Source organism: Plectropomus leopardus, chromosome 6 (genome assembly GCF_026936395.1).
Source record: "Plectropomus leopardus strain MGB_pleo_1.0 chromosome 6, ASM2693639v1, whole genome shotgun sequence".
In the NCBI taxonomy this organism is placed as follows: Eukaryota; Metazoa; Chordata; class Actinopteri; order Perciformes; family Serranidae; genus Plectropomus; species Plectropomus leopardus.
This window is the reverse complement of record NC_142181.1, coordinates 23,727,988-23,971,780: the sequence shown is the minus strand read 5'-3', so window position 1 is coordinate 23,971,780 and position 243,793 is coordinate 23,727,988. Positions and strand designations below refer to the sequence as shown.

Below are 243,793 nucleotides of genomic sequence, written 5' to 3'. Positions count from 1 at the left end.
CAGTGCTACAGTGCCACCTAGTGGTGAGTAGGAGCCACTTTGGGACTGCATGGACTCTGATTAAAATAATAGCTCCCAACCTGGAGGTCAGGTAACAAGCTAATCAATAGGAAGAGAAAGATTTTAATTAATCTTTTTTTTAAATTTGTGGAATCCCACATAGTTTTGTTCTTTAAGGCCTCCAAAAATCTAAAAATCTCAGAAAGAAAGACACTGTTTATAGTCAACTCAACTAAGTTATTAGCATACACTGGAGGTAAAACAGAGGTCACCATCATTTTCTCTGAAGGTAAAAGAGTGCACAGAATGTTAAGTCTACACAAGGATTACCAGTGATAATTAAGCCACAAGAGATTTTAAAAATATTTACAGTTGTTCTGTCTGTATTATCTGAATTTTCATAGACTCTTCTAACCATCCGATTACCACAAGTATTTTTTTTTTTTTTTACCTTTATTTAAAGTCCCAAAGTGTTTGAGTTGCAACCTGGGAAACAAGTTTAAACAAATATTCGAGATGATGCAATAGGCTTTTTTTTTTCACTCAGATATAGGGGGGCCTTTAGGGATTCAGAAAATGAAGAGGAATTACAACTTTAATATTTCCTATAGACTTAAATTGTGAAAGATACATTTGTAAATTAGCAGTTAAAACCCCCATAAAATGATCTATGTAATTTGATAACAATTGAAAGTCTAGAAGAGCTGCATGATTAAATCATTTTAACCCCATTCAAGTCAGCAGAGGGCTCAACTGTAAGTTATTCACCTTGGGGGGCATAGCACTTGCTCTATGGGCCCCACAGTTCAGAAGATCAGATTAAATTTATATGCAGGAAGTGGAACTTATCTGGCTTCATCCACCACTGAACTTCATAGGAATGCTCGTTGCCCCACCACCAACGTTCTCCGACTACAACCATGGAAACATCTAGCAAAATGCTATCTTATTTCTCATATCTTTGCTTTTCCTGTAAAAACAGTAAGCAAGGGAGGGACTTGTGATGGATATTGACTGGCATTTTAGCCACCAGCACTGAATGTGCATTAAACCCCACGTCAAATTTCAGATTGACTGTAGCAACTAGCCCAACATGGAGAACAGCCATGAGGACAGCATGCTCTCTGTTGTAGAGGACTTGTTGCCTCCACCGTCCCCTACGTCTGTAGGTTTTACCGCCAAATCAGAGAGGGATGAATTGGAGGAAGAAGACGACCATTTTGAAGGTATTTTTTTTTTTTTGACTGATACATGTTTGAGCCACAATTTGAAGCCAGTGTTGTGTCGAAGACTGTTTTCCCCATTGATATGTTTTCCCCATGAACCAAACTTTATCCCTAACCCTATGGAGGGGAGCACATTTTTACAGGAGGAAAATACTTTGAGGCTACGTTAGCTCCACTAACTTGGCACACTTGAATCTCTAAATTTACTGGCAGTCGAGCTGCATCATGGTAAATGTAGGCGCCAGGTTTTGACAAGAAAGAAAAATACATGGCATTAAATCATTATCTGTGGTTCCGCTGCATCTGTATTGGTCTTACTTTTTCAAATGTCCATCTAAAGTCTGAGTTAGAGTTAGCAGGTCAAGTAGGCTTCTCTTTTAAGGGGTGATAACAAAAAAGGTAAACGTATACATCTCCTATTTTATCTTACATATGGCTATGACATAAGAGTTCAACAAACTATAATCATTGATAATATTTCTTTATTTTTTAAGACTCACTAAAATAACGCATTTAACATGTCTTAACAGAATATTTTTGTCTACATGTTTGGATTTGAAACAGCTTCTTTAATGAATAAAACAACATCATATTTCATGTAAAACACCACATTGTTAAAAGTTCCCTAAAAGAGGAAAGAAATGTTCATTGTTGTGACAAAACCACAATGCCATACAAAATACACCTTTTCACCTAACTGAAGGAGCTAATTTGCATTTACTGAATAAGTAGCATATTTCACCATGGTAGCTTTGAGCTTAACAGAAATCATAGCACGCATTGTTATTTTAAGTTTGCATTATACAATGTGTGATAAAGAGAAAAAAAGTTAGAAACTTTGAGGTTATCTTCCATTTTACCCCCCGAAAGTGCTAATTTAGTATTTAACGATGATTCAGAGCAAGCTGTTTCTTACAGAAAAAAATATATACTGTATATCAAGAGGCTTCATGTACGTACACCACGTTAAGACAATGTGTTTCATACACAGTTATCCTCAAAAGTGCTTGTTGAAGTCTGAGCAGACTAGAATAGAAAATAAAATGTACAGTACATTGGCCACATGTTAGCGGTGTGTTATTTATACAAATATAATACATTTAAAATGAAGGTTATTTTATACACATTCCTATAGTGAAATCATATTAATAAAACCAGTTTAGCTTGGCATCTCTTGTTGTTTAGACATTAAATAAAATATATAAGCCATCATTTTCTCAAGCATGCCTCTCATAGTTCAAATAAAGTTAAGACAATATCTGCACACTTGTTCCCTTTGAGCTCCCTCAAAAGCAAAAATATGAAATTACCAGTGATGGCGACAGTATGATCCCCAGCAGCAACCTCACTTCACACTTTTTAGCAGCTCCTGATGGTTAAAACAAACACACTTTCAACACAACAGTCTGTTGGTCTGGCAGAGGATAAAGTGCTGTTCTCCTTTGGCCCCCGATGTGGACAAAACCAGTGACCACTGGACAAAACCAGTGGTCAGAATCAGTCGTAGACACCGGCCTCTGATCTCAGTGCAGCATGATAAAAAGCCTCGTGACCCAGAGCCTTGGACAGCAGTCTGTGCCCGCGGGGAGACATGCAGCCCTGGCCGGGCAAATATCCGGCCACGGCTTTAACAGATCTTGTGGGTTTGGGTCTGGGCGCTGCGTAATACCCCTCCTTGTGATCATATTGTGTGGGCCTGACTTTAGTGCTCTGAGTCCTTCTGTTAGGCTGAGTGGAAAAAGATCCCAGATGTTCGGGATCCTGAGGGGATTTGGCATGGTAATGATAGTAGTGGCGATTTTCTCTGGTGCTCTGCGACCTCCCCGGCCTCCTGAGGATGCCGGGTTTTGCAACACCGGAGTAGCTGTTGACAGCGTTGGTCATCATGAATCGATCCTGGTCGTGACCTCGCGCGTGGCTCCTGTTGTTGTGCTCGATGCTCTTGAGGTTAGGACAGCCCCTCTCTGGAAGTGAGGGGACTTTTCGAAGCGGTGGTTGCTGTGAGGAGCTCTCTTTGATCTGTATCCGCCTGGATGGTCCCAGCTCAGCACTCGAGCGGTGACCGTACTGCTGCCTGGTGGCCTCAGAGTCTGCCTGCTGTGATCTCGGGGAAGTTGGGGATGTAGCTACCACAACATTTTGGCTTTCTGTCCTGTTGGCGGAAAGGAGACAGGCGTTTCCAGGGTCTGACTTGCTTCTTGTGTGCACAATGTCTCTGTTTCTTGTTTCAGTCGGTGAGATGGGACTTTCGTAGGGAGACACAGCTGTAGTTTGACACCTGGATTTGCTCTCCTGCTTGACCGGTTGGTACACAACTCTTTCAAAAACTTCTGAATCTCTAGCCTCGTAAACGACAGTGTCCCTGCTTTGAATGTAAAGCTCCCTGTTCACAGGAGGGACGCGATGAGGAGAGTAGTTGTAGTAATCTGATTGTCCCCTCATAGAACGCATGGTGTAAGACTGACTGTGTCGGATGCCGCTTTGTTGGCAGGGCTCCACATAATAATGGGAGCCATCTTCTGGGTTCAAATCAGAATAGGGGCTGTAACGATACTCAGCATGTGCGCTCTCAAACTGCGGACGAGCGGGGTGGATGCCGGTCTGAACCAGCCTCTGATAGGGCGCCTCCTGACTCGACGCCTGCTCGACATAAAACATGGTGTCAGGGGGCAAGACTTCTGTCTCCGCCAGCTCGTAGTGACTAATCTGAGGGGCGTGGAAGGAGCGAGCCCTCCGGATGGCCGGGTGTCCGATTATTCTATCGTCTGACCTCTGCCACTGGCCTTGTTGCCTGTGGCAGCCACTCATAAGGTGCTCATCTCTGTGGTAACGTCTGTATTGAGGAGACAAAGGGTGCCTTAACCCTAAACTGCTGTAGTGGCCCTCAGAGGACTGCCTGTATATGCTTTTTGGCCCCAAAAGGTGAGGTGGCAGAGCATTGGGCCGTGGGCAGTGAGGTGCGGGCATTCGTCCTGTTGGAATCGGCCGATGATGCTGATTGCTGTAGACGTCCTCAACGAGAGGTCTGTCCTCCTCTGGGCTGTAGTGATGGGTTGAGGAGGGCTGTAATGGATGTGGAATGACCTCCTCGATTGAGGCAGGCATGGAGGTCTCCGCCAGAACAGCACGGAAATTAAATACATTGATAGAGTCGGTGTTAACATATACAGGCGAAGTTGACGGGCTCTGAGCGGAGCACACAGGCTGGGTGGGTGTTGAAACGCCAACACTGTGATAGGTGGGCTCTGCTTGTGTGGCATCTCTGTCCTCCCTGCAGTCTCTCCGCTCTGCACTGCCTTCATCCAAGCTCCCTGACCCCAGTGGGCTGACATTAGGCGTGAAATTGCACATGCTTTCCTGTCCGTCGATGACCTGCGACGGCTCCGAGCCGAGGTGCGCAGGTAGGAAATGAACAGGATGAGGGCAGCGGTGGCTCTCCACGGGGCTGTGAGCTGATGTTTGCCACTGGGAAACATGCGGACCGCAGTACTCCTGAGGGTACACTTTCAGATCGAGAACAGAGGGCCGGGGCGGTCTGTCCTGGGCGTGAGGAGCTTCTTGTCTCTGGTGAGGGTGCGGTGGGACATTGTTTCTTCTCTGGGAGCCACTGCTGGCCTTCTGGGCAGATTCAGCTAGAGCCAGAGCCAACTTGCGGGCAGCACTCGTCAAGGGAGGGTGAGGAGGGAGAACAGACACTGAACTCATAAGTCTATCTGTTCCTGGGGAGGGATAAGACAAACAACGCTACAGTATGACAGGACAAACAAAGCTATGGTAAGACATGATGGGAAAAGACAAAAAAGCTTTCATAAGAAACTACGGAGTGCATTATTATTTAAATAGATGCTAACTATATGAATATTATGCATGATTTCAAAGAGGAGTGGTACTGACCTGGATCGGGGAGGTTCTGTGCAGACTGGCTGAGGTCTGTCAGGGCTGACGCCTGGCTCGCTGTGCTGAGTGGGCTGCAGTGTGGGAAGGGTACCCTCGGCTCCTTTCCATCTGCCAGCAGAGCCTTGCACTTCTCCTCTGGGGGGGAAGAAGAAGGAAGAGGTGGAGGAGAGGCGGATGCATTCTGAACATCTGCCTGCGTCTTAAAAGATTTCTTCCTGAGTTTAGGAGACAGCAGCTTGGATGTAACCTTCTTCCCACCTTTAGCGAGGACAGGACTAATGTCTGGAGACTGATAGCCGCTAATGTTGTTGTTAGGGGAGGAGATGGGCTCTGATTCACTAGAGCATCCTGCGCTCTTCCTCCATTTATTTCCATCTTTGTGTTGCAGCCCAGGCGTTGCTGCTGCTGGGCTGCACTGGAAAGACATGGGGTCAAAGTCCAAACTGTAGATGCCTGCAGCTGGAGGGCAAAGATCAAGATCATCCTCCTGGTGTGGAGGTGAAATGCTTGCTGCGGTGTGGACACGATCAGCACCATTATGATTCCCGTTCAGTGGGTGTGTTTTGTGTTCGTCTTTACTTCTGGGGTTGCGTACGTCATTTCTACAGACGCCAGAAATGGCCTCACTGGTAGAGCGAGGTCTGCGGGGGCGGTAACTCGGAGGTTCCCCTAAGATGGAGAAAAAACCCATGCATATTTAGACAGAGGAACACAGAAATTGAGATAATATGAACCGTGTTTTTAATAAATTATTACCTTCCACATTGTGCAAAGAGGTGAGAGATTCCTCGCTTTTTGTAGAGCGCAATGTGCCGCTATCTCCTCTTCCACCTGCAAATTTTTTCACAGCAAATTATTCTCCTCCAAATAATGAATTATCACCACTTCATAGGAGAATATTTCAACACATCAAAGTGACAAAATTATATATTATATATAAAAATAGAGAAACTGAAGAAAAAAAAATCTATTTCATTAAAACCAAAGCTTCAGAAAGGAACAGGTACAGATTTATGTTTTCTAAGCGTGAAACAGCAGATGTGATCCAACCTGGCAGTGCAATGCTCTTTATCTCGTTAGGCTCGCTGGGGTGTCGCTTCAGTTTACGTTTGGACACAGAGTGGGACTTGCCCAGGTGGAAAAAGGAGAGCCAGTTCCCCACAGGAGACTTCTTAGCCTTAACAGGAGGCCGCTTGCCGCTACAAAACAAGAAAGAAAATACTCACTTTCATTTAACAAATGTGCCAGTTACATCATACAAGCAGCAAATATTTTTAATCTGATTGTTTAGTGAACAAAATGTCAGAAAATTGTGAAGAATTCCCATTACAATCTCTCAGGTTTTAAGGTAACATCTTGAAATACTGTTAGCTGTTTTGTCAGATCAACAGTCCAAAATGCAAAGCTAATTAAATTTTGATAATATGAAATAGAGAAATGTAACAAATCCTTACATTTGACACATTTTAAAAACTGTAACCAGCATGTTTGGTATGGTGCATGTGTTTTACTTAAACAATGACTTTAAGGTCTAGATTCAGCAGATTTGACAGTGTAAAATGTCTCTCCAACCTAAAACATTGACTAGACAGCTGCAGCTGATTCTCAACGCTGCTGCTCAAGACAGAGAAAATGGAATCACTCCATTTCTGAGGTCTCTACACGGGTTTCCTGTTTCCCAGAGAATACATTTCAAAATACTTCTGTTGGTTTAAAAAGCACTGACTGATTATTGGCGCAAATATATTTTTGACCTTCTGCTACACTATGAACCACTGAGAACTCTCAGGTCTGCTAAGACAGGTCTGCTTTATGTCCCCAGATTCAAGACTGAATATGAGGAAACGGCTTCTACTTTTTTTGCACCACATATGTGGAACAAACTCCCAGAAAACTGTAAGTCTACTGTTACTCTAGTTCTTCTAAGTTAAGGTCAAAGACCTTTCCGTTTGTCACAGCCTTTAAATAAATCAACATTTTATTACCTTTTACACTTTACTTTAATTCTCATATTGTATACCTCAGTGTACTTTATTTGTTTGCATTTTTAATTGTAATTAAATATCTCTATAATATTTCTTTTGCACTGTGTCTCAGTGCTTTTGATGGTTTATATATAACCCTCTGAATTGCCTTATTGCTGAAATGTGCTATAAATACCTTGCATTTAGTGGCATCTAGTGTTGAGGCTGCAAAACTGACTCATCGTGTGTGCAAAGCATGTAGAACTACGGTGGCCGATATGAAAACGCAAATGGCCCTGCCTAGAGCCGGTGTTTGATTTGTCCATGTTGTGCTACAGCGTAACAGCATTGTGGACTCTGGAAGAGGACCCGCACCCTATGTTGACAAAACCGGCTCATTGTAAGGTAAAAAAACAAACCTTTTTTTTTTCAGGTGATTTTAAGTTATGGAGAGCATAATATGAATATTATATACCATTTCTGATGACACCAAAATCCAACATACTAGACCTTTAATGATTAATAAACCACCAAAGTTGTTTTGTTAAAGCACTACAAAAACTGACTAATCACTTGCACTACAATTCATTAAAACTGAACAACTCAATCACAAATGATGACATGTTCACTCGTGCTTGTGAAGCAGAAGATTTCATATAATCAATAAAAAGGAGGACTGATCATCAGTCCATGAAACTACCTCTCCATGGGAAGCTCGATGACTGTGTGAAACTTGCCAAGCAGCGCTCCAGGTCCCTCCCCAACCTCAATGTAGTCGCTGTGGGTGAGGCAGGGGGTGGTGGCTGGGGAGCCCAGCTGTGCCTGAGTGCGAGCCTGGGCCTCCTCAAGAGACAGTAGCTTTGTGGATGGGGAGCAGACCAGCAGGGACTTGGGTCTGGATAAGGTATTGTTACCTGAGGTATTCAGAGTTAGTTAGAGATACATTTTTAACCTCAGATTTGACACCACATGTTTCTGTTTTCACCTACCTGTGCTATCACGTATGATGGCATTGAGTTTAGTGCTGAAGAGAGCCTCAGTGTTGTTCAGGATGAACTCCACCACCACTGACTGGATACGCACCTCCATGAACGCCGCCGTGCCGCTAAAACAGGCCGACTCGATCTGTCTGGACCTGAAACACAGATACAGAACAGCACAACCTATTTCACAGCTCTGGACCACGGAGACATGCCCCAGTTCACTGTCACAGAAAAGGAAATGGCGATGTTGGCGCTATCGGTGCCAGTTAGACAGTTTGAATGCGGCCATAAACGTGGACTGATAGTTCAAAGAGTCACCTGAGGAGGTTAGGCGCCCAGACGATGGCCAAGTTTTTAGTGTGCATGTTGGTGATGGGACTGAAGGTGGCAAGATGGGAGAGGTGTCTCATGAGGTACTCCAGAGTCCTGTAGGAAGATAACAAGATAGGCAAATATTTTGGAGACTTTTACAGGATTCCTACAGCTTAAAGGAAGTGGGATTTTTGGACTTTTTAAGACTTTTTTTTCCACACCACTTGGAATTAAATTTAAAATTTTAAAAAATATAAGGTTAAGACAAAAATGTTACCAATATCAACTAGTTAGTGTTAGGAAGACTTTTGTTATTGTTTGCCTTTTTACATTTTTAAGGATCCTCAGGAACCCTGGTTTAGCCTGTCAAAATATTTAATTTTAACACTAAAAAAGGTCATCATTAATATTGAAGCATCAAGTTTGTTTTGATGCCCTTTTCCAGAAATCAAACATTTCCACATCAGGCCACCAGAGCGCAGCAGTGAGCTTTAGAGCTGACCTGTAGTGTGGAGGAGGCAGCTGCTGGATGACATTGTGGATTTTAACCAGCCTCTCCTCATCTGTGGCTGCAGACACGGCCTCCTGTGAAGACAGAGGATAAAGCGCACATCACTGCGAGGCTGATAACCACAGCAGAGGGAGTTGCTTTAACAGTGCCACTCTCTTTTCCCCTTCTATATCCAGAGCAGCCAGTGTTTCTGCTCACTTAATCTGCTATTCTGTTTTAGCGTGCACATCCCCTGCTGTTCCTAGAGAGCTCAGCAAAATGCAGTGACCCCGTTTTTGAGCTGCACTTATACTGAGCAGAACATTTTGCATTGTTTCTGCATTTCTTTGATCGTCACTAAGAAACAGGATATGTGTCCTCTGCAGCCATTTTCCCCTCACAGCGCTTAACCATCACGCCAGTTTGCATCCCCATATTTATCCCCAGCGTAAGTCGTTGCCCCAGTTCCACTGCTTGGTCCTTACTGAGAATCTGTCGTAGAGCTGGTAGGTGAGCAGAGGGTTGGGTAGCTCTCTGAAGTACAGCTTGCAGAGGGAACCCACTGAGTGGATGTCCTGTCTGAAGACGTCCCTGCTCAGGTCTGGAATCTGCTCTGAGTCAAACTCGTGCCTACACAGAGACCAAAAGAAAAAGATAGAACAGAGTGGGATTCATCCTACTGCCCATCTGTCAGTATGAAAACTCAAAAAAAAACCCAGTATATTTTAACATTATTTTTATATGACTATTTCTAGTTTTAATTTAACAGTGAAACGTAAAAGGTAAAGAAGAAGATCCTTAAATACCCTTAACTCTGGCTGTGTATTGGCAGGAATCTGGTGTTATGATAAGCATAGATACAGGGGTTACAATTCAATTGTTGCTACCAACAACAATCACTTGCGGGTAAACAGCTGGCAATTAAATTCAACTGTGGAGATACTTGAAATCTGCAAAGTTGTTTCTGTGTGATTTTCAGCCATTACTGCAACAATTAAAAGATAAAGAGTTAAACACAGGAGCTATCTGACGTTTCTGCTGTGCTCATTTTATGCACTATGTTGCTTTGCTTGCATCTTTGATAAACCAAATGTACAGGCATGGAAGCTAAAAAATATACTCATCAACAGCAAAATAAGACCTCAGCATACTCATACTTTTACAGCATGCTATGGTTTTATCATTCTATTGATATATCTCTCTTTCTTCTAGTGTGGAAAGTGTATTGCTGTGTTTTCACTGCTCCTGTGCAATGGCTAAATAACTTGCTGCTGTAAAGTGATAATTTCTTCAGTTTGGGATCAATAAAGTCAGTCCGTCTGTCCATCTATCTATCCAGGTAATTCCAATTTTCTTAAACACCTAGATGTGATGTGGCAACAGTCAACTTGTTATTCATGTGAGAAAAATTTCTTCCAATTGGCTGTCAACACCCGCATCAGATTATGATTATGGTCTTCACTATTTATCTACTAGTGAGTTTTTTTTTTTTTTTAATGAATTCCCCCTGACAGACACAGAATAGATGAGACAATCATGACAGCCATTCAAAGCTGCACAGCTTGAATGAAATTGGACTTGATAGATTTCAGAGGAAGCTCAGAAACGACAGCTGCAGAGCAACGTCCATAATGTTGATAGTGAGCTCAGTTACAGCTATTCTATTGATAATTTTGCCATACTTTACTCACATATCGAATTCATATAATGAGCAAAATTGGTACAAACCTCAGTTTCTGGATGTTGGAGGAGATCCCAGACAGCCTGTAGATACCATCCACAACGCCATGTTTCTCTATGAAGTCAGCACAGCTCTTAACAACCTGCGGGACTACAGGAGAAAGGAGAGGGTCACGAGAGGCTGAATCATGCTCAAGATGTAGCTCTGCGATCACTCCCATTAAGATAGGGGGTTCCACTTTGCATTTGGCAAATGTCACAATACAACAACCTATGTGTAATCTCTACTATTTCAATTTGGCTCAAACATGTTCAGAGAACAAAATCAATTATGTGTGCAGCAGTTGTTCCTTGCCTAGGGTCGCAAGATAAACCTGAGGGGTCATGAGATGATTAATGACAAGCATTTCTTCTACGTAAATTGTTTTCCGTTAAATAAACTTTTTTTCCAATAACGCTTAACCCCAAATTATAACCATTTCATTACATTTCATTACCGCCAGCTCGTACACACCTAAGCCAAGAAAACAAACTTAGCTAATATTTAACAAATACTGAGATCATGAGTTCAAGTCACAAGTTAAAAAATGTGTCGTTTGGGACACCAGGGGCTCTGTAAATTCCTTTATTTAATTTTTTCTTCTTCTTAAAATAGTATAATCTAAATTATCTAGACTAGAAAATACTGGATTTATGCAATTTGTTACAAACTGACTCAGTCAATGTGACAAGTAGGGGAGTCCACACAAGAGATTTAATTAAAACAAACTTAATTTATTAAGCTAAGATTAACGCAAATGAACAATGGAGAACAGCAAAGTCCATAATAAAAGCCAAGCATGGACATGTGTCAGGTATACTGTGGAGGTGTTGATGGTGCAAAACCAAAATGCAAACGGTGCAGGGTGGGTGTGTGCTTTAGGAAATGGGAGAGTGAATTAACACATGGGGCAGCTTTCACAGTCTGGAAGGCCCGGGTGATCTAAATCAAGCCAGTGACCCTTCCATGCTAGCCAAAAGCCTGATGAGGCTGGCAAAGTCACCCTGCAAGACAGTGGGAGAGTTCCCCTCAGTGTCCTAAATGGTAGCTACAGCCTGGCATAGATACTTACAAGAGCACACGTTTCAACAATGGGTGACATCAGGGTTTCCCACACATTCATTTATTTGTGGCAGCCTGCCACAATTAACATATTTGCTGCCATGTACTAATTTTTCTATTTCTGAAGCTGGACAGTTCATTAGGAGTGCTACTATGACATATATATCTTTCATCTATTCATGGCAGCACACTGTTGGAGCGCAGAATGTACTCTGGGCACAGATGGAGCAGCAGAACGCCAGATGCAGTTAAACTAAAACTTAACCAAAGATTGTGTAGGATCTAAAAGTTTGCATTCAATCATCATCTCTGCAAAAGCTGCTCCTCTCATCCATCAGTCTGATCAGCCCTGATCGGACTGACTGATCAATTATTCACCCCACTTCTCAACTCAAACTCGACAAACTGCTGCTGTGGAAAAAAAGAACTTCTGAGAAATTACACCTGCGCTGAGTTCAGGGACCAACGAAAATGTCCAAATTCAGAGAGGGCACACAGAATGATACAAAAGACACACACATGTCAAAAAACACAACAGAAATGGGAGGTTTGGGGATTCTCTGCCAGAAATTGTTGAGTGTAAAATGGTTATTTTCTGCATTCTAGTGAATTCTTGAATCTTGAATTTTGGTTGTATGTCTTTGATTTCCTAAAAATAAAAGCTGTCTACTTATGTCATGTTTTAATTGGAGGGGGACAAACGTACATGTTCTAAATATTGAGGGGGACGTATCCCGTGTGTGACCCCCCAAAATCTCTGCCTATGGACATATACAACCTGAGACAATGTGTCGCAAGTACCCATGTAAATTTAATCCAGTAATATGTATAAATTAACATAACATAAATGGTTGATATTAATGTCAGCTTTGCCTCTGTCACCGGAGGAATTACAACTTGTCAAAAATAAAAAATAAAAATAAAAATAAAAAACAGCTTTTGGCAAATCTACAAGAATCAATGCAGAACCACATCCTGCTGGCTGGTTATTCACACCAATGACTCAATACACATCCAACATCACAGAAAGGTATCACAAATCCCCTATACAGGCAGCAGATTCACTGGGTAATCCCTTCTTAGGGTATTTACGATTTCAAAATGTGAGACATTTCTGTGTGAACTGCCAGCAGGTCGGAATTATACGGCGGAGAAAAGAAGCCATTGTAGGAATAATTTACCCTCATGTCCTGAGTTGTGGAGATGTTCCCCCAGGTCACAGCCAAACACTCTCTCTCTGAGGATGCCGCGCTGCCGCAGCTTCTGAGGTGGGGGTCGGGACTTCATAAAAGTCCTCAGGAATGTTACCAGCTTCCCATGCTTCTTACACACTGATTAACATGACACACACACACAGCAGCCACTTTAAATCAATCCGTCTGGCATCCTGGGAGCAAGTGTTAAATAAATCATCAAGCAGAAGGACAGACACATTGAGGAGTACCTGGTTTTGGCACCGAGCTTTGAACACTGGGGGGGATCTTGTCATTTATCAGCTCAACACAGTCGCAGGGGAAGAAACCAACCTGCAGGTAGAGAGGAGAGGATGAGCGGCGTAAAGACGAGAAAGACAGAGCGGGTGATACACTTGTAAGTTCAAAAGGACCTCTGGGGGTGTTTAGTGCTGTGGCAGTCTGCAGCGGGGTGAAGGTGTAGAAATAGGTCAGTAAGCATGAGGATACAAGCTGCCTCAGGCTGAAAATAGCTGGTTTGCATTCTAATTGTTCAAAACATCTCAGGAAGTACCATCTGCAATGACAAACAAGCTTCTTTCTGCTATTGGGATTTTTTTAAACAACTTAAATAATAAAAATAATATATAATAATAATAATCTTTATATAAGCAAATATGAAACCAGGCGATGTGTCTTTATCTCTCAGTATAAATTCCCCAGACTCCAAAATGTAATTTGGATGAAGAAATGTTTTACTTAAAGATAAAATGAAATAAAATAAATGATGCAATTTCCAAGTTCCACTCCTGTGATTCTTGTGTTGATTATTCATTTATTTTTTGCTACATATTTGAGTATTTTCTATTTAAAAATAAATAAATGAATTATAAAAAATTCTTTCCTCTTCCTATAAAACTGAAAAATAACTTAGTATCAGGAGCAGTTACAAATATCCAATCAAATCTGATTTGGGACAACAAGCTAACCCTGCCCATCATGCCCATTACATCTAACAGCACTAGGCCATTAGCTGTACAGGTGTAGTGATACATCGATGTGGATCAAAATACCAGTGATCAACAATCCAATCTCATCGATTTAAAGTGAAAACATCAATCCATATTATCATATTTAAAGCAAAAGTGAGAGTAAAAGCCAACACCCAACCCTCCAGATCTCTGTCTTCACTAAATTTGTGTTTTTTGGTGCTGTGTTTCTTGAATGGCTGCTGCTTATGGTCTGGCACCAAGTTGTTCCCTTTTTATAAAGCGCAGACCTCACCTGAGTGCTCTGGAGCTACATACTTATACATACATACAATTATTTATGTCAGGAAGCCCACACATTTTCATAGAAAAAAATTTCAAAACTTGCATGTGCTTGTTCGTGTCTGTGGCACCTGCCAGCCTCTTTATGGTACTTTTCCACACACACGCATACAGGAGAGTCTTGCTTTCCATAACAAATGCTGCCACACTTCATCATATATGCTAATTACCTGTGACCTTAAAGAGGAAAGCTTGGGCGGTATGTGTCATATTAAATTAGAACTGTGGGTATCTCTATCTCGCAGCATTTTTTTTTTTTTTAAATCCCGTCATTTGATATTTCACATCATTCAATACAATGCAATGTCAATGGTGAAATGATATACTGTGCTGCCAAGTCAGATGTCAGATGTCTGATGTGTTACATTATGTGGAAGGTTATCCACAAAAGATTACTATAACAATTAATTTTATTACACACAAAAAAATCCATGACTTTCAATGATTTTTACTAATTCCATGACTTTTCCAGCTTTTTCATGACTGAACTGTTATGTGTTGTTTTGATCTTTATGGCAAAAATGAGAAAAAAGGAATAAAATAGTGGCAGCTTCTTCTGTAACCGATTGTGTTAAATTTGCACATTATATCAACTTATATCGATAGCAGGACCCTCCAACTGAAATCGTATTGCGGCAGACTTTGCGATATCAGCAAATATTGTATTGTTGTCTGAAGAAAATCTATATAATATTACATCGTGATTTAACTGACATTGTTAGCTAGCAGAGAAATATCTTGGCAGGAGGTGTGGGTTTAGATTTTAGCTGACAGAAACTTTGTTTACATTTTCAAATAATGTGGTTGAGCTCTAATCTATTCCTCCTCCTCCTCCTCCTGGACTAATGACATGTGATGAGATCCTTAGCTCTGTTTCTGTCTACAGCTGGACGGTGTATTTGCCCACTTTTGAGCGTTTCAATTAAACCTATAGGATTAGTCTTAAATCCCGCTCATCCACACACACACTGATTTACTTGGAAATGCGTCACATAACTGAAGCTTAAGACGCTATGACGGCGGTTTCGCTGTGACTGAAATCGCTTCTTTGTCATAAGCGAAAAAGAAGACAAGTTGTTCTTTCATTGTTCTCTGTTAGTCATCAATGTGAATGAAGCACAGGAGATCATTAACCTGAAAGCCGTGCTTCCCTCTCCACCAGCCTGTGTCTTCTTTGGGAGGCATGTCTATCACTGACACAATGTCCCCCACCTGGGTCACAGACAGTGAGATGGTTAGAATAAAGTCTGATCGCAGCTGAGCTCATTAAAAAAGCATTATGATGGGATCAGAGATACACATATGCAAAACATCCAGTGAAAGTCATTCTGCGCAAAGATGAAAAAATGATTGATTCGTGTGAGATTGTGTAACAGAGGTCACCTCAAAGGTCAACTCGTCTGTGGCCTGGGCCGTGTAGCGTTTGGTGACGTGGGCAGCAGCGATGGCAGGGACGTTGATGGAAGCTTCTTCAGACACCAGCAGATGATTCCCCTTGTTGTCGATCTGGGAGAGGAAAATAATGTTAGTCAAGATATTTCTTGTCTAAAGTTAGACACATCGGCCAAGCTCAGCTCAAAGACTACAAGCAGCAGCTGTTGATTTATTTAAAATGACAGAGGAGGACAAGTGATTATGCTTTTCCTAACATGAGCAGTAATACAATATGTTACTGTGGCATGGTTTTCTAAACATTATCAATTAGTTTATTTCCTAAACAAAAAGGGCAGGAACTATGTGAGCAGATGTAAAGTTATACACAGTGTCTTTTGTGATTAATTTAATGTATCTTACACACATACCTGTGCACATGATATGTTGATATGAATATAATGTAATGAATGTTGGACTCGGGAAGATTAAGTGGTGTCATTGGCATCAGCTAATGAGGATCCTTTTCAATAAATATGTAAAATAAATTAGAGATGCGAACTGAGAATTGGTTGCAAATTGTCCGATCTATCGGAACTGTATGCCTGAGTTTATTCATTCCTATTATTCCTATTACTATATTATGTCAGTATGTTTCTCTGACCGTTGCACATTGCAAAACAATGATGTAAGGCTCATGCATCTACGCTGATGGAAACATGCATCAAAAAGGAGTCATGGTAGAGAACAACAGGCTCAAGTGCTGCTTCATTTCACAAAAAAAGATGCCAAAAGTGCTGCTTGTAATATCTGTAAAATAATAACTTCAAGCAATGATGGAAACACCACTAATATGCTGAAACATCTTTCTATGCAATACGGTATTAAATTCAAGAAGTGCCATGTATATGACACTCCATGCACAAGCACCACGACCATTATACAGTCATGCTGAATACCTGTAAGCCAACTTATTTTCCACAAAGAAATAGATCAGAAATCAAAACTGGAATTGATAAAGAACCAGAGTGATAAGCAGAATTGATTATGGCTCTGGTATCAATAAAACTATATCTATTTCCATCTCCTATACCTTATTATTTAAAAAGCACACAAATAAACATTACACAACAATACACCACAAAGTAATACACTTTTTTTTTAAATCATTTTTTTCTGAACAATCAACTGTTATTTCCAATAAATGCCTGACTGTTCCTTTAACTTAACTACTTAAACATTAATAGTGAATATTAAATATTGAATTCACTTAATGGGGTCATTTCCACAGAGTGAATAACTGATAGGAGAAATGAGCAAACAGCTGATAAGAAGATATTACCTCCATCCATGTTAGCACTGGACCACAGTTTATCTTGTTGTCAGCGATGGCAGAGAAGCGTGACAGGTAGGTCGCCAGCATCTTGGTCACAGACTGAGAGGAGACAAAAGATTTTCAATATTTAGTAAAGTCTGACAACATGCAACAGAACAGACTATTTCATTACCAGATGAATCCTAAATATTATTGAAACTTCTTTACTAATCTATAGTCCCCTTCACACTGCCTGTTCAATGCAGCAGTTTTATGCCGCTATTCTGACCCGCTGTTCTCCTTAAAAGGATTGCCGAATAGGGAAACAGAGTTTTCTCGCCTTTAAGCTGGCAGCGGAGGTAGTAACAGCATGGACATCTGTCTCAAAGGGACAATCGGCAGGACAAGACCATGAATGAAATGGATATGTTTTGACGACATGTTATGTGTGCAAACAACTGCCAAGAGTGGAGTGATGCCGCTGCATATGTCATGTGTCACACAACAGGCCTGAGCTGATGTCACACCTGTTATGTGCCTTTCTTGAACACCAGCGTGCTATCTGAAAATCACACACTGGAACAGCATGATGCCTGCATTGTTCAGTTGTGTATAAAAAAGCAAGGGCTGCGTAATGCTGGTACTTCGTAGCCGTCCTCTCACACGATCTCCGTGTAAAAAGGGCATACGAGTCCTAACTGTCACAGATCAAAGTCGTAGCTCTGTGGTACCTCAACAGTGTCCTTTAATGTGTCGTATCGTGGCAGCTCGGTGAGCTGAGAGTAACGGCGGTCATAGATACACAAGTGCAGGTGTTTGTCGAGCACCCGGAAGTCTTCGTAGGATCTCTTTACCAGCCAGTTTCGACCCTGAGGAAGAGAAAAAAGCTTTCATAAAACTGTGGAAAATAATCGCAATAATGTAATGTGAGATATTATGTAGTGTGTTTTCTGAATGTACCAAATAATTTTACCTGGCAAGTGATCTGGACCAGAAAGACCAGCTCTTTGGAGTCCAGACCAGGCTTCGGTCCTTCACTCTGCCCCTCTGCGAAGGCCAACTATAAGGGAAAAAAAAGAGTCAGAAGAGCTAATATTGAAACATTCTAAATAATGGATGCGTGTAATACAACAACCTCTCTGTATGTGACCTGGTATACAAGAAGAACACCACGTCCAAACCCCATTTTTCCATTAAATAGTAAAACCACTTTTATATTGAGCGGTGAGTTGTAGTGAAAAAACCTTCAAAAAACATCAGTAACAAAGAACTACAGGAAGTAATACATGGAAAAAAGCATGCATGTTAACATTTTTAGAAGGATTTTTATTGAAATATTAACTTTAGAAATTCAGAGTCTATGTATTTGACAGCTCACTTAATAAATTGGGAAATATGTGCAGCATTTCTCTGCTTTCCTCCGCCACCAACACAGCGCTGATTCATATTCTCACTTCACCATAAATCCTGCAGTGCAACATATATAATACATAAACTGCTCAGACATGAGTGCTCGTAGGTGGTGTGGATTTAGCACATGCTTATTCTTCATCTTCCTCCTCGCAAATATTCTATATGCCCCAAAAATGAGGAGATCAAAGGCTTGCAGGATTTTGGGAATACATTGATCGACATTACTGTAGAAGAGACTTCAAAGGCCTCGAAGCCGAGGGAAGTTCTGGTTATTTATAACTGTTAGCAACTCATCCAGATGCACTGTTACACAACACACAGCGACCTAGTTACTGCTTAACAGTAATACAGCAAACCAGACTGACAAAGGACACAGAATGAGAGATATGTTCTTGAATAAGTCATGATGGAAGGGCGAGGGTTTGTTTGAAATAAAAGCCTAAAGTACGCATCTGAATTACACTGATGGAGGTCAGGAGGCCAAATGCATAAGGGAAGCAAATGCATACAAAGAATTGCATACAATCAAAGATCTATTTTTGATGCAACAACAAACAAGCTTGATAAAAATTCAAAAATAGGTAATAAAACAAGAATTGTTTACACTGGAGGCATACCTGAGCATCACTTCCTCTATGATGCTCACACCTACACTCCCCCTCTCCACTTCAAAACAAAACGTGCCAACACAGCTCAGACTTCCACCATTTGTGCAGAGACATACCTGCATTATGACATTTATTTGCAAAATCTGGCAGCAAAAGCTCAAATTTATACAAAACATGCACACACTCAGGTTACCTGCCACTAATGCATCTCAGATATCCATCCGCAGCTGGAGGAAGTGGCTCCCTTTGTGTGCAGCCGCAGTCAAAGCTCCTCCAACAACCCAAATCCTGGCTGAGGGGCAGAGTTTAAACGCCGCTCCTTACTCCCCTGCCGCCTCACGTAAAAATGCTCATTCACAGGGCTTTGGATCACCATGCGCTCACTGCTCCATTCAAAGTAGAAAATATGAAAAGAGGATGCTTCCCACTGTGTGTCTTACCCCCCCTCCCTCTTTCCATCTCTTCCCCCTCCTCCCTCTCCTGCCTCCGTCGCCCTCCCCCCCTCTCTCAAGCACTCTCCTTTCTCCAGTGACAAAGGGGAGGTTTGCCAGTAAACGGGCTCACATAAATGCACACACTCATTCATCATACAGAGGCAAAGCTGCACACGACAGATAGACGACCCTTCTTCATTTCAAAACAATTCTCATTCATTGCACTCTCAAGGCAAGACTGGAGCTAATCTGGGGAGGAATCAGTACGCAAGGCTGCAGACAGAGGCAGTCTGCTGTCCTTGTGCTATTCTGTGATTAGGATACATGAGACCTGATCAGCACCCTCCCTCCCTGCCACTACAGTCTGTGACTACAGAGGCACACAAATGCATCATGGGACATACAGCAAGAACAAAGACTCATCTGTCAGATTAAGTAAGAAAAATGATCAAAAATCACACAAAGAAGTAGAAATAAATCAGTTTGCACAGTGGCATGCGTCCACCTGTATGTTTGTCAGAGTGCACAGTGTCTTCCAGGACTGATATTTATCTTCCAGCTCAGTTCGGCTTTCCTTGTCCCTGTGGAGCTTTTTCAAGGTCACTGAAACTGTTGTGCTGCTTCACTTGCCTCCACTCTGCTGATGGAGCCCGCACAGTCATGGTAACCAAAGCAGGACGTTTACCCAACAGAGGGAGAGCGTCCTGGGATTTAAGTCCCATCCAGCCCAGCCGCTCTGTAGTCCATTAACGCTACATGTAGAGATTCAGCCCCCACAGCATGCATGCACTGCTCATGCACTCTTTTTGCATTGAGCTCCACTAGCAGCTTGTATTTGTGGAGAGACGACTGCTGCACTCTGCTGGCAAGCAAACTGAACTGCACCGAGGTTAACCAGGCGGTTCACAGCCGCTTCCAAACTAGTCTGAGCAGTAGTGCTTCACTGCCTCCCATCACTGCTCCAGACACACTTCTTTGACTAAAAATTCAAATCTGTTGGCTGTTAGGAGTCATCATATGCATATTAATAACTTCAGTCCATGACAAAGGATACTCAAATCAAGACTTTGCAGCTGATAGCGCAACTTGCAGGTATTTATGAAAAATAGGTTCAAGACTCTACACCATGCTAGTGGCACTGTGAGCTATGCTTTGGCACATGTGGAAGCTTGGAGCTAAATGCTAATGCCAGCATGCTAAAATACTCACATTGACAATGCTAACATGCTGATGTCCAGCAGATGTACTGTGAGCTCCAAGACCAATAATACCAAACTATTTACTATGCCAGAAAAAAAGGTTTAGTATGTCCCAATATGTCAAATGCAGTATGCCTAAAATACCAGGATGTTCTACTGCATCCGGTCACATTTTGCAGTATGCAAGTCAGCATGCTTTTCTGGCTATTCTGACCCACAATCCTCTGTGCAGCGGAAGACATGTCACAGAGCTACTAAACCAAACAGCTGACGGCTTGACAGCTCAGTAACAGCTGTCAGAAGCCACAATGACAGATGGCAGTGTATTCAAGTGACTGATGTAGATAGAAAAGTAAACAAAGTAGTAAACAAAACAATCATAAAGATAACCATTAACAAAAAAAAATTAATATAACAATGACAAAGACATTATGCAGATATGATTTTACTGTCTTGAGTATAACATGTTAGAATCTCTAGGGTTACCTCCGTCTCTTAAGACTTCTGCTAATTGCACTTCATTTTATATCCAAGGGAACGGATAGCCAATATGAGCATGAGGGTCAAAGTTCAGGGCGCCGTGTTATGATGAAGTAGTACAGTATGTCTGGAATGTGTGCATACTGCATGCAACAGCAAATACTTTATATGAGCAGCTGCAGGAATCAAAGTAAAAAAGTTTGCCTCCTCAGTTGCTCTTCCTAAAGTTTCTACAATTTTTCCCCCTTAAAAGGGTTTTTTTGGGGGGATTTTTTGCTTATCCACAGTGAGGGTCCATGGACAGAAGGGTGTGGTGTGTTGTAAAGCCCTGTGAGGCTACTTGTGATTTTTGATATGGACTTCATAGATCAAACTGAAATTGAAACTGAATTGAAATGACTATCGTTCAGTTCTTTGGGGCATGCTTTGTGATTGACCTATAATGAACTCTGACTTGACTAAATTGTAAAGCACTTTGGGTTGCCTTCGTATGAAATGTGTTATAAATTAATTTTCTTGTTAGTTTAGCATGTTAGCAGCTAACAGTCGCTTATAAGCAATAAACATATACTTAAAAATAATTCCTAGATTGTATGGCCAACTCATTTGTCGGCTGGTGAGAGTCATTATATCCATAACAATTAGGTCCATAAGACAGAATTCTCAAATCAAGTCTGAGCAGCTAATGGTCCAACTAACAGATTTAAAAAAAAAAAAAACAAGACCAAGAATCTACACCACCGAGTCTAAATCGCCTTCATAGTTTTGCAAGATGCTAATTAGGAGTAATCAGATACTTAAATATACATCTTAGGCTATAAGGCCAAATCAATTGCACAGCTGAGTGTGATGGGAATGCCATTCGTTTTGCAAGTATTTTGAAATATCAAAACTTCATGCAATTCATCCTTAGCTGGACATGAATATCTGTAACCAAACTTCATGGCAATCCATCAAAATTAAAGACATTTCACTCTATACCAAAGATGTCAGCCTCATGACGGTGCTACGGGAAAAAGTCAGGGGATCATTACAGTGATAAAAATTCATCTTTTGGAGCCTAGGTCTGAACAAATTTTAATGGGAACCTATCCAATAGTTGCTGAGATATTTCAGTCTATGGAGGACTAACTGACACACAGACAAAACGACATTGCCATCCTTGGAGCTGTGCTGCCTGCATGGCTAAAAAAAAATCCCCCAAAAGTTTTGACATAATGTCATGAAAACAGTGTAAAATATAACAGTTAACTCCAACTACATTCAACTGTAACCATTATGTTTCCACACCCCCAATTATTTTGTCTCATGAGTCATTATCTACTATTCCTGGATAGACTGAGCTGTCTGTCCAGGAAACTGCTGCATCTCATTTACTCACTGGTTGACATCATGTGCTTAAGTTAAACTAATAAGGATCACAGGTTTACAGGTCAGATGAGTCTGACACTAATATACTGTAATGCAGAGGATTAGCACGCTGCTGGAGTCGGCTCATGTCTTTAATAGGAATGGGACTAATAAAATCTGTAACAGTGAAAACATAATGATTTGTGCATGTCGGGGTATTATTCTGGACAAATTCAAATGTTATCAGGGTTCCCACACATTTTCACCAAGAAATTTTCATAACTTTTCCAAAAAAAAAAACATGCTCCTCCCAGGCATTTGCAAATGAACAAACTGCTAGTGCTCGCTGTTTTTACTCACAAAGCAGACATTTCTGCCACCAACCAGCCTCAAATGCCAAAAGATCAGACCGGCAAAAACCGCTACTTTTCAAAACATCAAGGCCACGCCCCCTTTTTGGGGGACAGATAACTGAAAATCCAATCAACAGTCACATGGTGCAGTAACATATTTTGCATAATCTTAGACATGTTTTGGGACTTTTATGAACATATTTTAAAAATAACCAAAAACAGTTTCAAAACTTTCCCAAAAAGTTCTGGCCTGGAAACCAGTTTTCATAATTTGTAACTTTTTCAGGAACTTCATGGCCATAGGAACCTTGTATTATAGGTCTCCTGATAAAATTGACACACTGACCACTCTGATGGGACATTTAAGGAAAAAGAAGGAAAATACAATGAAGACCAGAAGAAACAAATGAGGACATTGACTCAGCTGCCACATTGCATTTCAGAATCGATGCATTTCTGTAGCAATTCACCCAAAATGGCCATTGAACTTCAGCCAAAGACAGAATTACTTAACGTAGTAACTCTGCTGCAGAAGTCACTGTGTGATTATTTTTAGGGCTCACCTGAACATTGCCAAAGTCAACAGTCTCATAGTGGAAATGGGCGCACTCTGCCAACCTGGGGAAGTGACCTCTGGGGAACGTCAGCCTTTGAAAAAAACAAAAAAAAAACACACAGCACAATAGCCGCTCATCAGTATTCACCACACTGACACCGTGATGGAGAGAAAAGCAAAGCCAAAGAGGGAAAAGAAAGAGAGATTAGGTCGATCGGTGAGGGAACAGGGTTGGAGATGCAGCAGGCTGACTTGTCTGTCTGCGCCGCCGTCATTTTATAGGTCCTCATTTCACTGGCCTGGATAAGAGCCCTGTTTTACAGCCCATAATAGCAGCAATGCTGTCTCGGGGAGCACCTACTTCTTCATGTTCTTGACCTTCATGCTAGCTGTGCTGACGCAGGAGCGCAGGAGGGGCTCGGCTGGGTGTTCTGTGATCTCATCAGTCTTCACCTGTCAAACAGAGAAAGTAGACATCAATAAGCGTCAGTCAGTCACAGGACGACTGATGGAGAGGTGATTGCGGTCAGGAATGGTTACGCTGGTCGCTAAGAAGCAGTAGTTGTAAGACGAGAGACACAAATTTGAACATCTGATATTAAAATAAAAAAGGGGAGCCCGGGATATGTTTGTAACACTTTTAGCTGACAAAGCATGCTCCAAAACGAGAGTGAATCTGAGATTGGCTTTCACTTTTACTTTTACTCATGTTACTGTATACAAACAAATATATGTATAGTATAGTACACCTTTAACCTATATTATGTTATTGAATGCTCATATCATGTCTTCTTATGTTATGCAATGCTATGTTATTTTTTGCTTATATAAGATTAGCTAAGCTATTTGTATTTCATGTTTATGGTATGCTATGCCACTACTATGTTATTTCATGCTAAGATTATGTTTTTAACTGTTACATTATATAGTGTTATGTTTTGCTTATATATGCCGTGCTAAGTTACTTCATGCAAATCATACGTTATGCTACTGTTATGCTTTTGCCAGGTAAGGTATGTTATGTTATTTAATGCCAATATTATATTGTGCTACTGTAAAGTTATGTTACGTTTTTATGCTGAGATATGCTCTATCATGCTGTTACATTATGTTACATTACGTCAGGCCATGTCATTATTTACACAAAATGAATCTGCAAACATTAAGGTTGCTCTTAAGACATGTCTGTCTATGATTTATAGTTATAAATATCATAAATAATAAAAGCTGCAGGTTTTGTTACTCATCCAAGAGACGTTAACCTCAAACACAGGAGGGTCATGTCCTCACAGAGGTGAGGATGCAAAGAAAGAGCCACTGTGGAGGATATTTGCATAAAAGTGGAGTAACCAGTAGAAATCTCAACAGGAGAGGTGACGACATCACTTGTCCGTGACAATATTGTTATAAGCACTTTTACCTAAACGCAACCTCACATACAGCTGTACACCTGTTCACACCTTCATCACCCAGACTGCTGACTCCCACATGAGTGCCATATGACCTCGGTGACATCATGATGTGGTGACATCATGGTGTGAATCACCTACACAATCAATGCCGCCTCAGGGAAGAAGTGAACTACGTGTCCATTGGTGTGTATTTGTGTGTTTGTGATGAGTCAGAGTTGTGTGTGTGTGTGTGTGTGTGTGTGGGTGTGTACCATGGCAGTGGATGTCTCCTGTGGCTGTTTGTCTTCTGGAGGATTACTGTTGGTTGCATGAGGTAAGGCATCGTCTTTGTCCAGGTCAGTAGATGGTAGCGCATCTCTGCAGACACAGACAGGCAATGCAAGAATTAAAACACAACAAAAGTGGCATTTTTTAAGGCTAAAATCCATGCAGTCTGAGGTTTACAATAAGACGTGCAGTTATCAGAAAATACACCAGAGGGAGCAAGTGTGGGAGATGAATTCACAATATGTGGTTTGGGCTCAAATCATGACATTGCACCAGAATGGCCCAAAAAAAACATGTATTAGGTCTGTGGTGTTTAAATGTCTAATATCCAAGAGGAAACGCATTAACAAAACATGAAAAACAACCATTTTTTCCCCATCAGAAGTAGAACAAGTCCTTGGTACAGATGAAAAAAAGGAGCATCTCTTTCTACGGCAGTGACAACAAAAACCATGGTGTCTTTTATGCACGCTCAGGAAAGCAAAGCTTGACTATTCAGAGAGCCATAAAGGCAATCCACCCACAAGGGAGTGCTTCACAAAACCTTCACTTGAAATGTGACTCAATGTGCTTGGGAGTGAAGGGTGAGGTTCATTCAGCACAACTTTTATGAGCAACAAAGACAGGGAAAGACAGAGACAGGCCTTGGATTTGTCACAGTGATTCAGCGTGATGAGATCAGGACGTGAGGCAGAGAACACGGACACACAGTGTAATTTAATGTGATCCACAGTGACACACCTAATGACATAGATGAAATGTGAAATCATATGAAATACAGTGAGCTTTGGAACTAATGGAGCTTTAAACAGGGACAGTTTTCCTCTGTCTGAAAAAAGGTCATATTTTAGCCCTGCTCCTGTTTTTATTCATCTTTTTCAAATGCAAATACACAAGCTTCTTCATCATTCTTTTCAGCTTTTATGAAACTGCAGGAAAAAGAGTGTAACTCACCCCTCAAGGACGTCACTACTTCCTGGTTCACCCTGGGGTCCTGAGGCAGCATTCTCAATCACCGCGGCAACCACACATCCAGCCTCCATGATGCTGCCTGACTGCAACAGCCCGCTGTACAGAGTGGGAGGGAGAAGGAGAGAGCAAGAGAGCGTAGTGTGGTTAGAAGAATATGGGAGGAAGAGTCCGATGCAATGAAGCCGCCAGACGGCAAACCCACTTGAGGCTGCAGAGAGCGCGACTCTAAAGGCTACGATCCACAGAGCCCAGACTGTAATCTGCGATGACATCATGCTACAGTGCCGGGAGCTGGCTCGCTGATAATGCATGTCAGGCTGCAAATTGAAAGGATGCTTTCACGAGAACATCAGCTTCTTTTTAGCAGAGCACTGACAGGTTTTAGCTGGGAACAAAAACATACTCATATCTTTGTCAAGGAAATGTCATGATTGTCAGAGCGCCTTCAGTCCATGTCCCTGGATAACATCTGCAGTTGAGGGTTGTTAGTTTTGAATGTTTCTATTTTGCTCACTTCAAATATGTAAGCAATTGAAACTTGGACAATGGGTTTTTGCCTTACATAATAGGAGCTGGTTTTCATTTCATTTCATAAAAACCAATGAGATTCATATAGAGCAAGGCAATATGGAGAAAATCAAATATCACAATATTTTTGACCAAATACCTTAATATCAACATTGTGTTGATATTGTAGGGTTATCTTTTGGTGCTTTCACAAAATATTCACCCCCATTATCAATAGTGAGTAAAGGAAAATAATAGAACAGCTAAAAGAGTCTGGTAAGTTCTGATAAATTGCATCACATAACTGTAATGCAGCATTTAAACCAGGAAAAGACAACACAGATGACATTAAGATACCCAAAATCTAAGATCACATTAGTCCCATATCATGCCATTGATATAATATTGATATATTGCCCAGCCCTAGGTTTATATTTGGTAACCAAATACAATAATTTAGCACCCTGCCATGAAACACAGCTTTCTCCCAAATTATTCAAGATGGTGGTGATGTCAGAAGCTTTCTGAACTATACATGTATATCTAAAAAAAAAACCACTTCCACTGTGTCAGCTAGCACCACCACCACTGGAATATTTCACTGCCAGAAAAAGTGAAGTAAAAACCAACCCCAGATCCACTCTTGTTTGGCATTGTGCCTCACCATATTTGTGCTTTGTTTTTTTGTTTTTTTCAATGCTGTGTCTCTAGGATGCCAGTTCTTGCTGTCTGATCCCTGGTTGTTTTTTATAAAGCCCTGACCTCACCTGAGCGTTGTGGGGGTACACGGCTATAAAGGCCTCAAACACAAAAAAAATAAGAAAAGTACTGGCAGAGTCTTTGCAGAAGAATACACCACCACACACTTCATGTGGGTCATAAGTGATGATTAAGAAGGATTACTTCTGTGTGTGTTTTTACATTGTTTTTAGGAAAATTTTGCATGGTATATCTTTGAATATAAAAAAAAACTAAGATGCGTCTTGCATCATTAAAAAAATAAAATAATAATAAGATTTTGAGTTTTTATGGCTCTCAAATGATGCCCATCCATTATCTATTATCTATTCATTATCTATGGTGGTTATCTATGGTTCACATTTGGCAAGAGGTGGAGTGGCTTACACATAAAGACAGACAACATTCACAGGCAATTTAGAATCACCGGTTAGTCTAACTTGTATGTCTTTGGACTGTGGGAGCACCTGTAGAAACCCACAGAGAGAACATGCTAACTCAACGCAGATAAGCCCCAGCTCCCGTGCTGCACTGCTCACATGATACATGTTCCTGAATACTGTTGTTTTTAATCACACTGCTGCAAACTAACCGACACACACAAAATCAGGGGTCATGTAGCACACCATCACATACTACCTTTATGAACCTGTTCAGGGGCACTGTGGTGGGGGGGTCCTCAAAATTCCTGGAATTAGTACCATAACTAAATTAAAATTGGCCTGTTGGTTGAAAGACTTACTTCAAAAATAGTAGGAGCTCCCAGGCCCCACTCAACCCATAAAATGGTCTAGTCCGCCCCTGAGCTACGATTCATCTCGAAATGTAGCTAAAGCTGAGCGATTGACCACTTTTGCTGCTGGAGCACCAGCGTGCACTGTCATGCCTTTTACGAAGAAAGGGAAATTTGGTTTCCAAAATAGGAAAGAAAAAATTGTAGAGCAATTCCACGGTGAAAAAACAAACAAGAACTCTCTCCGATAGCATGTTTAGAAAGGGCAAAGCTTACCAAGTTACTGATTAAAAAAAAAAAAACAAGTACTATAAAATAAAATGGCCTAAAGCTGGAAAAAGTTAGAAAACGAGCAGGAGCGACTTCAACAGTCTGCATGCACGTCTGCGCATGTGCACTACCATACTACTGTACTGCTACTACTACTACTATTACTACTACAGCAAACTAACTAAAAAAAAAAATAAAGGTGCACAAGAGAGACGTGAATGACGAGCTGAGGGATGAGGGGACTTACAGACACTGCTTACGCATGGGGACCAAATTTGGTGCAACAGTGCTGGACCGGTTCATATGTTTTTGTGTACTTTTCTTCAATTTTTCGCTAAACTCCTAGTATTGGTTCAATTCCTTTTCTCCCTTGATATACTATTACAAAAAGTCCAATGTATTACACAGGAAAAATAATTTGCAATACTCTATGTGCAATACTTTCACTTTGATATAGTGTATTTGTAGATACTGTGTATGTATGCTTGAACCAGTGTGTGTGTATGGGTATGCATGTGAGATATAACCTAACTATTCTCTTTTACTGTCTATTGATTTATTTTATTATATTGAAGCCCCCGTTTTATTCTATTTGAGCCCCGTTCAGGCAGTGCAAATGAATTTCTGCATTTATCTGTACAATGCCAATAAAGATACTCTATTCTATTCGATTTTGATATTGACCAACTTTCTTTTTGTCATAAATATATTTCTTTATGTGTCCATATTCAGTCCACGAGAAGACTGACACTGTGACAGCCGCTATAACTGTCACTCTGTACCAGAGTCCATTATCACTGCTCTTGTCTTTATGTGCTGTAAACAAACAGAGGGAAAGTCCTGATGAAGCGAAACTAGACTCTTCCTAATGTTCCTCTGCAGTCTTCCCATAACCAGCCTCCTAACACATGTGGGTGCTTGGCGTTAAACAGTAACTTCGGGCATGAGTGCACAAAAACAGGTCTCACCTCAGAGGTCCTGCCACATCATTAAAAAAATCCCTCCGATTAACAAGAGGCACTTTTACCTCTTCCCTAAGCAGGTCTGCTAAGCAGTAACATGTACATTCATCCGGCTCGGCCGCTGCTGTAGTAGCAGTTTCCCACCAGCCCCTTTGGCTCGTAGCCTCACTGAGTTGACTGACTTCCACAAAACCTCCTGACTCAGCAGAATGTGAGCAGGCAGGAATACAGGCCAGATCAGACTCCCCTCTATCCTCATCTCATGCTGGATCTCCTCTCTAATAGACACCATAACCTTGCCAGAGGAGAGCCAGCGCATTACACACACACACACACACACACACACACACACACAGAGCAAACTAATTTAATGTGGAGTAGTGTAACATCATAAGTGCTGTTTTGTGAGGGTCACTTGGGGAAAAAGTGTTTGGAAAGTCAGAAGAATGCAGAACTGGAAGCATTAGGAATACTTGTAGTCTAATTAGTGGCTCTTAAATAAGTAGGAGAACAGAAAAACAAAGCACCGTCATCAAGATGTGGCCATTATCTTCACTGTGTTAACAATATTTTGACTATGTGGCGCTAATGTAGGGCAGAGATTCCTTGCGACTGCATTCCCCCCGATAAAAAAGAAATGTTGCATGGCACACAGTGCAACGCCTGACCTTGTTGATTGTACCACATCAGACATCAGCGAGTGTTGTCAAGTGTAGGGACATGTTGTACTTTACTTTGCAGAGGAGGCTCGCTGGCTGCGTGCTTTAAGAGCTTCCTGCCTGGCTTTTCGTTTTGATGTGATGACTTTGCGAGGAGACGAGTTGAGGACAACAGAGAGCTACACAGGAACAGTGTTCTACTGTAGCAAACACCACAAAAGAAGACTATTTTGGAAATGCCCCAAATAGACTGAGCTATAAAAAGATGAAGCCATCACTTTTTTTTTTTTGTAAAAAAAAAAAGGTCATAATATTAGGAGGTGATCTTGCTCTGCATGGCAGAGAAAAATGGACGGCACATGACACATTGTGCCATGTCACAGGAGAGAAAAACAGAGCAAAGTCAAACCAGGAGCCATTAAATCCCCAAATTTAATGTTAGAAGGCTTAAAATCAACTGCTGTAAATGAGGCAGAAAACATCTTTTCACCACTTCACATCAGGAAGTATTAAACAAAAATGATTCATCTACCTGTCACACTTAAAAGAGCAAGACTTTGCTCTGATGTCAGGAGACTGAGGCAGCACAGAAGGAAGTTGCCCTGGTATCTGATGGCCTACATGCCATTTCTTAAGAAAAATAGGGCAGCCTACACAATCTTGTGCACTGTTTATGAAGCCGGTATGAGCCGGTGCTCGGACATGAAGAATGGCTGCCTACATACTGTAGTTGTGGCTGCAAACACACAGCAGATGCGTCTGAGTGAGTCACAGCTTCTTCTTCACATATGAGAGGAGGGAGAAAATAAAGGAGAAACTGCCATTTACCCATTTTCTGTATCACAAATACAGCTTCTTTTATGAACATCTACACCTACGTTGTTTAAGATGGGCTATAAATGACACACATTAAGTCAGATTGTCACAATAGAAATGTAAGCTAGCTAATTAGAGCATGTATTGTGGCAAGTAATAATAAGGTGAGTAATAATATGGCTGCTTTGTCATTATCTCTGTTGGTTGTCCTCTCTTATAAGGCAGCTGCAAATGCCGTGATGTGCTGGGAGAGATGAGGAGGGTGTAACATAAATTTCTGAACCTTGAAGTGTTTAGTTTTAAATCCCTGCAGGTTACTTGCAGACTTTTTTAAAATATATCTTCTTTTAATTAAATAAAAAAAAGGAAATCATCTGGTATAAAGCCACTTACACTGTATGCTATTCGAAAACTGACAAAACAAAACCCTACATTCAAATAAATAAACAATAAAAAAAAACCCCACATAAACAAATGAACAAGGCCATGTAAAGAAAGTTAAGAAAAAAAAAGGTCCATAGGGTCCAAGTGTAGTTGGTCAGCAGGGGTAGTTACAGTAGTGCTGGGTAATATATCAAACAGCATCAAAACACTTTTTAGGATTTTGGCAGGAACGCAGTGCATCACAGCACCTCTTTTAGTGACTGGTTTGGGCATTTTACAAAAGTCTAGCAGCTCATTGCATGTATCACCACCAACAGCACACACATTATGAAAGCATCCCAAAATCACCTGGTATATAACAAAGGCCTTGAATATTGTGTTGACTTGCAGTCTTAATGCAAAACAAATGACTTAATCCTGAAATAGCAGATTTTTTTTGTCCACTTGTGGAAAACACACTGTAAACACAGTTGCTTATTTACACATCCAGCAGATACGGAGCAACATTAGCATTCATTTGGAGATGTGTTTGAGTTCAAAAAGTGAATGTAAATCCAATATTTGTTCTCCTTTTAGCTTTGTTTTGCTCTCCATTAACTAGTGAGGAAAATATTTGACTCCTGAAGAAAATATTTGAGCAAGGCTAGTAAATGAAGGCAGGGACGTGGTTTCACATCATTGGGGTTTGTCAAATGCGCAGTAAAGTTTGGTCTAGTTGTACTATGATAAAAAAAAGAGGATGATTGATTCTTTCACTGAGGCGTCTGCAGTAAGCCTTGGGTTGGAATATATTTAATATGAAAAAAAATCTAGATGTTGTTGAGAATACAAAGTCTGCAATTTATTTAAAAGACCATTAATAATATACTATGAACAAATGCTTTCTATTTGAAAATGATCAGAGAGCACCTGAGTGCACACCATCCCTTTATTTCCCATCTGCTGTAATCCTTCGACATGCGTCAGACCCCATAGATCCCCATTGGGTCAAAGACCATGTCCCAGCCTCAATTTTTATGGCATTTGTTCAAAGTAGAAGGCCTACAGTTGATTTACAGCTTTTTCACTGACAATGCAGATGAGAGCTGCAACAGTAAACCAAAGTTTACTAAAAAAACTAAAACAATTAGCTCAAAGACCATATAATGCTCTACAGAGCAGAGGAGAGCTCACGCGTTGGGTGATTATCAATTATCAAATGAAATACAAATGATATCAGCATCTTTAATTGCACCGTAAAGCTGTAGTTGGTAACTTAAATACATTTTTTAAAAAAAAAACAAACTTTTTGTCATATTTGCTGAAACTGTCGGCCATCAACTACAGCCACAAACATTCGAATTCTGTGGGAAACACTGACGAATATGACAAAAATGATTATTCTTTTATAAAAGGTATGTACCGTAGCTTACACATGTCATGATTCTGAAACACAAACATCTTCCTCCCTCAGAGGATGTGACCGACCCGTGTAAAGTTGGTTTCATGCTCTCATTCTGAGCTCTGGAATGCAGTCAACACAGGCGAGGGAGACGCAGTGGAGAAAGGCCTGTGGTTGCCATGGTAACCTCTCTCCTGTCCACCGTGACTTGAAGCTCCTCCAGAGTGAGGATGAGTTAGCACGCGGAGGGAGAAAATGAAGCCTTAGAGGAACCTCTGACCACATCTTCTGACACATCGTCATCATCGCCATCAGACTGACAATCTGCCCGAAGCAATGACCTCGTCGCTGCTTAAATCTAGCAGGACTGAGACAGCAGCCGGTGTGCTGCGTGCGCTCTCAGCGAGCCACAACGCAGACAATGGTTCAAATCAAGCATATTTACTGGAGCTTTGTCACTCATTTTACTTTTTGAGGGAGGAGGAGGAGGAGGAGGAGGAGGATGGGTCATGTGACCTTATAATCTTCTTGAAATCGACCAGAGTGAGATTAACTTTATTTCATCTCACACTGAGTCGCTGTCTGAGCTCAATCTTTGTCCTGCAACCATCAGGGTCACAGATGAAGGGTAGAAAGCAGGGTGAACAGCAGGGCGATTAAGTTGTAGACAACAAAGACCCAAATATTCATCAACAAGCCGATCTGTCACCTAAGCCTTACAGTGGAGTACAGGCCTTTCTGTTTTTAAGTACAAATTCACTTCCTCTAGAACAGACAAACGGCAACAAGAGAAAGAATAAGAGGAAAGTGGGACAAATATTTTAGGAATATGACCGTAATGCTGGAGGATGAAGCGTCACCGCTGCGCTGCTCGCTCACCAACGCGATGTTGGTTGTCACAGAAACTCCCGCAGAGCGATACTAGATCACCTGCTCAGTCTAACGCAATCCATTACAACTTCCCTGCAACAATCACCATCTTTGTAAAGCTCATGTTCTACACTGTTGTACTTTTTGAGGCTGTGATTGTGTTATTGTATTGCAATACATCATATAATATCAAACATGTGCCTATTATTTTGTCCCTACACACTCCTACACACATAAAAGTACTTCACAGTGTAGGTACAGGCTTTGCAATATAACAGAGGTATGAGTTTCTGTCTTTAAATGTATTATTTTCTGGATTTATTTTACCATTTAAATAGTGAGAAAAAATATGAAAAAAGTCCATCCTAAAACCCTGTATGTCATCAAGTAGCTTGTTTTGTTGGATTGACACGGAAAAAGGCAGAGATATTCAGTTAACTGAAACATATGGCAATGAAAAGCAGAAAATTCTCACATTTTATAAAGTGGACCCACTGGTTTTTTTGGAATTTATGGTTTAAAAATGACTGAAACTATGATTTGATTGCAGAAAGGTTTACTACTTTGAGGGCTTTTCTGTCAATCCTTTACGACTAATCATTTCAGCTCAATATGAAATGCCTAATGTGTACATATTCTATTATCCTCCCATTTTCTATTTAAGGCTTTACAGTATGTTGTGATGCAATAGTCATCAATATTGTTAATCAGTTTCTCTGAAGATTATTTTGAATGAATACCAAACTTACAAAAACACAAAATATCCTTATCAAGCACTGATATGTTTCATATTGAGAGAAATTATGCCATTTTAAATAATGCAAATGTATGGTTTTTTAAGATAGTTTGTTGGTTTTTAAGTAAAAAAGGATGTTTACTTTAAAAATAAAAGTGTCTTATTTCTGTAATGCATAAATAAGTAAATATTGTATCTTAACAAAGTGTAAAGTGAAGTTATTCTACTATGTTTTAATGCCATTTTATATATATAGTTCCTAAAGTGCTACATTGAGCGCTGGCAAGTCTCTGCACTGATCAAATATCACGCAATTTAGCCATAAACTATAACGTAGTCTCACACATGGTTAAAACAGAAGATTTCCTGGAAATCAATAGTTGCCCAACAAGTTGCGTTGTACAGCCACTGGCAACTACAGCTTTTTAGAACCTAGGATTTTAGGCCATTTCTGCGACTTTAGAATGTTTCTAAGATTTTACAACATTTCTAGGATTTTAGGCCATTTCCAGGATTTAAGCATGTTTTCTAGGATTTTAGGACATTTCTACAACTTTTAGATGTTTCCATGATTTAAGGATGTTTCCGGGATTTTAGCACATTTCTAGAACATTAGGACATTTCTAGGATTTCAGAAGGACTCTATGAAGTTCCTAGGAGTTTGCGGCATTTCTAGAATTTTAGGACATTTCTAGGGTTTGGGGACTTTAGGGGCTTAGCTGACCTCAGTCTGGCATGAAATCCTGCACTGGTACTTTTTTTTTTTGATAAACAAGCTCTATTTTTGATACTTTTGTATGTATTCTGGCACCTGATGCATACTTAAAGCACAAAACAACAGATATGATGTTTCCCTGCATGAAACACTTGATTTTTATTGTGAATTAGAAAATGGTCAGGGGGGCCACCCTGCACCCTATTGGGGGCCAGCTTTGGCCTACGGGTGGTGCATCACTGGGCTACAGTAATACATTACATATGTCATACAGTAATGACATTCAGCAGAGCAACACAACAATGTGCAGCCTCAAAAATAATAATAGCTTCATCATAAAAAGGTACAAACATGTAAAATTATAAAATAAATATGTACAAAATCCCATACTGTTGGCAGCACTTTAAGCAGGGCTTGTTACTCCAATAGATTACACAGGCCTTTAAAATGTTGTGCCCACCCACTGCATTCGTAGAAAAGCAGCTCCAAAATCCCCTTGACAGATAAACTCAGATTTGTTTTCATAACCTGTGATGCAACCAAACACACACCACCAGCACACTAAACTAAACTGGGAACCAGTATGAAAAGTTTACCACCTGTGTACTCTGACCTGTTGGGCCTGACAGATCTCCGGTCAGCCATAAAAAAAAAAACCACACATGCAAACACACGCGATGTTTTAAGCAACCCAATGTTTATTGGCTGATCGATGAAAAACGAGCCTAAATCGGGTGTTGAGATGACACCTTCAGCGCGACGGCAGAACCCTGTAAGATCTGACCAGTACGTGGTGTTCAGTGACAATCCCAGTTTAGCAGCCTACCTGTAAGTGTGCACGCTGCTCCACTCTGCCGCCTCCTCTATGCTGCACAGCGCTGAGCTTCTCGACGAGCAAACATGTTGTCAGCATCGCAGTGCAGAAACGCTTTTCTCGGACACACACGCGCGGACTCACAGCTGATCATCTGAGGTAGATGTTTTTTAGGATAAAAACTGTTCTCGGGTGCGACATCGCTGAGGCAGTGTGGGAGTCATCGCGGCTGGCCGGCTGTCTCTCTGTCTGTCTGACTGCTGTGAATCTGCACTCGGCGCCGGGAGCGCGCACAACTGGTGTCGTGCCCGCGCCTGGGATATTTTAGCCCCAGGGGTTCCCAGACCTTTTCAATGTCAAGGACCTGAATGTGAAGCAGGCGTGAGGGTATATGCATGAGCCCCCCCCCCCCTCTGTCTGATGATATTCAGCAGCCTGAGGAGCCCCATCTGGCAAGTTGTGTGGTGTTAGGTAATGCTTGGTACAGAATTACATAACCATGTAGTGTAGGTGGGGTGGTAACAGTGAGAGGAGTGAAACCTGGTGTTCAAATCACTTCATCCAAATACATCATCTTATTGTGCCTGTCCACTAAAGTACACACTGAGAAATCCATATAGTGCTCTTTTTGCTGGGGGGCCACAGGGACGCTTTTGTGGTCCCTGTAAGAGCCTGTAATTACATTTTTTTGGGACCCAGAATCAAAAGATTAAACATTTATTAAATTAACAGAAGATTCATCTCTAAATATTTTGACAGTCGTTCAATCGTTTGTGTTTTTAATCAAGTAAATCCCCCTTATCATTGGTTGCAGCTTCTTAAAGCAACAGTCCAATAATTTTTCAGTGATGCAAAAACTCAATACACACATACAGTACTAAAGTCTAGTGTATAGGATTTAAAGGGATATATTGGTATATTGGCAAAAATTTAATGTAATATAATAAGTATGTTTTCTTTAGTGTGTAATCACCTGAAAATAAGAATAGTCGTGCATAATTATCCTAGAATGAGCTGTTTACATGTATCTACATAGGGAGTCCACCATGTTTCACCACCATGTTACTACAGTAGCTCAGGACGGACAAACTAAACACTGGCTCTAAACAGCACCATTTGCGTTTTCGGGAAAACACTGGCTTGTTTCTTGAAACTGCTTTATTCAGTGTGTTTATCGGTTTTAATCCCCTAGTACGTTTGTTTTGGGGAGAAGGAGACCGCTTTAGATAATTTGGCTCCCGGTAAAAACTCCCTGAACAATGAACACTGAACATGAAGTTTCAGCTAGTTGCAGTCTGTAACTCTCCCCACTAGATGTCACCAAATCCCCCTAAATCCTACACACTGGACTTTGAGTGTTATTTTGAGGTATCCTACTTGTACCTGAGGAATTCCATTTTTTGTCACTTTATACTTCTACACCTCTGCATCTCAGGGGCAAATATTGTACCTTTTACTCTTCTACATTTAATAGATCAAATTAGTCACTTGTTACTTTACAGATTCAGATTATTAATACAAATCATCAAACCACACTGCACTTTATAAAGTAGCTCAATTAAAATTAGCTACACTTTTATCAATTGTACCAGCTATAGGACTTGGACATTTTGGGAACATATGCTTATATCTGTTTGTTAAAACATGAACCTAGAGGCATGAAAATAGCTAGTTTTGTTTGGCATAAAGTCTGCAAACAGGGGAAAAGCTAAACATGTATTAGCATCTCTGAAGCCAAGTTACTGCTCCCATCTAATAGTAATAATTATAATAATAAAACAAAATTGTGAGTTTCAGCCTGAGATAAAGAAGCTTGTAGGAATGAGTTTTTGTTTTTACCTTGAAACATGTAATATAATGGCTTGTGGAAAAATACAAACCAATTCAACTTGATTTTTAAAAAGAATCTGCGGATAATGCAGCCTTTATGAAACTCAGCCTTTAAAGGTTTGTGTGTTTGACCGGTGGATTAACCGCTCCTCAGGTGTATGCTGATGGCTGCTCATTTGTTTGTTTCCCAGCCTGCCAGGGGGAATTTGAACAAAAGCACAAAGGTCATTCTGACAGACCTCATCCTCTTTCAAGTTATTTGTATTCCTTGTTCTGGCTACACAATTCATTCCTGAACATTTGGGTGGAGACAGCAGAGCTGGGGTCAATATATATTAATCATTCAACAGCATTCACACATTTAAACACAGCTTTTGATCTGACATGAAGACATTTTGTTATAAATTATGTTGCACGTGTCAGATATGCGACTGAGGATAATTGAGGAAGAACTGAATTTGAAACCTCACACTTTTACTTATGGGCTGCTGCAAGTGTGTCCTAGTATTAAAAAACCAACAACAAAAAAACACTTGACCTGATTAGGCTGTTCCTATCCCCACTTATCTTCCCCACACTCTGCCCAACACCTACACCCTGTGTCCAGCATATGAACTACACCTTCTTTCTCACAGCTGCGAGAAAACAAAAACACAAGCAAAATAAAGCCTCTTTTGATTTTTTTATTATATCAAAATACAAAAATTTGAGAGGAAAATTTTGTATGGGACTAAGCATTTGAAATGATATGGTGACATGAGTACAACACTGCTTTCATATTCTCATAGACATGCCATATACAGAGCATAGATCATGTGCTAGGCCCATGTCTACGTCATGATGAGCCACCAGGAGTGAGCCTGTGCGTTTTTTCCCTTAAAGGCTTTTGATGGCGACTGTCACCATATATCCAGGGCCGGCTGGTAACAGGCCAGAGTGTTTTTATTTTTACATCATAGTTCATTCAGGTTTCCGTTTACTCGATAAAGAAACGAGATCCATGGCAGTTGAACATGAAGAGTGAGTAAGACATGATCTCAGACGATACAGAATTCACTGGACAGCAGTGGCAAATGAGAGAAAAGTAATACAAATATTATACATAAGGCTTTGGTACAGCACCATACAGTATGAGTTAATTGCTCACAAAAAAGTTAAGTGAAGCGTATACCTGATGTAATGACAGAACAGAAAGACAAGTCTTAAAAAGAAAAAAAAAAGGGAAACATCAGGTTATCATTTTAAAAAGTAAAAAAAAAAAGATGTTTTTGCTTTGAAATATTTACATATGGACATTGTTGACTTAAAGAATGGAGACATATTATGTACAAAAAACCAAAACAATAATCAACATATAATACATGTAAACATGTGATGCACAGCACAGAGTTCAGTGGATGGAAATGAAATGAAATGTAGTAAATTTTCTTCCTTTTTAAGCACTACTTGGTTTGCTTGAGTATGAGCATTAGCTAAAACAGTCAACGATGTAGTGCTTATTGTAGCCTACGATAATAATACATTCTAGTTTCTCAGTGCTGGTACACATGAAAAAACAGAGAATATAGAAAATACTACATATTTCTATTTTCCGTCCAATAACAACCAGCTCGGATGTCCATGAATGATTGCTAAATAGGCGTTTTTTTGTCTTTTTTTGTATTGTCTCTACATGCAAGATTAATACAATAAAAAACCAAATCGGTTCTAAGTATCATCCTACCAGCACCTAATGATGCACTAAAAGCTGTAAGCAGAAATAAAAGAAATTTAAAAAAAAAACAAAAAAAAAAACCAAAAACCAAAATGAGCTAACAGTACGTCCAAAGCAGCCCTCTTAAACGCTGTACATGTTTCTGTTGAATATGCAAAAAAGAGCCCGGAAGACGACATCCATTCGCTTTAATAAACCCACGGAGAGTTTGTATGAGCTTTCCTTTCTACCAGGAGATATAAATACAAATGTGGTGTCATGGCTATACTGTACAGTACTAGTTCTACCGTCAAATGAGATGACGTGAGACGGTTACGCCCCTGCAGTAGTGTGCTTGAAAAACAGTGCTGTTAACCAAAGATGGCAGACCTAACAGGAAGTGTGTAGAAAAGATCCCCTCGTGAACCTGACGATGCTCTTGGATTTCCCTCCCACATGTTCCTGCGGTTGTGTACTAATCTAAATCAGGTTATGTTTCTCCTTTTAGGCTGGGTTAATAGTCTCAATATCATCACAAATATACTTTAGAGAGGGTACCTTGGAAGCACAGACAGACATTGCAAACACACTATAGAAAACAGGTCATCTTGAGTTCATCTGTCACAAGTCTCTATTATTCGAGGTTATACTACTATTTTTCCAGTATTGTCTATCACTGTCATCACACCATGTTATGATAAGGACCTATAGTGTCTACCGGAGCTAGTTTAGTTGCTCAAACACACAGGGCCGAAAGAGTTGCTTGTGAAAACAGAAACAAAAATGAAAACAAAACAAAAAATCTTTAGATCTCTATTCTACAGCACCACAAAGTTAAACATAGCACCAAGTCGTAATGTTCAAAGCAACTATGCCCTAACACACTTTTTCTTTATAATGTAAACACAATTTCCTCCACAGCACGTATTGTACATGACTATAGCATGTCTGTGACTCTTAGAAAAAAGTTTCCTTCAGTTTATTTGCTTTGGACACCTGAAGGCGAAAAAGAGTGAATCTACATGTGAGCTCATGAACGGGCAAAGTACAGTATTACTTTGTTCCAGGGATATTATTATTATTATTGAGGGCAACACACTTCTGCTTCTAAAGCTTTTTCCAATGGGCATTCACGTACTATACATCAGAGAAAATACTACTTTAACTTGTGCAGCCAGCGGGCTATGGCAATAATACATCGTACGGTACTAACATTAAGGTTTCTTTTCTTCTCAGATAAAATAACATCTGCTAAAGTATGACAAATGAGGCACCTTAAAATGTTTTAGAAACATTATCCACTTAAAGCCGTACTGTAAGCAAATACTTTTATATATAATCTAATTTCTTTTCCTTTTACGTCTTTTCATACATCCTCGTACAAGAACGTCTTCCTGTAAAACATGGTTTGATTTATCTTTACAAATACAATACATACCATGTACAGTACATAACAAATATAGATTTTTTTTTTTTAAATTGTATCTTACATTAAAACCAATTTGTTATAGTAGAATATGCACTTTGACGCTCACTTTCAGGCAATCATCACTCTCTCACTTGTTAAAAGAGATTTCATTAAGCAGACATTGAGTCGATTCATTCGTGTGGATATTTGCCGGAAAACCTCTGATTTGTTTGCTGCAGATGGAAATATATCTTATATGAGTTTGGGAAAGTGCTGCAGGGATGACGTTGTTTTTGTGGGAAGTTAGCATCGCCGTGGTTCCCTCCACAAAAAGCCAATGGGATTTTTGTCATTGGATTTTGAATTATTGCAGAAAAAAAGCTCTGTTGCGGACAAAAGTTCATAATGCTTGCATGCTTTGTTTAGAAAGATAACCTTCACATTTTTTTGAAATGTAGATGCAATCAACGGAGAGCTAAAATTAGGCTTTTAATGAACTACACCACGATCGCATCACGTCAACATCGCCACCACAACAGGGCTGTAAAGTCTTTTTCAGCGTGATGATGCTCTGTAGTGTCATTAAGCCACCTGTAAGCAACTGTTTTTTTAAGAGGCTTAAAAGCTTTAAAATTCACAAAGGGGGCATTTACTGATGAATTTTACGTCAAATAACAAAGCATTAAGTTTTTTGTTTTGGTTTTTTAAACACGTGTTAACCACAGACCTCATTTCAGGCATCTAACCAAAAACCCAATCAAACAGTGGCAGACCTTCCTCCGTGTTTCCCACTCCTTCATGTATTTGTGCCAACCTGCCATGATCAAAACATCAGCTGCCAGGTATTGTTTTTATATTTTTAGAGCTGGACTGATTTATTAGGAGTGCTAGTAGAATATACTACGTTAAATTCACACCCCCAAAATGTCCCAATTAGAGAGGGGACACAGAATGATAAAAAAAAAAAGGCACAGCCACACACATAAGATAAAACCGAACAGGAAGTTTGTGCTCCAAATCCCCCACTAAACACCCCAAAAGTTTGACATTTGAAAAAATGTATTCTTTTATTGTTTGATATTTATTACAACTGATAATTTATTTGTGCTGATTTCTAATCAGCTGTATTTTGTTGTAATTAATCCAATAGAAAACAGATATCAATAAATGTAAAATAAAACAAGTTTGTGTGTGGGACTTTGCCTAACGTGCTGAATCTCCTCGGTCCAGCTCTGCATTCAAAAACCTGTTGACTTTGAGGTGAGGGAGCTGGGAGCGCTAAAATGTCGAGGTTTTAGGACTCATTCCTGCAGCACTCTATTGAACTAGCGTTAAAAGGACCTCAGTTGTTTTGGTAGCCGTCAGAAGAAAGGGAGCTTGGCTCAGAACCTGCGTGAGGCCCGTTGGTTAGTTATTACCTCATACAGGAATAACACACAGAGAAGTTAAAGAGTTTGGACTTCATGTGCCAGCTGGTCATCTCACCAATCGCAGCTGCACTATAAACAACGTAATGGGTCATTCAATGTACTGTGACATCGGGACATTCATTTCCTGTACAGCAAAACATACATTCATTATCGGTTAGTGTTGACAAAAAAAAACAAACAAAAAAGAAACATACAGAGTAGCTAGCAAGTAATATACAGTTGTTAAACAGTCAGGTTGGCCATTGTTTGAGTATTTCCCATTGCTTGTTAACGGCTTTATGAAGCGATCACATTCTCCTCTAACAGCTGCTGTTAAACATTAACATCCTATCTCAACTGGTTTCGTCTTTCTGCATGAAAACTCATGCACAGCTGTACTCTTCAACTGAAGTTATTGGATTTATTTGCCTTTTTTTTTTTTTTAAATCTAAGCATTTTTTTCTTTTTTTTTTATGTGTATGGGTATTCTGTCCTATTACTTGGATATACACAGTTGAAGCAGGTACCCATTTAAAATAGAAATGTAAAAAAAAAAAAAAAAACAACAGCAAAACAAGAGTTATGCATTCTCTGTAGCATTTTCTCTCATGTGTCCTTGGCAGAGAAAGTAAAAACACAGAATATTTGAGTCCCTCACTCCCGCCCCCAGAAGAGACAAATATGAGAAGGCGAAGGAAAAGGCAGTTTATGTTAGAAAAAACAAGAGAGAAAAGGCAAAAAAAGGCACCTCGAGATGTGCCATGTTTCACAAATGATTCCTTAATAATGAAATACATATTACAGTACACTTCACAAATCATCACCCTGTTCTTCTAACCCTACGAGTCCAACCTCTGTTGAGCGTGTAAGTCCCAAATTATTTTGAGAGTTCTCATGAAGGCTATGATCTTAACGCGGTGCCATAATGATGAGCCATCAAGCACTGAAATTAAGACAGTCCTCTAATGGTTGGCATTGGATCATACATGAAAAGAAATACAAGATGCCTGCAGTTACTGAGAGTAGAAAGCTTCTAAATTAGATAAAGTTAGGCCATATTATCTGTCTGAATGAGTGTGATATAAACCTTTTTATCCATACGTTTCATATGTAAAAAGGTCAAGTACGTACAGTATACCACAAGAATTACAGCAACTCTGCGTTTACTCTGAGGTATATTTTGTGGTAAGAACCCTGTGTTTAAATACTGACACTATTTGTATTGTAGGAAAGGTAGACTCATGTCCCTGTCCGAGGACGCACCAGGCTTCACAGTACACTGTATCACTGAAAAACCTAAAGAGATGGACCCCTCAATGACCAGTGAGTGAAAAATCTTTAACGTGTTGTGACATACTCCACCAACACATTTTTATTACTGTAGGAGGGAGCTTAATTCCCTTGTTTTTACTATTTATATACATTATATATTTTCAGAGCATTTTCAAGTGAAATTCCTCAGAGACAAGTCGTGATGACAACTCAGAAAAGCCATTGTTCTTGTCTTCAAATGAGATTCCCAACTTCCATTCAAGCTGGATGTTTCCTGCTCCCCAAAACGCCGATGAAGAGATTTTAGAGATTATAAGAAATGTATTAGCTAGAGACCAGGCCAGAGCAGGGAGGGCTGAGGTGGGTTTTTTTTTTTATCAGGGGAGGTCAGTTTAGTCGAGTCCAATGGCTTGGTGGGCGCACAGGTCAGCGTAGAGTCCCATAATTTGGGCCCTCGGAGTCTGCACTGGCCAGTATGCCTGTCTGGTCCTCCTCAGACTGCCTGCGGTGCAGGAGGGAGGTCAAATAGCGATAGGGGTTCTTCTTGTTTTGCCTTTTCCTCTTTCTGTGGAGATCCTCTCCCTCTTGGGGTGTCTGGGATTGCTGCTGGGTCTGAGAGGGACACACACCTGAAAGGGAGGAGCGCAGAAGTCACACACCACCTACATGTTTTTAAGATGAATACTTAATCGACAGACAAACCTGTTCTACTTCCAGAGGTTGTGTTGTTATTGTTGTTGGCAGCCACTCCCTTGGCTTTAGTAATACAGTGGTGTAGCAGTGCTGGTAAGCTCTCAGACCCGGCAGGATCACTAGACGCACCTAGAGGTTCCCTGAGGAGAAGAGACACAGCACAGCACACGTTGTCCTGCATTAATCCAACAGTCGTGTTCGGTCCCGTCTCAGATGTGAAAAAGACAGAATGGCACTTTGCATTGCTATTTCCAGTATCATATGATTTGATGAGCTCTTGTACTTCTACTGAGAGCCCTTTCACTAAGATGATGAATTTCCACTTTCTATCTGCGGTGATGGATGAATAAAAGTTAGACTCAAAGAACGAAAGAAAGAGGGAAAGAAAAGAGAAAGTGAGAGAAAGAAAGAAAAGTTGACATAAGGTGGATTTGGTGAATTTATTGGCTATTAAGTTTCTTCTCAAGCAATCACTACATTAAAGACCCAGTCCAGGATTTATAGCCTTTACCTTGTTTTCCTGACCTTACTCACTCATACTTTACTACGAACCAAGTCAGCCATTAGCTGCCTTCTCTAATCAGTTAGCACAGCCTTTTAAGCATTGCAGAAATTCTCAAAAAAGACCAAGCCATATTAGCAGAAGTACCATGAGGCAGAAATTTGCTTTGCGTTAGGTGTGAACAGCATTGGTAACAGTGCTGAAAATGGAAACAAAAACATTGCAGGTTTGGATAATGATTGCAATCACTGTGCTCACTCAGGTTTAGGTCTTTAAATAGTGACTACTTCAGAAATGCGGGCATTATTGTTCTCTTTGCTGTATAAAACTCATAAAATGAAAATAATTTCTGGAACTGTAAAATGATTGTTCCCATAACGATGCACTCTTATGGTAGACTCTCTTAAACACATCTGCCAATAAGCACTGTTTTTCATTTACAGCAGATGCATGACAGTCTGCTGAGTGTGTTAATATGAGGTGTGTGTGCAGGTGTGCTTTTATAGAGAAAATTAAGAGCTCTTTTTGAATCCTGAAGAACTATTTTCATTTCATGAGTGATACATGCTAAAGTTTAATGAAAAATAATCAATGTTCAATAATCACATCAAGTTGAAGTAGCTTCACATTGTCACTGTATGCTGTTTTACCTCATACCGAAAACTCTGGTTTTGTTGTCCATCTCTCATATAAAAGATGCAGTTAAATTAGTTTAAATTAACCTCACAAACTCTTTAATGTTTAAGTTGAGGTTCATGAGGCTCATTGTGGCTCTTTGCCTTTCAAAGAACTGAATGCAAACAGCTTCAAAACCTGACTTAATGTTTCATTAAGTCAGGTTGTTGTGCCAAACATGTATCGTTTCAAAAGGCATAGGAATACAAAGCTTTAGAGATGCTTGTCCATCATTTGTCACTGTGGAGAGAGAGATTGAGAGGCATTAGCAGAGAGGGGGAGACAAATGTGAGAAACAGTCCTGGACAGATAGAGAACATTTCCATCATCACATGAACTGTGTGCAGAGGCCACAGCGTGTTAAATATAGTACATTTCCATAAACATGAACACTGTACAGCACACTTTCATAAACATGAACACTGTGTACAGAGGCTTCACCATGCTGACGGGAGGAGATGGCAGGAAGAGGAAATGGCCGTTAAAGAACAAGTCACATGACAGGAGGAGGAAATGGCCATTAAAAAACAGTCACATGACAGAAAAACGAAAGCACTCTGGACAACAAATGTGACAAAGAATTTAGTTTGAGAATTGTTGTTATTTGTTTGGTCGTAGAGAGAAGTTTAGAGAATGCATGCATGGCATTTTGCACATGGAACAAAACTTTAAAGGGGAATACTCCAGTCTATCATTCATGTGCGTCCTCTATTGATTCAAGGCTTTTGTTTTTGGTGCAGGGAAACATGTCTGTATTCAAAAGACAATCCAAAGACAAAAATGCTTCTCCACAGTCCAAAACCGCTCCTCGTGCTTGCTCAAAAGCCTAATTACTGCAGCCTACGCCACAGCAGGCTTACTGTGCCTGGGAAGTGTATTGACAAATGTGTCCTGCAGTCATTATTACTATTAGTTGTACTTCACTTGAATCCAGCACAGAGGCACAACCCAAAGCGATTCCCCTTTAAAGGAGAGAGTGATTAGAGCCCTCCCCCTGCTGACCCCTCCCCTCTCAGACATGGGTCCGACCCTTACCTATTGCGGCGTAGGGGACCGGGTCACAACGCTGCCCAGATAGCTGAGATCAATCAAAAACAAATCACGTAAGACCCTTACCCTCTGTAAAGCAGCAGCCCTATAAGCTACCTTCCCTTAAAGGCCAGTGATGGTGCAGGAGCGAGTCTCTGCTTCATGGCTTTAGCTTCTAGGGGTGTGAGGTGGGTGTGAGAGGGCGCAGGAGTGTGTGCAGTGAAGAAATACTGTTGGGCGTAAAAGTACGTGAGTCTCAGCTGTGTTTTTATGTAGGTATAATGACAATTTGTGTAACGGGGCACTAATCTATCAGATTGTTGCGGAAATAAATTCCTGCTATTGAGATTTATTTATATTAGTTCTTTATGAAAAACTGGCTTAAGCTCAAGAGTTTTTATCTTCATACAGTAGGTGCAAATCTTCTAATAAGACACCCTTTTTGAAAAATCACTTTCTAATGCTGTTATAAGCCATAATATCTACTTTAGGGTTGCCAGGTCACGGGGTATTTGTCTTCCTCCAGGAGAAAACCTATTTTTCTTTTCAGCTCTAATGGAAAAGGGCTGAAAATGTATTTATTAACAAGTTATCATTTCAACCTGCAGACTCTTTATATTGTAAGTTTCTCTTTTTAGGTCAGATCTTTTGAAGCGGGGTTTTATGAGGCACTTATCCCTAAAGAGTGTGTTATTTACAATACATGTCAGTCAGCATGCCCTAAGTTTGGAGAAGCAGACAGGAGTCCAACACAGAGTGGAGCGGTCAGCAACAAAATATATTTTAGCCATTTCTGATAGGGAACTGAAGCAGTTATCGTGCTCTCTTCAGGGCCAGACTCCATTTAAAAAACAACAACAAAACAGTGATTTTACATCGCTCAACACAGGAGCTGCTGGTCTCCCACTGCTTTGACCATATGAGAAGAGCATAGATGGGGAACTGAAGTCATTACGGAAAGGTAAAGCGGTGAAAATACTCTCAAGAAAGCATATACTAAAACAGTTTTTTAGGTGGGTCATTGTTTAGGTCATTTTTTAGGTAGCTAGAATATGTTTTGCTGTCGCCCCCCATCCACAGCACTAAATTGCTTGGCTTTTGTGTTGTCACTCCTGCTGCTTCTCTAAATTGGATTGTGCTGACGGACATCCACTGTATGTAATACACTGACTGTGGATAAGTATCCCATACAACCCTACTTCAAAATATCCCAACTATCCCCTTAAATGGCTTATTAATGGTTACAAATACTGTAGAGTTAGCCATTACACTTTTTCTCTTTGCTTACAATAAAGTTAAAAACCTTTGGTGCTTAAGGTTTTGTTACCATTTATTGATGCCTCTTAATGACTTAACAGCTATAGAGATTTTCCATAACCTGGCAACCCAAAAGTTGTTTCTATAAATGATTATCACGGTTCTATAAAGAAGATAAAAAAAACCCAATTTATTAGCCATTATTAATTAGGACCCTTATTAGCCATTAGTTGCAGCTTATAAGTGCTTTATAAAGAGTGAATTATCAGAAAGTGGTGCCTTTTTCTTTGTATGTAAGTATTGTAAATGTTAAACAAATTGTTAAAGTTGAGCATAAAAATAGCTTTTGCTAGAGAATCACACATTAAGTTTTTGCCTTCATGATTCTTTTAATAATTGATCTGAAATTAATTTTATATCCAGCTGTGAAATATAAAGTTTCAATGTTCAAAATGGGGGACAGAAAAAAAAGTCACAGGTTTGAAAACAGTCAAATTGAGGTTTCTGTAGCCTGTAGCTTAATGTTTAAGCTGTAGTCTGTAGCCATTATTTTGACTTTAATTTGCATTGTAATGAATATTTTATGAGCTTAAATAGAAGCTATCAAATGATAAAGACAATAATAAATTATCTTAAAATTAAATTGAGCTATCACATGCCATCAAGTTTAGATAACTGTCACTTTTATGAACTGATACAATGTGTGCTAAATGCAATTACATGCCTTCTGCATATTAAAGTACAATATGCATCTTAATTATGCCTAAATGAAAACATCAAAGTAAAACTGGATAAATACCGAGGAAATTTGGAATAGAGAGCAGACGAGGAGACAAGTCTCCCCTTTAAATAAATATGTGACTATTCTCTACTGGAATGGATCACCTACCCTGAGGCTGATATCTGGAGCTGAGAGGGCTCTGAGGGCAGCATCTCCTCCTCTGTCCTTCTCTGGGATGGCCTCTGCCCGAAAACATCCCTGCCCTCCAGAGGGGGAGAGGGGGACTGGGAGGGGTAACTGGCTGCAGTGGAGGCATAGGACATGTGGGCGTGGTAACTGGGGCTGGGTTGCCTGGCGCCCTGGCTCTGAGTGGGAGAGGCGGTCAGGGAGGACCTCCGGGAGAAACTGACAGTGGCCGAGGGCTGCAGGGTGATCTCAGGCATCTCCAGAGACCGAGAGGTGCGGAGGATGCTGGGGCGCGGAGGGGGCCGCACAAGAATATCCGGGGAACCCGGCTGGGTGCTAAGGGGGCTTTGGGAGAGCGGTGAGAGGCGGGAGGGCTGGAGAACTAGCGGGGGTAGGCTGGGGTCTGCCCGGCGCCCCGCCCTCGGGCTGAGCCAGGACTGAGGGCTACTACTGGGGGCTGTGCTTGGGCTCCCTGCGCGGGCTGCCGGGTCAGGGTAAGGCAACACTGGTACACCCACACCGTGGGCCGTGTGTCTGAGCTGGCCAAGACTCTGGGCCTGTTGCATAGCTAAACGCCTAACCGGAGGCCCCAGGGGCCTGTCTCTGCCTGGGGGAGCCACAGGGACCTCCAGCTGCAGGAGTCCAGGGCTTGTTGGATCCTTTAGGGGAGGGAGGTGCAGGCGACTCGGGGGGAGAGAGTGAGGAGGGTATGGGGGTGGGTCAGGGAGGTCCTGGGGGTGATGTAAGGGATGGTGAGGTGGGTATATGAATCGTGGACCCTCTAGACCCAGGAAGGGTAACTCATGAGGCTGCCAGCTTTCAGGAGAGCGAGGAGGAGGGCTGTGAGTGTGAGACAGAGAATGGCCAGAGGCAGTGTACTGATGGTGCTCCATCTCTCCACTCTCCTCGGGGATGGATGGGTAACCGAAGGGCCCCTCGGCGGTGCCTGGGGGTGAGGACAGAGCGGAGCTACGCGGGCTGATGTCAGGCATGTAGAATGGTGGTGGAATCCCTGATTCGACGCGGCTGCCTAGATACCCATAGAATGGGCCCTGGGGAAAGCCCCTGTAGCGGGAGGCCGGGGCCTGCCCTGAGGCGTGAAGTGCACTGCCCTCTGCAAAGCTCATACCTTCCATGGCCCTGTGAAGGCGGGGACTGTAGGTGGGGGGCTGCGTTGACTCCAGGCTGGAGGACGTTGGGGAGAGCTGGGGCCGCAGCGTGGGCATGATGGGCGGCAGAGGCCCGGGGTCAAAATCATTCTCCTCATCAGACTGCCGGAACTCGGGGTACATGTCAGACTCCTCTGCGAAGGGGAAGCCGTGGATGCGGCGGGGCGGTGGGCTCTCCATGACGAAGCGGCCATCAGGGCCGCGGCTTATCAGCTCAATAGGCGTGGTGACCTCCGCCTCATGCTTGGACACACTGTATTTCTTGCTGGCTATGGCACGCTTGGTTTTCTTGTAGAAGGAGAGCTCTTTCTCTCGTTCTCTCTGAGGGCTGGGTAGCTTCCTGACGTACAGGCCTGGACCTTGGGAACCCTCCGAAGATAGAGAGCGGGGCCGAGATGGAGGAGAGCTCTCTGGACTTATCTTCCCCGATGATAACCTGATAAAAAATGCAGACATGAGGCACTGGCTTAGTTCAACATATACAATTAAAACTCCAAAGGGGAAGGTGCGTAAAGTTTTGGGTTGTAAAACAAAAAAAAGAAAAACATCTGATGCTGTAAATTAATCAACATGATTGCAGTTTCATTCTTGAGCTAAACAGATGACACAATACAAAGCCAAAGCACTCTATCAAGGCAGCCATAATGAACTGCATTATGATAATGACCAGTTTATGGGGGCGCCAGCATCCTGATAGGACAGCAGCTAATGAACCAAGCCAGAATGACAGGATGAGAGGAGGACAACGACGCAACCATGACAACCGTATCACACATCTATTGAATCTATGTCTTCTTGAGCAGACATGAGACCGATTTCCATATGCTGCACCAAATGGTGATGTGAGGAAAGCAGATGACATCTAACCAGGCCTCATTTGCCCACACCAGGAGCAGTATCGTCAACACTTACTGGGTCAGTGAATGCATCAGGTAGACACACATTATAAAGAGTGCATATACACAGTACTGAACTGTACATGCAGCTGAGCTAATGCAGTTTAATCCCTGCATGGTGTGTGGAAGTCTGTGCATGCAAATAGGCCAGCGGTAGGCTTCTCTACAACAAATAGTTGATCATTTCTATGCAATGCATTAACCATGCAGCCAAGCCAGTGCAGTGCAGCACACTCTGTATTTTGGTGCAGGCAGGCACTCACAGGGGGCTGGCGGGCGGGGGCAAGAAACTGCTCCTGGCAGGCTCGTCCCAGCAGGGCTCTACCCCTGGCAAGGGGGTGAGAGGAGGCCTGCGATGGGAGACAAACGACATGGGCCTGGTTCATCTTTGACTATGCCACTTGCAGGAAGGACTACGTGTGAACTCCCTGACCTGCCTGGACCACTTCATTACAAAATAAACAAAAGGTATCTGACTTGGTTTACCTAAAGTCTCAGGCAAACAAACATTAATTCTGGAATGGGATTTACACAGATTATTGTCACAAATGAGCATCTTTTGAAATGTAATCATACATGTACACACAAGATTTACAGACAGACAGACAAATACGGTACACACATGTAGCGGATTCTGTACATTAAATGTGCAGCTAAACGAAAAAAATAGCATTATTGAACACTTAGAATCATGCAGAAAGCAGACAGCGTTTGAGGTTAAAGAATACAGATGGATCAAAAATCAATACACATACTGCAGCTTGGACACTCTGGGTAATGTGCTTAAAATGCTGACTCGGCTGCTTTGAACTTTCTTTAATCTGCTCATAATCCGCTAGGGGCTGCTACTGTGCACGTTCCTCCACACCCTCCAAATAGTCCAAACATATTATTAAAGTCTTTTTTATAATCCATGTGGGCTTAGGTTTATTCTATTATGCTTGTCTGGTTTGTGCGTATTACCTGTCTAAAAGCACAGGAAAAAGCATGTTGTGCAGAAGAAGCTTCACTGACCAGGTTCCCAAAAAGTGCCGCATTTTCAGCTGCCAGCTTCTTCAAAGTAGACTTCGCTATTTGTAGTTGTTATTGTTAAGATATGAGCCTTCTCACAGCATGCACAGGAGGGGAGATTCTTTAAAAGGTGCATTAGAAGATGCACAGTAGCAGCCACTTCTGGCAGACTGCAGCTCCGGCGTTCAGCTTTACTTACGGTGACTCAATGCTTTTCCTGAAGTGTGTCACCGACAAGGGAGGATCTGAGAGGACAAAAACATTTAAATTTAGCATTTCCTCTGTTGAACACCATGAGTAGATGTCAAACACATGGACAGATATTGAGACAACAGGCCTCTGGGACCTGCAAAAAGCCCTTCAGCATCATAAAGGAAGTCAAAGGACTGACAAACTACATGGCTGCAGCATTTTTTCACAAGGGTGTTTACGTCTGTGTTTTTCATCTTTTTGAGTTCCTTTGTGGTTATTATATATAGTTGTTTTGCAATCTCTTTGTAGTCAATGTTTATCTTTGTAGCCATTTTGTGTCTGTTTGTGAGTTTTGGGTCTTTTATGGTAATTTTGCATCCCACTGTAGTTGTTTCTTATCTCTTCGTGGTCAATTTAAATTGATTTGTAATTTTTTTAGTGTCAAACTGTACTCAGTATATGTCTTTGTAGTTGTTTTGCATCTCTTTGTAGTTGTTTTCTGTCTCTTTGTGGTAGTTTTGAGTCTGTTTATGGTCATTTTGCATCTCTTTATAGTTGTTTCTTGTTTTTTTTGGTCATTTTGCTTCTACATGTAGTTATGTGTCTCTCTGTGGTCAATTTTTGCCTCTGTAGTTGTTTTGTGTCTCTTTGTAGTTGTTTCTTGTCTCTGTGGTCATTTTCTATCTATATGTAGTTATTTTGTGTCTCTCTGTACTCAAAGTGTGTGACTGTGGCTGTTTTGTTTCTCTTTGGGGTAGTTTTGAGACTTTTTATGGTCATGTAGTTGTTGTGTGTCTCTAGAGTCATTTTATGTCTCTACATTTTAAGTAGCTGTTACGCATCTCTGTAGTTGTTTCCTGTTTCTTTCTGGTCATTTTGCATCTATTGTAGTTTTTGTGTCTCCATAGCTGTTTTGCATTTTGTTGCAGTCGTTTCTGTCATTTTTCATCTCTTTGACATTCAATTTGTGTCTACTCACAGTCATTTCATTGACTTTCTAACAAGAAATATTCACTTTAAACACGGGCTCTGGCTCATGTGGCCCATGCAGTAATCCATCCATGTTCAGACATATATCACATTTATTATAAGCAGATGAAGCAGAGTGGGAGACCGACCTGGTTTACGCTTGAGTTTGCGACGGTGCTGCTTATTGACAAAGCAAGCTGCTAGAGTGCTGAACAGTACTGCCGCTGCCAGAAAACAGATTGTTGCCACAACACCCGCCACCACCGGCCGTGCCAGCCCCTCATCAGGCAACTCCGCAGGGGGGAAGGGATCTAATGGGGCAGATGTATGGGTGAAAGGGAAAGGATTACAAACACTCACAAATCTATTCCTCACAAAGATCAAGCGTCTGTGTGTGTATAATTTGTGATTCTTCCTTGTAATGAAACTGACCTGTGCTAGACACTCCCACTACGTTGCTGCTCTCACTGATCAGGTCATCCATGACAGCCATCACTCGAAACTCATACCAGGATTCCTGTGAGAGAGACACACACCAAACACACTCTTCTTACCACCTTCTTGTGCACAGATTTTTGTTTATACCTTACTAAATCATGTTCAAAAAGATTTGTGGCTGTGTTTTGAAAATTGGTCTATGTAGGACAAGATTATATAATATCTAAAATAATATCAAAATGTATCATATATGAAAAGTTGTGTCATGATGGGAGTTCATGATGTGTCTTGTTTGCATTTTCTTTCTTAGCAATTTATGCGCCACAAACTACATCACTTTTTGTAATTTTTATAGTTATTTTTAGTAACTCAGCCCCTGTGCCACACCTCACACAGCCATGTTTCTGTATCGACATGTGCTGTATGTAACTGACCTGAACGAGGTCTCTGGCTATGAGCTCAGTCTCAGTGGATGGGATCAGGTCATCCAGAACCTCCCACCTCTCCCCGAGGCGGAACTCCATGATATATCGGTCAATGGGTGAGGAGTGGTTGGCTGGAGGGAGCCACGTAAGGAGGACACCGTGCTGCGTGCGATTGGCTGTGAGGCACCGTGGTGGAGTAAGAAGCACCAGTGGTTCTGGGGTACCCAGAGGAGAGCCTGTGGACCAGAAATGTTGCACACATAAGTTAACAGAGGAAACTTATTCAGACATGACCCAGATAAAAAAAAAAAAGTTCTCAGAATGATCCTTTGCAGTGAAATACTCTGAAAGAAAAAGCATTGCTGACAAGTCATGCTCCCAATAACATTAACACATTGATGATTAAGCAGGCATAATCTTTACCGTGATCTTTGTTCAGAGTCTTAGCATTCTGACATTTGCTAATTAACACTGAACACAAAGAACAGCTAACGATGATGACAAGAATGTCATTTGTTTTGCAGGTATTTCGTTATTAAAAAAATAATAAAAAATTGACCATAAGACAGCAAAGTTAATGGATCAGTTATTACAATTCATCCTGAGGTGGACATGAATGTGTAGCCTACCAAATAAAGGCGCAATCAATCAAATAGTTATCAAAACACATCACTTAACCCTTTAAAACCTGAGCAAATTGGTTTGACTTCTTTCAAAAACATGGATAGAAAAGAAAAAAACAAAATCCCTAAAATTAAGCAAAAAAAAAAAGAAAAAGAAAAGATGAGTAAAAAACAAACAAATGACTCCAAAAGTTCCTAAATAATATGAACAAAATATATCTATACATCTTTTTCTGTATCATAATTTTAAATATATGGTTAATCTATTAATACAAATTTTCCGCTTTTTTTTTTTCTTCTTTTAAAGCGAAAATTTTCAGGTCATTTTCTTGTTACCTGATACTTATTTAGGATCAACAGGATTTTTCCTCTGGGAGCCTTGAATGTCTGTGCAAAATTTTATCCCATTCCATCCAATAATTGTTGAGATATTTCAGCCTGAGCCAAAAGTGTTAGACCAATTGACAGACAGACCAACACTGCCATTATCTTGGCTAAAAAATGATTAGAGTAAAAAGGTTTTGCAAACAGGACGGAGTAACACTAAAGGATTTGGCTGCTCTTGTGTATCATGTAATTGGTTGCCTGAAAAATGTCCTATACATGGAGAGAGTAGAGTGGTTAAGCTCCCTAAAAAGTACAACTCCCACAACGAGGTCAGTCTTATGTTCCCTCACCACCAATTAATTTTCTTTACATCAAAATTTGGCCCTATGTTCCCTTAGCTTTATGTTCCCTTGTGAACATTTCTCCATCCCAAATAAGGCCCTGTGTTCCCTCAGCTCAATGTTTTCTTGGATCCATGTTCTCTCAGCCCCTCTATACCTGGTTTGGGTTTAGGGTTGCCTGTGTTAAAATCTTTAAAGAACTGTCAGAGACACTGCGCAAACATTATCGATAGCACACATGAAAACATTACCTCCCTGGAGGAGGCACTGATATAAGGGAACATAGCGCTGAGGGAACACAATCCCCTCATAAATACTCCACCTAACCTCAGACTGCATACAGAGAGAGCTTTCTTTGAAGTGTCTCCTTCTACAGTTCTGCTGGCTAAAGACTAAAATTGCTTAATGTATCGTGAACTTTGACTGTTTTCTTTTTTTTAAAAAAAGAAAAGCTTTGAGACAGAGTTTTCCTAATTACACACATCTAAAAATAGACACACTATTCAGAGGCACGCACACAAGAGCGCACTTTTCTGTTCTACAATTTTACTCCCGAAAATTGTCATGTTTGACATTATCAAATTATAAACTTAAAGCAAAAAGAGTTGAATGCAAAACTAATATCACGAGTGACACTCAAACCATTCCATCGGTAGTACAGTGGCACAGCAAATTATTTAAAAAAAAAAAAAACAACTAACAGTGCAGTAATATTTGTCTCGGTTTTCAGAGACAAAAGCACAGGAGGAGATACTACAAAACAGTGTGATTTTAATGACGCATGATGTGGACCTAAAATCTATCCCTCTCATTGCACATCAAAAAACAAAGCAAATAACATTAAATATGACAGAATAAGGCACTCAATGTATGGAAAAGGGAACATACAGTATAAACCAAAAACCTTATTGTCTACCACGGTTTATCTGTTGGCTGCTTTCCGAGTGTGTGAACTAGGTCAGAACTTTGCAAGCCTCATTTAGCCTTTGTTGACTGAAGGTAAGCTTTCCAACACATTGTTGGCAACGAGTAGCAGAATCTGGGTTTAAACTGTAAAGAACAAAGCCGGTATTGTGAGGAAGTTACTGTCATAAAGTCTCATGGTGTTTCAAAGTAATAGTTTCTTTTTATAATTAAAACTGAGTTATATCATAGTACGGGGTTTGATTGGTATATAGCTCACTTAATGCATTCATTTCTTTATTTAAGAAAATGTGATAGAACCTGACCTACGACAGTGAGATGACAAAGCATTTGTTTCATACGCTGTTTCCTTTTTCTTTTTCAGAGTCTGACTCAGTGCACACACTCAGAGGACTTTGGGTGTGCCTTTATCTGTTCATGACTGTATTCAACACCTTCACTTCATTGTCTTTCCCAGTGTTTGCTGGGAAACCCAGCAATGCACCTTTCTCCCTTCTTGCCTTTTCTTTTCTTTTTTTGCTGAGCCATTGATTTTAAATACCATACAATTCAGTTTCAGTTCAAAGAGCGGCCCACACAGCCTGGATATGGCAGCGTGCCCTCGAGGCATGAGTTGGATTACAACACACAAGAATTTAAAACATGTAAATCTGAATTTTTTGTTACTCTTCAAAATATTAATTTCTTAATAACAGCTACATTCACTGACCTAAAAACTCACTGCTACATTTTTTTCTCACGGTAAACATGTTGACTTGTCAAACACAAGTGGAACTAATAACATTAATAAATCTTTGGTATCATGCACGAAGGCTTATTGGCACACCTAAATGGAACAGTGCCATCATTACTTTCATTAGTTACACCTCTGCCTCTCCTGCTATAACAATTCAAAGTGATTGTAGTGACAATTATCTACTGTATCACTCAGCACATTAAAATGTGTCTACTACTTAAGAAACATCAGCTGGTTCAACTTCTTTCCTTATAAAGCCTATAAATCTCAGGATCAATCATTAAATGGCAGAGAAAACCATGTTTTTTTTAGGCATAGCATCATTAGAATGATTTAATAGCTTTGGTGGCTGATATTTTGGGTGTTCTTCTTTTAAATCCCAACAAAAGGGGGTTAACAAAGAGGCATAAAATCACTTTTAATTAATAAAGTATGAACTGTGGAGGTGGAGCAGTGAATAAAACATGTAAAAGATGATGCTTTAAAAGTTTGCTCTAAATATAATTTTTTTTTATGTGGATGACAAAATGAAAAATAATGTTATCTGCATTCAAAGGCCTAGGATTAGTCTGGCCTTTAAAGACACTTAAATCATTTTTTTTTTTTACTCTTTCCTGCATGTATTTGGGTTTGAATATAATCTCATCTACATCTTTTGTTTCATTTAAATCAAAAATATTTTTTTTAAGAAATTGGTTATCACATTTTCCATAATAATGGTAGCATAACAAAAAATAAAATTAAAAAAGAAAATCTCATGTATGTGTAAACTGTGCTGTTCATGCACTAATCCTTCTAAAAATGATGTTAAAGTTCCCAGAGAGGATTTTACTGTTTGTGTATTTGCTACAAGGAGCTCTAAGCTTTATTATTATATTTTTCATTGGTATTCATTAAAGATTTTTTTATGATAATTCTACTGGTACCATACTAAAGTGTAGATTAAATGATATATGTTTTCTCCTTATGCAATAATTTGAACATCACTAGAGGGCAGTATGGAATGAAAGGTGTCTGAAAATATAAATAGTGTCCCAGTGCAACTCAGTGGGTCTGTTCTGAAGTCAAAAAAGCAGCAAATACGGATGGAGAAACCTTTGATTAAGAGCCCACCTGCAGTGTTGACTGTCACAACTTCGCTGAATGGGCCGGTGCCCAGTTTGTTTTGCGCCAACACACTGAACTGGTACTCTGTCCCAGGCTCCAGCCCTGGCACCACCAACCATGTCTGAGCACCAGAAACTGGCATTGAATGCCAGTCGTGAGGACCGAAGTCTGTTCTCTTTGACCTGAGAACACAAATGAGACAGGAAACAGAAAAATTGCACATGATTTTATACCCTTAATACTGTAGTCTCAAGACAGTGTTATTCAGTAGGTGGGTGCTGAAAATGTTCACATATTTTAAGGGTCAAGCACCAAAAATATTTTCTGTCTAATTCAGATAGAATGATTTTACTTCACTTAAAACACTTCATTTAATCATTTCTTCATTTGTATTGATGCTTTTATAGGATTCATGCCCTCTTATCCAGTTACCTATATATGTTATTGGTTTCTAATCTATTTTTATTGGTGTTATTATCCCATTTTTATTATTTTTATTTCTTATGTGCATTAATCTTGAGTCATTTTACCATTTACATTCCTACCCTCTAATTTCCAGCTTGTGAGCCGTCTGTAAAAGCACTTTAAATTGCACCAACCTGTGTGAAAGGGGCTACACAAATCGAGTTTGATTGACAAAGAAGAACTAAAACTCTTCATCAGTATAGTCAGCCGTAATGTGTGTCCTCAGTAAATCAGTGCCCTTTTTTTCCCGTTATCATAATCCTTTAAAGTTTTGTGTGTGAGAGCACGGACAGCCCAACAAAGATAATGTCTTTAACTACATTAAAATGTCCAAATGTGCTCAAAAAATGTCTATTTAACAAGAATTTGAAATGTGTACTGTTTGAAATGTATAATCTGTTTCAATGACACCATTCAGCTTTACCTTGTAAAGGGAGTATTCTGGTGTTGTTGGTTTGCCAGAAGTAACTGTAGAGCTATTATTCCTAAAGTCAGAGTGTTTAATGATGTTTGATTTTCCACTTTAAACATTGATGACTGGGAAAAACCTCTAACCTTTAAGACTACTTGAATTATCCACTTGGGAAATAAAATCCCTTCAACATTTGCATTTTATTTGCATATTGTAAACTCTGTTTAAAAAAATTATCTAAACCAACCTAAATCTTTTGCGCATTTCACCTCATTAGAGCTACGACCTTATGTCAGTTATCACTGTTATTTGTTTTTGTGTTAACATTTGCAATACTTGTATTTAAATGTATTTAGCATATCATTATCTCTTACCAAGGTAATTACAATTACTCACAAATTTATTGTCTCAACTCCATGTAAATATTACTTAACGTAACAACACTCAGAGGCATCTGTTGTTTGTCTTGTTTTTGAGGTCACCAAACGTATATCTGGTGGTATCTAGACAGATGATTTACTCAAATGTATAAAAAAATAAGGATGGAAGAAGTACTCATATTGTGTTGATAAGTTTAAATAGCAATACCACAGTGTAGCAATAATCTGAGTAAGTCATGTGACATTTTACTCAAGTAAAGGTACAACATTATTACCAACAAAATATACTTTAAGTACCCAAGGTAAACAGTCTAAAAATACAGAATGACCCATTTCAGAACAATGTATATTATATTATTGGATTAGAAACATTCAGGAAATAGCAAAAATCACTTGTTGCAGCTGGTAAAGATGGGGCTTATTTTAATAACTGTATTTACTGATATATATTTTATGAATTTCTAATAATAATATAATTTATTTGCCTCTTAAATTCTGTACTTTTAATCTAAACATAAAAAAATGAACGAGTAGAGTGATAAACTAAATGGGATGGAATAAAAAGCATAACAAATTCCCCTGAATTTCAGCGGAGTAGAAGTATAAAGTAGCAGAAAATGGAAATACTTAGGTAAGGTACGAGTGGCTAGTAAAATTGTATCCACCACTGAAAAACCCTTTCTGTTCTGAGTACTATCAAGTGCATGTACTTGTACTACATGTATGACGCTGAGTGAGATGTGTGACACTCCACCATGAATTATGCACATGCACATCTACCAAATGCCCTGAGAAAATACTGACAAAACAATTCTGCTTCGGATTGAGTTTATGACATATTTTATCATCACCATAAGTAAAGAGAGCAGGAACAAAAGTGTATGTCAAACTCGGCCCTTAACCTCCAGGTAGTGTTTCCACGTCTGCAGACTGCTGCTATTGATCTGAAGTTAAATAAAAGCACTCACACTGGACCATACCACACAGAGAACGTCTGTTCGAAGCCGCCATCATATCCTGGTTCCCAGGACACATTAGCAGAGGTTGTCGAGGGCAATACATGGATATTGCCAGGAGCGTGTGGGCTGGTACCTGAGAGGCCGAGACAGAGAGAAGAAATACATCAAAAAGCACAACTGACACTTTAATTATCAGATATTTAGTTGCTTAAATGATCGGCTCATATCACATGTGGTAATGAAGCTATAGATATCCTTTTAACATTAATAGTGTATTTATTTTTATTTCAAATAACTCGTAATTTAAAGTCAATCCTTCTGCTAAAGTCATATAACGCACCATAAGTCAAACCAGGAACATTTTATTGCTGTTTTCACGCCCAAAATGCTGTGCTGCATCATGCATCCGCCCGCTCTTGGTGTAATAATGTGACGTCCGCTGAGGCGGTGACCAGTGTAAGGTCAAGTTCAAGAGCAGCAGTGCCGTCTGCAGCTCTGCTCATCCCACCCACGTACCAGCTGTGCAGTGTGGGCCGAAGCCAGTAACTTCTTACTGGGATAAAAGAGAGACCTGAGCGTGATCTGACACCTGTCAGCTGAGAGCTGGTCACACAGAGGCTGGCTGAGCGCTGCCAGCTGTGCCACAGCATAACCACTGCATAGGCACTGGGGCAATGGGCTACTGGGGCTGACTGAGGGACACGCTCACATGTCAGAGACCAGCAGACGACACATGAACACGGACTTAAACCAATAGTTGTATATTCTGAGGAACCAACATTTACTTCATTGTTGATGTTAGATGAAACAAATCAGGCTCAATGTGAAACTACAGCCAGACGACAGTCAGCTTAGCTTAGTGAAAGGTTAGCAAAAAGTAGCATAAATTCTGTGCAATGCAGGGTGTTAATTAGTGAGCTTTAGAGGGGTCGGTAGGCTAATCTTTGTTTTTTTTTCTTCTTACCTTTGCACAGATTTTCTGATTTTTCTCATATTAAATTTAATTTTCTTATTTTTATTTTTAAAATTGAATAGGATAATTGAAGCCTGTTTGTTTAAAAAATACATTTCAGATTGCACTTGTTATCTGTTGCTGGCTTATTTACATCCCTGTTCTTATAGCTATACATATATATATATATATATATATATATATATATATATATATATATACATACAGTATATACACTGTAATAATTGAATGCCAGTTTTCATACACTCTAAAATAACAAATTCTTGAAGTTACTCAAATGCCCATCCCTGGTCACAATGCTCTTCCTTGTGCAAACATTTAATTATATTGAGCCCTTATTTTTCAATCATCTTTCTGAAACATAAATTTCACATAATTCCATCTTTCTAGCCTACAGGGGACGAATATTTGATTCCCCACAGAGAGACCTTTGTAAAAGTATAACTTTAAAAGGCCCCTGCTACAACAGAAAAACGCAAATTCGATAAATGTTTCGGCAGGGCAGAGCACTGTGGTTACGATTTATAAAATGAAAGCCTACAAGCACCAGCCATCCCAAAAAAATGAAGAATTGTGTGCCTCTCATTTCTATGCACATGTATATTTTCCACCATAATAATCAAGCTCTTTAACAACTTTGTGCATTATCTACTTAAAATGGCTGCTATTACTGTTGTAAAGACATAATCTGATACCTGAGCAAACTGTCTTTTTTCGAAAAACAAAGGTAGTTCAAAAAATTGTGTAAACTTTCTTGTTCTAAAACAATGTTCTAAAATGCTATATATATATATATATATATATATGTACATATATGTAGAGAGAGAGAATTTATCAAAATCTAAAAATCAAAGTCTTAAATCTAATAAAATCCCCCACCCCCCAGCAAGTTTTCAGGTTATTTCTTACTAATTTAATAGTACAGTACTTAACAAGTTTGTAATCGTATTTTTCCCATGTTTTTAAATCAAAATCAAACCACTTTCCTAAGGTTTCAGGGGTTTAAATGCTCATAGAAGGTGTCTGATTGCAGCACAAGAAAACTGATGTTGATCCAAGTGTTTTAGAGTTAAAGGCAACACAACCAGACATTCATATCTGAACCCTACAATTAGAATTATAAGCATTTAAGGAGGTTTTCTTTAATGTGTCATTTGAGTGCTTGTTGCAGCACAACTTTTACACAGATTTGTTTAAACTTCATAACCCTGCTTGCCTTTGTCGACTCAATTTATTTTGGAGTGAAAAGATGTCCTTGGTCCATTGACTGAACAGACAAAGCCTGTAGTGACAGTGTTTTAGCAGAAGGGTGAATACCAGGCTATAGTTACAGATTCAGGCTTTTAATTTAACTGTATAAAGCTATTATAGATAAGATCTGATGAAATTTTAATGATGCCTGAGGGGAAATTGGGCAGAGGCAAGGTGTTTGAGGGTCTTATCATGCAAATTGCCCAAACCACACACAGCAAAGTGGGATCACAATGAACTCAAAATAACTGTGAAAGGTCAGTTGGTCGAGGAAATTGAGCAAACTGTGGTGAGCTGAGAGAACCGTGCAGATTTTTTTTGTACCGATGACTAGGATACGCGTGCTGGCAGTGATGCTTGTGACCACATTGGTGGCAACACACTCCCATTCTCCGTGGTCCTCCTTGCTGAGGGACAGAAACTGTAAGCTGCCACTGGGTAGGATGTTGTGCTTACTCTTGCTTGGCTTCCCCACCTTCAATGTAAATTACAGCAATATGGTTAAGAGGTGGAAAAAAGCATTTCAGCACATAAATATGATTTATTAGGAGATTTGTGATGATGTGTTTGTTTACCCCACCTTTCTCCAGGTGATGGTTGGTATATCAGGGTCTCCAGAAGCAGCACAGGGGATAACTAGCTCTCTCCCAGCCTCCTGACGGTACTCCCCCCCAGGCCTCACATTAAAGTAAGGGGGATCCTGGAGAAAACACACAAACACCAGACCCATCATGCAGACCTCTGTGGCAGCTAAAACATGCAGAGAACAGAACCAAACACAAGCAGTGATGTACCTTTAGCACCAAAGTCGCAGGGGGGGACATGCCCATGGTACCCAGGGCGTTGTAAGGCACGCAGGTGTAGGTGCCCAGGGAGTCTTCTGTAGCCTCCGCCACCCGGATACTTCCATCTGGCATCAAGCTCCAACCGGGGTACTACAACACAAGAGGGGCATCTGAAATGCTTGAATTGTGTTGTTTTTTTCTGTAAGTGAATGCTTCTGCGATGCAAGTTCTCCTTTAACAGCAGTGCAAAAAACTGTGTGACTTCAGTGACATTAGACTATATATTAAAGCAACAGACAGAGAGCTTTGAGCACAGAGATACTTTATTAAGGCGACACTTAGAAACAGTTTAGGTGACTGAACTCTTTACACGGGCCGAATAATGCAGAAATGATAACAAAATAATTGTACTGTAATGCAATTTTAATCAAATGTAAGTCTTTTATACCCTTTGACACCTCAGCAAATTGGTTTCATTTCTTTTAAGAGTGGCAATAAGCAACAAAAGAAATGACCCGAAAACTAGCAAATAATCAGTACAAATACAAGAAAACCTGAAAAAAAAAGAAAGAAAAGAAAACAATCTGCTGCTTAAATATGTTCAATAATTCTGGAACATAATTTTAAATATACAGTTATGGTAATTATACATGTAGTTTTTCTCTTGTTTTTTTCCCCTCAACTTTTTTATCTAGCTTTTTTAAAAATAATTTCTATTATTTATCTATTCATTCTTTGCAATATATGGAACATTTCTTACCAAGTTGCTCTTTGGCTTTTTTCCCTGTTTTGAAAGAAATTCCACCAGTTTTTAAGGGTTCAAAGGTTTAACTACTTGTGAAAAGCATCTAAAAGCAACACAAGGAAAGTGTTATCGCTCCTGGTTTCAAAGGGTTAATGTCTTTGTCAACAACTATAATTCATTCAGTGGGCACCAATAATTAGATGCTGATGTTTAAACAGATAATGAATGGCAATATAGTGAAACGCAGCTGATTTAATATAACACAAACACAGTAAACGGCTGTAAATGCTACGTCAGATAACTTCAAGTTAAGTGTTATCAATACATTTCAAAGGTTTAATGAAAATGTAACAATACATGTACTGTAACACAAAGAGAAGACTAAATGAGCAGACTAACCTTCTCGACTCTGAGAGGATAGCCGTCTTTCTCCCACTTCACTGATGTCACAGGTGGGTTGGCGTCCACCGGGCAGCGAATGATGCCTGGCAGTTTCCGTGGGACATAGATAACCGGGGGCATGTTGATCACTCGGGCAGGGTCTGGACGAATATGGAAGATCAGTGTTACGGATGCTCAATACATTATTTATTTTGCTTGAGATAATATTATGGTTACAAAAGTACAGCTCACAACAGTCAATTACGTTTGGTGGGGCTTTAATGTAATTACATGGTTATTTATTGCAACCCCAACCTGCACAAACCCAATTATTTATCACATTCCGTGTCATGTTTTCGGTAGAGAGACAGACTTGTTTTATTTCTATGAATCTCAGAACCCGCAGTTTGTTTATTGAACGCACAATCTCAAACACAGTAAAGTTAAAACCGCCTGCCCCATTGCAGTCCTCTAATGTGGTTCTGTTTCATGCTGTGTTTGGATATGGTGCAGGACGGTGGGGTGGAATAATAGCAAGAAGTCACTGCCTAATGTCAAACGAATAGGCTTGATTTCTTTCACCCAAAAAAATTGTGAGAATTTAGTTAAATTTACAACAAAAAAAAGTGCTTAAAAAGCATAATAATTCTGTAAAATAACACAGAATACATCTGAGTGCAGCACAAGAATAGCGATGTTGATCCAGGTTTCAAAGAATTAATGTACATATGGAGTACATTTATTCATTTAGCCAGATCAGAGGCTTCTCACTGTTTACTTACAGCCCTAATGGCATATGTGTAAGTATTAATTGGAGTTGTTATCAACGTTATCATATTTTTGCATGTATAATCTTGAAAGTTACTTAATTTAATTGCCTATGAAAGTGGCGCTATGTTCTGCATTTTGTATTTTAAACTTTTCAAACATCTCTACAACTGGGACGTCACACTGTCTCCGCGCAGTAGTTGTTCTCCTTGCTGAAAGAATGTATTAATAAATTACTCCCAAGTCCTTGCCCGAGTATTTTAAGTCCTATATTAACTTTATCCTCTATTCCTGGGAGTTATTCTGAGATGCTTGATAAATACAAGCCCAGAGTGTATTTTGCATGAAGCATCCAGGACACTGGTTTAATTATGGTCTGCTTTATTTGAGGCCAGTGATGAAATCAGTGCCTGCAGTGGCTGTGAATCCCCCCGGGCTATCTCTCATACTGTAGCACAGTAATCAATGACCAGCGGCAACTTGGGAGCAAATTAGCTCAACACACAACGGCTAGAGGATGAAACGTCAAATGGCCAGGAGTGACGTCTCCTCTCATCGGTCAGAGCTGATGAACAGGAAGGTCACCGTTTCATTTCTATGGGAGCCTGACTCAAAAGAGAGGAGGAAAAATGGAGTCTGAGGACGAGCCCCGTCTCCACCTTTGTGCACACAGGATTGAGGCTGGAGTTGGTATGGATAATAATTGTATCATCAAAATCCAGTTAGAATATGAAAATGGTCAAAGACTCCTAGTGAAAACAAACTCTGTGACTCTGTCATGTCTGACCTTGAAATTCAAGAAGGTTACTTTGCTTAACAGTGGTAGAGCAGCACTGCCAAATACTACAGCAGCCTCCATACTGCTGCTGTTCCCTTCTCCTCCACGCACGGCTCACTGTGCCATCTCCCCACCCCTCCCCCATCCACTTTGTTGCCACGGTAACACTCACACTGAACAGTCAGGTAGGCTGATGCCGAGGGCGAGATACCGAGGCTGTTGCTCGGACTGCAGGTGTATTTCCCGGCATCCTCTGGCTTGACCCGGAAGATGATAAGAGTGCCGTCGATGAGAATGCGCACTCGGAGCTTTAGATCACTGCAAGAGGACACACACACACAAACACACACACACGTCTTGTCACACACCATGTTACTGAGACACACCAAACGGACAGGGCACACATCTATTTTCTTTTGCTGAATTACATGGAGGTGCCATAAGAGAGCAGCAGAGAGTCAAACAGCAGCCAGCTCTGAGAGGGAGAACACACAGTACAGAGCAAGAGATTCAAATAAATCTGCTAATTGCCATAATCGCCAAATGGTACAGCCTTCACGTTTTTCCCCTTGACACCATTTAAAATTAAATACAGTAATGATGGAGCACATACTCGGTTCTTTTTTTTTTTTTTTAATGGAGCTGTTTTGTTTGTATCACTCAACAGAATTGAAGCTCAAACTGAACATGTCCTCAAATAACATGGCACTATTTTTCTATTCTACCCCCTTTTACAATGGATTTATTATTGGTAAGTAAATTGAGGTTTACAGATCCATTACAGGCCATTAAATAAAATCCCTTTGACTGGTTATAAACTTGCTATTTTACTATAGCAAGGTGGATAGATGTGCATGAGTCTAAATGCATGTTTCATCAAAGTAAAGCATCTTCATTTGGTGTCATCATCAGTTCAGTCTTCAATGTGTGGAGCACTGCTGTCTCCATTTGAAAAAAAACAAAACTTTTTTTTCCTTAAGATACCAAGTTTACAATCTTTAAGAGTAACCCTCCTATTTATCTATTATTTATTTACTTATTTCCTTTCCTAATTCAAATGCCCTGTTATTTTTTGTCTGTTTTTTACTGTTGTTTTTGTTAGAGGTGCAGTTGTTGCTATTTTTGCTTTTTGCCTTGCTGCAAAGTAAGATGATATGATGTGCTTTCTCCCATCTTTAGTGTTTCTTTTTATTTTATGATGATTTGTAATGGAAAAAGAAACTAGAGAGATTACTTAAATAAAGCCACATACATTACTGTACTTTAGACTATATGAGTATATTGTGTAAATATTGGTGCAAATTGAATCATGTAGTCCAACTGTGGCAGCCATGACATATGAACTATACATAATATATGTATGTGAATTTAAAAAATAATTATACATAATCATATATTGAAACACAGTGTTATACATAATATATATGCAGTACATGCACACATTATACATAATGCTATAAAATATATAAGGCTGTCCTCATGCACTGCTCATACATTTTTTTCTAAGAAAGGCAATGCACCAAAATTTCAACATATCCTACATAATCATAAGCCAGTAATTCATATATAACCTACATTTTTGGGAACCCACATATTCGGGAATGCAGAAATCATGTGACCAATGCACTGACGAAAGTTAAGAAGCAAGCAGTCCGGTAAGGCGGCTGGTTGGGGTGTCTGGAACTGTACAGGCTTTGAGAGAACTCTGAACCATTTTAAGGTACATTTTCACCATGTTTCTTTTACTGATGCTAACCACAGTAACCTCACATGCCTAAATCTGCCTGAGGTAACTTTACATTAAGTACGTAACTTTATGTTAAGAGTGTAATGTCATCTGTGGGAAGCTAACTTGTAGGATACAATATAAACTGTTATATGGGGATACATTAAATATATATAATAAAAATGGAAATATTCTGACCAAAATAATTGCAATTTACGACATTATCTCAATAATCATCAAAATATGCTTAAAACTTTTGAAATGTCACTAAAACATACTGAAATCACTTACTCTTACATTTTTTTGAGAAACAATATCTATTTATTAATCGCATCACAGATAGGACACGCACTTTTTTTAGTGATCGTCCCTTTTTAGTGAAAAACAAAGTATCTTGAAAAGTCAGGCTTTTTAACTATCTTTTTAACCTATCTTAAAAGTATCTAAACCTTTGACATCTGGGCAAACTGGTGCAATTTCTTTCAAAAACATAGGAAAAAAAAGACATGAGCAAGAACATTTCACAAATTGCACAAAATTAGAAGATTTAGAATTTTATTTTAGTTTTTTTTAACTGGGGTAAAAGGTCTAGGAAGAAAAAGCTAGGGAAAAACTATAACCTGCACAGATGCTTGATTTCTTTTTAAAAAAAACACAGGAAGAAGGTAATGAGCAACCTATAAAGAAATTACCGAAAAATTTGCAAAAAAAAAAAAAAACACCTTGTAAAAAGTACAGGTAATATTCCTGAAAAAATGTAATTGAAATTAAATAAATAAATACAAACAAGAAACAAATGTGCTTATAACAATATTCAAAAACTGTCTTTATCTACTAGTTTCTTGCAATTTGTGCAATGCTTCTTTGCAAGTTGCTCATTTCGTTTTTTTTCATGTTTTCAAAAGAAAGAAAGCCAATTCGTTCTGGATTCGAAGGCTTAATTACTTGCGAAAGTAGCTGAATGCAGCACAAGAAAAGTGATACTGTTTTAGGTTTCAAAGGGTTTAATTTGTAAAAATACCAAATAACTATATATAATAATAAGAAATGTAAGTAATTTAATCCATATATGTTACCACTTCTTAAACTATGTCTACCTTATGATCCTTCTCATCCTACCCATCCTGAAAAAAATATAAATAAAGAAAAGTTAATTAAGACTGATGCCATGGAAGCTGGCATCGGATTGGATCGGACACTTCAGTGCACTTCCTCTGTGGAAGTTCTTCAGACACTTGTTTTCACTGCCAGTCAAACGCCTGTTCACTTGTTCTTCCTTCCCACTTGTTCTGTCTGTCACTTGTTCGCTGTAAAACCCTCTCAGACTCTAAAGACCTGCTCTGGGGAGTCCGCCGAGGTCCTGGCTACGCATCAGAGCATCACTGCATGAAAGGCATATGATGACACAAGGCCTGAGTCATGTGGTGTTGTCATCAGAGAGCACTAACTTGCCTGGCACTGTCCAGACAGACCCCCACCAGGCGCACTCTTACTGGCTCTGGGGTCGCAGCAGGACAGGACACCAGCACACGCACACATAGACACACACACACACTCACAGTACAGCACAGTAAAGGGCTCAGAGATACACAATGTCACTCACATCACAGAAGCTCTGGGATAAATGCAGCATGTGTGGTGGTAATTTAAATGCCTTAAAGTCTCAACATCACCCAAGGGCTTAACTAAGACGTTTCCCAGCAGCTACAGTACAGAAGTAAACTTGATCATAACTTTACTTCTTGAAGTAGACGTTGTCCTCTTCCCAGAACCAGGTGTAGGTCAGGTTGCCAGGATACGCCTCTGCTTGGCAGGTGAAGAGTGCATTCTGGGATATGTTTACAGTGACGTTTTCTGGTGGAGACACGATGTATGGAGGCCCTAAGAGAAGCAGAAACAAGTTGTTCATTTTATATAGTCCAGGGTTCCCGCACATTTTCATGGAGAAAATTTCAAAACTTTTGCATGACTTTTCAAGGACCATAATAAAACAAGAAAAAGTGGGAATGCAGGGAAAAAATTTGCAAAAGTATGTGATGGAAAACAAAACATTGTCACACATAACATTACGTTGTCATATATTTTGATTTTTGACATCGTTCAGATACTTTTCGGAGGTGTTTTGAGTGCTGAGCAAATTGGTTTGATTTCTTTTGAAAACAAGACAAGTAATGTCCTGCAAATTGCAAGAAATAAGTAGATATGGAAAATCATTTTCAAAAAGCAAGGGAATTTTTTTGTGAATAATAATCATTTTTATAAATGTATACATTTGAGGTGCATTTATGCATTCGCTTTCCTTTTTTTGGATACTTTTCAGGTATTAAAAAAAATTATTTTTATTTATTTCTCACTATTTTTGGGGTCATTTCTTCTAAAAAGCTGCTCATTGTCTTCTTCCCATTATGAAAGAAATCAAGCCAATTTGCTCAGGTTTCAAAGGGCCAAAAATTTAATGACTTTTTTTCAAAGCTCTCACTGACTTTTACTAATTTCCATAACTTTTCCAGGCCTGGAAATTGTGATTGTGAAATTCCCTGACCTTTCCAGGTTTTCCATGACCGTAGGAACACTGATAGTCCACAGTTTTAACCGGATATCTTGAGAAATAATAACAAACTTGCCAGCAAACAGTTTCTTATTTACACATCCAGCAGTAACATTAGAACTCATTCAGAGTCGTGTTTCTGGCCACCTGATAAATGTAACTCATATACTGACTCTCCTTTTAGCTCTGTTTTTGGTCTCCACTAACTCCAAAGGGAAATATTTGGCTCTTTAACTCCTGAATATATCACTATCTTAACCTGCTAGTTGCTAACTGTGTGAGTCTGCTGTTCAGTGCTTGGCAGGTGGTCTACAGTCTGCTTGTAGTGCTTCCAACACCAAGTCATATTCCTGCTGCACCCAAAACAACATTGATGCGAGTGGTAAGAGTGACTCAAAGCAGTAAGTTGTAGGTTTTTCTTCACATTACACAAAGTGATTGGATCAATTGTTATTGTAAAAATATTCTAACAGTCTTGAAAGTCCCACATGTATTAAGTATTTTACTTTCTTTGGGCAGTAAAAAACAAACTAATGTATTATTTAACTGACCACACAGTTTCTTTTTGATTAAGAGCCTCTACCAAACAGCTGAACTACCAATTTATATTTTGCAGTGAAATAAGGCTTTTTATACATGTCTGTTTTTTTTTTTTTTTAAAATGTTTAAAATCCAAAAAGGAAACATTTTAAGGCCCACACCAAACCTCTATCAAGGAACAAGTGGTGACAAAAAGTTGAGTGTTGTGTCACCTCATGTTGCCTGTGTCTCTGCCAAAAAGTTGCCCCTGAGAACACCACAAAAACTACAGCCAACAGCCAACTAGCACATATGCTCTGCGCCAACATGAGAGGAAACTCTCCATACCAGCAGGCAGCGGGAGCCTGTATTCCTCATCATCATTCGCGTTCACATCACATTTGTCAGTGTCAGGCCTTCTTGGCTTTAGTTGTTTATTCACGTTCCTCACTTTTATTTTTATTCTCGTGCACGGAACTGCCATTAAGAGTGATTTCATGTAAAAATAACAAAACTTGTATACCGTAAAATGTGGTTCATTATTTGTAATTTATCAGACCTGCTTATCTTTGTTTTTATGCAAAAGAACAACACTTTGTCGAAAACATGGAAAAAAGGCAATGGGCACTTTGGTAATAAATGTTTCACAAACTGCAAGAAATTAGTAGGGTTAGATTTCTTTTTAAAAAGCAAAGGATAAATGTGTAGGGGAAAAAAAGAAAAAGTTAGGGACAAACTATACTTATAACGATCATAATTACATATTTTAAATAATGTTAAAAAATATATATTTTTAAGCACTTTTTACATGTCATTTTCTTTAAACCTTTTATTAATTAAATTTTATTTTTCATAAAAATTTCCAGTAATTTTCTTGTACTTTTGACTAATTTCTTGTTATTTTTGGCTTATTTGTTCTTTATTTGCTCATTGACTTCATCCCACATTTTTGAAAGAAATCAAGGCAATTTGCTCAGTTTTCAAGGGACTAACTGAGAACTTTCTGTTCGCAATCAGTGGCGATCAGTGTCTGCAACTGTTGTTGTACCTAAATTTGGGTCCTACCCCCCCAAAAAAACATGCTTACCAAATAGTAGAAGTGGATCAGTGACTGCACTATCATTCAAAACATGTCAGATAAATGAAACTGAATAATCATTTCAGCAAATATATACTATGGAATAACATTAGATTTTAAACTATTGACAATTACTAACTGAAAAATTCAATTTTTCAGTTAAAAAAATATGTCGGTGCATCATCCCTGTGGATGTTTTTGGACACAACATACTTTAACCAAGTGCAAGAGATGGCTAAATGTTGAACTGATTACAACACATGTTCCAACAAGCTATCCCAGCTTAAACTGTGCTCTAACAAATGTTAGAGAAGAACATTAAATGAATAAAAAGTATTATGAGATTCTTAAAAATACTATTGGACTTTTTGCAGACCAGCTCTGCTTTCACTTTGGATTTGTGGACATTTTTGTCAGGAACAAGGTGAGAAAGTGCACACGCTGTGTATTATTTACAATAAATCACCATAGTTTGATGTAAAATACAGTGAGCAGGCAGCTGCTGTAACCTTAACAGTAGTCAGTGTCGGAGCTTATGCGTGCGTCACGTTGTAACCTTTTCATCCCCCGAGGTGCTCCAGGTTTAGTCCTAACTCTCAATAAAACAGTAGAAGCCATGAAAGGTAAGCTGTCTTTTATGAGTGGGCCCAGATACAAGCCTCCTGGTTATTTTCCTCTCAGCGCACATGGCTTTAATGCATCAGGTGGGACCGCTGACGGCACTGTGCGGGTGTCTCACAGAACAATTAAAAACAGATCACGGGAGTGAAAATCATGAGTCCTCAGATATCTGCTTGTTATTGCTCGGGGTCTTAATCTTACCCTGCATTTATTCCATAGTGCTTTTCATGCCAAATCTAAACCAAACTCAACCAAGGTGAAAACATTTTTCTTCATTTTTATTGCACTTGACATTAGTTTATAGTGCTTCTTAAAGGGCCAGTTTTGATTTTTGAAGTTGGGTTATATGAGGCACTTGTCCATAGTCAGTGTATTACAAACAGTAGATACCACTTCTGACAGGGATACCAATAATGGCTTCAGTTGCTGATCTATCCAGACTTGATTGACATAACTGGCAATTTTAGCTTGCTGAACACAGGAGCTGCTGGTCTACAGCTGCTTCCATCATTTAGATAGTTTGTTATTGTGTGAAATTTTGTTAAATCTGATTTAACCCCTCTAAACGCCTAATTCACACAATAACACAAACAAAAAAACAAACTGATAGAGGCAATGGTAGACCAGCAGCTCCTGTGTTCATCTATGTTAAAGAGGTATTTCACTGATATACAGAAGACCCTCACAAAAAACTATGCAGTCTTTGCAGCAGAAAGACACTAATAGTTTTGAAAATGGTGTTACGTGACCAGAGAAAACAGAGAAAACAGAAAAAAAGGAGGCTTTTGCTCAAGAGGTAAAAAACCTACCAGAATGCTATGCGCCTAACGTGATGTGGAATATTCATGTGAAACAATGGCGGCCGGCTGGATCTCGTATTACAGTACATGTTAAAACATGTTTCTCACAATATCTGAGGCAAGAAATATGCAACACAGTCACAGAATCTTAATATTTGGTCAGCACTGCTTTGTTTTACCGATTGTTTTTTCGGTGATCCGTGGCACCCACTTCGTGTTCACAAACTCTCGCTACTACAGCGAAATGTGGCATCAAAATACCTTCTGAAAACAATTTAGGCAAGAAATAGTCAGTGCAGTGACATAATCTTGATTTACATTTGATCAGCACTGCCTAGTTTTACCATTTGATGGTGTTTCGATCCAAGTTTCAGAGAGGATCTGTCTCTTGATCTGCTGTATACTCTTTGAGTACATGGTTGTGGCAGCGGGGTTGGCGGCGGTTGGCGGGCAATGCAAAAATGCAGAAGTACAGTTCAAGCAACAGCCTGAGAGCCAGCGAAACTCCTCCAAATGATGTAAGAGGGAAAGAGGAATATCTGGGCACTGGCTAGATGGAAGGAGGTTTACAACAGTTCACTACACATACTTCCCAAATTGTTGTGATATAAAGCTGGTTGAAAATAGACAAAATATCCCTTTAAATCCCCATCTTTCTAAGTAGAGTCGGCTTTAAAGAGAGCAATATAATGGCTTCAGTTCCTCATTGGACATCACTGTCTAATGGAGAGGTAAAGTAGTGAAATTAATTCTAAATACAGAGCACACTTAAACTGATTTTTGTGATTTTGATTTTTTTTAGGGGAGACTTGTTAAGGTGGCTACAATGCATTATGTTGCTGACTCCTCCAAAGTAGTTCCTCGCTTTTCTTCCATGTCGGGCTCCTGCCTGCTTCTCCAGACTAGGGGCGTGCCTACAAACATCCACTGTATTTAATACACCGACTTTGGATAAGTACCTCATCTCAATCCCACCTCAGTAGACCTGAACTTCCCCTGTAATGATTTCATACACTAAAAAAGGTTCTATGAGGTGAGATGTAATACTGTTTGTGTGCATGCACACAATAAAACACCCTACTGAAACTCTTCTGGTAAACAGGGTTATTGCATGGCACATGACAGGAGAGAACTATATAAATAAGGGTGGGCAAAACAAATGGAGCATCTTACAAAAATAGCTCTAGATTAAAAGATACTTTTATGGGCTCATGCAAATCTGCAATACATTCCAAACTATAGGAGGACCCATGCTACATTTATTTTGGGATTGTCCAAAGCTAGATTCATTTCAGTCTAATATTTTCAAACTATTTTTCAATGTGACAAACTATCCTTACGCAACCAGCTTTGATGATTTTAAAGACTTTCACCAAATTTCCAAAGATGGCACAATTGATTTCTGTTAAATATTTAATAAAACATTATTATCACAAATCAAAATGTCTGTCCATGTGGGAAAAATCTTCAACAATATCTTGAACAAGAAAAAAAAGGCAATTTAAAGCTGAAAATTATCCAGTCAATCAAAGATTCATTTTGCTTTGTAAGACAAATCAGATAATCAAATGCAAACAGTTTACAGTGCATCATGTCATTTTTTGGACTAGGTTTGGTCAAACATTAGTTTAAATTGCAGGGCTCTTGTATGGTCTGCTTTTGCATTGTGAGGTGTTTTTAAAAGTAGAGGGTGAATGTACAGCTTGTATTGTCTTGTTTTATACGATGGAAGCCTCCCACATGGTAAAGCAAGAAGTCAACGATCGAGCCACCACTGCTGCAGTGTGTTGTGGGTGAAAGAACGGGTGTATCGTAGTATTAGCGGCTCCAGTGGAGGCCTGCAGACTTAATGCAGTTGCATCACGCGCACCACTGGTTACACTATCCACTGGGTGACAACACAATGATTTTTTAATGTGTGTTTGCAGTGAGTGTGCACATGCATTTACTATACTGGGAACAAAGAGGAGGGTAATTCCTCCGCTCTGTTTGCACCTGCAGAAGTGGAGCATTAAAACAGACCTGACGCTAACTCGACTATAAAAGCAAGATGCTCAGTTGCTTGTTAAATACACAACGTTAACTCCCTGCTGTATGGGGAGGCTGGAAGAGAGCAGTGGAGGCTGGTATCACAACCATCTATCTGATCTGTGTCTAGCAGAGAGCCGAGTTAATGGACCGGAGACAGACAGTGACGCTCTCACAGACAGATCCTGTTGTACACACACAGCTGTGCACAAGAGCATGCACACACACAAGCCCCAGACTGAGCTATTGACTGACTGATACAGACTCAGAAGGTATGTTACATGCATCAGTACACCACAGAGTTGCATGGCTTCGCTTTTAAATGCTGCTGCAGTAAGGTATAAACAATAAAACTACTTTAGCAATGCAAAACAAACAACATATTCTTTATTTCAAAATCACAATCATTAACCCTTATTAATAAACTCTTCAATAGGGGCCTTTCTATGTCATGGATACAGTACCTTGAACCAGCAGACGGGTCGTGTGGAGTACCTCGCCCTGGTCACTGTAGGCTCGGCATGTGTACGCTCCTCTGTCATCTCTAGTGATGCCAAGGATGGTCAGGCTGCCGTCATGTACCTGTGGTCACAAGTAAGACAGATAAACTTCTAAACTCTGACACAAAACCTTAAATTAATAATGTGATGAACAGCAACTGTCAGGTTGTCAAGGACAGTGGTGGAGGAAGTATTCACATTAGAGGTCAATTTTGGTAATCAAATAATCATTTAAGTTGTTTTCTAGGCAAAAAAAAGTTTAAACTTTACTGATCCCAGCTTTTCAAATGTGAATATTTGCTAGCTTTCTTACTCTCGTATGATAGCAAATTGAATCCTTTTGAGTTTTTTTTTTTTACTGTTAGTTGGACATAATAAGCGAAATGTTGAGAACTGCAATGGTCATTTCTCTCTTTCCCTATTTTCTGATACTTTGTTGGATTTAAATGAATAATTGCTTGATCAAGAAATTAATTAACCTTAATCTCTAATAAAATTGAGTAGCAGCAGCAATATCATATTGTAAAAAGAAAATTCATTACAGTTAAAAGCCCTGCATTAAAATGTTTCTTACTAACATAAAAATTAAGTACTTATTGCAGAAAATTTGAGAGTTATACTATTATACAGTATGTCAGGTTGTATATTAAGCTGGGGGGCTGGAGGTTTTCGGTCAGAGGGCTGAAATATTTGCTTTTCCGGCAGGTGACAAAAGACAATCCACTTTTCAGGGATAACTTTTTGCAAAGGGGAAAATACACTAGATTCCTGTTGATGTGTATTTTTAGACATATTTGTACTTTTGAAATCTAAATAAATAAATAAAAAATGCATAAAACAATCATTTGGAAGCACCCCCGCCGTAACTCCGAGGCCCCCGTTGAAGACTCAGACAGTATATCATTATTCTTACTGATGCATTAATGTTGGCCTGCTGTTGTAATTGGTTCAGGTGAAGCTGCTGTTCAACTAATTATATTCTATAATGTTGTACCACAATATTATTTTCATTATTAATTGAGGCAGATGCTATTTGCTCCCAAGTGTCTGTAACCAACAATGCTATTTGCACCCCGGGTGTGAACATGCAATGTGCCTAATTACACCAAGGTGTGTATTCCTGGGTGACCTACCAGCTTCCAAATAAGAGGTTAACACAAACAGGTTTATTCAGGTATTCTAAGAAGTTTATGAACAGTGTGCATTCAGCAGCTTTATACTTCCTAAAAGCTGATGATAATAAGTCAACTAAGTCCTTGAATAATAAGCCAATTTGACGCACACGGGACTCCAGTGAGAAATTACAGATCACTGATCCACTACATCTTCCGCCCTCCGTGGACTGTGTCGCTCTTTTATCACCTGACTTTCTGGCAGCACATTTGTGAGTTTTTTCTTTTAAATGTACCACTCTAATTTCAGATCAAATCCAGGACTGACTAGTACTGGCCCTAACCATCACCTCTTTGCCCTAACCGTAACCACTTTATACCTTGACACAAACATTTTTTTTATTCAACCAAAATTATTACATTTACTGTAATTTTAAAAACATAAATGCATTCTCACATTTTTGCTTGAAAATGACTTAATTTTATACACTTTTCATATGTTTTGTAGTTAAAATCTTGATTGTTAAATCTAGTGAGGCAGAGAGTACAATATTCCCTCTGAAATATAACAGTCCCACTCCTAAGTTGTTAAGTCTGTTGCGAGTTTTTACTCCAAAGAAAACTCATCAAGCACTTAAAAGTCATAAATGCATCATGCTTTAATTAACTCTCCAGGTCTGATTCTTGCATGTTGTAACCTTGGAAACATCCAACCCTGTGTTGCTGCGCATCCCCGTGTGCAGCCGCTGATGAGAACCAATAAGTGGCGGAGAAACACATTAACCAAACCTAATAGAAAAACCCTCATAAATTATGCAACAGGTTGCGAGAGGCTCTGTCCATTCAAGTCACACACAGCTGTAGTCTGTCCATTCATGCAGCTGAGGGGGATTCTGCTACGCCTGCAGAATTATTCCTATTCATCTGTCTTTCAATGTTTTATAGCCGGGAGATGCTTCTAGCAGATCAACACGAGCAACATTTAACTTCTGTCAGTTTATTGGCAAACTGTATCGTCAACATCTGAGGATAACACTTTGTGCATCACTGTGGTGAAACATACAACACGTGTGTTGGCTGAGAACTCGGTGTGTAAACTAAACACTGGTGTGTTGTGAATCATTGATTTATTGCTTGGACAGCAGTTTGTATTGATTTAAAAAAAAAAAAAAAAGTTGAAAGAGACGATTGATTAAAACTGTTTGTATTTTAACTACATGCTTGCAATGATGACTGTGTGGCTGATTCGGCACGCTTTCTGTTCTTTCACATACTAGTAACTTTTACTGAGCTGCTGCTTATATTAGGCTTCAAAAATAGATGCTCCTTGCTGAGATATCATGTGTTTCATTACTTTTGACTCCTAAATGTGTGTTGAGATAAAAACAAAGCCAATGTTTGCTTCACAGTGAAGGCCCACACATTGAGTTGATCTCAAGTTAACAAGTAGCTTTGTCATTGGGAAACATTGTTTAAATAATAAACTTGCAATTTCTCAAACAATATTTTGCCAAGTGTTTTGCTTTTGTTTATGTCTGTGATTCTTGAGGGATCCCAAAATGTACAATAATGATCTTCCTGCAAAAAGACTAAACTTCCTGACTGATCACTGCATTGCTTTCTTGTTGCCATGGTTTCTAGGCAAAATATTGCATAGCCAGCAGGTGACTTTTACGCTTGTGTGCAGAAATCTTTTTTTTAATCCTGGGGTATTATTTCTCAAAAAGGCCCTGTCCCAAAGAATAAAAAAAATGTTCTAAACTGATATTTTGCAAAATCAACAACAACAAACAACCTTCCAAGGTGCAGATTTGTCAAAACTCTAGTTATTATTTATCTGTATGGACACGTAAAACTGAGCATTAGGAAAACAATCATGTCATCCTAATTTGCGCATGCCTCTTGTTGCTTTGTGTAACGAGCATACGCTAAAAAAACAACACCAACAACAATGGCAGACTATTGCTTTGCTAGTTTTGTTAGTACTGTGCGGCCTATTGACTACTTTATACTTAAACTTGAGTATTGCTGCATCACTTCAAGGACGAGCAGAAACATCTGCTAAACGCAAATTTGTGTTTCCTAGGATAGCGAGGACATGACCAGCCCTACTTTGCCTTACTCTGACTATGACTGGCTTACCTTGACATTCTTACCCTGACCAGTCTCACTCATCTTGCCTAAATCAATTCAATCCAAGCAACGAAGCCACAATACCAGCCAATCAGAGGAAGTGAACGGCAGGGCATGCTTTTGCTATCCTAGGGAAATGCAAATTTGCCTGCTGCACCCGATATTTTTGCTCCACCTCAGCTCCTGCAGTTGAAAGTCTGCCAGAAATAATGGAGCAGATGCTGGGACAATTTTTGAGAGTGTGATTGCTGTTGATGAAGAGTGGAAGGAAAACTTTTGCATGGCCAGGGTATGACACGTATGGTTGAGTGAGCTCTTTCATCCTTAAATTGATCAGGAATCAACGGTGAGGAGATCTCCAGTTGGTGCTTTGAAAAGGGTAACATTAGCCTGCACACTTCACAACCTCTGTGATGAGGGTTCCCACACATTTTCATACAAAACTTTTCACAACTTTTCAAAGACTTTTCAAGGACCTATAATTAAAAAAAAAATTGCCCTACTTGCCCAGCGTTTTTTTTAAACATATCAAATTCAAACTCAAACGTCACACACAGTCACACATTAGAGCTACATTACGCAGACAGCTGCGGAAAAAATGCTTTTTGTTACATTGTGTAAAAGGTTATCCATGGAAGAATATTGTAACCATTTCAGTACACTCAACAAAATTCCATGACTTCCAAAACTTAAATGATTTTTACTAATTCCATGACTTTTCCAGGCCTGGAAAACAAGATTGTGAAATTCCATGACTTTTCCGGGTTTTTAATGACTGGGAATCCTGTCGACTGCTGAAGGAAGCGGACAAAACAAAGGCTGTGGGGAGAGAATTATTTTCTGAATCATTTTCAAAAATATCTGTTTACATACAAACGGCTTGAATTTATAAAAGTCAAATTTAATCATTACACACCTCCAGTACAGACAGCACATGCAGCAGTGATTGTAGCATATTTCCACAGTAAACTTAACAGGACCTGATGATATGTAACGGTCATCAGTCCACTGCAACACTTTCTGTGCCAGAGCTGAACTCAATCCAAGGTGAGGGGGAGAAGATTAAAGAAAAGAAGGAGGGGGAGGAGATGAAGGGGGGAAATGGGGACAGAGGGAAAGCAGAAGCAGCAGATAAGGTAAAGCATGAGATGAAGGCAGAGTCTCTCTTCGTGTCACACTTCACTGACACATCCAGAAACACTGATATTGGCTTCTGAAACAGCAGGAGGGTGCTGTTGTTTTTCTGCTTGCTTGTCATTTGAGTGCACTTTAGGGAAGACCCTTATAATCCCACCATGGTTTCTATCCTCTCCTGCAAAACTGTTTTGTTCAGTATCTTTGTTTAATGGCTCTTTTCTGCCGTGCAAATAAAGTAATAAAGTGAAGCAAAGAAAGGATGAGAAGAAGAAATCTTTCTCCTTCTCCTCCTCCTCCTCCTCCTCCTCTCTAACCCTGTCTGTCACATTCCTGCCTTTCTCCATGATGTCTCCATGGATCTGATCATGTGGGTGAGCAAATTTACCCTCACACACACACAAACACACACACACTCTCCTCTCACTACACGAAGGAGCTTTCCCAAGTTTCTGCTCTGAGCAGCCAAATGCATGACGGCATCTGCTAAATGCTGTGCTTTTTATATTTTCTCCGTACATAACAGCGAAGCTAGTGAAGTACTGCACTGGCTCTCACTAGCGATTTTCATTTTTAGTGTAACCTTCATATTAGGACTAATGTAATATTGATGCAGGAGAGGGGGATTAATAATGCATCAGAATGTTGTCTAATCATTTACTGAGGGAATAGTGTTAAAAGGGGGCGATTGGAGGGAGAGAAAAAGGGGGAAAATGAAAGAGAAGTGAAGAAGAGGCTGTTAACAGGCGCTCCTGCATGCTCCTGTCACTTCCTGTCTCACACAGGCAGCTGTAGAGAGTTGATAGCAGCAGACTGCAATATCAGTGACATATGAGAACATGAAGGCATGCAGAAAAAGGAAGGAGACACCCTTCAGAAAGTTCCAAAAACAATTACAAGCGTATAAAAAATGCTCTTCGGCGCTACTGCACTTGTTATACATCTTCAACAACATGTAATGTCTGCTGTGGTTTAATTTTCTGTTTACCCTGACCTCCCTCGTCTACTTCTAATTCCTACTCATGCAAGACAATCGGCAGAGTGCCTATGTGAACTTGTTGCATTCGAGTACTCTCTCCAGCTACAAATGTAGGTGTAGAGAGTACTTGAGCAAAAGTCTCTCCACTTGAGAAAAAGTGACATTTGCACCTTTTACTCAAGATGCAAAATGTCCTGTGGCTGATGCATCATCGTCTGCCGAAGATTTTCTGAGTCATCTGTAATGAAACAGTGTGTTCAATGTCTCTGATTCCGTGCGACTGACGCTGCAATCCAACCACCTGATGTTTTATTGATGGTTTATGTTGCTTGAAACATTTCAGTGCCATCAAACCACATTGATGCTGTGCCAGAAATATCTTATCGTGACATCAGAATGTCTACTTTTGGGAGTTAATTCACAGGAATAAAAATCATGCATCACTAGACAACAAAGAGGGTTCAGAAGATGTGAGGTGCACTGCCAGCAGCTGTTCTTAGCATTGTTTAAGAGATTCAAGGTTTAGTTTTGCAGAAAGGCAGGAGGAGCTTCACTATGAGGTATACTGCTACAAACTGTCATCATTAAGCAATTCAAAATCTGCAACTTCTAGCTTGTTTTCAACTAAAAACATATGTCCATCAGTGTAAAAACTGGAATAAATACTCTTATAGTGAATGTGTTCTTACCTGGACCCTAAGAAACCCATAAGGAAGCAAGCGATCTCGGCCAACTTTGCTGTCTTTAAGAGGCTTCAGTGGGCTGAGCTTTAAGGCTAGAAGATACTGGTACACTAGTATGAAACTATAAGATCTACGTCATCCATCGGTACCAACCATATTGTGCTAGCTGGAAGGGGAAGGAGATCTTAATAACACTCCAAAGTTAGGAGAGGTAAAAAAAACTTTGCATGGCCATTTTCACAGGTGTCCCACTGGAGTCCCTAAACAGTCTAGGAATGACATAGATTGGCTATGAGTGGAAAGCTGAGACTCTTGTTGATTCAATGAGCCGAATTTTATTTATGTGTGATGATGTTAGCTCCCATAGCAGCCATTTCAATGAAATTAGACCATTTTTTAAAATGGACATCACTGAATAAAATGACCTGTTGTGACCTCCAGGATATTCCCAACCTTATGAAACATGAGACACCTTATGAGACACTCACTCTCAAGATACTTCGTATCAATGTTGCATTTACCCCATGCACATCGTTTGACCATTTTTTGAGTTATAACTGCATAAATAAAAATAAAAAAACACAGGAAAATCAAAATTTCTGATGCTTTCCTATGGAGCAGGAGGATGAAGAGCAGGATGTCTGAGTGCATTGTGTATCTGCACGAAATATGATTGGCTTGTGGCGTTTGAGGGCGAGGCTTAGCGATTGGCCAACTGAGCATGAGAATGGCCATCACATACTTCCATAATAATATCCTAAACCCTTTTGCATGCTAAACTTCAACAGTCTGATTGAACGCCTAACCAAAACACAGTGTTAATTACATATTTATCAACAGAAACACTTGACACACAGCGCTGAGCTGGATCTCTTCAGGTTCCCAGCTTTCAGATGAGGGGGCATATACTGTTGACTTGCTATCTCCCCCTAAGGATACCCTGTCCCCCTAAAAAGGACTAAAAAGGGTCTATGCTGGGTCAAAGAGAGATAACTAACAAGAAGTTTAACTGCTTTGTGACTTTTGACATATCAACTTAAGCCTCAGCAACACAACTTTCAAAAGCATGAGCATGTGTTGAGGGTTTAACACAATTGTTTTTTCACAGCACAACAACAAAATAAGCTGATATTAGCCTGAGTGAGACGGAGTCCATAACATACTTCCAGTACAGATGGACTCAGCGGATGACACCATCTGTGCACAAGCCCTGTTTCTATATTTTCACACAATCATAAATCAGTATTATGTGCACTATTCATCACCATTCTTACCGAATATTTTGCGTTGGTTTCGAGCTCCTCCCCCTCCCTCAACCAGCTGATCATTGGTTTTGGATTTCCCTGGGCAGAGCAGCTAAGCAGAGTGCTTCCGCCTTCCTTCGCCTCCACATACTGCGGTGGCGTCGCTGTAAATGAAGGGGGGGCTGTGGAGAGAGGAATCATATCAAGTTATAGAATCTAAAGCAAAACAACAATAGTCAGACTGCATTAAAGTGTCCCATTTGATGTTGTCTTTAGTTTGAGATCATGTTTTTTTCAGCTTCAGATAGACAGATTTTTAGTCACACTTGTAGTGTTATGGCAGCATCAGTGACATTCATGGTTCCCAGAGGATGAATCCGTACAACCTTAATGATTCCTTACCTTTTCGTTTTGCAGCTTCATCGGGTTACATTTTTTTATTTGCCAAAAATCGATGACATTCCCATCAGCCTCAGCTGTACTTTTAGTTTAGCACTAATTAGCAAATTCTGGCATGCAGTTCAATTCAGTTCAGTTCAGTTCAGTTCAGTTCAGTTCAATTCAATTCAACACAATTCAGTCCAATTCTATTCAATTTTATTTATAAAGCCCATTATCACAAATCAAAATTTGCATCAGAGGGATTTCCTTGGACCCTCACAGCAACTAAGAACCCCCCCCACAAAAAAAAGAAACCTTTAACAGGGAAAATGCTAACACACTAAACTAATATGCTGAACATGGTAAACATTACATCTGCTAAACATCAGCATGTTAGCATAATAATGTTAGCATTCATCTCAAAACACCTCAAAGAGCTCATCTTGTTTTTTTTTTTTGAATTTTATTTATTTTTACCAGCTCTTCACTTTCTACAGCTGCTAAAATGGATAAAATTAGTTAATCAAGGCACATAATACTAGGGGTGGAGGAAAAATTGATAGCGTGTAGTATCGGGATACTTTGCGTGACAATATTAGTAGTATCAGTTCTTTTAAGCTAAATTATTAATAATGCAAATACATATTAATTTTTTGTGAGCCTAGTAAAACAATAAAATTAATTACTTTTCAAGTCCACTAGAAACATTGTGCTGCTGCTAAAATGATTGAAGTGAGATGAACAGACCAAAAACTTTTAAACTTTGAACTTACATTACCTTTTTGAAAAAAGGTAATAAGTCACAGTGTATTGCAATATATTATATGTTACTGCAATACACAATACATGTTACAAAATGTTTAAAATCTCTATAATATATTTTTACTTAAGTATATTCAAGTAATATTGTATCCTAGGGCCTTTAATGTTCCCTTGACTACACAGTACTCTGCAGGATGATGTACTATATTCTAGTTTAGCAGCGCAAATAAAACAGACAGGTCCAACTGCAAAACAGCCTATAAACACACAAATGCATGAGCAATAAATCAAAAACTGAGCACATCAAGTTGCCTTCAAGGGACTGAGTCCTCATCAACAGTGGTTAAAGTTTCCCATCACATACAAATGTGCGCAACATTTTTCGACATCAAATGCAAGGGCTCACACATCAATGAACCGGCAAAGCCTACATCAACAATAGCCTAATTTCCCCAATAATCCATGATGTTGAAGAACAATAGACATGTATGGCAAAACCAGCATGTTTTCAATACAATAAGGATCCCCCAAAATTTCACAAATCCTGTTTTGGGGGGAGCTCATGTCCAAGCTCAACAAGGCTCCCCTGTACACCCAGGATGAAATGATGTAGGCATAAATTGCTTGTGACTTATTTTTTACGCAGTTTTACAGAAGACTTGTGGGACTTTTCTGGCCATGGATATATTATAGTAACTGCATACTGGACTCCAAGATGGCATCTATTTGAATTGAAACTCCCCGTGTAGTCTTGCAGACATTTTTTCCCAGTGGCCACTTGTGGTATAGCAGTGAAAAATTCCCATCTCCACAATGTAAAGTCTACGGGCGGGCAGGGCCAAAGAAGAAACACTACTACGTAAATTCAGTGGGCCCCATACAGCAAAACTAAAGCTTTGTTTTGTTCTGTTTTGAGTATGCACCATGGCAGGCCATCCATTGAAATGAATAGGCAATATCTTGGCATCCAATGTGTAGGTATCATAACTTATTTCATGTGTAGCTCCACTCAGCTCATAGACTTTACACTAGGATGATATCATGCACACAAAGAAAGCTTTTCTATGCTTTTTACTAAACCTTCCAGGTTAGAGTACAAACATTAATAGATGACCTTGTTTGTCATTTCTGTAACAAAACAACCAACCAACTCTTAAAAACTTTTTTTTCATAATAGTGGTCTCTGAGGAAAATGCATGTCAGACCACAGGGAGCTTTTTGTGGCAGTGCTGCTGTTGGCCATTGGGACAAAGTGGCAGCAAGGCTCACCGGCAGTATTCAGCTCTCTAAATACATCTATGAGATAGCAGGTGATGCTTTTTCTGAAACAGCGAGACACCAGAGTGAACAGGGACCAATGATAGCGGCAACCATCCCTTCATGTTGCCATTTATTCCTCACAACCTACAGTCACCACTTAGCAGCATCACGGTGTTCCACCTGATGTTTCTGAGCATCACTAACAGCCACAAGGGAGCTCTTCCCCACCTAGTGCAGGCCAATAAACTGTAGTTTCCTCCACCAGCTGCTTTCAGTGTTTCAACATAATATTTTGATTATAAATAGCGGCACTGTGTTTAGTAGAAGAGGGAAAAAAAGGTGCTGCTATACAAGTGGGTCACCGTTTGCCGCTGGGAGTGTTGCCATGCTTCAGACTGCACACAAGCACCTGGCATGGAGTAAACAAATCGCCCAATTTGCACGTTTAGACATCTGCCTGTCCATACTGCCCTCTCACTCTCTAACACTCATTACATTAGACGACACAGTAGATTAATGGGGATAAAATGCATGACTGGTTTATGTTTCATTTGCTCATGTAGTTGACGGGTCAACAGTTGCATTAGAAGGATCATAATGCTTCATTACAGTTATCAATGGGAAACCTGCTTCACTGTGAGTTTACACTCTTAAGATAGCTTATTTATTCTCTTTGGTAGATGTGATCAACCTTAATTATGTAAAGTCTCCTTATACAAATACTGATATTTGGTTGAAATATAGGAAGTGGCCATTCAGAATGTACAAAGTGCCCATTGGAGTGGAGATATTATTTATTTCTCTGACATATATTAGTTTTTTAGCGCTTTTGTTGGTTTAGAATTGTTAGAATATTTAAACTGATTCTGTTTTATTTGTAGTTTAAGTGGCGTTTTTTTCCTTTGTTATCCCTTTGTCTGAGAAATGGTCTGATCCGCCTAGTATGTTCCCCTATATGTACAATTTCCTCTGCATTCATGTGGTGTCGGCATAATTAGAAAAATGAGTTCTCCATTGGGATATCCAGTCAGAACAACAACTTGGAAAGTTGGTGAAAACTTTGGTTCACAACTTGTTGAGTTGGCATCATATAATGCAGGAATGTTGTGGACAAAAGTTTGGTTGATGTTAAGAAACTTTTTATTAAATCACATATTGCACATTAACTTTTGCTCACAAGTAATTTGTAATATGATGCTATGATCATTAGTTGTTGTCTACATATTGTAAAGTAGATTAGCTATTATTTTATCCCTGATAACTAGTCAGATAAAGGCACTTCAGTGGTTTTAGGTGATGAACTAGTGCAGCAAGTCTGGGACAAAATTATAATTGTAATATAACGCTTCAAACTGTTTGACCATACTTTGATAGCCATGTAAATGCTAACTGGGACGAAAAATGGGATCATCCACAGAGCAAGTGAATGCAGCATTTCTCTATTCAGTTCATCTTAAATGAATACTTCACCAACAAATGTATGATTTGTTTTTCAATCAACCACCTTGTGTTACGTTGAATTTGTGAAGACAACTCAGTTTTTCTCAGGTCTTCACAGTAAATTAATAAAACAAAAATGAAAAGAGAGAAAAAGAAAAAGAACATTTCTGATAAATTGCTGTAATAGGTGTCTGCCTTTAACGACAGCAAAACATCAGTTTCATCTTTAAGCAAAAATACACGTGTTTTGGAACTACTGAGCATACAACTTGAAAAATGAGACCTGAATTATACTGCATGAGTTGTGTGAGAGATTTTAGATGGATGTTTAGGTTTAGTTTTGCTGTTGTTAAACACAAACCCCTATGACTTCAATTCAATAAAAATTTGAATTGATTATCTTGACATAAGTATTATAACTTGGGTTAGTTCTGTTTAGTTGACCCTTTTTATAGGCCTAGACCTTTATTGCATATTTTGTAATCTGTTTAATGTTTAATCATTTTTATTTACCCAAAAGATAAATAAACCTTTTCTTGAAAATCTACCTGTGACTCCTCATGTCTGCCATATTGCTCCCTCACAGGCTTTAGGAGGTTAAGAATCCAATATTTCACAAATAGCAGACAACAAAAAAAGATAAATAAGAATGAAAAGGAATTCAAGCAGTTGTAGCAGGGTTTAATCATCTCACAAACCCTCAGATTTATCCTGTGCTGACGCTTTGACAGGAAACCACTGAACGAAACTGCAATACAGTCAAAAGTATTTACAACTAACTATGCTTCAACCAGCTACATTAGTTAAATGCATCAGTATCATGAATGCAATACACAATAATATATCAGAAACAAAACATGATTTTTTGCCAAATCAGTTAACTTTCAATACTTGAAATAAATTTAGCAGAAAAGTAGACTATAAATGCAGGTAATTTAACTTGTACTTGAGTACCTAACATTGTGGTATTGGTCCTTCCAAGTACTTTCTGCACCACTGTAAGTGCTGTTATTAATTTTAATCCTAATTCAGATTTTTCCTAAGGGACTAGGCATCAGTTGACAGGATATAGGTGGCACACATGGTGGTGACAACAGCAGGTACATTGGTCAACCTGGGAGTTGTTTCACACCACAGCTCGTCACTGACTAAGTGTCACCACGGCTGAGAAATCTGCGAGTTGCTCTACAAAAAAAGTATCACATCTCGCCCTACTTACTGCAGCTCTTCATCAATTATATACATTAAAAGATGCTTGAAGATCCTACACTCCCACTCCTCTTCTTTGTAGACCACACAGCACATCAGCAGATGGCCTGGATGCTACAGCGAGATGCGGGGTTCGGCCTGTTTTTTGAAGGCTTACGTCCCCAAGTTATTTCCCCACTAAGTCAGGAGTGCGTCTGCATCATTTTATTCCCTTGCTTGGTCTTTCTTTTCTTGTTTCTGCTCCTAGAAGAATACGGCTACAATGAGCACACATTTTTCATTGATTTCACATCATGATCCTCAAACATGAAATGTGTGTTTCAGTGTAAACTGTTGCAGAGAGAAGAAAGAGGTTTTCAAGGAGACTCTCCTTCCTCTTCTAACATAAGCAGGTACTTGAAAGAATCTGTATTATAATATTTCAGAATTAAGAGAAGAAAAATAGGGACTCAAACTCACACCCTTCCTTTAAGGCACAGATACACAAAACCGACATCAAAGAACTAGTGGTGACAAAGGCCGACTGCTGAGTTGTCTCCCTTTTCCTGTGTCTCGGCCAAAAAGCTGCACTGAAAACACAGCAAAGACTACAACCAATAGCCAACCAGCACATACATTCTCCAACTGCGTCAGAGGAAATAAATTTCCATAACAGCAGGCAGCAGTAGTCGGTATTCGTCATTAAAAAAAGGAAACTGGAAGACTTGACTTGATTCAACATGCTGAATCATCCTAAAAAAAGCCAACAAAAGCCGACTAGTGCCAAAAATGTGGGACACACTGGAAAAACTAGGACGACAATTGCTTACTGACTGCCCAACACTGACAATTGCTTACTGACTGCCCAACACTGACCAATGGCCAACCGCTGACTTGGTGTGTCAGGGCCTTTATGGTGGGATCAGATGACACAATACATTTGGTTGTATCCCATTAGGCGATGATAGGGCCATAGATTCTTGCTGTGTTTTGGCTGACAGACAGGTATGACTACAAATTGGACACTGACCAATCATGTGGGACGGATGGTAGAAATATAAACAGTATTTATATTAGGGCTGTACTCAGTTTAGAATTATATCAGTTGAATCGGATCTGGCTGGTCAATAAAAATATTCAACTATTCGAGAGAGTTTGAGAGTTTCAGTAGATTTTTTTAATGTGACAATCATGCAATATAATAAAAAAGAAAAAAACATTATCTCAGTGCCTGACTAGGTGAAGCTTTTCCTCCTCAGGGTGGCTGCCTGTACCAAAGAGCAGCATGAAAGCGAGAAGTGCTCACTCTGCAGATAAATCTGAGGACCAAAATGTCCTCTTAAGTATACTGCACTGATGCACCCAGTGCCTCACCTGGGAGAGTGAGCACCCCATGTACAAAGGCAATGTCCTTGCCATAGCAGCTGCATGTCATCCCCTTTCATTTATATATGTATCTATATATATATCTACATCTATATATCTATGTATCTCTCTCCCTCTTTCTGTCTCTCTCTCTCTCTCTCTCTCTATATATATATATATATATAATGTAAAGATGATACATATGATATGTATATATATTATAAAACGATGTAAAAGGATTTAGGGACAATTTTTAATCATTTTTTTACACTACGATTAAAAAAATGACAAATCTGTCTGTGTGTGTGTGTGTATATATATATATATATATATATATATATGAACACACAGGGTTTTGACCAACGTGTCTTATTTAATTTCAGCATTGTGATGAATGTGATGGAAAAAAGTCCATTTATTATTTAAATCTGCATCTTTGGGTCCCACATGGACCTGAGAATGTTTTTTCACATGGGCTTGATTTGTAGCCACAGCAGGCTCATTAGTGACTGACAGGGGCAGACACACATAGGGGATATATGGAGCCTTTGGACAAATGAGCTGGCATTTGGGCCCAGTCGGGTCAACCAAATGGGTCCTAAATGCAAGCCCATCACTAACCCAGTGACACTGTGGCAGGGTCTGTGTTCTTTTTTATTTTTGTTTCACTCTCGATGGTTAACTTAAAATCATGTGCAAACACTGATGCACTGGTGTATTTTCCATCCCTGAAAAGCTTGCTGATGCTTGAAAGAGAAGGGAAGGACAGGAGAGACAAGACTACAGAGAGAAGAGGAGGAGAAGGAGGGAGGGCAGGGAGAGAGTGGCCTTAGTGTCTTTTTCGGGCACAAGGCCTTGCCATCTGACACCTGCCACTGAGTGGGCACGAATTCCCTGTCCGCTTGGCAGGAAGTTAAGGCCAGCAAACAGGAACTCAATGGAGGAGTGTATGCAAATACCAGCAGCCAAAGGAAATGGGTGCCCTTAGTGTCTGTGTGGAGGCCAGACGAAAATGGCACCTGCTTCACTTACAAACATCCATTTAGAGGACAACAGTGGCAAAAGTCTTCGTATGAATTCCCTTTTTAAGGAAATCTTGACTCGAGAACAACTGCAACTTTTGGTGTTTCTATGAATGTCTGTCTTAAAAAGCCCTAGGAAACTACATTTTTGTACAAGTTAAACCATTGTATGTAATGCATCTCTACAGCTAGACACATTACATACATGAGGCCATGTAAAATGCCATCACTTAATATGCCAAAAGTACTCTGACATTCAGGAATATTATTAGTTCTGCTCCAGCCCAAAGAGCTCAGTTTCTGTTGAAAGGCCTGACAGGAGTGGAGAGCTGCAGAGGAGGGAGGGAGCAGCTGAAGTTAAGAGTGAATACTGATGAGGAAAGCTACAGAGATGCAGTATGCCTACACAACAAGACATTGATACACATGCACGCACGCCCACAGACGCTCCCAAACTCCAAACATCACGAGAGTGTGCAGGTGACGGCAGAGCACAACCCTATTCACTCCTCAACTACAACTTCAACCAGCAGACAGAGATCCCATTTAACTGCATACAAACACACACAATGAGACACTTTCATGTCAATGTTGATGTAATGTGCTGCAAAGTGCGGAAAGTAATTTGCGGTGTGTGCGCCACACTGACACACTAACTTGCGCAAAAGAAAACATTATGTTCTGCATTGATAATAACCATTTATACACATCAGCATTTTTCATTCCAAAATGATTACGTATGCAATTGGACTTTATAAATGGTTATTTACACAGTATTTCGCATACGCCGCGTTGTAATCATTATTCAAATACGAGAATTGTACCCATTGTAAAACATATGCATGATCAAATCGAATATGCATGAGTTTCACACAGCACCAAAAATATACATGTGAATGAGCTTGACAGTTTGCTCGCAAAGTAGCTCTGTAACAACAGAGGATTACAGCTCTCTGAAGCTGGAGACCTGTGAAGCTTTAACACAAGAAAATCACCACTTTTGTCCCGAACTGTTCTGTTTAGCAAATATTCACCCACTTGTATTAACCAGCTGCAGGAAAACAGACTAAGAAATGCAAGGAAAACAAAAAATGAGGCAAATTTACTGCATTTAATTTGCTGCATCGTGCATCTACTGCAAAACATGTGAAGCAGCTTAATATAATATCTGTCTAAAAAGCATTCCTCATGTGAAACAGATACAGGGCTTAAAAAAGACAACACAAAGGCGTTGTTGTCTCTGTAGTCTCTGCAACATTGTGAAGACACGCTTCACATAGGGATCTCTGAGCCACTGGGGCATTCCTGGGAAATGCAAAGGTGCAGATTTTTTTTCCGCCTGGTCATCAGTTTGATAGCTCTCAGACTATCACAGACGATCCCTGCCGGAACCGCCTTAAACAGGCCGCAATCAATTCTCTTATAACCAGCCTCTCATCCCTTTTTTTTAACACCAGAGAAAGAGCTGCAGGAATGATCTAAAACAGTGTCTAATGGTCACTTGTTCAAACGTGACAGGTAAAGAAACCCCAAACACAACCAGAAACCGTCACCAACAGACAGCTCAACCAAGGAGTCAAGAGGCAGTGTAACCAGGCAGTTACTTATTATTAGTTTCTTTCATCTGTTTTATTTTACCAGAAAAAAAGAATTAAAGTAAAACTAAAACAAACAAAAAAAAAGACAAAGAAAAAAATTAATGCATTACTGTGGTGTTACTATGGTGACTAAGTTCAGCTAGTACAAGAGATGGTATAATTTTTAAAACATTTGTAAATTTAAGCACTTAAAACAAAGGAGAGTAAAATAATTTACTTAATGCATATCGATCTATATAAAATGTCAGGAAATTATAGAAAAATGCCTTCCATAATTTCCAACTGCAGTCTTAAAATGTTTTGTACAAGACCCACAGATATTCAATTTATTTTAATTAAAAAAGGAGAGAGAGTAGAAAAATCTCACATACAAAAAGTTGGAGTAACTAAATGTTTGACATTTTTGCTTTAGAACTAATCAGTCAATCAACTAAATACTGACATAATATGTCATCTGACATAAAACTTTTGAGAAATAGTATGCGTCATCCTGACATACACAGCCAGAATTTAAAAAATCAAGGATTTAGCTCTTAATTAAATCTGAATAAAGATGACAACAAAATGTTCAAAGCGGATGATTATGCCTAATGTACACAAAGTCAGTGTCGTCGCTCAAAAATACAAAAACTGTGAATTAAAAAATACAAAATTTTAAAGAACTACCAACTCCACACAGAGAAGAGACTTAAACAGAAATAGACTGCACAGGTGGGACTAAGTAACTGTTTTGCAAGTCAAAAGTAAGTCTCAAGAGTTCGTACTCGAGTCCAAATTCAAATTCAACATCATTAACTTTGAGTTTAGAGGCCTAAACAAGCCATAATACACTCCATGTGTAATACCATTTTAACAACAGAATTAAGTTAATTATATATTTACAAAACCCATGAATGCTTTGTATTTATTTGTGAAAACAAGTTTTGTTTAAAGTTGTGGTGTATCTGTCTGCAATTTTTGACCAGCATATTTTGCATTTCGTGTAGTTTTTGTACATGAACAAAATTATCTTTGATATAATTTTTCTTCAAGTGGTGCTTTGACTGATAGCTGCTAGATCAGTTTAAAGAAAGTGAAAGAGAATTAGAAGCCAATTTGCTGGAATGAAAAACTTTAACGTTAGTCGTTTCAGTTAACAAAAAGAAATTAACTCCACTGTGGCATACTTTTTAATCTTTGGGATTGGGGGAAAGGAATCAAGTATTTTCCAGTGAAAAGGCTCAAGTTCAAGTGATAAGTCATTAATATCAAATTCCAAATCGAGTTAGTCTTTTTTTTTTATTTTGTTAAATCTAGTCTAAAGTCAACTCATTTCACTGTATATAAAATCTAAAAACTAATTACAAATGCAACATTACAATAAGCCAGTAAACATTTACAGTACCTACTGAACATATGTCTGCAGATGTAATGGCTGAATTGTTACATGCTCATCATCAGGTGTGCTGACAGACCACCTGTGGCCAAAATGTCTTCTAGAAAATACTAGATTTTTTTTTTTTTACATGTGAAGCTTGAGGGTTCCTGTTTTTCCTCACATAGCAACCACAGAGATGTGCTGTGAGCAGTTGACTCACCATTGACTGTGAGGTGCACCCAGCTGCCGTTGTGGAAGGTGTCGTACTGTTGCTCCAGCATCAGGACCCTGCACTCGTACCAGCCCTGGTCCTCAGAGCGCACTGGGTCAATCTGTAGGGAGGCCTTCCCATGCAGAGAGGCTCTACCTGGAGACAAAAGAGAACAAAAAAAACACAATTGTATTTCTGCTTTTCAAAACATCCTTTATGCTCTTTTCCACCAATGGCCAGCTTTCTCCATTTAAACTCACAACTAATGGTTCTGCTGGTCACCTCACAATCCATTATAGCAGCTGGAGGTTAAGTGCTTTACCTTTGTTCATCTGGCAGCATGAAACAAGATGTATGATGCACTGGGTTCGCATGAAAAGTACCCTCCAAGTTATGGTGTGAAGCTTTTGTTTGCCGTGAAAAAATAAAAATAAAATATATTCTTCTACTGAGTGCCGTATTTTATTAGGATTAAGTGCAACATTATATGAATTTCTACTTCTCCCATTTTTATTTTCTATGCAAGAGCCCCATAAAGTCAGACTTTTAACCACAAGTTATATAAATAAGCACATGGTCAAGCCTATTTTGATGCACAAAGTCCAAGTCGGGTGTGACAAACAGATTTGTTCTTATTCCTATTTAGTGAGTTCAACAGTCTGGAGCCTGGAGCATTTCCAGGCCCTGGATGGAAGGCAGGAAAACACCGCGGACAGGCTGCCAGTCTCTCACAGAGTTAACAGAGACAGACAATCCCTAACACTTACTGTACCTTCATACCTACAGGGCAATTTAGAGCCTTCAATCAGCCTGACTTCCAAGTCTTTGGACTGTTGGAGGAAACACAAATAGATATAGAGAGCATGCAGACTCTGGATTCCACCCAAACTCCAAGGATTATTAGCAAAAGATTCTGTTTGTTTGTAGATATAAAATGATTTTTGACATTTTGGGAAATACGCTTGATTGCTTTTTTTTTCAGTTTTGTACCATTTACATGTGCTTAGCATAAAGATTGAAAACAGGGAGAAACAGCTAGCCTGGCTCTGTTCAAAACACCCCCAACACTTTTAGTGTAGTACCCTAAGAACTTTGACATAACCCGAACAGACATGCATCTAAGCAAGCACTAAATCTGTTTTGCATTCCCACCACAGACAGTACTCTTAAATGTAGGCAGGCTTGTTACCAGGTGGTAATAGTCAAGTCACTACTCTATACAGCTCTTTCTGTATTTCCTCTTCACTCAGGACATAAAGGAACGTCTGCACCTTGCTGATTATTCATGAAACGGGGTTACGTGCCAAATTTTTCAGAACAAAAAAGAACAGGCTGGAGTATTAAGAGTCTGTCTCACAACTGATAGGATATTTTTAAAATGTGGGTTTGTGCATCTATTACTTGTTGAGCAAGAGTTAAGATTCTCTTGACTAATCAACAGACTGCAGTCTTTTTAGCTCTACATCTCAGTTAGATCCCTGTGCAAGGTGCCAAAACAGAGGGCTGACTTTAAACAGGGCAGAACGGAACGATTCTGTTGGTAACATCCGCAACTTAAGTGGATGGAAACCCAAAAATAATCATTCTGATGTGTAATAAATTGATCTTAGTTGAATTGGACTGGTTTTTCGGCACTCATGTAAACAATTTAAAGCAGCCATACTGCCTGCATGAGCAGCACTGGTCAGACGCGTCTCAGCTGCTTGTCAGCCGCAACACATCTAGAAAGATGGTAAAAAATTTTTTTTGATAATAATGTTGACTCTATACCACCTTTTATTACAGCTTCAACGTCTTAACTCAAACTTTCCTGATTTGGTTTCAAAATAAAAGTCCTCTTACAACGTCTCTGTTGAAAGAATCCCATCAGTTGACGCAAGGCATTTTATTGTAAAATATTTGCAGGACCATGTTGTTGACAAATCAGGAGCTTGCACGAATTCATAAAGATGAGGAATATGTATTTATAAATGTGGAAATACAGAACTGTATTCCAGGCATTAATGTGTCTGATTTGTGTGACCAGAAAGTTGCTGACTTCTTCAATTTGCATTTGATAAACTTACAGTAAAAACACTTGTGCTGTATCTGATTTAAATGAATGAAATTTAGTTTGGAAAGTACAAAGGTTTGACAAAATTGCCTGGAAAATGTACTGTCCTTATGATTTCTCCAGCTTAAAGAAAATGAGATGAGAAAGTGATGAGTTTTCAGTACATCCAATGGTCAACAGCAAAAAGTACTTAATGTTCCAAAATGTGAGCAAATATAAAACGCAATCACATCGCTTCTTTTAAAAATTTAGCTGTTTATACTCACATTATATGGGCTACCTCTTAACACTGCAGTCAGAGGATGTAAAACTTGTTTTCCAGAAGTCTTTCTTTTATTAAAATTCTGAAGTAGACACATTATTTTTCCAGAGCTGATGATGGAAGTAGCTAACAAGTGATCCATTTTGCTTTCTTCTCATCTCTGTTGAGAGTTGCAAATGCACAGTACATCGTCTTCTGGCTGTAGTTTCATATCTAAACACATGTGAGCGATATGGATTTTCTCATCTAATTCTTGGTGAGAAAGTGAAAAAGACTGTTCCTCAAAATGTTTGAACTTAAAGCCATTTAACCATAAATGTGGATTGAAAACAAACCTACTACCTTCCAGTACTGGGATTTTATGCATGAAACTACCTCGGAGCCATATCTTCAGTGGAATTAAAATAAAGTATTTGCCATCACCGTGGGAAAAGACCAGCCTTGCACCTCAAAGAAATAATCTATTTCTTATAAAACTTTTCCATCCCTGCCGCTTTTTTTCTTCAAGGCTAAGGATAAATTGGAATTCTAAAAGGAGGAAATCACAAGGGATGAGAGAAGTTCAGGAAACCAGGCATGGTGAAATCTTCAGCTGCTAAGCTGTCTGTCTTCAAGCCTGCAGCCCGCTGCTCACATGGCTGCCTCTGACAGCCCAACAGACTAAAACATTCGCTTCTGCTGTCTGACGAGTGTTCGGAGATGGAGCATTTTCCAAACTTTGATGTGTAGATGTTCTGTAAGCACTGTTTCCTGTTACTTCAAACTGACAGGCAAATATATTGACGCTGAGGGCGGGCTAGTTTGCTCTACCAGCACTGTGTATGAGTGCAATAGATAGATACCCCAGCCCTGGGATTGCTGCCACAGTTGGGGTAGTAAACTGACATTTTTTATTTATTTATTTATTTTTAGCAGAAAATCGATGCAGCAAAGAGGAAGAGAGAAGAGTCTGCAGTCTTGCAGTAAAAAAAAAAGGTGGCTTGTCTTTAAAAAGTCAAGTCTATTTTTGCCTGTGCATTGAAGTGCTGAGTGGGGTGGGTGGTGGCGTGAAGGGTAGGGATCAGCCTCAGCTCCCATTTGTCAAAGAGTGAGAGGGTGCTGCTGTAAACAGAGCTAACAGCACTGTATCCACGTCAGGACCGGCTCCCCTGGGCATACACCACTTACACAGTTCAGGGCTCTGTCTACTGTGAAAACAGACGAGCTAACACCTTGTTCAGATCACATCACAAGCTTTGTCAGATAGGAAAGCTTTGAAGAGGAAACACTAAAGATCCAAAGTGACAAAGTTGGCAGACACAGTGTGGTGGACTGAAAAAACAACTTTAAGTCCCAAAGAGCTCTGATGAAAAAAGGGGAAATACATAGTGCGGAAAAGTTTGTGTATAACCTTTGAGTTAATTAGCACTGTAATATATATGGTTAACTGTGAACCACTGAAAGTAATAACAATAAATAATGTGGTCTTGTTTTTCATCCCTTGATAACTGAGGTTGCAACACTAATAAGTGTTTTTAACAGCATATATTTTGACTTGTTATATCAATCAATATTACTGAAAACACTCATTAATCATTAATTACACACTACTCTATGGCCCCTAAATCAAGATTTTGGACGCTTATGAAATATTTTCATTTTACTAGACGTAGTGTTAGGACTGTAATTATCGTTCTGTAAATAAGAAATTTTGAATTGCGGGACTATTGGCAGAAAGTAGTGCGCATGCCACTTGGGGCTTGGACACATCAAACCAACATCAAAGATCCACTGGCGACAAAGGCCAACTGCTGCGTCACCTTACTTCACCTGTGTCTTGGCCAAATGCTATACTGCCTAAAGAAAAGCCAACAAGCACTGACCAGTGCAAACAGTGCAGGACACACTGCACAAATCACAATGACAGATGTTTACTGTCAACTCAAATCTGACCTGCGTCTGACAATCGGCTTGGTGTGTCAGGGCTCTATAGGCACTTTGTACTGTTCAGTTTTGTGGATTTCTGAGGGCATTATACAGAGCATAAATTTCACGCTCAAAGGTATGATTACTAAAATAACTGGCAGACACTACATGCCAAGCACATTACACTGTGATCACATTGGTCTTATGACTATAATTAAAATCATTCCAGTCAGAAAAAATATTACATGAATCTAAAAAGAGAAAGTATGGATTGTTTTAGAACACAGTTTTTGAATTCATGTTAGAGCCCCTGAGAGGATGGTACTGTCTTACACACATTGTATATATCCGTATTATTCTTATGCAGGTATATGATTTCCGTTAAGTTTTAGAAGTGCTTTTACCAAAGCGGGACAATCTGACACTAAAATTTAAAAAGCTGCAACATCTGAATTATTGACTGCGTCACTGTTTGAGTGGGCACAAAAATAGATGTTTTTAAATGTTGTAATTTCCATATAGCTGCAGGACAAACTGGCAGGGTGGTTTTTAATCTGCAAGGAGATATGTGCATTCTCAATTAGCTGTGAATCAGACCGTAATAAAACCACAGTTGTTAATGAGGAACCTGGAATTATATATTAAAATGAATACATTGTTAGTCTCTAAACAGTTGGCAAGACTGGAAACCGAACAACGATATAGCTCACTGAATCAAACTGACTGACCCATTAATGTCACTAAATTCTGTTCAATGCAAAGATTTTGATTTGTCCAAACTGTAAGTGTAATGTTTATAGATAATCAATGTTTGATAGCAGCTTTGTGAATGAATAATATCACATTTGTGGCCCTATCTTACACCAAAGCAAAGCAGCACACAGTGCAGTGCAGCTGTCATTGCTAGTTTCAGACAGAATCAGTTGTCATTTTCATAGCCAGCGCCAACTTGGTGTAAGAAGCAAATGAACTTTCTTTCATATAAACACCTGAGTGTGTAGGTTCAAACTGAGGTGTGGTCAGGCACACAGTTGGTGTATTGCAATTTTTAGGCGGCAGAAAGCAATTGCACCATTGACCAACAAAAACCTGGTGTAAAGTTAGATTGATGGTCCCTGCTATTTATAGGGTAAATTTTTCAGTATACACTCTGTTGTTACACACTCAGGGACACGTGAATGGCTGCAAGTCAGTGAAATAATACATCATCAATGAGGAAAACACTATTAGTTTTCACTATACAATTTCAACATAGCAGAGATCAGAGCAGAGCTACAGAGCTGCTTTCAGACTCCGCATTAAGAAAGACACTTGCCTCACCTCATTGACACAAGGTGCAGCATAACTTCATTGAATATTTTAGAAGGTAAAAGTTTAGCTCTTTTTCCTCAGTCAAGTTTATAGTAATTAAATGTCCATCAATATTGCTGCAGTGACATTACTACTCCTATTGCATTACTAGAAAACTGGTCACCTCAACAATTTACCAAATACACCATGTAAATAGTAGGTGAAGGGAATAGGAGATGAAACTGTGATAGGTTGAATTCATGCCCAAAACACACCTACGATTAATTAAGGGACTAAACACAACCCCTCTGTCCCTTGTGCCTTACTTTGTGCCTAAATATGTGCCGTTTAACTCTCAAATGTTAAGTAAGACATGCCATAAATGCACTTGCACCATGCACTTTCCACCGTGGGCTGTAGATTTTATTTAAATAGGGTCCTTAGTCTATTCACCAATTTTATTAATACTGAGTGATAAGAATTCATGGGAATAGCCCAAATGAGCTCTGAGACTGCACAGACCAGAAAAAATAAATTACAGTCTAGTGTCATTATGACACTGTCACCGTGCACATGCAATCCCCAGAACAAACTTTAATCTATGTAATGAGACTGGCCATATTCATGTTGCATCTGTTCACTGATAATTCCTCAGCAATGGACTTGACGCCACATGGCAGAGGCCCACCAGAGCCCGAATGAGCACAGTGGAGTGTGATACTGTTTGAAAAGCGCTGGCCGTTCATACCCTGCTGCTGGTCAGGAGGTTAAAGTAAGCAATGAAACGCTCCAGCAGCTGTAGTATCTACAGTAGCCACTACAAAACAAAAAAAGGAGGGTTCCCCAGACAGTGAGTCACTGCCATTAGTCTACTTTGCAGTGATGACCCTGCTTGAAAAGCCCGCAGGGAGGAATTTAAATGAATTTAAATGAATGTCAATAATTTTTTCAAATTATTGACACAAGAAACCCCAAAAAAACAACTGAAAAATCTGAGATGTTCACATTTAGGATGCTCTCACTAGGGAGATACATCCTCCAGCCTCTCCACAAACCATGTTTTGCCTATATTTCACAGCATATTATTAGGTCAGGCAGGGGTTTTGTATTTGGTAAAGAGGTGGGAACAAGGGGGGATAATTCTTACCCCATTCTGACAGCTCGCTATCTTGTCACAGACACTGAAGCAACATCAGAGGAACCAATCACCTGCTGCAAGTACTCTGTGTGAAGGCAGTAGCAAACATATTGTCCAAGCCAGGAGAGAGAGATTTTATGGCTCTGTATGTTGTAATAAATGGGAAGACAAACACCTTTGTTATCACATATGTCCCTATTTTAAAGCTGCTATATTTGGTATTTTAATTAATTATTATGGTTTACGGCTGGTGACTTCTAAACTGCTGCGCCTGGCACACTCATGGTGTTCACACTGATAGCGTTGTTGCTGCAACATTGCTGCAGAGCTGCCTGCTGCTTTAGCTACTGTATTTCCACAATTAAAGCTGATACTCCACTCATTTATGAAGCCCTGCAAGTCACTGAACTGTCAACAACACAGTCCTGCAAATATTTCACAATAAAAAGGCCTCATGTTAACAACTGATGGGATTCTGATGAAAGAAACGTTCTTAGAGGGCTTTTATTTTGAAACAAAGACAAGAAAGGTTGCGTAAAACAGATGTTTATGTATGTACAGTATTCATGTCTGTGATGGGTGCTCCCAACCACTCATAAAAGTTTCTCTTACCTAAGAGATGAGAAAAATAAGAAAACATTGGTGAATCCCAAAAAATAAATGGGTACTAACAAAATAAGACAAATCCTGGATAAAAGCAAAAATAAGAGAAAATTTGTTCATATATTGTTTCTTGCAAGAGGCACAAGGAGTATCACCATCTGGTCCAGGAGCTTTGCCTGGGTGGTGATGATCTGTTCAAGGCTTATTTTAGGATGACTAAGGGACAGTTTGACAATCTGCTGTGAATCAGCAGGCCTTATTACCGTTTGTAAAACATTAGAAAGTAGTTGAGGCTACAAATTGTTTAGAGATGTCCTGTAGCTGGTGTAGTAGGGCGACGATGAGAGTGAGCTAATGTTAACACTAGACACTACCAATTTTTATCCGCCTCTGAATTCATCTGATTGGCTGATTGGAAAAAAACGGCAATGTCATAAGGCATTTTTCTGCTTTAAGTTCAAGTTTTTTCACCTTGAGGTGTTCAAGGCACTCCTGACCAAATGCAAAGGACTAAGCAATAAAAACCGGAGAGCAAAATGCTTCATTCTAATTGAAAACAATTACAAAAATGGCCAAGGCTGCTAAAACATGCTCTGTCAGATTGGGGCCTTGAACAACTGTCCTGCAATACATCCCTCTGCATAAAGGTAATAAGCAAATGTTCAGTTTTTGTTGAAACTGTCTTAGAGAGGTGTTGATTCAATTTTATGGTGATACGGAGGCTGCAGTTTGTGGTGCTGTTGAGTAGTATCGTGTTATACTAACAGCTGTTTTTATTATTTTTCCCCCCCCCCCCCCATTTTCCAATTAAATGCTATTAATTTGCTACTTATTGCTTCACATAAAAGCTTAGATTTCTGTGTTTCATTTTCAGTACATTACTTTTCTTTGCAACCCCCCATTCTACATGTACAGCATGTAGGGATTTTTTTATGTACTGTGTTGACTCTACACTAGATGTGCTCTGTGCTGCATTGTCACTGGAGTGTGTAGGAAAGAATGTATGTACAATGCAGTCGTAAATTGCTGAGACACGGTTATTTCCCTCTCTGCACTAAGAGGTAGCAGATGCCCCCGCACAGCCCCAAACGCCATGTTAGAACAGCAAGAAGTGCAGTTCAATCGAGAACCAAAACTGTTTGCAAAGGCAGCCAAGTCTTTCTCTTAGCACTTAAAGGCCTCAGTGTACTGCAGCATGCGTTAGACTTAAAGTCCAAACAGCCAGTACCAGTTGGAGGGAAAACATACTGAATCAGGCTGAAATTACAGGTCAATTTTCTCAATGAATTCGGACTGGCAGGTACATGTACACAGCACATTTGCACTGCAATATGTTTAACTGGATGTCAGAAATGCTGCTGCTCTCAGCCAGACGCTCGTAATTAGGCCTGTGGCAGTGTCGGGAAATCTATCATAGAAATGTTTATAGAGTTATTAGAGTTTACCGCTAAAGTCTGTAATGTTTTTTAAGTGATGCATTGCTACCATATCATGTTATGAGACATGGTTCATGCTCTGCTTTAGGGGAAATACTGGTCATTTTGCACCTGCCTGCTACACACCACAGATGCCATATAACTTTACTAAATAGTATGTGTTCATGTGACCTAGTTGGTCAATAACATGTTTACTGAAACAAAGTCAAACAAGGTGAAACAATTTCATCAATCCAAAGTATATTCTTTGTTATCCTTGCTGTAGTTTAAAGGAATAGTTTGACATTCTGGGAAACACATTGAGCTATTTGTGTTTTTTATTTTGCTAACAGGTCAATCAGAAGATCAATACCACTCTCATGTCTGTATGTATATCTATAAATGTTATGCTACAGCTGAAGGCCATTGTACACCAAGTCCATTTTTGAGGTCTGAAATTGTTGCACATTTGAAAATAAATATGCCCTCACAATGCGTGAAACTTTTGTCTGTCATTAAACTTTTCAGAACAGGTTTGACTTTTGCCTGGCGGCTCAGTGGATAGAGCGGGCGCCCCATGTATAGAGGCTGTGTCCTCGCTGCAGCGGCCGTGAGTTCGATTCCAGCCTTGGCCCTTTGCTGCATGTCACCCCCTCTCTCTCTCCCACTTTCACACTTGTGCTGTCATATCCATTAAAGGCAACCTCCCCCAAAGAAAAAAAAGGAAAGGAAATGTGGCGTATCCAGGTAGGCGGATTTTCGAGCCAGGCTAGCAGTTTCTTCTGTTTCCATTCTTGATGCTAAGCTAAGTCAACCTGCTGCTGTTGGTCACGTCATATTAAGTCTACAATACAAACATAAGAGTGACATCCAACTTCATATCTAACTCTCTGTGCAAAAGCAAATATGTGAAAAATGTCAAACTACTCCTTTAAATCTGTAAAGTTGTTTGATGCAGCTTTATTTCTGATTTTATCTGCAAGCTAAAATCAAATGTCATGATGTATGTCCTTCTGTCCTTTATGGTCACTGTTTATCAGTTTGTGCTGTGAGAATCTTTTTGACAACTTTGTATCTGCTGCAGTGTCAACAGAAAAAGTCCTGTGGATTTACTGTGCTTGGCAACTCTAAAGATCTTGATCCTGATTCATCCCAAGATGCATCCAAATGCTGATTAATTCAAAAGTTTAAACTAAATCTGTTACAGACAAAACTTTTCACAACTTGTTTGTATTATTTCAGAGCTAGATTACTTTTCTTTATCTTAGCCACAGCCACTGAGATCTTACCAGTGTACTCTGGATCCACATGAGGAGGGTAGAAGCGGAAGTTGATGAAGAAGGGGATAGGCACTCCAAACTTGAACCACTCCACCACATAGGGGGGCTGCTGGCCGTCCAGGGGAGGGGACACGTCACACCCCAGGATCACGCTCTCTCCGGCGCGCGCCGTCACAAACCGGGGCTCCTCTCTCACTCCGTGGGCACCTGAGAGGAGGAGGAAGCAAGGAATTTTAATGTTTGTCTCATCAGGGCTGGAGCCTGACATGCAAGAGGACAAAGTGCAGGCATATTCTGCACAGGATTCCTGCAGACAAAGCAGAAAAATCTCATTGCACCCAAGTCATCCAAGACTAATTTACAAGCAATAATTGGGTGGCAATTAAAGGTGATCGACTGAACTACTACACAGTGGATAAAAACTGCATTTTGCCTCAGACACACTAAACACTTGTGGCCCACATTGAGATTCTGAATGGTCATCATGCACATGGGTAAACCTTATCGTCATCTGTCACCTGCATCTGTTGGTGAGTGTTTTGTGGCGGTGCCATACTGTACTATATATGAGCTGCCAAGGGGTTCCATTGATCATAGCTGGCTGCTGCTCAGATAAGCTTTACTATGAGCACCACCAGGCCTGGCGTTTAGCCACAAATGTCCAGGCACGCTGCCGAGCGTTGACCTATCAGATGACTGAAAGGTCGGCATACCTGCCTCAGCAGAACGCTCACTCTGGGAATGGATTTTCTCCAGCTGCCACCCCCGCTTTCATTGAACCGGCTGTATCTCCATCGTCAGAGCAAGCATGACTACCCACCCTCGCCCAAGGGGGAAAATCGCTTCAGGGATCAAGAGACATGCTGACGTATCACTCCAGAGAAACACCAGCTGAATAACTTAACGCTTTCATTAGCAGCATCATTTGCATTAGCAGGGCTAATTTTTTACAAGAGGAGCAAATACGTTAGGACCTGGAGGTATTATGGGCTCAAGCTGCACTGGTATTTTTCTGCTCAATGTTCCACTACTATCACTGCTGTATGAAATGGAACTGTTATATTATATGTGCCTTCTCAGCTGTGCACACTGAAATTAAAACCCAAATATTTTCACCCAGTTCCTCTGTCTGAATAACTCCACCCCAAAGGCCATATGCATCACTTAGTGATTGTGTTTACCAGCTTAATCTGCATTATCCTGTGATAGAGTTAATCCACTTTACTCGTTTCAGCCAGCACAGATTCTGGACTGAAACAGAGCAGATTTAATCAAATTACACTTTTTAAAGTGGAGATGTGGTCTGCCAGTCACAGGCCTCAGTCCTGGAATCTGCTTTGTTAAGAAGAGAAAAAACAGCTATGCTATGCTACCCTGAGCGCTACTGAGCTGCACACACTAAACGAAACACATGTGCATGACTCAGTGAATCCCACATGACCATTTAGATCTGTGACAGACTAGCATGTGAATACAAAAAGCTGCACGAGTCTGAATTCTGCCCTTGATTGAATTAATACCCAACTAAAATGTTACACGTAAAAAAATCTCTCAGGGAAGCTGATTGACAACTAAAAGCCACAGAGGCTGTGCATCAAAGAAACAACAAAACTTAATTTGGAGCATCTAAATCATGGCGGCAATAAAGCAACATTTTTCATTAAGATGAAACTGAGGGGGACTCAGTGTGTGACGAAGCACAGCGTAGCATGTCGACATGCATAAAGATTGCTGAGACCGAACGAGGGGGGAGTTGATTGTTGCAGAGAGCTTCTGTGGGCATGATGCTCTGCCCTGCAACCTGTACATAACATGACCTTTTAATGCTCTTCTGAGGAAACCTGTCCTATCCAGTTATAAGCAAAACAAAATCAGAAATCTGCTAAACTAATCCTTTGAGGCTTGCTGAAAGCCTGAAATTCACACCTGAGCACGCTCCATTGCAGCCTCATTTATAACACCTAAAAATGATTATAATAACCCCTTCCACACGTTATGCAGAGCTTGTGTCAAGGCATATGCTCCCAACATGAGTGCCTCAAAGCAAATGTTCAAAATGAGATTATAGCCAGGAAATGTAAAAACACACACAGAATTTGTGGTGATTTGGCTTCTTTTTGTGTGTGTGTGTTCTAGTCATTTCATGTCTGCTTATAGGCATTTTGTGCCTTTTCTTGGTAATTTTGTGTGTCTTCATTGTTTTTTTGTGTGTGGGGTCATTTAAAAAAAATGTAATTTTGTGTCTCTTTGGTTATTTGGGCCCTTTTTGCTATATATGTGGATTTTTCTTATTTAATCTTGCGTCTTTGTTGGTCAATTTGTGTCTCATAGTTATTTTGTGGTTTTTGCCCCTTTATGTAGTTATCTTGTGTTGCTTTGAGGTCATTTTGTGTCTCTTTTTTGGTCAATTTATGTCTCTCTTTGGTTGTAAGATGCCTTTTTGTAGTTATTTTGTGTCTCTTTATTGTCGCTTTTTGTCTGAGGTAATTATGAGGGTCTTTTAAATGTACCTTTGTGTCTTTTTTGGTCTATTGTGTGTCTCTTTGTGGTGGTTTTGTGGATTTTCTTATGGGGTTGTTTTGTTCCTTTTTGTTGTTATTTTGCGTCACTTTGAGGTCACTTTTTGCCTTATTGGCCATTTGGTGTCTGTTTTTGGTTATTTTACCACTTTTTTAGTTATTTTGTGTCCCTTTGATGTCATTTTGTGTCATTTTGGTCGTTTCATGTCTCTGTGATTTCTTTGCCCCTTTTGTAGTTATTTTGTGTCTCTGTGGTTTCTTTGTATCTCTTTGGATCTCCTTGTCTGTAGGTGTAAATTTGGGGAGGGACCTGACACTTTGGGCCCTTGGATCTGTGCCTGGTAGGCTCATTCAGTCATCCATCCATGTTTTAGAAAGCTTTTGCAGATTTCCAGGAGACACACGTGTGCATCTGACCAGCAGTGTTGTATAACAAAGGCTTTGAGTGTCTTTTGTCTTTTCTTCTGTGTGCTGCACTTGTGTTCCACAGCCTCCAGGAGAAAACAGAGATCAGGCTCCCATCCATAATGAAACACACTGGATACATTGTTTGGTTTGATTAAGTAGAGTCACTTGACATGAAGCACAGGCTCAAACCATGTGGCACAACTGTGCATGCTGCTGAAATCCATTGTTTTCTCTGCAGACGGTTCAGGTTGCAGAAGTTTGGAGGCTCAGGTTTCTAGCTGGCATTATTTTTGGATCCTGGTGGCAGAGGGAGCAACTCGGACAGAGAACAGACTTTAAAGACTTGAGATAATATATTGGAGGGCTAATAATTCTCCAATTCCTTTATGGGGATCCTCATGAGGGGACAATCAGCAGAGGTTTGGTCACCACTTTTGCCTTTTTCATTTCCTTAATGGAGACACGATGACCCAGTCAGGTTTATGAGGGGCTTATTCAGGGGAAAATATTTATGCCCTCAACAGCACATAAATGTGATACAAGCGTCCATGCTTAAGATCTTCCAAATAAACAGCACTGTAGATATAAAGGGATCAATACAGTTAAGAGATGATGGCAATTCATGATTGCTTTGGCATTGTAAATGTCAACTGAGGCTGAAGCTTCAAAAACACAGTGATAGAAATTTGTTGAGTAAGATCTGCATAAATCAGACAGCTAATAAATCCAGGAAGCCAATATGTTTTATGTATCTATCCTCGGCAGAGAGTGGATTTACTGCTATGATCATGAATTCCTGAAGGCTAACAATTCAGTCGGCTGTCAGATAAATCATCTATACGGCAGGCAGTTCATGTACAAAAACTAAATGCATTCCTCATTGTTTGAACTAGCTGTGCAACAGTGAGTTTGATTATTAAGTGATAATTATTTTTATTATATGTTTGGTCTATAAAATGCAAGGGAAAAAGACAAACACCTGTGATAATTTCCTGAAGGAAATGTGCCAAGAGGATATCTTAAAATATCTTGTTTTGTCTAATTAAAACTCCAAAACCCAAAACATATTTAAACTGATATCATATATGACTGTCTTCCAGCATTTTCTCTGGTCATGTGGCAACAATTCTTAAACATTTCTGTCTTTCTGCTGCATAGACAGCCCAGTTTTATACAGACCATCTTTACAGCAGAGATATACTTTGTTAAGCATCTTGTGAACCCCGTCTTGTAAATAAATGATCTTTTAAAATTACTGTGTAATGCCAATGACAACGCGCAGCCATTATCACACTATCAATTAATACAAGCCAACACCAAAGTGCTGCATATATATGTCCAACAACAGAGAAAGTCCACAAATAGACAAGCAACTTAAAATCCAAACCAAATACTGAAGAAATCAGAATACATAATAATGAAGTAATCCATCTTACTTTTTTTTTTCTTTGATGACCTGACGAGGAACACACTCTCAACTGTGACATGTATGACCTTTGGCTGCAATATTTCCTTTGATTCAGGTCAAAATTCTGTTTGATATGCACATATGTCTAACTGAGCCCAAAGTATCTTTTGTGTTACCACATTACCACATGCAGTACTTGTGTGCTGCTTTGATTTTTCACAGTAACATCATAAAGTAACCACATTTAACATGTTCTGTAGGTCAGACTCTGACAGTAAAATTATATCATCCATGTATAATAAATACCCAATTAAATATCATCTGATCATATGCCTAAATTAGCTTCCTTAATCTGTAGAGCTATAACATCAAAAATATTGCAAAAAGAGCTGGACTCGAAATATCACTGTTTTTACTCCGAAAACTATGATCAGAATTGCTTTATAAAATCTACCATACAACCATCCACTTCCATAAATTCAAAGGCAAGCAAATCTCTATTAATCCAATCAAAAGCCAAAAGTCAGCAAAACATGCAAAAGTGGATTTGCCTTAGTCGGTTCTAGTTCTAATAATAGATCAATACGGGCTTGTTTCTTTCTAAATCCATTGTGCTAAACAAGATTCTGCACAAATTCTAAATAACTGTTTGAGCCTTTTAGATTTTCTATCTGTACATGTATGCAGATTCTGTATGCAACGGTACAAGAGTCTGTTATCCAAAATGTACTGTTTTTTGTTTGTAGTCCAAGTAGTATTACCCAATCACATCTGAGCAGGTTAACAGTACGTGAGGAGAGCAAAAGAGTTGAATAGATTAGTCGATTTTGCAATTTTCTGATGACAATTTAGTGACAATTCTGTGTTCATGCAGATATGTCGATAGAGATTAGCTTAAATGCTGCACAAATGTGACCAAAAACATCAAGAACTAAAAGAAGCAGCCAAAGACAAATGTTTACTAATACGCACGACATGATGTAACAAAATCATAAACCAATGAGAGACACATGTTTGAGGTCAATCAACAGCTGTGGAGACCAGCATGTGAATTATTGCAGCAGAACAGCAAAGGGGCACGCGGGGTTAAATCCGCCAGTGATTTCAAATGGAGCGTTTCTGAAGTGGCAGTGGCTGAAAATGGTTCTCACACCACACTGTACTTTAAGTAATCATCACAGATTTGTAAAGTAAATAGACTCTCGAGGCAGTTTTGGTGCCATAATCAGGCAGAGCAAAATGTTTTGACATTAATGATGTCCAATAAAACACAAATTATGAAAACTGAGGGAGTTCAGTGAGGGACAATTTTAGATGAGCAGCGCTCAGATAATCTGGTTTAGGCTGTTTTTTGAACACCAGCATGATATTTTACCCAGTACTACCTAAAATCTAATATTTACTCCAAGCTCAGATTTTATTCAGCGTATGAGAGACGATAACCATTGCTCACTGCAATTAGAGATTTTATAAAGGATACATCAAGCTGTGTGTTTGTGTGTCTGTGTGTGTGTGTGTGTGTGTGTGTGTGTGTGTGTGTGTGTGTGTGTGTGAGAGAGAGAGAGAGAGAGAAAGAGAGAGAGCTTCAAAGTAATGAGGATGTGAGTGCTGCTTTATGCCGGACAGAGCTCCCGATGTGGAGGATGTAATGGAATATAGACTGGACGAAGGCTGGAGAGAGACTCTCAAGGACGTGCAGCCACTGGGCTGGATGGGCCACTGACAGGGCGGTAATTGAATGCCAGCCTGCATGTACTGAAGGTCATATCAGAGAATGGCCTGTGTGCCTGTGTGTGTGTGCCTATGTGCAGTGGTGAAAAAAGCATTCAGATCTTTTACTTAAGCAAAAGTATGGACACTGCAAGTGAAAGTTCTGCATTCAAGACTGGCACTGTTTTAGTCTTATGTTTAATGTTTTTTTGTAATCAATATTACTGCTGCATTAATGTGTATGTTGTATTTTACTGCTGCAAATGTTAAGGTTGTGATCATTATGACTCAATACTGTTGGGATAGTTAAATCAATACATCATAGCAGTGGAAGAATATTCAAATCTTTTACCTAAAGAGGAAATAATATTTAGTATGTTTTGCATAACTCATCATTATTAAGAAAATGTATTGTAAAATCTAATTGAATAATGACTTCATCAGCACTTTATATTGGTGTCCTATGAGCCTCACCTTTACAGTGCAAAAATGAAGATAAAGATAAAATTTTATCTTTGTGGAAGTGGCGCCAACAATACAAGCTGTTTTCAAACACTGTTTGTACGTATAACTGTTAAAAAGTAATGCACCAGAATTAATATATAGCCCATGCTGTGATTACAATGCAATGCAATGCACTGGCAGGAGTAAAGAGGGAAGTAGCATAAAGAGCTTAAGTCTGTGGAAGGAGGCATGTTGGGGTGATGAATGGGTCAAACAAACACAGGACTTGTGTCCCATGAAACAAAGTGAACTTTGAGTTATTTTAAGGTTTGCCATCAGCATGTTTCTTTTCCTTCTTTTACAAATGTAACGTTACTTTCAAAAACCTAACCTAAGTAACCCTATTTTGAGCACGGAACTTGATGATGCTATTTTAGGGTGCTAATTTGTTATCATACAAACCACTGCATGTGCATTTTTGTACTAATACAAACCATTGCATGGGTATACCTTAAATATTAATACCACATTAATTAAAAGTACTTAATACAAAAATATTAGCATTACATTACGAAATGTAAAAGCACTTTTTATGCAATTAGGCCCATTTCAGAATTTATTTTTTTTTATATCATTGGATTATTGATGTACTATTTACATCACTTTAATGCTGCAGTTGGTAAAGGTGAGGCCTTTCTCACGAAATAATCTGTCCGATTAATTTTACCATGTGATCAAATAAATCACATCTTAACCCATAATCACACATTATACTTTTTATTGATTATATTTTGTATTTTTATTTCTTGCATGACAAAAACTAGATGAAAAAATCTAATGAAATAAATGAATAAATAAAATAATAATAATTGTGGTTATGCATGGCACATGGGTGTATGTGTATGAATATGTGAATTTATGACTGAAAAGAACAAAAGAGAGGAGAAAAGGAAGAGCAATTAACTAAAATTAGACGAAGACAAAAAGACACCTCTGGAGGTCCGAGGTCAGCTAAGTTGGCCCGCCGATGTGAAATGGCTGATGTACTCAGGTTCCCCACTCAGACCCTTGAGAAAGGCCAGACTCTTAGAACACAAAGTCCTCCGCAGGTTTACACAAGGTGTTATTGTTCCACGCACTAAAGCTTTGGAGAAATTTCAATAAGATCTTTTCGCTCATATTTTACTTTCATTAACTTGCTCCCAATCATTTTGATTTGTGGCAAACATCAAGAATCTGACTCCAGCAAGGGGATTTTGTTTTACTGGTTATCCAATTATTCAGATTGGCAACAGGCTCAGGTTCTTCTCTCGTTTTCTCTCCTTCTCTCAGACAGTATGAAGGGTAACTAAATACATTTACTCACATACTATACTTAACTACAGTTATGAGGTACCTGTACTTTAGCTTAGTATTTTCATTATGTTAGGTGCAACAGAGTATTTCTATACTGTGGCATTTTTATTTTTGACTGAAGTTAAAGATCAGAGTACTTCTTGCACCACACATCTAGTAGGGGGGTGAGAAAATATCAATACACTTGAGTATTGTATTTAATAATTTACCAATTGTAATTAGTATTTTTTGTTGTGACACTGTACTGATACACAAAAACTCTCAATTTCTATTTTTTTTTTCAAATCAGTTTAACTTAAAAAAATTCTGCAAGCACTTTTACTTTATCTTTTTTTTACTTTTTACCAATAAAGGCAAGTGTTAATTCCTCCCCTTAGAATGCTGAAAAGTTGTGCTATATTGTTGAATCTTACAGGTAATGTGTGTGGTTAGAATACAACCAAGTTTCAGGGTTAAGTATTTCAATAAAGAAGATAAATCAAACCTTCGTCAGAGTAGAGCAGGTTCTTATGTACATGAACGCATCATACGACGGTAGTGGGTGATCACGAAGGCATCGATCTGTTTCATCCAAAGTAAACGAACCTCGTCCCCCTCTGCCCACAGCTGCGTGGACATATGTGGATCTAGACATTTCATTCAGGCCAACAGCATCAATTTAGGACAGTTGGGTAACATGTTTTTCAAACTGTGGAAAGGTAACCAACTGTTAAACACAGCAGTCAAATGCGGACAAACTCTTTATAAGATCATTTCCATTACACTGTGATAAATGAAAAACACAGATCCCAATGTAAATAAAGCAAAGGGTTTTTTTGCATATGTGGTGTGTTTTTTAAGGTATGACAATTTTCCTCAAAGCATATATATAACTGTAACCCCCCCCTATTGTGATACGTATTGTATCACAGAGTTCTTATCACACGGCCTTTACATCTAGTAGTAAACTGCAATTCTAGACATAACTATAAACTTGCTTGCAAAATTAAATGTATTATTCAACTTTTGACTTCACAGGCTGCAGACCAAGAGGTATTTTGCTTGTATTCAGCAGAAACAACAATGACCTCAGTGTCTCTCCACTTTTACTTCTGTGCAGGGACAATCCAAGATGGATTTGGTCTCTTCATTATTTAGAACTCTTTAATGGCAAAGTTCCCCTTTCAGACAAGCAATGCTCAGTCAGGGATGCAATAGACGTGCTGACACCTGCTCGAACACCCAGCGAGAAGAGAGAGAGGAGAGATGTGTGAAATGGGCTCGGCTTGCCAAAGACACAAAGGGCGAACCAACATTGTTGGGCACTGCGCCGCCAGAGGTGCATATAATGGGACGTCTTTGGCAGCAGCTGTAAGTCACTGAAATTCCTCAGTCCAGCCATGATTCAGTTATTTTTTTTGCTGAGTTATAAATACTTTGGCCAAGGTGTTTTATATTAATTACACATAGGCATGTTGCTGTTATGTCCAATTATTGGCTATGTGTTGAATTGGCATCAATAAATCAGATGAAACAGAGAGAGTGAAAAATTCAAAGCAACACTGACTTCCTATAGCGTATGTCAGCGTCTCAGAAATCCACAGCTCCACACATCTTCTAATAAATGTATCCACTTCCATATAATTCCCATTTGTTCACTTCCTGTCTCTCACGCTCACTTCTTCTTTCTGAGACTCCCATACAAACACTGGAGCTGCATTTCAGAGCCACATAAGTGTGCTCAGAGTGGATTTAACACTTATTTCTGGAAATAACACTTATTGCTGCTTTGGGCAAATGAATGTATGTGTTTGCTCCAAAATAGAGCAAAGACATGGCATATTCAGGAGTGAAAGGTTCCTTTCAGAAGCTTTAAATGTGTTCCTGATTGAAGATGGAGTCGGTCAAGCAAGCGTGATAGCATATTTAAGATAGTCAAAACTAGTATGAACAGTATGAATACTGCAATATATCAGTATATCATATAATCATTTGAGGGTTTTTTTTTTGCTGATTTTCTTTTTTTTTAAATTTAACTTAAATGAGCGTATTAACATATGGTATATTTTGTTTTTCGGAAATGTTATCTTAAACATTTGCACTGTTGGCATGAGTTCCTCTTTGTCTTTGAAGCACTTACTTTGCTACTTTTAATCAAAAGTAACTGCTTACAGTTACTAAAAATAATGTAGCTAATAATAAAAATCTAAGTAATACTCAAATGAATGATATTTATGATATTTACTATTCAATAATCAATAAAAGGATAATTAGATGCTGTTCTAAAGTCACTATTTCATCACTATTCCAAAAAATGTTTTGCTTTTACAGCTTATAACCACACAACAAAATATGCCATAATCATAACACTGTTTTTTATGTGCTGTCCCTGAGGTTAAGGTTTGTTTGGGAAAGATTGTGTTTACAAAAGAAACTAATGTTGACTGTTGTTGGGAATTGCAGTTTGAAAACCTCATCCTTGAAGCCCCTTTTCCACTGCACACAAAACTGCTAACATCTGGCTTTTTAATGTACGGAAATGGTCACTGTGAGCAGCGAGCAAGAATATGGACGTATAACCATGCTATTGACTATTGTTTTTTCCCTCACTTTAAATCATTGGAATTCCCTCTTTAGTCATTAAGTTCATTTAACGCCTGAATGGCTTATTAATCACAGGTCTATACTACAGTACTTATCTTTTCAGCTGCATGATAACGCAGATAAACTGCACAGATCATTTAACTGGACCTACTGTAAGTCATCATGTCATATTTTACTTCTTTTATCAGAAGCGGAACTGCATGCTCTCACAGACATGACGATGTAGCAGCTGGGAGATAAGTCCATCCAATCAGAACCACAGGATCTGAAAAAACTGGCTTTCCCAGAATGCTGCAGGCTTTGTTTGCAAGGAGACTCCACTGGGACTGGACTGGCTGAGGGAGGAGGAGAGGGGGGAGGGGGCACCACCAGAAAGAGCTGGCACATGCCCAGTACTGAGAGTCTGCCATCCACAGCTTGAGCATAGGCCCTTTCCTAAGCTCATTACTAAGCTTTGCTCTTATGACTGTGAGTGAGGAAGTACAGCAGTGAAAAATGTGAATAGGAGAGATGAAATTGCGTTTGGTTTCTGATGGAAAATGATGCACTGGTTGGACGAAATTAGGAGGACATCATTTCAGAATGGCTTGGTAGGCATGTTAAGCATCAGTCAAGCAAATATGTTAAATGCACATATTTATGGTTAATAAAAACTGTATAGGTAAGAACAGAAATGACAAAAAGGGTTGCAAAAAAATAAAGATGGACTTTGCTGCCTTTGGACAGAGCCAGGGAATTGGTTTTAGATAATAAGCATATTTTGAACAAACTAACAGTGGGAGTCAAAGCAAAAAAAAAAAAAAAAAAAACAATACATTTAAATTTTTACATATTTCTTTAACAATAAATTTGGTTCATTGTCAGTGAGAAAAAAATCTTTGATCTCTCAATATAATAATGAATGTCGACTGTACATCTGTGTTTGAATCATAAACGTGAGTGACAGATGGTAGATTTTACACCTAATTTCTTATCAACTTTTGATAGTTTTACAAGCAGCACAGATTATTTTATGCCAGCCAGAGTCACAGTAATAATGACAGTAGCTGTGTGAATACAGTATACTGATGCTTTAAGGAGGGTTTTGTTGAACAGTTTGTTCTGTGGCATGAGCTGCATGCAGGCTGTGTGCTGCTGAGTACCACATCCTGGTCTTGGTTTTTAATCAAGTACTGAGGTACTTGTACTCGTCTGGGGAACACTATTTATACCGCCAGTCCACAACATTTTAGAGATGAATACTGTACTTTACATTTTGAATCTGAAAAGAATCAGCAATCAAAGGTGTCCCAAAATTCAAGTAATCTATAACATATCTATTTTAAAAAGCACAACAATTTCTGTAGATGAAGACACAAAACAGTATATCAAGATAAAAAATGGTTTAAAGTGCACAGGACCGTTATGGGTGCCCTTGTGAGGTCGAGGCTTCAAAAAAGGTAGATGCCAGACTTCCAGCAGCAGGCATCCATGAGAAACAGCACCAAACGACAATAACAACAACAAAAAAATCCTTATATAGCAAGGTGAAACGCCAAGCAAGAATAAATCTGGTGTTGACTTGTACTTTCACTTTTGCTGCCGTATATGTAACCAGTAACCAACAATCCTGCACAGTATACCTTTTTAATAAATGTCTCTTAAGCAGGGCTGGGTATCATTTGAAAAATTACAATAACAGTACTAACACCAGTACTCTTGCATTGTCATCGATACCAATGGAGTACCCCTTTTTTGATACCTTTTTTTCTGCTTCATTCGATACCCATCATGAATGAAAGCATTCAGTTATGTAAAATTCCACAAGAGGCTACATGCATATTGTATAGCCATACTTTAAAACATTTTGGTAGCGTCTCAGCACACTAAACTGCCAACTCTTCACCACGCACAGACAGTATGGTTGTAGCTGCTATGGTAGTGGGCCAATTCCATGCAATTTTGGATCCAAAAATAATTAAAGGCATTATTTAACAGGAGAAGTTCAAATACTATGTGATACTGGGTTATTTCAGTCAATACCCTAAAGGTATTGAGTACCAAAACCCAGCTGATAATATTAAGTCCATTACCAATTGCCAAATGGGGTAACACTATGGCCCACTGATCACAAGCAACTATCTCTAGCCATAAGTGAAATTAATACCAATTGCAATCTTTGATTTTTTTGTGTTTATTGGCAGCACTTATTGCTTTTAATAATAACTGACCCAACCTTGGCAACCCTGCAGCACTGTATCATTCAGTGCCCATCACCAACCAGACTGTACCAACTGCAATACTACAAGAGCTCTCAGAGGTCAAGAGGGCTTTGATTCTTATAGATGTTGAGGGCCAGACAACTTGACATTAATTGAGAAATGTAATTTATTGACAGCTGTTATATCTAAAAAGAAAATATGACTTTAGATTGTTTTTCACAAAAAAATGTCTTTTCTATTCTATTATGGCAGTTTTATGAGATTCATATTGGGATTTTTAACAAATACAGAGAAGTAGTCACAACATGAAACATCACTAAATTGCACTGAGGCGGATATCATTAAAACTTTTGAAAACTCTTCAGATGTTAGACAAATTAAAACACTGCTGTCAAAACATTTCCTCAACCATCTCATGGAAAGCAGTCTTTCACAATGTCCCAGACAGCTCCAACATCTAAACAAAAAGTGAAGACAGCCCAGTCTATCTGAACTACAATCTGAAGCAGGACTCCAGAGACAGTAGGAGGGCTTTCAGACGCCGCCTCGGCGCTACTGGGAGGCCTCAGATACGTGAGTGGCAGTTTTGACATCTTCACAAATGCTGTCTGCTTCTATATATCTGCGTCTTTGAAGAAGCATGCCTTCAGAAGAAACCCAGCGACAAGAACAAGTGTGCCAAGCCACAGTTCATGAGGGAGCTCCTGTGAAACATCAAGGACCGGGCTCACGAGAAGGGAATTACAGATGAATACCATCTGGCCAAAAGCCAGTTCAACTAACGCTTAAAAAACACAAAGTCCCAGCACTGGACCTGGGAGGAGAGTCAGTCTGCCATCAGTGACTCAGGCTGAAAATAGTCCTTCAAAATACCACTCCCCGACACTTTCCAATGACATTTAATTACTTCTACATTGCCATCAGCGTCCCCCTTGCATCACCTTGATTGGTTGCCAGTCATCGTTGACTTTGTTGAACTAACCTCGAGTGTCCCTGACCATATGCTGCCTCTCAAATGGGCACTTGGCAAAAGAAAACTTCTTTGAATGTCCATTTACAGTGTCTCATTGCTTATACCTGAACTGTTCTGTGCAAATCACTGACTTGAAGTAGTCAAAAAATTCAAAAAATGCAATGTAAACATCTACTTATCTCAATACAGTATTTCAAAAAGTTGTAGACTGCATCAGTTTTCTAGAATTACCTTTTAAAAGTTTGCAAAGCTGGATTAATTGTTTAATCTAATTAATATTCACTTTACAAAGTTGTCACATAATTCCCATTTTTTAAAGTTCAATTCATTATTTAATTAAACTGCTAATCCACAGGCTAATACAACAGCTCACTGGAAAGTCCAACACTTCCAACACTTGCATAGAATAAGACTTTTTGACAAGGTGCAGGCGAGTTTAATGGGTGCAGAGATCAAGGCTGTTTACCACATGTTTACAATGTCTACACCCTGTACTTTAGAGATGCAGTGACGTAGCAGAGACATGATGACATAAGATTCAGAAAGACTTGAGTTTGAGAGGTTCGAGTAATGGATCCATGAGTCTGAAGGCTTATCAGACAGCCCGGTCGCCAGAAGAAAAGGTTAGTATTGTATATTCCAGCGAACCACAAATGTGTTACATTTGCACGTTTTTTTATGTATCATATTAACATCGTGTAGTTGGAAAAAGGGATAGCGGATGCTGTGGCCCCTAGGTGAGACGAAGCTGCAGATCACCAATCAAGACCAACAAACAACAAAAACCGGTTGTGACTTAGTCATTACTGTGTTTCCATCTGCTTTTTAGGCACCAATTGTAAGTATTTTGTAGCAACCCATAGGTTGTAGCCACTAACTTTAAAAGGGTCCTAATGGACCTGTTGGTGTGTTTCCATCTGCTTTATTTTACTTCCTAATGTGAGTGCTTTGTAGTGACCCATGCATGTATTTCTAGCGGATTTTTAGAAACCGAACATGAGTGATTTAGTGACCTGTCGGCAGGAATAGTAGCGTGTGAATTGGTAATAACAAAACAGTGTTTCGGTATAACCACTTATTTATCAAGAACCACTTATTTATTATTAATCACTATTTCATTTTTTGCCTGTTGAGATTTGGCCCCTAAAACTGGGTATTTTAAGCCACAACATGATCTCCTCCTAACCATATCCAATTGGTTTTTGTGCCCAAACATAACCACATGTTAAACACTGCGTTATTGAAATGTAAAGTTTCCATGTAAAGTTTTAACAAATCTTCAACATATTAACATCCAGATGTAACTAGGGCTGGTGCGAGGCATCGCACCGTTTTGAGCAGCGCCGAGCATGTTGTTTTTTGTTATCAAATGAGAGCGTGCACACTGCGCGCCTGAGCAGCGCCTGTCAGTCGCGTCTGAGCTGCGTGTCAGCTGCAGCACATCTAGAGAAGCGCCATTTTTTTAACATGTGACGCTCGCGCTTGTCAGCAGGAATAGACTGCTGACAAACTGAATTATCATATTGACTCTATACCACTTTATACTGCAGTTTAAAGTCTCTCTCTGTCACAGATATGGGGACATACAAAGATGTTTGTCTTACCTCTATTTCCTTGCTTCCCTTTCAAAACAAAAGCTATCTGACTGTGTCTCTGTGGACAGAATGCCATCACTTGCTGATACAATTCATTTTATTTTGAAACATTTACAGGATGGGGTTGTAGGCTGTGCTGGAGCTTGTATAACTTCATAAATGAGCGGAATATGTGCTTATAAATATGAAAATACAGCACTCATCAGCAGGCAGCGGTTTGCCGTAAGCCCCAGTTAAGGCTGGACTATTTTGATGCAGAGAGAATGTACTAGTAATAGTTATTTCTGTTAGAGTAAAGTTATGGTGTTATTCAAATTGCTGTAAATTCTTTACTGTAAGATGTTTTGTTGGACTGCTACATTTGAGGTTTGTTACTGTAACAAAGACTTAACTGTTTTGTTACTCCTCCTAAAAGTAACATGAATTTTACATTGTTTTATTCATTTTTTTGATCGCTAAATGTAGATTGCACTACATTCCTTTTACTTGAGTGGAACAAGCTCTTGCATTAATTTTATTTTGGAGAGACTTTAAATCAGACTGTAAAACACAGATTACCAGTTAAGGGCTCTTTTGTTAGGGAATAATACCCTGCAGTGTATGACAAGTTTTAAAATGTTATTTTTGGTAAATTTGTTGTTAATTTAATCGAGTAATAAAAAAAATAATAGCTAGATCAATAAAAAAATCATTGATCGATTAATTGATCAATCAAAAAAATAATCGATTAAAAAAATAATTGGTAGATGCAGCCCTAAAGGTAACATATGCATCGTTTACAGAAATGTACAATGGCAACATTTTTCCTGGCGATTGGGTCGTATCAGATGCATGTTTTAAAATACTATGAGGAATGGTCTTTTAACCCTTCACAATGTCTTACAGTGCACAGTAATTCTCCAGTAATATGTGCCTGCTCTTATTTGATTGGCCAATGCAGCACCTAGCCTGTGGGACTGTCTTTTATTACACAGTGCTGTCATCTGACGACTAAACAACTCCCTGCACACTGTAGCAATCACAAGAAATTATGTTGTTTTTTTGTTGCAACTTAACATTTAGCCAAGAATACAGCAGCAGCAAAACAACAAAAAGTCGCAAATGTGTGCCCAGTTTCAAGCCATGTTTTTTCAGTTGTCAGCTTCACATACATCTGAAAAATAAGCTATGTTTCTATTTTAAATAATACAGCTTGCAGGAAGTATATTTTTACACTTTAACTCTATTTTCTTCTGTTTTAAACATGTAACTAACTACAGTGATTGTGTGTTTTTCTCTGAGCGCTGCCAAAACACAGGTGACCTACACTCAACACTGTCTGAACGCATCCTGTAGAGACAGACAGAGGAGCTGCTGCTGCTCACACTCCGCCTCCTGTGCTGCTCCTGCATGGTGCAACATGAACTGAGCTTTTCTTACTTTTCATATGATATACCCACGGCTTGACCTCTGCTTTAGTTTCCGTAATCTGGCAAATTTGACAATGAAGGATACAGTCAACACAGATGACACTCTTTTGTCTTAAAATCTTGACACGCTTTTATGTCAGAGTTCTGCTGACAGACTTCACCTTCCACTTTCAACACCATGCTGCCTACACAGATAATCCCAACTAAACTTGACCCATTTAGGCTCTCAATTTCCCGTAAAGATGAAAACATTTCATGCATCTGGGACTCTTCTTGTCAGTCAGCCTCTCTGAGAACACAACACAGTATAGTCCTGTGAGTATGCAACTATTATTATTCTTTTCTTCTGCCTATAAAAGTATATAAAATGCTAATCACAACTTACACTACCAAAGCCAAGATGAATGTTTTACATTTGATATTTCATTTATACCAGATACAAATCTATTTAATTTACAATGACATGAAACCCAGAACAAGCAATAAAATCTTCCCAATTGGCAACCAATGTTACATGTTACCCCTTTGATGGATTTTAATTTTTTTCCATCCTATATTAAAATTTGACAACACTCACATTTTCATGCTACCTTTTCATGTTTGCAGATGACGCCACCTTTATGACCTCCATATCTTCATATAGGAGGAACACAACCTGCATCACATCATAATGTGCTCAGACAAAACTCACTTTCTTCTAGTCAAACCATTTAGAGCATTAACACAACATCCTGCTGGTCTTGTATTTTCTGTGTCAGTCACTGGAGTTACTGTTTAAGATGACTATGTGATATATAAGAAATATAGCATTGTTTTCTTGATTTTTAATATGTAACAGTTTCTCAGTTCAAATTTAACACCCAACTCATCTCCTGATAATGTCTTCGGCCCAGCTGCCAGAAGAAAATGTGGGCATTGTATGTTTATGTGAACCACAAATATGTTACCTTTGCATGCTTCAGGGTATCATATCAACATTTCTAAAGTGACATAACATACAAGGTGACTTAGTAATCCAGACATGGATGGGATCGTGGATGGTGTGACACCAAGACAAGATGCCAGCCAAGCTGTAGACCACTACAGACAACGTCTCCAACAACCAACAAAATTGATTGTGAATTTTTGTCATTGCCATGTTTATAGCTGCTTCTTAGGCACCAAACATGGGTGTTTTGTAGCCACCCATCACTGTGTTCTAGCAAACAAAGGGGTTTTATTTTTTACCAAGAAATCTGTGCTTTTCCTGCTGGGATAGTGGCACAAAAAGTGTTTGTTGTTTTACAGTGACATTGCTGCGTTTCCAGCGAAGATCACGCCCCCCCTAAACCCGGGGAAAAGCTATTTTTCCTAACCAAAACAAAGTGGTCCTTTTGACTAAACACCTAAACAATTTATTAACCACAGTGCTGTTAAAACATAAAGTATGTATCTGCTGCATAACAATGTGAAAATGTAACATCTCTGTTTGCATTAATGTGTGATGCCACCATTTTTCTGGGGATTGTGTTGTATCTGATGGTCTTTGGCCTTTAAATTGCAATTACAGTAATGCGACTTCTTATGTAAGACTACCTTCACAGTAAAACTGATATTCTGCTGCCCTCATCTAGACATATTGCCTCAGTGTGGAATTTCTATGTTCACTGAATAAAAACAAAACTATTCTGCCTTGTTTTAGGGAATTTAAGCATTTTTTTAAATGTAATTCTCTTCAGGGAAAATAAATCTTGCTGCAGATTCATTCCTAACACAGAGCAAAGTGCACATATAACAAAATACCATTCAAGACGGGGAGCCAAATCTCAGCTCAACTGTTTTGGAGCAAGTTATGCTTTGGCCATCTGTTTTGATTTATGTTCAGTGGTACCTTGAAATCTGACCAATATCTCTCATGTGTGAGGCAGCGAAAACAATAATTAAAACAAGCAATTAGTGCTCTTACCTCCAAGTCTGACAATGGAAAAACCCATCAAACCTTCTTTATTTAATATAGCATTTTCTAATTGGTGGTATTAGGGTCAGGTGTGGACCACCATTTTGTTAGTATGACATCCAGTTCAACAGAATGGGATCAGACTGGCTCTCGATGCAGAGGGTGGGTGCTGAAACAGCTGACATGCATATCACTAGCAGGTGTATAGAGACGGCTGGCAGCTTATCTAAAGGAACAGTTTTACATTTTGGGAAAAACTCTTACTCAATTTCTTGCTGAGAGTTGGATGAGAGGATTGATGATACTTTTTTGTCTGTACCATAAAAATAAAGGTGGAGTCTGCAGTGTAGCTGTCAGTGATGTAGTGGTAGTTGATAAAGTGGGTGTATTTCTGTAGATGAGTAGGTTACAGAGGAGGACGCTGGTTCACTCTCCTATATATTCCAATGACTTTTTGGCTAATGGATGGGTAACTGCACTCAGCCAGAAAAAGAGGTGGGTATACCCCGTAGACTTGCGTATACCCTTCACTACACCACAGTCGGTAGCGTCAACAAACATCTTAATAGACAGGCGGACAGTGTGAGATATCACTATCTTAGGCATTATATATATATATATATATATATATATATATATATATATATATATATATATATATATATATATATATACACACACACACACATAATGAAAATTAGTTCAGAAGAAAAACCAAAAACTGAAGTCGTACATCATGCTTACTGTCAGGTATTGCGGATATGGGTAGAGCTGTGGTTGGCACGGGTTATCATGGTTACATATCAAAACTGGCAAAGAGGCTTTTCAGGAAGTGATGTGGTAATTACAGCTCAGTCCATCCAAAAATGTACGTACTACTGTTAGTTCACACAAAAGTATGTTAACGATAGTACACATATCAGGTATACAGTGCATCGGATGCAATAGTTTAGCACCCAAAACCCCATAAAACAAAAAAAAAAAAACACATTCCTGTGTTTGTATGGATAGCCAAATTTGTAATTATTAAACTGGTCTGACTACAAATTTTGTGCATTCGGACAAAGCAGGCTAACTGTTTCCCAATAATTCCAGTCTTTATGCTAAGCTAAGCTACTGGGCTGCTTGTTGTAGCTTCCTACTGAATCGACAGACGTGATCAGTTTCTCATCAAACACTCAGCAAGAAAATAAAAAGTATTTTCTCCAAAATATCAAGCTACTCCATAAAAAAAGCTCAATGATACAAAGCAACCAGAGTCAACATTTTATTTAAAAACTCTGTTAAGGTTTTTTTTGCGGGGGGTTCCTTATCTGCTGTGACTACTTCAGTCATTAGGTATATCTACCTTGAACAACAGCCTATCAATGGATTATGCTGCAATTACTAAGCAATGTACTTTTACTAATAGCTAAGCATGTCTGACATTAAAACTGCATATTTTTTTCCCCAAAAGCCTTCAACTCTGATCACAGGTTGGTGTGCTAGCAAAAGGAGATGAAAAATATGTCACATTTGGTGTTACCATGCATTTCAGAGATGCTGTGTAGCACCAGACTCAGTCCAGACGCTACATTCTGGGACACAGCAATAGAGAAGTAGACCAGCTCTCATTTGTAATCACTGCTAGACTGTGTTATGATTTGTAACTCTCTGGTGCAGCCTATAAGCCTTTTTCAAAAAAGTAAGTCACCTTCAGTGCAGTGCTGATACCAGACAACACCTCTGAGTCGATATTACTAGGCCCAACGTCTACGCCTTCATAAAATGGAGAATTTCTGCGTTGCAACAATCACCCCCAGAAGAGGTCCTCTGTTTCTAAATCAAAAATGTTTTATCAGATAACATTTTCACATTGTGCTTGGCTTGGACCTGTCATCACAGGAGGAGCCAGACCTGCAAGCAGACCAGTTTTGACTGGGTATGTAGGGTCATTGGGATCATTTACCAGGCAGGCCACAGCTTGGCACATGTCTCCCTCATCTGGACACCAGTGGAAAAGCAAGGTTAAGTAAGTACATGGGTCAATAGAAAGTGCTCAGGAAAAAAATATGAACAAAAGGGATATTGTGCAGTTTTTTGGCTCCAGGAATGATTAGTAGCCTATTATGAGCCCCTCAGATCAGCACCGGGCGAGCCTTGCAGCCTGTGTGTGCTCAGAGCATCACACACAGCACTGTGGCCGTATCCATGTGCAATGTGAAATTCAGCATGTGAATCCCATGCATGCAGCAATGGGCTCTATCAATTCAAGAGTGCATTTTATCTGACACGTAATGCATTATTTAGTTACTTTTCCATCTTGAAGGCTGAGACGGTCACACCCCTCTCCTGAGAACTCAAATGGGACTGCTTGCTATGATACAATGCACACATATCCCCCCCCCATCAGCAGCGGGGACGTTATTACCAATTTGCTCGTGGTTTTATCACACAAATGAGCCTCGTGGATGTCACAATACAGGCCTAAAGCCAACACAGCCGTATCAATCAAGCCATCTTTGTCATGGTCAATCACTGTGGAGCGTTTTTTATCACTGTCATGTGAAGGATCATACCACACATATCATGCATATGAGGCCGTTTCAAGATATTTGTTTCCTCTAACACGATTTAACCAGGGCTGAACTTTCACGTGACATATGCAGCCATTTGTTAGGATGAATTAGCCCCACAGTTCATATGCACTAACGTGCAAAAAAAAAAAAAAAAAAATGCCATGCGATTGCAAAAAGCAGCACCAACGGAGACAGCAGAAATCATATGTGCGGCACAAGATATATTGCACTTCAACTCACCTTGAGCGGCCGTTCCTCTGGTGCTGAATACACTTGCTATCAGAGTGGCCACATACCAAATCATAGTACTATTGCCGACCAGCTATTACCACGCAAAGTGCCCCGTTCAACCAATCTCTCATATTCGACCTTGCACCTCACGGTCTCTTAGCAAAAGCCCCTTTTCATATCCTATTTGCTTTCCTCGTGGCGTTTCCCTTCATCCCTTCCCTCCCCCGTCCTTCCATCCGCATCCTCTCCCGAAGAGACAGAGCACCTGCACCGCCGCGTTTGTAGTAGACGGAGCCGTTTTACGAGCGCATAGTGAAACCAAGTGTGAGAATGCAGCCACAGGTCCGCCTCTTCTGTCATTGGATTGGCTGCTGATTGAGGCTTTGGGGCGTGTATTGGCTCTCCGTACGCCCCGCACCCGAATGACAGGAGAGCGGCCGTGCGCCGATTCAAGGTGAGTTGGAGCGTGCCATAGTAGTGGAACCGCAGTATCATGCGCATTGACAGAGAGACGTGTCCACATCTTTAAATACCTCTCTCCTAAACTGGCCCCACGTGCACCATCACCGCCCATCATCCATTCATCCACGCAGCCGTTTATTTGTGCACTCACATCAATATTGGCACCATGCAGTTGTTTATGGTTTACTGTATGTGGAAAGAAGGGGGGGAAAGCTGGTGAATGTGTGTGACTCATCTGTCGCTCACCCATAGCCCTCGGCTGTTGTCATGTCGCTGTCTCCGACATAAAACGCTCTTTTTTTCTCGCTACCGCGCCGTGTCTGGCTTTATGTGATGGGTGTGGCGACAGATACAATACCGTTCGCCTGTTTTTTCTTCGATGGCCGCGAGCGCGAGGATGCAGCTCCATCATGCTGCCCACTGCGCACACATGGTTACCACTGATAAGGCTGCCTCACTTTCACTGCCTGTGTTTCTACATGCATGACCACAGAGGGATCATAACGCCTGTGCGCCTCTGGCTGCTCGACATCAGCTCTGATTCTCACCTAAAAAACGCTCGCACTGGCTGCTGTGTGCCGCCGGATAATAAACATGTAGGTGATCAATCGTTTGAGTCGAGACTAGTCTTGCAGATCGTGGTCTTTAGGCAGAATTTGTGACAGTTTTGTCTCGGCGTGTGTGTGTGTGTGTGTGTCTGTCTGTCTGCCTGCCTGCCCCTCCACCCCCTCCTTTTTGGGGGGAGACTGTCATATTTCTGTCTGCAATCAAAGAAAATCTACAAAAGGTGACTAAAACTCAGATATTCTCCATTTTGTCTGCAGACCTTTTTAATCCTGCAGTGAGAGACTGCTGAGTTACATTTTCACATCAACTGAACATTTTTCACACTGTTTTATAACCAGTTGTGACTGGGATTTAATGGCAGTCCTTTTCTGTTTGATTTTAGCCTTACACTACACACTAAAACCATGCAGTACATTTTTTAAGCCCTTAAAGATCCAGTGTGTAGGATTTAGGGGGATATAATTCGCAAAAATCGAATATAAATTGAATGTTTTCTTTAGTGTATAATCACATAGGAACTGTTGTGTTTTCGTTACTTTAAAATGAGCTGTTTATATCTACACAGGGAGGAGATCCCCTTCACAGAGTCCAACATGTTGCACCACCATGTTTCTATAGTTCCCCAGAACAGACAAATCAAACACTGGTTATTGATAGAGCCATTTGCGTTTTCGTGTTGGCCACCGTGGTTAGTAACCCCTTCGTGATGAGTAGTGTTGGAAAAACACAGATTTTTTTAACATAAAAGTGTTTTTACTGGTTTGAATCACCAGGTCTTTATGTTTTGGACAGGAAGAGACCTCTACGGATAATTTGGGCCCTGGTAAAAAAAAACCCTCAAATGTCTGAATCTTAGCTTAAAAGAAGAAAAGAGAGAGCGCACATTAGCAAGTGTTGGGCTAGCAGCCCAAACATCATCTGTGAAATGCCGATTTGTAACCTGAATCTGATTTATTTTGTGTTTTTACTGGTTTAAATCAATGGTTCCTCTTGTTTTGGAGAGGAAGAGTCCTCTGCGGATAATTCAGCTCCCAGTAAAACCCTCTGAGACGTCTGGATCGAAAAAAAAAGGTGAGAAATAAGCAAGTGCAGGGCTTCAGCTCTCGATAAAAACCTCCTGTGCAATGTATACTGGGAGAAGTTTCAGCAGCTTGCAATCTGCAATTCACACCACTAGATGCCACTAAATCCCTATAAATCTTACACACTGGACATTCAACAACTTGCAATTTTGCTTGTCTGTGTTCTCACTTGAAGGCATCATACAAGGCCTATGCATGTTAAATACATATGGGGTGACAAATTACATGTCTTACTAAGGTATTGGGCTATCATGAGCTTCCCCAACAGCCTTAAAAGGGCTCCTTGAAATGTAACCCCAAAATCTCTGAAACTCTACTACAGGATTGAATGCTGTTCCTCCAAAAGCCATTCACTAATTGGTTGCTGCTTTCATAGGTTTCAGGTTCTAGTAACTGTTAAGGCCACATCATGTAATTTACACATTTTTCATACGCATCAAACTACTCAGTGACCCCCCTCTTGTAGGCCGTGTGCATTTGCATTTAGTCGCTCATGAATTCAGGTTTTTCTTTTTTTTAGAATTTCTCTATAACAGTGCCTTCCAGCCTGGTCAAAATCCCAGGTGCCAGATAACTAATAATAAGAAAAACAACAACAGCTTAAAAAAAATCATAGTTTGGCTACACATTTATGTTCATGTTTTTCCTGATTTTTCTCTAAGTCATTTCATTTCTCTAAGTATTTGTAAAATCCGGAATAGTTTACGGCTCTTAAATCTGTTTAAATAAATGAATCTGAGCAGGGAACAAACTCTTCAGTCAAACTTCTCGCAGCTCATACAATGACAATCGTAGACTGTGGGGGTGGAGGCTATGGAGGCCTCTCAACACTCCCTGGTATCATTTTTCCAGTCACCAGAAAGCTATGCTTGTTTCATTGTGCATATGGTAACACCTTACGTATGTACGACAGTTAGAGGTAGCGAGTTGACTGTTCTAACAGTATGCAGTTGTCATGCGGTTGCTAGAAGGGGCCTCACTTAGAGTTTTTTGGGGGTCAGCAATGGTGCACTTTATAGTGCCTTCATGGACAGTCTACCCTTTGAAACCTGGATCGACATCAGTTTTCTTGTGCTGGGCTCAGATGCCTTTTACAAGTATTTTGAGAAAATTGGAGTGGTATTTTTCAACAACATGGGAAAGAAGGGCACAGAGGAACTTGGCAAAAAAAAATTACACGAGGAGGAAAATGCCCATTCAACAATTTTATAATGATCATAATTATGTAAACACTGCTTCTTTTTGAAGGGTTTCAAGCCATAAATGCTCGGAAAGACTACTCTAAAATGCTAGCTTCATACAGAATATACAGCCATGATCAGATTTGGAGCTGAGTGATACTACTATCTGAGCTCCTCCCTCACAGCTGGGCTCACCACACCACATACATACAGTGCTGCACATTTTTCAGTGTAAGCAGGTGCAGGTGGGAGATCCAGAGATGGAAACTAAAGAGTGTTAACCTCTTCTAAAGAATGATGCGCCTGTAAGAAAGCAGCATGACTACTGCTGGAGGGGAGGTTTTACGCTGCAGAGGACTCGGTGGCATCTACAACTGAAGCAATGAGTCATAAGTTATAGATCCTAATTATCAATAGCTATGTGCCATCGAGTCCTTGTTTAGTCATACAGCCTGTGACTAAACAGGAAAAACGTAGGGGTTTCACATTTTAAACTACACAGAGAGGGCTGTGTGAAGAATTGTTACTTTCAATGACCAGGCCGTTTTAAAGGTGGCGCATCCGTCAGATTCTCAAAATGACTGTCAGGGGAGGCGTGCAAGAGTGTGCTGTGACTGCTGCATGATAAAACAAGGTCACATTACCTATACAACCTCCTCCAACCCTCACGTAAAGTTACAGAAGTGCTGACATGACAGGGGAACATGCTGCAGGCCTTCTTCAGCATGAGCCTCGATAAGTGTAAAGCCTGTTTCCACAGCGACACACACATGACATAACGGCATTTGCTTCATGAGGCCGCAGGAGAGATTGTTTTTTTAATTTTTTTTCTCTGGGAGAGAATTTGATTTCCTACAAGCCAGAGCGGAGAAAAGATAAGAGCAGTTAAGATAATCTCTTATGCAACAAAACTATTAGTTTTCCAGCCCTGTTAAAGGAAACTGGATGGCCGTGTTACCAAAGACCAGGGAGGGAGCAGGAAATGTTTCTAAATTTTGAAAGCAGCGGGGACCAGCGGCTGCCCAGAAAAACAACTTCAGGATTATTTTCTGCAGAAAACGGCCTATCCCATGTTGCATGTATAATTCATCAGATTGCTCTTTTATTGAGTTTGGATGTTTGTGCTTGTTTGCAGCCTCCCAGTGATCAGAAAAATGATATTCCCATTAATGGGTACAAGGGAGGTTAGAAAGATCTGAAACTAAAGAAATAAGAGGTTAACTTTCTCCTTGACTATACAGTGCCATTTAAAGTTACAGTTTAGTCTTCTTTTGAACAGCAATCAATGAAGAAGACAATGCAGTATTTTTCTTTTCTGACAATTGCAGAAACAAGGCAAGATTTCTGTATCTGTCGTCTGTTAGATGCCCTGCCAAAAAATAATGGAATGAAAAATTAATAGATATTTGTCTTCAAGGACAGCACATTCTGTTATTTTTAGGGTCATTGTCCTTTGGGATCTTCTCAGCCTGTCACTACTGTGAGCAGGCAACTTTTTGATGTCTACAATGGGGAAGGCTAAAGCAGGATGATACAATTACGGCATCCCTAATCCAGGAAATTCTTGCACTGCTGCTTTCTTCCCATGTTCTGTAAATCTGTACATTGATGTGGCTAAGCATAGATGCTAAATGCATCCACAGACTCACATGCTTTAGTGGCAGAGACATATGGATGTGTACACTGAGGGCCCCGCACAGCATCAGCCTGCAGCTGCCTAACCTGCCAAACAGATGTTCTGCAACATGTCTGTTTATGGTGTTTTATAAGCTCTGTATGTCCCTGTAGTCTCATACTGCCTCTAAATATAATTCATGCATTTGTCCAGTAGTGGTCAGTAGTGCTTTACACAAGAGACTAGCCTGATGTTTCACTTTTTTTATTTGTGGGTTTATTTTTGCTTGTAAAAATATTTTTCAGGACAGTTTAGAATAATTTAACAGCATTCATTCTTGCCCTAAAACTCTGAAATATGTGTATTAATCCCTATTCATAATAAGAAGAAGAATCAAGATGTATGTTAGAAAAGTGTCCTTCAGTGTGCACATAAACATTTCAGCCATACAATATAATAAATAAACAGTCTTTAACTGTAAAGAACTGGACACAATGTAATCATTATATTGCAGATTGGCTGCTGTACTCTGGGTATTTATCGTCATTGTCACATTGGCCAGTTCATTAAAAATGAATTGGCAACTACTCTGATTACCAATTTGTCAAATTTCAAGCAAAAATACCAAACATATGCCAGCTCCAGCTTTTTAAATGAAAAGATTTGCTGCTTTTTTTGCTAAATGTTTTCAGAATCCCGAAACTAATATTCACCACATGTATTGTTTCGTTGTTCCACTGTCCTTATATTGCATATGTGTGCCTCTGCAGATTTTTTTTTCTCTCTTTCTATTGTTGGCGCTGATGTCATCAGTCAACTCTGACAAATTTCACCTTTATGAAGCAATCAACAGCCCCATTTGATCCTAGCTGAGTGTATGTGATATCTACAACTAAGTCAAGTCCCAGTTACGCTGAACAAGAATATAAATGCAGCACTTTTGGTTTTGCTCCCATTTTTTATGAGTTTAAATTAAAGATCTAGGATAAAAAGACTTATTTCTCAAGATGCTGATTAAAACAGCATCATTATTATACAGGTGTTCCTTTGTTAGTCACAGTAAAAAGCCTTTCTAGAATTTGTTGTTTCATCTTGTAAAAAGACATTAATATGCCTCCGTGTCAGCAACAGTCTTGGCTGGAGGCATTATGTTTACAGAAAGTCCACCCACCACAGGACTAAAGAGATATTCTTCAAATTTTGTACGAATGTCCCCTTGGACTAAACGATTAAGTGATTAGATTTTGGTGGTCATAGGTCAAAGGTCAAGGTCCCTGTGACCTCACCTGTCTCATTCTTGTGAAGAGCACCTTGAGGAATTAAAAAACAAAATTGGCTAAAAAACATCCTCATGGACTCAAGAATGAACTGATTAGATTTTGGTGGTGAAAGGTCTGCAGTCTTTAAGTGAATAAAAAAGTCTTAGATCTTAAATTTAAACGTCAAAAATGGGAGCAAAAACTAAAGTGTTGCGTTTAAATTACTGTTCATTGTTATTAAAAAATTAAAAATATTCGGATCAAAAATAATTGCTATAAAGTTACAATGTTACAACTTAAACAGTTCTGCAGATGTTAACACTGGGTTTTTTTAACATCTGATTTACAGTTTTAGTTACCTACATATGGTGTAAATAAATTTCCCGTATAGACAGTGCAGTGTCATGTTATTATACTATCTTGATTTGAATTCAAGCACCAACTGATTCAGCTCCACTGTTTGGTTTTGTGTCTATTTGTCTATGAAGCAGCAGATTTGAATGACACATGCGTTGGCAGGAGGGCTTAAGGCCTCAAAGTCACTTTCATTCTCTGCACTGCTCCTCACAAGAGAATGACTTGTCATGTTCAGTGGTCATCAGTAGAGTCTCTGAACAGCCCACCTAAATAGTGGCTCTTACGGAAAATATGCCAGGCGCCACTGTCCGTTGTTTTTAGTGTTCTGAACTGAAGTGTAATCTGCAAGCTGTTTTACCTCATAAAGTGACAAAAATGAATGTTAAGTTATCTTATACCAATGTTACGCCACACTAAATCATTTTGTTTATCCTAATTCAGCTCGAGGTTACACGTATGGTTCCTGTGGCTTTACGTCTCTCTCTAAAGGTGTGCGTTACTGCCAGATATGGAGCTCATCACTGGTTAGTCTAACTATAATGCAGTGCAGTTAATTAATATTCCAAGCAAGAGGAAAACGTACAGTGTTTAAGTGACGCAAAGATCTTAATTTAAAGCTGCCTGCTCACCTTTATCACACTGAAATCATTAAGTCTCAACATTTTTTTCTCTTGTGCATCAGCTGACTTGTGAAAGCTATTAATACCACAGTGGTGCTAATTGAGCTGTAGATGCAGTGCCTGTTCATTTCTGACTTTTCTTATGTTCTGAATAGCATCACATCACAGCACTATTTAACCTCTCTGAATGTGGTATAATTCACTGGGTGAAACTCTGTTGACAGCTTCTCTTTAGCAAGAAGAGAACAAGGAGTTCAATTACTGTGGCCAAGAGGAGAAAGAGTTTTGTGTGTGTGTGTGCGTGTGTGTGTGTGCGTGCGTCTGTATGTAAGAAAGACAGAGGGGGCACATTAAGTCAGTTATTGTTTTTCTACTTGTGATAACTTACAGAGAGTTAATCCCATTGCGACCAATATAAAAACTTCCTGCAGTGCTTGGCAACACAAACTGATTCAGCCTGCCAGCCAGCTTATCGGTACAGTCTATTCCCAAATGATTCAAACTACTGTAGCTGTTGAGGTTAGGCAGTTCCTTTTGAGAGTGGAATTAAAACTGTCACTAATTACTGATTACCTGCTAACATTTGTACTCAGTGATTACATTTAAATTCATTTCAATCAAAGATGACACCATGGACAGGTTCATGAAGAGAAAACATGAGGAGATATATCAGCATCGGTTTTTAGTTATCCACAAAATATGACCATATAGACACACCCAGAGTATATATTTTCAGATTTTTAAACAGCTGTGTAGCCTAACAATGTGGGTGGTATGTGTAGATGAACTGTGGTAAACTTCCCTCCATTGTACTAGCACCCAGATCTTCCTGCTCATCTCTCAGCTAGAACTGCGTGACATGTCATTCGGCAGGTTTTCGCTGGTACTGGGATTGTTGCTCGAACTACAGATTGTATGTCCTTATTTTCGTATGCTCGCCATCATGGACACAAAGAGTATGGAAGCAGATCAAGAGAGAGAATTGCCCCCCTTCTCTCTCTGACCAAACTCTGATCAAAAACTTAGCAGTGCAGATCAAATATAAACCAAGATTCTTGTACTGCGTGACCTAATTCTCACCAAAAATGTATTCAGAAGCATATTTTAGCTCACTGTTTAACTTAAATTTGAGATTGTTTATTACCAGCTGGCTACCATATAGTTTCCTGTGGAAAAATGGCCAGGCTCACATTATGTCTTCTCTGGTCATGTAGCACCACTTTCAATAGTATTGGCATCTTTCTACTGCATAGACAGGACAGTTTTATGAAAAGTCCATCTTTCAAGCAGTGAAATATTTCTATAATATCAGTTGGGTCGATTATCTACAACAGGGAAATGCAACAGCTCACTGATAATACAGTGAGGTTGCGGTTTACATGGGAAACATGGCAAACCAGTGGTGAGAAAATGTTGACCTGCTAAGTGATTGGTAAATAAGGCCTTTGGGGTGTTTTTCAGGGTACGCCTGTTAAAAACCTTATCTAACCACACTTGACTGATTGGCTGCTTATTGATTAGGTGGTTACCATGGAGATGATTTATGGTCTATCTATCAGGTCTCAGTCTTATCACCCCCCCCACAAGAAATCAGCATCAGGTCCATCCACCCTTTGCTAAAAATGCAAAGTTATGTTAATTTGATGCATACAGTGTATCAGGATTATATTGGACGGAAAGTAGATTCAAGTAAAGATGTTCACTGTACTCAAGTGCAAATTTGAAGTATTTTAAGTATTTCTATTTTATACTACTTTATACTTCTACTCCACGTCATTGCAGAGGAAAAAATTGTACTTTTTACTCCACTACACTTATTTCACAGCCATGCGATTAGTAATGATTCAGATTAATATTTTAACCTAAAAATATTATAAAATATGATGCAGTATTATATACTGAACTACCAAACAGTATATTTAGCAGTGAAAAAAAATATACTCACATTGACCAATTGGGTTTAAAAACATTTAAGTACAGCTTACACCGGAATTCATCAATTATTATCCCACAGTATGACACTGACAGTTATGTGTTTAAATTTTGTTTACTTTGTTACTTAAAGTACATGTTGTTGCTATTAAGCACCTTACTTAAATAAAATGTATATGCAGGACGTGTACTAGTAATTGGTTATTTTTATTCTGTGGTATTGCTATCTTACTTAAGTAAATGATTTGAATACTGAGTGCTGGTCATGTTACATAATTCAGCTCACATGTTCTCTGGAATACTGACACCAACACCACTTCACACTGAGCATAAACCAACACATAGTTAAGTTGCACACTGGCTGCAAATTATAAGTAAGTACAGAATGGAGGAGACAGTTTCAGTACATAATTATCCTGCTAAGTGTCTGGAAGCTTGGCTTTCACTAAAGCTTCATCTGTTTATTAAAAGAGATCTAACAGCATTTAAAATTAGGTTAATGCAGGGTCTTTTCTTTAAAAAACTTGCAACAGATGCACCAACCAAAAGGGAACGTTCTCTGTAGAATATTTCATTTAAAAAAAGGAGCAGTGGAAGAAATAGTCAGGTTTTTCATTTAAAAGTTACAATACCACAATGTGAAAATACTTGCTCAATGTTCCGAGTAAAATCCTACTTACTTCTTTTTTCATAATTTGCTCAGACCCTATTCAGAGTATATTTAAAAACAAAAACAGCAATTAAACTTTCATATGATATTTTGACATGTATAAGTAATATCACATCTACTGTTGAATTCAAACACAGTTTAAACACAAATATAAAAATAAAGAGTTTAAAAGGTGCCTTACACTTGAGTCACTTTTGGCCATGCGTGTTGAAAACTGTGACCCAGCTCAACTGCAGTCAATTTAAGATGATGCGGAACACTCTGATTGGCTCAAAGACATCCAATCAAATAGGTTTGTGCTTTTGGGTGTAGTCAGATGAAAGTGATCATAGATCTATACATCCTAGAAAAATATGTCCAATGAAATGGTTTAGGGGTTCTGAACAGGTTCAATAAAAGTACAGTATTATCAATAATATGTATATAAGTAAAGGTACATATGAAATTGTGTCATGCATAAACCTGTAAGAAGCACTTTAATTTTGTAGCTGGTCTGGGAGGTCTTTTTCTAGCTACTGTATACACTGTTGGAACACTACACTGTGGAAGTTAAATCCGTACCAGTTAATCAGTGATCATATTTTCTGCAAGCAGAATCTGAATCTGTTAAGTAACTAGTGACTACTAAAGAAATGTAGAGGATTAAAAATGTCTTTCAAATTTTCAAAGAAAGTGTTTGATAGCTACTGCTAATAGTTATTAGCCCTAGCACAATATATTTGTGTGCAATATAATTGCAGAAAATATCAAAAATATCAAATTAACAAGCTTTGGAGGATGATATTTTCAGACTAAAACAATTAGGGATACAATGTTTGTACTATAAACAATAAGCAGAAGAGGAGTACTTTTAAGTTTCAAATATTGTACATTTACAGCCCAGTGCTGAATATGCTTGATAACGTCTGACCTAATAAGATGATGAAATGTGATATGCTTATTTGCCAACTGTACTTTAACTCTTTGAGACCTGGGGCAACATCACTTTTCTTGTACTGCTTTCAGACGCCTCTCACATGTGTGTAAACTTTTGAACACTGAGCAAATTAGCGTACAAAAACATTTCAACAATTTTTTGATAATTTCTTATTTTGTTGCTCATTGCCCTCTTCCCATGTTTCTGAAAGAAGTCACTTCCTTCAGGTTTCACAGGGTTAAACAGGGTGAATTCAAGTCAATTGGAATGTACGAACTATACCAAAATATTTTTAGTGATAAGCGAATACACCATTATCTGCATCTGGGCTGCGTTCAGCTCCGACATAACACAGCAAATGCTCATTTAAACGGAAACAGTGGTGTGTTGAGCACCCTGTTGTGTTATGCAGGCTCACTGCCCTTTAATATGGCGGAGTATAAATCTCAATTCAAAGGGGCTTTACTGACATGGGAACCTTCCACTGCCAAAGCAGGTGTGAAATAAAAACAAAAATTGTATGTGCAAGACGTAAAGATGCCCCTGCACTGGAAGTGGACGGAGTTTAGGCTGGAAGTGGGTTGAGCCCAAACTGGAAATGGGTTGGGCATAACTAGGAGTTTTTATTTTAAGCCTGGAAATGATATGGGTTGATCAGAACTTTCTATATTTATCATTTATTAGAAAACCATCCATAAAATTGAGCTTCAGAGCATTTCTGATTCAGGGGTGTGTCTGGGGTGGCACGGAAAACCCCTGAAATCTGATTTATATGTATTCTCAAAACAGTGTGCAACGATGTGAAACAAGCTTGTAGGTATGTCTTCTCCCATTCTGTGGGCGTGTCAGAGGTCTAACATTATCAGTGGCGACATATACATGAATAACTGTCTGGTAGACCTCTATTTATTACACTTACATGTTTGTTTACATTTCACACTTGCTTTGGTGTAAATATGTTTCACGTGCCAAAATAACCCTTTGAACTAAAGTGATATGAACACCATCATGTTAAAAGTCTGTGTAACACAACAGGATGTTAGCATCACGTCTGTTTAAATAACATTTTTGCTAGTTTTTTAGGGGCTAAATGCAGCCCTAAATTTTCATTTATAGGTGCAATTCAGTCTTAAACCTGAGAGGCAGTAATGTGTCAGAGTAATACCTAGCCTGACTAATTCTACATACAAATAAATTGCTACAACTATTACAAAGTTTGTTCACACAGGCTTATCTATCGTCTTTCTTTTTTCTTTTTTTAGGTGCTTTAATTATGGCTAAACTTTGTACTTGCTATTGCACTATTTACTTTTGGAGGAACAATTTCTTGAATAAATTATGGAAGCTTTATTTTACATTTGTGTGATGTCACTCTGTTGTGTTGTGATTGGTAGGTCTATTTATATTTCTATTTATACACGGTAACTTTAATAATTAAAATAGGTAGCAATGCCAACATGTGTGCCCACAGCAGTGCTATGCCACCCTGCATATGTCGGTGCATGACTTGGGCCAACTAGAAAACATTTTTTTTGGACACACCACTGTTCTGACTGCAAGAGTAAAAGACTGAACAAAGCTGCCCAAATTAGAGTATTCCTTTGTCATCAGTGTGGATATTGGCACATTTTACTCAGATAATACTGGTCTACATAAAGTGGACATTATCTGTATTGGATGCTCCTTTCATCTGAGTATTCAGCTAAGCCCTAGTATATACCTCTCTCTGTGATAACTGTCAAAAATACTTTAAAGTAAAATGAATCTTGCTGTAAATTCAAAAAAGCTGTGAGCCGTGCTGAAAACCCCTCTGATCCCTTTTATTAAGTCGCTCCTGCCTCCCTCACTCAGCCACCATGATGTGAAACGTTGCCTTCTCCTGCTTTTGTTCGTTAGCCTTTCCCATCTGATCGTCATGTCTGGAAAATCTGAGCCGCCTCCCTATCAGAACCTCAAGCTGCTCCTGCTCTGAGGAGACACTCTCTGGCTGCGGCTTTTTTAATGAAAGCTATAGCCGAATGTGTGTCAGCTGCAATCTTCAATATGTAAAATAACACTCCAAACAGCAGAGGCCAAAAATAGCACATGCACAACCCGAGGAATCTCTACGTTTTTTAGGTTGAAACGCCGACTACAGCTTAAAGAGTGAATTAAATTACAGAGTTAGTTAGAAAAGAACAATAAGTGGCAGAAATATTAGCGGGAGAGAAAATGTCTCGCTTTACATGCACACTAATAATAGCTGCAGGAAGGGGGTTGGGAGCTCTATGGAAACCTTCAAAGAGCAGGTTTTGACACCCACAGAAGGTTACTTTGTGATAAGAATATCCGTCAAAGAAAGTGTGACAGTTATGACCAATGTACAGTCATATATAGTATACATTAGCATTTCTTTAAATCACTTAGGACCTGGAGTGCCATTATCAATGCCGCCCATGTGTCATTTATCTTCAAATGTAGGGATCATGTAGCTCACATAAACATGCACCAACACGAGTCAAATGTATACCTTTGTACAACACTTTACCCTAATAATATATATGTTCTTTAAAAGTCATTAAGAGTGAACATTTTACTGTATTTTTGGAATTTGTGTTGCCTGTCCATTGTCCCTGAATGACTTTATAATGATGTATCATTATAAGTCTGCAATGCCAGTTTGCTTTAACATCTCCCTTAATGTCTGAAATGAGATACACAAGAAAATAGTTATTGTGGGCGCATTGCAGAACTCTCTGCAATAATAAAAACTAGATTACTAAGTTACTCACTGCAGACTGCTCGGTCTGTCTGCTGTAACATAAGAGAATATGACTGAGGTGTGGGCTAAGAGGAGGAAGGTATTTGAGCATTTAGAGTGTTGAAGGCTCTGCCCTCAGAACTAACATGTTTTTTTAAGCGCATTTAAATTTAGGGTATGATGATGAGATGATGTATTTTAACTACATTTCAAGGAAAAAATCTAAAAGCTTTTACTGTCAGGTGGCTGGGTGCGAGGCAGTAAGGAATAGGACCCAAATGCAAACAAATGTTGAATGCACAGAGGATTTCTGGGCAAGCAGAGGTTGTGTAAGGTCCAGTGGACAGCAAGAATGAGGCGGGGGAAAGTGCAGACAGGTTCGGCTACAGGCTAAAGGCTGAAGGTATCACAGAATCTGGTAACTGCGGAAAATGGGCTAAAAGGCAATATGCACTGCAGGATGCTTGTGAAATGAGACACAGGTAAGTAGGAGAATGTGGGAGTCAGGTGACCAGGATACAGAAAGTCAGAGGGCCTGTGGCAGACAGTCAGAGAATAGCAATAAAGCTTAATGGAAATGCAGGGGGATGTGGCAGGAAGGAGGGACAGAGAGGCAGAACTGATGTTGTAACATTTACTTAGAACAGTGGTTCTAACTGGTGCAGTCACGAGATCCATATTTCTCCTTTGTGATAAGATCAACATCCACACATTATAAACGACCAAATATTCGATTTTAATTCACAAATGTAAGCAGCATGTTGGTTTAGAACACAAAGAAATTAAAAATATTGCAAAAATATACGTGAAATTGAAATTAAATTAAAAGCTCTGCCCTGAATATTCTTCCTAACATACAGCGAATTCTGGTCAACGGAGTATGAAAAAGTGTCCAGATATACTATGATCGACAAAAACATTCAGGGAGTTGATTGAGTTCTGAGCAAGCCTAAGCAACAGCTTACTGTTGCTCCACAAAAGGTTGAAGGCGTGAAAGCCTTTGCCAAATGAGAGCCAGGGTCAATAGTTTCTCAAACGATCGACATGAGGAGGTTAGGATGGTTGAGGACATCCTCACTGGGAAACAACCTGATGTCCGCCTGCTCTCGCTCACATCAAGTCCAGTAATAAGGGTGGGGTCACATGTGCAAAATCTACATTAGCTAATATTCGACTCCTGTTTATGTCCATTCAGTGAGAGCAAAGTGGCGAATAAAATATTTGCTTTTGGTAGCAAAAATTGGCCCTCATGTGGATTTCAACTTTGGTCGCAGCCTCAACCAATAGCAGAGATATGTGTGGGGTAGACATTGACTGTTGCCATGTTTACTCAGCCAAATATTGTTTGATATTGGCCATGAAAAATACAAACTGCCCCATGTGAGGCATGCTGCCTGGCCAGATACACCCATCACTTTCCACATACAGCATGAACATGACGGTCACTTGCATGCATTCGCTCATGTGTGACAGGAGCACTGAGTCTCGAATGAAAATAGAAGTTATAAACAAAGGCTAGGTAGGTAAAATACAAATATGTAGATTTATATGAAAATAAACAATAACCTAAGCTAGAATGTTCATGACTGTGAGGCCTTTTCAACATTTTGCACAAATAAAGTCCAACAGCTGTTTTATTGATACTGTAACACGGTGGCAATCTCTGTGTTATGTTTCCTAACATACTGCAAATGTCAACACTTATTGGAGAAAATATAAAACATAAACTTATTTCATTTATTTAACCTGCAGCACCTGCAGTGTTATAATCTTCTTCGATGTGAATGAAAATTTGCTGTTTCATTCCGCTGTAGATTTTGCATAATAATGCGTGCTGATACATTTTCATTTCCTGCGCTTATTTCAACACAGTGCACACCTTAAATAGCTTGGTCGGTGTTAGACCTGTCTGTCAAGCTTACAGGAACAGGGCTCATGGTTTTGAGACCGGATAGACGAGTGGAAATTAAATCCCAAACCAACAGTGCTGCAATTTTCATATCGTGAAAGATATACACTCACTGTGCTAAATGATGCACCGATGCAAGAAACAAATCACAGGAAATGAAGGTGTCTACAAACAACACCTGTAACATGACACAGTGTTACAGTGATGGTGTCATTATTTGGCTCAGAGTGAGATACACATTAACTGACTACAGAACAAACAGCCTGAACATCACTATTTCCTCCACAAATTTGTAATTTGAATGCCCTTATATTCAAATAACAATATAACAAGTACGCTACATCTGCAAAACAACAGCAAACATTGCAGCCAGTAGAGGCCTTGCAACAAAGGAAAAAAGTGCTTAAAAACATATATTACAGCACTGCAAGAGTGAGCATGGTCTGATGGTGTAGGAGGATTCAAACAGGGCAGCAAGTCCATCCATTTCATTCTGCTCTCTTTGTCTTTTATAGATTTTAGTGGGTGGATCAGAGTTGTTTTCAGAGGGCACTCACTTTAGTTTACTGCAAAACAGTTTCAGCTTTTGTTTTCTGTGACTGGGAACAGAATTTTTTTTTACATAAATGCATTACATATATTCTGAAGAATCACAAAATTGACTTCTCGTAATACGAATATTATTATTGCCCAAATATTTACACAAGATGGTGCTGTTATTTGGCTGTGTCTGGTGCACTGACAGCTGCCATAATATCTGGTTTAACACTGCCATCTGCTGTTTATTTGCAGGGATTCAAGCTGCTGCTGTCGGTACCTTTCACTCAGCAATGAAAATAGATACAACACCAAGATAAATTAAATGAACTGAAACTTAGAAAGGTCATCTGTTCAGACCTTCTTACAGAGGATTTTGATATTTTCATGCTAAAGTAAGGTAGACCTACTGCAAAATATTCTGTTGATCTTTTCATTTAATTTTTCTTTTTTGCAGCACCAGTTATTTTGTTAATATTTGTTTAGATGCAATATTGCGAATGAGTTCTGGTCCACTGGTGTTGACTTTACAGATCAATGTCTGGCAATATGATGTTCAGGCATTTCCTGTCTGTGGAGGGTCCATCTTCCGCCCTGATGCTCCTGTAGTGTGTTTTAATGCTATTAAGCCCTCAATGTTGTCTTACAGACAACAACCTTTTGCCATTAATACAGTAGTACATGTACACAAGTACTGTATTTTGAGGTATTTGAAGTATTTTAGTCTCACACCACATTATGCTTCCACTCCACTGCATTCCAGAGTTACTAGTTGTTTTACCTGTTAACATTTTTGCACAAAAAAAGCAAATGAAAACACACAAGTTCATTTGAAACAATTCATCAAGTAATCTATTGTCATAAAGTAATTAGCATCTATATGGATCATGTTTTTTTTTCTTCCATTTTTCATGATAAATATTACACGGTTCCAGCTTCTTACATGTGGGAATTGGCTATCTTTCCTTTTAATTATTTAAACAAAACAATGAATACATAATTTTGAGGTCTGGACTATTGTTTGAACAAAACAAGCATTGTGAAGATAATTTTGGGCTCTGGGTATTTTTTTCAGATATTTTACAAATTAAACAACTGATTAATGGAGTCATAGTCATAGAATTGTCCATTTAAGAATAATGTGCAGTCTATTATATTGCTGGATTGCTATTACTGAGATAATAGCATGTCCATAACTTGTTGAAATTGGAAAAGGTGACTAATTCTCATGACTTTATATACTTTATAACTAATATTATAAAATTTAGTGACATAAAAAGGACAATATTTCACTTTTTAGCACCTCAAAAATGTGCTAACAGGACTGAACTAAATGTAGCCTGCTTTCTGTAGTTCCTTTTTCTACCACTGAAAATGTAGTAACATGAAGCAGAAATACTCAGGAAGTACAAGCACCAAAAATTGCAATTAAAAGAATAATATGTAAGATTTAGATGGATTTATTGGTATTTAGTGTTGAGAATTGCAGATTGCGACCAGCTAAAATATCTCCCAGTTAGAATTTAGGGTTAGCTGGCTTCCTGCAGCTTAAGCCGTGATAGATTTAATACTTTTTTTCCCATGCCACTCAAAATTAAGTTTAATGTTTATTTATTATTTATTTAATGTTTAGTTTAGTGTATTAATGTTTATTGTAACATAAAACATGATTTTTTTTTATCTAATTCAATATCCGTGTCAGATGTTGGTAAAAAAAAAAAAACAGCCTTTCTAAAGTGAAACACATGGAGGACAATGAACATATTACATTATTATAAAAGTATCTATTTGGTTTACCAACAGAAGTGGGAAATATCTGGAGTTTCTGGATAGTTTTCTAAGCGTGTTTGTGTTTTTTACTCTCCATAAGAGATTCTACTGCTTGGATTCCCATCACGACGAGTTTAAGAAATGTATTGAACTATTTAATGAAAAAATAGATGTTACCAATTATTTTGAGATTTCAATATGCAACTTTTTTTTTTTTAAAAAATCATGAAATTCTGAGCATGTTTAACACTTCTGACAGATTAATTTAAGTCAGTTTAATACCAACTAAGGCCTTATTTTTAGATTAATGAATTCAATGCCTTTTAAGATTTTTTTAAGGATCAGTGTGTACCCTGTCAAGGAAAGTACAAGTACCCCAAGACACAGTAAATGAGTAAACCCACCACTATGTATCAGTACTTTTACTCAAGGAAAGAATCTGAATACTCCTCCCATCACTGGTTTTGGAGGAGGAGTATATCTGGCACCACCTATCGCCTATCAGGCAGCGTTGAGGGCTCACTCCCCCTCGGTGCTTGTAGCTATGGAAACTCGTCGATGGCAACATCCACCAGTCTGCTCTGCCCCCATCCTCATACCTCTCAGAGGTGCTGAGTGTGTGCTACTGTAACCGAGAAACGAGACGCTGCAAGATGGCGATCCCGCGGCTCATCGCTTGTTTCGTCCTGTACACCAGCTTAGGTGAGTTACTCTTCTTTCGCACGGTGCTAATGTGAAAACGAGGCTGCGCTTAACGAGCTGCCGTTTCAGTTCAATCTCAGCTGTTAACGGAGCCGTTGTTGCTAACGCTGACCAGACGTTAGCTTGACATAAACAGGTTGTGAATTGTCAAGAAAGCATTATGACTGTGAATTGCATTGTTTCATTTGGGAGATTTTATTGTGACTGAGATTGGTTTTTTTTTTTTTCGTAAAACGTTACGTTGCTGTTGTACGAGTCAAACCTGAAAAATGACGTAGAGCACCCTTCACGTTTTTAAACGCTCAAATTTATTTTAACGTTTGCTAACACCGTACTATTAGCGTTTAATGTCGCTTTATTTCTATATTGTAGAAACCTCTAATCAAGCTTCGACTACTTTCGTGTGCTTATTTGTCCACTTGCGAGTAATGTGTGAGGAAATTTCCAGAATAAAAATAAAGGAAAACGTTACTCTGGATGAGAGAAAAGGGCAACCACATGGCAACATAAGGAGACCTGTCATGTCAGCCATGAGATATAAAGAATGCCATAAATCATATTGCCTGGGAGGGCATCTCAAATGACATGCTTTTTTACTGTACTGTGTGTATTATGCATGCAGTGTAATCAAAGATGCATGCATTTCTGCAAACTGATTAAAATCCACAGCTCAAATGCCATCTCTCTCTATCCAGCAGAAATCCTATCCAAGAAGTGTGTGTATTGACCTTTAGTGGCCACGTGCTGATTGATGATGGTCTGTGTGGTGTTATTAGTGAGCTGAAGATGAAGAGTCAGATTGTGTGTTGGAGATGACATGCCTCATCATCCTCCCTGCCCAACAACAACAACAGCTGGAGCTTTGCAGCTGATCAATGCAGCTGATGCTGGGTGATATGTTGTATCCACCCTGGGTGTGTGCAGTTGAGGTCACCCTGCTGCTGGGTGAAAATCGGCAGGGGAGTGCATTATTTCCAAATTACAATCATCAGTAATTAGTGATGAACTTTTGACTCAGCTCCCCTGCAAGTGTAAATCAAATGACTAGGCGTCTGACAGGAAAAACATTCATTTATTATGTTCTTGACGGTGTGCTGTGGATCTGAAAATCAGTGGGAAAATGTAGCTCACTTCCAAAACAGTAGCAGAAATTATTTCAATTTTTAACTTAATTTTAATAGTCTGAAAGCCTGCCCTCCAGTTTTAGACTGCCCTTAGGTTTAGATGATGAATATGAATCAGTTTTAAGGTTGTTTAATTCATGCGTTGTGTGACTTGCACTCAATGGTGCATGGATTCAAATTATTTTGTTAAAAGAAAGGGGAAATGAATGTTGTTCCCTCAAGATTATCTTAATCCTTTAACATCCAGTTCCCTCAAATTTCCCTTTTAAGTAGCTTTAAGGTTGGAAAATCATGTTATTCCACACTGAAAGTATCACATCACTTCAAATATACTTCTTTAGCTTGCTCTTAATTAAAATTGTGTGATGTTTAAACCAGAGCTGCATCTAACAGTTATTTTCTTGATTGATATATTAACCCTTTAAAGTCAGGTTTGACATCAGTTTTCTTACGCTGCTTTCAGACGCCTCTCACAAGCTGTTTAACAATTTGAAACCAAAGCGAATTGGTTTGATTCCTTTCAAAAACTTGAAAAAAAGGCAATGGCCAAATTGGCAAGAAATGTCCCACAAATTGCAATACATTACTGAAAGGTGACCCAAAAAAAAGACGTAAAATTAGTTTTAAAAAAGGGGGAGAATCATTTGAAAATGATTAAAACCTAGAGAAAAATGTCCATAAAAATATATAGTTATAATAATTAGAATTATATATTTAAAATTGTGTTACAGAAAAAAAATCTATTATTTTAATTTTCTGCACCTTTTGGCATCATTTTATTTGCTTTTGTTTTTTTCCCACTTATTTTCAGGTAATTTTCTTTTTAACATTTGATTCATTTCTTGCTTTTTTTTTGGCCATGTGTTTTTGCTCATTGACCTCTTCTCTTGTTTTTGAGAGAAATTAAACCAATTTGCTCAGGTTACAAAGGGTTTAACATTCCAACTGTAAAATGTTAGAAAATAGGGGAAAATACACATTACAGTTCCTCACAGGGCAAGGAAATGTATTTAGATTGCTTTTGATTTTAAAGCCCTGACGAAGGCCTTCAGTGGTTAAATCATGTTGTCTCTTTTAATGATTCAGCCACTACAATAAAGGATTTTTTTTATATTTCCGTCCTCATTTCTATATTTCTGGAGTGCCTGGATTACTTTCCTGTGTATGTGATTGTTTCTCGTTCTCCATGTGCGCCCGACACAAGGTTTTGATCTATGTTTGATTATAGAGAGCAATTATTCAGATTTCTTGTTTTATTCTACCAACACTCTGAAACCAAAAGATACTATAATAATAATAATAAGAAGAAGAAGAAAAGCTGCAAATCTTTAAATTTAATTCATAATTCTGTAGAGCAGGGACTTTTTCTTCACCAGTGTCATTCCTGTAGCCTGGGATGGCTTTAGAAAAACAGAAAGTACAAGGTCTCTTTCTTACAAATTTCCTCAGGTTCATATGACAACAACACTGTCTCATACTGATCAACGGGAATGATTAGATGTTATTACTCAGTCGCTCGAGTATGCTGTGAATCCCAGTGGTCCTTCTACCTCTCCATGTTACTTGCAGCTATCTCTGCTTTGCCTTCAGCATATTTGCAGTGACTCTGCTGGAATGTCTGGGAAAAAAGCTTTTTATAGACACACTGGTTCAATGATTTTTTTGTTTCAGGGATGGGGATGGGTAGTTGTTTTCATATTTAGCCGATAAGAGGATTTGCCGAATGTGGCCATTTAAGAACGCATTTCTCTCAGAACCTACTTTGTCTATGCATTACAAAAACACAGGGATTAAAAATGAGCCTGTGTCTGCTTTCCAGCAAACGCTAGGATTATTTTTGGTAATTCAAAAATATTGTCTTCTCTTCAGCCTACATGGTGTCACAGAGGGATCGACCATTGTTGTGGGAATGCTTTTATTCTAAGCTTGTATTAGTAATTAGCAACACATTGTCATGTTAATTGACTGTGGTTATACTTTCCCACGGCCTAGTTTTTAAAAGAATCGTGTCAAAAATGTGCCTGGCTGTGTAGTTGGTACATTATATTTATTTTGGTTACTCTAGTGTGCATGCACCATATTCCAGATTCACTGCTATCATTTACTGTTAATAATAAGGAAAGAAAACTGTACGTATAGAGCCTATTCTAGTTTGTTTTGTGAACATTTTTGACCAAAGAGAGAACGGGGGAGGGTGACATGCAACAGAGGTCACCCCCGAGGAGCTTTTATCAGTGTTGCAGTTTTACAAAAGCCAATGGACTTCAGCAAAACCTAACCCTTTAAAACCTGAGCAAACTGGCTTGATTTTCTTTAAAATCACGAGAAGGCAATGAGCTAAAGAAATGACCCAAATCTTAGCAAGAAAATACTGAGAAGTTACAAGAAAATTACCTGAAAATAAACAACAAAAATATATATACATATAGTATTTTGTGTTATAATATAATTCTAATAATTATAAATATAGTTTTGTGGACATTTTCCGCTTTTTTAAAAAAATATGATTTTCTAGTAATCCCGGTTTTTAGGATAGTTTTCAGTGTCATTTTCTAATCAGCTTGTACTAATTTATTTCAGTTTGCTCTTCATTTCTTGTTTAATTGCTTGTTACCTTTCCCGCCATGTTTTTGAAGAGAATTAAACCTTTCTGCTCAGGTTTCAGAGGTCTCAATGCTTGTTAAAAGCATCTGAAAGCAACATGAGAAAACTGATGTCGATCCAGCTTTCAGAGGGTTAATTAGTAAGTTATGTTTTAATCTCTGCGAGGATGACAGTTTGTTATGTTTTTGTGATGTGATATTTGTGCTGTGTGGTCATGCCAGATTCTACTGAATGTCTAAAGTGCTGTAGTTTTTATCTTGTCCCACTTTGTTGTTTATGCAAACTTGCAGTATGAGGAAATCTTCTGCCTCTATTGTAGATTCAGTCCACAACTCTTCACCCGGTCTCACATATGCCAAGGGAGCGTTTGTTGGACGAGCTCTCCTTGTGTCTCCCGGGATGTCCAGTCACAGCTGGGCTAAAAATAGCTTCTTGATATACAGGGTGGGAAAGTCAGCAACAGAGACGGAAGCTGAGACCTGGGAGTCAGATCCCATCAGTGTCCGCAGCTGTGCTTATATGAGCGGATGCTTTGGCAGGACCCACGTTTTCATCACTTTCAAGCTTAGCTTCGGCTACGTGCTAGCTTGCTAACTGTAGGTCTCAGGGTCACTCGTGTGGTAACGAGGCTGCTTTGAATAAATAGATAGTCAGTGCACAGTGCCTCGGGCAAACAGAAGGGGATGTCTTGCAGTATTCAAGGCCCGCTCAGATAATTATTATCTGTTTTCAGCTCTTATTTGGAATCCATCATGTTGCCCCCACTGGGAGGTATAATGCTGTCATTACTCAGCATGGGTGCTGTTAGTCGCATGTGTACCCAGCAATTATTGCATTTGGAAGTGAGGCACAGACACAATAGGTTGAGTGCAGAGTACCAGCGGAAGGAGGAAAGATGCTTATTTATCCTCCGCTGTTTAAATCAGACACATTATGGAATTACGTGCAGGTTTGAAATAGTAATTTTCACATTTTCGTAATTTGTTGCACACTCCTTGCTCCATACTCACGTATTTTCTGCTTAAATTATCATTCTTCTGCCCGGAGTTTGACCAAACTTGTGAATTATGCCCGTGCCATTTAAATCCGACATTTACAAAATAACACAGATTGCTTAAAGGAGTGCACTCAAGCAAGGCACTTCTAAAATAAGTAAATTTCATGTGTTGTTTGTGCCTGAGGAGGGGGTAAGACAAGACGGTTGATTAAATATGCTTCGCATTTAAGCACATTCCCACCGTCAAGTTATTTTTGTGCTCCTGATTTGTTTTGTTAAGGGATTCTGATAAATTATTTATCCTGTAAATCTCAGTGTAAATTAGCGTCAAAATTTAGAGGAGAAGCTCTTTCACTAAACCTGGGGAAAAAAATTAAATGAAACAAATATCTTGTAATGCTTTGCAGCGTTCTGCTCTAATTTATGACACATCATTGACCAATTCCAGCTATTCCTCAGAGGCACATTGTCACCCAAACGCTAGTGAGATCTAGTGAACTACTGATGCAAATGCTCATTTTCCAACGTCAGATTTGTTTCTGACAGAAATCAGACAACCACATCCACTTTGTGTCTGAAAGCACTGCCTCTATTTTTACTTCTTCCAGTAGTTCTTTTCTACTTCTCAGCTTGAGAGTCTGTGGCTGAAGAAATTGATACACTTGTGTATGTGTCGCATATCAAGTTATGCTGAGCTAAACTGAAATGAAGTAATCATAAATAATTAGGAAATCTTTGTTTATAGATGACGGTACTGCAGTCCCGCCTTGAGATCTGACTTGTTTCAGGAGCTTCTTGCATTCAGTCATCAGTAATTGAAACAAATGTTCCGTTAGAGCGTGGTCAGGTGATTTACTCTGGCCTTAAAAACACCTTGGTTGCCTTGTCTGCATGCTTATGCTTATTGTCCTGCTGCATTGTCCTAAAACTGGAGGGACTGTGTTTAAAGTCCTCCCACTCTGGCTCTCCAGGGTGTGTCAAACAAAAAGCTGAAAAGCTGAAAGTCAGCACTTTAACTTTAGACAGTTTCATTTAAAATGCAGTGCACAGGAGTTAAGACAAACAAAAAAAAAGCATATTTCTATTGCAGAAAGTTAGCATTTAAAAATTGCTCCACCGTTCAATGTTTCATCACCAGTCAAATTATAATCCAATTAATAAAGGACCCAAATCAAACACTGTCAGAATGATTTCTTCTCAGGGGTCAGTTTATGCTGAGAGCCCACTGCGGAGCACACACGTTCATTTAAAATATACGTGAACGTTTGCACATTTTGGCCCCAGGTGTTAATCTTCTTAAACAGAAATGTGAAGTGATTAATAAGAAACATTTACCCTAAATCAGATCCCAAGGCTCTCTGCAAGGTTCTATATTTATCACTCTAATCCACTGTTTATTAGGCAACATGCCCAGTTGATAATGTCTGCTAATGAAAATGCTTGCGTGTGCCATCAGGGTTACTCAGCGTTTAGTGTCTCATTCTTTTTTTTCTTTTTTTTTTCGCAGGTCACATCCCATCATCACTCGGGGTAATCCTCCGAACCACGGACAAGATTGTGTGGGCAAATGAGTTTGAGCGTGAGTTGCAGGAAAATCACTCCAACCTATTTAGCTAAAGTAGCTTTTCTTTTCCTGATGCATTCTGTTTCCCCCCACAGCCATCGAACTGACCTGTTTAATAGAGTCCATCTCGACAAACAACCCAAGGATTGAATGGAAAAAGATTAAGAACGGTGTTCCCAGTTATGTGTACTTTCAAAACAAGATAGCAGGTAAACCGCTTGCAAACTCTTATTTTTTGAAAACCCCATCAACCAGTAGGCCGCAGCATTTCAAAGTCTGAGGACTCAAAGCTTAGCTGAATGAATGGTACCTTGAAAGAACTTGGCATTGAATTCTGTTTTTTCTGAACTGTGAAGTCACGCTGTGTATGTGAATGAGCAATTGTAAAGTGTTTTTTTCCTCTCTTAAAAGGGGATTTGGAGCACAGAGCTCAGCTCAGAGAGCCAGCCAACATCCTGATCTTCAACACCACCCGGTCAGACACTGCAGAGTACCGCTGCGAGGTGGCCGCCATCGATGATCAAAGGGACTTTGATGAGATACTTATTAGTCTCGCAGTAAGAGGTATGGTGGTACCACATCACTGACTGTTCTATGACTTAAGACTTACAGCACAACTAGATTTACATTCTTGTGAGTTAATAAATGAATAGATCATTTAAGTGCGCGTCAGCTTTCTAAAGCAGCGAAAGTATCAAAACTCAACACGCAGAGAAATACACACAGCCAGAAACTGTGTCTTCAAACTAGCCATCAGGACTGTTGTGAAGCTGTGATGTCACAACTATACTACATAGGTCATTGATACTCAGCTTATAGCCAGGGGTCCAAATATGGCCCCTGACAGGGTGCCGGGTGCCCCCCCCAAACCATTTTCTAATCTACAATAAAAATAAAAAGATTCACACTGGGAATATTATTATACTTTTAGTATACACAAGGTGCCAGAGTGCATAAAACAGATGAAAATTGAGCTGTTGTATCAAAAAAAGTGCCAGTGGAGGATCCCCACACCCCCCGACAGAAGTCCTAGCTAAACCCCTAATGTCCTAAATCCTAGAAACATCCTACATTTCTATAAAATTCCTAAAGTCCTAGAAACGGTCCGAAATCCAAGGGACGTTCTGAAATACTATAAACGTTCTAAAATCCTAAAAATGTCAGAAAATCTTAGAAATGGCCTAAAATACCAGAAACATGTATGAGGCTGCTGCAAATGGGTAATTGGGTGAGAGGCGGAGTACACCTTGGACAGGCCGCCAGACTTAAAATATGAACATATGCTAAATGTTAAATGTATATGAATGATATCAGCTGACAGGGAGTTAACATGGATCCAAACTGTTGCATTTCCATTGAAACAGTCCATAAAGACAGAATGTGCCACTGCAGTGCTGTTACAGTCAATGCAATGATGGTGCAGAGACCCTGAGAGCACAGATGCGGAAAACCTGTAAACACTGACTAATCAGAGCAGACTGGGTGTTTTCAGGAGAGGGGCTCAAAAGAGACAGGCACTAAAACAGAGAGTCTCGGACAGAGGGTAAATACAGGTACACGTATGAGGACAGTATGAGGAAAATAATGTGGTTTTAGAGTATCAGAGTATATTAACATGTTCTAGTAGAGATCCAAAATCCAAGTATGAACCTTAAAATGGAGGTAAAATGGGACCTTTGCAAGAGTAGCGTGAAATATTATCGCTTTCTTGCCACGTGTTATGAGAAAATTCACCTCAATCCTATACGTATCCCTTAAACAATGAAGCTACGGCCAGTAGCCTATTAAGCGTAGCTTAACAAAGAGAATGATAGAAGGTGAAAACAGCTCGACTGAATCTGATCAAATGCAACAAAATCTGCCTAACCATCATCTCTAAAGCTCCTTAATAAATGCTAAATTAATTCATATCTTGTTAGTTAAATCAGTTCAAAAAGTGTGAAAAAAAATCTTCTTGACCAATGAAGTTGTTGGCAACCTCAACAGGCTAGATGATTTTCCTGTAGATAGTAGAGTTGTGAATTCAGTATTTTAAAAATGTAGTTATTACCTGTAAGACTCTAAACAATCAAGCCCTTGTATAGTTTTGTGGCCATATAGTAACTAAAAGTCTCAATATATTAATAACAAAAACAGTCAGTGATTGCGGTAGATTCATGTGTATCTGTGTGTGTGTGTGTGTGCAGTGAAACCTGTGGTACCACGATGCAGCGTCCCAGAGGCCGTCACGGTTGGAACATCAACTGAGCTGCGGTGTCTGGAGAACGAGGGCTTCCCTGCGCCTCAGTACCGCTGGTTCCATAACAATGAGGAGCTTCCTCAGGACCCCAAAAACAGCCCCAAGTTGGTCAACTCTTCCTACAGCATCAACCCTGACACTGGAGGCCTGGTGAGAAAGACAGGGGTTGTGTCTGGTTTATTCCATCGCCTGCACAAACTATCACAAAAGCATGGCAACAAGCGATGTTTACTTGCACGGTTTTATTAGAATCTGCCTCAGTCAAATGTGGAAGATGTAGCTGGCTGTTCTATTTGTGGATGGGGCTCTTTAGCATCATGGATACTCAATTACAGCTTATCAAATGTAAATGTGAACAGCTTAATCTGAATAAAACCTTAACCATCGTATGACTAATAGCAGGATTAATCCATGCGTGTAGAGATAGCCAGAGAGGAGGCTAAATCTAAAACTGCCGTATGAAAGAAGGATGATGTTGCATTCAAAGCCAAGATGATGTTTTTATGGTTTACTTTGAAGATACAATAGCCATGTTATTAAAGATAAAATGTTACAACACATTTTAAGACAGTTTTTTAGAAACTCATAAGAATCCATCCACAGTGAAACATCCTTTCGCGTTTTGCTGACGATGCAGCTGTCTGTCATTGAGCTGGAAAAAACTCTAAAAATGTCTCCTCAGAAATTCCGAAGAGTCAGGAAGGAGGACGCAGGGGAGTACTACTGCCAGGCGAAGAATGATGCGGGACACGCACAGTGTCCTTCACAAATGATGGAAGTCTGTGAGTGTCTAAACCTCTGAGTCGCCATTATTTTATCCACCATAATATGTCAGAGTTGTATCTTAAGCTGTCTTACATCATCAGCTACCAAAAAATGGTAAATGATGGTCTAAGATTTTCCTGCAGCAAATGTTTGATATCTTGACTTGATAGCTGGTTTATCAGCTGAATCATTAATCAGGTGATGATTTCAGTACCATGTATAATAGCATTATACTCCACCTCTCAGTGTAGATATCGTCTCTGTGTCCTGTTGCAGATGATGTCGACATCCTCGGGATTTTCCTGAAGTCATTTGGTGCAGTGACTGTGTTCTTCTGTTTGGCTGTGACCATTTGTCATTCCTTTAAACGGGGATGCTTCTACAAAAAAGGGCACAATGAAAACAAGTGAGTATAAACTCTGAGGAAGGAAAAAGGCAACGTGTTGTTTTGTATTTTATTCTACATACAACACAAGGGAAAAGTTTGCTTTTAGGCAGAGATCTTTTCATTTTCACCACAGACTGTATAAAAAGATGGAAGACATGATAACTTCCCAAAAATGAAGCCAAAAACATCTTGCTCGCCCCCTCTTGACTGGCTGGAGTAAAGTGGAACACATCAAATAAATGTTTCACAAAGATGGTTTCTGTCTTGTACGGTAGCTCACCCCGATGTACACACGTGGACAAAATTGTTGGTACCCTTTGGTTAATGAAAGAAAAACTCACAATGGTCACAGAAATAACTTGAATCTGACAAAAGTAATAATAAATAAAAATTCTATGAAATTTAACCAATCAAAGTCAGACATTACTTTTCAACCATGCTTCAACAGAATTATTTAAAAAAATAAACTCATGAAACAGGCCTGGACAAAAATGATGGTACCCCTAGAAAAGACTGAAAATAATGTGACCAAAGGGACATGTTAATCCAAGGTGTGTCCACTAATTAGCATCACAGGTGTCTACAATCTTGTAATCAGTCAGTGGGCCTATATATAGGGCTACAGGTAGTCACTGTGCTGTTTGGTGACATGGTGTGTACCACAATCAACATGGACCAGAGGAAGCAAAGGAAAGAGTTGTCTCAGGAGATTAGAAAGAAAATTATAGACAAGCATGTTAAAGGTAAAGGCTATAAGACCATCTCCAAGCAGCTTAATGTTCCTGTGACTACAGTTGCACATATTATTCAGAAATTTAAGATCCATGGGACTGTAGCCAACCTCCCTGGACGTGGCCGCAGGAGGAAAATTGATGACAAATCAAAGAGACGGATAATAAGAATGGTAACAAAAGAGCTCAGAAAAACTTCTAAAGAGATTAAAGGTGAACTTCAAGCTCAAGGAACATCAGTGTCAGATCGCACCATCCGTCGTTGTTTGAGCCAAAGTGGACTTAATGGGAGACGACCAAGGAGGACACCATTGTTGAAAACAAATCATAAAAAAGCCAGACTGGAATTTGCCAAACTACATGTTGACAAGCCACAAAGCTTCTGTGAGAATATCCTATGGACAGATGAGACAAAAATGGAACTTTTTGCCAAGACACATCAGCTCTATGTTCACAGACGCAAAAATGAAGCATATCAAGAAAAGAACACTGTCCCTACTGTGAAACATGGAGGAGGCCCTGTTATGTTCTGGGGCTGCTTTGCTGCATCTGGCAAAGAGTGTCTTGAATCTGTGCAGGGTACAATGAAATCTCAAAACTATCAAGGGATTCTAGAGAGAAATGTGCTGGCCAGTGTCAGAAAGCTTGGTCTCAGTCGCAGGTCATGGGTCTTGTAACAGGACAATGACCCAAAACACACAACACACAGCTAAAAACACCCAAGAATGGCTAAGAGGAAAACATTGGACTATTCTATAGTGGCCTTCTATGAGCCCTGACCTAAATCCTATTGAGCATCTTTGGAAAGAGCTGAAACATGCCGTCTGGAAAAGGCACCCTTCAAACCTGAGACAACTGGAGCAGTTTGCTCATGAGGAGTGGACCAAAATACCTGCTGAGAGGTGCAGAAGTCTCATTGACAGTTACAGGAATCGTTTGATTGCAGTGATTGCCTCAAAAGGTTGTGCAACAAAATATTAAGTTAAGGGTACCATCATTTTTGTCCAGGCCTGTTTCATGAGTTTATTTTTTTAAATAATTCTGTTGAAGCATGGTTGAAAAGCAATGTCTGACTTTAATTGGTTAAATTTCATAGAATTCTTATTTATTATAACTTTTGTCAGATTCAAGTTATTTCTGTGACCATTGTGAGTTTTTCTTTCATTAACCGAAGGGTACCAACAATTTTGTCCACGTGTGTATGTTTAAAGTGTTTGTTTTTCTTAAAGGTTTGCTTTAAATTGTTATTTCGTGCAATAAAAAAGGGGTCTGATGACATGGCTGACAGCTGTGTGATGTACACGCGTTCAGTGGTGCTGCTCGCTATTGGTTGGATAGCGGGAACTTAATACTGAGGAGATTTCCACTGTGTAGACTCCAGCTCCAACAGACGTCACCAGGGCAAGCTGGCAGTGGCTGTATCCAGGATATTTTGGCTCCATTTTTGACCAGTGAAAATAAGTGGAGACGCGTCATCCATCTTTATATACAGTGATTTCAACCCAAACCGCAAATTTTTGCTAACTTTAACCAAGAATTCCCTTTCTGGCAGAAAGCTGCTTAAGGCAAACATCTCCGAACAGTTAAACAGTGTCAAGGATTTTGTATTTTATGGTGTATTTTTGATTTATTTATTTCAGCTACAACTGGCCAGCACAGAACGATGGTGTTGAATATGGGGATGCAGATGAGGTAAGCACAATCTGCAGAAGACACACAGAATGTATTGCATGTCTTACTATGAACAAATGAAACTTTTAAAGGATCCTTTCTGCATACCAGTTTTATCATTCCTGTTTTTTTGCAGGGGCATTTTCGCCACAAGTCTTCCTTTATCATCTGACAGCTGAGACGAAGGACAAGATGGAACCAAGACAAAAGCAAAAACTGTCGAGGTTAACTTGCTACAATGATGCTCCGGATGGTAAAGTTTGAGGTGTGAAATGGCACATTATTCTCTGATGCACATCAAAATCAAATCAACCAACTTGCCAAAGTACTTTTAGTATCATTTTTTGTGGCACTATTTCATGTTTTTTATGACATTGTAGCATTTTTTGTTTTGTTTTTTCTCTGTCAGAAGTAACTTTCACTGAAAACACTGGGTTTTTTTTACTACATGTTTCTGTTATTTTTTTATTTTAAGCCATTAGCCACCATATTTTTGTTATACAATAAAAAACATTTCCAAGCTGTAGAATTTGATATTTAGCCCACAGTGTCATCGCAAAAGATGCTGGAAGCTACATTCCTTCACGGTTTTTTGGACAGATCCTCTTTTATAACTCTTCAACTTTTTACAGAGTACACTGAAATTGTTTTACAAAAACTCCTTTACATTATCTTTGTTCCTAAGATAACCATGTTCTTGTTTTGTTTCACGTGGGAAAGAGTTGGCACCTGTTTTTGTATATACTGTAGTTATACAGGCAATAAGCAGCAGACTGTAAAAGGCTGATGAGCTCAGATTCATAAGGCACAATTTATCAGCCTTTCTTATATTCACAGATGATAACAAGTATGTACGAGTACAGAGTAACCCCTGAGTTTGAATATCATATATCCCACTATGCTGCAAAGTCAATATGTACTATAAAGGTGGTGAAGTATGATTTTTAGAGTGCTGTTTCTGTGTATAAGTGACCTTCTGTGCTTTACTAATTATTTTATGAGTATTGGACATATTGTCCACTTTTGACTCAGTATTTAATGTACATAAATACATACATTTTTTGATCTTTTAATTTTCATACATAGCACTCCATACCTTATTGTAAATACTGCAATTAAACTGTTTGTTGGAAATAAATTTACAGTATTTACTGTTCAGTGTGTATCTGCAGTGTTGAGGCTGTCATTTCAAACATTAGTGTCAATAATTTGTGTAACAACTCAGGAATTGTTGTAAAATGTCCACTGTTCATTTGATATTAATGCTATATGTTCATGTTATTTTGTTACTATTAAATACGTTTGAACTGTAAATTTTGTGGAGACTCAAATGCTTCATGTGGTTCATTACTGCAGCATATTGTCAGATAGATTTGGAGAGAGGACCAGAAAATAATCCTACAACAAGAGACGAGAAAAATTTGTGACAACATTACTATTACTAAACAGCACACTGGCAATAAACACATTTTTTGATAGGCTACTGCAAAATTGAAGTCATTTGTCAACTACATAGTCTTAAATGTGGCAATTGAAGCACAATTAGTCACAGAGTAATACCAGCTTAAAGTATTTTGTCATTATCTTGTGTCTTACTTGGTGATGGGAGAAGTAGGCCATTCAGAAAGAGTTCACCGTACCAGGGCACCAAGTCAGACTTGGGCAAGCTGTGACTCCAGAGCAGCATGTAGCCTCTCCAGTGGTTCCCACTAGATGGAAATAAATAATGGTTACTTTTGACCCTTTTTTTATGTATTATTTTTGCTGGCCTGAAGTAATTCTTACTTTCTCTCATTATAAAAATGTGTAGTTATATACTGAATATATTTTCTTTTAACATTTTGTCAACAAAAATGTGAGTTATGTGTCCAAAGCCTGGTGCATTTTCTTCTAATTTATGCCAAACCTCAGTAACAGGGGCTACTGCTGAGTCTCAGCTAGACTAGCTATGAGTTACAAAAAAGAAAAAGTCTTAAAGCGAAGATCTATAATTTCATAGTGTGTAGACAGATTTGATTTCTTTCTCCACCAGCATTGCAAAGTTAAAGAACCAAATAGCCCACTGTCCTAAAATGAATGACAAATGCAGCTCTTGTAACAATATGGTTAAAACATTAGTACACTTGTGTTTTTTCAATGTGTATCTTTGACTATCTTGGAGTGGTTTCAATTGGGTCTCCAAAAACATTTTGGCAATAATTGAATTTCTCGTAGAATGAACAGTATATAATTAATTTGCTAAATATTTCAAACTGCCCTCATGTAGCGCTTTGAATAAAATCAGATCTGGACACATATCTTAAAACAATATCAAACCCAAAGGTATGTAATAAAATCAAAAAAATATATATATATATATTAAAAAAACTACTAAAAAACTCAAATGCAAATAATACAACTTTATTATATAACTAATTGGGTAAACCCCTGTGTGTGTTCATCCTTGTGTATGTTCTATTATATTTCAGTCTGACTGCTTTTTACCTACTTGTCTCGTTACTTTCATTTGTAAACGTTTACATTCACCACTTAATGTCTTGTTATCAAAACTGTTTGTAAGTTACAACAGGAAAAAAAAACTTAAATAGCTCACTGAAGAGTGCTCATCTTGTGGTAAAAGCTATTAATAAATGCTCATTTAGGACTATTTTTAATTTTGACAGGTTAATTTAGAATCAACAGGCAGTGTTACCTTCATTATAACAATTGAATAGCCCTATGTTTTGCAGCTCCAGAGAATTTTTTAATTGTTTTTTCGTCAAAAACGTTTTGGTAGTAAAAGTTGCCAGCCCGTAGCCAAAGTGTAATGTAGCTATCGCTAATGTTATTGTACACCTGTGCTTTTCCGTAGGACATGCCACAATGACTGCCGTGAAAGGAAATTTATTTTGGCAAAAATGGTACATATTATTCACAACTGTGTTTCCATTAGTTTACAGTCACCTACAAATTAGAATCGTTGTGTTTCCTTACCTTAAAATGAGCCGCTTGTTTCCACATAATGAGCAGGTGCATGGTCTTCAGCCGTCTTTCACCAAACCGCCATGCTGTTTCTGTTTGGCGTTTTCGCCTCGGCCGCCGTAGTTCTCCTACAGGCTTTCATATGGTCACGTCCATGCGATCAGGTGGGCGAAGTTTCACTTCTGCGACCTCACCTAGAAGCCTCAAGCCTGCGTTACTCCTCTTACCCATGGATGTATTACAAGGAAGTCCTCTTAGCCTGTAATTTTGAGGTACTTTCCAATTAATGCTACTTTAGACTTACATCCACAACATTTCAGAGGAACTGTTGTGCTATACTACATTTTTTTGACTGAGTTACTAATAACTTTACATGTTAAGATGCTATATACAAAATCTGTGAAACCGTGTCCATTTAACCGAGGTTATATATAAATGCATGACTTTTAATACTTGAGTATTTTTATACTATGGCACTGTTAATGACACTCCAGTAAAGGACCTGATCACTTTTTCAGCACTGCGTTCCAAAACATATATTCGAGAACAGCAGCATATTTGGGTAAATTTACTGACTACAAATAAGTAAGCACAAAGTAATGACTTTATTTTTCTAAACAAAGCTCTCACTTCCGGTTGAACGCCAGCTTGAATAAATCGGAATTTTATTTTGAAAAACTCAACCCGGAAGCAGATACCCCAGTGCAGGTGGCGTACATCCTGATCATTTGACAACATTCACCGTCTTTTCTTACAGAAAACAAACATGTAATATATTTTTTACACCGCGACAGTTGTGTCCATGACGGATCAGATTAGCTTGTTGCAGACGTAGACTGTTTTCTGGAGACATTGAGGTCAACAGAAGAAAAATATAAACGGCTAATTTGCTGATGGACGTATTATTGTACGTTTTCGTTGTGCCGTCGTATTGCTATTTTGCCTCGTCGGTATGGACATGTAGCTAATGTGGAGTTTTCTGTAAAACATCGTCGACTTTTTTCCATGTTGAATAGTGTGTTTTGTGCTCCGAAAGGGAACTGAGGTCGCACACCCGGCAGGCCTTATTGTGTGATGGTGTTTTCTACTCAATAAACATTAGCAGGGTTTCTGGATTAGTTTGCTAACAAGTCAGTTAGGATCATAGTTTACACGACACAGACGGTAATTGCTCAACGTTACGATGAGTTTCTTCAGTTTCGGACAAAGTGCCGAAATCGATGTTGTCCTGAATGACGCTGAAACGAGGAAGAAGGCTGAACACAAGACTGAAGATGGAAAGAAAGACAAATACTTTCTTTTCTATGATGGTGAGACTGTCAGTGGAAAGGTGAATGTGACACTGAAGAACCCCGGGAAGAGGCTCGAGCACCAGGGCATCAAAATTGAATTTGTTGGCCAGATAGGTAGGTTAAAAAAATCATAACTAGCTCCGCTGAGATATTTTCACACATGTTCACCAATGACTAGTCTGTTAAAAGCGCATGTTATGCTAACGTTGTCATGATGCATATAAATGCTATCACACAGCCATTTGTATTAGGGACTGTACACAAATAACTGGTGTGGGCAGTGGAAGCTAACAGCACAAAAACCTCATTTTTTTGTGTGCCCAAGACGTTGTGTAGAGGTGTGTTGTAATTCAGCTCTTTCTTGAAGGGAGAATCCAGAGAAAATATTAATAACACTCAAGAGGGCCCCTCACAGGGCTAATCATATTTTTATTCCCCAGACAGATATACACATGATGTTTTAAAAATTAAGAAATTATTTAAAGAATCCATAAAGACTCCTCTTACCATCTGGATGAAAACATATTCAGTGTGCTACACAATAAAAAAAAGTGACTGTCCAGTTTCTAAAGATGCAATTGCATTTGCTAATCCATGAATCTAGAAATTACAGATCTCCTTGTTCTTTTTGTTATGCAAACTATAAACATGCTATTCTGTGTGATGATATAACACATTGTAAAGAAGAAGCTAAGCAAGGAGTTATGTCATTTTTAAGCACCAACTTAAAAAACGTGATATTATTGTGTAGCAAAAAGAGTAATTGTGGGGATTTGTTGAACAACCGTCTGGGTTTTTACAAATATTGCAGTAATATTGCAATATTAAGTATTAAGTAAGTAAAAATTGGCAACACCCTCCCCATATTATCTCAAAGTAATAAAGATCTGTTGTTTTGTACATTACATTTTCAAGAAATCAAGGTGGTGCTCTGACGTGAACCTAAATTTGTTAATAGAAAAAAAAAATTTCATCTTAAGCACCAATTGTGCTATTATAAGAGGATTTAGCAATTGCCAGAATCATGGCAAACATACCAAATGATGGGCAAAATGTCCAACTTTAATTAAAGTATGACCCTGTATATCTGTCCAAACCCTATTATTTGTAACACTGAAATCTGTGATCCATCAGATTATGTGACCCACTGAAGTTTCCCTTTAACAATTGCTGAGTTTTGTGAGTTGTTGTGGAGTTGGGGTTTAGGAGCTGGGTCACAGATTCTGAATTTTTTTACAGAATTCAGTGTAACATCTGTACATCTGTACAGAATGTCTTTATTATATGATGCAAAAACTAAAAGTGGACTTTTCGTTGAGGACTTCTTTTTTTTTTCCTAGAGCTGTATTATGACAGAGGAAACCATCATGAGTTCGTTTCCCTGGTGAAAGATCTCGCAAGACCAGGGGAAATAACTCAGTCACAGACCTTCGACTTTGAGTTCACTCATGTTGAAAAACCTTACGAGTCTTACACAGGCCAGAACGTCAAGCTAAGGTGAGTTTGATCATTCACTCTACTTCATAGACAGAAAAATGAGTAACTAAGTGTCACTCTTTAACCTATACCTGTCACATGGGTCCATGTAAACTGAGTATTTCAATACCCAGTGTTGCCTACATTTATTTCTCAGTATATATTTTATGACCCAGATGTGATGATGTGGAAAAAGTACTTTTTTCAGGCTCTGTTTGTTCCATTTGCAGATATTTTCTTCGTGCCACAGTGATCAGAAGACTAAATGACATCAGTAAAGAGATGGACATTGTGGTCCACACGTTGAGCACTTACCCCGAACTCAACTCCTCCATTAAGATGGAAGTTGGAATCGAGGATTGTCTCCACATTGAGTTTGAGTACAACAAATCCAAGTAAGACTCATAAGGACGCAAAAAATCATTATTTTTCATTACTAATTAATCTGTAGATAAATTTTGCAGTGAACAGACGGTTAAATCTATACGTCCATTACAATGTGACAGAGCTTAAGGTAAATAGTCCAAAACACAGACAGTAACTGTCATCCTGATAAAAATAATGTTAAAACAAAGAAAAGCATTTAAACCTCAAACATGAGAAGCTGTAGGTCGACTATCAAAATAGTTTTTGAGTCATTTTCTCTTGATTGGCTCACAGATTAATGAACTAATTGTTCCTGCATTTACCCAATTTGTGTGAGTCATAACCTTTTTTGATGCTTAATTTAAAAGTCTAAATAAAGAGTCCCAAAGAAAGAACATCTATAAATTCAAGATTTAAAATGGTAGATGAGTTACAAAAAAGAGAATGACTTTATCCAACAAAGAAATCAGAATAAAATAAAGTGTCCCTAAATGCCTCTCAGAAAAATTAGCTTTTCAGCAGTCCAAAAGCCAAAGACACTCAGTCTATTACAGAAGATGAATAAAAGCAGCAAATATTCACATTTAAGAAGCCGAAACCAGTGATTTCTTTTCCATTTTTACTAAATTAACAATTTTTTGTTGATTCACTGATTAATGGATCAATCATTTTCAACGTGTATGCCGTTATTTCATGCTTTCCAAAATCTGTAAAACAAATATTAGTTCTCAGCTCATAAATGACTTGTTATTTACAGCCCTCATCGTCATTTTCTGCTCTTGATCTGACAGGTACCATCTGAAAGATGTAATTGTGGGAAAAATCTATTTCCTGCTGGTGAGGATTAAGATTAAGCACATGGAGATTGACATCATCAAACGTGAGACAACGGGCACCGGCCCAAGTGTGTACCATGAAAATGACACAATCGCCAAGTACGAGATCATGGACGGAGCTCCAGTCAGGGGTAAACAACACTTTTTCTTGATTTAAGTCAGTTGTTTTAATTATGAAGCATCTCCTCACTCAGTAAGGATTTATGTTATCTGACATGTCACAATGTGTTTCATTTTTCAGGAGAGTCCATTCCCATCCGGTTATTCCTGGCTGGTTATGATCTGACTCCCACCATGCGAGACATCAACAAGAAGTTCTCTGTGCGCTACTATCTGAATCTGGTGCTGATCGACGAGGAGGAGAGACGCTACTTCAAACAGCAGGTAGGCTGCTGATAAATGAATCAGGTGACAAAAGAATCGGACTGGCCGCTCTCAGGCTGAGTCAGCGTGTTTACATGCTGTATAATTAAATATTCCCACTTTCAAGCAGTAATCTGAGTTTAGAAACATCCATGTAAATGTTATACTAACACTGTCAGTGCAGTTACATTTCTGCTGCAGATACCAGATTACTTGGCCATATGTATAACCCCTGACTGGGTTTTGTAAAGGTTTCTTGAGTGTTTGCATTTAATAGATAAGATCGAAAGAGAAATATTTAATAATTCTGGACCATTCTTTACTACTGTACATACTAATTGTAAGCAGATTTTGGAAGGTGGTTTGAATATTGGGTTGGGTTGATGTCAAGCATTAAAATTAATTTTAGGTGTGATCTGAGCTACAGAAATATCCTAGATGACAAAAAATGTTATTAGATATTGGAAAGCCATTTAGTTTTCTCTTTCTAAAAGGCGGTTGTGATTTAAAGGCTCGTTTTGAGATGAACTATGCTTGTGAAGAATCATCACCACGCAATGCATGCTGGTTAGATTTGTGTCCGACTTTATCTCAACGTGCTCTGACATCACACACACAGAGACAACAGTGATCTCACAACAACATCCAGGCGGACGCAGTTTTAAGAGCCGAGTGCCACAGTTGCTTTCCACAGACGTCTAGACCCAGCAGGGCATGATGGGAAACGCAGGGCTGTCACCAGATCAAAGAGCTGATTTGCTCTTAATTTTGATCACAATCAATTGTAATCTTTGTCCTCCCTCCATAGATATTTCACATTGAGAATTCAAGAGTAATCTTAAGACATACATGTTTTGAAAGGCCTTTGGTTCCTCACAGTGATTTTTAATATTTTCGAATCTTTTTACATATGCAATTGATCTTACCAGTCTTTAGTTTTATATTTCTGTACATATACTATTCTTTTGTCATTTTTACTCCATTTATTGTGACTATTTAACTGTTATCTACCTGTGTGCCAGCACTTAGGTCAACTGTGGTTGTTTTTTAATGTGCTATGTAAATCAACTTTATTCTGATTTAACTGGACAACAGATGACAGTAATCCATTATAGTTAATAATAGCATGTGTAAGTTGCTATCAGCAAAGGAGGGTATTTTGCAGCTAATATTATACAGACTTCACTAATGTGATTTTTTTTAAGTGAACTCACTGGCAAGAGCAACACCAGGATAATCAACATGGTCTTTAGCTTTTGTGGATAAGGAGTCAATATACAATGACATCAGTGCATATAACAATAAAGCACATAAAGTCTAAATACCTTTAAACGCCTTTCTTCCCCTCTGCAGGAAATCACACTGTGGAGGAAAGGGGACGTGGTGAGGAAGAGCATGTCCCATCAGGCCGCCATCGCCTCTCAGCGGTTCGAGGGCTCAGCTGCCTCAGAAAGCGCTTTGGAACAGGCTGCGAAGGAGGAGAGCGGGTAGAGGAGAGCTGCAGCCCTCCAGTCTCCTCTCACAAGACTCGTCTGTCGCAACTGTACAACATCCGATGAAGCTGCTGCTGATGAAGGGAGGAAGAAGGGAGACCGATACACAGTAATACATACATACAGTACGTGAACAATGAAACAGTTTGCATGAGGCATTCAAAGTGGCTTCAGGCTGCTGGTCTTGACCTTCCTCATTAATGCATTTTTCTTTTTCTTTATGGGAATCAAACTAATCACCTGTCGCGATGTACACTGTGTTAAAACCTTCCATGTGATATTGTCGAATTCTTAAGCCTTCTGTTTGTTACTTTTATTAACGCTTTTTTGGATAAATTCATTTCTAATCTCATAATTAATGCAACTGAATTTTCAGAAATGTATTTCCGACATTCCACCGTTAACGAATGCATTCCTAACACTGTAATAAGGTCAAGAAATCCGAGATAACTTTGCACTGCTTTATCTTGCTCAACACATTTCTCTCTTTATGTGTGTTTGCACAAAAAAAAATAATGGAAGCGGAAATTTTCTTTTTTTGAGTGACAGGGCTGAAGTATTATTCCACACACTCTTTTTTTTTTTTGTTTGTTTTGATCTGTAAATAAGACCAGCTAAAACCTTTTATCCTGTTCCAGCTTGTGTACATTGATTATGCAGTACAGGGTGCCACACAATGACCTTTCATGTTCATTCATGCTTTGCCTCGGCATTCCAGTGGTGTTAGGAAAGGGTGTTTGTATTAAGGTCTGATAGTATGAAGTCCTCTGTATCCACTTTATTAGAGACTTGAAAGTTGTGCCTAAGTGTATCAAGCAAATGAAATCCTCCTGCCTCTTTAACATAATTTTAGTCTTTTAACCAGAGAGTTACAGTAGAACTATCTATCTTTTGCAAAGTGCTAATTATTCCCTTGTCCCTGAAAGTCAAATAAAATGATGCCAAATGGGAAAAAAAACTCGGACTTGGTTGTTTTGCAGAAACAAGTGACAGTGTTAATGACAGCTGTGATAAACCTGAACAGACTGGGTAGACTAAACACCCCATGAAACCCCATGAAAATTATTATATACTACTAACACTGCTACAGTGGATGGCCGAGTCATATTGTCACAGAGCCATTTAACACCAAGGTGTAGGTTTTGTACTAACATTTGGGGGTACAGGTGAAACTGTGGCTTTGGGGTCCTCCCACTGATAAGTTTTTAGTGTCAGGTGAGAATGCCTTTAATTTTGTCAAAATAAAAGTCCTTTGCTACTTTAATGTTTTGGTTTTTTTTGGAAGGGACGTGTCCCTTGCGTAACCCCCAGAAATTGAGGCCTAGTTTTTAACACTGACAGCTTTGAACGTGTAATGTAGGCAGTATTTCTTTAGATTTTTCAAATCCATGTGGATTCTTGGCCTAGAAATTTGTTCTTGAAATTGCTTGTGCATCAACACAGAACTGCAAACTTTGCTTAAACAGTTGATCTAGTCAGTCTACGAGACAAGCCCAAAACCAAGGCAGGGTGAGACTGAGTCGAGACCACAGACTGCATATAATAATCTATCTTTATATACAGTCGATGGTCGAGACCAGGACCAGACCAGATAAGAGTCCCACTCCACATGACACACTTAGGATTAAACGCGGAGCATGCAAACCACAGACACTCCTAAAATTTATCTGAAAAGCTCCACAATCCCATAAAAACACCCACAGAAAACAGATAAAGATTCCTCTTCGTTTACTATTTTTATTGTTCATTTGTGTAGAAATAAAGTTTACCATGAGGAATGTCTAAATAAAAAAAATAATACCAAAAGGTGGAGAGGAGAATTTTATGTGTAGGAATCACAGGAAACTCAGTGATATCTCTGCAGTTGTAATCTTGACGAGTCCTGAATGAAAATCCTTGAGTCTTCTACGTCTCAAACCAAGCAAAAATGAGTCCAAGACAAGACCGAGACCGATCTCAAGTACTCCAACATTGACTGCAGTGCCAAAAAATGAATGGCCCTGACTTCCCAATTTTTGATAGTTATTTCTTTTTTCAATTTTTTGCAAATTTTCAGAGCAAAACAAACAGCTAATTAAGAAAATGATCATCAGATAAACCAATAGTAAAAAGTAATCTGTAGTTGCAGCCTTTTTGCAAGTGTGTGTCACAAAGAATACAGCAAAACAATGGCAACAGCCCTAAATTCAAAAATAGACCAACACCAGCTTTAAAAACTGACTTAATCAATATTTTCATGACACTATCAACAAAACTAGACAAGCTTAAAGCCATGGTCAAGATATTAAAATGTTATTTTGATCTGAGGATGACATCTTTAATAGTATAGAGCAGAGGTTCCAAACCCGGAACCTGTAATATACCACAAGGAAGTAATGATTGGTCAAAAAAAAGCAGTCTGTTCTGAACTTTCCCTCATCACTTCCTGTCACACAACAAACAACGTCATCCTGAATTTAAAGTTCGGTCATCAGTGAGGTAACAACTACCTTTCACTGTCGACAGTGCATAAAATCTGAGTAGGTACACCACCTGACTGTTACTCAGAGTACTTCTGTAATAAATGTGGTCAGCTAGTTGACAAGAAATTTGTTGGTAGAAAAATAGCCAGTGATCAAAACATTTTCAGAACCAAAAGAAATAATTTCAATCGATAATGGCCAAAGAAAACTGGGCCATTTTGTAGAACATGGTGATCTGTGGGGTACCAATTATAATAATAATTATACTCCATTTCAGCAGCACTTAACAAATCTGCACGTACTCGATCATCACTGGACAGCAGTGGACCCTATTATAGAAATTTATGAAGTGCAGAATGTGAGGTAATGTGAAAATTGCCTCTTGTGCTGCTAAACACAAATTACAAGTTGAATAATGGCTTTAAAACAAGGCTTGAAGTTGTTCTGGGGGCAAAGGGAAACCCTAATCAGCATTAAAAGCTCGTATATAATAAAGTATATATATTGCTGTCATTTTGTGTCCAGACCCTGCAATTCCAAAATTCTGTTTGTGACCAAAAAGGTGTCCAAAAAAAGCAAACTCACTCTGTATCACTCAAAGTTAAAAACTGAGTGTCGGACATCATATGAAAAAAAGACATTTAATACTATTTTATGAACAAGAAAATGAACACAACAGTGTCGTAAACGAAGTCGCTGCTTCATGATTTCACTGAGTCACAAAGCATCGTCTGGTCCAAATCCTCACAGAGGCTCTGCATCCTCCAAACTCAGGACAAAGTCAAACTCCTCTGCAGAGAAAAAGCAGAACAACGGTTCACAACCAACCCAACACTACATACTGACACAAGGTTAAGATCTCCAGCTCTCTCCACACAGACTGCGCTATAAGGCCGCCAGTAAGTCCCTTCTTTATGCCTCTTCTGCATTTTTACACAGAATGAAACCATGTCAGCATCGCAGAATCAAAAAATACTTGACGGGCGTGACATGTAACACAACAGCCTCTAGTGTGATATATAACATACACGCCGGCCACTATCTTAACAATAACAATGGTATGACATATCAATAACAAATATTTATCATCTCTGTTATATGGCGACTGATCTCGTCTTCTGCTCAGACAGTAAGAAGCTACCAGACCATATTGTTTTTCCAGTTTGCGGCTGCTGTTTTCTCTCTTTGAGTTAGCAGCTAATAGCTGTAGAGTGGTGAAGTAATGAGTCCTAAAACGTGGAAGTCTGTTAGCCTTTTAGCACCTCCGGTTCCCTCATCTTACAGTCTGTGGGTTTTTTGAATGGGCTTTAGGTAAAATGCCTTAAATAAGGTCTGTGGTTAAAACAAAGGGAAAGATATTTAGATGTTTTGTTCTGCAACATAAAATACGTCCGCTTAAAACCATTTTTGAACTTTTAAGGCTTTGCTTGTCTTAAAAAGGTTGCTAACAAATGGCTAAATGGGACTACAGTGTTTTTCAGGGACATTAGACGTCATCACATCGAACACAGAAACTCATTAAACCCACTTATACGCCTTTACAGAGTCACATTCTAACTTCTGCTACATTTATCTGTTTATAATATTTTTCGATTGTGTTTTAATGTGTTTTTACAGTGTTTGTAGTTGTGATGTTTAAGTCATGCCACCACAAAGTAGTTTGTTTATAGCCTAACAATAACTTTTTCCTTCTGGCAATTTAATTTACGCTTCAAAACACACAAAAGTGGTGTTCGTCTGTGAAGATTATCATGCTGAACAAAACGTGTAAGTCTCATAAACTTGTGTTTGTCACAGAGCTTATTTTTGACAGTAACCGCAAATCCCATTCAAAAATCCCATAAGGTTTTTGGCGAGGGAACCAGTACGATGCCAACTTCCTGGTTGGCCTACAAAAATACGTCATCCCTTCATCACTCTATAAGCTCCTTTTTAAATCTCCTGTGGTGGCATCAAAACGTCACAGCTGTCCCACCCATGGTCCTGTCCTGCTGTCATGTTGATACAGACACCATTTCAGCGCTGTCAATATTTCCCCTGGTGGCTTAAAGGCGAGACAACTCTGTGCCTCCATTCTGTGATAGTACCTACACAGAATGGTGAGGGGGGCGGGATTGTGCCATATTCCCAACTTAAGCAGGCAGTGTAAAAGGGGCTAATGTCCTTGCTTACCAGTAGTTAGAGGTTGCACAGAGAGTCTGGCTCTAGTAAAAAGCGCCATGTCCTTCAGAGGTCCTCCTTTGGCTTTATGCTGCAGGTGGTACTTTTTCAGCTCCGACAGAGGAACAAAACGCTTCAACATTCGTTGATACTGGACATCTACCTGAGAGAAGACAACAACACCAACCTTCAAGCTTGATTATCATCAGCTATTGTACTTCAGCTCCTGAGGAATTTACCATGCTCCATTTGGGGTTGTCTGGTTTACTGCTTGCATCGAAATGGACGTCTTTCTTGTCAAACTGAGTGTGGTCCACATAAGATTCCTTCACGATCTGAAAAAAAAAAAGAAATACAGCTGAGTATAATGCTTGTGTGTAGCTTTGTTTTAATCATGAGAATGTTATCAGCAGGGGGAAAAGCGTTACTTGCTTTTATGATTCCTGCTATCCCCGGTTCCTTGCAGTTGCTGTGGTAAAAGAAAGCCAACTGCCCCTCTTTCATCTGCCTCATAAAATTGCGCGCCTGCAGATGATGGATAATTCAGAGGGACATTCCCACAGAGAGAACAACAAAAAGAGCAAGAAAAGAAAAGACTTTGCACAGGGCTGGTGACAATAAAATGACAAAGAATTGTTTTTTTAGAGCACTGCCTTATTTCAGGTTAACATCTTTTTCATTACGTAAGTCAGATTTGCGGCTCTACCTGATAATTGCGGACGCCGTCCCAACAGCCAGTCTGATCAGGCAAAGCCTTCAGATCCTCAATACCGAACTGCAGAATGACATCAGATGCATTAGACGAGTGCAGCCCACTCACATCTTTTCCCAGAACACCACTGTGCTGATGAGGCTCTGTACCTTCACATCGATGCCGTTCTCAAAGCGGCTTTCGGGCTCAGACTTCATCAGCCAGTGACAGTACTGTGGAGATTCTGAGCTCTCCTTCTTTTGTCCAGACTCAACAGAAGCTGCAGCTTTCCTCTTACCACCAACCGCTCCACCATCATCAGCTTTGCCTGTTGTTGCAGCATCAATAATCGTCACTGATTAAAAATACCAGACAAGAGGTTATACTCTGCAACTTATTGTGCTTACCTGAATCTGTCGCACTCTTACTCACTCTGGCCTTTTTCTTTGGTGGCATCTCTCACAGTCTATAAAGAAACATGTTTAAATGTGAAAATAACTATATATATACCTTGATGATATCAATTTATGCTGTGGTAGCTATCACTTAAAAATCTAAAGGTGTATTATATTTTGCATCAATTGCATCAATGTAATCAGGGCTTGATATAATGTTTTTTTCTGTATACATGCACTGGTGCATGTAACTTAAAATTACATGCACTGTTTTTTACCTGCGACAGACAAGTTGTTTACTGCACCATTTGGCGTAGTTGTTCTTTATCTGTGCTTCTGCCACAAGTCTGACCAAAATCACAGTAAGTAATGTGCAGTGAAAACATGAAATGTTGTCAATTTATTATGTTTACAACTGCTTTCAATGCTGTTTGTGGATATGAATGAATTCTTTCTATTATGCACAATTTAATGTCTAAATTAATGTCATCAGATGTCCTGTTTTGTCCAACAAACAGCCCTGATCGCAAATATATTTACAGCTTATAAAATATTTGCATTGAAGCTGGAATCAGAGAATTTTTATTCTTTAAAATGACTAAAATCAGTTAGTCAATGCCAAAATAGTTTCTAGTTAATTTTATGCCCATTAACTAACAGCTGGCGCCTTAATTTCCTTCAAAACTAATTATTATGTCAACGCTGTCTGCTTTACAAAGAACAAAAATGAGTTACTTATAGATAAAAGTAACGCAATCTAACACAAGGGCCCTTCCAGTAATACTACTTTCATGAGATTACTCAACTTCATTGTTATTGCAGAGGGTGTAGTTTATGGTACTGTTTAATTTGATTGCATTAAAAAAATAAATAGTTAAACCTGATGAGGGGAGGATTTGTTGCAGGATTGTGGCACTGGACTGCCTAATTAGCTACTGGTAACACAATAAGACAAATACAAAGGAAAAGAAAAACTGTTCAATGTGGCTTCCTGAGCGAACAACTGTTTTAGCTATAGAAATATATGCACGATACTCTTACTTTTCCCCTTGGTTTGAAAACTTTTGACTACTCAAAATGAGCACTTGGGATTGGGAGGACCATATTTATTTTTAATTAGCACCAACAGACAAGTGGAAAGGGATTAGCTAGAGCTTTGACCACTATAAACAAGTCTGGGCTACACGTGTGAACTAAACGTGCCTCGCAGTTTGAAAGTGATACAGGATATAATGCAGCTCTGGTCAGTAGATAGCCTCTAAAAACACTGATAAATCCTACCTGTAGCTAAAAGCAGTGCTGTTCAGCCATCAGAAACACGCGGAAACACCAACACATGACGTCTACAAACTTATGGGTGCACTTGATTTAATTGCCAGCTACTGCCGTTTGTGTTGGAGCATCTATTTCACAGTCTTCCCAGCCAAAGGAACTGGAGTGATCCGGAACCCCGTTAACTAAACCTGTTATCCAATGCGTTGTAGGCAGTCCCGGAAGGTCCTATAGAAAAGCTCAGGGAAAACCTCTTTAATGGAGAAGGGGCGGTTACTCAGATCTACATATGACAAAACAACCAGCTAGTCTTCATTATTGAAGTCTTTTCTCTTGTAAACCGAAAAATATTGTTTGAAAACCCCTCGGATAAAACATAAATCTCACCTTCGTGTCGTTTGTCCTGTTACGTTTTGGTGCCAGCGCCTACGTCGCAGCCTATCATTGTGGTGTGTCAAACTATGACGGTCTCATTACTGCCCCCCTGTGGCCGGAGGACAGAAAAAACACCCACTGGTGTATGAGCGCAGGCGATAACTGCAGTTGTAGCAAACTATTGACAAATAGTTTTTTTGTTGTTGTTTTTTAACTAAATAAGTTAATAAAATTGTCATAGAGTGAAGATGCTCAACCTGCTCTGATTAAGGCCACTGTTGTTAAAATCACAGGGGGCCAGGGGCCGGTTGCAAAAGCCCAATACATGTTTCTACGATTTTAGGACATTTCCAGGATTCTAAGACATTTCTAGGATTTTGGCAGGTCTAGAATTTTAGGTAATTTCTTGGATTGTAGGAAGTTTTGAAGAATTCAGGATATCTGTAGGATTTTGGCTCGTTTCTAAGATGTTGGGTCATTTAGATTTAGAATGTTTCCAGGATTTTATGACATTTGGGATTTTTAAGATGTTTAGGACATAAAGCGTTCCTGGGATTTAAGGAAATTTCTAGGATTTTGGCTTATGTCATTTCTTTGTTTGACGAGGTTTCTAGGATTTTAAGACATTTTTAGGATTTTGGCGCGTTTCTGGGATTTTAGGACATTTGTAGGATTTTGGCATGTTTATGTCAATTTCGGGTCATTTCCCAGATTTAGGATGTTTCCCGAATTAAAGGACATTTCCAGGATTTTAGGATGTTTCCTTATTTACGAACTTTAGGCTTTACGGTTATTTCTAGGATATTAAGACATTTCTGGGAATTTTGGGACATTTCGAGGATTTTAGCACGTTCCTAAGGAGGACGATTTTTGGCATGTTTATTGGATTTTAGGTCATATTTTGATCATTTTTTGGCCCTCTTTTAAGACATTTCTAGGATTTTATGACGTCAAATCAATTCCCAGTGTGAATCACTTTTTTTGTGTGAATTAGAAAATTGTTGATGGGCCATCCTGCACCTTATCGGGCGCCAGATTTTGCCCGCGGGATGTAAGTTGAATATCACTGTTGAAGAGTAGTATGTCACATCTTTGTATAATAGGGAAGTCTGTGTGTCACCCCAAAAACGGCCACAGGGGGTAACAATGAGCCCAATCTACGCTTGAAGACAAGCGCCACTTTACCACTGAACTACAGTTCCCAGCAGCCGGTAGCAAACAAACGTATTGTATTTTAAAAGCACATAAAAGTGTTTCAAGTATAATAAGAAACTCCTTTAAGGAAAATGCCACTACAGAAACAGGATTAATATGTAGGATTTAATCTTTGATTCACACTCCGACACTTAAAGTAGCGGTAATGCACCTCCGTTAACACCAAAGAAGAAGAAGCAGCGCGTGACATAACACTGTGGAGGTAAACATGGCGACTGTCGGACCTTTAGGAAGGATAGCCAGACTGAGCTCCAGCCTCTGCAGAAACCATCGGCTAATATTCAACAGAAGCCCTCCGAGAAGAGGAATAGCTTCTTGTGTCGACCGTAAGTCCCAAAAAACCATAGCTGTTAGCGTTGTACTGTATGACAGACGTGTGTTATGAATGGCACCGGTGAGTTATGATCTGAACTTTGTTAGCTAACAACAACAAGCATCGTTATTCCCTTTAACTGCCCTCCAACAGCAAAACTGGCCCCCACTGACTGTAAATAAAATAAGATAAAGTAAACACACACTACTCAATCGGAGCTTTAACATTAAATTTACCGGTAACGTTAGCGAGCTGTCATTGGTTAGTTTTGCACCGCCCCTCTGCTCTCTGCTGTGCAGGACGTGTGTTTTGTAAGGACATTTCAGCAAAGCTGTGATTAATTGTTTTATATTTACATGATCTATCTATTGTAGTCTAGATGCTTGCGTTACTCTGTAATTGTTTCCTACTTAACGCAATAATGCAAGAAATAATCAGATGCCTATTTCAGTATACCTTGTAATAACCTCGTGAGACTTACTCCTTTATCATTTAAAAAAAAACTGTGAAAGATATCCAACTACAACTATAGTCCAACATGACATATGCGCTTTTCATGTGAACCCTTTTATTCTTTTTCTTTACAGAATTATTTGTCCTCATCTGCCTGCCCCTTCTTATTTGTATTTTTATTAAAGCCTATATTTTAAAACAGTTTTATGACTTGTTTTAGTTTCTCCTGCATGTCTCATTTTATTAAAATGTATAACATTGTCGTTTTTAATATGTGCTATAATAAAATAAAACCAATCATCAAATCAATCAAATAAAATTAGGAAATTCTGCATTACAACTGAAAGTCATGAATCAAAACCTTACTTAAGTAGAAGTATTTAGTATTATCAGCAAAGTCGATCTGAAGTGTCAAAATCATAAGCATATTGTGCTGTATGATGCATTTTATTGCTGTAGATGTTTCAGGTTGTGTCGATTTTATATAGTGTTGGTTGTATAATTTGCAGCAATGCATCACATTGTATAAGATCATCATATGTTATTAAAGTCGCTGTGCTGTGAGAGCCGCATCTCTAAAAAAATAACTTTTCATGAAGTCAGAAAAACAGTCCTGTTTCAACTTTACGATGAAGCATGATGATTGAAAAGGAGTTTCATTTATTATTATTATTATATTTATTTTTTAGCTAAGATGCAGGACAATTTTCTTAACCCACAAAGGAAGGCGTCATCTATCAGTGTATCAGAAATGTAGGCCTACCTGCCAAGTCTTTGCTTTTCATTGTTGTAGCATCACACACACACATATATATATATATATATTTAAAAAAAAAAAAAAAAAATTTTTTTTTTCATCTTTCATACTAATTTCATACATTGTATTGTAGCATACTGCAAATTTTTATATTTTTACACACTTTACACACTGAGTAAAATATCCATATTATCATTTAAATATTGATATATTAGTGCTAGTTATCTATTAGGGTATTTCTTAAATTTACATTTATACACACTTACATACTCAGCATACTACTTTATCTTTAAATATTTCCATACTTTTCTAACTCTCACTGTATTTCTATTTTTATACTTCTATTTCTATATAGTACTTGTGCTGGTACTTATTTCTACTTGCTATAATTCTTTATGATGCCATCAGAGCGACTGTCATGAACCACAATTTTTCCCCCGGGGATCAATGAAGTATTTCTGATTCAGATTTAATGCATATTTGTAATGTGTTCTCTGCTCTTTGTTGACAGCTGCTCATGGACTCACAGATGAACAGAAAGAGTTTCAAAAAGTGGCCTTTGACTTTGCAGCCAATGAAATGACTCCACACATGGCAGAGTGGGACCAAAAGGTATGCTGGAGCTACACACACTGTCGCTTATTCTGCTTTATGTCATCTAAAAACATCTTATACAAACTTTTATAACTCGTAAACGTAAAAATGTTTTGACTTACTCATGTTGTGGTGACTTGTTTGGCTGTATGAGGATGTCTTGAGGTCCGGCGGCCGTAAAATACTCAAAATAAATCAGCGCTTTAAAGTAGTTACGAGTTTTAAAGGCCTTGACATTGTTAAAAAACAAAAAACAAATCAAGCCTCAAGGGGCTAATTCAAATTAAAAGATAACTTATGTTAACGGTTAAAAACTGTCTCCTGGGCGTCTTCAGCCTCTAACCGCACACACCTGTGTCTAATTATTTTGCAGTGGTGCTGAGAGGACTATAAGCCCATTGCATGTCATATAAAGGCCACCACTAGATGGCAATATTCACCCGCTACCTGTACAAATCATAGACTGTAAATATTATTATTATTATTATTATTATTATTATTATTATTATTATTATTATTATAATATACAGTCCATGGTACAAATAAATAAACCAGGCTCTTATGCACACAGTGAGACAATGTAAAGGCAGCAGGCTTCATAATCCTTGGCCAGAAGATATCCGCTGTAAATGCAAGCATGGGTTTTTTTTTCAACCCATTTTTATCATTTTTCAGAACACAAGGCTCACAGTGTCACAAAAACAAATCCGTCATGTATATACACAACAGTTACTAATCACTCAAATACCCCCACCCCGCACATACATGTAACATAAAAAAGAACATTTCATGTAAGATGACATACAGATTTAAAATATGACTGTAAAAACAAGCTTTTAAGTAATAATTATGATATATTACAACATAAAGAAGAAAGAAAAAGGTTAAATAAATAATAATATAACAAAAATGAACATATAAATACAAATGACGACAATAACGGCATCCTGACAAGTGGAGTACATTGTCCTCTGACTCTCATCAACAGCTTATGGCAAAATATGGTGTCAGAAGTATTAGGAATAAGGTATTAGGAAATCTCATGTGACATTGGTTTGCTTTCACTCTGAAGGGAATCGACCTTATAAAAGAGTTTGTCTTATAATAAATAATTTAGCAAAGGGCGAGGAAAGACACTGAAAATCTCCCTGGACCAGACTGTCACTGTGGGTGGAGTATCTTTCATCCTTTTCAACAGTTTGCATTTGCACACCAGGAGCAAAGGTCTGTCCAGTAATGTGTACTTGGTTATGGGAAGTGCTACTCCCTCAGAAGGCAAGCCAAGTAAGAACGCAGGCATCATTTCTAGTGAAGTGTCCTTGAGTCAGCATCTGTAGAAGATCCAGTTTCTGTCCAGAGATGACGGAAATCCCTCATCCTAAATTGAAATATGAGTCATTTCTGCACCGACATCATCCCTAACTATGAAGTATCTGTATGTCTTCTTTTTTTTACAGTAAGTTGGGTCTGGTACTGAAACATGATGTATTAGAACATTATTGTGCAATTATAATTTATCATCATTGTCATCATCATCATATATATCTGCATTTGATCATTTTCTCACAGGAAATATTTCCAGTGGAGACGATGCGAAAGGCAGCCCAGTTAGGGTTTGGGGGGATCTACGTCCAGCCAGATGTCGGAGGATCGGGTCTCTCTCGGCTGGACACGTCGGTCATCTTTGAGGCCTTGTCCACAGGATGTGTCAGCACCACAGCTTACATCAGTATCCACAAGTACGTACCCATCATGTGGCACTGATGGCTTTTACATTAAAATAGCATGAGAGGGTTCATTGTTTGGTTGTTTTTAAGTACAGATGATATATTCGTTTGATTAAAAATGACCGGCGTGTCTGGTTATGTAGTTGATAGTAAACAATGATGTTTTCGGCAATTCATCCACACTGAGACTAGATTTTTGTCACATAATCTCCAACCAACAATGAAGTGGACTATATTCTCCACTTTCTTTGGTATTTCTTCTTTTTTTTCTACATACAGTACATTAATTCCATTTGGACCACGTTCCACTATAATGATGGCTGCGACACACCATATATCTTCCATATATTTGCCTGCAGATTGGCAGTGTGCTTCTTTTCTTGCAGCATGTGTGCCTGGATGATCGACACCTTTGGCAACTCAGAGCAGAGGGAGAGGTTCTGTCCTGATCTCTGTTCGATGGAAAAGTTTGCTTCCTATTGTCTCACTGAACCAGGTCAGTCTTTATATAGAAAAAATAAGGAAGACAAAACTCTACTGCAAATAAATTAGTTCTACTCTGTGTCATAAACTCACATTTTGTTATGCAAGTAATTTATCTTTCATGTATGTTGTTGTTTTATACGCGTCTGTACTGAAGTTAAAACTCAATAGTAAAAACACAATAAACCTGGGATGTTTGATTTTAGGCAGCGGCAGTGATGCTGCTTCACTTCTGACCACCGCAAAGTTGCAAGGCGACCATTACATCTTGAATGGGTCAAAGGTGACTTCACACCTATCTATGCTCACATGTGATTTATATAACTGTAAATAATTTCTTTAAAATGACAGCAGTAAACCAAAAACGTCTTGTTTCTTCACGACTTTTCAGGCCTTCATCAGTGGCGGAGGAGACACAGACGTCTATGTTGTGATGTGCAGAACGGGAGGTAAAGGAGCAAAAGGCATCTCTTGTTTGGTGGTGGAGAAAGGAACCCCAGGCCTCGGTTTTGGCAAAAAAGAACAGAAGGTAAGACTTTATTGGTGTTGAAATCGGTTATTTTTGCTCTGTAGCCAGGGCACCACTAGATGGCAGAAGTAAGTCACAGTACCTCAGCTGTTTCTCAATCCGATTCAATTCAGGTGGGCTGGAACTCCCAGCCGACCAGAGCGGTGATATTTGAGGATTGTGCCGTTCCAGTGACCAACCGGCTCGGTGATGAGGGACAAGGATTCAACATAGCCATGAAAGGCCTGAATGGAGGCAGAATTAATATAGGTGAGGAGGGAAACACATTCTAGCAGCTACCCCTCTACAGTAGTGACATCCTTTAGATAACAACAATAATAAACCTTATAATGTAAATTATACATATTAAATCAAAATATAGATTTCCTGTAGATGTATGTAATTATTCTGCAAACAGTGTCAGTCGCTAAGCAGGTGGGATAGAGCCTGTGTATTATTTATGTGCATACAAAAAAAGTGGAGACTTGAGGTGGTAAAATGTGACTGATGTTTCTTTGGAAGATGTAACTCTTTAAGAGGAAATAATATTACTTAATATAGGTAAACGTTTCATTCTTGAGCTTTAAAATGCATCTGTGCTCAGTCCAGTGCATTCAACCGCATTTGGTCTGGTTATGACCAGTAGCATATGACAGCATTAGTGATGACTAATGTTTATAAATTTGAGATACTTTAATGTATAAATGACAATAGAGTCATTTATATATTCTTGCTGAAAAGGGTGTTATGTTTTTCTTTTTTTTGTGTGCTTTGAGCACCACAAGCCGAGTACCATTTAGTTCTGTTATATCTGGGAGAAGGTAGACATCTCTACAGTCGATATCTCCAACACTTCACACCAACACTAGACTGATAAATAGCCCTTACAAGTAAGAGGAAAAATGGTCAGTTAAAGACATAAAATCTCTTCCGACAGCATCGTGTTCTCTCGGGGCGGCGCATGCCTGTGTTCAGCTCGCGAGGGACCATCTGTTAGTACGCAAGCAGTTTGGAGAGACGCTCTCCAACAACCAGGTAAATAGCTCATACAAGGACCAAAACTCCAAAGTATTTAGTCGCTGGTCCTGCCGGTGATGAAGAGTTAGCTTGAATTCATCTTTCCTTCCTCTCCTGTCTGTTTAGTTTCTTCAGTTCAAACTGGCAGAAATGGCCACTAAGTTGGTTGCGTCTCGCCTTCTGGTGCGTGAAGCTGCGACAGCGCTGCAGGAGAACCGCTCTGATGCCGTTTCTCTCTGCTCCATGGCCAAACTCTTCGCCACAGATGAGTGCTTTAATGTGAGTCATACTGAGTAATATTTGGAGTAATTATTGCCATGAAAAAATGGTCATTATTGCATTTATTCACTTTTTCTATTTTATCACCTGTTCTCAACAGATCTGTAACCAGGCCCTTCAGATGCACGGTGGGTACGGTTACCTCAAAGACTACGCGGTGCAGCAGTTTGTGAGGGACATCAGAGTACATCAGATTCTGGAGGGTGAGCTTTTATAACAGTGGCCGTGCTCTGGGATTTTAACATGATTATTTTACTTATATTTAAGACAGCTTTTTTGCTAACACTTACAGCTTGTGTGACTCTTATTCTCCTTTTGTTTCCCCTGAAGGCACAAATGAGGTGATGAGGATGATCATTTCCAGAAATCTGCTGACTGAGTCATGATCAATCTTTGTCCCTGTATCTTTAAGTGACTTTAGTAGTGACCATGTTGTTATGGTCTTCATCTCTGGTTTGTTACTGTGTGACTTTTTTCCTGAAATGTCTTCCACGTCATAGGTTTTTTTGAAAGTTTTAAAGGTCATTGGAGGATTTGAGGTAAAGCAGTCAGTAGGTTTTTCTAGTAAAATATTGGTTTAGCGTTTTAATTTTTAGCTCTACAGGCAGCAAGGCTCTTTGGAAAGCAAGGCTGATTCATTCGTTAGTCCAGAGTGAAATATCTCAGTAAGTATTGCAGAATTTAAAAGAAAAATTTGTACGTATGTGGTTTTAAGTGGGTGAAACCAAATGACATTGGCAATCCCCTACTCACTTTTCATGTTGCACCAACTGCAGGCCAAAATTTCCACATGTGCAACACTTTAAAAAGTATTGAGAGAATTTCAGGCTATACTTTGACATAACTGCTAATATAGCATGTTAAAATGCAAAATATAAGCATTACATGAGCATGCCAACGTTCGCATTTTCTGCTGAAACTAAGTGCAGTTAAAGTAGGCAGAGCATGTTTTATTTAAGTTACAGAAAGCAGCTAATAAACACTGACGATGTTCAGCTGTGCCTGAGTCATATCCTGGCTATTGTACGTAGTAACACTAAGGGTGCATTCGGAAATCCAATCTGACATTACACTCAAATTAGAGCACTATTCTTCAAAGTAACAGAGCGTTCTATATCTACACAGATTAAAAAACGGTTAATTTCATTTCATATTCACTCTACTCGGTGGTCTGCTGGTCTGTCTCCCCAGACAGAGTGCCCAGAGTGCACTGTGCCACTGTGAGTGTGGTGTTCTGGATAACCAAACGGTACGTTCTAACAGCGCTCCAACTTTACAAACGGTCAGAGTACGCTCCGGCACTTGGAGCGAATATTTCCAAACTCACCCTAAGTGTCGGCAGCCATGCTAGCAGCTCTGTGAGGCTCTGTGGCAGAGCAGTGCTGGTGTTTAGCTGGTATAATGTTTACCTTGTTCACCATCTTAGTTTAACCCATTAGCATGTTGCTCGTGAAATTTGATCTGCTGATGGCGCCCAATGAAAAGTTAAAGGATCACCAAAGTTATTACGATTTATCCTGTGTTGGCAGGCTCACCATTGTGTTGTAACACTCCCAAACAATGGCAGAGGCACTTTTGTTTTATTTGTCTTGTAACGTTATCCCCACCACTCCCAGTTGCCATCTTTCCTAACTCAGCTGCCTGTTCCATCAGGAGAGTGACCTCTGGTGGCATGTCTTGGGCACTACAATATCAGTTCAAAAAAGCATCTCTGTATCAGTTTGATTGAAAAAGGAGCATCCTAACTATGTACATTTTCTCTGGCACCAACTCCATTAGTGGTAATAATGGAATAATAGTTAAGAAAAAAAGTTTTGATTGTTTATCTATTTTGTTTCTTGTGAAGCTGCTAATGTGAAAATTTTAGTAATTTTTTCTAGAAAAAGCTGCTCTTTAGAACAATTTCACTCAATGTGTAAAAAGAGTTTGGGATTAATTTTTCCATTGTTTAAATTGATTCAACACCAGTTTAAGTGTCAATTGAAAGGGTGTGGTTGCTTTACTGTTTATCACAAATCTATATTTCACGCAGCATCGCCAAACCTAAAGTGGCCTTTTACAATGTATTATTCTATGTTACTGTATTGTTACCCTAGATTCTGTGTGTACAGATAAAAATGTGTATGTTGTGTATTTTTGGTTATGCATTGAAATGTCACTTTGCAAATCATGTCTGCTGATCACACTCCAAATAAAAACAACTTCAGCTCTCATAAAAAGAATGAGCCTTTTTGTTGGGATCCCACTTTGACAGAAAATAATTATTCCCAGTATTTATGTGATTGGTTTCAGTGAGTTATAATGGTAACTGGTGAAGTGATTATAAGCCAGTCATGCTGTAATATATCACTCCAGAACACTTTATTAAAAGAATTATCAATCAAAACTGCAGTGAGTGCTACACACACTCACATGGCACCACCCTGCTGTGTCTATAGACTTCAGTTTCAGAGCTGTCATGATCAAGACTTGGCTCTTCTTTAGAGCAAGCTGTGTGTCGTGTGTGTGTGTGTGTGTGTGTGTGTGCATTACAGTTGTCACACCATAATTTTCTCTCCTGAGAGATTCTCCGTCTCCGCAGGAGTCCTGCCACCACCTGACAGCACAGAGGAGAGCAGTGTGTGCATGTTTGTGTGTGTAGCTGATGCTCCATTTTTTCTCTATGCTCTGCAGTAATGTTTTGCTAGCAAAAAGGTGGTATAGGGTATTTAAATTGCAAGACTTAAAGGTCCAGCGTGTAAGATTTAGGAGGATATACTGGTAGAAATGCAGTATAATATAATTAGCATGTTTTCTTCAGTGTAAAATCCTCTGAATCACAGTGTTTGTGTTACCTTAGAATGAGCTGATTATATCTACATAGGGATTGGGTCAGCATCTACAGATATAGCCATGTTGCACTGCCACACGTCTACAGTAGCCCTGAACGGACAAACCAAACACGGGTTCTAGATAGCGCCATTCACATTTTCATGTCAGCCACCATAGTTGGCAGCCGCTCTGCCATACAGTGTTGGAAAAACACAGATTTTTTAATGTGAACTGCTTTACTCAGTGTTTTTTAACTGGTCTAAATTACCTGGTCCATTTGTTTTGGAGAGAGGAAACCTCTTGATAATTAAACTCCCAATAAAAACCTCCTGAATAATGACAGAACCCTAACTAGAAGAAGTCTCAGCTGGTCACAATTTGCAATGCTATCCACCAGATGCTATTAAATCCTCCTAATTCTTACACATTGCTCCTGAAAGTATGTTGAATCTTACCCAGAAAGTGTAGCCTTGCGACATTTTTTTCCAGAGTTTAGTATACTTACAAGAAAACAAACAAGACCATAAGCAGGAGGTCTGGTCTAATATTACCTCCTCAACATCAAATTATACCAAGCACCTTTGAACAAAATGGCAAGAAACCATAAACTCCAACATGTTTTACTCCCTATTTTGGTTACATTCCAACTACCATAACAGGCAACAAACTCATAAATGTTCTCTCGGTGTCATTAAACCATACTGACAATGTTACAGTAGGCTGATTAAAACAACCATCACATGAACACAAGTAAATGTGGGTCAAAGAAAGCCAGACACAAGTTGAAATACCTGAATTGTGATTTTGAACTAGTGCAGTTAGCCTGAGAGAAGTCACTGAAAAGTGATCCTTACACAGCCATAGAAAGGGAATCATAAAAATGTCTATATATTTAGTTATTATACAAATGTAGCCAGAACACTGTAATTTGCAAGAAATGCAAAACCTCTGAGCAAACCAAACAGTTCATTATGGTTCACAGGATTCAGACACAATAAGTTAACACCACTCTTTCAACCACTGGCGTTTCATGCCTAAAAATCGCTACTGGATGTCACTTTGAGGATCTCTTTATAAGAGTGTAAATAAAAATAGATTTCTTACAAAAAGAAACTGAAATGAAAAAAAGAAGGGACCTGCAAGACATTTTCTTCTCTTTCAACCTTTCAGGTCTTCATGGAGAAAGTGCTTTCCATTCCAAGGCAAACTTTCTCTCCATCCGTAACCTTGTCCTCTCGCAGGCCTACACCAGAGAGCCGGCTTGGCTCTGTGCAGGCACCATGACAGCAACAGCTCCCATGCGTGTCAGAGTGGAGGAGCTGATTTGTGGGGACACAGTGAGCGGAGGTGGCACCTGAGGCTGAGCCCCCTCAGTCCTACTGGGGATGGCGATCACGGGGCTTCTTAGAATCTGCGGAGGGGCCCCGTTTGTACTGGGAGGCCGCTTGTGTTTGCGTGATGGTGTGCCTCCGATGTTGTAGCCGGGGAGTCCCTGTAGCGTATTGGCTTCTCCAGGTCGCAGCTGGTAGGCGTTGATCACCGAGCCGGCGTCTGATGTAGATGTGGGGGAGTATGGGTAGTGGAAGTTGGGCTGGTGGGGGTCTCGGGGTCGAGGACTGGTGGCTATGGAGGACAGCGTGCCATTCTTGGATACAATGTCTGAGCCGGTGTTGCTCTTTGCCCATGACACTCGTTTCGGTGCCTGAGCGTCCTCTCTGTAATAGAGAGAGAAACGAGTAAGAGAGGGAAGCAGAGAAAGCAAAAGTCATTATAATGAAATGGCTTTAATCAAAAATGGCAAAAAGAAAATAGGGCAACACACATTAAGCTTCAGTGTTTTGCAATCATGCTTTGTTCTGACAACAAAAAACCTTGTACACTCTAGATTTTCAAATGACTTGTGCTGCCTTTATTCATTATAAATACACAATGGCTTGTGAAATATTACCATTTCTAATACTGCTTTAACCCTTTAAAACCTGAGCAAACATTTCTTTTAGAAACATGGGAAAAAGGCAATGAGCAAGGAAAAATAAAGAAAAGGAAATGACCTGGAAAAAGTGCTTAAAAATATAATTCTATAATATGATTTTAAATATTCAACAATTCTACAATTCTACAATTTCATTTAGCAGACGCTTTTATCCAAAGCGACGTACAACACAAGCAAGAATTTAGACTTAAAGCAAGAATTTAGACTTAATATGTAATTAGACTTAATATGTAATTATGATATTTATAGATGTAGTTTTCCCTCAGCTATTTTAGAATAAATCAACTAATTTCTTGCAATTTGTGTTACATGTCTTACCAAATTGCTCATTGCCTTTTCCTGCGTTTTTGAAAGAAATTGCAAGGGTTAAACAGGAAAATAAAAGTGATATAAAAGTAAAAGTCAAGTGAGTGATAAAAGTAAAAGTCAATGCAAAAATACCTCTAAAAGTCCTTAACGCTATAGAATTTTTGTGTACCTAATAAAGTCATTACATATCATTATTTTGTCAGCAAAATTAATAATGTAAAGTAAAAGTACTCATTGGAGGCTTTCAGAGTACTGGACAAATACTCCTGTCTCCACTGTGGAGCTTTCCAGTTCTTTCGGGGTTTGTTCTCTTTGTCTCTCTGATTAACCCTTTGAAACCTGGATTAACATCACTCCTCCTGTGCTGCTTTCAGATGCCTTTTACAAGTATTTAAACCATTGAACCCTGAGCGAATCTCTCAAAAACACAGGAAAAGCCAATGAAATGTTCTGTCAGGTGAGAGTTCAGGATGAGGACCCTAATGCAGAACAAAAAAACAGATAGGTGTGCAAACAAAAAGTGAGCTTCAATGCTGATTAAAAAGTCCAAAAAACAAGCCAGTGACCAAAACACAAAATAAAAATAAAATAGGAATCAAAACCTAAAGTGAAACAATCAAAGAGAACAACAAAGAACTCGGGAGGATCTAATGAACAACATGGAGAATCTGAGGAAGGATAACAGACGAACTGACAAGGGACAAAGGCAAACACACAGGTATATATGCACAGGGAACTAATCAGGACAACAACACACAGCTGAGGTAGGTGGACACAGGGAAAAAAAACTAGACTGAAACAGAACAGGTGTGTAGGGAAGACTAACAAGGAACGACAAACCAGACTGATAAAAGACAAGTGAAACTAGTAAGGAAAACACTAACAAACTACAGGAAACGAGTACATTTAGAGATTTATTTTTGAAAATGCTAGAAAAAAAAGTCTTCTGGGGAAAAAAAGGCAAACAGGAGAAAAACTATATTTAAAATGATCATAATTAAGTATATAAAATTACGTTACAAAACTATAATGTCTTAAGCACATTTTCAGGTACATTTTCTTGTACTTTTGACTGACTTCTTGCTAATGTTTGGGCCATTTTTTCTTTTGTTGCTCATTGCTTTCTTCCCATGTTTTTGAAAGAAATGAAGCCATTTACTCAGGTTTCAAAGGGTTAAATGATATGTTTTAGCATTGAGGATGTTAATGATGGTGTTTCAATGGACCTCTTTATATTCAGATATATATAAAAAGGGAGATAAAAACATTAGAGGCACCTCTTAAAATAATGTAGCAGCACCACCTTCAACTATGACCTCAGCATAAAACATTTCATCCAGTTTACACATTTTTGAGATTGTCATCAAAAATTGAACATAATAATCTTTTTAAAGGTAGAATTTAAGACAGAGCTGTCGTATTGGATTGCATTGGATCCTACAGGTGCACCTAATAAAGTGGCCTCTGTATCGTGCATGGTGAAACTTACTTGATCTCGTTGGCCATCTCCTCCTCAGTGTCCCCTCTCCGTCTCAGTATGAATATGAGGAAGAGCACCATGGCCACCAGTCCCACTACAGAGCCCAGTGTAGCTGCTGCAATCATGCCTGCGTTGGAAGCTGGGAAACAGATCACAGATCAGTGTGGAGAGTTAAGAGGAGTCACAGCTGTGTGTTGAAAACACTGGTGTGTAGTGGAGTAAAAATAAAGTGTGCGTACAGGTGATAACCTCCAGGTTAATGGAGCAGCTGTCGGAGCCGGCGGTGTTGCTGGCTCGGCAGATGTACTTCCCTGACATGCTTTTAGTGAGGTTGCTGAGCCTGAGGGTGCCGTGTCTCTCATCTGCAAAACATTCACACAGTTACACACACGTCACAATCATATATTTATGCGAGCTGTGCGAGTGGGTTTGCTTCAACTGGAAAACTAAAAAGGTCGACATTAAATTAATATTACACACTAGGGAACTATATTACCAAGGTAACAAACACAACTTTACTGCAAGAACTTTGAGGATTATGTACTAATTAAAATATCTCAAAGATCTTGTTTGTAAAGGAAACATCTGTACCATTCAACATACATAAATAAATACATAATACATAAAAAGACAGAAATCACAAGTTTCTACTGTATTTAAATTTTCATTCTGAGAGTTCAGCTATTTTCTGCTGTTTTAAACTTGGATTTACATTAGGGATGATATCAATTAATGGCTGATCGAACAAGTGAAATCTAATCCATTAATCGATAGTCTATGAAATGCCATGAAAACATATGCAATATGTTGCTGTGAGCTTAGACTGAGGATAAAATGCATTTGGGTATTGTTTGAAATAAGCATAGTTTTTTATGTTTTTTTCAAATAATGATTGATTGTTAATTTTACATATTAACTGATCAAAGAAAGTGCTTAAAATTTGCAACCCCCATTTACATATTGCTGCATGCTGGTGTTTTTATATTGTTTCTGTCGAGTTTGAATGAAGCGCGTTTTATGATAAGTTAACGAGGGAACTAAGCCTTGTCAGTCCTCCGTGACCCAGAGAAAGTTGAATTCAAAAGGTGTACAGTTGTATTTCTCTACTTAACAAGGAACACAGGTGTGGGAATATTCATTTTCTTAACATTTTGTGGGTTTCTATAATGTATTTTTTAGTCTGAAAAGCTGAAGGTGTGTATTACCCTCACCGTTTGGGGGTGTTAGCACTGCACACTTATACTGTCAATTGCAAGGTATGAAGGAGAGAAATATTACATGGGTGTGTTGCCCTTATTATATAAAGTGTTGCCCTACCACAGTGATCTGTATAATGGTCACTGTGTGCAACATATCATGATAGTGTTGAATCATTAGTTACTGATTCCCACCCATAATCCAGAATTTAATCCACTGTTGGATTTTATCCAGTACCTACAGTATAAAGTTTGGCATTGGTGCAGTCTCGCAGCAGACAGCTCTGCAGAGCATCCTGCAGTCTTGCTACATTATGTTTGTCAGCAATTTTTGTTTATTTTTTTCTCACACCAAGGTCATGACACAGCATTACGTGTGTGTGCAGCCGTCTCAGTTTTTTCACAACTGAGTATTTCCATTCAACACAATCTGTTGTTCTTAACACATTTGGCGTTAAAATGCTGTGTTGTTGCAAACATAGGCTGTGGAAAAATAAACAAGCTTTATGAGGGACTTATCACAACAAATCCTCTAAAATCCAATTTCAGATGTCACATCCCAGCAAGTCCTCATCTGATGTGTTTTTTACTTTCGTGGGGGAACGGAAGGAAATGAAAGAGGGTGTGCTTTGTGGGATCATGAGCTGAAGGGGGTTGTCCGGATGGGCGGGTGTCCGTAAGTGTTCATGCATGCCCGTTGCACAATTCAATCCCCACAGAGAGAAAAGTAAAGCAACACAAGGACTCATCCAAATTATCCCAGATGAAAAGTCAAAGTTCATATTATGCAAGCAAGCAACACTTTAATGCAAGAGGCCAGAAAATCCTTAACAATCACTGTGTCCAAACAGCTGCCTTCCTCACAAAGTTTGAATGTGCGGTGGATTGAGCTTTGTGTTTTATCTGCACCATCTGCTGCTGCACCACCAGGAGGGAGGTTAATGTGGGCAGGTGCACACAAACCACCACCCACAGTAGAAGTACAGTAAATCTGTCAATAACTTTAAATTTTAGCTAACGATGGAAAAACTGACATATATTACAAAAGGAAAGCTCGACTGTTTGAAAGAAAAAATGGCATTTTTAATTCATATGTTTTAGTTTGCTTTTAATCTATCTTTTTATTTATTCTTTTAATTCTGTCTCGATCATGTTTAATTCTATTATCATTACTATTATTTCCACGTTTACTGCTTTATTCTTTGAACTGTGCTTACTCTTTTTGGTATGGTTCGTGATTGTTATTTTTGTTTTGTAATTCAGATATGTTTTTGCCTCAGATTTTATTGTTACTTGAAATTTTGTCTGGCCTTAGTTTGGCATTATTGTTGAACTCTACACTGTCTCTGCAAGAAATCATTCTTGCCTTTTTTTCAAAGCACTTTGTAAACTCAGTTTTAAAAGGTGCTTTATAAATATAGTTATTATCAATAAAACAAAAGATGAGAGTGGGGTTGGGGTAATTGGAAATAAGAATATACACTGTTGCAGTGAATGTATTTTCAAGCTCTCTGTACATTGTAATTACACTGTAACATCTGTTTGTCACCTCTGTTTTAGTTATGTTTTTTGTTGTTGTTTTTGTTTTTGACTTGCCTTTTATTTTATGGTATACCATATTTGCTGCCAAGACTATTTTATTTACATGTATTATCTTTTATAATTGAAAACCCCCAAAAAAATATTGCTAAAAAATTAGTTAACTAAAAACAAGTGTAACATGATGAAATGAAGTCAGAAATTATCTGTTATAATTTGCTGCTGATAAGGAATTTGTGTCCATGTTGGTTTTGTGATCACACAATTTAAAAACATTCATACACACTACAGTTATTAAGTGTGAAAGTACGAATAGCTGGTATTCACTAACATATCACAGCTTTATTATTAACCTTTGGACCAGAGTATTAAAATCATGACACAGAAATCAAAGCTAAACTTTGTGCCAAATCAAACAGCGGCAGATGAGTGTGATATGCACTTATCCCTCTCTGATTATCTAATCCCCTGGCTTGAAAACCAGCTGTGAAGAACCAAACCCAATTGTGACAGATAAGCAGAACATCAGCTGATTCCGAGCTTGGAGCGAGTTCAAGCCTGCACAGCGATCAGATCTGATCAGATCCCAGCGGTGGAGCTGACGTTACTGGAGGTGCTGCCTCATATCAAGACATGGGCATTACTCATATCACACTGCCACCACTGCAAGGTCACTGAGCAGCATTTGTCAAAGCCCCGACACATGACGTGTGATTAATGTAAATCGGTTTCTATATGAAGCTCATGGTATAGCTCGCCTCCTCACATGACATCGTCCAAGCTGCAGTGGATTAGTTTTCATAATTAATGTAAAAGACCACACATAAAAACAGAATGCAATTACATTATTTTCTCTTACAGGGCTAAGGGACTAAAGTACTGTTTAGTTCTAGTCGACACAATATCGCTAAGTCAGGACTGTACAGGACACATCTGTCTATTCGTTCACTATTCTATGTATTTATGTCTTCATTCAATTCCTCCATTTTCATGTTACTGTTTTGTTACTAAAAAAAATTGTTGACTTTTACATTACTTGTTTTGTACTGTTACTCAGGAGTGTTAACTATTATGATTACATAAAAAAATGTTCCTCCAAATGACTTGTTTTGTCAGACAAATGATCCAAAACACAAAGATATTCAGTTTTCAATACTATATCAGAGAAAAGCAGCAAATAGTCAAATTTGAGAAGCTGGGGCAAATTAATATTTTGTAATATCTGTATAACAAATGAAGCTACAGTTAGGAGCCGACTAGAAGCCTTGGATGTACAAAAAGAACTGGACACAGTGTCAGAGGCAGGACTCTGTTTCTTCTTGTCAAAGTTGCTCAGTGCTTATTAAGTTAAAAACGTTCAACTACTGCATATAAAATTATCCAGTTGATTGGCATTACTTCAGCATCATTGGGCTCCTGGAGCAAGTGCACTGGAGACTGACGCTGGCCAAGGTGGCTACCTCCAGTTGAGCGCTGCACCAACTTGCATGGGGATGGAAGTACAACTTCTGAGTCTGTTACGTGATACGATTTCACCCCAAAAGACTTTTTCCCATAGACTTACATCGTCAAAAAAATTTAAAAAAGGTGTATGTAAATTAGTGGAGAATTTATTTTTCAGTAGCCTCTATATAAATTTATAATGACTAAAAAAAGCTCAAATTAACTAATAGCAGAAACCATGGTTATTTTCCTACTGTCAATTATATCAGTGAGCCCCAGCATTTGAATGCATAAAGAGAACTTGATACAGCATTGGATGTGGGGCCCGGTCAGTGGTGCATGAAGCCAAAAAAGTTTGACTTCCCAAGTTAAAGGTAAAATTATCCCAATCTTCTGCATCATGGGGCCCATAGAGCAAGGGAAATGGAGATTTCTGCCAGCCAACCTCTGGTTAAGCACTCTGCTAACTTGAATGAGGATAAAACACTTTAATCCTGCAGCTCTTTCAGACTTTCCAAATATTAGTAGACCAAATCAAGATAGTAAAACGCTCAAAGAAATGTATCCACTGATTTACAGATGTCCATTTTACCATGAAATTCAACAGGAAATTTTTTTTTGACTCGATGGCATGACAAGATGTACCTGGAAATTACAATTCTACAGTTTGAAAAATAGCTTCAAAGCTCAGCACTGTTCCTGCAGGTTTGGTTGGTAAGTGGGGTTGAAGGAAATGCTGGTGCGCTTACTCTATGGGCCCACGGATGCGGAAGATCAGGGTAATTTAACACCCGGAAGTTGATTTTTTTTGGCTTTATGCACCGCTGAGCAATTTTTATAAGAATGAGTGGAGCCCCACCTAAAATGCTGTATACAGTTCTTTTTATACATCCATAAAGTTACAAAACCTGCCCACCAACACTGAACAGGATGGCAGCTAAACACATATTCTACAAAGCTTAGAGGAACAAATTCAACCCCCCTTTTTCACAAAAATTAAAATACTGTATACCTAGACCGTTTATATCTGATATTCAAGATATATATATATATAGTATATTATATATATATACATATATATTAATAATGTAAAACAACTGTTCACATGATTACAGTGATGATTATCTACCACCTTCTATTCTTTAAGTCTTTAACGTCATATTTTTTGCTTTTTTATTCAATGGATGTGTGAACAGAATGTGACATCTGTGTTTTTCTTTTTTCATGATTATCATTTCTTAAAACATAGTCCTAAAGGCACTATTACAAATTGGGTTGATTTGTTTTCCTTTAAAGCTTTTCCTACAGCTGTGATTTGAGGAGTGGCACGTTTGCAGGTGAGATCCTGGGATGGGAGTTGGGGGTGGGGGGGGTAGAAAATGTATGAGTGAAAACCCTTACCCATGAACCCAAGGACAAGCATGGGCTGGGGGCAGGCTCTCCATTCTGTTTTGGGTTTTTAGTTCGGAGAAGGAAAGATGGCAGAGAGACAGAGCGAGCATGAATGAGAGGTCAGGAAGAAATGTTAAAACTGATGGGGAGGGGTTGGAGTGAAGTCCCAAATCCAACTCTTGCTTCTTAGAGGGACTGATCAAGTAATGACATGGGGCTTGTTAGATTAGGCACCAAGGTCAACATGAAATGAGGAGTGCTGAGAGAGGATCAGCGGCGAGAGAAAACAGAGAGAGAGATTGCTGAAAGAGATAAGCAGTGATAGCAGAGATAAAGTATCATAGAGAGAGCATAGAGCAGCAGCGATAAAAAGATGGAGTGTGCAAGAGGGTGCAGCTTCATACGTGATGCAGGCGCAAGTCAATGCACAATCAGAGGGAGTAGTTTTCATTCTGTCTGAGGACTTTTCTGCCATAAAGAGATGAGGGCCAAAGATCAGAGCAGTTAAGTCAATACTCGATCAATCAGCCTAAGTCCTGTTGTTCAGAAGCAGATGGTGTTTTCTCTGCAGCATCATCTGGAAACAAACAAAGTATCGCAACAGTAGAGATGCACAAATGGCTTTCTCTCTCTCTCTCTGTCTCTCTCTCTCTCTTGCAAAGGCTGTGAGAGGAGTATGTTGTGGTTCGAGTTATCTCAATCTCCAAAGAGGATTTCATGCAGCATGTTATGGCACGATCGAGGATCTTCCTCCGAGGTGCATCTGGAGCATCTATCAGTAAAGCCCTGCAGGCTGCGTCTGATCGTGTGCGTAACCAATACATGTGAGGTGTCAGAGGCATCAGGGAAGTGCATGACATTTAGACCTGATTATAAACAGGCTTACAGATCATTTCCCTCACATTTTTTGTTCCTGTTTGACAAATATCTGTGTGGGAAATGAGGCTGGCTGACTGCCCTCACCTCTTTTTCTCTTCAAAATTACCCAATGTAAAGGCTAAAAATGTGATGCTGTTTTAACAAGGATGCCTGAATGTGACATGGTGATCAAGTGTAGGAAAAAGGAGGGGTTATACACACATCTCTTTCTTTGTTTTGGTGAAGGTGCAGGGCAAGTCAAGTGTAGGGGCCCTGACACACCAAGCCAATGTCAGTGAGCATCCTCTAATTTTGGTGGCGAACAGTTGGCACTAGTTTGCTTTTTTTGGCAGATTAAGTATGCTGAATCGGCATCAGAGACAACAAAGCCCAAAATCACTCTGATTGGCAGGTCAGCTCAGTGAATGAGAAGGGAAATGGGGGTGGAGCTATTTCCTCTCACACAGGCGCAGAACGTACGTGCTACTTAGCAGTTGGCTGTAGTCTTGGTGTGTTCAAATGCAACTTTTTTGGCTGAGACACAGGTGACATGAGATGATGCAACAGTCGGACTTTATCACCACAAGTTCTCTGATGTCGGGTTGGTGTGTCTGGGCCTAAAGATTTGCCACAGTTGTGTACAAGCGTCCTTCAATCTAAAAACAACGAATTAAATCATATAATACAATTGCATAATAATTACAGTTCTGTCAAATATAGTTTTGCAGGCATTTACAATTTAAGTCTATAAAATAAAATAAAAAACAAAAACTTGGTTAAAGTGCAACAACAAAAAAAAGGTGTGTAAATTTGCATAAACCCAACTTGAAATCAGTTTTCTGACATGCTTGATTCTGACACACTGTAAAGAAATCAAACAAAATACACAAAAAATTATTATTTTTTTAAATGAAATGCATGTTTAGTAGGTAATAGTACTTTTTATCAGCCTTAAACAGTGCTTGCTTTCTTCCTCTCAGGCTGCATACAATCCCCAAAACCTCCACCAATGGGCCTACTGGTGTAAAAAAGAAAAAATAATGATGGCTCAACTCCAATTTGCTGCTTTGGTTTCAGGCTCCTGGCACTGGATCACTGTCACTCTGTCATGGCTCACTGGGATAACTGTATAGAACATTGTTAATGTTTTAGAAACACTTGTGCTTTTACTGCTACGATAACAAGTCAAAATGTCTGCTATGAAAAAGGTCTATAAGATAAGGGAACCTGTAAGTAGCCTGACAGGCAAAACCCAGGAGAAAAAAAGTGGATGTGCCTGGCACAACATTGCCTGCTGCTCGTTAAGCTTAATTGCTGTGGACTTGCGGTTATAAGGCAACTGAGATTATCTGTAGGTACTCCCTATAAGATACAAAACAGTAAAAAAGATATTACATTATATTATTTTAGTGCTGCAAACATCACAAATCATCATATCTGGATGACTGCAGGTTTTCAAAACCTGGGGTAATAAAACCCAAGCTATTTACAAGGCACTGTAAGCAAATGTGTGGTTTTATTTTCGGTAATTTAGATGAAGTGACATTTTTAATATAAGCACTGCATTTTCATTATGGACTCAAAAAGTACTCACTCTGCATTGGGGAGAAGAAGACCTCGGACATGGGTGCAGCCTTGGTCCATTTGTACTGAGGAATGGGTTTTCCTTGACTGGATTTACAGCTCAGAGTCACATTTCCTTTCACCACTGGGTTCCCTGTCATGGTGCATACGGGGGGAGAAGGAGGAACTGCAGACAGAGACGAACAGACGGCCCAGGTGTTAGAAGTTAAGAATACAGGACCTTATATTGAAGATGTATGTGAGGCTTTAACCTTTTGAAACCTAAAAAAATTGACGCTGAGCAACTTAAAAATAAATGTCCCAAAAATGAGCAAGAAATTAGGAAAAAGTTACAGGAAAATTACCTAAATAATTAGAATAAATTAATTGATAACATTTAAAAACTAATAAAAAAAAATGAAATCATCTGGAAAAAAGTTTAAAAATAAAATAATGATCATAAAATAAAATATATATTTTTAAAAATATATTCTATCTGTAATACAATTTTGCATGTAAAATAATGAAACTGTATATATTCACCTATTTTTTAAAAAAATTCTAATAATTCTCTCTCCTTCTTTGTGATTTTTTAATGATCAAAAATTTCTTGCAGTTTGCAAGACACTTTTTGCTGATTGCCTATTCACCCATTTTTTTCCTCAAAGAAAACAAACCAATTTGCTCACACTTCAGAGAATGAAATACTTGTGAAAGGCATCTGGATGCAGCAAAAGAAAACTCTTGTCGATCCAGGTTTCAAAGGGTTAATGTATTGCAAACAAAGTGGAGATTTCTCGGGCAGTAGCCATATTGCATAAAAATAAGTAAATGTTTTGATCCCCTGCTGTTTCATCTGCTGCTGGAGGATGACATAATGATTTCAGAGCCAAGTGAATCCCTAAACAGCAGATGAGTTGTATTCGGGCAGCACTTACTTACATATGATTTTTAGCTGATCTAAAATCCCACAAAACATGTTCAGCATTTACTTTGCCTGAATTTCCAAATCCAAGGACATGTACAAGCTATGTGGCTCTGATTTAATCTAACCTTTAAATTTCCCCTGACGCTTTGGTCCATTACCTTTGACATTAAGGCGCATCTCTCCCAAAAGGCCAGTACTTCCAGGGATGATGACGGAGCAGGAGTAGAATCCGGAGTCAGACTCCTGGGTGTTGTTGATGTAGATGGAGAGGTTGGCTGATGGCATGGCCGCGCTGAAACCCACTCTTTTGGTGAACTCGTTCTGGCCGTGCCCGACCTCGCCTGAGCTAAAGTTTATCACCTGAACCGGAAAAAAAAAAAAAACATGTCAAAGGAAACACTGGACACTGAAGCATAGCATCACTACATGTTAGTTATTGACACTTGTAGTTAAATCAACATTTCTGATGCTTTTTAATGAAATGCAACACATTTTAAAAAACGATGAGACGCTTCTCTTCTGTCATTTGAGTTAAATAATTTGAATTTTATCTGCTGCAGCTGTGGTAAGATGCGCAGATTAACCATATAACAGAAATCAGTGTCCTTCATAAAGATAATCCCGACATGTACAGATGGTGGATGTTGAATTTTAGGCAGATTTTCTGTTTGAGATAAGCTTGCGGGCATTGGACACTGTCACTGTTTAGATTATATTAATCATGTAAAGACCCCCTACACACTCTTACACACATGCACACACACATACAGTGTCACCAGTGGTTCATGCCACGTGTGCTGTAAGAGGTGCAGTAAAAACGTAGTGATGCAATGTCATTACCGGCATCCTTTCCTTAATAACACCCATCTTCCCTTCCGCTTTGAATCAGCAGTGGTGATGACAATAATCCTAATGTGTACAGATCATTTGACATATCACTAGATGGGTTTCACAGTAAATAATTTATATGTCATGAGGTACAGAAACGTCTGTTTTCCTCCTGTATAATATTCAGCGTTGACAAGCTGTGATAGAGTAAAAAGAGCTGCAGTATCTGGTCCTTCACTGATATGTATGACAATTAAGCTACAATGATTTGTTGATTAGTCTTTCCAAAGACAATAAATCACCAACTATTCTGATAATCGATTAATCGATTCAGTCATTGAGGTCAAATATTTGCAGGTTCAAGCTTCTTAAATGTGAGAATTTGCTGAGCTTTCTTTGTCATTTCTGAGAATTAATGGTTTTTGGATTGCTGTTTGCTGTTTGGACAAAAGAAGCAATTTAAAGATTTTACTTTGGTCTCTGGTAAATTTAATTGAGCATTCTTCGCATTTTATTTGCCTTTTAAGGGCTAAACATTAAATAATTTGTAAAAATAACTGGCAACTTGACAAAAAATAATCAGCCCTTGCAGCTCTATATGACAAACATATTTTAATACTTAATACTAGTATTTAATACTTTAATACTATATTTAATACTTTGGTTGGGCTTTACCCAACCATTATTTTCTTTACTAATTTATCTGTCAATTGTTTTTTTTTTCAATTAATCCATCCAAAAAATGTCAGAAAATGGTGTAAAATGCTAATGAGTTTCCTGAAGCCTTATGCGACACCCTTTAATGTCATTTTTGACAGTTTAAACTCAGGGATATTTTAAATCAAAATGACAGTAAACTGAGAAAAGCAACACACTCTCACATCAGAAGAGCTGGAACCAGAGTAATCTTTGTTATTTCTGCTAGAAAAACCACTTAAACTATCAATCGATCGTCAAAATAGTTGCCCATTCATTTTTTCAGCTCTAGTTTGGTTTGCACAGTAGATGTAAACATTCCTACTGTAGTAGCAGGAGGATCAGCAAATACTGTACATCAGTGTAATCCCTTCAAAGAGGCTCTTGTTTCTTTACTCCGCTAGAGGTCAGAGCAGGGTCAGCTATACAGCAGATCATTGCAGATTGACATTTTGACCTTCTCACCTGCTTGGATTCATTTCCTCTGAAGTGCCAAATGACAGAGTTTTTGGAAATGTCTGAGTTGGGGCTGTACCAGGCGTGTAATACCACCATCTGGCCCTTGACCACCTCCATCTCTCCTCTGGGGAACTCCACATTCTTTGTGTCACCTGAAACGACAACATGAAACCATTTATCACTGATGTAATGTAGCGTAGCAGCGTTTGTTGTCATGCTATGGGGCAGGCTGGTACCATTATGGAGAAAAAATTTAGTATTTTCATTCATTTCATTCATTCAAGATTCAGTTTTATGCATAGAAATTCATGTTTGTGTCACATAATAGTTATAGTTTGTTTTATATATAGATTTTTTTGTTTTATCTTTGCATGCCCAGCTCCCATGTTGGACTGACTGTGTTTTTCTGTAGGGGTGCAACTAGGGAATAAATTATTAATTCATCTGATGATTTTTCTTTTTCAGATTATAAAATGTCAGAAAATAGAAATAAAATACTGTTACAATTTCCAAAAGCCAGATTTGATGTCTTCAAACATCGGTTTGACTAATAATCCAAGAGGAAAGATACAAATCCTCATAAGAGAATTCTAAACAACAGAATGACAGTACTTTTGCCTAAATAATAACTTAAATAACTGTTTGGTATTTGGTGATTTATCAGAATCTGATTTATTATCAAGTAGGTTTTCACTTACAAGGGATTTGTGTTGGTTTTTTTGTGCATACATCGACGTACAATGAACATATCTGTCGATCCATTGCTCAATTAGAGGACTAATTACTTTAGCTATAGTGTTTTATTTTTCTTTGACCTTTGCTTTGTTAATTCCAAGTGTGTTATGTGAGTTTTTTTGTTTAAATAATACGCAGAAAAATGTTGATAAAACTGATCAAAATGAATCATGGTGCCACATGTCTTTGTTGCAGGATTTTGTCAATTTGTACAGCAGAAAAAAGATGATGAGACAGAAGAAGCATAAAAAAAATAAATGAATACATGAGAACTAAGGCTGAAAATGGTAAAATGGGGAAAAACAATAACCCAGCAAACATTCCCAGTGGATTCAAGGATCAAGTTTCATTTTGTAACTCGGACATCAGCTGATGACATCTGATCTGTTGTGTTCCTTCATGATCACGAGCAACCTCAGGATCAGGCAATCCCCAACATGCTTCACCCCCCTTTTGACATCATGACACCTGTGTGTGTGTGTGTGTGTGTGTGTGTGTGTGTGTGTGTGTGTGTGTGTGTGTGTTGTCCCTTTTGCTTCTGTACATTCAGCTACCCAAAACTAAGGCATGGCATATTCATCATACTACGTGGAAGCATAATAAAGCAAACTAAAGACATGTGCTTCAATTGTCAATAAAGCACTGTTAGAATGAGATGATTATTTTAAATCAGCTGGAATTATCCTCCTGGGTTATTTAGCTGCAGAAGTAAATGTTTAGGTGCATGGATTTTGGGAAATCTAACCTTTAGTATGTGTTTAATTATGTGTGTTTTAATAAAACATGGAGAAGAAACAATTCATAAAAAATTACCTGGAAATAAGCAACAAAGGAAGAGTAAAAAAAATCTGTAATCAGGTTCCGGTGCCTGTGGAAAAAAGGCGTCTGAATGCAGCACAACAAAGCTGATGTCCATTCAGGTTCTCAAAAGTTAAAGGACTCATTTTCAATATTTGATATGTCAACATAAAACAACTCATTTGGCTGATAACCAATACTGATATCAATAGTAATTACATTTTGCATACTCTTATCGTGATGGCCCACCAGCACATGGAAACACAAAATACAATGCTACAATGAGTATATAATAGTAACTCATTGTGAAAAATACTTCAATTTATGGTTCATGTTTTGTGCATGTTCACTTTGTCAGTAAAAAAAATAAGTTTTTTGTTATATCGGCAGAAATTGCCATGTTGGCCGATTCAGATATTTCATTTCAAAACTAATATGTGCCCATATCAATGATGTGATGATATTATCTGGCATCCCTATCTCAAATGTCAAGAATGTACAAAACTGTTAAAAAACTGCCTGATATTTTTTTCACGCGGTAAACATGAGCAAAACATTAAGGATTGAAAAGAAAGAGACAGTATAACAAAGACAACAAAAGAAGGATGTCCAACTCACAGGGTGCCCAGTCACCTGAACCGGACAGCTGAAGCTGGATCAACTGATCCCAGCAGTCGATGTCCACTGGTGTCTCCAGTTTGAAGACTCGAAAACTCACACAAAGTTAAAAAAAAATATTGGTGCCACTAAATCCCTCTACAGCAGGAAAACACAGAGAAAAGTGTTCCTCTTGTGCTCAAACAGACAGGCAGAATGGATAGTTAGAGGAGATCACACACACAGCAAAAGAGAGAGAGAGGGAGCGTATTATGATCCATAGACGGGCGGCTGCAATCTCCACATCTGTTCAGCCAGGCACGCCTTCCTTCTTTTCCAGACTGAACGCATGTCGAGGCAGGAGAATTAGGCGATTGGTAGCAGTGATGCTGACGGATGTACAGATGAAGTGGATGAAAGTGTGCGTGAGGTAGAGATTTCAATGACAAAAAGCACAATAAAACTTGTTCTTTGGACTTATAATTGTGCTGCAGTGACTCAGTGCTTTTCTATTCCTCCTGGGACAATGTGACCCCGCCGCTGGGGCGCTCCTGTCCCTTAATTTCTGAATCTCTGAATCTGGTAAGTCCTGCTGACTAATCCCTAAACAATCCCGGGCTCAATCCTCTCACCTCACGTGAGCAAAAGGGCTCAGCTGGACATGGATATGATCTGACACATGGTCGCTCAGACCACCAATGCATCGTCATCATCATGACAACAGCATTTACATTCTGTAAATAACGATTAGCAGATCATTTTGCTTTGCATTTAATCATCCATGTCACGCAACAGAGCGTGTTTGTGCAGTTGCTACGAGTTTAGAGAAACCAGGCAGGTGGGAATTCGAAAGCACGACAGTGACACAGTCAATTAAGCAAGCAACTTCAGTTCACTTGGTCAAACCGGCAAAGGTCAGAGTATGAAGTGATCAGTTACTCGGAGAAACAAATCCAGTGAGAGCGAGGTAGGTGAGGCAAGGTTTCACAATTAGGTAAGCAGGATCAAACACAGGTATGTCAGGCAACACAGGAGCAGGAAAACACTGGGAACATGAGACAGGCTAAAGTAAAACAGGACCGGTACGTACACTGATTGCTAATAAGGGTAATGAACTGCAGGTGAAGAAAATGATTTTAAGGGCCAGGTGAGAGGGACGGTGGCCAGAGGGAGAGGAGAACTCTGAAATGATAGGAGAGTTACTGAAATGGCAAAAAACAACAACAAGAAAAACACAAAATAAGTAAATAAAATAATAAATTGTACAGTAGATACTGAATGATACGCTTGAAAGTTTCCTTTAGCCTAAAGTACAGTCAAATTAGTCTTACCCCAACAACACAGCACTCAGGCCCAAAATGTGAATGTCATGTAACGGTTCCACTATGTGGACAATGAACTGTTAATGTTCACGTTAACAATATTAACATGACGATTTTTTGTGTATGTAATTTAGGGTTGCCCCTTGAAAGTTGAAGGTTTTAAAGATCTAATTATCAATCACAGACCCCTCGGTCAACTAAGATTCCCTCAAGTTGAGCAGTTTTTTTCTTGTTAGTCAGTATGCAGCGTACTTTTGCAGACATTTTGGGCCCTGAATGTAGCTGCAGAGCAAGTGCTCCTTGCTTTCATGCTGCCCTCTGCAGCAGGTAGCTGCAGACCCAGACCCAGGGTGAGTCTGACTGAGCTGCCCAGAGGAAGAGAGGCTTTGTCTGGTCATGCTCTGGTATAACCTTTTCCTCTGCCTCCAGCTAAAAGAGGTAAATTTACTGCTCACAGCAGCTTAACACATTATAGTCTTTGGCTTTTGTTTGATTTCTTAGTGTCTTCATGTTAGCGTGAATTAGCTCAGAGGGCTAACTTGTTATGTGAACATTGCTGTCACAGGAAAGGAATGAACTGTCAAATATTTGTATTAAATAGTCAAATCCAATTTTGACTGACATTTTCGGGTCAGGTACAGCCTTAATAATGTTTACTATTTAGCATATTAGCATGCTAAAATCTGCTTAATAACATCCAGTACAAATAGTTATCAGGCTGATGGAATAGTCATTGTTTTTGCAAGTATAGTATATTGTCATACAGCAAAGCATTTGACAAATTAAAATTCTGACCTAACAATAGCACTGAATGAAAATTCAGAGGATCAGCAAAGTTATTACAACTCTGCATGAGAGGGACATGAGTGTCTCCACAAAATTTCATGGCAATCCATTTGATTTTTAATGACATATTTCAGCCTGACCGTCATCCCAGTAATTGAGTGGAACGTCTACCCACATAAGAATCCTTGGCAGTGCTTTTATGAAACACATGTAAAGATACACAAGAGACACAAATGCCCAAAACGTTGCCATGTCTGGTCATAAATCATGTTTTCATATCCGGCATTCCCTCTTGTCAGTGTTGAGGAGCAGTAAAACCGTCTATTGGATATGCATGCATGAGATTAATATCTTTATCATCACCATGTTCCAGCAGCCATCATCATATGAGTGTGTTTTTCATTCATAATGCACAGCAGCCAAATCCCTATTTTTTCAGATTTGAAACATAGTTTTCTCCCCACAAATCCTGTTAGTGCTCCGATTTCATTTGCAGCAGCTATTGTGTTTGCTGGAAACCGACGTGTGCGTGCTGTAACAATTACATAACATTACTGAGGAAAAAAGGCCTTGTTTGTGAAGAGGCTGCAATTGAGTCTACATAAAATCTCTTTGCATGTCTATACATGCAAAGACATTTTATGTAAAGTGCTGCCCAGGCGTCGCTTGATGATTAATATATATTGTGCAGCAGCAGCAAAACAGTTTTAAAGGATCATGTTTTTCTGTTGGTTGATGTGACCCCGCTGCTTCTTCATGTGTGCGCAGCCATGGACTCGGACAGTAATTCTGAATGATATTCCATGATGAAGTGGGATAATGCCCCTGTAGTCTCCTCACTCCAGACTATTCTTGTGCGTCTTTGAGCGGGTTTATCCTCAAAACTGTGTCATTCAATTGTTTATTAAATGAAGGAAAATCTTCACTAATCCGTGGCTGTCTCCATCTGGGATGTGTGTGTATTTGGCTGCAGACACAGACAGATAGAGGCGATTCAAGATGTGGATATGGGTATAAAGTCAATCTAAATCCTTCACAACTGGAAAAAATAGGAAAAAGCTGCCAATAAAGGGGATGCAGATATGATACTATGTAGCCTCAGTAAACTCTGTCCTAATTACATTTTGCCAAAGGCGATCGTTCAGCCTAGCCACGCTTTATATCTGCTAATTGGATTCTTCTCTTTAGAATAAACAGTGTTTTTTTGTTGTTGTTTTCCTGCAGGGCATCATGGCTATGAGATATTAGCAGAGTCTCAGTTGCAACAGCAATTCAGACAGAGCAAGGACGCCACACTCATAAACCTGCACAGACTAATCAAAGAAGAGTCGACTCTCTCATGCATGTTTGAGCTGGGACACAATTAATAGATCAAATGTGAGGTTGTTGTGTCACCACGAGGTGTCCATAGGGGGCAGCACACTCATATGGTAAAACAGATCATTTGATAAAAGATGAAAAACATTGGAAACTGTCATATCACTAAAATCTCACATTCAATGACAGTAAATTTAGTACAAACTGAGAAGACACAGGCTAACTGTCATGTCAGGCAGAGCAGGTTTATGCAAAAATAAAGAAACAGGTGTCATGTTTCTCACTGAAATACGTGTGATTTGCATGTCTTAACAAGGCAACCTAATTCTGTTGCGTTGATGTGATCAAATGAAGGATAAAAAAGTCAGTCCCTCTCTCAAAGCCCTTGGGGAGCCACGAAGGCCTGTGTGAAGATAAACTGATCCTCTTTAACCAGCCCCACTCTATCTCCCCGAGTAATCTCTGCTTCCACCCATGTCTCTCTCTCATGTGAGTCTCTCTCTGGAGCTAAAGCTTTAGCTGAGGCTCAGATTTACTCCCCATTTACACCTCTACCCCTCAGCTTTGCCCTGTTGATACAGGAAAGGGGGCCTTAAAAATGAGCTGATAATCCTAGGAAACAACGGGGTCTAAAGGTTAAAAAGTCTTGACAGCGGGCTGTATGCACTTTTCTGTTTCCAAGTGATGCTGAATAATTCACGACTTTAACATTAAAGAAAATATTTCATGTTTATAATGCTTCCTTGTACCTTTAGATTTATTTCAGACTCATATTTATGTTATTTTCAGTCATCACTTGAAATATATGAAATTCTTCAATTGAAGCTGAGGCACAGCAGGTAGTCTTCTACCATATAGTAGAAAGAAAGACTCTTTCAGGGCTTTAAGGTGGATGATGGGATGGAAGTGGAGCTTTGGAAATGCTATTTGAACAACAGCAGCACTAAATGTGAATTTCAGGTAAACGGAGTGGCTGCAGGCATGCAACCCAGACAGTGTTTGCACCAGTTTTGAGAGGAGCCACTGTAGAAGCAAGCAGTAGTCGCAAGATGGCAGATTACATTGGTAACCTGCAAACTTTTGTTGTTATTAACTTATGACAAATATTTGTTTGTATCCAAATGATTTCTCACTCAGCATCTTCATTGTTGCCCTCTCCATCCTCTCTTTCCAACCTGTACAATATGACATGCCTGTTGATGTCATCACGGTTTGCATTCAATATCAAAAATAAAACTTCTGTTTTTTGGTTCTAGCTGGGAACCAGTTTTCCAGGTTTTGAACCTTTTTTTTTCTCTTTTTTTAGTGGAAATGCTTTAACGGTTCAAAATTAGGTGCGGAAAGTGCAACAGAACCCAGTCCATGTTCGTGGAAAAGGGTAGTATGCCATGAGGTTGTAGCAGTGGACTTGAGCACACTTCTGAACCAACTTATAGGCTTTCAATCAAACTGAACAGCGGGTCTCACAGATATATGTCTGTATTCGTTATGGGCATAACAAAAACAAATGGGTTTGAGCTCAAAGCCATTGGCAGCATGATCAAACATCCAGAAATAGCAAATATATCGAAACAGGTTGAGATTAAACAGCAAAACAGAATACATAATTACATGACAGGATCCAACTGTGAATGTCCACTCCTAAGAAGGATCTGTGTCCACAGCAATAAGAAGCAACCACAATCTTTGTCATGAGCCGAATGGTATAAAACTGAATCCCCAAGACCGGAAACATTGCATTAGATTATAAACAGGGATTCATTTTATTAATAGATATTAATATATCATATTATATATTATATTCAGTTTACCGTCATAGAAGTGGGGAAAGAAATCAGGAAATATTCACATATAAGAAGCTGGATACAGAGAAGTTTGATCTTCTTCTTTTTTTTTTTTTTTTTAATTACTCAAATCAAATTGATTATCAAAGCAGTTGGCGAATCATGTAATAGCTGTAAACTAATTAATTAATTAATTGTTGCAGCTCTAATCTGTAACATCTTAAAAAACAGTGTAAAATCTCCTGGAGTATAACATGAAATTGTCCAGTCCCGTGCTTCATCATTAACTGAGGAGTTCTGCTCAGTAACACAGCTTATGTGCATGAAACCACATTCGTCTGATCTGTGCAGCATGTTTTGTCTGCGATGAGCTGGGATCTGTGTCAGCGCAGTGATAACAAAGTCTTAAAATGACCCCGTAAATGCCTAAGCGAGAACAGACGACATAATAATAAATTATTTAAGCATCAGATTTCTTGTCCTCATTATAATCAGTTCATTAGTCGGGCTGGAAAACAAATCCGGTTGACCTTGAGTTTTACTTTTATTAAGGAATTTAGCACGTGAGGAACAGATTGCAAACTGTTCCAGATCTGTTGACGTCAAATGAGGACAAACATGAACAAAGATTGCGACTGAGCCAGGAAAAAGGGGGTTATTCCCTGACTTTTTGACAGACAGGACAGGAAGGAATGTAGGACAACAAAATAGCCTTGTTGGTGTAAAACCGCCCATCAGGCTGACCCTAAAGGCTTCAAACAGATGGTGCTTCAATAATAAATATTTGGGGAAGGCTCCTTTAAATTGGATTACATTAGTGTAATCTCTGCAGCTATTTTAAACCATTTTGAGTGTGCTATCTCATCACAGTAGCTTTAATCCCTCTCAACTTTTTGATTGTGTTTAAATTGATTCTCCTCGCACACATAAATCCAAACTCCCACAACCACCCCCCGGTTCTCACTGCAAACTGGCCCGCTTTCACGGTCACACGCACAAACATGTGAAGGCAGCCATACAAATAAATGCACACACACCTCATTTATATTTATTTGTTGTTAACAGTATCACCTTCAGGTCACAGCAGATGCACCGGCCCACTCATGACAGAAAAGTGTCATCCTAAATCAGAAGTGGAACTGGTATACTTTTATATTGCTTTTAGTGGGAGGATTTCTCTGCTTTGCTAAATTATGGACACAATTCAGTCCGAGTGTGATGCAGGGGGAAACAAATTCAAAACATTAGATTGGTAAGGAGGACTGAACATGAAGTAAACAAAAATGCTTCTTGTTTGAGTAATTTTGCTTCATGGACACTTTTTGGGAGATCTGAGGCTGAATGAAAAAACACCCTTTTTTTGAAGACCCTTTCAAAGTAAAAAAATATTTTAGTAAAATATTTTTTAAATATATTGTTGAAGCCGCAGCCTGAGTATAAAGGCTAAATGAAAATATTTTTAACAGCGTACAACAACTTTGCAGATAAACCTATTGAAAGTAATTTGATAAAACACAAAACTGCAACTCCTACAAGAACAAATTTGTTTAAAACATTAATCTGGAATTAAGCAAATGTTTACATACCTCAACATGCTGTGAGGTGGTTGTGTGCAGTAAACGGAGCAAATATTTAAAACTATAGGAATCATTCTTCATCTCTAAAACTTTAAACATGGAATTGAGGTATGGCCACAGGTTTCGGGAACACCACCTTGACAAACAAACGACACGTAGAACAGCATAATCACAGTTTTTTGACTTTAGCATTTTGGAAAACAACAAAAAATCATCCACTGATTGGAAAATTTAACAAGATAATTCATAGAAAATTAGTGGAGTCAGAGTAATACGTTTCCAAAAAATGTAATACTCAAGTAAAGTATAGGTACTCAAAAACTGTACTCAAGAACAGTACTTAAGTAATACTTTGTAATCTGCACCTGAGAGATAATGTGCAATTTTTTTCGCCTATTGACCAATCGATTGGATGAGGAGTAGACTTTCCTTGGTTGACTTCAGCCTCACAGCCTAATAGATGGCCTCTGAGTTGCAGAAGTTGAGCTGCACTAATTCACATTCGTAAAGGTTATCATAACTGATCATAAACCCATAAAGGACAGCCTTGTTACACTTTTCCCTCAATAGGTATCACTGGTGCAGACCAAGAGAGCAACAAAACACCAGGAAACAATTGAAAAAACAAAAAAACAAAAAACATATTATTAATTTCCTTACTTCCTCTAACACACTGTTTTTGTGTCCATCTCTACAAAAGTGGAAAGATGAGACTCGGGCGATTTAGGCAAACATTTCATGATATATTATGAAGCTCAATCAGTGTAAAAAAAAAAAAACAAAAAAAAAACACAACAATTTCTCATTGCTGAAGCTATTTTTAACCTTAATTTCCTGAACATTAAATCATCTGAAATATGATTACTACCATCCAGCCTTCAATTATCATCTTTTCAGGATGCTCACATCACTGAAAAACAAAGCAGAGACCACACATGTGCCCATTAAGTCATTTTTGTGCGCGCCTTGTGTACTCTTCCTGCCATCTCAAAGTGCCCACTACAGTTCAACCTTCTGAACCTTTTCACACGCCTGGTTCTCACGTTACAATGTTTACTTACACGCATGATTATGCAGTTCAAGTGACAGACGCACACGTGCTTGTGTTTAGGTTGAATGCCTGACATGTCTTCTGTCTGCTCTGACAGCCGACACATTTAACCACAATGCCCTTGGAGCTAACAGACGCTAAGGAAACAAAGTGGCAGGTTTCTATAGTCAGACGGGTAAGGAGGGAGCAGTGGGCTTTGATCACATGCAAATACCAAACACACCACACACCACACACACACAAACACACAGGGGATAAAGGTGTTTACGTAGGAAAACAAAGGCTCTTATTGTGGAGAAACTTCTGTGAATTACGTAAATTGAGGGGAAGGTTTACATCGGTACATGTGAGTGTTCATGCTGTAGAGAAGCTGACAGTGAGGCGGCTGAACAACAAGTAGTTGATGTTTCTTGTGTTGTGTTGATCAGTCTGACTCGGACTTCTGGGCGCCAGTGGCCCTCTTAATTTTAGCTGTCCATCACAAGTCCCACACTGCTCTTATGACCCCCCTCCCCTCCTCCTCCAGCCAGCTCTTGGGTCCTAATGGCTGGGAATGAAAGGCAAACTGAGAACTTAAATGGGTCTGCAATGTTGCACCACAACAGAGCCCATAACGGCCCCGCCACCCCTCATACCGTCTAGGGTCTTTGAAGAAGATATTTATAAACCATTAGTGTGGCAGCGGGGCGAGGGGTTGGCTGTTTTATCTCCCAGATCTGTCATGTGTTACCGCGCACGAGTCAAGTTGTGCTGACAGAGTGACAGAGTGAGGGACGATAGGGCCGCTGCTGCACAAGTCCAGGGTCGAACTCGCTTTCTGAGGCCCCCGACTGCCTCGCCACTTCACTGCCTGTGGGACACAGCGAGCTCAGTGCAGCGAGACTGTAATTAAGAAGCTGAGTGATCTGATTTCAGATTTCCACCGAGCTCTCATCAGAGAGGAATTACAGCTTGAGTATTATAATCTGTATACAACATCAGACGCTCAAATGCCTCCCAAGTTCATTGTGGGAGAGGTGTCGGGTACAAGCAGTTTGGCATCATTATGCAACATCTGGAGAGTAAAACACTGCTTACTGATCCAAAAATCACTAGAAAACTCTAAAGCCTGCTCTGTTTGAAAAATCAGCAACAACAAGCAAAATCACAGGTTTTGCTGTTTGTTGGTCTCAAACTTTGGTCTGCGGATTGGCAGGTGTCTTACCTGGGTAACATGCCACACGCCATCCTCTCAAACTCCAGGTAACACAGTCAGATCAAATACCACACCACCTTAATAACATTGATATGTATGAAATATGCAATTGAAACATATTGGTATGATGCCAAAATGTTGTGCTGGCGAGTTGACAGGCCATTAATAATAAAAGAGAAGGTCTGAATTCAGCTTTTGCTATCAAAGCACTGAGACTTTTATCAGTTCCCACAGGCAGAGATACTCCTAAAGCCCAGCTATAGATTTTATTAAGTGAAATCCAATCCATATAGCTGACAGGGAGGTGACTAATCAATATGATTCAGCAGGGTACTTCTCATGGATTGAGCTGTTAATTTTGTGTAAAAACACATCAAACCAAACTGTATGCTATTTAAGACCTGTGTCATCGGATGTTCCATGGACAAAACATTTTATGTTGAATTTATGGACTTTCAAGGTCTCTCCTTATTTTTTCATCATAACCAGACTTGCTTTATTCCTGATTATTTCCAAAATCCAAACAGTTTTAATGAAAAAAATTAATCTGTCGGAAGAAAAATCACGTTAACCCTTTGAAACCTGAGCGAATTGGCTTAAAAAAAAAACTGAAAAAAGGCAATGAGCAACTTAACAAGAAATTACACAAGTAAGCAAGAAATTACTAAAAAGTGAAAGGCTAAAGAAACAGGAAATTACTATAAAGAAAGTGCTAAAATAAAAATAATCAATATAATTAAGTGATAATATATGTTAACTTGTAACATAATTTTAAATATCTAATAAAAATGAATATATATATATATACTTTTTTTTAAGTTTCCCTTACTGTTTGACAATTTTCCAGCGATTTAAATGCTTGTGAAACCACCTAAACAAAGCACAATAACACTGATGTTGATCCAGGGTTAAACAAAGTTGTTAAAGAATCTGTTTTCAATTTTTGATCAGAAAAAATAAAATGCATTATTGTAAAGATTTTTTCTTTTATATTTAAAGTCCTTCAACTGCAGTAAATCAGTTCTTGGTCAAATTTAGACCAGCCTTACATCTCTAACGCTATCTTTACCTTAAGCACAGTAATGGTGTGATTAATAATTAACATCACCTGGTGCAGAGCCCATTACATAGGCGAAATCAATATTTAAAAAAAAAAAAAAAACTAATTATATCATGCCATTTTTACATGTATATAGGACATGGTAGACAGAATTCACTGCTCTGATTCTTAATAGAGCAGGAAGAAGCAAGTCTTTTGGATGTAACGTCTGTAGGCAGACAGCAGCTTGGCAAAAAAACCTCTGTAAGGTTAGAAATGCTGCGAGGAACTGCTTTTCATTAGTCACACAAGAGCTTTGTGAGAAAATCCTGACATGCAGGACAGTCAGGGCTCAGATGGTCATAAGAGCCCTGCTGGCCCCCATCTCCACACTACATTATATCCAGCACATCTGATACACACAGATTAACCCACAGGTCCAACCACAGTACAACTGAAGGGGTCCTGGCCAAAGGTGAGAGCTACAGCTTAGAGCCTACAGAGACCACAGGAAATAACTTAGTGCAGCATGTCTCACACCTGAGCCCGATTCATTCCTGCTGCTCTGCTCTCCACTTTTATCCAAAAACACATTAAAGGGTCACTAAACCTTAATGTTGAGCAATGAAAAAAAATGAAGCCATTACGGAAATGCCAAAACCTGCAATTCCTCAAATGGCTCCAAAAGTGAGTCAATCTCCATAGAGCCCCATGTTAAAATACCCAACTTTTTAACAAAAACAAATATACTGCCATGCGGTTGTATGCCTTCACCCAGCAGTTAAGTTGCAGTAAAAGATTACTTCCATGTCTGTGAAAACATGGATGCTTCACACACCCAGAAGATCTATACATCCAGCACAGTCTCAAGTTGGACACCAAAGGTTCTTAAGTTGTGGCCAAAAAAATGTTGTATGAGAGCACCATGACCTTGACCTTTGACCATCAACCAACAGATTCTAATCAGGTCATTTTTGAGTCCAAGCAGACATTGGTGCCAAACTTGAGGAAACTCCCTCAAGGCCATCTCCAGATACTGTGTTCACAAAAATGAGACGGATGTAAAGTCACAGTGACCTTGACCTTCGAACACCAAATTCTAATCAGCTCATCATGTTGTCCAAGTGAATGTTTGTGTCTAATTTGAAGTAATTCCCGCAAGATGTTCTTAAGACATTGCTTTCAAACGAATGAGATGAATGCAAGGTCACTGTGACCTTGACCTTTGACCTATGACCACAAAAAATCAAATCATTTCAAGTGATAGTTTGTGCATCATTCGACTGGATCTGAATCTGACCTGTTGAAAGCAGGCTTTCTGAGTTTCAGAATAATACTATGTCTCCTGTTCCTCTGTCTTGTTGCAGATGAATGTGGAAAAAGAAAAAAAATCTAACCTTTTCCAAACTTTAATGAAAGATGAAAGTTTCAGAGATGGTGTGCAAACTTGATTGACACAACTTGAGAAAGTATTATGGTTAAGTGTACGACACTTTCACACAAAAAATACTGACTTGTGTGCAGCGGTCTTTAAGGTCATGGCCGCTTCGAGTGTTTATGAGGAGTCACCATAGCCTATGAGTCAGAACAGCTCCTCGCTCCTCGACAGCTCCACCCTCTTGGCAAAATCTACTCAGTGCTGGTTTCAAAAAATCAAGATGTGATGGCCGAAATGCTGAACTCGAGGCTTCAAAATGAAAGTCCAAATGTTGATGGGTGATTTCATGGTGGCTATGCCCATCACTTTTTAAGCATATGAAGAGAGCTCAAAACACTGCACAGCAGTTTATAATAGTAAGACACAGGATTTATAGCTTTGGGAAGTTATCATCATGTTAATAACTTTATCTTTTTTTTTTTTGGAGTGACTGTGGCCTTAACCATAATGATATCTGGCAATGCAGATAGTTTGGGTTTAACTTCAGATATATCAACTGTGAGACTTGCCGCCAATACAATGGAGGTGTAATGGAGCTCAGAAATATTAATTAAATATCATGTCTGAAAGTCTTAACAGAAATCCAGACACAATGTCCCAGTTACATCACTTACATTAGATCAATCCACAGACCTCACTGTGTGGATGATTTTTTACTGATATTTTCATCCCCGGTAGATTTTGGTTCCCAATGAAAACTGTGGATTATCTGATTATCTAATTGGGTGAAATGAACCTTTAACAGTCACTTTACCTTTGTCCCCATTTCACCCAAATGATTGCACATGGTGCAGCACACCTACTTACACACACACACGCACACGCACGCGTGCACGCACACACACACACACACACAGTAGAGTCACTAAAATTGCGTATTCATGGTTACTCTATGAAAAAAAAAAGATTTCCCAACAAGGTAAAATCATTGCAGTGATCAGTTTTATCTGTGATATATTTAGACTTGGCTGTTAGAAACACTGTAAAATTTGTAAATGTTGATCTTAAATATTACTATTAGTCTTAATTTATGATTAATTTTTATCTAATTGTTAAGTTTACTTAAATTTACTTATATTTACTGAATTCTGTGAAGTTGTTGAAACTTCAAAATGACAAGTTTCACAAGTTGAAAACAAGTCAATCATGTCTATATTTTCTTAAACATGTTAAGAAAACAGAACTTACAGATTTCTTATCTTAGTCATTGCCTAAATCTTCTATTTCATAATTAAGTGAGTCAGGCGAACATGGTTTACTGAAGTTGCTAACTCTAGAAATAATTAGGTAATTTTCCTTGTCATTTTTAAGTTGCAACAACCTCACAAAATGAATACAGCTAAATTTCGAGAAAACTTAGCAATTTAATCTAAAGTAAACATAAATAAGAATTTAAAATAATTACATTTACTTTCCTTTGTCAAGGCAATTTGTTTCCAAGATTATTTTAAGTAAGATCAACTTGTCAGATTTTAGTTAACATCTGGTTTGGCAGCTCAGGATGTCATAAGAGTTACAATTTATGAAGTGAATGTCAAGTATGTGTGGATTATACACCAGCAAAAAAATATTAAATGGTTTGTTAAACTCTCAAAAAAATATGTAAGTCATTAGAGTTTTACAGCATGTTTATAAAATGAGTTTTTCCATCAGCCTGCAGGTTCAAGCAGCAGTTACAGCTCTCCAATGTAGCAGCCAGCAGTGTTCATGTGTGGCATTTAACCGCTGAGCGAAGTGGGTTGTAGTCGTCTGTTTGGCAGGCTCGCAAATCACAGGCATGATTAATGTAGCACAGTGATTTGTACAGGTAATATCGCTCCTGCTTTACTTCCCAGCTGTGCATTACCGTGCTAATGTGACACTTTATTGATCCCTATAGGGAAATTTTCTTTTCACAGCAAGGTCTAAGTGCAGGGTCAGTAACAGGAGAGCAGCCCTGCAGCTGGTAAAGATTCTGTGTCGTGTTGAAGGATGTTTGCCGACACGGGAGCTTAAACTCGTGGCTTGTGGTTGAAGGACGGTCGCCAAATTCAATATGCTGCCAAATGCTGACTGAAGTATGTTGTTTAAGTATCAGCATGTTTACAGTAGAAGCATATTACCAGTCTGACTGATGGATTTATGTAGAAGTTAACATTCATGTTGTGGAGTTAAAATTTAAGCAATGTTTAATTAAAGTGAATTATTTTCATACATTTTGTATCATCGGTCTCAGTTATGATTAAATTACATTAATTAACTTGGTAGTAGTTAAAATTAAAAAAATAAGAGTGAATAAAGAAATAAATAAAAGTGCATTAGTATAATATACAACAGATCCGTGCTGAATAAAAATAAGGGGAACATAGATATTAAATGCACAAAGAGTGCAATGTGATAACGAGGAAAAAAATGTAACAGTAAACTGAATAAACATGAATGAAAGACATGAAACAAGCAAAATCACAACAAACAAAAATTCACAAACCCTTTGAATTCTGCTATAGAAATGGTCCACCAGTGCCCATATTGGCTTTTTATGCTTATCGTGATGTAATTTCTGGCTCTCTTCAAATACTTCATATTCCTAAAATCTTTACCAACTAAGCAAAAAAGGGTGCGTAAGTCACTAAATCATAATGACTGACTTAAGTATTGAAACTGTGTCATTAAATACAGTAATACAAAAAACAAACATGTTTTTCATTATGTTTTACGATGTAAAAACAAAAGATCCATTCGATTTTTAAATGTAGGAAAATAAAAATTAATAGTTGAAAAGTTATTTATTTAAACAATGTACATTATTTTGTTATTGAGATATATTTATTTTTATGAGAAAAGTCCACTGGCATTTGTGATGGATCAATCCATTCCACTGGTGCAACCGCACATTTTCACGTGTTTTTGCCCCGTACAAAACATGATGCAATTACGGGCATAAAGTATGATGGCATAAAGGTCAGAAGTCTTAGCTTCATGTTACAATAAGAATGTTCTAGCTGTGATGGTTTTTATCTTTTATCGATATATATAAAAAGGATTATGCAATCTCTTGCAGCTATTTGGGGATACTCCTGGGGAAATTTCAGCGTAATTACAGCGAAACACTACGACTGCACCACACGTAAAGCAAGGTAACATAAGGTAATGACATGACATCTATAGCTTTGTATATATATATATATATGTACATATATATATATATATAAAAGCATTTAAGGTAAAGTGACATAAGGGAATGATGTGATGATGTTGCAAAGACAATGAATGTACTGGTTATTATGGCTCTTAATTAAGATCTATTTAAGCAGGATCATGCAAACAACCGTGGGATGTCTTTTTTTTTTTTTTTTTTATGATAAGTGATGATCCGCAAAACAGTCCAGTCTAAAACGAAAAGTCAAAGAGCAAAAGGTCAAAGAGCTAAAGCATGACATTAGATAAAAAAGTTGTTCTGGCAGGTTTGTTTACAACCTGTTTGACTATCTCACAGCTCACGTTCCTCGCCCTGTTGGATGTCAGGTAAAATATGTTATCAAAACTGCCAAACTAGAGAAAAGCAGTGAACAACCCCCCCCCCCTTAAATTGACTGCAGATTGAAGAGCAGATTGCTGTCACAGAATGATCAGCAGTGAGTGAGCAAGGGACAGATTGAGTCATTAACTTTAAAGAGCTGAAAAGCTCTTTTTACAACCATTGACAGATTCCGAATAAATGACAAATGGACTCATAAACACACAACAGAGAGAAATTGTTGTAACGTGATGGTCCATGTAATTGAGTTGTATAACCCTAAATGTTTCACACTTTCTATTTCCAATAAAATAAAATTAGATGTTGCCCAGCACACAGTGAAAGAGAAAAAGAGACAGGAGCAGAGAAAATAAGTCAGAACCATCTTGCATTCAACACAATTAAGAGCACAGTAATTTAGCAGAGGTGAGAGGACTGTAATCAACATGGATTATATCAGAGGATTTGATGGCTCCTGCACGCTGACATGATTGATTAAGCGAGAGGCTTTTAAGGCCTCTCGAGGGTCTGCTTGTGAATGCATTAGAAACTGTGCTTTTGTCAAAGTGCTCCCTTCAGTGTTTCGATGGAGAACAGTTGCTCCCCTGAGACTTACCGTGTGGTGATGTCTCTGTGTAATGGTCAAAGACATAAGAAAGAGATTTATTTTGTGTAATCCTCTTGAGCTACTTTAATTTTCTCCACAATAAGATAAAAAGCTGGAGTCTTAATGGCAGCAGACTGAGGTGTTAAATCCAGAAACAAATCAGGGAAATGCATTTAAGTTGGTGTGTGCTTCAGTTGGGTCAGCAGTAATCTAAATATCCGATTTGTCACTAGTCATCAAAGGATGTGTCTAGCCTACAATTCTGTTTCTAATATTTAATTAGCTACTTCGACAAGACTTGTCTGTTTAAATATCTATGGGCCACATAACAATGAAAAGATTGGAAATATGCAGACTTTTGCTGGAGAACCTGATAACACTTGTTGCCCTGGAAGATACCAACACATCAGTGGGCTGAAGGGAGATGATGTGATGAATAAAATCATGGTTATAATTGACCCTTCGCTAAGTCCCGCCACTCAATGCAGACTGGCCAATCATAGCGCAGCACTGAACAGCTCTGACAAAAGGTCTGATAACTACACAGCTTTGCCCCATAGAGATTATCATGCTCTTGTTCCAGACTTGTGTTCATTTGCAAGTGCTCTCCTCTGGCGTCCACATTAGCAGAATTTGAAAGTAAAAGTATTAGTATCATATAAATAAAATCATTATAATTATGATTGAATGAAGTGCAGAAACAATTTGGTAATGTGAAGGATATAGTGTGTGATATGATAAAAACTATTTTATTTTAAAACTCGATGAGTGATGTATGATTTATAACAACTGTCATTACAGCTTCTGCAGCTGCAACAACACAAATAAATATACATAAACTCCTGCATCAGACAAGCTTTTTGAAAATCAAACCTTTTCCATAACGGATTCAGAGTCTAAATCCTGGAAGCTTAGTGACCAAAGTGTTTTTATACTGCTAATGCTCCACAATAAGTACTAGAGTGCCTTCTCTAAATCTCTGCTACTGTTAAGATCTGTGTGGACAGTTGGCAATAAGGGGTTAAGCCTTTAATTCTCACACAGTTCAACAGAGCATTGATTAGTTTGGATGGATGAGGCCACTGAGGCGAAAGTTGGGTTGTGGAGGAGGCGATGATGGATGGAGAGGTAAACGGGGTGTTTGTATGCAGATAAAACATTTTGTGCATCTTCCGATGTTACATGTATGTATGTGTGTGTGTGTGTGCTGTAAGGTTAAATGTGCCTCTGAGTGTCTCCTGCACAGGCAATTAAAGCCGCTCACACAGTGATTTTATAGACACATTTGTGCCGTGACTTAATGGCGCCTGTTGCCCTCTAACCTCAGCAGCCTCACACCCACTCTCCGCTCCCAGACCCCCTTTCCCCTGTCATGTCTATCTGCTGCAGCCTCACGGACGAACGATCACTGTTTCTTAGGTCAGGTCACTAAGCCGCCTCTCTACGCTCTAATCTTATTATCAGCCCAAGCTGGCTTTAGCAGGGAGGGAGACGGGATACACCAAAGTCGCATACAAGAAGACATCATAACATGACCACTGTCCTTTGACTCGGCAGACAATCGCATTACAGTGGAGAAATAAACCTGGTAGTAATGAGCGTGGAGAGTCTGTCTGGTTGTGAACTGGTTGAGATCTATGAGCAGTCTACGCTGTACATAGATTTCTTTTTTTTTTTAAAAAGTTAGAAAATTAAAAAAAAGTTTTTTTATAATATCTAATAACCGTAAAGCGATAAGAGACTTTTGGAGCGTATACACATAGATGGATTACGGAATGAGCCTACTGAGGGCAGGACCAGGACCTCGAAGAGTGAAGGGGCTTCTCCTGGCCTTCATCAAAATGATACCATTAAAATTACTGACTAGGAGGAGACTCAAAAAGACCACAAAAAGATGCAAAGGAACTGTAAAGAGACACATAATAACAACAAAAACAAGCAAAACAAACACAGAGAAACAAAACAACCAAAATATGACCTAAAAGACACACAAAACCACCAAAAGATGCAAAACAACAAAAATCTCCAAAAGGGCCATCCATTTTTAAATTCATACATGGTGAAAACTGCCGAGCTAACCTTTGTTTTAAAGCCATTTCTAAGAAAACTGTCTTCTAGGAAGAGAAGCTGCTCCTGAGGGCACAAACTATTGTGCGGGCCTTCAGATAAACCAATTAGGACTAAGTGTAAACTGCTGCTGTCCCCTCACCCCACCCAGCTCTCTCAAAAGAAGTATAATACACCTGGAAGTGCGTAGAGGTACTCACACCTATGTATATTTTTTGTGTACTAAAGAAAAATGAACTCCTTGCTCAACTTCAACCCTCTTTCACTTTCTCCTATTTTAAATGAATCATTCTCATTCTCATCTCTCATTCACTAATATGCTTTAAATGCATTTTTCAATAGAAATGAGCATGTATTTGTCAAAAAGATACCCTGACTGGTTACAATAATCTTGTCCTCGACTGTGTATCGCTCTCCATAAGTGGGAAGGTTATCAAGAGAACTGTTTGCCACAGCGTGGAAAACTGGTGGGCTGACAAACAATGCCAGCCAAAGTTTAAATGAGGTCCAACTGAGTTGAAAGAGTCACAGTTATTGAAGTGCTGAAACTTCTGTAACAACTTTTTGTTTTATTAAATCATCCAGTATTGAGGACACTGCTGCAGCGGTGAAACATGCTGCAATGTAACCACTCTGGGCAATAATGCACTGTCAATGTACATCCTCAAAAAGTGCTTGTTTTTGCCACTGACAGGCTCAGATTATCATTCAAAAAAAAGGATCCTTCCAGAGCTCAACCGTTTCTTAATGAGTAAGATCTTTTTTTTTTCTAACTAGAAACAGTCCCGAAATCACCATCTCCAAAGCCACCAAACTCCATTTAAATAAACAATAATTTTATCATCTTAATAAATAATTTATTCAAAGTTGACAAAAACAGAATGAAACTCACAAAAGCCGTCTCAGCTTGTTGTTTGTTGGCTTATGTGTTGGCTTTCTACTAATGCTGTACATGAGTCAGATTGATGCCGGTTAAATCGGATTAGGCTGTTCAATACGAATATTTGACAACTTGTTTTGTTGTCTATACAAAGTTTTAAAGCTTGAACGGGCCCCATGGATCATTCAGTGGGTGAGCTAAATTCACATCACCTAGTAAACAAGCTAAGGGCACCAGTGGATTACAAATGCGAAACAACAGTTGACTGAGGGTCTCTGGCTGATGATTCATAGCTCAAGCTTTCAAGAGGCTGCCCTACTAAAACTATTGTTTATTTCAATGAAGTCTTGTGGGTTTGGCGATTTCAAGGCTTTTTATTTTTAAACAAAAAGGATCTTACTCTTAAACAAAAAAGCTTATTTTCTTTAGGAATCCTTTCCATAATGTTGTCAAACACTTGTTATGCCAATCTGAGCCTGTCAGTGGCAAAAACAAGCACCCTAAGTGCATGTCAACTGATTGTGTGTAATTGCCCAGAGTGGTTTTATTGCAGCATATTTTGCCTCTGCAGTGGTCTCCTCAACGCTGTACAAAAATCAAAAGCAGTTTTTCCATTAGTCAGACACAAAAAAATCAAAGGCTAGAAAATACCAGTCACCCTTTAAGTATATCCTTTAATTCCACAGCATATCTTTTCAAAAACTTTACTTTTGCATGCTCCTTTATTTTATTCTTCAAATCTGTGATTTTCAAAGTGAAAAAAAAAACTTTCTGAGAAAGCTGTACATCCTTTTTTATTTCAGCACTATTTCTGTAACTGCGGCAGTTTCACTAATTTTCTCATTTCGAATCAGCAAAGACACATAAGTACGCTGATTAGCAGATCTAAATGCACGACAGTCGTCTCCACTCCAGGATTTTACCGAAAACATCAGCTGTATCTCTGTCCAGCCTTTTTCCTTCTTTTGAGTAATTAGACAGTTTCAGTGTGGAGGAGAACACATGAATAATGAAACACTGTCTTAAATGCTACAAACCCAGCAGATGTTTTAGTCTGAATCATTGATTAATCACAAACTGACTTGCTACAATATGAAAATGGAGCGCTGGTAATTTTAAGGGCATGAAGAGCTATTTTTTGCCTTGACGCTGAATAATAATAATTCTCTTTGATAAAGTTATTTGTAGCAACTTTATTCTTTTAAGCTCTTAAAAGCAGCTGTTAACCTCTGCTTTGTTGTCTGTCAGTACTGTGACTATGAAACGCACTCTGAAACAGAGGATGTGAAAAATGTTTCACTTTTATCTTCTGTCGTCTGAAGGCATATTTTTGATTAAATGTCAGAACAACAACAAGCGTCAAAACAACAACATTTACGCTTACATCTATTCATGTGTATTTCACACTGTCCCATCAGAAACCACGCTATGAACTAATAATACAATTAATGCAATTAACAGTATCACAGTCACAACAATAACAAAACAAACTGAAAGCAGCAAACAGGGGAACATCAATTCCATTCAGCTGGAACTAAACACCGTGTTGTAAAATACCATCAACACTAGGTCTGCATAACAATTTATTCAGTCCATAAAATGTCCGCAAGTAGAGAAAAAAAAGCAACTAAAACATCAAATAAACCTATATTATGCAGACCAGATTTTAGGATCTGAACTAAAAACAGATCTATTCATCCACTAAGCCCATCAATGCCTCTCCAGAGGATACACCACATCCACAGCTGTCAGTGTTCCCTGAGCATGCTCTGCAAAGTCAGTAGACAGAGTAACGGATCACATTCTCCTGAAAGACCTTAACACACTGCAGGTCTCATCGTAGATCAGACCGGAGATACACTTTACCGCAGTGAGACATACAGTAAATAATGAGCTTGGTCATTTAGGGTGACGCTTGGCATCGAGTCCTTTTCGTCTTCTTCTCTGCCATTAAACCTCTGATTAGTTACTCTATTCAACAGAAACTTCTTTGTTTAGTTTATTTTTAAGTTATTGTATTTGGAGTATTTTATTGCTGTGAAATATAGACTGTTAAATGGTTACATAAAACAGTGTTTCCCAGCTGGTTCAGCCACAGGGTCCAGATTTGTCCTTGGTCATTAGTTCAAGGTCCACACATGAGATTACCACGTATTCAGTTTTACTTCACAAAACGTAAACAACGCCTAGGCTTAGAACATAATGGAAAAAACATATTGCAAGACTTAATTGCAGTTACTTAAAACTTAGCAAATAAATAGCATTGCAACTACAAAAGTACACAAATGCTGGAAAAGCACAAAATGTTGATAGGCCAAATTATACCAAGAACACAGCAATAAAAGAGTAGCTGAATAACAGGAACCTGCATTTCAAAATTAAAGCCTTGTGCCAGGAATTAAAGTGTGCTTCTGACAAACTCGGCACGTTCAGGAATCACTTGCAGAATTCAGAATAGGACCGCGACCCACCAGTTGGGAACCACTGATATAAAACATTTTTCTGGTAGTTGTTCTATGTGGCCTGATTACTGGATTATTAATGGTCATATTAGCCATAAAAAGCCTGGCTTAAATCCTGGAGAATCTTAAAAAAAGCTGAATATTGAGGCTGATCGTGGTTGATCCTTAAAGGTAACTTCCTTCCCACAAAAACTCCACTTTATTTGGTAGAGATTTTATCCCCAACGCCTGAGGGTACTCAGCATGTTCAGAATCTAACGTGGTAAAATTAATTAATAAACCGCCTAGTCCATTTCACTGGGATTGGCTCCTTTAAGTTTGATAATGTTAGTAAGTAGCTCTGTTACTAAAGGGAGTAACTGTAAGGGACTTCTCATTCTTATTTATCATCTAACACCAATAGAGTCACATTTAGATGACTGGGAACTCAGCAGATGTAACATTTCATAGGAATTTGTCAAGCTTTAATTAATTTCATGTTTCTCTAACTCCTGTGAGTGTCCGTGTGGGACCGACATGCTGTATATTTCTTTTCTTTAATCTTCAAGAAAGTGTCTTCACATATCTTGACTGTAGATTAAAGGCAGGGCGAACACAATATATCTTCAGATGCAGTTTTTCGGGGTGGAATCATTTCTCATATGTGTCACCAGTTTGAGAATAAATTCAGTATTTTAGTGGCAGACTCGATACCAGAGAAAGTTTATGACTTCCACCTTCCCATCTGAAGTGAAGCATATTTGATGTCAGAGCTTTGCCGGTAAAGGTGCCATGGTTACTGGGCTTATCAGGTGTGAGCAGGTTTCTTAGAAGCAGCTGTGTTCGCCAGATCAATTTAGAATACCAACCAACCTCTGGGCCTAAAATAGAAATGAGCAAATTCCCTCCTGGAAAAAAAAACTATGAGGTAAGACTCGCTCTATAGATCCTAATAAATGTAACTTAATGCATGACTGCCTGCTGCCACGTTTCTGACAGAGATACAGGAGAGTGCCTCATAAAGCAGGTCATGTTTTTGGCTAAATTAATTTCAGGATTGCTAAATATGACATTGTTTTAAAAAAGCTATTTTTCAGCACTTGCATGACTATTTCAGAGTAGTTTATAAAAGTGATGATTCAAACAACTTTTGCCACCCAGTTACTGCATAGGCAAAGCGCCTGTTAACACAGATTAAAATTATTTAGTCAGACTGGATGCAAATACAGTGCCAGAGAAAGTTAAGTCATGGAGTTAAAATGGATCTGCATTTGTTTAAACCTCATGACATGTTTATATTCAGTAAAAACACCTAGCTAAAACAGCTTTTAGTTATTCATTACGGTACAGCTTTTAAAATGCCCTTATGAAACAAAAATGTCTTTTACGAAATCAAATTAAATCATATAAAACTCTTATGAAAATGAAGACGAAATAAAATTTAATATTTAGCTGAGTTTTAAGAATTTCATTAATAATTTTACATACTGTTTCACTTATATAAATGTACTAATAATGTACAATTTTGTTTTCGCTGTTGTCGTTCTCCCATTTTTCAAGAGTTGAAGTTAAAGATCTAAGCCTTTTTGCATGCACACAAAAGGCTTATTTCTCTTTAAAAATGGGCCTTTGTTTAAAATTTGTTTAAATCCTTGTTACTGAGCACTCTTCCTTTTCCAAAATACTTAATCTACCTGACAGGTGTGGCATATCAAGATACTAATTAAACGGTAAAATTTATTGTAAAAAAGTTTTTATGCTCGCATGAGGTGATATTTCATGCGATTCAAGAAAAACATATTTTGCAAACCTTTCTTCGCTTTTATAGGTCACATGATGCTATGGCTATGTGGTTGTTGGTAAGAACTGGCTCCCTCATGATGCAGCAGGAGCTACAAGAGGTGTTATTGCATGACATAACTCTTCAAAAGTTAAGCAGGTCATCTGTAAGTTTTGAATCCACAATTCCTGTAAAATCGTGTCACCTTTCACAAATTGCTCACACGTGGCAGCTCCCACGTATATGGGGCTTGCCTTTCCATTATTGCTCGCATAATACGCCTGTATCGCCTTCGATTGGAGATAATGATGGCTAGTGCGGTGGCTGCAATAGAAATAAACCTGCTGATGTTTTGAACATCCATTGCCATGCTCCTTGCAATATTGTGTATATATATTATTGTGAGAAAAGTCATATAACATCACTCGGGGATCTTGGTCAGCTCCCAATTGTGTTTTATCGACATTTTTAAAATATTGCTTAATTTTTTGCACAAATCTGTAATGGAAACCCGCCTAGAGTTTCCTTTTATTGTGACCATCCCAAGGCGCACCTGTGTTGTAATGATGCGGTTTAATCAGCATCTTGTCAGGTGGAAGGATTCTGTTGGTAAAATACTCACTAACACAGATTTATACAAAATATGAGAGAACTAAACCTTTTGTGTCCATAGAAAAAATCTGAAGTCTTTCACATTCATCAAAGAAAAATGGGAGAAAAACATAGTGTTGCATTTACATTTTTTTTTTTTTTTACAGTATTTCAAGTTTACTTTGTGTTTGTGCTGGCTGTATTTTCAGAGTCCTTGTGTTTGAATAAATGAGCATAATCCTTGATCAAGTTACAAAATCAACAGCTGAACTAATTTAACAAAATCATCTGTCACAAATTTCTTGTTGTAGTGAGTTGGACAACTGCTGCCCAGATCTTTGAGAATGCACCAAAGCATGAACCACCAACACTGAAAAAACACAGCAGATAACAGAGGCAGAAATAAACATTGCAAACCTGCCAATTTTAGTGTCAGTGACAACATGAGAAACGGTTGCATGATAAATAATGCACCATATTTCACTGAACTTCTACATAATCTGTAAACCGGAGTTCCATGGAGATGCAAAAAAAACAAAATCCTTTTTGCATTTGATCTACATGCTTTTTGTTTGAACTCCTGCACAGCAGCCGCTGTGTGTTTTGATCATATTTCCTGTGTGGAAATGTTTGTCTGTCATATAGATCCGTTTCTCACTAACTGGGAAATCGAGATACAGTGTAATTTCTTAACTTGCTGGTGTGCAAAAATAAAAATAAAAATAGTAATATGAATCTCACCTGGACAGTCCTTGCAGAGAGGCTAGCATTAGTGGTGATGCTGAGGAGAAATTCCTCGTATCACATCCTCCCTGGTCATACTAATGACATTCGGAGAGGCTTATAGACAGGAGCGTCACCTCAAGTGATGCTGAGGTCATTACTCTGCCCGGCTTCAATTCTCAGTCATCCCAAAGAGCCAATTATCCCCAGTTTTGACAGATCACCCAGATTATAAAATACTGTTGAGCCTCATATTCTGCTGGGTAGCTTGTTTCTATTTTGAGCTTCAACACCCCTGAAGGTATTAATTCTAATGGCAAATTGCCTCGCCTCCAGAGGGGCCAAATAGAGTGAGAATTTGATCCACAAAATAAATTGATGTTATAGCTGTAATAAACACTTGAGGGCTCGAAAAGGAAGTGAGGGGATTTATGGAACCGACAAAGACCATTGCCGGAGGGTTTGGTGTAGAGGTCGGCCGATAGTGGTGTTTTAAAGGCAGATTTGATAACAATAGTTTGGAGAAGGAAAAAGCCAACAGCTAATTAATCAGACGAGATCACCCCAACAACCTGCAGAAAAAAAGTGACAGTACTGTAAATAAACAATCTTTGACTTCACTAGAAACTTGATAATTGCTGAACTGAACATCAAATGCAAGTTAATACATTCTTAAATAGATAAATAAATCAAGAACTGAACATTCAAAATCCTTGATGGGAGTGATTTCTGTTTTTTTTCTTAAAGTCAACCTGAAATCTCAACATCATGGTGGCAATGATAAAGGGGAAACATCAAAATGATTAGGATTCATCCTCCGGGAACTATGAATGGTTGTTAGAAGTTTTATAACGATCCATAGTTGTTGAGTAATTTTAGTCTAAACCAAAGCAGTGACCAAACTGAAAATGTCATGGACAAAAAAAAACAGTAAAAAAAACATTTGTAGTTTTTGAATACTTAAGAGAAAATGACATACAGAGGCACAGCGAACGTAGTTTTCTGGAGAAACATGGAGAAACAACTGCAGCCCGTGCGGTTGAGTTATCCATCACAGGATTGACCTAAAGGACCTTCTTTAGCCTCAGATAACCACGATTGAAGCCTTTAAGGCCAGGATACACCTCAAACCACATGACTGCATTAATCTGGCCACAACAACCCTCCCCTCCATCTGGCGAGACAGTCGAGCAACGGGAGAAAGGAGCAAAGAAGCCTCTCACTCCTCAATGAATACTAATCTCTCATCCCTGCTTCCTTATGCTCCAGTTCACAGGGGGAAAAATCAGGGACCATCACCTGCCATTTTAAAACTAACCTATCACCAATACAGCATGGCAGAAATCCCATACAACCCTATGACAACATAGAAAAAAAATCCCATCTACCATTGCTTCACTATAACAGCCCAAGAGGACTAGAATCTCTGAGCGTCTTAGTGCAAAACTCATCTGCTGATACCACACAGCCCAGCTCCCACCTGCACTACAAAGTCAAAAGAATAAAAACATTTTTTTCCATTACAGACCAGCAGATTTCACACATTTTACCCTTAAAAATCAGTCTCCCTCTGTGGATAAAAGCAAACATTTTAAAATGCTGATGAAACCGTTTTTTCGAGTAATTTAAAAGAAAAGAGCCTCTGTCAGAGTGGAGCAACCTCCTGCAATTACATGCTGCTTTTCAGTAAGAAGAACAGAGTAAATGTGATGAGTTGTCTGAAAAATTAATTTCAGCAGGTTAACGTTGCTTTCACCAGCATTAATAGGATTTCTTTGTCTCGAACCTCAAGATAAACGCCTCTTGGCAAGTGTTGCTCGTGACGAGTTAGCAGCCTCGCGTTTTGTGTGTTTGTGTGCCTGCTCTCTGTAGTTCACACACTACCCAGAGCCATGGTCTCATTTAAAGAGGGAATGTACCTCATTAGTGTGTGCCATTTTCCCAGGGTGCACCTGGGCTAAATCATCACGACCCTCGCCCACGCCTGGGGTGTAAATCTCACACTCCTCCGAGTTGCATCATTTATGGGCGTGATCAACAGGGGAGATAAACTGACAGTGAGTACAAACATTTGATTTGATTTTTCTTTGCAGAAGGTCTATGATTCAAACACTGTCAAGGTGCAGCAGCTGGGGGGGAGACAAAAGAGCAAAAATGACTGTCCATTTGGCCAAGTTGGAAGATTTAAAAAGCGCCCTGAGTGACTCATCTCCTCCGTGAACAAACCGGACTGGTCACCAGTGGCCACATCATTAGCTGTATAAAAAAGGAGCGTGGGAGGAGAGATGACAACAGGTGAAACAGGTGAAGGCGCATCGATATTGATGTTTATTTAACGAACAAGCTGCAGGTAAAGACGGATTTTATCAACTAAATAAAAAGAGTATATAACAGCTGATTTTTTAAAAGCCTTTGTGGTACAGTCGTCATTGAAGTATGTTAAGTGTTACAGCTTCGATTTACTTCATTCATGCTAAGAGGTCGTATCTCTTGTGTTTTTCTGACTATACATATTTTCCTTTAAACACTAAAGGAGTATCTGCATACACCTACATCAATTTTGTCCCTCTGCACTGTTGAAAATAAAGCGTTAACCTCTGAGGTTAATGTACATTTCATTCCCTGTGCTTTGTCTGTTACATTTCTGCTTTAACTTAAATAAGAAAAACTTCAAGAGTTAAATGCTCACGAGTTGAACGCCTCACTTGAGACAAACCAGCTATAAGATAGAGTACAATAGTGTGCATGAAAAAGCAAGATACATCTGAGTTATGCATACTCTACTGATGTAAGCCTTGCTCTGAGTGATTGCCTTTCACTCTGCTTCATTGTAGGTCATCTGCTTTCCAATATACCATCACTAATTAATTTTTTTCTCAGACAATGAAACTCATTAGACAAATATTGATATCACGCCTGATTGGTTAGACTGGGTTATAAGCAGAATTGATAACTTTCCTGCCCAGTTATGGAACTTAATTTCCTTCTAGTTTAATCATGATTCAACCAAAAACATGACACTCTTGGATGACTTCTGGATACACACATTTTCCCTATGGTCACAGTTCAAGTTGCTGCTTTGAAGGTTTCTTGCTGAATGCTGTTATTGGACTGTTGGTGTGATGCAGTACAGCAAATCACTGATGCAGTACAGCACCAAACATCAAAGGGAGCTATTCAGCAAGAAAAGCACTGATATGTTTGAGAGAACATAATGGTGAACACTGTGCCACATTTTTCTGTCTTATGTGGGCGAAACATGGATGGTTCATTTACAGTTTTTCCTCATTTGTTTGAACACATTTGACCATTCAGAGCTTACATTTTCAGAACAGTTCACAAACAGGCCTAAACTGAAAGTTTCTGGCCAAAATGACAACACAAAACAATAAAAACATTATAAACCTGCAACAAAAGCAAATATTTTGGGGAGCTAGCGTAGTATATAGTACAGGTGCCTCATGTACAAAGGCAATGTCTTTGCTGCAGCGGCCATGGATTTACCACAAGCTCGTGGCCCTCCGCTGCATGGCATCCCCTCCTTCTCCCCCCTTTTACGCTTAAAATCTGTCCTGTCCAATATAGGCAAAAATACTTGACACAACTTTTGTCAAATTCATATATTCTTTCAGTCAATAATGGACTACAAAATACAGCTATCAATATAAAGTGGTTCAGCCTTTTAACACTGCCTGTTCAAGGCTGTAGTATTGTGATGTTATGCTGCCTCACCTCCTTCACTGGGATTGGACAGTTGGGCAAAAAACTGACAGTGACGAGAACAGTATTTTTACCCAAAGGTAAACATTTTTCAAGTCTTGCAGAGAAGAAAAAAAACACAGAATAGATGCTGATCGTGTCACTCCGCTGCTGTTGTATGGAAAGTCGTCTAAATATGCAGCACTCCTATTGCAAAGACCTAAAAAAACAAATAAAAAAATAAATAAAATAAGGTGGCCTCATGAAAAATATGCCTGAGCAGCAGCCAGCTGCGACCGAGCAGCACTTCTCACGCAGACAGTGTGACCCAGGTGTAAGAAGGTGATTCTAGTGTTATAAAGCATGTCTTAGTAATCAAGAAAAACTGTAACATGCATGAGGTGCAAAATGCTCACAATTATACCACCTTATAACACCAAAGAACCTGCTGTTTGTAACTGTGAGAACAATGATGGCATCAATACTATAAACATCTAATTTTACTGTAATAGTGATGGTAAATGCAGGAGAATATGACACTGTCCCTCGATTGCAGCTTAATTTGTTGTAAAACCTTCCAAGTTTATATAACTGAAAGCAAAATTCTGTGCTGTGTCAGTGTCGAGATGGATGCACATCCATCAAAGTTAACTGGGCACATTCAGATTGTTTTGATCACCTGCCTCAAAGTCACATTAGCTCAATGAGCCGGCACGCAAAGCTTCAATCAACACCTGTCAGCCTCCACTACTGTAACTGTCTCTGCGTGTAGTATGAAGCTGAACATGCAGCAGCTTTGAGTTGCAGGAACATAAAAATCTGAGCACCGCAGTTGTGCTCTTTATTGTGTGGTGAGCATGAGCCAATTAATTTGACCTAGTTTTACATGAGAGAATACTTTAGGTAGCGCCGGAGCTTTCTGCCTCCGATCAGCGTCTGTAGCCTCTACAGGGGGCTTTCTGTGCATTTGTGGCACACCGAGTGGACCGAATCAATTAGGCTCCCACACACTAAGGTATGCGTCACTTTAACAAATGTTGGAAACTGGTAGCAACTCGAGTCAGAGGCGATAAATTCAACTCAATAATGTGACTCACACGATGTGTGGCATCAGGCTGTTTTCTAAGCGGCAGGTTGTTCCGGTGACGAGGAAGAGCATATCCGCTTTGAATGTTTTTTAGATTATTATCCTGCATGAAGGGAGAAAACCAAAACACTGCCACTGAGAAATCACACACTGTAGCTCAAAGCTGTGTCCTCCGCCACCCAAAAATATCTTCTATTCACAAGTTTACTGAGCCGCTTGACCTGTTGATAAGAAGCATCTTGCATCCAGTGAAGTTTATGAATTCACTTAGAATTAGATTTTATTCTCTGAGAATCAGACACGAACTAGCAACAAAACAGCTGGTAAAGACTACAGACAGCATTTGACATTAATAAAAATGTAAGCTGATGTGCAGTAACATTATCAACGATTGAGAATGAAACATGAATATTACTTTCAGTCTGCGATCTTTCATGTTACATCAGAATGAATAAGGATTACTGTCAGCAGTCAACTTAAAGTCTGTGTGAAGTGATAATTAAAATGTGTTCTGAGTTTGTCACATCACAGAAAGATGTGTTGGTGACTTGACCAAATTTGAATGAGCAAAAAAATCGCCAAGTATGTAAAAGAAGGTCTCAAAATCAAGAAAAAATGCACAGTATTGTCAGATCTGAAACGGGACTATGCTAATGATGCTTCTCATTTTTATACTGCTACATTGCCAGGGACGGGGTTATGCTGAGTATAGCTCCAATGCATCATCGAGCTATGGTTTTAGGCCCGCCCAAAATATCTTAAAACAGAAAAATGGTGAAAAAACAGTCAACCATCTTACTCCACAATTCAGTACTATATAGTAAAGGGTATTTGTAAGCCTGTTGGCTTAAGGATTGTCACTAAGTCAGTGACTCCAGCTTTTGAGTGATTCCGTTGTGGAGAGCACAGGTAGCTGGTATCAGGTATCCCTATACTGCTCTACCTCATAATGCCGAACTGGCGTACAAATTTGCACTGTGCAAATTTACGAGTTCAATCACATAATATTACAACTTTTTTTCTCATAATAGGAATGGGCTTGTTTAGCTTTACTGCAAAACTTAATGTACACAGTATCCATTCATGGGCTGTAACCTTGCGTTGACGAATTTCAAACTGGACAGTCGTTGTGTTTTCAAGTCGATTTCAACTTGCAAATTTCCCAATTTCCACCAACGAGGAAGGAGCAGAGAACACGCTAGTACCTGAGAGCCCTGGGAGCTGAGCTAGCTAAGTTAGCTAGCTTGATATGCAAGTGTTTTTAATTTAAAAATAAAAAATAATATCACAGGTAACTGCACTTTAATCTGTCCCCTGGAGGACCCTAAATTTTAAATAAAGATGTACATTTGAGGTCCATTGATGGATGAGGAATATCACATGATCAACTAAAAACATCCAACTTTGCTTTTACAAAATTTAATTTAAAAAAAACTTAAAATGTCCAAAATAACATGACAGGTAGCAAAGTCAAAAGTCATAATATTGTGAGATTAAACACATAAATTTGCGATAAAAAACAAGTCATAATATTACAAGATTAAACTCATAAATTTACAAGTAGAAAGTCATAACATCATGTGATTAAACTCATATTTACTAGAAAAATCAAGTCAAAATATTATGAGAATAAACTCATAATTTACATTTAAAAGAGTCATAAATATGAGATTAAACTCAAGAAAAAAAGATTAAAAGATTAAATTATAAAATTTCAAGAAAAAAAGTCACAATATTACAAGATTAAACTCGTAAAAATACAAGAAAAAAGTTTAATATTACCAGATTTAACTCATATATTTACAAGAAAAAAAGAATAATAATTATAATAAAAAGAATAATATTATGAGACCCTCACTTCTCATTAAACTATGCAATGCACTATAGCATCAGCTTTTCATTTATACATTATTAGTTTCATAAAACATTTAACGCGAGCATTGCTGTGTAGTGTCAGCTATTCAATGCTGAGCATTCACACCTGTGGTTTTTCAGAAATTGCACTCTTTAGTTACAATTACTTTTCTAATTTACCCATGTTCCTTCCAAACAGACTGCATCTGCCCCTATATTACACACACACTTTGGTATATAGGAACACAAACTAAAAGGCAGCTGGATTCACTGCTCCAGTCTTTGACTTTGACTTGTGCTCTTTCAGATATCTTCAAGATCTCTGAAAGATGACTGAGACTGTTGATTGCCGGGCCAGCCAACAGGAAGCTTTGCACTAATGGTTAATTTTAATGGCAGCCCCCTGCCGAGAACGCTGTTTGTTCCGGTGCTGGACGACAACCAACCAATTTCTTGTTTAGTTAATCATGCGATACATAATCAGAATTACCCTAAGCTCTGTGAGTTATTCTGTGAAAAGGGATATAGCTGGCTCGCAAACATCAGCTTACACCAGCGCCAAGTGGCTCCCGCCTCATTACAAAGCAGCCGTCACTGAACACAATCAGCCGAGGACATGACAATATTTTAATAGCCGGGCCGAAGAGACAGGCATTTTCACAAGAGGTGGGGGTGAGGCTGGCACGCTAACAAACTCCTCACTCAGACTGCTGGGAGCCAAGTCACCTTGTCACTGTCCTCGGGGCCAGTTTGAGCTATCTGATGGGCAGCAGTAATGTGTTTGTGTGGTGCGACCAGAATGTAATTTACTGCTGTCAGTGGTTATGAAATGTTCAGCATGTGTGTCAGATGATCAAATATGAAAAGGCTCCTGCAGGCAGCTAAGTATTTACAGATTTATTTTTGTGTTCAGTAGCCAATTAGATATGGTTCCTCTCGTGTAAAGCTAATGATCTGCTCTGTTTCATCAATACAAGCTGAGTCTACTTCGCTCTCACAGAGTCGGACAGACGTGCAACAGTCTTCTTAACTCAATAACTATGACATTTCTGACAGACAGGATTGGTTGTCTTTTCTGAACGGGCTGAGCTGCTGTCAGATATGTGGAAAGAAATCCATCACGCAAATGAAATGAAATCCATTTGATCATCAGAACAGGAAGAAGTCACTCGCCAGCGAGACGCAGACTGAATTCATTCATTTGTTTCATTCCATTTAGCAGTTGCTCCAAATCAAAGGATGGCATGTGTAAAATTCACGCCACAGTGGTTCCCATGAAGCTCATACAAAAAAAGAGATTGAACGCCAGGTGTCCTCTGCATTGTTAAAGGACATCATAAGTCATGCCAGCACTCAAAAGTGGGTTAAACATGGATATAATGTCCCCTTTCTGTCTTTTCCAGTCCTGCTCCTCAGTGAAACTCGAGTTTTGAACCAAACAAATCCTGACACAAAAGACACAAGCTGCAATAATCTCTGGTTTCTGCACAGGGGGAAAGCCAACATCTGGCTAGAAATGATGCAGCAGCACAGATGACAGGTACCAGCCTTGAGGGCTTCTTTGAGTTCTGAATGATGCAGATTATGTGTTGATAAGAACAAGCAAAACATTTAGTATTTAACACATCTTGTCAACATTTTTGCGTTTGCCATCAAAGCAACAGCATCCTCAGTTTTGCTTTCAAGTGAAATTTTTACAGTCCAAACAAGACAATATGACAAAACTCTCTTTAAATCCAAATTTTGTTGACTAAAATACATGCAAAATGGTCATTTTTTCATACAACTGGTGTAAATGTGTTGCATTATTGATTATATTTTTCTGCCGAATTATGTGAAATCAATGTTGATCTACGACTTCATAACCAAACAAATGCATGCAAGCCATACCTGTAAAAAGCCAACTTTGAGTTCAGGACTTTGAGCCTATACGACCATTAAGTGATCCAAAATGTAAGCAGGTATTGTCTTGTTCAAAATCTTCTAAATTGACATCCTCCTCCTTCAGGCAGATTCTCTCACTTTTATATTATTTCTGACCTCATATGGGACATTAAGCATCAAAAGAAAGCCAAAAAAAAAAAAGAGCAACAACACTTGACTTCCTTGAAATTCACTTCTGAGCATTCAACCATGCAACAACATTATGCCCTCTTAAGATGAAGAGTACTCTGCTGTGTGCTTAAAAGGGGACCTCTGGTAAAACCACAAGCAGCAGCAGCCACAGCAATAAAAATTACATATTTCATGAATTGTCAGCGTGCTTGCTCCTGCGTTTGAATACAGATTTTGCTAGAGTAAAAAAAAAAAAAAACAACACGGCAGTGGGAGGGATTTTCAGATTGACACATATTTGGCATCTGAGTCGACTAATAGCTGCTCCTGACTGCCAATGATATCAGTCAGAGTGATGCATTTCAGTTGCTTCCACAAGTTCATAGCCTTTCAACATTGGGGTGTGGGGGTGGGGGACACAGGAAACAGGAGGTTCGGGGGGTTCTGTCAGGATATTTTGAGCACTTAATTTCTGACATTATTGTGAAATTTTATGCACAACTTTTTGCACCAAATTATGGTATAAATGTCTTAAAGTTTGTCAAAATAAAAGTTTACTCTCATGTCTTTATCAGAGGGGACAAATGCATTATATTCTAAGGGACTGTTCTTTATTTATAAGAGGAGGGGAGTGGCTGGGGTGTAACTTTGATGTTTGAAAGCTAAAGAAAGCCTTCGATATTCACTCTTGTCATGCATGTTTAGTGAGAGGTTTATTTTTGGCCAAAATTTAAAATGAGATGAAGAATGAAGTGATTTAAATGAAATATAATAATTTTATGCCTAGTTTTGTTAATGTTTTTGGTTTTTGGTTTTTTTTTTCAAGATGGAAGCGCTGCTCACACATAATGTGTCCAAGAACCATCACAAATTTGAAAAAACAAGGATTATTTCTGTTTTTACCATTTCTGGCATTAACAAATGGTGTAATTGATGGTGTTATTTATAGAAAAAATGTCTTCCAAACCTTGGAGGGCATGGTTGCTTTAAAAAATTGCTGCAAAATAAATTAAAAAAAAAAAAAAAAAAAAAGTTGTATGCCCCTCCCCTAAACCAAAACTAAAAATTCTAAAAGTCCCTCCGCAGTGCTTTAAAAAAATATTTGATTTGCCTCCCCTTTTTTCGCATAACCTCTCCCCCTCATAAATAACAAACAGTCCCTAAATATTGAGGGGGACATGTCCCCCTGCTTCCCCAGAAATCCACACCTATGCATTTACAGCCACTCAGGATTTAAATAATGCAGCCTGTGTTAAAGGTCATACAGCTACAGTACAAAACGGTGCTTAATTCACTGTATTGTGTATTGTTTACTGATTTAATTTATCACAATTATCCCTTAAGACTCACATCAGCTTGGCCCTGTATGGAGCAAGTTGGCTAAACACAAATTCTGTTGTTTTATTGACTTTCTAATTGGTTCAAAAGTGGCAGCTTGGCGACAAGATACTTCTTTATTGTTTTGCCCTTCTTGTTTTCCGCATAAGTGTCGTTTTAAACAAATATTTATCACTTTGCATGACACAAATAAGCTGCCAGTGGACTGTGGTGTCACTCCCAGGCTGCCACATGCAGCAGCAGCACGCGGCTTAGTGCCCGTTGAGTGAATTAATTGGCTTACCTTGTAAAATCCACATTAACATCAGTATGGCTCGAAGTCTTGTCTTTATCTCCATGGCGCAACATCCACCGGCTGCTCCGGCACACAGGAGCTTCTTTTGAAGTTTGACACCAAACACTTTCTCTCTTCGCTCCTTCGACTGCTGCTTAATTGTCTTCAGGTAACAATTAAGTGTCCGCTGCACGAGCCGGCCAGGCTGCAGGTCAGGCGTCCTCTCCTGTTCCCAGCACGCCTGAAAGCAGCGGCTGACATCGCAGAGCGCACCGGCGGCTCGCTCGCCTTCAACTTTACAAACCACGGGTTGATAAAGAAAGAAAAAATGAAACCAGTCAGGTTTTCTTCTTTTCTGTTTTCTGTGTTGAATCCAACCTGCTTCACTTTTGCCTCTTCCGTGCGTATCGCTCCTTGTCGTTCAGCTCTCACAGTCAACTGTAGGAGCTTATCCACCTGCCTGCTGCTCGGTGACGCCCCCTGGCACCTAAACCTCAACTGCAGCTCCTCCATCAACAAATTATTAGGCTGATAAGCCATTCATATAAAGACTTTTTTTTGTCTTTTTTAATAGACAGAGTGACATTGGCAGAGTGACAGAGTGACACTGTCACTGACAGTGACAGTGTGTGTGCCAAAAAACTTTTGGGTTACCTCTCTCTTAATTTGTGACTGCTTGTGGCCCTTTAGGGCTTTGTATACTCCTCTTTTTTTTCTTTTTTTTTATCAACAATGACAGACATGTTAATTATATTAAAAGTTTTTACTTTAAGTTGTTTTGTCTAGAATATAGTGAACATGTGAGAACAAATGTTGCATCAGTCATGTAAAAACCTCCAACAGTAGACAGTATTCTGTAATACAAGTGTAGGTACAGTATATTTTAATACCTGAACAAAAACTGTTGAACAAAGACAATATTGGCAAACAAAACAACAACAAAAAAAAATTACAAAAGGCTCTTACTGTTTATTTCTGATGTGTCGAACAGAGCCTGTTAGAGCTGAAGTTTACCATTGCCTCGATGGTTTCATATATATATATATATATATATATACATATATATAATTTATTTATTTTTACTTTTTATTTTCCATTTTCACAAAACATACACCTGACATAGGACTTTATATTAAATTATAATAATAATAAAAAATAGATAATAATAATTAAATAAAACAAAATACCAACAGTAAAAACTAAATAAGTAGATAAATAAATAAATAAAAATAATAATAATAATAATAATAATAATAATGATAAAGAATTCACAGAATTTTTACAGAAAGACAGACATTTTCAACAGAACAGGGTCGATCACATTGAGACATTTTCTGTTCTTTTCTGTATCCATATCACATTGACATACAGTCCATCATGACCTGCTTGATTCTCTGCCTCCATTGCATTTTGGTTGGTGGTTTTATACCCTTACAGTTCACAGTTATCTGTTTTGTTTTGTTTTTTGTCGCAATAAATAAGAGAAGACAGAGAGACTGTGGTGGTTTTGCCCCTTTATTGTTGCTAGTGTGTCTTTTATTTGTAATGCATCCTTTTGCAGTTTTGTGTCTTTCTGTGGTTGTTTTACCCATTTTTGTAGTTATTTTGTGTCTCTTTGCAGTTCCTTTGCATCTCTTTATGGTCATTTTGTGTCTCTTCCTAGTCGGCACTTGTTAATTTGGGGGACATTTTGACGGTGAAGGCAAGGGGGCCCCCTGACATTTTGGGCCCCTGTGCCCAGTATCCGTTGCTCTCACAGGAAACGATCTGTATGTCACCTATTGCCTATTTTGCTCCTGCCTTACGTGAAGTAGCTTTGTGCTAAACTCTCAAACATGTACATGCTATAAATGGAGAATACTGTAAAAAAGAGGAAAACTTTTGGCCAAAAAAAATTGGCACAAAAAAATCCAAGTCCAGGCACTCAAGTGGGTTTGAAAAATGTAAAAGGCCTTTAATTTAATGGGCTACATTGACACAAAGACAAAACTGTCTTTGTGTCACTGCACCCTGAAGAAGGCGCAAGCCGATATGCGTTGGTGTAATTCTAATGAATGTAGCCCATTAAATTAAAGGCCTTTTACTTTTTTCAAACCCACTTGAGTGCCTGGACTTGGATTTTTTTGTGCCAATTTCTTTTGGCCAAAAGTTTTCCTCTTATTTTGGACATTTTTCCCTTCCATGAGCACCGGTGGTTTGAGGGACACCAGCAGCGCTCCAGTCTCCTCTGTCTCTCGGAGAATACTGTAAGTTTTGTTTTTATGAGTTTCACCCCCAACCCCCCAGATCCTTTCATGTACCCTCCCTTATGTAATTTTATCTTGGTCTGTGCTTTGGCATTACTAAAAGTAAATAAATTGTAAATGTTAGAAAATGACAACAAAACACCATGTAAATAAAATAAAATAAGTGACACCGCTGTCTTTCCTCTCTTGATTTGTTAAGGCTAGCTTTAAGTTCTAAAAAAACAAACAAAAACTTAAAATAGCTTTACCTTTGTATTAGCAGGGTGTTTGCATCTACATCCCATGTCTATATGAGCTTCTTCTAAACCAGGATTAAGATATATGGAAAAAGAAATGAATTTGCTCCCTAACTCTTATAACTGCTCCCCCTGTGATGTCTCAGTTTACTTACACACCACGGAGCACATTTCTACATCACTACAATAGCCTTAAGTTAAGACTTTAATGTACTTAAACCTGCATTAATGGGTAATGGGTTTATCTGTCCACTTGGGAGCAGCTGAAACAATTTGAACAATAAACAGCAATGACTTGTAGTCATCTTTTAAGTTGTTATGGTAAACTTGGAATCGCCACCTGATGAATGTAAATTTAATGTTTAATCTCTTTTTGCTCTTTTTTTAACTCTTTTTTTTTTTGCTGGAAAGAATGAGAGCGGTATAAGTAAACTAAAACTGCAAAGTTGTTGGCCGGTAAACCAAAACAATAAAATAAGAGACTTAAAACGCTCTGGTGAATCTGGTGATACTGATTAAAGCAGCAAATTCATACATTTGTACAAATACTAAAGGGGCACTTTACATTTAACATTTGCCTGTTTTGGGGCCCAAAGCAGAAACTTATTTTAGTGCCTCTGAGATGGTATTTTACAACAGATAAACCATCTTGGATTTTGGGAAGAAAATGAGTAGTCTCTGTACTCTGTTACTCTGAAATCAGCCCCAATGTGAGCAAACTAATATGTGCTGGCAGAAGCTAATTTATGTATTTTAAGGGCATATTACATCCTATTTTATCTGCAAACATTAAAACAATGGAAAAACTCCCCCAGAACAACTCTCAAATATGCTTATCAGAAGTCCCATAGAAATGTAATGTCAAACCAATTACCATGCATTACCTGATATATTAGAAAGTCTAATCCAGAGCAGAATGGAGAGTCACAGGTAAAAGTCTCACAGGAACATGCTGCGCAGCCACTTAAACAGGAGAACAGGAGCTGCTGTGGGATTTTACATTGTAATGTAAGTCTGAGGTCCCCGCTCAGCTCACAATAAATGGGTCGCCAGGTGAAATATTAATGCAGGTGGGTCGATGTGTTGTATTTTTAATGGAATATAATGGATTTATTACATGATATAAAGCTTCACATGTTTTCTGAGAACACTGGCTGCACCTCTGTGTGCACTGAGGTTCACAATTAAACACCACGAAGCCATGAAGCCTCACTGAGACACATGAAAACAGAAAAGAAGGTCCTGTGTTGTTCTTTTGTTGTTTTTTTACTTGCTTTAATGGAGTTACTGTCTGACAGGCTGCTTTACTCCTGTTTTATATTATTTATATTGCTTTTATACTATGAAACCTGCCGTCTTCTATTGTTGTCAGATTTTTAAGTTAGACCTGGCATTGTTTTTACTGAAAACACTATGTAATTCAAATTACACAGTATCTCTCCATCTAATGAGTCATAAAATCTTTTATGGATTACACTGCATTTGAAACAAACAAAAATACTTTTTACATTCAGTGGGGCCTTTATATTACAGCCCTGCAAATTTGAGTACAATTATTTAGCATATAAGGATATTAATAAAACACGTACTTTTGTATATCTGTGACCAGACATCTGCCCCTAGCTGTTGCAAAGACCAAGACATGACCCAGGGGGGTGAAAAGTTTATGATTCAGAGTAAATGACACTGTGCTGTATTTTTTATATACATGCAAATAACAATGAAAGTAAGTCATATATACTGGAAGTACCTCCAGTTACTCAGACAAATAACAACCACATTAGGTGCAAAACAAACACTCCAAAAGTGCCCCAAAAATATAAAAATGTTAATTCCTGTTGTTGTATTAATGGAAAAGGAACTGGATCACTCCTTAAAGTGATTGTTTTTATCTACATTGGATGCTGTTAGCAGCGATAAAATGAAATGTTACTGTCATAACCAGTGAGCTCTAAGTCTCTTGTTTGCACCCTGTGACCATCTGTATTTCTTATTAAACATATGACTTTTACATCTCTATTTGTGTGTGAAAAATGTGTAAATCTTGGACACTTATACATGAGAAATTTAATGTCACTGCTATGTGTGAATAATTGATTGCTCAAGCGTGAAAGAAGCAGCAGTATATGAAACTGCACAGCTTGCATGTTCCGGCCTTTTCGACATGGTTCCTCAATCAATGAGCTACATTTTTCAGTAGGTCAGGTAGATTTTAGTAATGAATTCAGCAAAAAATGATATGGACTACTTCACCACCTGTCCTTTTCATGCACATGATTTATGACTGCACAGAAAAGATGACAAATGCCTCTGTAGAAGATTTCTTGAGTATCTTTTTGATTTGTGTCAGCTGCTATCTATGTGAGGAAAAACACTCCTTGCAGTACTCCTGAATACGTTCATTGTTAAAAATGGTGGCGATGCCAGATAGTAAAAGACAAGCTCAACCTTGACGGTCTGCTTCTAGATAGCATAACTGGACTTCTTTGTAGAGAGCATTACCTCTTTGTTGCAGAACTCTGCTGTCTTTTACAGTGTCTGAAGAAAAATTATGGATCACTGGTGCAAAGAGTTCAACTTTATTGATTCTTTTATGCCATCTAGTGGTCAGTACCTGAAGTAGTGGTTCTCTGTCTGCTTTTATTTATTTTAAGGAGGTGGGCTGCAGGTTAAAATACTGTGAACAGGTCAGCAGTCCCTCACAGGGCTAATTCAGCTTGACAGACAATCATCCACACTCATTCTTGTATACCTGTTGGCAGCTTTAATCTTCACTCCTGACCTACGTGGCTCTGGACAGAGGGAGGAAACACCCACGGGAGATCCATGTGAGAGCATGAGTAGGCGGATTCAAAGGTCTGGACCAAGGCAACAACAATATCACAACTCAATATTTTTTCTTACATGCCAACCAAATTCCAAACACAACAATGTCTCTCAATACACCAAGTCTTCCCTCTGTGTCAGTCAGACCTGAGTCAGTTTGTTCCCACAAAAAGTCGTAAACCACCATTTTTCCAAAGGGCACTTCTATTAAAAAGGAGCAATAACACCAAGTATTCATAGTATTACTTGCAAAAGAGGAACTAAAAACCAGATCTATGAACATTTTATCAACCTGCACTTTTATGGAAAATAATAGGATTGAAGATGGAATTGATGATAATAATTAAAACTGGATAGGCTTTAATGTGTCATGGTGACTGGATCCCTTATCTTAATGAAAACCCCCATTATTTTGCATCAGTAGTTCCATTGTTGGCACTTCTCACTGCTGGCAGCGTTCTCACCTCCTCAGACATCTCTGTGCACATTAGAATTGGATAAAATGATCCTACGATGTTTCCAACAAGACCAACACTTGAAGGGGCAGTTCACCCAAAAATCAAAACTGCAATTTTTTCCCCATACCTGTAGTGGTATTAATCATTCAAGATTATTTTAGTGTGAGTTTCAGAGTGCTGGAGATAGAATGTGTAGAGATGTCTGCCTTCTCTCAAGTATAATGGAGATAGATGGCACCGGGCGTGTGGTGCTCAAAGCAAAGTCTCTTTCCAGAAGCAATGGCCCATTCACTCAAGATAATCCACAGAACTTGCTGTGAGCAGTTTCAACTACAACTAGCTAATCATATCACTGCACAGAAGGAAGTGTGCATGTACTCCTAGCTCACACAGCACCACTGAACATGCTAACATAACAGCTCAGCCAAGGAGGACGCCATTAATTTTGACATCTCACGCTGTCACAAGCCCGAGTGTCTCGTCCATAAGTAGACACACACTTTCTTCTCGTTGATACAGTTGGCCGGTGTGGTTCGGTGGAAAGAAAATAGTTCCTACATGAACAAGGTTACAACAAGGTCTGTGGATTGTCTTGAGGAACCAGGGCCATGATTTCTGAATTGCTGTTTATTTTTGGGTGCTTTGATTGTCACAAGCTGAGCGTCATCTCCATTATATTGGTAAGAGTGCAGACATCTTGATTTTGGGGTGAACTGTCCCTTTAAGAGTATGTCAGCAGCTCTGTGTGTCTTTAGTTTGGCAAAGCGGTGTTTAAAGCTAAATGCTATCATGCTTGTAATGATAACATGCTGATGTTAAGCAGATAAGGCTATAATGTTAACCACGTTCACCATATTAACTTAGTTAGAAAGCTACTATTGGCTAATTAGCACTGACCATAAAGCACAACTGAGGTTAATGAGAGTTCCAAGTATATAGTCATAAACCAAACTAATGGACAAATTAATATGCTGACCTTATGCCACTAAATGAAAAATTAGGTCATCACCAAAGTCAATGCATCCTAAGGGGGACACGTGAGATATTACAGTCTCGAAGATGTCACTTGCATGGTTAAAACCACACATGAGGCTGAATTTTTAGGAAATTGTATAAAACGAGGCACAACACATCTACAGTGTTTCCATCTGTTGTAACAGTGCAGCTGCAGCGTAAGCAAAGTGCCATCTTTGAGCATTTCACTTTGTGCACAGTGAGAGTCCAGTAAACAGCTTGAAACAAGCAAAATCTTTTTACTTTGTTATGCTCATATACAGAGAGGGAAGTGTGTCTTTTAAGCCACTAAATGTGAAAGGCAAGGGGAAAATTAGGAATTATAAGAGTCTAAGCAATGTTTCTAGAACATGTTATGCTCCAAATGACATAAGAGCAAATAAGGTGATGGAAGGGCACGCTGAATTCATGCAAAATCTGATTCATAGCACAATTAAATCTCTTTGAATTTTTCTGTCATGCTGTGTCATGTTATTTGCATTTCATGCTTTGATTTGGATTTCCCTTACCAAATAAGAATTTGGCAACACGTGTTTTTCATATATATATAACACATATATTTCTGTCTAACAGTGTTGGCCAAGTTTACATTTGCTGATAGAGAAGCTATTTTCTGACACACTCCACTCACCACGCTGCCACTTCATTTGAAAAAGCATTAATAAAGGTAATAATGATACTGTTTTTTTTTTGAAGATGTGAGTGATTGTGAGGGCTGACATTTGAACAGATGGCATTTAAATCCACCTACACCAAATCTGAAATAAAAAAAAACATAGACCACAGTTACTTCAGTGACCTCTCCAATAATTGATGTCTGGTGGTGAATACAGCAGCCAGGCCTGACTCTTTTAATTCATCCTGCATGAGAAACCTTTGACGCCTACTTGCATAAAAACATCATGACAAGCATGAAAGTAACACCCGCACCAGAATATCAGCAAAGTTATGAGCCATCACAAGACTTAAATTAGAGATTTCAAAATGCCAAACAAATAAAAGCATGAATCATTTCTGTCCTCGGTCAAGTAAATTGGAATGAAACTTTTACCTGCATATCTTTTAAATGAATTCTTCTCTCCGCTACAAAAGCATTCCTTTTTTTCACAAATAATATTCTGGATATATGAATGCTTATAGGTGACAAGAGTTTGAAGAATCCTCACGGTGAAATCGGAGCTATTAGTTTTCTGTGGACATTGACTGCTTACTGCTTGCTGCTTGCGTTTCCATTAAAAATGTAGGAGTCCCACTGACATGCTCATATTGTGCAGCAGGAAGACTTGCAGTGTGACAGCCCGGCCACTGAATAATCTTAGAGACTCTGTGTGTGTGTGTGTGTGTGTGTGTGTGTGTGTGTGTGTGTGTGTGTGTGTGTGTGTGTGTGTGTGTGTGTGTGTGTGTGTGTGTGTGTGTGAGCGACTGGATGTCTGCCACGTGCTTGGTGATATGAGCCCTCTGTGTGAGAGGGCCTTCTGTCATTTATCACTCTTTACCGTCATTACAGAGGAGATTAGATTTGGATGAACATAAGGAATATGAAGATGACCTTGCCTTGTTTTTTTCCAGACAGGAATATTGCAATGCAATTCTGCTTGTACAGGACAGTAACACTTATTCTGAACTACTCTCCATGAATTTGATTCTGCATTTTTTTTAACATTGTTTTTAGTCAGAAGTAAACATAAATCTGTGCAGGCTGCTGTGTAATGTGACTCAGTGAGATCATCAGCCGTAAACCTGCACCATCCTTGTCCTGTTTGCCTTCTGAGGCTGAAAACAGTAGTGGTTGTGATTTAATTTGTAATTGCCAATTTGCTTCACGCTAGCATTGCATCTGTTTTATGCTCTCTACATGATTCTGTATATGACAACTGTTTTAATAGCCCAGCATGACCGAGTGCCTAAAACAGACTCAGCTGTTTTCTGAGGAGTTTTATTTTCATACATCTGAGACACACCATCCCGAAACTGAACCCGGGTCTCTGCAGGAGCAAAATGTTTTCCTTCTGCAGACAGTCCAACTGGATTAGGATTTACAGACAACAAAACAAGCATGAAAAGATATTCAAAACATGAGAAATCACAGCTGAGCCTCAGCAATGTTATTGTACGTCTCAGAGGAGACGTTTTTTAATAACAGCACAGGGTGCTCTGATGCATCCTGTCATGATGAATTCCATTCAAAAGCTGACAACAAGCTGAGAGAGATAATGAAGAAAAAATCTAATACATATGGACAAAAGATGTTACTGTTTACGCTGTCACAATCCTGCATGATGTGATACAGTGATGCAACACAGATGTTGCTCCAGCAACAGGACAGCAGACCCATCAACAGTTTATTGTAGTTTTGTTAAACACACCTGAGCCGCTCTCTTAGTCAAATGCAGGCTCAGATCAGACTGAGACAGACACTTTTTGAAATAGCTGTGGATTTACTGGCCAAACTGAGTCCTTATTACCAAGTTTTATTCCGTATAGTGCTGCAACTAACAATTATATTCATTATCTATTCATTTAATTGTCGCAGATTTTCTCCATTAGGCCATTCCCAGTAATGCCAGTGTTGGGAGCCAGGCCCTGGCCAGTTTTTTTGGCTTGAGTCTCGGGCATCATTCATCCCAAGTCCAGTTGGGCAACCGATCTGACTTATTTCTTCTGGTGTGCCGAGCTTGGGCCAGTGCTAGGCCAGGTCATTTTTAGTAATGGCCCAGGAAGTGTAAACAGCCCGACTTATTTCTTCTGATGTGCTGAGTTTGGGTTGATGCTGGGCCAGGCAATGTTTAAAAACGTCTAGGTCATGTCAGTGTTTTCAGCCAGAATTGTACCAGTTTATTCGGCCTGATTTCTGTCTTTCATTTGTCCTGACTCTCAGCTGAGTCGAACAACCGGACACGACACAAAGTATTTGTTCCAGCATGCCAAGTTTGGGCCAATTCTGGGCCAGATAATTTTTGATAACGGCCCAGTGAAGGCAGTGTTGATAGCTGGGATCTTGCCAGTTTATTCAGCCAGATTCTGGACCGTCATTCATCATGGCTCATGGGTGATTAATAGTTTTTTCCTTTAAAATGTCAGTTTGTTTAAAGGGAGATATTCAAACATTTAGGTATTTCAGATGCAGGTGCGTTGGAGAGAATCACTTGAGTCTCGCAAAGAAGGTCCCAATGGACCTTCATCAAGAGTAGGCCTTTTCAGTGTTGAATGCTCGAAACGAAGGTCCAGAGGGACGTAAAAGTAAGTATAATTGATCTGTTGTGATGCTGAGCAAGAGATGAGTGCGAATCTATAAAATGGAGAAAAATATGTATCCAATAATTTCTCAGAGTCAAAGGTGAAATGTTTTAATGTCTCATTTTGTCTGACCAACAGTCAAAAAATGCTGATAAAAGATGTTCCATTTACAATCAAAGAAAACAATGGTGTCCCCATTTTTTAAATTTAGTTGTTTATTTAACAATAACAATGCGTCAGATTTTGCTAAGCGAAGAGCCAGCTGTGGTGAATTGAAATATTGCACTGAAAACAAACAGGTTAAAATATTATTTGATATGATTATATAAAAATAATAATAGAATATATAAAGACAGACTCGTTAGTTTCTAGCTAGGATGTATGTCATCACTAATCTGACCATTAAAAAGAAACAATTCATCGGTGTAAAAAAAATGTTCATAATATGCGACTGAGAAGCTAAAACCAGAGAATTTTGGCACTAGCGCCTAAATGAAGAGTCTAAACTGTTGTTTTTTCTGTGAAGGACTCATTAATTACAACTCTGCTGTTTAGGCATTGCTTGAGGAATCATATCGGCACAGACAATGAAGGTTTGAAAACAGCAGCAGAAGTTCTAGAGCTGTAGTGATACGTCCATAGGCAGGAAACTTAGGAAATCGTTTATCCCACCCTCCCAAATGTGAATATTGCAGTTTTTCATTGTCTTAGACATTAACCCCCTTTTATCCAGTTTTCTTGCTTTTGTCTCTCCTTAAGAAGCTTTGATTTGAAAAATCATCCTATTCCACACTAACAGTTTTGTAAATATTCTCTGTATATTCTGCTTGTTCTGACTTTTCATTGAATCTGTGAGATAATTGCACCAAGTAAAACATTCAAACACAAATCTTACTGTTTTTATGGCTGCAAATGTTCTATTATTGGAAAGATTCTAGATGTATTATTCAACATTTGATATGCATATCTTTAATCTGTCTGATTTAGTACTGTATATGTTTGGGAAATTCTACCTCCAGTAGAATTTTTTGCAAAGTTCAGTTGGTTTGAGGAAATTTTGAGTGAGTGAACACTTATGAGTTTTTACTGTTATTCAAACAAAACAAGTATTCTGAATACATCAGTTTGGGCTCTCAGGAAAGTTTTGGTGGGTATTTGTGCAAATTTATAAAATGTTATCGCTCAGCTCTATTAATTTATGAATGAACTCAACTGTTGAGCTATTTTCTATATGTATATTGTTTTATGCACCTTTCTCTATGTGCACAGTGTTGTATTATGTTATAGTTGTTTCTAAGCCTCCTGGACATTGGATGCATTTTTATGGAGTGGATACTTGACATCTGGTGTGAGCATTGCGGCCAATCTACAAGCTAAAACTCAATTTAAAATCTGTATCAGCGCTGGCACCTCTGCTGACTCGTGCAGCCCTGATATCTCCCAGGAAACGTGCAGTGACTTCAGACCAGCAGAGGTCTCCCCTGAGCCTCGTCTGCAATCAACTGCTGCTCTGAAAAACTGAACTCAGTCTAAAAATGTTGCTTCTTTTCCTTCTCTGTCATTCACAGCTTTCAATGCTCCTTTCATAAGCATTTTTTTGATAGGGCTATAATTGCAAATGTCAGATGATACCAGCACACAATACATATTATAAGTACAAAATATGAGCACACAATGTCTCTTTATAGGTAC

At 38.9% G+C, this 243,793-nt stretch overlaps 7 protein-coding genes across 17 annotated transcripts; 3 read left to right on the top strand and 4 right to left on the bottom strand.

The window, feature by feature from the left end:
- Positions 1-1,691: 1,691 nt before the first annotated feature.
- arhgap32a (Rho GTPase activating protein 32a) lies at positions 1,692-35,824 on the bottom strand. Of its 3 annotated transcripts, XM_088079048.1 has the most exons (23): positions 35,485-35,522; positions 25,870-25,983; positions 24,900-25,005; positions 23,598-23,689; positions 23,244-23,328; positions 17,817-17,903; positions 17,575-17,712; positions 16,871-16,963; positions 15,541-15,663; positions 15,292-15,369; positions 13,099-13,180; positions 12,836-12,985; positions 10,601-10,703; positions 9,358-9,502; positions 8,885-8,967; positions 8,389-8,496; positions 8,077-8,222; positions 7,788-8,001; positions 6,174-6,322; positions 5,880-5,954; positions 5,382-5,792; positions 5,121-5,258; positions 1,692-4,945 (listed from the first exon to the last, which is right to left on the bottom strand). In XM_088079048.1, the coding sequence occupies exons 2-23, from the start codon at positions 25,956-25,958 to the stop codon at positions 2,724-2,726; spliced, it is 4,917 nt and encodes a 1,638-aa protein (XP_087935174.1). In that variant the 5' UTR covers positions 25,959-25,983; positions 35,485-35,522; the 3' UTR covers positions 1,692-2,723. The 3 variants fall into 3 exon arrangements, with proteins under 3 accessions (XP_087935174.1, XP_087935172.1, XP_087935173.1); XM_088079046.1 differs by having other exon boundaries at positions 5,121-5,792; positions 35,485-35,824; XM_088079047.1 differs by lacking the exons at positions 23,244-23,328; positions 23,598-23,689; positions 24,900-25,005; positions 25,870-25,983; positions 35,485-35,522 and adding an exon at positions 19,058-19,239 and having other exon boundaries at positions 5,121-5,792.
- Positions 35,825-37,970: 2,146 nt separating this feature from the next.
- On the bottom strand, positions 37,971-124,471 carry igsf9ba (immunoglobulin superfamily, member 9Ba). Of its 3 annotated transcripts, none has more exons than XM_088079043.1 (21): positions 124,178-124,471; positions 102,847-103,044; positions 92,901-93,047; positions 82,338-82,489; positions 74,987-75,104; positions 68,668-68,809; positions 65,375-65,520; positions 63,675-63,817; positions 62,540-62,680; positions 62,326-62,445; positions 62,070-62,220; positions 59,531-59,654; positions 57,312-57,487; positions 53,257-53,483; positions 52,817-52,901; positions 52,534-52,695; positions 51,423-51,468; positions 50,476-50,562; positions 48,130-49,752; positions 43,787-43,917; positions 37,971-43,713 (listed from the first exon to the last, which is right to left on the bottom strand). In XM_088079043.1, exons 1-21 carry the CDS (start codon positions 124,239-124,241, stop codon positions 43,511-43,513), a joined length of 4,386 nt encoding a protein of 1,461 aa, XP_087935169.1. In that variant the 5' UTR covers positions 124,242-124,471; the 3' UTR covers positions 37,971-43,510. The 3 variants fall into 3 exon arrangements, with proteins under 3 accessions (XP_087935169.1, XP_087935170.1, XP_087935171.1); XM_088079045.1 differs by lacking the exon at positions 37,971-43,713 and adding an exon at positions 45,990-46,032 and having other exon boundaries at positions 43,781-43,917; XM_088079044.1 differs by lacking the exon at positions 50,476-50,562 and having other exon boundaries at positions 124,178-124,470.
- A 17,842-nt stretch (positions 124,472-142,313) lies between these two features.
- On the top strand, positions 142,314-155,884 carry jam3a (junctional adhesion molecule 3a). Its single transcript, XM_042487267.2, has 9 exons — positions 142,314-142,487; positions 148,720-148,791; positions 148,872-148,985; positions 149,188-149,340; positions 150,963-151,165; positions 151,698-151,797; positions 152,057-152,186; positions 154,540-154,591; positions 154,707-155,884. Exons 1-9 carry the CDS (start codon positions 142,439-142,441, stop codon positions 154,740-154,742), a joined length of 909 nt encoding a protein of 302 aa, XP_042343201.1. The 5' UTR covers positions 142,314-142,438; the 3' UTR covers positions 154,743-155,884.
- A 2,366-nt stretch (positions 155,885-158,250) lies between these two features.
- On the top strand, positions 158,251-164,621 carry vps26b (VPS26, retromer complex component B). The gene is made up of 6 exons (XM_042487196.2): positions 158,251-158,937; positions 160,164-160,320; positions 160,530-160,694; positions 161,457-161,632; positions 161,743-161,885; positions 163,218-164,621. Exons 1-6 carry the CDS (start codon positions 158,715-158,717, stop codon positions 163,353-163,355), a joined length of 1,002 nt encoding a protein of 333 aa, XP_042343130.1. The 5' UTR covers positions 158,251-158,714; the 3' UTR covers positions 163,356-164,621.
- Positions 164,622-165,080: 459 nt separating this feature from the next.
- thyn1 (thymocyte nuclear protein 1) lies at positions 165,081-174,406 on the bottom strand. 5 transcript variants are annotated; one of them, XM_088079039.1, is made up of 8 exons: positions 174,167-174,406; positions 169,078-169,136; positions 168,841-168,998; positions 168,686-168,754; positions 168,412-168,504; positions 168,219-168,314; positions 167,992-168,166; positions 165,081-166,610 (listed from the first exon to the last, which is right to left on the bottom strand). In XM_088079039.1, exons 2-8 carry the CDS (start codon positions 169,124-169,126, stop codon positions 166,564-166,566), a joined length of 687 nt encoding a protein of 228 aa, XP_087935165.1. In that variant the 5' UTR covers positions 169,127-169,136; positions 174,167-174,406; the 3' UTR covers positions 165,081-166,563. The 5 variants fall into 5 exon arrangements, with proteins under 5 accessions (XP_087935165.1, XP_042342642.2, XP_087935167.1 ...); XM_042486708.2 differs by having other exon boundaries at positions 167,992-168,142; positions 174,167-174,405; XM_088079041.1 differs by lacking the exon at positions 174,167-174,406 and adding an exon at positions 170,725-170,815.
- On the top strand, positions 172,096-180,280 carry acad8 (acyl-CoA dehydrogenase family, member 8). The gene is made up of 11 exons (XM_042486707.2): positions 172,096-172,253; positions 173,962-174,062; positions 175,614-175,783; positions 176,158-176,267; positions 176,461-176,537; positions 176,646-176,783; positions 176,897-177,032; positions 177,700-177,797; positions 177,906-178,058; positions 178,159-178,261; positions 178,389-180,280. Exons 1-11 carry the CDS (start codon positions 172,136-172,138, stop codon positions 178,442-178,444), a joined length of 1,260 nt encoding a protein of 419 aa, XP_042342641.1. The 5' UTR covers positions 172,096-172,135; the 3' UTR covers positions 178,445-180,280.
- A 136-nt stretch (positions 180,281-180,416) lies between these two features.
- On the bottom strand, positions 180,417-232,562 carry esamb (endothelial cell adhesion molecule b). 3 transcript variants are annotated; one of them, XM_088079037.1, is made up of 8 exons: positions 232,094-232,562; positions 195,560-195,705; positions 193,729-193,930; positions 192,674-192,829; positions 192,133-192,204; positions 184,891-185,013; positions 184,661-184,790; positions 180,417-182,584 (listed from the first exon to the last, which is right to left on the bottom strand). In XM_088079037.1, exons 1-8 carry the CDS (start codon positions 232,146-232,148, stop codon positions 182,113-182,115), a joined length of 1,356 nt encoding a protein of 451 aa, XP_087935163.1. In that variant the 5' UTR covers positions 232,149-232,562; the 3' UTR covers positions 180,417-182,112. The 3 variants fall into 3 exon arrangements, with proteins under 3 accessions (XP_087935163.1, XP_087935164.1, XP_042343169.1); XM_088079038.1 differs by lacking the exon at positions 192,133-192,204 and adding an exon at positions 190,231-190,275; XM_042487235.2 differs by lacking the exon at positions 192,133-192,204 and having other exon boundaries at positions 232,094-232,561.
- Positions 232,563-243,793: the final 11,231 nt, after the last annotated feature.

Coding starts and splice junctions, on each gene's coding strand:
- arhgap32a (XM_088079046.1), bottom strand. CDS start 25,958: ATGGAGGCTGGATGTGTGGTTGCCGCGGTGATTGAGAATGCTGCCTCA. Junction 9,503..10,600: donor TCCAACATCCAGAAACTGAG/GTTTGTACCAAT, acceptor GTCTCTGTGTAG/GCACGAGTTTGACTCAGAGC. Junction 8,223..8,388: donor TGGGCGCCTAACCTCCTCAG/GTGACTCTTTGA, acceptor TCTGTGTTTCAG/GTCCAGACAGATCGAGTCGG.
- igsf9ba (XM_088079043.1), bottom strand. CDS start 124,241: ATGATTTGGTATGTGGCCACTCTGATAGCAAGTGTATTCAGCACCAGA. Junction 93,048..102,846: donor TGTGGATCCAGAGTACACTG/GTAAGATCTCAG, acceptor TTTTGTCTCCAG/GTAGAGCCTCTCTGCATGGG. Junction 62,446..62,539: donor CTGCGACTTTGGTGCTAAAG/GTACATCACTGC, acceptor TGTTTTCTCCAG/GATCCCCCTTACTTTAATGT.
- jam3a (XM_042487267.2), top strand. CDS start 142,439: ATGGCGATCCCGCGGCTCATCGCTTGTTTCGTCCTGTACACCAGCTTA. Junction 152,187..154,539: donor AAAGGGCACAATGAAAACAA/GTGAGTATAAAC, acceptor TATTTATTTCAG/CTACAACTGGCCAGCACAGA. Junction 154,592..154,706: donor AATATGGGGATGCAGATGAG/GTAAGCACAATC, acceptor GTTTTTTTGCAG/GGGCATTTTCGCCACAAGTC.
- vps26b (XM_042487196.2), top strand. CDS start 158,715: ATGAGTTTCTTCAGTTTCGGACAAAGTGCCGAAATCGATGTTGTCCTG. Junction 160,321..160,529: donor GGCCAGAACGTCAAGCTAAG/GTGAGTTTGATC, acceptor TTCCATTTGCAG/ATATTTTCTTCGTGCCACAG. Junction 161,633..161,742: donor GGACGGAGCTCCAGTCAGGG/GTAAACAACACT, acceptor TTCATTTTTCAG/GAGAGTCCATTCCCATCCGG.
- thyn1 (XM_088079039.1), bottom strand. CDS start 169,126: ATGCCACCAAAGAAAAAGGCCAGAGTGAGTAAGAGTGCGACAGATTCA. Junction 168,999..169,077: donor TAAGAGTGCGACAGATTCAG/GTAAGCACAATA, acceptor CTGCAACAACAG/GCAAAGCTGATGATGGTGGA. Junction 168,755..168,840: donor AGAACGGCATCGATGTGAAG/GTACAGAGCCTC, acceptor GTCATTCTGCAG/TTCGGTATTGAGGATCTGAA.
- acad8 (XM_042486707.2), top strand. CDS start 172,136: ATGGCGACTGTCGGACCTTTAGGAAGGATAGCCAGACTGAGCTCCAGC. Junction 176,268..176,460: donor CTATTGTCTCACTGAACCAG/GTCAGTCTTTAT, acceptor GTTTGATTTTAG/GCAGCGGCAGTGATGCTGCT. Junction 178,262..178,388: donor AGTACATCAGATTCTGGAGG/GTGAGCTTTTAT, acceptor TTTCCCCTGAAG/GCACAAATGAGGTGATGAGG.
- esamb (XM_088079037.1), bottom strand. CDS start 232,148: ATGGAGATAAAGACAAGACTTCGAGCCATACTGATGTTAATGTGGATT. Junction 185,014..192,132: donor AACCAAAGCAGCAAATTGGA/GTTGAGCCATCA, acceptor AATGTTTTGCAG/ATGAGAGACACGGCACCCTC. Junction 182,585..184,660: donor GAGATGGCCAACGAGATCAA/GTAAGTTTCACC, acceptor TCTCTATTACAG/AGAGGACGCTCAGGCACCGA.